The sequence below is a fragment of the Centroberyx affinis genome, unplaced genomic scaffold, assembly GCF_046629955.1.
Source record: "Centroberyx affinis isolate AG114_WGS23_722 - 3 ecotype Tasmania unplaced genomic scaffold, CSIRO-AGI_Caff_v1 ptg000893l_1, whole genome shotgun sequence".
NCBI lineage: Eukaryota > Metazoa > Chordata > Actinopteri > Beryciformes > Berycidae > Centroberyx > Centroberyx affinis.
In genome coordinates this window covers 3,191-291,548 of record NW_027279481.1, presented here as the reverse complement: position 1 = coordinate 291,548, position 288,358 = coordinate 3,191, and the positions used below count along the sequence as shown (strand labels likewise).

General features: G+C 43.2%; 10 protein-coding genes across 16 annotated transcripts in view; 5 read left to right on the top strand and 5 right to left on the bottom strand.

Moving 5' to 3' along the window:
* Positions 1–1,149: 1,149 nt before the first annotated feature.
* LOC139645713 (MAU2 chromatid cohesion factor homolog) lies at positions 1,150–9,984 on the bottom strand. The gene is made up of 18 exons (XM_071521515.1): positions 9,751–9,984; positions 9,329–9,412; positions 8,996–9,091; positions 8,626–8,720; positions 8,449–8,476; positions 7,941–8,096; positions 7,544–7,690; positions 7,266–7,356; positions 7,010–7,113; positions 6,697–6,774; positions 5,805–5,870; positions 5,608–5,691; positions 4,651–4,700; positions 4,422–4,499; positions 3,460–3,571; positions 3,000–3,090; positions 2,693–2,820; positions 1,150–2,520 (listed from the first exon to the last, which is right to left on the bottom strand). Exons 1-18 carry the CDS (start codon positions 9,982–9,984, stop codon positions 2,446–2,448), a joined length of 1,797 nt encoding a protein of 598 aa, XP_071377616.1. The 3' UTR covers positions 1,150–2,445.
* Positions 9,985–10,770: 786 nt separating this feature from the next.
* LOC139645722 (mitochondrial coenzyme A transporter SLC25A42-like) lies at positions 10,771–17,806 on the top strand. The gene is made up of 8 exons (XM_071521526.1): positions 10,771–11,084; positions 11,475–11,633; positions 13,371–13,482; positions 13,718–13,743; positions 14,143–14,309; positions 15,039–15,155; positions 15,514–15,665; positions 16,177–17,806. The coding sequence occupies exons 2-8, from the start codon at positions 11,547–11,549 to the stop codon at positions 16,500–16,502; spliced, it is 987 nt and encodes a 328-aa protein (XP_071377627.1). The 5' UTR covers positions 10,771–11,084; positions 11,475–11,546; the 3' UTR covers positions 16,503–17,806.
* Positions 17,807–80,041: 62,235 nt separating this feature from the next.
* Positions 80,042–85,767, top strand: tmem161a (transmembrane protein 161A). The gene is made up of 11 exons (XM_071521520.1): positions 80,042–80,145; positions 80,722–80,825; positions 80,918–81,001; positions 81,272–81,363; positions 81,563–81,719; positions 82,312–82,527; positions 82,684–82,827; positions 82,938–83,051; positions 83,214–83,388; positions 83,613–83,709; positions 84,060–85,767. Exons 1-11 carry the CDS (start codon positions 80,143–80,145, stop codon positions 84,362–84,364), a joined length of 1,491 nt encoding a protein of 496 aa, XP_071377621.1. The 5' UTR covers positions 80,042–80,142; the 3' UTR covers positions 84,365–85,767.
* A 2,724-nt stretch (positions 85,768–88,491) lies between these two features.
* On the bottom strand, positions 88,492–100,090 carry mef2b (myocyte enhancer factor 2b). Its single transcript, XM_071521484.1, has 10 exons — positions 99,987–100,090; positions 98,967–99,003; positions 95,075–95,155; positions 94,014–94,217; positions 93,797–93,925; positions 93,021–93,210; positions 91,437–91,585; positions 90,685–90,799; positions 90,327–90,438; positions 88,492–90,017 (listed from the first exon to the last, which is right to left on the bottom strand). Exons 3-10 carry the CDS (start codon positions 95,126–95,128, stop codon positions 89,687–89,689), a joined length of 1,284 nt encoding a protein of 427 aa, XP_071377585.1. The 5' UTR covers positions 95,129–95,155; positions 98,967–99,003; positions 99,987–100,090; the 3' UTR covers positions 88,492–89,686.
* A 5,966-nt stretch (positions 100,091–106,056) lies between these two features.
* Positions 106,057–109,995, top strand: tmem221 (transmembrane protein 221). The gene is given in 4 exon segments (XM_071521485.1): positions 106,057–106,418; positions 107,626–107,711; positions 108,964–109,305; positions 109,308–109,995. Coding segments are annotated over 4 exon segments (918 nt in total). The 5' UTR covers positions 106,057–106,119; the 3' UTR covers positions 109,499–109,995.
* On the bottom strand, positions 107,510–112,308 carry borcs8 (BLOC-1 related complex subunit 8). Of its 3 annotated transcripts, none has more exons than XM_071521492.1 (6): positions 112,158–112,308; positions 111,843–111,955; positions 111,080–111,144; positions 110,887–110,994; positions 110,351–110,442; positions 107,510–108,433 (listed from the first exon to the last, which is right to left on the bottom strand). In XM_071521492.1, exons 1-5 carry the CDS (start codon positions 112,306–112,308, stop codon positions 110,373–110,375), a joined length of 507 nt encoding a protein of 168 aa, XP_071377593.1. In that variant the 3' UTR covers positions 107,510–108,433; positions 110,351–110,372. The 3 variants fall into 3 exon arrangements, with proteins under 3 accessions (XP_071377593.1, XP_071377595.1, XP_071377594.1); XM_071521494.1 differs by having other exon boundaries at positions 110,351–110,415; XM_071521493.1 differs by lacking the exon at positions 110,351–110,442.
* rfxank (regulatory factor X-associated ankyrin-containing protein) lies at positions 112,293–114,808 on the top strand. 5 transcript variants are annotated; one of them, XM_071521486.1, is made up of 9 exons: positions 112,293–112,440; positions 112,753–112,864; positions 113,062–113,172; positions 113,328–113,393; positions 113,825–113,925; positions 114,035–114,160; positions 114,348–114,414; positions 114,496–114,576; positions 114,670–114,808. In XM_071521486.1, exons 1-9 carry the CDS (start codon positions 112,423–112,425, stop codon positions 114,720–114,722), a joined length of 735 nt encoding a protein of 244 aa, XP_071377587.1. In that variant the 5' UTR covers positions 112,293–112,422; the 3' UTR covers positions 114,723–114,808. The 5 variants fall into 5 exon arrangements, with proteins under 5 accessions (XP_071377587.1, XP_071377588.1, XP_071377592.1 ...); XM_071521487.1 differs by having other exon boundaries at positions 112,371–112,483; XM_071521489.1 differs by lacking the exon at positions 112,293–112,440 and adding an exon at positions 112,568–112,652.
* A 668-nt stretch (positions 114,809–115,476) lies between these two features.
* On the bottom strand, positions 115,477–117,068 carry nr2c2ap (nuclear receptor 2C2-associated protein). Its single transcript, XM_071521495.1, has 5 exons — positions 117,004–117,068; positions 116,686–116,776; positions 116,438–116,543; positions 116,218–116,285; positions 115,477–115,616 (listed from the first exon to the last, which is right to left on the bottom strand). The coding sequence occupies exons 1-5, from the start codon at positions 117,039–117,041 to the stop codon at positions 115,494–115,496; spliced, it is 426 nt and encodes a 141-aa protein (XP_071377596.1). The 5' UTR covers positions 117,042–117,068; the 3' UTR covers positions 115,477–115,493.
* Positions 117,069–140,299: 23,231 nt separating this feature from the next.
* Positions 140,300–273,133, top strand: ncanb (neurocan b). Its single transcript, XM_071521499.1, has 17 exons — positions 140,300–140,434; positions 145,558–145,691; positions 177,940–178,019; positions 192,764–192,993; positions 193,840–194,008; positions 198,665–198,839; positions 201,235–201,362; positions 205,671–205,964; positions 207,172–208,077; positions 212,892–214,136; positions 229,442–229,558; positions 245,711–245,824; positions 260,841–260,999; positions 262,947–263,029; positions 263,599–263,743; positions 270,168–270,350; positions 272,997–273,133. The coding sequence occupies exons 1-17, from the start codon at positions 140,300–140,302 to the stop codon at positions 273,131–273,133; spliced, it is 4,434 nt and encodes a 1,477-aa protein (XP_071377600.1).
* Positions 273,134–287,708: 14,575 nt separating this feature from the next.
* The window catches only part of hapln4 (hyaluronan and proteoglycan link protein 4), a gene marked incomplete at its 5' end in the record, with an annotated part of 3,686 nt that continues 3,036 nt past the window's right edge, over positions 287,709–288,358 (bottom strand). The window contains one exon of the mRNA XM_071521478.1: positions 287,709–288,100. Coding sequence (XP_071377579.1) covers positions 287,709–288,100 — 392 coding nt within the window. The remainder of the gene's footprint in view (positions 288,101–288,358) is intronic.

The window sequence follows — 288,358 nt, the reverse complement described above, 5'->3', positions numbered from 1 at the left end:
TTCTTTTTCAATATCACCTGCTTTCAAAACTCAATAGTGGCTATAAACATAATCCAGTCTTTTTCAAAATTACAGTTCTTGTGCTTGTCTAATTTACATGGAACCTATATTTTTAAAGTCTTATTCTTTTCCCCTGGTTTCCACAATGACAATGATGCTTCTCCTCTTTCTCCTCCTCTTTCTCCTCCTTCTCTGTGGCATTCATCATGCCTCATACATTGTTCACCCAGCTTCCCTTTCATTATTTTCCAAAGTCTGCCATATCAGTAAGCTACTGGTTTATTCAATGTCCTGGGTCGGCTTCCCATCATCAGCAGGCCCATTTGGAGGCAGTACAAGGCCAATCAACATCATGACATTTTATAAACTGAGCACATCCTGCGGTGCTGCACCAGGCACTGAAAACAAAGCCTACACAATTCATAGAGTAATTATATTAGTGGTTCCCAAAGTGGAGTCTGGGGGCTACGAGGCATACCTGAGAATGTTCCAGGGAGTCCTCAATAAAGTAAAGAGTGGTGTTAATTTCACTACCATTTTATTCCCTAGAGATTTGCACAAGAGAACGGTTCTCCTAATTAGAGGCTTCACTCTCCTCTGTTATGCCACCTAGACAATTATGTCATTCTGGACTCCCCCTCTCAAATGGGGGAGCCTGGGACAAGACCTTAGCACAAAAGGGGGTGCATGGCCTAATGGATCTCTTATTTGGGGGTCCTTCACATGAAAAGGTTTGGGAAGTCCTGCATTACATCACCTCTCTGCTATTTTGGTAGGAAAACAGGTTATTTAAAGACAGCCACAGTCTGGCAATGTGCCACATTGGAAGAAAATAGTCTCATGATCTTGCATGTGTTTTCGTGTAAGCATGAAATGTTTTGAGCTCATTTGCTCGCTCAGGGAGTGAACGTTCAGTCAATCAGTGAAACAGAAATCTAAGCCACATGATACCAAAGTTCTGTGAGGGGAATTTGTGCCATTGTATAAAAAGACTATTCACTTGTACTTTGCACTTTGACAGTTTGCCATTTTTGTGTTGTAAACCACTTTGTAACATGTTTTAAAAAGTGCCATACAAGAAAAGTTATAATAATACAAATAAAAGCATATTAAGTTTGCACACTGATGAACAAATCAGCAAATGACCATTTTTAATCATATTTTTATTGGAAAATTGTTGAAAACAATGTAAGCAATAAAAACATAGGCATTGGATAGAATATGGCCAGTACTCAAGCTTAAACTGTGTCCCTACAGAGTGCCTTAAATACCAAGCATTGAGTTTGATTTCTACATAGGATAGCTAAAAATACATATCACACTTTACTAAATTGACTTTATAAAATGTCACTGTACAATAAAGGTTCAACAAGTGGCAAATCTATACAAACATACTGTAAAGAAAACCAATAACTAAAACTATTAAGACAAATTAAAATATTACAAAATAAAATAAATTCACTTTTTGAATATTTGAAGATTACTGTAAGCTCCAAAAGTCTAAACATGATGATTTGTAAAACTGAATACATGAACAGGAATTCATATATTATGGAACTTCAAAAATATACAGGAGTTTAATGTGTTTTTTAAAAAAGGGCGAGTGGCATCTCTCACAGCCGCCAAATGGTATAAAATTTTGAAGTATTTAAACATTTCTCATTGATAGATGACACAACAGAGGCATCTTCTGGTCCATTAAAGAACTGCACATAATGGACTAAGTACAGTGTCTCTTAACGATGTAGTTTCCAATCTAGCATCTTACAGCATGAAATTCAACTGATTACTTTGTGAAAACAGATGACAAGATGTGTCTATTCTCTCTAATGTGGATATTGTGCAACAAATTATCTACCAAGTGTTCGTTTTTAGCAACTCAGGCCAGCAACAATTGTACAGGGAGTCCACATCAGTAACTTCCATGCATGAGGAAAAATAGCATTCATACAAAGAAAAGCCAAGCTGTAAAATATTTACCAACAGTTACAAAAATATCAACATGAATAAATTAATTTCTTCTACATTTCTTCTACTGCCCCCGTATCTATCCCCTTTATTTTCCAACGAAAGGAAAAGAAACCTGGCTAACGCATAGAAGGGTTCTTGATATCTGAGGCAAAGAAGCCCTTGTGTAGGTCTCTGTGTGTCCTTCACCACTCCAATGAAGTGTCTACCTCTGCCCATTTACCCAGCAAGCATCCATGAATAGCCTAAGTGTAGAACAGTAGTGGCAATTCTTTTTAGAGCAATTATGAAACTGATAGCAGACTATTAGGAAGCCATCTTGAGAAGCTCGTAAAGTGAAGGCCCCAACTGCGAGCCTCCTGTTAAATCCACTCAAATCTTGACTACAGTGGGTCCGGACAGCAGGTTATTAGGCATCCATCTGTTGCATGTGATATTATGTACCAGCTAGCGTCATGTGTGAGACAGAAGGGTCCCTCATAGCAAGCTTGCAAGGCTGGTGGTGGGGCCATTCTGGGCTTGGATCTGGACAGGAGGAGGGCCGTCGGTCCACTGAAAAACAGACAGAAAGACACCGTAATTATGGTAATCCAGAAAACAGACGCATCCAAGGTAAACAGAGCAAGTGAGAAATTGTCAATCCAGTCAGGAAGTGGAGTTACAAGTGATAACGGAGAGCAATGATGTGTAAACTTGGAGAAGCGATGTAAGCTGTTGTACATACACTGATGAGGTTATGCTCAGGGAGGCTGCAGGCAGCAATGTGGTCTTGCAGCAGCTGCTGCGAGAAGTTCTGGTGCATCTGGGCTGCTTCATGGGCATCCATGGTGTTCCCCAGAGCTTTGTTCAAGTCTACAAATACAACACATGGTCAAAACCTTCCTTCAACTACAGCTTGTTTATCTTATTGGCATCATAGATTTTGTGCCACAAGCCGAAATGTGATGGAAAATCAGGTCTTTTGTCAATAGTGGTCAGACAATCCTGTGCTTTCATCCAAGTGCTTACAAACATCCAAGTGCTTTATGTACCTTTCAACAGTGCTGAGGACCATAGCTGAACAGACATGTCAGGGATCTTGCTGGCCAGCTGCATGGCTGGTACAACCATGTTGTTACTTTCCTGAGGAGAAGAGGACAACTTTTATCAGGGAACGAAGCGGTAGAGAACATCACAGACCAGTGAATCTGGCGAGCATCGCACATCAAGGGGGGAAAAAATGACAGAATGAACAAGAGATCTACATTCTCTGCATCGCTTTGAAAGTTTAGTTAAAAATATACTTGTCAATAAAAAATAAGTTGAAATGGAAGTGAGACAAAACAAAACTGTTCTATAAATGTTTGAAAGGACGCTGTAATCCGGTCTTGTGCCTGGGAAGTAATCACAGCAGTGTTTGAACCCGATTCATGGTTTGGCCACAGAGTGAAAAGTGAATGTCAAGTCAGCTTTCGTGGGGACTTAAGACAATAGTCAGGTATTAAGTCTTACTCTGTGGTTTCCCAGCACATAGAAGATGTGGCCCAGCAGAACCAGGGAGCAGGCAGTTAGTCTGTTCAGGTCCTCAGCGTTGGACATCTTCAGGGTTTCTCTCAGGAAACGTCTGCAACACAAAAAGAGAGAAAACCTGTAATATTGAGGACATACAGGGCACCAGCAGGGTTAACGCCGTGGTTGGGGGCAAGATTGCAGCGGTCGGCATTTTCCCTATTCATAAATGGGGTTTACCGCCTCAGTTTTACCCCTTACACTATTTTGGCTCCACCACCTACTTCTGAACATTTGCATCATAAGCGATTCATAAAAGCACACCGCTGCGCAACAATACCACTTGCTCTGGCAAGGCAGTATGGTTAAAACTGATTATCTATGTTAAAACGTTTCATAATAAACCAAATATCAATAAAAGCTAGGTTGTGTTGTGTTTGTGTTTCAGTGCAGTCCTTGGAAACAGGTTTACCATATCTTTTCCCAACAATTTTGCCTAGCATGACACGAGCTCTTCTCTTAATATACGGAGTTCTGCTGCCGAGAACTTCGGCTTTCTTTGCCTTTCTGGCATATCTAGTTTGTGATCCATTGTGCTTGCGCATGGGTGTGGATGATCAGGGGGGTGTTTAATATGCAAAACCTCATTTACATATTGATTTTCATTGGCTTTCACTTGGGCCACCATGGACAATAACATGTAAAGTATCTCTGCAGCAGCAACATTATGAATCGCCTCAAATTCCTGCGCTGCAGAGTTAGTGCTGCAGCAACGCTGTTACAGCTGAGTTTTATGACTACAGATCACAGTGTGGTCGATACCTTCACTTTTCATAGAAAGTGTTCTGAATGCATTTACATGTGAGAGAAGAAAACATCACTTCAGGGTGTGTGTGTGTGTGTGTGTGTGTGTGTGTGTGTGTGTGTGTTTACACAAAACAATGTATGATTTGCAGAGTCCGTACTTGGCCTCATTGTAGCGTCCTTGGAAGAAGGACAGGAGTCCCCTGATGTAGAAGGCTGCAGCACGTAGACAATGGGAGCTGGATCAGAAACAGAGACAAGTGGTTCGACTTAGATTGTACAGTAGTTTAAAAACAAAGTATTTGTATTGTATAGATATATTAGCCTAATTACACACTGAGAAAGAATGAAAACATGCACTGGTGTTTGGCGTTGTCTTATGCATTTTACCTGACTGGGAAGTTGTGGTCTGGGTTTATTCTCTCTAGGAGACTGTACAGCTGGAGGAGTAATGAAAAGGAAATGAGTTGAATGGGTTTGCATATTAGGCAAATTCATACTTCACTCTGAAGTCTCATTTGTGGAAAAAAAAAGGAACAGGGTACATTCCCTTCAGCTGTTCATGCTAATTGTTTCTGTGGAGTAGTCTATGATATGTGTGAATAAGACAATCACACATTTGTCCAACTGCCGAAATCATCTCCATGAAAGCTGAATGGACGACTAAAATCACTGTGAAAGCAGGTGTGAAGTCCAACCACAAGAACACTGGGTGTTATGTACACTGGAGGAAAGCAAACACGTTTACAAAAAAGTGAACGTGGTGGAGTACACAACAAGGATGATACACTCAACTACTGAAAAAGCTTCCACTAACCACTTCTTGCTGAAGTAGGAATGCCCCTTAACTCTTATGGATGGATGATGAAACAGATGAATGTGTACTCGTTAAAAAACAGCAAGTGAGTACAATGGACCAAAAAAATGCTGGCCTCTTGGATGGACATTATTTGGTCCTCTTGGTCCAGTCTACAAATAGTAGCAAGAGCAGATGTAGACATTTGGACTCAACAGGAGAATGAGCAGAATGGCTAGTGACAGTTGGGGGCTGAACACATACACAAGGGAAACAGGGCACATATGCAGCCTGTCACTGGCAAATTGTCAGAAACTTGCACTGTACTTGTGTTGTACTTCTAATTCTGACCAAGGAATCTACAAAAGTTCACAGCAACAGATTGCTTGATTCTGACAGTGCCTGGATGCGTTGAATTATGGGATAACCTATGACATCAAATCAAGAGGGTGTCTTATTTATGCATCTTGTCTATTCACAACTATTTTGAGATAATTCTTTTCTTCATTGTTTTACTTCAAAGATGTGACCCGTTATTATTTTAAACTAACCTCCTGGTGTCTGTTTCCTTCCCTGATGTAGACACTGGCCAAGTTGGTTACAATAAATGTCCATAGCTCCTGGTGCGTGGTGAGCTGGAACACAAACCCCAATTAGCACATACAATACAATACAATACAATACAATACAATAAAGAGAGAAGTTCCACTGCATTTGAACAGATATTTGCAGCCAACTAGGCACTCACCCGTAAGGCTGTGGTAAACTGTGCCTCTGCATTATCCATACAGTTCACTGAGATGCAATACAGACCCTAGGGAATGAAAAGGAGATGTTTTACATGTGATCGTTATAGATGTCAATTACTCACTGAAATACGGATAGGATTTTTAAGAGCTTTTTTCCCCAGGGTTTCAGTTTTAGGAGGTACTTTTTTTTAGGAACTGGCATGCATTTGGTAGAAAGATTACCACTGTCCTGCTTTTTGGTGGGTTATTATAGTTTGGGGTTTTTCATTAGTTTTTATTTTTATATCGTTTTTCATTTTTATTTCAATTTCAGTTCATTTTAAGTTAGTTTTCAGAGCGGGTTTCATAGTTTTTTTTTGTTTTTATTTTTACAAATGTTTAGTTTTAGTTTAGTTTTGATTTAGTTTCAGTTCTATTTTTAGTATTTTTGATAGGGGTGATATTTTGATAGGGGTGATATTTTTTTTTAAGGTATAATGTTATGTTTGCAACAGACTTTATGTAATACAAAAAAATCAAATTATTTTGAACATTTATTTACATAAACTTTTTAATACATCCTTAACCAACTTTAAATTTGGGACCACTTCAAAAATCTCCACCCAAAATTCTGTTTTTTTACCCTACACATAAACTGAAAGACAAAAACTAAAAACATTGCTTGTGTATTTTGATTACATTTTAGTTCGTTTAGTCCAGTATTATTTTTTTCACAAAGTCCCGTTTTTATTTTTGTTTCCATATTAAGTTTACAACAATGTTTTTTAACATCTAGTTTTTGTCTTAAGTTTCAGTTCACAATAATAACATTGGTTCCTGATCACATCACTGCCAATGCACACGCCTGCATGCTCAGTTGTACACACGAACGGTGAGGTTGAAAATACTCACTAATAGCGTGTGAAGCTGGGCAGCGTGGTTGGTGAATAACCTGGGGGACTGTTGGCACAGCTGACACACCTGGGAGATCTGGAAGGACAGAACAGAAAGTCATCAGTGTTCACATTCATATGCTGTTCCTCATTTTATTAATAGATGTTGCAAAAGCGAGTTTCCAGGTTGCTGCACTTGAGGACTTCTACATTCTTGTGGTGCCTTCACGGCCTGAGATATGGCTGTATCTTTTTCACATGGCTCCATATCAAATAATACTGAAGATGATACTTCAACTCAAGAAATGACCATGGATACAGCAGCAATGTACCTCTTGTAATGCAGTAGCCTTGTGACCTGTGACGAGTCTACACATGATGATGTGCTCCAGTAGAATGACTTGGAAGGTAGAGAGGATGGGGCTGCAGTCCAACACTGGAACAACAGACAAAATGGAGAAATAGCATATGAGCAAGCGGTGTTAAATATTCAAGCACTCTTCAGCCCAAAAGCATGGGTCCACATTGCAGCCTCACTCATAGTAAATGATTTTTGGGAAATGCACAGGAAAAAGTGAGATAACTCACTTTTTAGTTTCTCAAGCTGCATGAGGGCCTTGTCTGTGTACTTCTGGGCCTTCTCCAGATAGCCTGCCTGCATAGAGTGCATGACCGTCACCTGTAAAATGACAGAATATACATTTAGCATAGAGAACCAATTAACACAGTACTTCCTGATGCAGTCAAATGAGTATGTTAAAAAAAACATGCTCAGTCAACTTTCCCAAGAAAAAAAAAAACAATACATGTGGGAGACGATAACTTTCTGGAGCTTTCAGGTGTCACAGAAGGATAAGTGGCATTACCAAATATACGAGGACACACATGTGCTCCTTCGGCAGCCAGTGGAAGAGGTCTGCTGGGTTGGTGGGCAGGATCTCGTCGTCGTGGAGCGTAGAGATCGTCTGGATGCACTGCTGCAACTGCTTCAGACACGGCTTCACACTCTTCACCTGTGAAAAACATGACGATATATCCTGTCTCAGGCTACTGTATACTCTCATCTCCTTTGTTTCTGTACCTAAGTTTCCAATAAGTTTTTAGTTGTTTTTGACAGCTAGATATTTAAATGGGTCCGTCATCCCTGTGACCATTATAATATCAATATGAACCCTCCTATGCTGATCAACAATGCCCCCTACAAGTTTATGAATGTCATGTCATTCTCTGCTTTTCTTAACCCTGTCAGACTGGATTTCATACCTGTCCAGCATCCAGGTAGTGTGTGACCTGCAGGACCAGGAAGAAGACCCTCAGCGACTCCTTCTGGATGGGGTTTCCCTGCCAGTTCTCCACGATGGTCCCGCACAGCGTGAGCAGAGGATGCACCTCCCCCAGCTTCCTCTCCATTAGCAGCAACTGGAAGATAAGAAAACATCGGCACACTCAGTATGTGTTAGAATTTGATGTTGTTTTTAAATTGTTTATTATTAGATTATTATGCTATTGCTGTATATAATAATGTAATGATGATAAAATAGAAAAGACAAAAAAAGAATGTGATGTTATTGTGTTGAAAGAATGAAAGCGTGGTGATTGTTCATACTGCCAAATAATTACCATTATTTACCATACTTTTACACCATAGTTACCATAATAAATATCCATACTTGAGCATGGTGAGTGGAAACAGTACACAAAAAGGTATAATAATACAGGTGCCAAAAATGTTTAATTTTTTCATTCACAGAAAAGTCAACAGAAGACTCACCATTCCTTTACTAAGGAGAAACAACGCCCTGTTAAAAAAAAAAGCAGAGACATCAAGACAGATTCTCTAACATCAAGTTCTTCCAATCAACCAATATATAAACACCATGTACTACAGCTGTATTTGTGGTTTACTAACACCGCCACTAAAAGCCTTGTGTGGAAAAAAAAAAGGTACCTGGTGTATTCTGAGCCCACTACTCTGGCGTACTCCGCTCCAACACCCAGCAGGTCACATGCTGACACCAAGTCTTTCTCCAGTGTATGCAGTTGCTGGAGGAGATAATAAGGCAATAAGTAATAAGACACAAATCAATTGAGACTGCTATTTTGACACAAGAGCCTGGTGAAATCTTCCAAAGACATTAACTAAGAGAAGCTGTGAGCAAACTGGAGTCAGAAAAGTTTATTACACCAATACCATCTTATGGTTGTTGTGCATCTCTTTTCAAAGTACTGCTAGCACTGCATATGAAAATCACCTGAGTGAGTAAAGCAATGCAATACAGTGTCTGTGCTCATAGGGACATATGTATACTAATACATACCGCCAATTGGAACAGCAGCCTGCAGTGCCAGTAAGGTGTTTGTTGTGAGATCTGGATGGCCTTCCGCAATAAGGGTTTTGCAGAATCCACCAGGTTCTGAAAATGAATTAACAGGACCAATATTAAATACTAATCCGCACTGTTTGCAAGTAGCATAATAAACTTCACCAGCCCAACCATTTCTTTCTGACACCATGACCATCTCGTTAGGTGTTACAGAAACTACAGGTGACTGCAATAATTATGTAGAAAACGTTAATTTACGAAAACAAATGTATTTCCAAATCCAAGGCTTGCAAACCAAACATTTCATAAAATTATAGTTGGGTTTACCTGTTGGCAGAAGAGTTCTGACAAAATACTGGCAGCCTCAAATTTGACATCTTCAAACTGAGGGACCTGCTGAGATATAAACCACTGCAAAAAGAAATGAGATTTAAAAAAAAAATCATGTTAGCGGCGTCATGTTGCCAGACGTGCATTCACTTTTAATCAGCAACTTTTCCATAAAGCGCCTTAACTACTTGGCTAACACCAGTAAAGAGCGAAAGCGAGCGACTCGGATATTTAATAATAAAACGGCCGACAAAACGGGATGCTAACTGAATCTAGCATCTCAACTTCTCTATAAATGTAACTTTCGTCATGGAACAGCTATTTTAACACTTCGCCGTTACTGATTCCGCTGGCTGTGGCCTATGCCCATCCCCTCCGCTGCCCCATCCCCGCTCTTTCCCAGAGCAACTGTCCCTCACCGCTTTCTCCAGGTGGCTCCGGGCTAGCTCGCTGTTCTTGGTGTGGTGGTAGAGAACCGAGCCCAGCTGGAGGTGCGTCCGGGCCTCGATCCTCTGCGGGGGCTTGAACTGAAACACGGCCTGGAGACAGTGCACACAGAGTCGGATTTTGGGCGGACTCGAGGTTCTGAAATGCTCTGCAAAACCGAGAAGGGCGAGGTACCAAGGCTCCGGGGCCTCTACGTTTGACGCCATTTTCCCCGACAACAACAACAAGTTTTTCAGCGCTATGGCGAGATTCCAGGGTTGCCAGGTTACGTCGCGTACAACCCTCGACAAAGGTCTCCAGAAGCCCCAGTCGTGTCTGATACTCACTCTTTTTTCATTTTTTGGTACAATTTTCATCCCCAGTGAGGAGAATTCACTTGTAATCATCTTCAAGCAAATGTGGAATTATCATGGATAGGACTTAGAATTAATAACTTGTTTGATACGGGCCTTTGTACCAGTTGAAATTAGTTTACAGAAGAAGTGCATCCAGAGCAAATACTCTGTAATTATAAATTCAGACACTTTTGTGGGTCTTTCCTTGTATATAATATATAATAATAATATATAATGTATATAATAATGATTCCTGAAACCAGGATAAGCCCATATTATGTTCTTGTCAAATTAACCCCCCACCACACACACATTTAGCCTATTACAACTGCACTGGCAGGGCTCCTGAAACCAAGTTAGACAGAACTGTCAGAAATTAACAGTTGAGGTCCTCTAACTCAAACATTTTATTTTCATCCCCATTGTAGAAGGCTAGTTGCTCAGTGAGTATGAGGGAAATCGCACTGGAACACGAAATGAGCAATCTAAATAAAAAGGCATTTAATCACTGCAAATATATGACGGCTGATTTGGTCAGTATGCCCCAAACTGGCAACCCAATGTTGTGGCAACCCTCGCGAGATTTCATCATAGTAACGGGATTTGTTCATGGTTATTGTAGTCCAAAATACAAGCATAGGTTGCCCTCGATCTGATAAGCCCTTGAAAAGCCCAAATAATCTTGTGCGCAAAACCAACCAGCAACTTGGAGAAGAAATTCGTCGCAGACGCGTCTAAAAATAGGCAACCTTCTCCTGCAGCGGCGGGCACACCTGCCGTTTCCAATCACCTTCACAGAAACGTCAACAGCGTGAAAGACGTGCAGACACAACACAGCGTGTTGCAAGACAAGAGCGATTGACCAGCTTCCAGTGGGCAAACAAGAAGTGTGCAAGAATCTGGGTTGGACAAATAAATACCAAGAGGATTTTTCAAACACGGATTGCTGTCTTTTTTAAACACGGAGCGAGGTAACAAATGACAGTCTGTTAACGAAGAAATCATCTTGATTTAGTAGCAATACTTGCCACAGGCCTGTTTGATTATTCTGATTTTAACTATATGGTGCGCAGTTTATTTCTTTGAGGTGTGGCCTTTAAGTTATCGTCCACATCTGTTTTAGTTAATTGACAAGTGGGACAATTTGAATATAATTAGGCAAAAAATAACTCTGAATTATACAGTAAGGCTTCCAATATTGTATCTTCCTGTATTGTAATGTGATACCATGTTTACAGTGCAGGCTGCTTGTGTATTGTGGCAGTGCGACATGGCGTGCTGTTGTGAAATCATGTCTCTTTAATTGTCTCCACTTCTTTTCCTTTTTTTTTTTTTTTATTACATTCTGTTGTCTTCTGCAGAGGTTCCCTGTCTGTGTTGAGCTGAATGAGTGAGTGACTGTCTGAAAGCCTGATTATCCGTCAAAGGCACACATGGCCCGCCGTGTGCACGACCACCAGAGCGCCCTGCCAGTGGCCCAGGACACGGTGCTGCCTCTGCCCCCGTCCAGCCATCCAGAGGTGAGTGCTGTGCCTCTCCTGACCCTTACTCCATAGACGTTTGTCCCAGTTATTTTGACAGAGATAGCGTGGTATGCAGTGTGTTTTTTTTAATTCAAGTTGTTACACGTCTAGAACATGTCTGATGCTGTTTGAAACACTTGCAGTAGTTCTAATGTGGTACATTGTGGGTAAATCTCCCATTGGACTTTGTATTCACTAGTGTCCTGATATTATATTTACAGGCTATAGGGAGGTGTGCCCGTCAAACACTTGTCATTCACACTATATTTCCCACTATTATAGGTTATGCATTGTAAAAAAAACAAAAAACATTTAAATTCTTTTTAAATTGCATTTTTAATTAATTTTAAAAGCAGTTAAAAACACAGCCTTTGTGCTACAGATCTTGTAATTTTTAACATTACCATATCAGTATGATTTCATGATACTGTTCAACACTAAACCACACTGTATGGCTCTCGGGCTCTCAGGGCTATTATGGGGCTGTTGTTGAGCGTGGAGCTTTGCTGGTACATGCTTGCTTTGGAGTACATGCCTCTGCCAGAATGGTGCTCTAAATAGCAGGAAGGTGCCAGCAGCAGCCGGCCAGCTCAGCCTGTCTTCAGTTTACAGAGTTATAGGTGGCATTGACAGAGGAGACTCATGGCAGCTGGTTTACTCTAGCACCATAGAATGTTTTTTTTGGATAACATGTTTTCAAATGATTGAAAGTTTATCAGCCATTTACAAAGTTTTACAAATTTTCAGAGTACAAAAAAGAAGTTAAGAGAAATGAGCTGCTTGTGATTAAAAGTTTGCTGAATGGATCCCTGGACCAGTGAGGTAGCTTGGGGATGGCGTGAAATGCAAAATTGGAGAGTTGCTATGTCATTCTCCGCCATAAATACTGCTAATCTTCCCCTGAGCAAAACACCAAACACTCAACTGGTCCCCTGGACAATTGGACAATTACCCAGAATAGAAGAATGTAGTTGTTTTGGTCAGCGACTATATAGCAAGGTGTTGCTGAAAAACAGCAGTTGTCCTCAGTCTGTAGCTATATGCATATTGGTAAATTCATTGTGTGTATAAATAATATTATACTGTGTATGTAAATGAATAAAATCCTAACCTGTTTCCTTAATCTAGGTCATTGAGTTGTAAAAAAAAAAAAATAAAAAAAAAAAACACCAGTCAGGACTAAAACCTGTTGTATGCATTACAATACTTGCGAAAGACCATGTTTGTTATTCATGCCAAGCACTCCTTATCAGCTAGTGAGACTGTTTATTGGGTCCAACTTGCCCATCCAGCTGAACACACACACAAATACACACACACCCACACACACAGACTTGGACGCACAGCTCGGTGTTATCTTATCTCTTGTGATTCTGACATACAACAGTTGAGTCACTCTGGCTCTAAGCCACACATGCAGATTTTGCTGAGCTATGTCAGCTACTTTGTTGACGGATATACATGGGAGCACTAGTGCTGATAAGCGTGTGTGTGTGTGTGTGTGTGTGTGTGTGTGTTATATGCTTGTGAGGATCAAACATCCCCATAAAGAGAGAAAAATTACTAAAACCCTCCTGACTCGGGACATTTTATTGGTCCTCACTTCCTCACTGAGCTTGAATTAGGTTAGAAATGTCCGCACAAATCTTGCAACACAAATTTGTGTGTGTGTGTGTGTGTGTGTGTGTGTGTGTGTGTGTGTGTGTGTGTGTGTGTGTGTGTGTGTGAAAACAGGACTTCAGGCAGAGATGGACGGTGCTGGACTCCCTGCTGTGTGGTGCGTTTGCTGGAGCCGTGGCCAAAACAGTCATCGCTCCTCTGGATCGAACCAAGATCATCTTCCAAGGCAAGCACAACACTCCATAAACAGTATGATATACAAACGCATAATCTAGAGGCTTTCTGTAAATTTGAATTGAATTCTGTTGTTGATGTTTTTACAGTAAATCATACATGTAACAGTTGGAGTTTGCACCAACCGATGTAACAGTGCTTAACTAGCTGCTAATCCTCTTAGTAGATGTTTAGCCTACATGTTGTTTAACTCTTGAGTTTCTCTTTCTCCCTTTTATCTGTCACAGTGTCCTCAAACAGATTCTCTGCCAAGGTGAGTTCAGGTCTCTATCCCATCAATAATAAATCTGATCTAGATGTACCAGATTTAGTACTTGGCATAGGCAGCCAGCCAGGGCAAAATTGAAGGGCTTCAAAGTAGACTAGAACGTATCTAGTATATCTCTACTGTAGTATTATTGAAGATACCAGCAAAATGTCAGTATCAGTGGCAACATTGCATTTGAGTTCTGAATCAGTCAGTCTCTCACTCACTTAATTATTTACTCACTCACTCTCTCATCCACTTACTCACTCAGTCACTCATTAACTTACTCAGTCTTCTAATCTTTACACATCTGATTTTACACGTGACTATATAGCAGGAATATCTTGAATTTATGATCGTTAGGAAATAAAAAGCTAAATGTACCACTGCACATGCTGTCCTCAGGAGGCCTTCCGGCTCATCTACTGCACATACATGAAGGACGGGCTGCTCAGTCTGTGGAGGGGAAACTCTGCCACCATGGTGCGGGTCATCCCCTACGCTGCCATCCAATTCTGCTCCCATGAGCAGTACAAAAGGTTACTGGGGAGCCACTACGGCCTCCAGGGCAAGTGAGTAGAGGCTCCTTACACCACAGCAGATGCAGTAGTTGTGATAATTTACATACCAGCTCTGTACAGTCATCTGTAGAAGACACACAGCTGAAATGACTCAATTATTTAACCAGCTACTTCATGTGTTGGTGATCTCTGCTACTTGTTCTGACTCGTTTAGTTTGGTGATGGGTGATTAAAAAATCACCAAAATAATCATGGGCAGATGATTTCTGATTTTTTTTTAAGAAACTTACACTACCAGTGTTTGGACACACATTTTTCTTTCTTTCTTTTTTTTTTTTTTTTTTTTTACAATTTTTCACATTTTAGAATAATAGCAAAGACATCAAAACTAGGAAATAACACAAATGGAATTATGCTGTAACCAAAACAGTGTAAACAAATCAAAACTATCTTATATATTAGATTCTTTAAAGTAGCCGCCCTTTGCCTTGATGGAAAGGCAAAGGCTTTTGAAAGAAACTCATACAAAGGCATCAACTTCACTATTTATATTTGTCTAAAAAACTAATTTCAAGCATTTAAGCATACGCCTTTAGATCAAAATGGCTTTAAGATAATGAAAAACATAGTACTTTCAATCAGGTGTGTCCAAACCTTTGACTGGTAGTGTACATTAACTATATTTTAATCACATTATAGTATGCACTGTTATATACTACAGTATCATAGACCCACAGACACTCATGCTAACATGTAATTGAATCTGTGTTCTTGTTTCAGAGCTCTGCCTCCCCTCCCTCGCCTCCTGGCCGGCTCGCTGGCTGGCACCACCGCTGTGATGCTCACCTACCCTCTGGACATGATGCGAGCCAGGATGGCAGTCACTGCCAGAGAAATGTAGGCACCCACCTACTGTTACATTCCCACAACACCCACTGCTAAGCGCCAAGGGATCCCCCAGTCTCTAGTCCCATTGTGTTTATTCCGATTACAGTAAAAGGGACAAACGTAGAGCATGGCAGTTAAATACACTAAATATCACAAATTTGCCACATCACATGAGTTTGATATAGAAGGGGATATACAGTATATATCCCCTTCTACTCTTAATAAAAAAAAATACTGTACTAAATAATATAAATAATGTAAATAATGTACTTATTGTAAGTTGCTTTAGACAAAAGCGTCTGCTAAATGACATGTAATATAAATATAGTGTACATAATATCTTACCTGAGGCCCTTTTCCCCCACAGGTACAGCAACATCATGCACGCCTTTGTGCGAATCTCCCAGGAGGAGGGTGTGAGGACGCTTTACAGAGGCTTCACCCCCACCATCCTGGGTGTCATCCCATACGCAGGCATCACATTCTTCACCTACGAGACCCTCAAGAAACTACACGCAGGTACTGATCATGGTTCTTGAGCTTACATGCCCGCATTCAGTGATGATCTGTGAAGTCGCTTGAAATGTAAACGGTATCTCTGTAAATTTCCGTTCTACTACACTACCAGTCAAAAGTTTGGCATTTTTCTTTATTTTTACTATTTTTCACATTTTAGAATAATAGCAAAGACATCCAAACTATGAAATATCACAAATGGAATTATGCAGTGACCAACAAAGTGTTGAACAAATCAAAACTATTATATTTTAGATTCTTTAAAGTAGCCGCCCTTTGCCTTGATGGAAAGGTAAAGGCTTTGGAAAGAAATTCATACATATTCATACAAATTTCAAGCATTTAAGCATAAACCTTTAGATCAAAATGGCTTTAAGGAAATGAAAAACAGTGGAATCAGGTGTGTCCAAACTTTTGACTGGCAGTGTATATACTGTAAATGATCCTATTATTGACTATTATTGATGCAGAGGTTCAACTCTTTCTCTGACATTGTTTCCATCCTTCTCTCCAGAAAAGACAAAGAGGTCCCAGCCATACCCCCACGAGCGCCTGGCCTTCGGTGCGTGCGCCGGCCTGATCGGACAGTCGGCTTCGTACCCGCTGGACGTGGTTCGTCGGCGCATGCAGACGGCCGGCGTCACCGGCTCGACCTACGGCACGATTCTGGGCACCATGCGAGAGATCGTCACGCAGGAGGGAGTCGTACGCGGTCTGTACAAAGGCCTGAGCATGAACTGGGTGAAAGGGCCCATCGCTGTGGGGGTGAGCTTGACCACGTTTGACCTCACACACAGCCTCTTGCACAAACTGCACCAGATGGGCTGCTTCACCCACTAAATCAGCAATGGAGCGACAGTGACAAAAATCACGGATGAGACCGCCATGTGGGAGGCGGTCAAGCCAGTCACCGAGAGACTTTGAATGTACAGTATGGCAATAATAACCAGTCTGTCCACTCTGCAGGACTGTCCTGCTGCACTCTCCTTTTCACCTCACACAAGGATTCAAGGGAGTGTGTGTGTGTGTGTGTATGTTGACATTGGGATAGCAGATCTATCTTGTACACAGCTGCACAGTATCGAAAGATTGGGTAAACGCACAAGATTCACACTCATCGTCCCTAGAAGACAATGTCAGCTGAGTGCGAAGACAAAAAAATAAGTGTCTTTAAATGAATTGTTCACAGGCATTTATCGCAGCTTTGTCTTGAGGTCATGGTGCTGTCACGATGGCAGAAATGCGTGGATAAGGACACTGGTTGCTTCATGATGGATGCGTGTGGAGAGTTTTGTTTTGTTTTGTTTTTTTGTTTTGTTAATACAATAATGGACGCACAATTTTATCTTCGGCTTTCTTTCAACTAAACGGTATCGGGGAAGAAAACAGTGTTTTAAGAGAATTTTATTGCTTTGATATGTTTTTATTTGATTTTGATGGAAATTTTATTTTTACTTGAATTATATATTTCAGCTTTCTTTCTTTTTGATTATTTCAAGCAGCCTGATCGTTTAGGGTTAATGCTGTGTGGGTGTAACTCGCTCAGTCATTCTGAATCAAACTGAGTGTTGGCATTAACGCTTGACGTGTCACCTGATACCCGTCGCTAAGGAAGTGATTATGCAATGGTTTACGTTTTAATTCTCCATTTTTTTGAGGTGCCAAGGTGGAATGAATGGAGATGGATGGAATGAATGATTGTGGGTCAGGGATCATGTCAGCAGGACTGCACAGTTTCACTGTCGTTGTAAAGCACTTGAGTATTGTGGTGAAGTTTTATCATGTCTAACATGTGGAGGCAAATCAATTATATGAGAAATAAATCTATACATATTTCAGATATTAAAATATGTTCATATTATCTAAGATATCATTTATATTTCTTCCTGTGCTCACTTTGTTGTGGAGCTTCTGTCTGTGATGTTCATTGCCTTTGCTTGATAGTGAGGCACTGTTCACTTGAAAAATACTGTTATGCCAAAGCACTCACCTTTATAACTCTGAGTTTTATGTGAAATAATGAGTAATCATACTTTCATTGCTAACCTAAATTTCTAAAATGCAATATTTCCAAAGATCTATACGTTTACTGTTGTTTCAAGCAAAAATTACTACTTGCAATAATAAAGGTGTCTTATCACTACGCTGAGCAATGAGTCCATTTGTCCACATGAGGGAGCCATGTGACAGGCAGAGCCTGTCTCAGCATCAGGGACATTGACTAGGGGCCTCAGAGAAATTTGAATTTGAAGGCTGTATTAGTTACAATAAATATTTACTGGCCAAAGGACAATTTATCCCTACAATTGTACAACCACTGCTTGACACATTTTGTTCTCTTTTGTGTACAGATTTTGGTTTAATTACGTTGCTGCAACATCACAGCAATTTAAATTCTGTGTTTGGCATCTATTCAACTCAGGCCATTTGCCAAATTTGAAACTCTTAAATAATCTAAGTAGAAATAGATGGCACTATCCAATATATCATACATAAGAATATAAGTGCAATATATGACATATCAAGTTGATTAATCATTTCTGAACTGCTTGGGTTTGAGAGCCCAGCCCGCTCAGTAGTTCCAGTAGGTGGCAGCAGTCAGCAGCTGCTGGTCTTCTCTGAGCACCAGGAGCATGATGGAGGTTAGTTAGGGCTCTGATCACCTCCTGCCCTGAACTTGACCTTCACTCTGCTCACTGTGACACTTTTACTGCTCTGTGCCAAGTCTCTGTGATTCTGTGGAGTCTGTATGCATTTCTGTCTTATTTTCTAAATGCTGCAAAAGCTGTTTGTTTTGCTAAACGAAATTTTTCAAAAAATATTAATTGAATGTCAGTGATATCGGTGAATATCAGTTCTAAAACAGTATAAAGACTAATCACACACCACAACATTGTATAAATATTTTATACATTTTTATTCTTTTTTAAGTTTTATGCACAGATGTTCTGAAGACAAAAACATTTATATGTGGACATTGTGACAAAGAAAATTGAAATGAGACACCTTAGCTCAAAAATATTTTTTGTTGTTATTTATATAATATCTAATTAAAAACCATTGATAAAAGAGCTCAATAACACACTCGATAGCAGAATTATTCCCAGAAATAAGAGATGATCTTGAAAAACCCAAATCTTACATTTTCATTTAATCAGAAAACACGTGAATGCCGTTAAAACTTAAATCATTTTTTCCTTCAGATATTGAAATCCTTCTCTGTCGTTCACTGTTTCAAATCTACTACATTTGATTTGAACAAATAAGATATTTGAGTGATGCACAGCATGCTACAGGAGTGAGTGGAGTGGTTTTGTTTCTGCTCATCCTGTTTCTCTGCACTGGTCACTGCGCATGAGCAGTGAGACTGACTCTGAAGCGGAGGTGACTGTGTGCCCCGTCTGTAGCGCCGCCTCACCCCCTTCCACCCCCTCATCCTCTGTACCAGCGGCCGAGTGTCGCCTCCTGAACTTCATGACGGAGCAGCTGGATGGAGGGATCCTGCCCTCTGCCTCCCGCTGTCCTTCCATCCCTCCATCCCTCTTTCCATCCCTCCATCTCTCCTCCTTTCTGCCCATGACCTTGACTGTGAATTGTGGGATACCCTGCCACCCTACAGTGTGCAGCCACCCAGCCTGGTATTGCGACAATCGAAACAATACCACTGGGCGGGCGATAGCATGGTCGGAGGGCGGGTGCCTGAGAGGAGGAGGAGGAGGAGGGGGAGGAGGAGGAGGGGTGAGAAGATGCTTCTTGAAGGCGCGGTTGCCATAGGTAACCTGGATCTGTGCCAAGAGAGGAGAGCGATCCATTTGCATGTATTCAAATCTTGCATGAATAATTCACTTTGGAGCCCCTGCTGGAACATTGGCAGACAATAGCTGTTCACACACACACACACACACACACAAATGTATATGGGTGCAAACACGCACGCATACACACACACTCACACACGTACACGAACATACACAATCCTCCTCCCAATCCTGTGTGGGAAAGGTGAGGAGGTTATGCTGGGAGGTACACAGGAATAATGTCTTGCTCAGAAATGAATGTGATTCGGACGTGTAAAGACAGAAGATGCATGTCAGTGTAATATAATTTTGCACAAGAAATTTCAATGCTCTTCAAAACGTTCAGTTCTGGTCGGATGAGGCCCTGTTTTCCTTAAACACAATAGAACGCTGCATAACCAAGCGTAGGGATGCAATCTGTTGTTTGACTTTGAGCTTATATTGCGGACGTCACAGCACAGGAGGCTTAGCAGAGAGTATATGGTAAACACACACACACAAACACACACACACACACACATACACATTTTAACAACCCGGTGGCACCACGCAAAGCCATGCTGGCCAGGATCCAGTTGCAGTCACTTTGAAGGCCAGGCAGTGTTAGCTTCACAAGCACCTGGTTCTACGGCAGCTTTCATAAATTCAGCGGCATTAAAACGCCTTGAGAGACGTTTTATCTAACATAAACGGCCCTGTAAATGTTGCCCCGTAAACTTCCCTTAAAAAAGCCAAGAAACGAGTGAAAAAATATCAAATCGCGCAGCGATGACAATAAAACTCTCATTCAAGAATAGCTGTAATCCCTCCATGCATGCATGCTGATATTTACAAGTGCTAGGGACGTCATCCTCTCCCACTCCCACCCTCCAAGCTCCTTCTCCCATAGCTCAGTCTTGTTAATTTTATAAGATCCAGCATATTGCCACTTATCGGCTGGCAGCGTTGTAAAAGCTCTGAGGTCAGTGCATTACTGAGCTGCTGGGCCCCACTCTTCCATTAGAGGGAGTGTTCAGGCTGCGCTGGCCTTCACTCAATCAAATACAGGCTCCAAACGGCTGCTCCAAGTGCAGATGAGGGGGCACACACACACACACACACACACACATACACACATACACACACACACACACACACACACACACACACTCAAATGGAGACTCCCTCAATCCGTGGTTGTGAAACTATAGTGCACATAAATCTGAGCACATAAATCTGAGCGTGTACACGTCTGCACATGCCAAGTGCGTATACACACACACATACACACATATACACACACATACACACACACACACACAGTTCATGCTTGTTACCACTCTTCACTGTTTCGCGCCTGGAGGGGTAACACATTAATTTGCATAGAGTGTATGCATTAAAAGAGAGTAAATGCATAGCTGTATCTGCTTGTACCACAGATGACATTTTCACCACTTGGCATTTTAACAGATTCAACATTAAATGAGTTGTAGCTTCCCGATCTCTGGATCAGGTGAGACAGATGAGAGGTGAGCGGTGGAGACCAGCAGCGAGCCGAAATAAGACCCAGGGAGTAAGGCTGATTTAATAGAGTCCCCAAAATAGAAATTTAAATAGAATTTGTGTTCGTTGGAACATGCGGTGAAAAATTGGGTTGAAATTAATTTTACAATCAGTCAGGAAATGAGGTCAATTTTATGCCTCTGCCTGTCAAGGTAGTGTCAAGGTCATAGAAAGTTTAAGAAGTGCCTTAATTCAGTGTTGCTGGGCTTTATAATAATAAACTATTATACAACACAGCAGAATGAGCTGGGGTGCATTCTGCCTCACTCATAAATGATGAGCTGATGGACTAACTACGCATCTGACCTCATTTCCCTCCTTTTCCAGTCTCTCTCCCCTCTAGTCTTGTATTAAATGCTGCTGATACAGGGTTTCCATTCCAAAATGTTCTATAATCATTTTGGGGGAAAATGTTCCTTAATGTTACAATAATTGGTAAATATTTCAAATTTACACAGGTTACAATCTCTAAAATCTGAATGTTGTAAGATAGTTAATAATTTCGACATCATTCTGTAGTGAGCTGTATTTTCATGTCAGCAATCATTGTGTGTGAGGAGGTGTTTTCAAATGGCGAATATCTCATTTTAGCATGAAACTCCTCTATTGCTTCCCCATGTAACTTAGCATGTTTTCAGACATGGCATGCATAAGGAGAGCTGCACCCCTCTGTTCTGCGCCCATTTATAACCATGTATATATTTTTTCCTGGCAGAGGAAAGAGCTGGGGGTGGTTGGGGTGGGGTGGGGTGCTGGGGCGGGTGGGTGGACGGACGAAGGAGAAGGCTCTGACAGACTTTGCATGAGAATGGCCGGGGTCCTGTGAACCTTCTGCTCCCTGTGTCCACATTCAATAGCACCGCTGCGGTTAGCATGACAAACTAGGCTCCAAGTTCTCGGACTTTCTTTAACACGGCCCACCCCTTGCCCCCCCACCCCTTGCCCCCCCACCCGTCCATGTCCTGACTCCAGCACAACCCCCTCTTGTCAGCCCCTTACCCTCAACTTGCTCCTCTGTGCACACTATGGGCTGAGCCTACACTTTTTATTAGCTGTCTGGGGGCTACCAAGTTCAGGGGAGCCAGGCAGGCAACCCCTGCATAGTGCACTACACACACACACACACACACACACACTGCAAGTGGGAGAGATCCACAACCTCTACATGTAAGGATTTTAAAGATTTAAAGATTCAGAGCATTTGATTCAGCAGGATCAATTAGCTAAATACGAGCAAAATCTAAACTACACATAGGATTCTAAAATCTGTAGGTTTGCTTCATGCTTAATCTACAGTCATTCTGGACCGGACCTTTAAGAGCTACACTGCACTCTAAAACCATAACTACATGATTTTGAGGTCAGCATCTCGCTGAATATGAATGTGAGAATGGATGTGGTCTGAAAATAGAGCACAAGAATATTAGAGCATAAGAATGTACAATTTTGTACATGTGTAAGAGGGATGGCACAAAGGCATAAAAGATTAGTTTACATTAAGTCAATTCATTTCACATGTACAGTATATACCAATTTCAAATGGAAAAAAGACTATTTTCTCCTCTTTTACTTTTTATAGAGCATGTCTTTCACCACATGATAATTCTAGGGAAACAGAAAGTTCCATCTATAATTAGTGTGCTGCAGCTCTGACCCTTGTACTCCTTACTGTTGGCTGCTTGTAATGTTGGTGATCCAGGAATAAAAGCTTACTCTATTGTCGCACTCATTGTAAGTCCGTCTGGATAGGAGCATTAGCTAAATGCCTACAATGTAAATGGAAAATAAATGGATGTAGTAAACATTGGGATCTGTTATGTGAATGCATGTTTTACTGTTGTTAATCAGAACTGGATAATGATAACCTGATGTATTCTTGTGTTCATCTAAATAGTCTGAGTGTAAAACATTTCAATTCAGAGCGCGATGAGTCTGTTCCTCCCTCTGTTCTGCTCTGTCTGGGTTATAAGGGACAATTGATGAGATACTATTTAATCAGCCAAAACGGGAAAAATTATATTATACAGTATTTTGGGGTAATTTATGTAAAATTAAAAACCTTACACTCTGATATAAAATGTTAATATCCCATGAGATACAATAATGTTCAACAGCTGTAGAAGTAAAAATAAAAAGTCAGCTTAATTTCTGAAATCTATGAAAAAATATGTGATAAAACCTGACGCACACACACACACACACACTTCATAAAAATATGTGACTAATGTAAGTGCAATTTGAGCAAAATAGTTTTTTTGCTCATTAGAACCAATAACAAGAATTGCTTATTGTGGCAAAGTCACACTCGATGTGCCGAGTTAAATTGTTTCTTCATGTCTCTGCTTTATTAATTAAATCTCCCCTATTCTGTGTATCTCTGTGTACTAGCTGTTGGGCTCAGGCCCGTTTGCCTCATGTGAGCAAATTTAGCCAATCAGAGATGGGGTGTAAAATGGATGCTAAAAATTGGCATTTATTATTGTAACAGAGATTTTTTTTAAAAACTTAAGACCTGCATTTAATGCAATAACATAGTAGGAAATATTGTGTTCATGTGATCCATTACATAAACAACAAAAACATATTCTGCTTTGATATCATAAATCATATATATCTGCATCCATAGTTAAATATTGTACATGTAAATAGACAAAAAAAAAAAAAAAAAAACTGGCATTGATGATATTACATTTTTATCAAGGTGACAGTCACATGAAAGCCGGTGATTTAGTATGATGCATACATTTTGTAATTCTCTAGAATGATTTTAAGTCTGTTAATATAAAATAAATAATTTCATCAATTTAAACGACTCATTCAAGCCTATTCTTTATTCATTTACTAGGCAAATAAAACACATAAATTTAGCTTGTCAAGCAAAACAAAACAGAATAAATTAAATCATTTATTTCCATTGCATTCTTGTGATACCTCTTTATTTGTGGTTTACAGCACTGAAAAAATCCAATAAACACACTCTTCCCTATGAAGTCTCTTATTTGTTTTAACTGCTAATGAGCATGACAAGGACCAGCTTTGTGCAGCTTTGTGCTGCTGTTAAAGGCCTTTGTGTTGTTAACGGAGGAGGATGTTAGGGACTCTCTATCTACAAACAAACAGCTGACCAATACGCCACCAATTAAAAGACAATTAGCCGACCCCTGAGGCTTTGTTTAGGTCAACAATGGGCTGCTTTTACAACCCAGGGGGCTGTTTGTGTCAGAGAAGCCCCTCACAAACCAGCACAGTGGACCTGGAGTCCTGGGTGGCAAGAGTCTGTTAAACTCTTCGTCTGTTAAAAGAAAATTTGGTTTACATATTTATTGGTTTATATAAGGCAATGCTTGTGCAATGCATGGAGAAACACAAAGTGAAAATAAATGAAAAATGAATTGATTACAGTTAGTTTTACAGTGACCCAAAGGATGCTCTAAGTACACATAAAACATGCAATAATTTCAAAAACTTAGATTCACAATAAAACACACAGTAGAGTACATATACATGGGCATACAGTAAGAACATGAGGAACAATTCATTTTGACTTTCAACACAAGTTACATTTCTTTCCGCACGTCTTCACAATAACCATCAGAAATGAGCGAGGCCTGCTGTCACAGTTGTACACTGTATACAGACTGTATGTGACATGATCCGTAACTCTATCTATAGGTGTTATGGTATCATTCCCACCATTAAAGAGGTTTTCCACCTTCCCAATGACCTCCGCCTCGCCTCACAGGACACAGAAAACGACCTGATGGCATTGTTTTTCACTGTACAGAGGGTACAGTGAAATGTGTGTGTGTGTGTGTGTGTGTGTGTGTGAGTGTGTGTGTGTGTGTGTGTAGTATGTGTGGTTTCGCGCATGTGTATGTGTACAAGGCGATTGTGGATGCTGAACATGTGTTTGTGTGTATGTATGTTAGGCATGCATGTCTGTGTATGTATGGATCTGTGAGCATGTGTGTGTGTGTGTGAGCGTGTGTGTGTGTGTGTGTGAGCGTGTGTGTGTGTGTGTGTGTGTGTGTGTGTGTGTGTGCCTGTATATGGAGGGCTGGTCACTCCTGTAATCTCCTGTGTTTTTAGAAAGCGTCCAGCCTGTAGGGTTTGGCTTTCTCCCCGGTGAGAGTGGGGGAATCTAGCATGGCCAGTAAGCATGTATATCAGGCCATCTCACGGCTGGCTGGACGCTCCCTGGGTGGCCCACCATGGTCAATACCGCACTGGTGACTGGACACACAGAATGGGATAATCTCCTACTTTCTTTCAGGGCCATGGCGCGCGTATACACACACACACACGCACATACACACCTCCTTTTACGCTGGCCTGGCCATGGAGGCTTGCTTGGCCCTAATTTCGGGTCAGGACCAGTCAGGGGGAGGCCGAGGGCTGGGGAGCCCAGAGCGAGGGGACGGTCTGGGGGGAGACAGAGGGGGACAGGGAGCCCATTTCAGCCAGAGCACTGGAGCGCACTGGGGGCACTGGGGCATCGCCTCTACTGGCTGTTGGGGGAAAACAATAGGAGGTGTGATCACCACAAAACATAGGCGCAGTGCCTGTGTGTGTGTGTGTGTGAATGTGTATCATTGTTCGGAGTTTCCTTCAGCTCCAGCAACTCGCTTCAACACCCCTAGTGCTCACACACAGAGGGACCTAATTGACACCACAGATTTAGGCCACTAGGTTTAACTGTTCCCCTTCCAGCCCTTCAGACACTGCTGGAATAATCAGAATAACTGAAGCGAACAGGCTCCTATAGCTTCTCGTATCACGTCTTTGGTGGCACTTGTGTATATAACACTGTAGCATCACTGCTGCGCTTCTACTATGCTGCAACTCTAATGTTATCCTAGCAATAAAACAAACATTACTGGCATATCAAGAAATAGGAATTGAATAGGAGGGGGAAAAAAAACAACTGAGGCAGTTTTTCATTTCACAAATAGTTCCATTTTATTGAGAAGATATAAAACATAAAGACAAAACTTTTGGCAATTGCTATCTAATGTCATTTCTTATGATAAATTAGTTCATTAGAATATGTAATAGATTGTATAAATATGTGGTGTACATAATGTCCTAAAGCAAAGGGAAAATCTGTCGAGTAATTCCACTGCTACGAACTCCTGTCAAAAGATTTTCCAGTCAAATACTTGAATGTAAATTACAGAGTGAAAAGAAGGACCCCTTGGGGTCTCATCCAATCTCCGACCTAAAATTGGTCTCAAATATAGTAATTCATATCTAATGAAACTAATTTTGAGAAATATTACTTGGCAGCTCCATTTTACACTTCAGACAGCTCTTAAATTGATTCAACCTCCAAACTTACCTTTCATATGCAGCTCCAACTTACCTGCCCACATACACAAAGACTGCCGACTAGGAAACTGATAATCGGACTGTAATGATGTGGTGTCTGACTGACTCTGCTTCCAGTCACAGAGGTGGCATTTTCCATATGTGGCCGTGGCTAAACATGATCAGAGAAATTGGCTACAGACGCCATGCGTTCTTCCACTGATTCAACACAAACGGTGGCAGCTTGATCATCGCTTTCTGTCTCCACGGTGGCATTCTGGTCTGCATCTGTGAAGACAGGAGCAAAGAGAAAAGGGCGATTAGTAAATTCAACATGGGGAATCAACACTATTATAAATGAAGAAAAGAGAAGACTCAGAATCACTCAGACTCAATTCTGTCACATTCTCATGTTTCTGTGTGTCTGTGTGTTTCATTTTCATGTAACTAAATATTAAACATTTATATGCAGGAAATCACTTCTGAATTTAAATCCCAATTTTTCTGAAGAGACTCAGCCACAACAGCCAGTACAGCTGCAGAGGAGGGCTAACGCATACGGAAGCACTATCTGTACTTAAATCACACTGCACATGCGCTCTGCACATACAGCTAGCTGGGATGACGCCGTTTGTGTCATCATCTCCCCAGACACACCAAACTGTTGTTGTTTACTATGGGGGGAGGGCTGTGTGTGTGTGTGTGTGTGCATGTGTGTGTTTGTGTGTGTGTGTGTGTGTGTGTGTGTGTGCGTCTATCAGCTGTCTGTATCAGTAGTGTGCATGACCTCTGAGCTAGCAGACAGTCATGGGTCAAAGGCCAGGATAGGGCCTGTCTGGGTTTGCCGGCTGACCCCAGCGCCTGCAGCACAAACACACACACAACACACACACACACAGACTGGGGGATGGGGTGCCCCCTACCAGACTAATATCACCTTTGGGATTAGGATCCAGACAGAAATACATTGACCCCAAACACACACACTCACACGTGCATGCACACACGCACACATGCACATGCACACACACACACACACACACACTCAGTGTCTCAGACGCTGGATCTGCTTGGTCATAAAATAAGGCTCGGTTGCACTGCATGACGCAGAGAGGAGCAGCAGAGATGCTGAGTCTGAGAAGGCCATCTAATTATCTTTCAGCTCTGAGTTAGAGAGGAGAGGAGAGGAGACTGGGGGGAGGTTCTTCTGCCGAGCGCATTATACCAGCATCACCATGGTGAGCGGAGAGGAGACTGGAGCCAGGACAGTGTGTTAGCTAGCTACACTGTGGCGTTACTGCTGCTAGAGAGGAGAGGAGACTCAAATATACACACAGAATCAATGGGGAACTAGTGGAGGTAGCTACGACAGTTACAATATTTAAATAACACTGTTAGCGCTGTCAGTGAAGCATATGAATATACACAAGCTATGTTATGGGCATTTTATTTTTGCAAACTAGACTGGGTGAAGGAGCTGCATTATGGCAGCACACCGCTGAAAGAAAGCACGGCTACTAAAGCCGTCAAATGTACAGCTTGTCATGTATGTCAAACATTTTTTTCGGTAATTGAGTTTAACCCTATAACTGAAGGTGCAGTTAAGCAAAATACAATACAGCGCTGCATGAAGTGAGAGCACAGAGAAGCAGGATGGATACGGCCCCAAACAGCATAAACGCACCAGACGCTTGTTAAAATCACAAATCAAAGCGATGTGGGACCGTAGGATCTCAGCACAGAGTAAAACAGAAAAAGGTCAAAGCCGGAGGAGCTGACGGGCTGTGCTGCCGGGGCATCGGGAAAACCCCCCAAATAAGCCAGAGTGTTAAGCCTGCTAATCCCCAGTATTATTGCAACATCTGTGAGGTCTAGAGAGGCTCTGCCAGTGATTAGCCAGACAGATGTAAACAATATCCTGGCTGAAAAGAGGGGAGAGAGGAGAGGAGAGGAGAGGAGAGGAGAGGAGAGGAGAGGAGAGGAGAGGAGAGGAGAGGAGAGGAGAGGAGAGGAGAGGAGACGACTTGGTCGAGCTGGGTAGCACACTGCTGGAAGGCTAAGGAAGGTAGAGATAGAGAGAATGGGGAGAATATAAAGCAGGTAAGGTGGGAGTGAGGGAGTCGGGGGATTTAGGAGAAGCAGAGAAAGCAGAGGAGGAAGCGGAGGATGAGACGAGGGTTGACAAAAAAGAAGGGATAGGGAGGTTGGAAGAAATGGGAGACATCAGAGACATGAGAAGGGAGACGAGATATGAAAACGGAGCTACACTGGAGACAGAGTAGCTAGAGGAAGTGTGGTCAAAATAAGTAGAAGATTGATAGAATACAGTAGGTGGGGGAGGCGGAGGGAGACAGAAGGTGACAGCATGAGGGGAGCGGGAGCAGCAGATTGGGAGACGGCGGACCCAGGGCCAGGCGCGCCCTAACCGGCAGACGAGACACCAGGGAGAGACGTGCCTAATTTATGCAGAGTTTGGCTGAGGGGCTGAAGAGTGGAGGGTGTCTGGGACCCCCTCAATAGCCCTCAGAGGCGACAGCAGCGGCTATGGGTGCTATAGCAGTGAGAGCAAGAGGGGCATGGGGGATGGGGGAGCCTCTTTTTTGGAGAGACAAGGAGGAGGGGGGGGGGGGGGGTGGAGGCTGCTCTCTCTGCTCAATTCAAGGCAGGCTGTCCGTCTGACGTCCCATTAAGGTTTGGGACGGGGCCGGGGGAATGAGGGGATAAAGGGAGGAGGGAAGAGAATGGGAGATAGGAGGAGAAGAGGAGAAGAGAGGGAGAGGCCACGCTTAACCCCCTCTCTCTCTGCAAGAACTGCTCTTCCCCCCCCCGCTCTAGTCTTCTCCAGTCTGGCTACCTATTAGATCCACACGGCTGTCTGTCTGCTTCTCTGCATACTAATTCCCCATTACCACAACCATGAACGTGAGCGAGGAACAGAGTCTGACTACGTGAGAAACAAGTCGGCTGGCTGACGGGTCGGTTGTATGAGAGGCGGTGGGACTAGGAGTGCTTCAGCAGCCAGACTGTAGCGTGTTAGACCGATGCTGGTTTGCCGATATTGGCCTTTCATTAAATCAGACGTTTGCCAGTCATGTGTTCCACTGCCAACATGATGCAGGTTCCTCCCTGAACACAGCTGCAGAAAAATAGCCTGAAAAACCTGCAACGGAATTTTATTTTCTTTGCACATTTTATGTATTCATTTAATTGTGCAATTATGTTTTTTTTCTCAATTAATTCTTCATTTAAAGGTTGTAATCTACCCCGGAGTTTCCCTGCCATAGAAGAGGTGCGATGGGTCACACTGCCTTAAGGAGCTGCTAACCAACCTAAAATAATTTCATTACTATGGGTTTCAATAGAGACTTTTAATGTCACATGATGGTCTAAAATACTGTGTCAGAAGCTTCTCTACCCTGTCAAGAAGAAAAATTTGTGAGGAAACACTGAATACTACTAATTTTTTGGCATATAAATGGAAAGATTTTAAAGATATTGAATATCGGCACAAAATATTGTTTATCTGCAGCTTTAATACAAAAATATCAGTATTGGTATCAGCCTTCAAAATCAGTGGAACTATACTGTGTAGAGAGTGAGGAGGTAGACATATGCTTTATGTATGTGAAAGCTGGCTGAGGGCCAAGTGACTGTGTGTGTGTGTGTGTGTGTGTGTGTGTGTGTGTGTGTGTGTGTGTGTTGTGTGAGAGGGACCAGTGAGAAGCAGAATGGACAGCCAGGCAGGGTGATGGTTGAGTCTGGTGATGCAGGCGGACAGTTTAATGACAGTCCTCACCCCTGAACATACAAGCCAGCTAGCGCCTGGCACGCTCACAGATGTACACACACTGTATGACACATGTGCACATATGTGTGATATATGGTGTGGCGTTTTCTGAAAAAGACACTGGGGCCGGCGAAAATGAAAGAGAAAGAAATCTCTCCGTGTACGACCCCGGAAAAAATAACTGCCGGGGCTTGAATTGACTAACATGCACTTCTTTTGACCGTCACTTTAATCTGTTAAGAAAATAAAAGCTTGAGGTTGTCTTTTAGTACATTTACACATTTTTTCCAGACGATTTTCCAACAAGTAAACAACACATAAAGCTATTCTTAGCACTAAAATAGTTAATATAATCCATTATCTGTTATAATATACAGTTAATTATTAATATAATCATGGTAGCTACCAGTGGTTTATGCAGAGGAACAGAGCAAAAGCAGAAAGCTATTCACTGGAGCCGGTGAATAGCTCTATGTGCTTTGTAAGTTTTGGCTGACCATGGCCTTGCATCTTATTCAGCGGGACTTGCCCAGGTCTTGAGTTTGGTTCGGTGCCCAAACAAAGACATAGAGCCACCTCATTAAAAATACATGTCATTGGATCAGGCCTGGGCTGAATCGTGTGATTTTCCCTCCTACCATAAGTGACCGTGACTGAGCGTTGGGCTGAATGGGAGGCCAGATAGAGGCCTACCAATGGAGCGCCACGCTACGTCCCTATGGGAACCACCCCCACTCAGAGGGGGGCACATTTAAAGCATTGTTGGTCTGTTAACACAGCTTTTTAAAACGCCTCTTTATGGACTCAGCTAAGCAAACTGCAGCCCTTGGTTTTCTAACGCCAGAAGGAGAAAGTAAAAAAAAACAAAAAAAACAGCGAGAATGAGAGGGTGAGGAGGAGAGATTGAAGGGCAAGAGAATGAGAGAAAAAAAGAAGGTTGAAAAGGTTGGGGGGTTTTTTAAAGGAGGTTTTTTGTTTTCAAAGGAAATTTTAAAAAACTTTTCAAATTACTGGCAGTGAGTGCCGAAGAAAAAAAATTGTCAACAGTGAGATTATTTTTTCCTCAATTTTATGAGATATGAAATGAATACTGATGGAAATATTTACAACTTATTTGACTTTGATATTTCCAGTCCGCCCTCAACACCTTGCCAAAACAACAAAGACAATATAATCCCACACAGAGGCCTGTACACATAAAACCCGCACTGCATCTAATCACCTGAGAACTGAACTTTGCAGTAGTTGGATGCAGTGGAACCAGGTCACTGACAAACTGCACCGTCTCTCCGTGTCCTCTGATATAGTCAGCATACACATTTACCCCCAGGAATACGGGCATCCTGCTGCTGAAACAATAGGTTTGTGTGCGTGCGTGTGTGTGTGTGTGTGTGTGTGTGTGTGTGTGTGTGTGTGTGTGTGTGTGTGTGACAAACACAGCCCTGTCTTGTAAACCTGGTGTGGAGACTTAGTCAGTCTCACAGGGCACCCAGGATGACAGTGAAATGAATAACAATGAACTTGCTGAGAGTGAAGTTCACAACATTAGAGATGAACTAGGGCTTAGGAGTGTAGCCGTACGCAAAGGTACAGTGTGTGTGTGTGTGTGTGTGTGTGTGTATGGGTGTGGGTGTATGCATACCCATGTGTGTGTGTCTGTGTGTGTGTGCGTGCCCATGTGTGCGTGTGTGTAATTGTGTCGATGCACCCAGGAATATCTCAATATGAATAGAGAACTGGGATCCGGAGAGGAGTGCCCACTAAGATGAAAATGCGCACACACCTCCTCTTCTCGCTCGCTCGCCTCCCTCCCCTCCCCTCCCCGTCTCCCCTCCCCGTCTCCCCTCCCTGTCTCCCCATGCACATGCAGCAAGGACCCCTCGACTCTATTCTATAGCTGTCTGCTGCGTGCCTGATGAAAAAGCAAAATGACATAGGGGGTGCAAATGCCCAAAGGCAAGAAAGCGGACATTTGTAAATCACAGCCCAATATAAACATGGTGTTTAATAGGGGTTTCTCAGGCTGGTTGGCAGGGGTCCACCTCACCGCGCGCATCACCAGCCGCGTAGCACGTTTTCAGCCTGCTAGCCGGCTACAGCAGCAATCTGACTGAACAGCCTCCACCACCCAGCAGAGATGATGGTCTATGGGCTGAGAATGCATCTGAATACATTTACATAAAGATTGTGCTACGTTGGCAGAGGCAGGGCCACTGCTGAGAATGCACCGCGCTAGTCATTGTCCCCAAAAATCACAGTAATGATTGAAATGTGGGTTGGAGCGGGGGGGAGGAAAAAAAAAGGGAAAACGGTCACTTTATTCTGCCGTGAGAAGAAGTAGGGGAGCTGTGTGTTTTTAAAGTCTGCTGGGATCTCAGTGTGCCCTGTTCCCCTCTATGTTAATGATATCAGCGGTGGATATGGGAATCAGAAACACAGGCAGGGGAGAAAGATAGAGGCTAACAGCATAAAGTAGCACCAGGAGAGCAAATATAGACACAAATTAAACAAAAGATTTTTTACGACCCATGAGATGGAGACTGAGGCTGGTATTTTTTGAGCAAGTCAGAGTGAGAGATTAGATCAAGGATGAGTTTCTGACAAATGAGATGACCAGGGGAAATCCAGCAAGTGGCCCCAAATCACTTCCCCTCATCTGAGCAGCTCAATAAAATAAATACAATTGGTTTCGTTGCAGACGGAGATGCAAATACGCACGAGGCGACACACCAGCTCTTGCGTGCTGACAGGCAAACCGGATCTCCACATATTGTCTTGCCTATGACAAACATCTTAATCACAATCTAATCTTACCTTATCACAAAGTAATTACATCTCAGTAAAATGCTGATATGTCTGTAAAAATAATGTTACAGCTGAGAAAGATAATACAACGTAATGCAACGCTATCTTATACATAATTTATCTTATAAATCTTTGAACAACCAGGTTCTTTTTAATAGAAAAATATCTGTTAGATAAATGTTCCTGAGTCCTGAATTTTTTTGCTTCTTCCCAGAAAAACTCTGCAAATGAAGGACTGGTTTGTTTGTAGCACACCTACTTAAAGGTATGAAAAATATAAAACCATATTTCTTAAAATGTAACACAGATATTTTAGCTCCAGATTTTATTAGAAGATAAACTCACCAGATTTTACTGTAACAAATTTGGAAGATCGGATTCCAGTAACCTTTAATCAAACAGATGGTGTTTGAAGGTGAGCGCGGAGTGAGGTAACATTTGCCTGTTTGAGCAGTGGTTTTAATGATAATTTTGAAAAATAAAAATAGGGTTTAGGTAGGTTACAGTGGAGTAGGTAGGCTACAGTGGAGGAACTCCTCTGATAAACCTCTTGCAGATATAGTCAGCTAGCCAAACCATCCTGTCAGAACACTGCCTTAGGAGAGGCAGAGGGGGAAAGAGAGGCAGGGAGAGGGGAAAGAGAGCAAAAGACGGGTGAAAAGGGTCAGCAGGGAGGAAGGCTAAACCCCAGAAGCAAGCAAAAGATTGTGTGTGCAGTGCATCTATATTTGTGTGTGTCTGTGTGTGTGTGTGTGTGTGTGTGTGTGTGTGCATATGTGTGTCAACCCCAGCTGGGCAGACATTTACTTGACATGCTGATAGGGATTTAAGCAGTGGGTGGGTGGTGTGTCTGACCAAGGTGAGTGAATGAGCGGAGAAGGGGAGCTGGTGGGGATCGGAGGATGATAGGAGGAGGGGGGGGGGGTGTTGGAGAGGGGTGCGGAGGGGGTGGGGGGGCCAGAGGGGCTCACAAAACTGCCGTTACTAAGCTTGATTTCAGCGCGAGTTGAGACGATTAGGAGCAGGGATGGTGGGGGGGAAACGGGGGGTAAGGGAGGTGGGTTTTGCAGGAATACCCTTCAGGCTGTGGAAGAGAAGGGGGACCGGTCTATTGAGGTGATGAGGGAAAGCGGGTCTTTCTTTCAGACAGTCTAATGAAGCATAAGTCCCCGATGAAGAATGGAAGCTGGCTACCGCAGGGTGGGTTAGCTTGAGTCTCCACTCCTCTCCACTTCTCTTTCTCCTCCACTCCTTTCCTCTCTTCTTCCATCCTCTCTTTTCCTCATCTCTCCCCCTCGTTCTCCCTCCTTTACCTGGCCATCTCTCTCTCCTTCCTCCCTCCAGATCTCCTCTTTCTCTCCTCTCCTCTCCTCTCTCCTCTCCTCCTCTCTTCTGCTCTCTCCTCCCCTCTACTCTTCCTCTCCTCCGCCAAGGATCTCGTGTGCTGCAGTCCCTCCTCTTAAAGGGCTTGCACTGTTTATTTCAAAGCAGCGTAATGCGCCGCAAGCTCATGCACTCGCCCCAGAGATGATTTGATGAAATGGCAATGATACAGTGACCAACTGCATTTAACCAATAAAGAGGATTACTATTGATGGGAGATTTCATCAAGAAAATGTCACATACTGTAAAGAATGGAATATTACAACGGATGCAATTAGCAAATGACCGAGATCTCCTCGATTACCACAGGACTGGGGATGCAGTATAAATGATACTAAGCAGTACAATGTTGAAAAGTACAATGGGAGAACAATCATAACCACATTATACTGAATCCTTATTTTGTCACACCCAGGATGAAACAGAAATTAGATTTGAATCAAAATGTAATTATTTAAAAAATCATTGCAAAACATCTCTGTAACACCCTGAGAGTAGCCTACAATTAGTCTCTTATGGATACAGCCAAAGCAATTGAAATAAGTGCATTTCATGCATTACATACACTTCTGATTGTGGCGTGGACATAAGATGAACCCTGAGCCAACATGTTAAATTACAGGAGGCACCAGACTGAGACAGACAAGGGGGGCTGTCATAGTGTCTGACTGGGTTTGACTGTGTTGGGCTGGGGGTTGTTTGACCAGCGGGTTGACGAGGCTATAGGACAGATTTCTGGCCAGATTTGGCTGATGGCTGGCTGGAGCCGGGCCAGCGGCTGGCGGAGGGGGCTGGGTTCCCCTGCCTCTCCGCTGAAGCTGTCCCCAGAGCGAAGCAATAAGAAGCAGCTTATAAAATAAGCAAACAGAAGCACCTAGCAGCACCCAGACAGCCAGCCAGGGATGCACAGCAGACGACCCCCCCTTCCCAGTGATACCCCCCCACCCCCCTGACCTTGACCCCTGAGGTCCTTCCTCACCTGCTTCTGAATGGAAGTCAGTGCAGCTGGGGCGTCTAGCCACGGCCTGAGCACAACCCCCTCCGCCACCCACACCCCCTCATCCCCTAATCATTTCGCCTGTTCCCACGCTTGGTGACCGGGATGCTGCCTCTACATCTGAATGGTAGAATTTAATATTTATGTGGTCGGCTACCGTGATCCTGTCTGCCTGTTTCTAATGGCAACCACTTCTGCAGGATTTTCTGTGGTTTGTATGAATTATCGGCTAAACATTAATCAAAATGCTTCCTTTATAATTAGTGAAGCTTTTCTTTCTTTCAGCTTTTGTTTCCACTCTGTGATTTTACTTCATCTGGTTTCTTGCTTGGTGTCTAAAATCTCTCAAATTGCATCTGCAGTCTCTCTCAATGTCTCTCTCACATAAACCATTCAGCATGAGCATATACGTACTGTATATAATGCATGTGTAAGGGTGTGTGTGTGTGTGTGTGTGTGTGTGTGTGTGTACATACACGTCATTCAGGGGGTTCAAACCCCTCCACCCTCACATTTTCATTATGGCCAAATCTCAGGCCTGTGCTACTCCAGCGTGGCCTTTTGCTAGCGAGCAGGCAGTTTAATCACACATACAGCACTACTCCATTTTCATTTCCTTTTCATACAGCCTCCATTCCGCTCCGGCTTCATAATTCTCCCCTCAGAGCTGTCTAGCCCGTCTGAGTGTTTGCAGCCTGTTGAAATGACATAATCAGTGACTTGGATAAATGCCTGACTCTTTTTCCCCGAGTCTGTAATCAGAATTGGGGTTCAGTGTTGCAGCTCTAAAATAGCAGCAGCAGCAACGCTTGTTTCAGGAATCACTTCCTAAGGTGAGTAGTTTCACACCAGGAATTTGCTTGAGTATCAATTAAATGAATTTAGTTCGGTCTGCCAAGTGCAGCTTGAAAAAATAAACTTACTGCTGTTACTTCAAGGACCAGAAAAAGATTTTGGTCAAAAGTACAATTTGTGTCATTAAATGACAGGCAGAAAAGATATGTGTTACAAATACATACGCTAATTATCTGAATTATTGGAAATTGTACAAAGAAAATCGCAAATGGCTTAATTTGTAGGAAATAATGGATGGTCCTCTTCACTGCAAAAAAAAAAAAAAAAGAAATCAAGCAATTTATGGAAATTAATTCCTTTCATACATGTAGAAAGAATTTTGCAAAATGCAAAGTGCAATCCATGAAAACATGCACCTACAAAAATAAGTGTCCTTGATCATCTAGACACAGCAATTTCTTCACAATAAAATGTTTTTACTTCCATGCAACAAATAACTGCAAAGCTAACTATATTTTTGAAAGCATCTTCATATGAGGGAAGTATTTGAAAATGACAAGTCAAAAATGACCAATTTACCTTTTTCTGATGTATTCAAAAACATATCAATGCAGTGCAGAGCACACATTCAAATTATTTTTTTTCATTTGAATGATAAAGTGGTTTGAGACAGAACATCCCACTTATTTGTTTGACCACAACAAAGAAGGAAGAGAAATGTGGAATGGGTCTGGGTGAATTGAGCAATGGCTGTAAATGCTTTCAGCAACTATTACTTCAGTGGGTGGAACACATTCAATCAATACCTAAGCAAATAAAAAGCAGTGGGCAGTCCGAATGAGGAAAGCTTCACAGGACCGGACGACATTCACACACAAATGAACAGTCCACACACCAACTGCTCCAGAAAAAGACTACAGTAAATACCCCAAAAACATTCCTGGTGTTTAGAAATGAATAAAACTGCCTCAATCTGAGACTTGGGCCTTATCTAAATATTGGTCAGTGTTTTTTTTGTTTTTGTTTTTTCTAGTATATGATGATGTTCACAATAAATGTTAGGAGGACTCTGACCAAATTATATTTTCAATCATGTAACAATCTGATGAAAACTACGCACATGCTTAGTTCCTTGGGAGCTAGCACAGCAAAGCGACATTCTGAGCATAACAAGAAATGGTATTTGACAAAAGACATTTAATATGTATTCATCATTTTGCCAGAATTATTATCACAAATTAAAATATTCAAAGATGCAAATGTGCATAATTTACCTAAATACTACCAATCACCAAAATTGTTTGTTAAAATAATTTGGTTTTGAATTTGATGTGTCAGTATGTGGCCTAAGCACTACTGGTGAATCTGTTTGGTCTTAGCAGTAGAGCCTATGAGAATAGAAAGGTGTGGGTATTGCCTACTTTCTAAGTTTTTTGCTCCCTCACACACACACACACACACACACACATGCATGCAGGCATACACACACACACACCTGCACACAAGCACATGCACACACCTAGTCTAATAATATTCTGCCTGCCTGCAGTACGTCCGGCTGAAGCAGGATCTACTGTACCCAGCCTGTCTGTTCCCTTTGTGCTGAATTATGCATAATTGCAGCAGCGTAGTAACACACATGGCTGTAACCGTCATTAGCATAAAAGCTTTCTGCAGGAGAGATGGTGGTGGAGAGGGTTTTTTTTTTCTGTGAGTAAGTGTGAATGGACACATTCATACCCAAATGGCAGTTGATATGGATTGGCATGCGTGTGTGTGCGTGTGTGTGTGTGTGTGTGTGTGTGTGTGTGTGTGTGTGTGTGTGTGTGTGTGTGTGTGTGCGCGCGTGTGTGTGTGTGCATGTATGTGTGTGCTTGGGCTTGGGCTTGTGCATGCGTGCGTATGTAACAGTTGCAGTGGCAGACTAGCATGTAAGGTAGGGTGTTATGTTCGTCTGGCGCTCCATAAAACATATGGCCTCCCTAGCTGTTCTGAATATGCAAATGAAGAATAAAACTGCCCCCCCCCCCACATACACACACCCTTTCACCCCCCTGTGACCCAGACAAACTATTCTCTCCCCTTTTTTCCTCCCCTCTTCTCATAAAGACTTGGTGTCCCACCCAGACACCCCACCTCCCCTGGCTTGTCGTCCATCCCTCTGTCTAACCCCACCCTTCTGTAGTGAACACACACACATCCACATCCAAGACGTTAGGACGCGTTTTACATTTTTACGTTTGACATTTTTGGACTCTGCGAACTGTTTTTCCTCTGTCTGTCTCTTTTTGCTTTCTCTCTGTCTTTCTCTTGTCTCTCTCTCCATCCCTGTTTGTCTCTGTCTTTGTCTATTACTATGAATTGTGTTGGGTTTTTTTTTTTTTATTGTTGTTGTGCTATCTGTAACATAATGTGCTGCTGCTGTCTTGGCCAGGTCCCCATTGTAAAAGAGAACCTACATTTCAAAGGGGTTAACTAACCTGGAAAAATAGGTAAAATAAAAATGTAACAAATTAACGAATAAATGAAACAAATTCAATCTGGTCTGTTTAGCTGATGCCTTCCAGCCCGCCACACAGTGAGAGCAACACAGTGATGTGCGCCGGCCTGCCTGCCTGTCTTCTTGACTGCCATTTTACCCACAAAAGGATACAGTAGCCTGCAGCCCCCCCAGGCTAACGCCAGCTAGCGTGGGGTCTAAAACGAAACCCGCTCAGCTCCACCTCCGTCTCATCAGTGTCACTATAGGCAGATTAGACCAAGAGGCTTGATTAAAACTGCCTCAGCCCGATGGAGAGGAAGATAATGGGGGGTGGAGCAGCCTCCTTTGAATCGGTAAATGACAGCACACGTCTGCTACCTTCAGCGCTGTGCGGTCCTGCCTCACTGTTTACCACACTACTTACAAGACAATTCAGGGCAATGTGGCAATCCACCAACAGCTTTCAAGGACAAAATATAGCCCGTATTTTACAAATGTCACCCGTTGCTCTGTAAGCAGCCATTTGGAGATGTTAAATAATACATATTTGCAATGGTAGAAAATGTATGGCGGTGCATATCAGTGGTATGAAGCTTGGCAGAATCTTTCCGTTCACTATAAATGGATCACGGTGCTTTTGTTTTCACGCTATGAAAGGATGGTTAACAGCAATTGATTGTCAAACGTATTTCACACTCTTGCTATTTCTCTTTTTCACACACACACACACTAACACACACCATGCCAGCAATGCAAAGAGCCAGTCCATGCCCAAGTGTGACAAGTGAAGACTACATTCACGCTGAAGCGGCAAAACAATGTCCTATTTCAGCCTTTTGTCAGAAGGAAGCAATAAGTTCTCCATAGAATTCCACTATAGGTTTTAAATCAGGAGTGTGACCTGTGACTTGGCTATACGTTTCAGCACTGATAGCTGGCTGCCTCAGCCCAGTGTGTCGATAAACAAGAAAACCGCCTATATGCGCTTTGGTTCTCTTGTCATGGGCTCCCGCTGAGAGGAGAGAGTGTGTGTGTGCATGTGTGTGTGTGTGTGTGTGTGTGTGTGTGTGTGTCCAATCCTTGCTGTGAAGTTCAAGGCTGCGCTGCCACAGACGGACAGAGAGACATAGACACCCATACAGTAGGTCTTCAGAGTGGATGATAGCCTATTTCCAGGACACAGACAATTCACCAAAACCGCTCTCCAATAATTAGCACTGACAGGTGAAAACAGCCACGAATGCCTTGGGAGTCCACAGCGAAACGGACAATTGCACAAACACACACACACACACACACACACACACATACACACAGATATATAGCACGCACATATTCAGACACACAAACATAAACACACACACACAAACACACATGTCAATGCACAACAACAGCAACAGTGGATCCATCAGCACAGCTAACACCACATTAAGACCATAAAGCACCAATACATCTCCTGTTCCACGTACACAGCCCGTATCCTGCTGCTTCTGCACTGATACCCCTGATCCCCCTGCGCTTTGACAAGGCGTAATAAAGCCTGTATGAAGCGCCGCATTGTGTGGGGAGAACACAATGTTGCATGCTGAGTGCTGTGAGAAGGGCGTACACCGGTGGGTCCCACGGCGCAGCAGCGCACCAGGGCCTATAGCGGGGAGTGCTGAGCATGCTAATGAGGTCATTATGTTATGCCTCTCTCTCGCTCTTGCTCTCCTTTACAGTGTGTGCTTTGCCTGTCAGAGGAGGCTGGGTACCCTGCTAATGCAGCCAACCACAGATGTCACATATGGCACAATGAGAAGACACATCAGCGTCTCAGAATAGCTGGCTGAGTGAAAGACGGGGTGACGCTCCATTTTTCAGCTAGCATCAAAAGCAAGAAAACGCTATCAATGATTCGCATGAAGAATAAGGTGAGATTAAAGAGAAGTAAAGAGGAGGGCAACAACAGGCAACATTCATTTGCTAATTGTTCCTGCTATGTATTCATTCAGCAACCGCGCGGGATTGTTTTTCCTTTTTTTTCCTTTTACACTAGCGCTATTATTTACAATCAAGGGGGGAGGGGTTAAGTATCAAGCACATGCAAATGCAATTACAAGACATTTGCATAGCCGTTAACAATTAGAGGGCAGATGGCAAACAGCGGGCATTAAAAGGCGACCGAGCGCCATCTTGGCTGAGGGAGACAGCTGGCAGACAGGAATCGGCCATTTTGTAAGCATGGGTCGCTGCCAGGCTGAAGCATAGAGAGGCGCCAGTCTCCCTCTCTGTGCCAGGAGATTGGCAGGCGAGGGGGAATCTTTCTTTAATACGCTGCCTGGTACAGGCAACAACAACTAACTCCTCCAGCAGTCACTGACAGTATGATCACACCCCAGGGCTCCTGTTGAGAGCTGACTGAGGAGATCAACTACAACACAGAGCTTCTGTGTTCAGTTTAAAAACACACATGCACTTCTGAACACAGATGTTACCTTTTGATAACACTGTTACCGAGAAGGAGACTGTTTCTTATTTTTTGTTAGTGTTATTTTTTATACAGCTGTCAGAATATTTTTTTTTCTCACACTATCATTTTTACTTATAACAAATTTAACCATTAAACGATGATATTGTACTCACCAAGAGGTATGCGTTCCTTTGTACACTCTGGAGGTCTCACGCTTGGAAAAATGTCCTGTTGTGGGCCCAACTGTCCTTTTATGTCCTGTCCAGTCCACAAATAAAAATGTTGTGGGGTATAACCTCTCAAGACTACAGTTTTAAGTAGGATGTCTCTATCCCTGCACGCATAAAAAAAAAATCAAATATACTTGATTCTCTTCCACTGAGGTTCTCCTCTCTGCACTGATGTTAAGCCAGGTATTTTCATTCCAAAGGATTTTGCCAATTTTCTTTAGTCACCAGCAATTTTCATTATATATCTAAAGAGCGAGTCTCTTTATGTGGAGAAGGGCTTTTTATAAATGTGGAGGAGAAAAAGTCAGATGAAAAACCAAGTGTTATTAGACAGGAGGAGGGGGCACTGAACAGGTACGACCACTGTCCTTTTCATCTCTCATTCAATTAGCAGCCATTCACTTCTGCTGCCGTGGGATTCCTGCTGCACAGCAGTAAGTGGACTTCAGGTGCTATTTCCACACACACAGAGAGAGGTATGAAAACCCAGGCCCTCCTTCCTTTCTTCCACCTTATAGATCAATACTGCACTGCCATATCCTCTGATGGGAGCTGCTGTAGTGAGGGTAAGAAAATCTAAGGCGAAAAGACAGGTTGTGTCTGATACAGCGGATAAGAGAAAAAGTTCAAATTGTCCTTTCATCCTGGCTCATGAGATCTGAGGAATATTGTGCGCTACGTGCTTGGAAGGGGGACTGAGCAGAACGTCCTGTGTACAGTCTCCATTGAATCCTTATTCAAACAGTTAGGTGGAATGAGTAATAAGTGGGAGGGGGTGGAAGAGAGAGACCTTCGACGTCCTGTCTTATTCTTCTTCCATTTCTCTTCCTCCCTTGCTGTCTCCATCTCTCTCTGGCAAAGTTTTATCAAGTGGTGTTGGACCCAGCAAAAACCCCTCCGGCTGAACCACACACAAAGACTCTCTCTCTCTCTCTCTCTCTCTCTCTCTCTCTCTCTTTCTCTCTCTCTCTCTCTCTCTCTCCTCCCTCTCTCTCTCTCTCTGTTTCACACTTAGAAGTGCACATACTGACGCACACACACACAGCGTGTGGGGTGGTTGCAGGGTTAGGGCCCTGGCCCTGGCTGGTGCTGGGACTGTTGCAGAAAGAGAGCAAGAAAGAGAGAGAGAGAGAGAGAGAGAGAGAGACAGAGAGAGAGAGGAGCTGGGAGCGGTGGTGGTGGTGGTGGTGGTGGTGGTTGGTCCCTGGGCTCTGAGGCCTGCAGGCAGTGCTGGGCGACCTCTGCTAGCCTCTCTCCTCTGTATTGATTTCTGCTGCTCCGCGCTGCTCCGCTCTGCCGTGGAGGCTGCTAGCCGGCGGGGATGAGAGCTCGGCTCACCCGCCTCACCTGCCTCTCTCCTGGCTCGGCTGGCCTAGCCTGCCCACTCTGCCGCTGCTTTGGCTGGCCCCTGCCGGCTCCCCGGGACCCCTGTATGCAGCGCCGGGCCACAGGAGGAAGGCAGCCAGAGAGCCCATGGCGATCCACAGCTGTGTTCACCTGCTCTGGGTTCACCCGCTTCTAACCACCTCCTCCAACTGTTTCTATCCTTCTATCCTTCCATCCTTCCACCCACTCTGCTTCTCTTCTTCCTCCTCCACTGCCTCCTCCTCTTCCTGCTGTACACAAACAACCAGAGACAGAGATGGAGAAAAAACAAGTTAATCTTAACTTTTACCCACTCTGAATGTCAATCCTGCTCTTTGATCAGTGAGAAGTGGGGGGTGAGGATTCTGGCATCCTCTCTCAGCCGGTAATATGAACCTGCTAACCTTAGAGAGCAGAAACCGCAGGGATGGGAGGCCTGAGAGTTAAGTGTGTCAGGCAGAGAGATACTGCCTGCCAAAGGTACTCTCAGCTATTAGATTCTGATGTGCTGCAGATAGCAAAATATAGCGAGAGTGGGCCCATTATAAAAATCACCACTGCATCAATAGAATACATTAGAAATATTTACCAGGAAAACTTTTTCTTCGCCAACCAACCCCTTTAGCTCTCCCCTAGCCAGAGAAGCCCACAAAGTTTTATATTTATTTGCCATTATTAGCAATAAATAATATAAGCATCAGTTTACAACTGATGCTGACAAACTAGCCTTCCCTCGCCCTACTCTGTTTGGGCCATAGTGAGTGTGAAGGAATGGAAATGTTTTGGCCAGACCAGTAGTGCTCTATAGAAACTTTGTCAAAGAAAACATCTCGGCTTTTGTATCATCCAGAATTATTCAAATGGGTTCAGCAGCCCTCTTCTTATGATAATAGCAGTTGGGGGACATTTCTTTGAGGACTCATGGTCCCATTGTGTCCCTCAGCAGAGAAAGAGCCACGGCCAAATTCAACCCCCACCTCACCTCACCACACCACACCGCACCACACTCTCCCCAAAATACCCTCACCACGTCCAGCACAGCCACCACAGAGCCCTGACAGCCCTTCTGTCCACCTCTCTCCACCCCTCTGCAGGCCTGAAAAAGAGACTAAAACCCACAGGCTTACCGCCAAGGGAATAGAGAAGTAAAGTGTAGAGGTTTAGAGGCTGGTGGGCTGGCGAGGCTTTGGAAGTTAGAGCTGTCTGTTAAGGAGGGAGAGAAGGGGGTTGCGAGGGTGGTGGGGGGGTTACACTGTTGGGACAAGAGAAGCGAGTTTGGGAGGGGGGGGGGGGGGGGGGGGGGGGGGGCGCGAGTTGAGTTAGGGGGACATGGAGGGGGACTGGGGGTGCGGTGCATGTCTCAGACACAATAATACTATTCATTGGGCTCAGACATGGGTGTTAACTCCCCTCTGACAGAGCACAATGGGGCTCGGCGGCATTCAGGCAGCCTTGGTGATATTGTTAGTTCAGGGCTGCATTCTCCCTGCCGCGGGATAGAGCGCCTGCATTGTACCCGGCCGGCAGGATGGATGGAGGGAGGTTTGAGAGGTGAAAGGCAAAGAAAGAGGGAACAGTACGTTTGTCTATCTGTCAGTGCTGAAGGAGAGAGGGCAGAGGGAAAAGGGGGCGGGGCGGGTAAGGTGGGGAGGGGTGGTGGTGGTGTTGTGGAGGGTCTTTTGCCCCATGGCATTGGACTTGTTTGTTCGAGGAAAAAAAAATTAAAAGGAGAAAGAGGGCGAGAGAGACTTAAAAAAAAGAGATTGTGCTATAAATATTATTGAAGGAGCCAAGTGCAGAGCTAAAGAGGCATCAAAGGGGGTGGGGATACAGCGGGAACGAGGAAGGTATGGCGTCATGTCATGAAAAAAAAAAAAGAAAAAAGACAGAAAATCGCGGGCTGGTTCGCATGTCGCTTTAGCGTTTAGGTGCATTCCGTTCATAGGAGTCAAAAGAGGGAGAGAGGGAAGTGAGAGGGAGAAGTGGAGAGAGGGAAAGGTAGGAAAATGAGAACTGCAGAGGTTGCACTGTTTGTGACTGGGATGAGGTGACGTCCGACTACCACGAGACCTACTTTCCCCTCAGCAGATACAGAGAGGAGAGGAGAGGAGAGGAGAGGAGAGGAGAGGAGAGGAGAGGAGAGGAAAGGAGAGGAGAGGAGAGGAGAGAAAATATACATAATTCTAAGGGGCTATTAGAGAGCGAAAGAGAGAGAGTGAGAGTAAGCCAGCTCTCCACTCCCTGACGTGTGTGTGTGTGTGTGTGTGTATGTGTGTGTGTGTGTGTGTGTGTGGTGGAGAGTGATACCAGCACAGTAGGCATTGGGGAATGCAGGCTGTGACTTATAGAGATCGCCTTTAAAGAAACATGCAGGAGATACAGCGCTGAACGTTAAGCCCCTTACCGCCTCTGCTCCAGACTTACTGTGATAACACACACATTCATACACTGAGATATACCAGGGAGGAAAGCAGGTGACTTAGGTATGTGTACTTGAAGCTCAAAATATGAAATCATGGAGAAAGCAGAAGTATGCTCTGCTTTGGTTATATGAGTGCATGAGTGCCTCATTAAATTCAAATTTGATGATAAAATTATTTGAACATGTCACAGGTAAAAGACAACACTGTGTTGCCCTATATCGACTACAGATTAAATTCCTGTGGGAGCTGCAGTCACTACAGGTTTACCTCCCATTCAGCGGTTCAACCATTTTATGATGGAATCACAAAGGATCGCAGAGCTATAGTGGCTGTGAAGTATTGGCGAGAAGGACAACGATATAAAAGGATGTAACACGCACACACACACACACACACACACACACACACACACAAACACACGTACACACACACATTCTAATCGCTAACTCGCTAGACATGACACACGACCCACATTTGCGCGCGCACACACACACACACACACACACACACACACACACACACACATACACACACACAGAGGATCGCTGCTCCTACTGCACAGAACAACCTGCTTTTATGAACAGTACTTTGTTTGTTTCCCCTCTGGTAAACTCTGACCAGCCGTTCCCATGGCAACCTTACCTACTCGTTCCCTCTGTGAATGTGTGTGTGTGAGAAAGAGAGAGACAGAGAGAGAGAAAGAGAGAGACAGAGTGAGACAGAGAAAAAGAGAGTGAGAGTGAGAGTGAGAGTGAGAGTGAGAGAGAGATGTGGAGCTGTGTAGAGATTTAGCCTAGGTCTCTCTGATCTCAATACAGCAGATGTAGCTGTGGCTGTGTGTGTGTGTGTGTGTGTGTGTGTGTGTGTGTGTGCGTGCGTGCGTGTGTGTGTGTGGGGGGAGGTATGAATATGAATCAAGCAATTCCATGAATGTACACCTCCACATACCAATGAATACTGCGCTCCAGCAAAAAAAAAAAAGGTTTGTTTGACTTGTTGGCAGCACCAACTTTTAATGATTCTGCAATAACATCCAATATCATCTAACCAGCTAAACCTTCATCCAAAGCATCCAGCACAGGCACATCTAACTCAGAATTAGGTTTTAAAAAAACACAGAAACAGCAAGCATTACTATACATACCACACACATACTCACCATTCCCAGTCATTCACATTCACTTTAAGCAGTCTAGAGTCAAATAACCTTCTCCAAATAAGCTAGGACCCAGGGTGTGATGCTGGGCAGGGGCAGGCCAGGGCACAGCTCTCGTTGGGGGGTTAATGCCCCTCTATGGTGGCTGAGGTAGTGAGGGTACTGCCCTTTGTCCCGGGTCGGGGATTACACTGGCCAACCAGCACAGACAATGTACCCCCCTCCTGGGATGGGAGGACCAACCTGCTCCCTACCAATGATAGGGGCGGTCAACTGATCACTGACTTAATTAAGGACAGAGGAAAGTAGGAGAGGAGAAGTAAGGATGAGAGAGAGATTGAGAGAGAGAGAGAGGGGGAGGCTGGAGTGATAAAAGGGGGATAAGGAAGAGGAAGAGCGAAGAGAAGAAAGTGCCGCAAGGAGCAGAGGGACATGCTAAAATAAGAAGAGGTGCAGAGTTAAGAAGAGAGCAAAGGGAAAGAGAGGAGGGGTGTTTTGTGTGCGGGGTGAACGGAAAGGCTTCTCGAGCGCAGGATTAGGGGGGGGAGAAGATGAAAGGATCAGGTCTAACGGAGGACAGGGAAGAGGCCAGCGGAGAGGGCCAGAGGAGAGAGGCCAGCGACTTAAACAGCAAGCTAGGAAATCAAGGAGAAGAGTGGGAGGAGAGGAGAGGAGAGGAGAGGCAGAGGGGAGAACTCAGGTGACCATGACCTACAGGTAGTGGTGGAGGAATCACTCAAGGCCTTTTTATAACAGGCGCACACTGTGAAAATCAAAGTCCCCTCTATTCCCTATTTATGCCGCGGCACACACACCTATTCAAATCCAATGACAAATGCAGCAGATAATTCTATTACAGGGGACTTTTATAGAGGATATTTAGGGGACAGTTAGTGGGCCCAGGTAGCATAGCTCAGGCCCAGTGCAGACAGATATGGCTCTGCAACACTTAACAACAGGGATTTGGCAGCACTGTTGATTGAACATGCCAAATCCCATTTGTCGGAGGGCTGTGCGCGTTTGTATCGACACTCTGTAACCTTGTGGCTCCGTAAAAGGAGACCTCAGTGTGTGTGTGTGTGTGTGTGTGTGTGTGTGTGTGTGTGTGTGTGTGCGTGCGTCTGTGTGCGTTTTGCTAGCAGGCAGGAAGGCAGGTGGGTGGCAGGCAGCAATGGGTTGAGCCGGATAGGTGCGCTGCTCCCCTCCGCCTTCCATCTACACTCCTTCTCTCTCCATCTATCCAATCCCTTCATCCTCCCATCCCTGCGTCTACGTCGCCACCCGCCTCCTCTCCCCTCACGCTTCACGAAAAAAGGGGTGACAAGGAAAAGATAGAGAGGCTTTCTCCACACTCCTTTTCTTGCTTTCCCTCCCTCCCTCCCTCCCTCACTCCTTCCCCCCTCCCTCCATCTATTCCCTCCATTCCTTCCATCCCCTATGGTGGGGCTGCCAGACAGGAGTGCTCAGCAGCTCTCCGAACGTTATTGATCCTGAGAGCGAGTCGACCGGGGAGCTGGTCTCTCTCTCTCTCTCTCTCTCTCTCTCTCTCTCTCTCTCTCTCTCTCTCTCTCCCCCTCCATCTCACCCTCATCCTCCGCCACAGCCCGCAACTTTTTCCTCCTCCCTCCCTCCCTCCCTTCCCGCCTCTACTTCATTTATCAAGGTTAAAGAACTCTTATAAAAAAGGGAAGAGGGGGTCGCCTGGATGTTATCTGACTTCATGAAAGAAATCCCCTCAGGCCACTCCAGTAGAGGAGGATGCTCTCTGCCAGACCCAACTCCGCACACACACACACCCCACACACACACACACACACACACACACACACACAGGCACCAAGCAGCGGCCCACTCATAGCCAGTCAGAAATAGAATGTAGCATGTCCAGTAGAGTACACAACAAAAGGACAATCAAGTGGAGAGGATGGATGGATGGATGGATGGATGGAGGATGGATGGATGGATGGATGGATGGATGGATGGATGGATGGACGGACACACACACAAATGAGAAGAGAGAAATTAGTTACTAGGGTCAAGTATGAGCATTATTTGTACTCATATTTAGGCATGTGCAACAAGCAAGACTTATGTACTGTATATATACTGTCACACAACAATTCTTTATTTTTAGAAAAAAAAATGTACTAACAAAAAATACTATGAAGTATACTCATGTTTGTATAACAACATCCTGGCAAATTAGGTTGCACTAAGCAACCGGAACTGTACATTTTAAGCTCCATAATCCATCTATAGAGAGAATGCAGTTTCTACATTTCTGCCCTTTAAGAGACTGTAGTAGCTATTGTCCCCGTTTGTAAAAGGACTGGAAATGGCTCTACATGTGGAGTACATCCTGTCTTCCATTGTTACTGCTTTCACTCTCCCCCATAAAGGCCTGCCTGCACTCCAGGCTACAACAGCCAGGCAAACACACACAGCAGCACATTACAGAGCCTTACCTTCCCCTCTCTTTGTGCTCAGTAATTGCCACAATGCATCTTCTCGTCCAGCTAATTAAGTGAGTCTTTCCCATTGTCTCCCTATCCTATCACCTCTTCACACAGCCGGAGAGAGAGAGCGAGAAAGAGAGAGAGAGAAAGAGAGAGAGAGGACATATTAGAGGAAGAGATAGAAAGAGCAAAGGGGTGGAAGAAATACAAAGATAGAGTCCAAATAGAGAGAGATGAATGACAAAGGCATGTGTCTAGTAAATGTTTACCAGTTGAAAAAGCTGTTGTCTGTGTTTGCTGGTGAGCTGTACACAGCACATCACTGCTGTCAGATGAAAATCTTCACTCTCCAAAAAGTCAGCTTTTCAGGAATCAAACATAACAGCCTAATCTTTTAGATTGACAGTGATGCATTTCTGAAATTTGAAATTACAACATGAGTTTTGAAAGGGTCATAACATTTTCACAACTAATGGATGACAATATAATCCTTCTATTAAGTAGAAACATTAAAATCAGCAAAATTGAGGTATTCGCCTGACAACAGTGACATGGAACAATCAACAGGATGTGTTTAGAGGGAGTGAATAAACTGTGACACCACACTAGGGAGTCTTTTACAAAGGCTCAAGACTGTTCTTTTTCAGCCAGGGGCCAGGACCATCCACGGAGAGGAAGAGGGGGATTACACATGCATCTCATGCAAATGTGCCTTCAAAAATTGTCATAAAAATGTCATACATGTCCCAAGCAAAAATATGAAACAAGTGAAACAAAGTGTCTCCTTTAAATTCATTTAGCTGAAGTGGCCCTCACAGCTGGGGAACTACACCATTTTCAATGTAAAAATGAAAGTTCAACATCTGGCCTTAATGCTTGTCCTACCCAAAAAAATGTACAATTAAAAATTACAGTACAAGTGTTCATACATCATGATATTAATCCAAATAACACCCATTCTTAAACTGAAACATACAGGAACTAATTGTGGAATGGGCCCAGGAGCGAACCTGGCTGTTTGAAATAAAATTCCCCTCAAAAATATATACAGGAAACACTGATAAATTCAGTTTGGAGACTGAGACGTCACTCGATTTCATCAAACTTCGAACAAGCACTGAATTCTATTCCTAGGTGTAACATTCTTGATATTTCCTTATAAGACCCGATGCATTACACAGTATAGTTATATCAACTTCATATCACCAAGACTCTGCTAAATCTGTGCACAATTGTGAAATGCTTAATAGAATATGCGTAACAAAGAAACTGAGGAAAGTGAAAACAGGTGCTTTTGTCTCCCCCTCTTTTTTTTATATCCTCACTATTCAGGCCCATTGTCAGGCTAAAAGTTTGTATGAGCACATTCAGTCTGAATTATTGTTGCACATAGATCAACAGACTCATCTAAATTCCACTTCTCCTTAGAGTTGCTAGGAGAGTCCACCCCCCCAAAAAAAACACACACCCCACACACACACACACACACACACACACACACACACACACACACACACTGCTGTTCAAGTCCACTCACTGACCTCTCAGGCCAGACACATACCCTCTCTTCCCTCTCCAAGACAACCACCAACAGGCACCTTCCAGACCCCCCTAAACCCCCCACCCCCCAACCAATCCCCTCACAACCCTCAACCCCTCCTTGAACCTCTACCCCCTGCCCCAACCACCCCCCTACCCTCCCACCCCCCCCCTATCTTGAACCCTCTTCCTTCCCACACTCAAGTTCCTGCCAAGGGCCTGACAGACAGACAGCCAGGCAAACAGGGTGACATCATGGTGAAGGGAGAGAGGAAGGGGGCTGCCTGTCTGCCCCAGCACCCACACCGACACAATACAGCAGGGCATCTGGCACTGGGGGGGTGGGGTGGGGTAGGGTGGGGTGGGTGGAGGGCCTGTCAGGACAAAGCGTTTACGTCCCCCTCCCTGGAATATGATTATGGTTTGTAAATGGCGGCTGAGACATAAACGTGTGAGGAGAAGAAAGGAGCAGAGATGTGGCAGTGGGTGGGTGAATGGGTGGGTGGGTGACACAGTTGTGGGTGTTTACAGTGAGGATACCAACGGGCAAATCAGTAAACCGAAGCTGAAAGAGGACTTCGAAATATTGAGAAAAATCTAATCAAAAACGCAATATAAACAGGTTAGGTTCAAGATCATGACAGCTATATAAAGTGGCAACACAGTGCTGCATCAAACTGAACAAATGGGAACTAAAATAATCTGATAATTATATATTTGTATATATGACAATAAAAAAAAAAAAATCCCAAAATCGCAATCTAAATTTTGATTTTTTTTTCATGCTGCTTTTAACAAAATTTAGTCAATTTTAGTGACAAAATGAAATCCAGATTAGGTAAAACAGCCAGAGCTGCGTGTGTGTGTGTGTGTGTGTGTGTGTGTGTGTCACAGGCAGTTTGTTAATTTGCAGAATCCAAGTCTAAACAATGGCGCCAATGGGACAGAAATTAGTGTCATAATACTCTCTCTCGGTCCCCCCCACCTCTGCCTCTGTCTGAGGCCTGTCTGCTCGGTGTGTGCATGCGAGTGTGTCTCTGTCTGTGTGCATACATAAAATAAATGAGCTGTGTGTATGCATTGTATGAGTCCACAGGCCCAGTGTATATATTAGAAATGTGTCTTGACCCCGGCAGGCTGAAGCAGGGTTTTGCGTCGTACTGGGCGTGGGAAAAAGGGGAGACCTCTTTTCACAGCTGCTCCGGCCGTTGCATTGAACCAATGGAAGCCCGGGCCCCCCACACCACCCCACCCCACCCCGGACCCCCACCCCAGACCCCCATCCCAGCTCCCTCCACCGCTCTCGCCCCCCTTTCCCATTCACTCTGCAGCCTGCTGCCTTTCAGAGGACCCCCGTCCCTCCCTCCCTCCTCCACTCTCTTCGTCGCCCTGCTGCACCCCTCCACCACCACCACCACCACCCTCCCACCAACCCTTAATATAGCCACCTCACCATTCAGCACAGGGTTTGCATTGAGATGCCAGAGGCCTTTGCATTAATGTTTCACAGAGGCAAAGACAAACAACATAACTAATGAAATAACTAATACCAATACTAATTCAATAAATAACTAAGGTGACTTATTTGATATTTATGCATTCATGCATTTATGTATTTATGTATGCATCTATCTATCTATCTATCTATCTATCTATCTATCTGACTCCCTGATTCCTCTCTCCTAAAACCAGACCTACTGCCTCACTTCTGACACTTATTCTTCTCGTTGTTACTTCATGCATTTCTTTTACCTCTTCTTCATTCTTTTTTTTTTTTTACTTCCCACCCAATTCTCTCTCTTTCTCGGTCCCCCATTCTCCATCCTCTCCAGTCTCTCTTCTCTCTTTCTCTTTCTCCGAGCCCCACTGCAGATAGACTTTAATTTATGTTAACATACGCCACTACTCCCCACACAGTGCTTACACCCCCCCCCACCCACCCCCCTCGCCCCCACCCACCACCTCCCTCCATCCAGTGAATTCATTTGAAGAGATTTATTTCCTATCAAGCCGCATAATGCAGAGGGTATAATTTAAATCAACTTTTAAGAACAGCCAAGCAGCGCAGTTTATGCATACAAATCTGGAAAAGCTTGGGAAAAATTCCCCAGCAAACAGCGGGCCGTTAAAAGCAGATTGCAAACTTTAAGAAGCCATGGGTGGGTGGTGGGTGCTTGGCTTCCCCATTAAAGATAGCCTATTACTGGTAAACCTCGCGATCAATCAGCTTAAACACATAATACAGGCTTCATTTGTTTTAGATACGCTAACTAATCTGACAGTGTAACCGCGCAAAGGCGGAATCATCAGCATCGCAAAGCACATACGCCCACGAGCAATTTAAAGAGAACTTCAAAAGGTCACGTAATGCACGGTGTAACTCCTTATACAGATTCTCAGGAGCAGTCGTATCGCGTGTCGTGTCTAGCTAGCCTGCTGATACACTAGGCGTGTTGAGGAAATGTTGAGAAGCAGCGAGGGGGCCGCGGCGGGGAGGAGGGAGGGAGGTTGTAGCCGAAAACCTGAAAGGACTCCATCTCCCTTGGCCAACATGCCATGACGGTGTGGAGCAGCACTCTGAATTGGCTTCTCTGGGGGGGGTGGGGAGGGGAGAGCTGGAGAGGTGATGGGAAGATGAGGCCGAATGGTGAAGGAAGGGGGGGGCTGGGAGAGGAGATATGGTACACCGGTGTGTGTGTGTGTGCGCGCGTGCTTGTGTGTGTGTTGTGTGTTTGCGTATTCGAGAGAGAGAGCGAGAGAGTGAGAGAGAGAGAGATAGAAAGAGAGAGATGGCAGACCGGATCTGAGGTACTGTAAATGAGCGGATTACCGCTTCCCTCTTGGAGTCTTTCCATATACATGAGAGTGTTCGGCTGTGGAACCAACACTGCTATGTGTGAAATCACACATCCTCCGGCCCACACTTCCCGTACGAACAGCTGTAACAAAGAGACATACATGGCTCCTGGACTGAGGTGGGTAAAACAAGGCATGAATGTGCACCCATGCTGTAAGTTAGAGCTGCTAATTGCTGTTATAAATACAAAGGGATGTGAATAGCGTGTCTACTGAATTGATGTGTCTCTGTGTCAAATTTACCCTGCAGCCATGCCTACGCTTCTGAAGCCCTTAGCCTTGTCCAACCAAAGCATGTTTGCATCGATTTATCTAGTTTGTGGATATGATATTGACTAGGTAGATGACACCGGCAGCCCTCATCGAGTTGAGGGAAAGCGGAGCGGGTTGGAGAGGTGGTCGGATGCTATGGAGGAGGATAGCCACAGGCTGTGAAATCTCCTCTGATCTCCCCTTGTCTGATTCTCAAACGCAACTCTTTCTCTGGGGGGCACGCCGATATAGAACTAGGCCAATGTCACAGAACGCTCATCTAACCCTGGAGGGAAATAAAAATCACTTCTTCTGTTTCTCCCTGATGACGGACCTCCATCTCTGTGGATGGGGCTCCGTCTCTCTCTCCTCTCCTCCATCCCTCCCTCCATCACTCTGACTACTTTGTTCTCTGCAGGAGGTTGAACATGCACGCGCTGAGCAGCGTTCCTGGCCTTGATGGCCTGCTATAGCAGCTGTTAGGATAGTGAAGGTAATCTTTAGTTGTGTCACTCAATACTGAGAGGGGAGCTGAGAGAAAAAAAAACTCAAGCATGAGTCACCTACTGCTAGTTCCAGCCTTCCATCACCATCAACATTATACACTGTTATAAAAACACACAGCCACCTTGCAGGCCTGCTAGCTTCTCCCATCTAGTTAGCAGAGTAACTATTTATGACAGCTGAGCTCAAAAGTCTTTGCAGGTTCTAGTTTAGAAAGACAAATATTCTGCGATAAGTTGTCTAATATTCAGCACCACAAACAGCAAAAGATCAGATCATTTCACCAACAAAACATCGCCTTGCATTTACAATCATCAGGCAGGAAAGGGGGCAAAAAAAGCATACAATCATAATACTAGTACTCCTTCACAGTGTGAGAGAAAGGGATGGAGCCACAGCATTTTATGTGCTGGGGAAGAAAGAGCGCTTTTTTCTTTTCTTTTTTTTTTCAATCTGTGTTTCACCATACATGTGTGCCTGGAGAATTGCAGCAAAATTCACAGGGGTAGGAGGAGGTGGATTTTTGAAACTTATTTCTGAAATAAAGTGAGAAAGAGAGAGAGAGAGAGAGAGAGAGAGAGAGAGAGAGAGAGAGAGAGAGCGAGAGAGAGAGAGAGAGAGAGAGAGAGAGAGGCCAGGCTTGGACAGGGAGCAGAGGACAGAAAAGGGGGGGAAGGAGGGGAGGAGAGAGGGAATTAGAGGGGTGAGGGACTTAGCCACCCTGGCAGTCTTTCCACATGAGCACACCTTGCACACACACCCTGCCAAGGTCCCCCCAAGTATCCTTAAAGGGATAAAGAGCATGGACAAAGGAATTAAAATATAGATTACACAAGCGGCCACCCTGCGTCTTATCTGCCAAAACCGAAGAATCTAACAAATTGGATCAGACATTATAAAGCAGGGGGCGAAAAGTGAGTGAGTCAGTGAGTGAGAGAGAAAAGCAAGGGGACAGAAAAATGAAGTGCAGGAACACACGCGCACATGTTGAAGGAATGGGAGGCGCGACAACCTGACCACTGTTTTGTGATTAAATAAATTCTGATGAAAAAAGTGATGAAAGCTTTAAATTTTTTTTACACCGTGTGTCTTTTCAGCCCTCGAAACAAACAGGACCACAGGTTCAAGTCCAACCAACTTGAAAGTGAATTAACGGCACAAAGAGTATATACACTATCCTGTCCCATGGGGTATGAAAAGGGGAAATTCCTCCTTAAGATATGAATATGTCAAGTTCAAGTGTGTTTATGAAAGAGATAATTAGCAAAGCATTGTGGCTGTGAGATAGCTGCTCTCTCACCTGTGACCTGGGAGTGGTGAAGCCTTGGTCTGACCCAGCTGACCTCTGTCCATCCCATGGTTTCTCTGAGCAGGAGGCGGCGTCTGTCTCTGCTGACCTGTTGTCCTGAGTGGTCAGACTGAGGCCTGGAGACGGGCTGTGTGTGTGTGTGTGTGTGTGTGTATGTGTGTGTATGTGTGTGTCTGTGTGTGTGTGGGTGAGCCTCTGTTCGCAGTCCACAGCTTCCTGCAAAAACACAAATCATTCAGTTGAGAGAGAGTTCATTCAACACAAGGCCAATGTGTTTGATTCTCTTTCATTTTTTGAACATGAACTTCAATTATTCCATTGCAACAAATTTGTGTAACTTCTTTGTAAACTTAGGCCTAACCTGAAATCCTCTGTGAGTACTATTAATGTATACTAAGTTATCTGAAAATTAAATATTATCCTAGAATTCTATTGACATTTTTACAACTTTATATTCTACAGACAATAAGATGATGGATATTTTGATGTATAGATGTGATGTAAAAAACTAAATTTAACATTTGTCAAATTAAAATACAAAAAAAGTATTTTTGGTCAGCACTACTAAATATTTGGGCTCACATTGATACAACAATAATCTATATTTGACCTGTAAAATAAATTAGGATGATTAGGTTATAATGGCCCTAAAAATTTACATTTATAAATTGAACTTATGCAAAAGAAAAGCATGAATGAATAACACAACAGATAAATCACATGAATTGTAATACATGACCGTGAATTTCATTTGTATTTCATTTGTTTAAAAAAACAATTCTCCCTTTAATATATCTTTAAAGAGTAATATGTAGTCTTAATATTTATCTGAGTCTAATATTTGTTAATATTTGTTAAATGGAAATAAAAATGGACTCCTTTTCAAACACTGAAATCCCAACTTGAAGTAGAGAGAAGTGGTGGTAAGCTTTTATGCATTTATGCAAGGATTAGCACATGCCATGACCTAAATACTGAAATTGTGGCATACTTTTTGTTTTGTTACACAAAAAAGAAAAAGAAAATAGAGAGTACGATTATACTGATATGTAATGGTAGAAAGGTCACATTTGAGTTTCTGAAGTTGCTTTAAATTTCAATTGGCAGCACTGCAAAATGTATGACACCTATCTCTATAACACACATACACACACGCACACACACACACACACACACACACACACACACACACACACACACACACTTCACAAGTGATTACACAAAATACTCAAAGATTACATCCACAGAAATTTGACGTCCTTTGCGGGTTTAAAGCCTGCATGTCAGCCTTTCAATTTTTTCTCTTTCCCTTGCATGGGTCAGAGGCTGTTGCTAAGCTACCAAACCCAGAATTCATAAGTTCAGAGAAAAGGGTTATATAGGCCATTGCAATTCAAGGTAAAATGATAATAGTAAATTAATAATACTATGAGTCTACAAGAATATGGATTTTGATAATATGGAATAAAGCAGACCTTCACATTTGAAATAAAGCGGGAGAAAACATACTATTTCTTATTATTATTATTAATAATAATAATACTAATAATACCATGTCAATTGTATATACTTGAAGTAAAATAAAAATGCTATTTTTTTTTAGGAAAATCCATTGGCACTCAGTAGAGTTGAACTGATGCTCAGGTAATAAATTAAGTATGTCACAGGTCTAATGGACAAAATAGAAACCAAACCATCGGGAAATGCTTTCCAGGAAATAGTCTAAATCAGAAATGCATGCTTTAAAGAGCACCTTCAACTATTTATGGGTGATTTCCTTCACACAGCTAGGAGTGACACACAGGAGCAGCTTCTGCGAAATACAAGTCACACTGGAGCGATGTGAAATTAAGACATTTTCACACACCGTGAACTTGAACACAGTCTTGTGGCCGAGGGAAAGAAGGAACTATATATAACTAAAAAGGAGCCATACTGTAATCAACGGTATGCTGTCATGTTTATTGTACTCTGTAGGGACGAAAAATGAGGCGCTATGGGTACAGTAACAATGTGCAGCAGCACACACATCAACACATGCACAGAAACACATGTACAATAACACACACGGGCAGGCATGCACACACACACACACACACACACACACACACACAGAGCTCTGCAATCTAGTGGCCAAGTGTGACACGAAGCAGATAACATCTATAGGATGGTAGCTTCGAAATGCAGCAGGGCTGTAAACCTAAAACAATGGCCCTGCTGTGTATGTTGGACGACATATACGATGTCTGCTTTGTTCAAACATCCTCGGCAATAAGCAGTAGTCAATATGCAACCGCCAGAACTAAACCATCAAGATATTCAGTCACTGTATATACCGGAAAACGCATGTGCACATTTGTCTATTGTTAAACATAAAAGGCAGAAAATATGAAATGTTATCAACACAGTGCAGAAAGAAAGAGAGAGAGAAAGAGAGAGAAAGAGAGAGAAAGAGAGAGAGGGGGAGGGAGAGAGAGAGAGAGAGAGAGAGAGAGAGAGAGAGAGATGGGGGGACCTATTGACATATCTGCCCTTCAGCAGGAAAGGCTACAGACATGACAGGTTGGTTAGAAATGCACTGCATGTATAAACAACACACCACCTAAACTCGTCTCCTCTCTTTCTCTCTGATCTCTTCTCATCTCATTCTGTCCGCATTGGCTTCAACCCTATTGTCTCTTGTCCTGTCGATTTTTTTTTTTTTGGTTTGTTTGTTTGTTTGTGAATTTCTGCATCTTAATAAAATGCAGAAGGGATTTGGGGAGGTAATAAATAAATTCCAAATAGATTTTTTTTTAAAAGAGAGAAATCACTGTGTAAGACAATAGAATCTGATTTTTCTCTCCCTGTTTAACTGCAGCCTTGTGGCAGGTGCTGGTAGGCTAGACCAGACCAGGCCAGACTAGACTAGACTAGGCTCCATCTGGTGTTGAGGGCCTCCTCCTGATGGTGGAGAGGGCCCAGACAGACACATATTAATGTGGGAAAACCGACGTCTAGCTTGCCTCTCAGACACTCAGCAGACTGCATTACAATCTCAAAGGACTCTCCCTATATCCTTCATTTATTACCCCTCAGCAATGCATGAATTTCTACTGCGACAGGGCGAAGGCTGGGTGGGTGGTGCTGTTGGTACGGCGCCTTAGGTCTCAAATCAGTTTAGTCATAGCGCATTCGCCATTGTCAAATCATATGGTAGTGTATTATAAATGCATTGCCTTAATATCTCTGTCATTACGCACCCTCCCCAGGATACAATGCATACACATTTACAAAATGCTGCACGCATGTCTCCAAATATAGTATTGAGAACAGCTATTTTTCAAGTATAGTTAATATTGCAGAGGGTTACATCAAATGAATCTGTTTATCAAATCACATTACTGTCTATACAAGGACCCCATGGGACGCTCCAGCTGAAAACAATACAACTGTGTTTCTATTAGAAATGTATTGTCTAAAAGCTACACCACCATGTACTGGATTATGTCACATTGAAACAGAGACATGGGCGCAGTTTTCTCCATGCTCAGTAAACCTAATAAAAGTCTGACTGGCTCATACTGTTAGACTGAATTCATCACCGTTATCGTCATCATCATTACAGCTGAAGACAACAGAGGTTTGTACTGTTACATTACACACACAAACACGTCACACACACGTTCCAATAAACATACATATGGCACCCTGTAGCCATTAACTATTACACACTATTACATACTAGCTAGCTTCAAGCTAGCTCCTTCTCCAGTGAAACAGTTGCCCTGGTCCTACTGTAGCTAGCTGTGACGCAGTAAGCCTGGGCCTATGGTACACCCTGCTCTGTGCCACTACACACTCACTCTCCCCACTAAGCGCAGAGTCGAGCCACCACAGAACAGCAGCTACAGCTTTAGCAGCACGGCATTGGCTTGTTTAAAATTCAACAGGCTCCACCATAGAGTAAATCCCATCTCCCAGCCAGTGTTAGAGCAGAATGGAGCTACTCTACGGCTACGCTGACCTGGACGGAGCGGGGAAGGAACGGATGACGTCCAGCCCAAACAGCCTCACATAATAGACCTGGAAATCAGCCCAATCTCTGGCCACCCAGCCGACTCTGCATCCTCTTATCTCGCCCCTAAAATCTCTGCTTGGCCTGTCAGATCAGCACCGGAGCAGCCTGTGACGGGCCTGCAGGAACAGACCTGTCATTGATAGGTGTCTGCACAAGTGTGTGTGCGCACATGTGACGTGTATGTGTGTGTGTGTGTATTTGCATGATACAGTCCCAATCTATTATGGCAATCTTTAATCAGACAAAGAACTGTAAGTGACAGTAGCTAGCCTGTAAAAAGTTATATGGCCTTAAGAGACCTGTGCTACCAAGTTACTATTCATCAAGTTTGCCTGGACTTTAAACTGACATAATAACACCTTTCAATATGGTTTCACCCTGTAAACTATAGCTGTGTAAACTGTGTATCAATAGATGAAGCTAAACAATTAATGTACTAGTTTGTTACAATGTGAATAGGAAACATAGTGTGTATGCTTTCCCCTGTGTGCGATGCTCCCACAGGCCTTCAGCCCAGCAGTGTGAGCCGTCGTTTTGTTCTGTCTTTCTTGTGCATGAGGCCCAGAGCCTTTGTTAATAAGGGCATCAATCAAGCTAAGGCCAGGGATATAAGATGATCCCTTTGACAAACACCTACTGAATCACAATATTGTCTTCCTCACCAGTTCATAACCTGTGACGCATTGCTTTGATAACCTACGATGCATTATCATGATCTTCGGCGTACCGAACCAGCTCTAAAAAGCCCAGAGAATGCACCTGATGGCAGCACCACTTGCCATCTCATCAAACAGCAGCGCAGTATGGTGACAAATACAACAATGACCGCATACCTCTCTAGGCAGAAATAAACAGCAAGTTTTTATGCAGTGTGACAATCTATAATACAGTTCCCACCATCAACTTTTTGGAGAGAGAGAGCGCAGCAGCCATGCATTTGTATTGCTCCCTGAAATGATGGCAGGCAGAGCAGCTTGCCAACACACATAAAAGCCTGCCATGGGTGCATTAGCTTTGATTGTTATAGCCCTTTTCCATATTACTAGATAGATACAGCAAGGGATATGGGGGCTACTGGTGGAACACGTGACTCACAGGAGCCGTCCAATCAGATGAAGCAGCTCTTTCTCCAGCTCCTAACCGTGTTCATCTCAACTCCAGGTCATCCACCTTCATCAAATAACACAATTAATGGGAAAACATATGCAACATGCAAGTTAGAAGACACTGTCTGTCTCGTGAAAGGCAGTTTTCTCCCATCAGACAAGGGAAACAGCACCAGCAGATTCCGGGTACCACTGCCGCGTCCCCCTCCTCCTCCTCCTCCTCCTCCTCCTTCTCATCATCATCATCATCATCACTCTATGTGAATGGAGCCTGTCTCCGGTTGCTACGACTCTAACTACTGTCACTCCGCGCATCTCGCATGAAAGAAATCCCGGGCTATAAATCCGCTTTTGGTGGCATTTCCATCTACACGTCCAAGGAAGGAAGGAGGCGTTTCGCGGTGCGATGAACGGACGCTGCCGGGCTTCCAGTCCTCCGTACGGGCTGCCTCCTCTTCCTCCGGCAGCCCCTCGGTCCGGTTCCGGCTCGCTCCATCGTGAAGTCTGCAGAATTAGTTTATACATTCGGTTCTCTAGCTTTATGATATTACATAAACTCATACAGCTAGATAACCAAAGAGAAAAACTAACCCACGTCTCTTAAAGGGGCCGCCGCCGCCGATGCTGCTTCTGTTGTGGTCACATGGAGCCATTGCATTCCGCCTGCATGCACACGCCTCTCTCTCTCTCTCTCTCTCTCTCTCTCTCTCTCTCTCTCTCTCGCTCGCTCGCTCGCTCTCTCTCTCTCTCTCTCTCTCTCCCCATCCATCCATCCATCCATCCATCTATCTATGTATCTATCTCTCACATGCATGCACATACATGGCCAGGTTGATATAGCTTAGGTAATACCCTATTTTATTACAACCTATACGCATAAGGATACACAGTGACAAGACGAATCGCAGCACCACGCAGTTCTTGTCTTTTATATAACACGAGCTCAAACTGCTTTGAAATTGCTCAAAGAGGCACCGGCAGTGATGTAGTGGTAGGTCTAAATAAAAACGTGGGCAAAGTATGACCTCCATCACTATGAGACCATCACGAGGTAAACAACCACCAATAAAAAACAAGTGTATTTTCATTAAGCGTTAACATGTGCTTAAACATGTGCCCCCTTAAAATACTATCCTCGTACAACGTAGGCCAAATCAATTTGATACTACATAGCCTACTATGATGTATAGGTTACTAGCCTATGAATTCACGCCATAAGGATTTATGTCAGCCTTAAAAGATGGGCAATTTCTATTCTGCAGAAATATGGGTGAACTGAGTTTAGGTGGGTTTACCCTCCACTACAAGCCTGGGTCCTGACGAGCACCCACTGGGTGAAGTCACCCAGCAGCAGCAGGGTGATGACACATTCCACTGTCATCAATGACAGGGGGATGTGTCATTAGCAGGCCCTTAGACTACCTTCTGCAAAGAATACTCCACAAATAACCTTAACTCACAGTTAATATACATTTACCTCCACATAGAAGCCAAATAATGTCCATTTTGAGCTCGATTGACCGAGTGATAATAAAACTCAAAAGATAAGAGACGATTTGATACTTCCACCGTTTCCATAAAAGAGCACAATGATAGGCCCGCACAAACAACCGGCAGGCAGCCTTATTGTTGTTTTAAATGCCAACTCACATCGACCCATTTCAGACCATAGACCATAGTTTGAGTTGAGTGAATTAATCCATGAATTGTTTGAAAGCATGACAAACTACCAAAACATGAGCTGCGGTCTATAGTGTACAGTATAAGGGCTTCCAGCTAAATGTCAACAGCATGGTCTGGTGGAACAAGTCCAGCCTCAGAAGATGTCACTGTAAACTTGAGCAGTTAGTGACATGCTGACAATTTGAAGCAGGACTTTTTCATTAGACTTCATTAGCCTATGCTGCACAAACATGCATTTTTAGACCAGCTCTAATGCGGTAAGATTTTAAAAAAAAACAAAAAAAAAAACACGCCAAGTTAGAATAAACCTAAAAGTATTCTGACATCTGAATATGTCTAATATGTTAAGTGGTTTCATTCAGATAACTGATGTGGAGCTCACGTGCTCACAACTATTCCATTAAAGGTGAACTAACAATTAATTAAACTGCAACGCATTCTTTCTTTAAAGAATTGTCTTGTTAAATGTTAACAAAGCCCATTTGAATTGAGAATAAAACAATATACTCACTCACTCGGTCGTCTATTTTGAGAGAGCACTCTCCATATTCGGACACAGTCAGGCTGTGCCTCATTATCAAATGACACAAAATAAGGTTATTAAAATCCACCAGGCCTTGAAGCTCTAAAAACGAACCAGCCCGTGATATTCTTCTGAGACTCGGTCCGTGATGGGAGCCTCTCTCCCCGGCTGCGTGTCAGTGCTCCCTGTCTTCACCATGTGGGATGCCGGCACATTGAAAAGACAAAGCCTTTTACGCACACCGTCTCCGTTGTATCGTGGAGGGATAATGGAGGAATAACGTCCGTTGCAGGTTGTCAAAAAACTGCAGCAAACACCGAGCGCTTGAAATACACAAAACGAGAGCGGGGAGAAAGCGACGCGACTGTCAGCGTATCATGTGGGGTGCAGGAGGAGGCGGAGGGCCGCCCGGGGGCCTCCGGGTCAGACTGCCAGGAGAGGTGTGGTGTCCCCAGCATTAGGCATGCTTATTGGCACACACACGGATGAGCACAGTCTGGATACAGAGTGGACACGCAGAGTAGACACAGCGTAGACACACAGAATAGAGACACCGAGTGACCAAGCGCACTGCAATGGCCCCATAATTCCCCAAAAAAGCACAAAACCCCGAGCGTCCCAGCATCACAACAACATCAACATCAATATGAAGGATAGGCTTTGCCAGGGAATCCAACCTGAACACCGCCAGTGAATAGCTACCGCCTGTTTAAATGTTTGTTGGATCTCAAACTGGGGTCCGGGGACCCCCCAAGGGTCACAGAGGGGGTTCCAAGGCTCCTCCAGCAAACTGAGGAATAGTTTCACTATAATCCACTAGAAAATACAGTTAGAGAATATATAGGAATGTCTGCTCTAGTCATATGTTTGGCTTTCACCACTATCTCACTCTCACCAACACATATAGTGCAGACAGCTATATAATTCAACACTAAATCTACAACAAAGGTCTTCCCATACGAGGGATCCCAGGAGCAAAATCTTATCAAATGGGGGGTCCCTTTGCCAAATGTGCGTCAATTTGAGGGTCTTTGACTTTCGAGCTACAGCCCATATTCTATTCAAATGATCTCACAAATATCTTAAACACTTTTGCATGGCAGCCAGTGCTCTAAAAAGACTCACTTCTACTAATGCATCCATTACGTTTATTCATTTTAAAACAAAAACGGTAGGCTATATGCCGAAATAATCGGGGCAGAATAATTATTGGTTTAGTTTAACTTGAAGTCGACATGCAGCAACAGCATGTTTACCTGACTGGATAAAGGCCTAGTCTGCAGATCCTGGACATTTGGTTACGCCTGTGCAATCACACTACTGGCCATGTTTAAGGGTTTGCTTAAAATAAACCATTCATCTTCAGCCACACCCTGTCTAAATATGGACAGAAACTGTGTTTGCATAAAGATACAAAGAAGGAAGCTATAGGTCACATGTAGGAGCAAAGTGAGCAACCTGCAGGTTACAGGCCAGTGGATTATATTAGAAGAATAGAATAGAAGCACTGATAATAGCCTACAGATTGCCTAAAAATCTACACGTTTTTTTTTCTTTTACAAAGAGCGTACAGTATCCTTGTGGATATCAGAATAATTCGTATCTATTATTTAGTAGAATATAAATGGGTTTTTTTGCATAGCCTAGCCTATTGGTCATAATTGGCCTACCAACTGTACCACACTTAACTATTCCAGTGAAATCATAGTCAGGAGATCTAATTAACGTGCAGAAAAGGACTACAAGGTAACTAGTCGGTTACTGTACATTAAAAATACCAATTTACAATTAGTTTATTAATTGTAATGAGAGATAGACAGAGAGAGTGTCATTACGGATTGTGGTGTGAACGGAACCGTTTATCCTTATGCTCCCCTATTCTTTTTAAGAAAATGGGTTCTACCATTATGCAAAGTGGAAACTGGGGCAGAATGTGGAATAAACCATTTCTATTAAATCACCGCCTTCCCCGCTAGTCATAAAAGCCTCACATAAAAGCCTACATCTGTCAGCATATCACCTTTACCTACTGGGTTAACTACAGCGCCCTTCTCTTCACACTGTATGCTTATGATAATTTCTATTCAAAATTGCAGATGGCACAAAGTTGGACTTCAAATGCCAAATACAGAGCCTCTCTACTGAGCGTCTCTATTGTGCATATAATGGTAAACCTTTTTTTTATTGAAGTTACAGTATGCGCGCGCGCGTGTGTGTGTGTGTGTGTGTGTGTGTGTGTGTGTGTGTGTGTGTGTGTGTGTGCCTGTCTACAGTATTTTTTCATTTGAATTTTAATCAGTTCTGCTAGTTTTCAGTAGGCCTGCGTGAAAAACTGAAATAATCATCACGCTAAACAAACGAAAGGAAGGTTTTTTATGAAAGATTTGTTTGGGGAACATTTTAAAGCGATATCGTTAGACTTCTTCAAACCTATTTCTATCCGGATAACAGCAGATACAAGACAGATTTCACATTTTACCTGTTCAAAGCCCAGCTATCCTCGCCTTGTTCTATAATATTAATTCTCCACACCATCCGCCCCCATTTTTCTCTAGCCTATATTTAAAGATATAGGCTAGATAATTTTCCATTTGCGTCATGTTTTTTTTCTTTACTTTCATTTAATGTATTAATTACTATATGGAAGATGGAAATGTTTTATTTTTTGCCCCCTTTTCATAGGAAAATACAGATTTTCTATCATGTTTAAATACTATTGTGAATTTGTTTTAATTAAGAAGGCGAAGAAGATTGTAGACCTAGTGCATTCTATGAACGTTTAATGTGAAAAGAAACTTTCTCAATATGTGTGTGTGTGTGTGTGTGTTTGTGTGTGTGTGTGTGTGTGTGTGTGTGTGTGTGTGTGTGTGTGTCTTATTATTCTAATTGCACATTTTTCGTTCTGTATCTCTGCAACGTGATTGCATATTAATACAGATTGACGTGGAGTTCTGCCTTTCAACAGCCTCATGTGAATTCAATTGGACACGCCCCCTAACTGCGTCACGTCCTGTCAGAAATACAGTAAGGTGTTCAGTGTCAACGGGCTGTCTTGGCTATTCTATTCTATTCTATTCTATTCTATTCTATTCTGTTGTATTGTATTCCGCAACTATTCTCTTGCTCGCTTAACAGTGAAACTCAAATATCTGAGAGAAACCTCAATAATTCATAAGTCAGGCACTCAGTAAGTCATTCCCATGCCATTGTATTTTGTTTATGTTGGGTTTGCCATGCACATCTGATTCAAAGTGGGAAGATGAGATTCACGTGCTTTCTTTTTTTTCTTTTGCTGAACAAAATAATAACAATAATAATAACAATAATAATAATAATAATAATAATAATAATAATAATAATAATGAAAATAATAAAAAGTTTGATGAAGATACCATGACCAAAAATAAAAGAAAATGAAAGTGCACGAGTATGAATATATCGAAAGCAGTCCCATTAAAACAAGCGGAGTGACTGAATTTTAGCTCATCCACTAAAAAGTTCATCTCTGTCCTTGGTGCTGAAACGAATGGCTTCAATTCACGGCGCTATTTCTTTCTTGAAAGTGAATGGAGTAAAGAAAGACTAAAATAGTCTCATTTTGTTCGATCAAACCGAAGCCCTCTGGCACCAATAGACCTAATAGATTTTGACGGTAAAACTGGGTTGCTGCTAAAATTGGAAAAATAATTTTCTTATACAACATACGTCATCCAACAGTCTACATGGAGATGCCTATAGAGCACTTCGCCTGCAGTGACAGGTTTCTAGGCTAATTGTTATCCAAGGAGAGTGAAATAAGTCACACAGCGGATGACAGGTGATCCACAGGTAAGTCTGCAGTGGTAAATAGACTGGTTCAAAGGGGAAAATGACGATGGGATTTTTTTTACCTTTAATGTAGTCACTGTGTGAGAGGGATCCAACACTGGCCTGTTGAGGATAAAAACAAATACTGTTAACTCTAATACTGAAGTGATAGATCAATTTACATCAGATACAGCGAGCTATCTGCTATTATTAATTAATATTTCTGTAGCGAGGCAAGTGCATATTTCAATTTATTTAATATCACATCATGCATAATCGCTCGAAAATGAGTATTTTGGCCAGTATTGTATATTTGATTTCTGGCGATCTGAAAAGAAAAATCTGTTTTGAGTAGAAAAGATAACTTATAGAAGATACGAGACCAGTGCTGGCAATGCAATATACAGTAAACCTGTTGCACTGTGCAAAGAAAGAAAGGCAGACAGAAAGAAAGCTAGAAAGAAAGAAGTGCGCTACTTTTTACAGCTTAAAATGTTATTCTGAAAATTTAAAATACAATAATGATAAGCTCACAGCACACGCACACATACATAAACTGTGTGTGTTTGTGTGTGTGTGTGTGTGTGTGTGTGTGTGTGTGTGTCTCTCTCTCTCTCTCTCTCTCACACACACACACACACACACACACACACACACACACTCCCTGTGTTCAAATATGACCATGCCAAGTGAAAAAAAAATGATGAATACAAATCTAATTTGTCCAATGTGCAATGGCTTGGCATAACTAATACATTTTGGGTTTGAGCAAAATTTTTCTAGCATGCAAATGAAAATCCTAAAAAGTAATCCCAATAAGTGACGTGTCTCTCGGTTTTAGAGCAAGTTTGGCAAAATAAACTTCACCAAAAAACGAATAAAAGAGTCTTTTGTGTGTTTTCAAGAATTTGATGGCCCTCTATTGTTGTTCACAGCAAAGGCCTGATTAATTAATTTCACACTGTAGCTCCGGAGAAGATTTTCCCACAAACAAGTGACCAAAAAAAAAAGAAAAGAAAAGAAAAGAAAGAAAAAAAAGAAAGAAGAAAAAAAAATGTCGCCCAAAAGAAAGAAAGAAGTCAACATCAAGTTCAACAACGTGCTGGTGCTCATTAGCATCACAATGCTGTCTGGGAGCGCACAAGTCTTCTTAACAAGAGGCTCTGGCGTCAAGTCCCTCCACCTCCCGGCCGAGGGGACATTTTCCCAGGCTCTGCTAACAATCACACAACTGTTTGCTTTATAAACGCTGGCTCTGGGGCCACTCAGCCCGCCTCATCACTGCTCAATGGACGGTCCCGTTAAGATGTGATATATTAACATGCAGAAAGAGCTCGCGCCGCCACTAATGGTTTTATGTGGTTGATGGAGATTTAACAATACTTTAAACAACATTTGTTTTATGTCAAGCATATACAAATGACACCCTATATTTTACTATTATTATTAGGCATATTACTATTGTTATTATTATCATTATTATTACTATCATTATTATTATTATCATTATTATTAATTATCCTATTTTCATAACCAAATAGCCAAGCATATCCACATTTCTTGTGGCCTAACAAAGGATATAAAAGCAGCTGAGTACAAAATAAAATCATGCATACTTACACGCCATAAACTGAGTAAATCCAACACCTCCGGTTCAAGTCCATTCAGTATTTTAAACACAAGTTTTTTACCGATCGTCTCTCAACTGCGTTAAGTGCAGCAGAACTACAAGAGCCCAGTCCAGAGAGAAAACCAAAACGGAGCAACTGACAATGAGAGTAGAAACCTGTACAATGAGTTGATCCAACCCACAGCGGGTTTTTTTTTTTTTTTTTTTTTTTTTTTTACAAACACTGGCATTACTTTTGCTTGAGTGACCTGAGACAAGCCAAGGCCAAAGCGATACTGTGATTTCTGCCAGCATCCACTCCCGCATCCCACATCTCCTCACCACCACGGAGGACAGTGTGCACGGAGCTGCTGCGTCGCTGGTCCCCCCTCACACACACACACACACACACACACATACGCACACACACACCGGCTGGTGTGGACGTGTACAGAAACCCAAAACAGTTTTCGCACCCCTTATTCATTGACCATTGTCAACCGGTACCCATTGTTCTGTTTGAATGACGCGTCTCCCTTTTTAGTTACACCCAGCATCTTTTTTCTGCACCATTTGATAGACACAGTGAGCGACACAGCCTATAGCGGTGCGGTGGGAGCGCGCAGGAAGGGGTGGAGGAAGGCGCTGAGGACCTTTGGGAGACAGACACAGACCCAACACTTGGATTCACCAGCTGGGGGACAGAATGCATCAAAAAGCCACTGCTCGACACCAAGTGTCAGTGCACATCACAGCAGCATGCTACTTGGCAGAGGACAATTTCACAATATGCAGTAGAAGATACCTACACTCTCCATCCCCTCCACATTCAGTCCTGCCCCTGTCTCCTCACAGTCCGCTGCACAGCGAAGTCCTGACGGCACCAGCTAGTCAGTTAGACTCTGATCTATTTCGGCAGTGAAGCCGGCTGAAGAGGGACCTTGACAGTGCAGTAGTCATCTCCAAACCTGCACCTCGCTTGGTTGAAGTTACTTGTGTCAACAGCTTGCAGGAAGACCAAGCCAAAGCGAGCCATTCACCGACAGCCAGCAGTGACGGCAGTAGATTTTAGCCTATAGCTCCGTGTAAAAGGCGGAATGCAGAAGCAACGAGCGAAAGAGAAACCATTTGAGAGAGATGGAGACGATCAAAGACGAGCAGACGGAGAGGTGTAGGTGATGCTGCTGCCGCAGCCTCAGCAGCACCAGGAGAAGGAGATGCTTCTCCGGAGCTCCTGGGTCACGTTGCTTTGCGTGGTGCGACGTCTCCTTCTCCTGTCTCCTCTCCGCGCGTAACGGAGCGCACGGTGGATATTCATGCGCCAAATGACCATTTAAACGTTTGAATCGAGTAATAACTATTAACTCTACAAAACGCGAAAGATAGACTGTAGTACATGCCGATGAGAGATACGCTGCGTGCTACAAAACCAGCTCCTGAAATGTGCGTGAGCGTTTGCGTGCTGACGTCAGGCACCAGGATAGGTTACCCAAAGGTGTTATTCAATAGGCCTGTATATGGGAGCCACGGTTTATAAAAGCATAAAAGCTCGTTGATGGGATCTCATAAGGAAGACTGGTTTATCATAGGCCTACTGTTCCCTCTTTTACTGCAGTTAGTCTTACCCAGTTTGAGGAAAATATAATCCCACTAATCAATTATAAAGAATTTTGTAACTAGAACCAGACTACAAGAAATAGACTTTTTTTATCGTTGTGTCTCTCTCTGTAAAAGGGACATCCAGATACATTTGAATTTCCAAATAAAATTTTACTCTGTCTGTGTGTGTGTGTGTGTGTGTGTGTGTGTGTGTGTGTGTGTGTGTGTGTGGCGCGCGTGCCTGCGTGTGCGTGTTTCTCCAAGTGCAAGTTCAGTAAGTAGGACCTTAACAATGAATCATGATGGACTATAGGCTTACGCTATAGGACTCTTACTTATTTGTAGGCCCAAAAACTGTCTGTTGCAAATTATTGTTAGTTTGTTGTAACGATAAAGATAAACAGACAGGTCAAAGTAACATCCCATCTAAATTGTCTTGGGCCTATATCTTCTCTCACTAATTATTATCAGTGTGATAGGAGAACAAGTGGAAGTTTTATTTAGCCAAAATTTGAAACTCAGGTAGCCTATAAAGTAAGACAACGTTAATAATAATACTAATAATACGAATAATACAAATACTAGCCTACTACTAATACATTGTTTACTTTCTTTCATTGTTTTCTTTTCTTTACTTCATTTTATTGTAGAGACTTTAATCAAATTAAATTAAGTTAGGCCTAATAGCTTCTTCTGTATGGAATGGAAAGTTAAAAAAAAATAGGGAGACTATTTTTGTTTTAAATTCAACGTTAAATCAGGAAAGACTAGCTTATGTGGAGAAGCACACAGATAAAAGAAAGATAAGAGAGAAGAAAATACATGTGACTTGTAACATCTGTCCGGCTACTTAGAAATACGTGATTTTTATATTTATATATTTATCGTTTATTCCATAGGCCTAGTTTATGCATGTATAGAATGTGCAATGAAGGTGAAAGACAAATAAGCATTAGCCTATATTCTTTGTCAGTTAAGTTCTGCACATATTACTGTAACCTGGCAGTCCTGACATTATATATCTATATATAATTTGTGACTGTTGTTTTTGACATCGAAATGGTAGCTACAGTCTTTAGTAAATGAATGTCACTGTCAGGCCTAATTCAACACAGAGGCTCCGCAGGCCCGCAGACTACAGACAACTTGGAGAAAAACTCGCAGCTCGGCCGACAGAATCAAGGCTAAAGCACAAAACACATTATGGAAAATCATTAAAAAAAAAAAAAAAAACGCCTCGTGTTGTCTCCAGAAACACCGAAGAACAAAATGCTCATCACGCATCTCATCTCTGCATAGACTGCAAGACGAGCAGCTTCATTCGAGATAAACAGTGACACCTATTGGGTGAACAGTGGCACTGCAGCTCACGAGGCAGGCCCGTGTTAAATCAGTATATAACTGGCCTACATCCACTGTAACACTGTATTAAACTGTAACTGTATAAAAACATATATAACAGCAAATATAGCTTCCAAATTGATGCAGTCGAATCTACTAAATCTCCTCAACGCTGTCTGCAAAGATAATGACGTGTAGCTGATCGAGGAACCACCGAGGCATTTTCTAATATTATTCAAACTTTAAGGATGTTGGATCATTTGGGAGGTTGTGAGTGCAAAGGCGCCCAAGGGTGTCTCCAAGGCAAAATACTGTAAAAGGAGGTGTATGAAATTTAAAAAAGTGATGATCATCCAGATTCCTGTTGAATAACTGGATGGTTGTTAGGTAAAATAAAATAAAAAACCTACACATGATGATGGAAACCTGGTTTCATTATTCTCCCATCGTATGAGTTTTGGCGAAAACGTTTATATATTTTCAGAAATTACCTTGAGATAATTGTACAGAACTAACGAGATCAGGAGAGAACGAAACGCAATAAAATCATATAGGCTATAATCATATAATCACAATAATATCAAAACAATAATATCTTATAATTGCAGCCTCGCATAAAGCTGCAAAATAGTATAAATGTAAAGGTGTTTGGGCTGTGTAGAAATAACGGACGAGTTCAATGAAGTGTCATGTCTTTTTTAGGTCGACATGCGGAGAGTTTCTTTTTGGCTATGAACAGTAATGATAAAGGAAAACTTGATTATAAAATGTTAAATAGCCTAATAGTAAAATCTTGCTCAAAGGCAGCTAACATCTTCTTCCCAATGTTTCCCAAAGATTCTTTCATTACAGAAACTTAAAAACTTAAATTATATTGAGATGATTTTCGGCTATATGCCTATTACTTAATATCGCCTAATAAAAATTGTGGCTTCATGCAGAATTACTGATAAAAATGAGAATCATGCCTAAACATATTTTAATTTGTAAATGTGCGCCCTATAATCTCATTAAATATATATGATTCGGTGTTTATTTATAAATAAATAATTCAACATTCCTCTATAATTGATAAATAAATAATTATTGGATTGGAAAATGCATTGGTTTATGGCATGAGGCCATGTGATTAAATTAAAAATATTCCACCATTTATTTTGCAAGTATGGACCAAAAATTGCTAAATTTTGCCCTTTTTCCCTTCCTTTCCTTTAGAAAGTGTATGGTGTAGGCTAATTTAAATCTATACTAATAAATTACAAATACGTTTACAAGCATCATAAGCTGATTACGTGTTTTGGAGATTGAAAGGTGATACAGTCAAATACAGTTCAACCAAATACAGGTTGCCATCGTCTAAACCATTTCTGTAATGCAGCTAATTCAATGCAAATGGATATTTAGTGAATAAGACCATACAGCATATGAACAGGCAATTTCCTGGAAGCCAGTTAAGATGTTTTTTTTGGGGGGGAAATAATTTAATTTGAAGAGCAACAGTATTACAGCATTTGGTGCTATCCCCGTTGGGACAGACAGAACCACTTCTCCAAAAAAACATCACTGAGATTTAGAATCCAACTATATAGCCTGGTAAAGTGGACAACAGTTTCTTTTGTTGTTGTTGTTTTGTTTTATTTTCGTTTTAGGAATTATTTGTATTTTTATATTTTTAATAAAGAGCATCATATTTAGGACTAATTATGCTTAATGGTGTTTTTTATTTCCAGGCTACAATCCATTTATTGACACTCATGAAATTCCCCTTTTCACTGATGTGACAGAATATTTTTGAGAATTTTTCAAGTTTTGCAATTCATATAATATTTGTCTTTTTGTCACAAAAAGGTACTTTGATTCACTGAATCAGCCATAACTAATAATCTGATATCATAACGCATATTGTGTTTTTTGTATAATTTACATCTTTTCACATAAGTTGATTTCTACATTTGAATAAATTAGTTAACATCATAACAACACACACACCAAATACAACATGTACTCAAATCCTGGTCTTGCTTCTAACCCAAACTGCATCACCCCCCCACTCCCCTCCCTTAAATAAATTCATTTCTGTCAAATTTGTATGAGTGTTATGTCATCATGCATGACAAGGCTGAGGCCTGTTTGGTTCAATTGGTTTTAACTGACCAATTCAAGTGGTCACTTGTGGGAATTGTAATGGCCGCTCTTCAAAGGCCCTGACCTGACACAGGGACATCCACGTGTCAAAGGTCACACATTAAGTCAAAGAGAGAGCCAATATTTGTCCTTCCCTCTGTCATGCCCCCAAATTAGCAGCTAACTATCGCAGTTAAGAGTAATAAGTTGTTTTCTGATGATGGAGGTTAAATTCTTTTTGGTTACGAAGCCTGTAAATACTTGATGTTAGATCAAATCCAGATAAATAATGGTAAATGTAGAGAGCATTGAGCCTAAAATGTGAACAATTAATAAGGTACAATACGTTTTTGCAGCATGGTAGCTGGTATCTTACTGTATGGAGAAAATCCTCTTGCGGAGTTCAAATTACAAATGTGTTTTGTCTCCAAATGACAGAAAAAATTACCAGCAAAGATTTGAACTGCACATCAAGAGCAGCAGCGGGCCTCTCGCTGCTGTCTGCAGTTAGCGCCAGAAAGACTCTCTCAGACTTCTTTAGTTAAAATCAAAGTTAAATCTCTTGGTGGTATGAATGCTTTGTGCCATGTCTGGTATTATAATTATACAATGCATAGGAAAGTCCTACTGGTTTCCTCATCTAGTGCAACGTGCTGCCAAGCTCAGCAGGTGCAGCAATGACACTGAAATATGTTATAGGTTATGAGTTTAACTCTTATTGAGAACACTACTAAAATGTACTCACAATGTAAGGTCATCTATACAAAAATGGCACCAAATATCAGAATAACTGCATGGTTATAACATTATATAGTGACCCAATAGTGGTTTTGCTCTTGCAACCAAAGAACCCACAAAGGGGTTTCATGCAATCTGTTTTTAGACAGATACCCAAACAGGTGAGTAAGGAGAATCTGAGCCAAATCTAATACAGATGCCCAGCTTGCCAGCAGCAGTGTGTGAGAAGCACTTACAGCCTCTTCTCCTGCATTAAGGCTGAAGCTGACATGACCCCGCACAACACAGTGTAGCACACACTGTAGATACTCAGCAGAAATGTCCAATTGGCCTAATGCAAAGGCTTTCGGGGGAATGGCACCTCGCCGTATATCAACAAGGAATCAGGAAGAATTGGAGCAAAATCACAGAGAGACACTTGAGCCTCAGCAGTTATAAAATACATCAAAGATATTAGGCCATGCGGCACAATCCACCACTCAGCTTACAGATGGAAGTAAGAGCTGAACAGCAAGTGTCATGTGTGTCCAGTATCAATCAACACATCAAGACAACTATAGCATGCAGTGATCTAAAATCAAGCCTCACTTTATGAACTTAAAACAGAAAAAGACAGCTAAAAGGCATTTGCCGGAATTCACCTTTAGGCCAAGTCTACTTCCTGCATTGGTCCAGTCTATCAAGGAAAGATACTGTAGGCCTGTACTGTATTTGGAGCATTGCATAAAAAAACAATCAAAATACAAGATACAAAATAAAATCTTAGGTTTTTCACTTTAAAAATACATGTCAAAACACAAATTAAAAGTCTTTCTAAATATCATACGTTTGCCAGCATTGAATAATAAAATAGAACCACAAAACCAATCAACTTACATTTTAGTATTTCTGATACTTCCTTCTTAGAGGGAGGAAGAGATGTTGATTCATTCCCTGCTATGTGAAAACAGACTGGTTTCTTACCGCTTTCCTGGTTTAATTAGGAACAGGCTGAATTTTATGCTAATGAGCGCTGACATCAGTCTTAACAGCCCACACTCCATAAAGGAGAGGAGCAAAGGGCCAAAGTCGCGCCTCTTTTCCCAGGCAATTCCGTCGGTCAAGTTCAAGCGCAACGCCTGTGCGCGCAATTGTCATTCAAAACACGTTAATGCATAAAGCAAATTCACTGGGGGAGGAGTGGAGTCCTACCAACCATCACCATTTACCTTATAATGTGAACACTCTTGGAATGTGTTAAATAAGATAACCTATAATCAATTTACCAAATGTATTGTATATCAAGACTAATCGTTAGACGTACCCTACAGTTTTGTTTTTTTCTTAAAACAATCTGACAACGAGGTGAGAAAATTTGCCTTTTTTGCTGCAGTTTTACCTGTTTCGACAATTTGTGACAATATCTTGAAATAAGACAGATCTCTCCACCAGCATAATATCACGAGATTCAAGAAAATTCTTGAAAAATAAATACTGGTTTGCACTGGAACCAAGTGGCAAATAGTTTTGACGATTCAGTCCTATAGGCTAAATTATATTTTTAAAGATGGATATGTTTGGCAGCGCGGCCTATTGTGGATGCAAAATACATGTGATCACATTAAGCTGCACTGTCACATACACTGAATCTACAAAATACTTGGGACAGTTACTCTTTTCATGAAGTACACCAGGTAAAAACGATTATCCCTTAATGATTTCCTTATTAAATCTATGCCAATCACACAGGAGGAGATGTAGATAAAGAGAAGCAGACGAGTTAGAGAAGGATTTTTAAGACAATTCAGATGAAGATTGTGCAAAAGGTGCAACTCAATATCATGTCCCTAATATTTTGAACATTCAGTGTAGATGAGCAAACATTTTTTTTTTTACATTTCTTAAGGTGGCGTGGAGAGTTATTGTAATAATTCGATAAGGAGTGTGCAATTAATATTTTGCACACTATGCCAATCAATACATTTTCCTATTCTTAATATAGTTTCAGAGCTGGCCTACAAAGCAACAACCACAGAAATACAGATTTTTAACTTTTGAATTGCATTTTGAAAATAATTTCAAAAGCATATTTTTATTATGTAAAACAAGAATATCACAGCAATTCACTATTCAAAATCAGCATTTAAAAATTATTATACTGGAACAATATAATGATATTATAGCAATTATTGTGTGTGTGTGTGTGTGTGTGTGTGTGTGTGTGTGTGTGTGTGTGTGTGTGTGTGTGTGTGCCACTGTGATAAATACCCATCTGTGCATGTTGGCCAGTGGATCATCTATGGGATCATCTATGCTAGGAACACACCAGGCACTCAGCAAAATAGAATTACCAGTGTACATTTGCGTAATTACAGTATACATGTGCACTGATTCATGCCGTCCAAATCCAGAATCTGTGTGAGGACAAACCAAAGCACCAGCTTAACAAATCACACCAGCAGCATGCCAGGCTAATTCTATTCTGTTTCTATCAGAAAACAACCAGAAACAGATGATCTGGATACAGTCAGTGAATATGCAAATATGCTGCTATTCGATACAACATATTTTTAAAAACAATCATTGGATATTTGTGTGTAAGTGTTTGAGACACAAAAGGCCAAAAGGTTTGGTTTGACTGTTTTTTGTTTGTGTGTGTGTGTGTGTGTGTGTGTGTGTGTGTGTGTGTGTGTGTGTGTGCTTGTGTCCAACATAAATTGATTCATTTTAAAAATACACAGGCCCAGTTCTGTTTGGCTCTTGCTGTGATGTGGGGCAGCATGGAGGCAGGACCGAATCTGCAGATAATGATGTGAAATCAAAGAAGATGGTTCTCATCTCGAAACTTAAGTGTGTAACTGCAGCGAATATGAAAAATGGTCTTAAGAGATGTGGGACATTAAGTCATCCAAGTTATTTTTCCATTGAATGAGATTCTGTCTATGGGCTGCTAGCAATAAGAGGGATCTTATCAAAAATAATGGCTACAGGTTCTTATTTCCAAGTTATACAAAATGAGACATTGCGGTACCTGACAAATAATTTTTCTTACAGCAGAAACTTGTATTGTAAGAGGAAAGAAAGCAACAACAGTATCTATACACAAGTGAAATATTTATCAAGACTGAGATGTATACAGGTATGTATTTTATTTGCTTGCCATGCTGTGGTGGACAGATGCCACCTGGTTGATGAATGATAAAAAAAAAAAAACTATGCATCTGTCTGACAGCAGCATGGAGCTTCTGATCATGATGTTTGGTTTGATTCTGTACAGTACAGACAATGAAAAGTGATCAGGTGGAGGCTAGTGAATCATCTCTGTAGAGACTCTTCTGCATTATCTCTCTCTCTCTCTCTCTCTCTCTCTCTCCCTCTCTCTCTCTCCCCCTATCCCCTCCTCCCCACACTGTTCCTTATGATCTATGCCTGTGTCTGGTATGCCTTGGTCATGAATCTCAGTCCTCTTTTACATCCCCGTGACAAAGCAGCCCTAGTCCTCCATCGCTGGTTCCCACAGCTATCCCCCCCACAAGCAGAGGAGGCAGCAGTTAGGAAAGAGAAGGCTGGATAAAAAGGAAAAGAGCTTGGGGGGAGAAAATGGAGAGAGAGAGAGAGAGAGAGAGAGAGAGAGAGAGAGAGGTGGTGGGAGTTTCCTTTGACGGGGCACCATTGCAACATTTGCATATATTCAAATCCGGGAGTGAATAACATGCATGCGGCAAACAAAGAGGAGCCAATGGGAGGGCTGCGTCTGTGCTGTGGGCTCAGAAGCAGCCGCCGGTATCCCAGCAGCACCCTGGGAGAGACGCAGGGAAGTGGTGTGGGAACCGAGAGGCCCCCCGAGCCGAGCAGGAGGAGGGGAGCCACTTGTAGCCCACAATGAATTAGCATTTTATTTGTGTCCATTTTCCTCAGTAATTTCTGCCCCGCCACTTCCACCACAGATGGCTAATATGGCAGAGGGGATTACCATTTGTGTCAGAGATGATAATGATGGAAGTGTTTTTCCACCCAGACAGAGACGTTTCTTCTCACAGTCTGACTGACGGTGTGATGTCGTGGATGGAGAGTAGATGTGCAGTTACAGTAAAGAGAAAATACACTTTACGTCAAGGAATCATTTGAGTATCTCTGCTGAAGCATCAAAACTGCTGAAATCCCTAAGAGCAAAAGAAGAAGAAGAAGAAGAAGAAATAGAAGAGTATTTCTGATGTTTGTAATCAAACAGTAGCGTCTTTGGAGGGTACTGGTGAAAAACAGATGTCAGATGCTGTTATGATAACCTGAATGTGAATAATTTAAACAATACGTCTTGCACTATACAGCACTATCCAGAAGTAAAGAGATCATAAGGAGTAAAAGACTGATTTCCCACATAGTTCCTCACATCAGTCCATACATACATATTTTATCCAATAAACTGTGGAGAGACAAGCACCTTTTTTCCCCTCTAAAGTTCTCATACAAAAGTAAAACTCTTTAATTAAAACATGATTGCTCCATTTCCTTAGCTCAGAAACTCCAAAACAAATTGCCTCAGGGTGGAGACTGGAGTTATCCACAACACTTGTGAAGATCAAACAACCACACATAGTTTAATATTGAACTGAACAACAAGTTTTACATGATTTATGTGTGCAGATGCCTGCCCAGTGGTGCATAGATGCCCACCAGAGATGCTGTTGCTTCATCGCACAAAGCTCCATTTGATCAAATTCACCATTCTCATTGAAATGTCATGCTCTTGTGCACAAATTCTGAGGGCGAAGGATCAGACACATCTTCAACAGGAGGGGTGCCGCCAATTAGTAGAAAGTGGGAATTCAATCAACTTCGCAGACCACCCAAATAACACGAACGCACACGCTAAACACAGATTTGAATGCTGTGAATGGTTTGGCAGGAGATCTTTGGAAGGGTTTGTTGTTGGATACACTTTGCACCGTTGGAGGCATACGGGCCTCCGCTTTACAGAGGATGATCTGACATTATAATGCATGTCCAGGCCACGGCTGTGTGTATGTGTGTGTGTGTGTGTGTGTGTGTGTGTGTGTGTGTGTGGGGGCACTAACAGTCATGCTCATCCTGAGTGACCAAGCATACCACACATGGAGGATGCACCAGTGCGCACAGAAGTGTCTTCTTTGTGCCAAAATATTCCCGCAGCACCTCATGGCTTAGTCCAAGTCGAGGCTCAGAGATTATACATCATAATACATCAACAAATTACAAAGACATAAAGTTTGTGTAGAGGTTTGAAGATGATAACTGTGTTGTTATCATAAAGTGTCTCCATACTTTGATTCATCTAAATGGAAAAGTAATGCTTTATTACATCATTACATCAAAATGTGCGTTCTATCTCTCCCTCTCTCTCTTGTGTGTGTGTGTGTGTGTGTGTGTGTGTGTGTGTGTGCGCCTGTTTATGCCAAAGTAGAGAATAAGACGCGCATATCTGAGACTTTAATCTTCATGATTTGCATGTTTCTTTTCATCCAATGAAATGTTAGGTGCATGATGGTGGAAGCATGAAACATGGAGATTATCATTAGAAGGATCTCGCAGAGGCATTCAGGGGTATTGAGAAAGAACAAGGAACTAAGATGGATAAAATCTTACATGATAATTAGAGATAGAAAAACATGAAAGAGAGAGAAGGAGAGAGATGGTTGGTAAAATATTTGCTGTAGCCTATTTTACATACTGTTTTCAAAACAATATAGAGCAGATTTTACGCCCAAGTGCAATTTTCTGCTCTATATTTTACATCCTAAAGTGTTTATGTCCAACAATAATGTTGTAGAAACACGCCTTTGCAATAAAATTCAATTTTCATCAACAACAGCAGCTATTCTCTTTCATATTGCCTGCTACGAACCAATGAAAACGCTTGTTCCTCTGTGGCTGTTTTGCTGCCTTCAGGGCGAGTCAGAAATGTTGTAATTATGCCTTGATTGCACATGACAAACGACCAAACAAAGTGTTAACGACAGAGGGAAGGTCGGACTTTTTATTGATACTCGTCTTGCCAAGACGTGATATTTAGGAGGCGCATTTAGGGAGAGCCTGAAAGCTGTGTCAACAAGCAAAATGAATGATTTTTACAGCTATTGGCAAAACAACTGATGGTAAGAGAGCTATTAGTTGTTACTGTGTTACTGTTTTGCATTCAATTTCAGTGGCATAAAGCAGCCCTGTGCCGCTTGATTTGTAAAATAAAACAGCCACCAACAACTACTTCTGCTACAGGGTCCATTTTGTTACTATTTCCGACCCAAAAGCAGTCGTATATTCGTATCTATTGAAGTAGGCAGTAAAGCTTACGCGGAGCACTTGAAGGCAGCATGTGACTCCACTACTACATCCGGGACTTGCCACAGTTTCACATGTCAGCTGGTTCAGCTGTCAAGACATTCATGCATGTGAAGAAGCTACAATAGTCTCTTATAAGTCAGGTCTTTCGGAGAAAACATGGTAAGTTTATTGTAATCGTAGTACATTGGCATCTAAATATAAATGTTAACCACAATAGCCTGCAGCAATTGTCGCCAGGGAGCTAAGTTTGCCAGGATTAGCTACTATGAGAGCTAGCTTGCTAACGTTAGCTAGCTAGCTAACGCTTGCAGCAGCGTTGACAGCTGGTGAGGGTTAGCTAAATTTAGCACGTTAGCCATTTGCTAACTTTCATTCATTTTCCAGTGATTTAGAACAAAATGTATGTAAAATGTTGCTGAACCTATATTCTTCCTATTAACATATTAGCGTCTTGCATCAGTAGCTTCAACCTCAGCCGTCGTTATGCAAACTAAGTTACTGTCCTTGTAACAAAGGCTAGTTATCTCGTCTTAAAACTTTCTGGCTCTTTTGACCTGTGTCAGAAAGGGACGCTGTTGACTGACTGTCACAGTTGTAGGGAGGGCGCCTCTACCCTCTGACACGTGTTGCTGTTCGTTTTCATACAGTGGGAACTGCAGTGTTGGATCAGATGTTTTAACGATGAACCTTGTTGTGACAATAAAACGTGTGTGTGTGTTTTTTTTGCTCTGATAGGCGCTGATGGGAATTCAGCTGGTGGTCAGCTTGCTGGCTGCTAGTATTATGCAGAGGATGGCTCCACATTGCTCTTTTGCGCGCTGGCTCCTTTGCAATGGCAGGTAATGTCACCCACTCCAATCATCAGTAATGCTGGTCATATCTGTTATGTACTGTGCACTGTTTATATGAAAGTGTCTGTTCTTCCTTCCAGTTTGTTCCGGTTCAAGCACCCATCTGAAGGAGAGCTGTGTGCATTGGCAGGGAAGCAGATGCCCAAACCCAGCAGGAGAGACAGGTGTGAGCCGGGGGAGGGCCTGACACTGCAGGAGTGGGGCACATCATACTAGTGCTACCTAGAGGAAGACATGTTTTTTTTTTCAACCAGACAATTTGTGTCTTAGATTACTGATGTGCAAAAAAAAGTATATGGTGAATGAATGTTTTTTTTTGTTTATTTTGGCTGCTGCTCTTTCTCTCTTTCTCAATATAGCACTCACTAATAGAAGAATATTTGTTCCTTTGTGTGGTTTTGTGTGTGCGTTCTTCCTCTTTCTTTTATCTCTAGGAGACAGAATGGGGACAGCAAGCCTCTCACTGTGCCCAAAGACATCGACCTTCACCTGGAGAAAGCTCCAGTCAATGTCCTTGATGCTCTTGGTAAAACAAACACTCAACTTTCACCTACACCACAATGACGTCGTCCAAGCACAAACACTGTCCAAGCCCTAACTGTTGACTCACCCTAGATTACGAGACCATTACTTCATTATAACCCCTACACAGGGTTTTTAACAGGGACACCACAAATCATATCCTCTGTGCCTTCTACCATGTTTTCTTGTGTCTCTGCTTCCAGTGTTGCGTTTCTTCCTGGAGTACCAGTGGTTGATAGACTTTGCTGTCTATGCAATGGGTGTCTTCCTGTTCACTGAGTGTTACTACAGTGTTGTGGACGCCAGCAAAGAGGTCAACATCGGAGCCATCTGGTGTGTTCTGACCGTTCTCTTCAGCCTGTATCCTTTCACTGTTAAGTCCCTTTATGTCACAACAACATTTCTGAAAACAGACAAATGTTGGTATAAAACCTATTTCTCTTGTCTCACTCTACTATAATACTGCTTGAACAAAGTACTTATCAGATATATTCTTACAAAACTACTAAAGCAGGACCACTGTTATTAACAACTTTCTTATCTAAACAGGGGAAGGGGATCAACACTTCTCTTCTGAGAGGTTTAAGGAGTGCCAAGACTTTGTGAAATGGGAAGAGCTAAAACAAAACATTGCTGGTTGGTTCTGGGCAAGAAAAAATACTGTTAGGCATTGTTTATATTGATATTGAACAGGTAAAAATAGCTTCTCCCATCATCAGGATGTTTGCTAATATGCCTAGTAATAATCAAGATGTTTTAAACTTGTCTCAACTTTTGATATACTTAAATTAGTTAGTAGGCCAAAGATGAAATAGCCTCACTAAAAAATGATGTGGAAGGTCAAATATGGGCCATGAATCCCACTTTGGGCGATCTTGGACTGGATGAATGCAGCATGAAGCTGCTGTTTTTTTTCCTGTCCCTTGTTTTTCCCTTAACCTGCCACCTTCAGGAAGACCCTGCACACTCTGATGAGCCACTACTTCCGCTCTGATGAGGGTGGTGAGCGCTCGGTGTGCCTGGCCTTTGGCTTCCTGTCCCTGCTTGTGGCCATGCTGGTGCTGGTGGTCAGAGAGGACTATCTGGAGTTTGGCCTGGAGTCGGGTTTTGCCAGCCTCTTTGACAACTTGGAAGTCTTTGCCAAACAGCAGGGCTACGCTGACTGGTCGTAAGTCTGTCTCCTACTAGGACAACTTATGATTGAAATATCTAAATCCCTTTGGTATTCATGCCTATTCCTGCATTATGGAATAATGTAGACATTCTAGTCTCCCTTGTTGATCTTGATGCCTGGCTGGTGGTTATTGTTTTTGACTCCCATCAGGGTCCCAGTGACGAAGCTGACAGTGAAGCTAGGTCTGGCTGCTATCTGTGCTTATATTGGTGCTCTCTTGGCCTTCCCTGGGCTGCGATTGGCTCAGACTCATCTGGATGCTGTACAGATGAACTCAGACCGTCCGCTCATCCAGTAAGACCTGACACAACTACTTTGCAAAAAGCAGTGTACTCTGTGTCTCATGTAAACATAGCATAAGCAGTGTTTTGCTCCTTCAGTAATGTCTTTATTGTTTCTTGTAGGATTCTGTTGCACATGAGTTTCCTGTCTCCAGTCATTGTATTGGTACTGTGGATCAAACCCATCGCAAGAGACTTCCTGGCCAATGCACCTATGGGGAAGACTTCTGTCACACTGTGAGTGAACATGTGTGTTGGCAATTAGTAGCCACCACATAGAACCTCTCAATTATTTCCCATGTTCTTTAATCCCATAATGCCGGTAAAAAATGTCTAATTACCTACAGCGATTTTCCAGTACTGACTTGTACTGATCCTCTGATACACCTCCTCCTGCAGTGTGCCCAGCGCAGTATTTGACAGTATGCGTCTGTGGATCATCGTGGCGCTGTGTTTGCTGCGGTTAGCACTGACCCGCTACCACCTGCAGGCCTACCTCAATCTGGCCCAGAAGTGGGTGGAGCAGATGAAGAAGGAGGCGGGACGTATCGCTGCGATCGACATTCAGCGGAAGGTCAGATTTGGGCTTACTATTTTACTGTGATTTTTCTCTACTTTTATGTGACAAATGACTGGGCAGAAAGAGGATTTTGAATATTTGAACATTGAAGGGTTGAGTTTTATTTCAACCCTTTTAATGCAGATTGTTACATGAAGAATAGTTGGGCAATAGGAAAGGAAAAACTCCATAACTGTTCATGGAGAGTGAACTTATGTGTTTGCCATCATTTTTCTCAGGTCACTCGTGTGTTTTGCTACCTGACTGTGGTTACTCTCCAGTACCTGGTTCCTACTCTGCTCATCCTATTCTCTGTGTTGTCCCTCAAGGCATTAGGTAAGTAAAATACCCTCATCAGAAGATAGAGGGTTAAAGGAAAAATCCACCCTAAAATACTTTAACACTGTTCTGGGCCCATTGTGTTGTTTGGTGTATTTTTCTCATTCTTGTGGAAAACTGGCTGAAAGTAGATTATGTGACATCATGTTGAGATATACAGTTTACAAATAGCAGTTTAATATACTGTTCAGCTATCTAAAACATCAGTGATAAACATCAGGTTATGGTGTCAGTTTCTCAGAATAGAAGAGCAAGGGCTTCTTTTCTAGACCCACCATTTGATGTAAGTACCAAACCTTCTCCAGGTTTAGTTCTAGAATGATGACAGATCTCCATTGATCCTGCAGGGGATTTCTCCTGGGGGTTGGGTGCAGAGGAGACACCCGGGGTGACACCAGCACTGGTGATGCCCACTGCGGCACCCGTCGTGCCCGGGGGTCTTGACGAGGATGAAGAGGGGATGGAAGACATGGAGGAGGACATCCAGGCCACCGTAGCACGCTTGTCAGAGGCCTTCACCGCACTGCGCTCCGTCCTCACTCCCCTCTTCTTCAGAGGCTTTTTCGCCTTCCTCACCTGGTGGGTGGCCGCCTGCCAGGTAATCAGCTCTCTGTTTGGCATTTACTTTCACCAGTACCTTATGCATAACTAACCGAGGAAGACGAAGAGTGGCACATTATTCTACCTGCAATGCAACACCAGCCCCAGACTATTGTTATCCAGTTGCACAGGATGCCTGCAGACAGCAGAGGGGATATTTCGATCAAAACACACAACTGCAGACAGAATGGACACCAGTGGGTTTCACCTGTGTTTTTGGTTGCAGCAAAAGTTGTAACCAAGGTGTCTTAAAAGTAGACAGGTGATGGGCCCTGCCTGTTGCGTTATTACTACCTTGTCGCCCTTTAGGCTTTGCTTGACCAGCAGGCTACTGTTTTCCCTGTGGGTTACCGAGATCAATAACAAGGGTGTGCAAAGGGAACCGGCCGTTGTCCAACCACTTCAGCAGGACGTTTTTCTGCAACTTCTCAAATATATCTATGCCAGTGTTAACCTATTTGTTCTTAACACAGAACATTGTTACATGCTGCAAATAAGATTTTAATAGGTAGCAGGGAAGGTATCAGTACTTTGACCCTGTGTAGATTAGACATTTTATTTTTGAGAGGGATTTTTTTTGTCCCCATAACGAACCGATTTAAGAGTGCTAAATGCTTTCTGTTCATTTTTGTCTGCTGTACTGTACTGATTGCAAAGCAGTAGTGACGCTCAGATCCAGCCTATTGAGTCTAACACAGTTGACCATGGATCAGTTAAAACTGCGGTTGTGGCTGTCTATTATTCAACATTATTTTTTACCTGAAAACAAAGTGTTGAGGAGCTGTTACTGTTATCTGATGAAGGAGTTCGCTTCAGAATTCTTAAGTGCCTGGGAACTCAGGGATTTTGAGTGAATTTTAAAATATCTCTCTCTTTTCTGTGTTCATGTGGATTTAGAATTGGGATTGACCATGCTCTGTTGAATAGATAAGATTAACACTCCACCCATGTCTCTTTTTTTATTTTTTTTTTATTTGCAAACACTACTCGGTTGCAATGTTTTTAGTTGCAATGTCTCAATAAGGTACATCAATTTTTAATTTCTGCTGTTTTTATTGCCAAACAATCGTGTACAGATAAGCCAAATCAAAACCTACTTTGAATCAGTCTTGGGTATGAAATGGATTGCAAATTGTCAACGGATTGTTTTTATTTATTTATTTATAATATATTGCCTCAAATAACTTTTGTTATTTACAAATGGTGCAGATGCGGTTATGCTGTACATTTGTTTGTTCTGTTTGTGGCAGGTTTGATTTTAGTGTGATTTGTTTCCAGATGGTGTAATTGAATGTTCTGAAATCATGTTATACTGTGAAGTTCACATGAAAATATTGTTTTAAAACTTTTTACATCAATTGAAGAGACTTTCTGAATGCATGGTGTGCAAGCTTTTGGCTGTAACCCGAATGTTTTATTTCTTTGTGTGGCTTAATAAAACATTTATTATTTTCAGTTCCAAGTCATCATTTTGATATTACTGCATAGCGTACATTGTAATTTCGTCTTTTGTTTTTCCCACTGACTTCTGTCTCCTCTCAAGGAGCGTGGGAGATGGCGGCGATAAAAGACATTTCTCCTTTCAGTATCAGTACTGCATTTGACAAAAGACATCATGCATGACAATAGAGTGTCTCGCCGCTGTACTGGGTCCTGAACTCTGACCCCAACCTCCTGAGAAGATCATTCTTTAATCACTGATAATTACTACGAACTTAATGCCCCTCAAGAGTCTGGGAAGAAATGTATTTGTGCTCGTCCACCTTGGGTATATGTGCTGTTATTGTATATTTTCTATGGACATTATTACAGGAAAGTAAACACCCAAATCCTCTACATATGTCATTGCAGTGTGATAATATTCCACAAAGTAGATTTGTTAGCTTTATGACATTATTTACCAAAACATTCTGCAAACAAGTTAGATTTACATGCCAGTCACATGTGTACTAGGAGTTAAGGAACGTGACCTTTCATCAGAGCGGGACTGGGTTGGTTCTTTGTCTGCGAGCTGACATGATTTATTGGTGATATCATTTGACTTCCACGTCCAGTCAAACCCCACAAAGACACTCCACTTTAGGGAGGGACGGCCACCTCTCTTGTCCTTTTATGTGAAGTGGGACATGCTTCATTGAAGGATATCAATACTGCTACTGAGAAGTGAGGAAATTCGAGGTGGCACCAGTTAACCCTGACATCTCATATATAATGGCTGACTGAAATTCAGCACAGGAATGATTTGCACCTACAGCATTATATTCATGTTTTTATGTTTCGGAGTTATAAAATAAAGACAATGGGTAAAGAACACTCTCAGGAAAAATATGTATTTTACTTGGCTTTTTTTATTGTTAGATGTGAACAATTGCCTTAGTGGATCATCTAAAAAGATTGAGCCTTTTATGATCAGTTTCAATTGGTTAGAATACCAAACAGACACACAGACACACACTGCCTCAGATCAGACAAGCATAAGATGATCTTTGTACATTGCCCTTCTTAAGACAGTGTCCTCTCCTTCCATGTCCAGTCCAGTTGTGTTCCTCTGAGCCTGTGACAGGTCTGGGAGAGTGTCCGGCCTAATGAACTGGAAGGTGACAGGGTTGACATATCTATATAATCACATTAATTATGTGCATCTGTGCCGGAGGCCTCAGGCCCCTTCAGTCTGCTCCGTGGACTGCAGCGGGCCAGGTCAGGCAGCCATGGCGGGCTATGGTTGCTATAGAAACCAGGGTGTGTGTGTGTGTAGGACCCAGACATGCCCTACAGACTGGCCCTGGTCTCAGGGGAGCAGACCAGACATGACCCCTGTGAGACTCGCTTTTCATTTAGGGAGGAGACACGACAGAGACGGACTGGGGCTCGGCTGGGCGATGTGGGCAACCAACATCCCCTCTTGGCTTTTAGTTGAAATGGAAAGGAAGGCGAATGCTCCATAAGGAGTAGAATAAGAAAATGTTCCGGCGTAGTTATTGTGAGACATCCAGCTGTGGAAATGAGCCTTTTAGTACCGAATGTATTTTTGAAGACATAAAGGTCTCCAGGCTTTTAAGTGGCCCATTCTTGTTCCTCCTGTTCGGTGGTTGCATGGTGAGTTGCCTGACAGGGCCAGACATGATAATGAGGGAGTGTGTGTGTTCAAAAGAGAACGAAAGTGAATAAGACTAAATAAATGGACACATGAAAGATTGATAGATACACAGTAGACAGCATTTTATCTGTCTTCAGATGGAAGGTACATCAAAAAGCGGAACGGTGGCCTCTGAATCACATTTTTTTTTAAAAGAAAGATAGTAAACTAGATGTCCTCAGTATAAACCACCAGGCCAAATGAATGTACAAATCAAACATTTTTATTTAAAAGGAATCACATCATTAAATAGACTTAAAAAGCTTGTTGTTGATGGATATAACCTGACAGTATGTCAAACAAAATTCTGTCTCTGTTCTGTTAGTGAAGCATACAACAAGCATGTAAAAACTCAATCCAAAACATCAGAATACTGTTAACTTGGTTTTTCATGCTGACATTTATCCATGTAACTACATAAAATAGAAACAGAGAGCTAATTCCACAGCAGCAACTTGAAGACCTCCATCTGCGCACTGCATCTCTGCAGTGTTCGTTATGCTGTATTTGTCTGAATGTCTTCAGGGTGAATCAGTGAACCTGTCTCTTGTCATGGAGATTAATTAGATAATTAATCATTAATAGTTAAAGCTGATTTTCTCTGCACTTTTCTTTTTCCACTTCAGCAATTATGATAGACAATAAGATGACCCCTTGTGGGCAAACCATGAAAGTTCAGTCTGCATCAAAAGGACAAAAATCCTTACAAGACTGAACTCTGAATATATTTTATCAACTTCTGAACCAAAGATGAATATTCAAAACCAAAACACACAGAAATCTAGTGCATACAATTACAGTGGCAGGTAAATTTACAGATATAGATAATTTAAACCTTCCTCAATAAAAATATCTAACAATAACTATGTGTTGTGATTCATTAATCAGTTGGTTTTTAATGATATTAATATACATAATATCAAATAAATATACATTATTTATTTTCACTCCTTAAAGAGTATCATACAATTCTAAATATCATAAGACAATGCTAGCAGTAAAGCTCAATAATATCAACTATACACAACCACTAAATGAAGCCCTTCAGAAAATGTTGTCATATGTATGACAAACATTGGTAAAATTATTATTTTACTTTAATCAAATTAGACACAATAGAGACAAATGTCAGTGGCTGTCGCAGTATTTAATTGCAACACACAATGAATAATGAACACTTTGGTCTTTAGTTGGAGTAGTCTAAATTTTGTATTGATGGAGTAAAGTCAAAAGATGAAACTATACCATTATTTGGGAGAACAATACGATGAAAGCTTAGCTTATAGTCTTACAAAGAAATATGGAAAGAAACCGTTTTAAAATTTTATAAAGAAGCCAATCATGCAAATCCCTGAGAAACTCATTGATGCCCAGATTTTCATTTAAAATGTGTACAGAAGAGTTGTGTATTAGCAAGACTGTACAGGCACATTTCTCCACTCCCAAAGAAGAGATGAAGGCCAGAGTGATAGAGGACGCCTAATTGGTCTCATGTGAGGAGACCACCTCATTGATTTTGGGCTAAAGGCTAAAGCATTAAAGTTATATATATACAGTAACAGGGGGATTAGGTGTGAAGTATGACTGTACACCGAGACACAGTGGTTAAGGCTGGCTGGTGTAATGAATTATCTCCACTGCCCTCCGCTATTCACTGTAACATTCAGACAAAGACAGTGGAGGACACACTGTTATGTGGTTTCACAGCTATTTTCCAATTTCCACACTACACCTGGGTCAAACAGTGAATTACTCAGCGGCTTCGCTGAAGACCACTTGGAAAGCCAGATAGGTGGGTTTTGCACTTTTGGAGCAATTCAATTGGTCCCACTGTGCTGCTGTAGGTAAGTTCAATCAGTCACAGAACAAAAATAATACATTTCAAATAGTACTTTGATTCACATTTGCTCCACACAGAAAACTAAACCTAACCAAACAAAGAGCAATGCCTGTGTGCATCTATTCATGGGATCAATGCAGAGATGCAGAGACAAATCTTCATCAACCAGGAGAGACCAGCTCTATATAAGCAGACAAAGAGAGGCTTTCCTCTCTTTTCCAAATGGACCCCATCTAGCTATCTTCTTTCTACCGCGTGTTAGTGTGTGTGTGTGTGTGTGTGTGTGTGTGTGTGTGTGCGTGTGTGTATGTGTGAGGATTTGATATGCTGGGCTTGACGGAAGATAGCTGGTTGAATGGGAGATGGTGGTGGAGGGTGGACTGTACTGTACCAGCCAGCTATCTCTGCCACCCATCACTGATCTCTAACTGCCTGAGAGGCTGCCCTCCTTTCTCCTCATCTCCAAGTTGTTGGGCCACGGCTGGATAGCCGGCTTTGGGAAACTCCTTCCTCTCATTGGCTGGATAGGGTTCTGGAGGGGTATGGCGAGCGGAATCGGGGTTGCTCATTGGGGAAGGCTGCCTGAGGTGGTGCAGGGGAGGGGAGGAGGGCGAGGACATGTGCTCAGGAGAGCTACGCTCCGATTTGATGTTGAGGTTGAGGGAGGGGAGATGTGGAGAGGTTGAGGAGGAAGTCTGGGAGGGGAAGGAGCACCCTCCGCTGGACATCCTGCAAACAGCAAGAGGAAAGGAAAAAGAAATCTTCAACTGTGCAGTTCTCCCCAAAGTGCATCAGGTGCAACTTGAGGACAATTTGATTTGGTCATCTTATCAAACAAGAAATACATTCAAAAGACCTTTGCTAAATGTGGCATTTGATTATTGCATCCACCTGATATTCACCTGCCACTGTGGGTTTGAACAAGGGTAGCAATAAATTATTCTTCCAATTTCTAAATGTAAACATTTCTAAATTAATAAGCATTCAAAATACAACCAATGGAGGGAACAGATGGAACCCAAGCATCACTATCCTTACCCTAGGCTGATATGAGGCCCGTGGGGCTCCTGTGGTGGCTGGGCTGGTTGCCAGGGGTTCACTGCTCCTCGCTGTAGACTGACAGAGTGGGGAAAACCTGGGTGGTTGTACTCTGGAAAACACAAAAAGACAAGTGGGGGTCATATATTAAGGGACGCAAAAAGAAGACACAAAGATGGATTTCAAACACATCTTCTGTTCATGTTAACAAACCAGCATCAGTGAACAAGAAGACAGAGTATCTTCACTTTGATGTACCGTTGTATCAGTCTTGGTGAACATTGTTTCTTACAACTAGGACTCCATTGAGTTCAGATTTTCTCTATTCACTCTAAATGCTGGTGCAGAGCAGACATACCAGAGGCTCCAGGTGAGGAGAGGCCGTAGCCTCCCAGACTGTGGCCCAGCAGCCCCGCCTTCCCCATAGCCACCATGGAGCTGCCGGGGTGCAGGCCCTGGTACAACAGGCCTCTCTGGTGATCAGGGAGAGAGAAACAGTCAAACCAGGTCTTAGGCCAGTGGTGATACAGTGATCTCATCTCAAAGGAACTGGAACTCGGTGCCATCTCATATCAAAACTTCTTCAGATCTACACTTTCTTAGTGATGCTAAAAATATTGTTAAAAACAAACCAATCATGCATACAAAGCGCAGCCATTCCAAATTAATTTTAATGGAACAGATTAGACTTCACTATCAGTATGTAATGTTGTAAATTTCATGTGGTTTTATATACACTGCCTTGCAATTTCATGTAATCTTTGTTGTAGTTATATTTCATCCTATTTGTTGTTGTGTATGTATATATGACCTTTTGGAGGTTTGTGTTCTTATTGTATGGGGTCCCTGTTAAATAAAGTTAAACTTAAATCTAAACTTAAGAACTTGGGTATGAATATGAGTGAGACTGCAAGACAGAAACAACAAACAAACTGTATGAGGTCACAGAAATTAGGTTTGTAGCCATTGATGTAGATGAAAGAAGCCGTTCATTTTCCAAATAAAAGAAACTTTGATAATGAGCATTACATTTTAGATGCACTATGCCTATCTTTATTTGCTAGTGTCAATATTATTCAGTGTTAGGTGATCATAGTGACAGTTACTTACAGCAGAGCTGAGGTTGGCGCGCGTGGCCCCCATGCCCTGATTAGCAGCGTCTCCCCGCAGGTTTTCGCTGCCCAGGTTCAGGGGAGGAGGGCTCTTCATGTCCAGAGCCCGACTCAGGTTGCCGTGGGAGAACACGGAGTAGCCAATACCTATGCAGCGAGAGAGAGAAGCAGGAAGTGAAAAATGAGATGTGGGCTTGTTTCACGATCATTCATTCTTTGTCATACATTCTTTCCCTCTCTCTCTTTCTCTTAACTGTCTCAATCTGTGATAAAAACAGAACTTCTTCTTTTGGACTGACTTTCAGATTAGTATCTGATCTCTATGATACAACTGGCACTCAAGATTTAAAAAGTCATGTTAATATTTGTAGAATTTTCCAATATATTAATGAATTGACAGCATCCATGTTGAATTGAACGTAAATATAATACCTTTTTTTCAGTGTCAAACAATAAAGATAAACAATCATAAGAAACTTAAAAAACAGCATTCACAAGTCCATACTGTTTCTTGGCTGTGGTCGCTCAGTGTCAAGTGACATCACAGTATGTCCACATGTCTACTAATAGTTATAGTCAGTGTGAAGAAGCTGAAATGACTGGCAGGTGCAATACATTCTGTCCAGAAACCACAGACGCCGTTTCACTAGTGGAGGGCCAGTTTCACAAAACACACGCATGTATGCACACAGATGTGTGGACACGTGCACACACACACAAACACACACACACACACACACACACACACACACACACACACACACACACACACACACACACACACACACTTCCTGTGAATTCACAGCTGGCTGCACAACACAGAGGAAGGATGACTGTATATATATGAATTTTATAGCATGCATTTGTCACAACCCTTGAGGAGCATTTCAAGGGTTTCATTCCAAAATGCTATATATCCATTTTGGGGATGAAAAATGTTATCTGTTGTTAAATATACAGATGATTACATTCTCTAAAATGTTGCCAATTCATAAAGAGAGGGTTACAAATTACTAATAACTTCAATGAATAATTTCATTTTATTGCCAACAACCATTTTATCAGATTAGATTGTCACATTTTTCAAATAGTGCACATTTCATTTTGGAATGAAACTCTCCATTTACCCAGGTGCTGTCCCACTCTCTGAGAGGTCACATGGTGGTCCTAAAAATCAGTTTGAAGGTAAAACGCATTAAGGAAATGGGGTGGTTGGGTTCACTATCACACCTTCCCCCCAGACCCACTCCTCTTTGCTATAAACACTGGTATTTCTAGCTCCCGTAGTGACATATATAGAAATACACACATGGAGTGATATGTATAGCTTGCTGTCCATAGTATGCCTTGCACTGTATGTGAGATCTATGGTCTCTTTGCATTGTATGAAAGACTCTGCTGTCCTTGTACTATGTGTCAGTATGTACTGTAAATCTTTAAGGTGGCATTATGTCTTTGAACTAATGTCCACAAGCCAAATTCCTGTACATCCTTCACATATTGCACATAGCAATTAAAGTGATTCTGGTTTTGTTACCTAGGACCGGCCAGTCTTCCTAATCCTTACCCTCCTCCCACTCACCTGAGTGTGGAGACATGAAGGCAGTGTGTGCGTGCGGTCCAGCAGGGCTTGCAGAGCCTGGTCTGGAGCCCAGAGGTTTGAAGGCTGGGGGTCTGTAGGACGCCATGCCGGATCCAGAGGAGTTGGGGAAGCCGTTCTCACAGCCTGTAGACACCAGGAACTGGGCCTCTGGGGTGAGCAGTGATGGAGCCTGAAGTGTGAAATATATGTAAAATGATAGCTAACAACTCAAGTCACAAAATTGTCAGCAATTGTACAAAAATATGTTGTTTTTTTTAAGAAAAACTAAAGTGCATTTTCTGTCATTCATTTTGTGGCTTGTGCATATTTGTGTCAGTATCGTTATTATAATTCAGTAGATTTACTGTGCTGCAAGAAAGTGAGTCGACTGCTAGAGATTTGTGTCATTTTCATTCACTCAAATTGAGGATTCATTGGAAAAACATCACAAATTGAGCCATTTCTCTTGTTTCAAGTGAAATCAATTGATAGCTATGTATTGTGCTGTTAGATGATGGTGGGTTAACATGCCAGAATGTTTGGTTTGTTGTTAGTTAATGTGTCTGAATAATTCCATGAGGGATGGGTCATGTAAATGACCAGACACGAAAATAAAATATTAATTCATTAATTCGATAGCTTGTCTCCATTTATGGCTTCCAGCTCAGCTCTGCTCAGCGTGTTTGTGTGTGTGTGCTTATGCGTGTGTGTGCGCATATATAAATGTGTGTATGCGTGTAATGCGTGTGTGAAAGCAGAAGTGTGTGTGGACTGACATAGTAGCGCTGTCGAGCCACAGAGAGGTCCATGCCCTCGCTGAGAGGATATTTGTCTGTTGCCACCTGCATGCTCTCCTCGCTGTCGAGCTCTGAGCTGTCCAGACCGAGGCCTTTCCTACGCAGCGTCTGGTGCAGAACAGAAAGTGGCCATGGAAAATTACTCACAGTGACAGACAGAATGAAGACAGTCAGATTTAGAAAGCTTCAGCAGTACCTCCAGTATGTCCGTGTTGGTGCGACTCTCGTGTGGCTCGCTGTACTCGGTGTATTTGAGCAGCACCTTGTCCATGTCTGTGCTGGCGTACTGAAACAGACGGTTGGTGCTGTTGAAGATGATGAGGGCGATCTCACAGTCACACAGCACGCTCAGCTCATAGGCCTTCTTCATCAGACCAAACTTACGCTTGGTGAAAGTCACCTGAGACGGGAAGAACACAACTGTTTGTGTCATCTTACTGTTAAGGCACTTATTATTTTTGAAATACATCTAAATTATTCTGATCTAAGGACAAATATGCAAAAGAGACACATATTAATGCAGAGTGTTTAATTTGCAATTGGTTGGATGATGACAATAAACCTGCGAATTAGAGAGCAGGACATGCATGGAGTAGTGTAACACTGTAACACCAATCATTATTTTTAATGGTCTTTTTAACAACATTATGACCAAATGCATCAAATGCAATACTCACCGCAGAGTATTACAACTATTCTGAAATATAACTATGATCCCACCACTGTTACTGTCTCATCATCCTATAAATTATTATCCTATATATTACTATTTATTGTTTGAACAGTCTTGCAGTATTCATAACCCATGCCTGCACAAGCTTCTTTAGCCTCAGGAGCGATGTGAATGCTCTGCGATACTCAGAACGTATTTCATGCATTTCCATCCAACTCAGTGCTACTATCATACCGTATCATACCGTATGTTGTTCCAATGCACTGCTGGACTCTCACCTACAGCTGCAACCTACTGCGTGCCATGCCACTTAAATGTGCATGGTGATAGAATGTATATATGTAGAGTGGTATGTTTAGTCTGCTGTCTGTTGCATGTCCTGCAATGTCTCCTTGCACTGAATGTGAGGTCCTGTTGTCCCTGTGCCATGTCTGCCACAATGTACTTATGTCACTACATGTCGAGCGATATGCCGATGTGTTTTTGTACCAGTGTCACCGAGGCAAATTCCTGTGTGTTTATTGTGCTTGGAGAATAAAGTGAGTCTGATTCTGATATAAATTAAATATTGCACGTTGGCCCACCTGTCTATTCCTCTGGTCCAGGATACGAGAAATTTGTATTTTCTTTCTTCCCATTCTTTCCGCTGTCTGACACTCTGACACCTGTGAAAGGAGATATAACAATGTTATTGTTGCACAATACTCTTAAATTATCTGGATTTATTCTGCTGCAGTGAAACTCAACAAAGAAATGTGATACAAATCTGTAATATTTACAACCTCTCCTCCTGTAGCCCAGGGCATAAGAAAAATCTGATGAAGAATGTTTTTTGATGAGAAAACAGTCTTTTACACAGTCAAGTAGACAAATGCATTTGTAAGAGAAGACCGACTTGACGGTCAGTTACTGTGTATAGACTCTGAGCCCTTTGCAGTAGTATCTTTCTAGGCTTTATCAAAACAACAGTGCCAATGCCCAGTAATATGGCCCTTAACATTCACATTATTCTGGTGGGAAAATGTCATCTGTTTAGTTTAAGTGACTCAAGTCCCACCCTTCCCCCTTGGTAAGGGCAGGGTGTTTATTTTTACCACCATGAGGCGATGCGGTCTAAAGTTAGAGCGGCCCTTGCCTGGCCAGCAGTCTACACAGCCTGACACCCCCACAGTCTGGGTTACCCCAAGGCCAGGAGTACAGAGCTTGGCTACACTATGCAGCCCCAAGAGACAGGGTTAAAAATACAGTCGATAGCTCCCTTTAAAGGTAGAGCAGGCCACAGCCAAAACCAAACAGCGGAAGGAAAATGGTGTGTTTTCGAAAGATGGTGAAAGCTAAAGCCACCCACTCTTCTCTCATGTGTAGCCAGGTCAAAAAAAGGAGTTGGAGGGACAGAGGCCAAAGACATGGATGGACTGTGGTTTGCCTGCCCATTTTTTAAACTCACACCCACTGTTTCTCTTGGTCAAGAAAACTCCCGGTCCCCGTCCCTATGCAGGACAGTATAGAACTGGACACTATAGAACATTCACTGCCGCTCTTTGCATCCCTACACACAGGAGGTAGCCTAGAAGCTTGGGAAACGAGTACTCCACTGCAACATCATGCAATATTATATTAAAGATGGAAATAAATGCACTCTTCACTCTATATATTATTCGTCTTTACACTCCACTATCAGTCAAACTGCTATGTTAAGTGGCTGTCTGATTCCTCTGCCCTGCACTGTACAGTACTGCTCCAAAGCCCAGAGGAGCTTTCCCTGGTTTTTCCCCTAATATTGGACATGTATGACCTTCTCTATATTTAGTTCCCTATTCCTCCTGATGGTGACTGAGCGGATATGGCGCCCGTGTTCCCACGACCCCTAAAGTGCCCGCTACCCCTCAACCCACACTTGGCACACAGGCATCTGGGGCATTTCTGGAGGAATCCACCTCTCTGCCCTCATCATTACCTTATAAAGTACTGTAATAGCCACTGGACTGAGTGTGCTGCAAAGACAAGACACACCTCAACAATAACTACCAGGGGTGAACTCCCTTTCATTCATTCATCTACGTCAAACATCACTGGCACTGTCTCCATGGTAACTTCTTGGAAAACAGTGCTAGTTAATTAGAAGAAACAGAGAAAAACAGACACACTGTGGATAAACGGCTCTTGCTGGTAAATATGTGACCACAGAAATCTAACAGCTCGGCTATCACAGTGAATTCAGCTAACAGCAGATCAAGCTTTTCATTTTCTTTTTTTGAACAAAAGAGAGACAGGCAATTTGACCTCATATCAGGGCATGTTAATAGTGAGAAGAGAGGGAAGTGGGAGATATGTGCTAAAGAGAGGCCAGGGCAGAAAGATCTTTATCTCACGGTTTTACAGAAAGTCCCTCTCCCCTCAGTTATAACTACACTACCACCATCACCACCACAGACAGCCCAGCTGCCCACATGACTAGCTGGGCAAATATAGCTACACCTCCAGCCAAACGGTGAGGAGATAGCTAGAACTCTCTGTGGTTTACTAGGTTTTTCAAACCCCTAAAGACACAGACAGGCAGTAAAAGCCTGGCCGTGCTTCATATATCAGCTAATTCTGGATAATGTTTTCCCATACGACAACTGCCGCTTGAGGTCTGTAAGCACCACAAACAGCCAAGCAGCAACCACCTATTGCACATGAGCTTTAATCTCTGGGTGAAGTTAATGACTGGGCAGAGCGACTCCTGAGCGCTTCATTCATTTTAGACAGAGAAAAAGTGGACAACAGAGAAAACTGCATCATTTATTTGCCTCTACATGTTGTGAACTAGTCTCAGAAGTATAGTGAATGGAGATGAATGCAAGCCAGAATTGCCACGTGTCTTGTAATAGTGCAATCATTGCACACACACACAGTCGCCCCTGGGTCTCCGGCTTCTATGGGGAAAGACACGACAGCTTCCTCAGACGCCTTCCCAGAGGCTAGACAGTGGAAAAAACTGAACGCAGACAACCAAAGCAGGCATGTAACACAGAGCAGCCCTGCTTTCTAACATACCCCGGTCCCAGAGGAGCGCGGCCTTCTGACTAGTCACTGGGGATCTCACTGGGACAACAATGAGTTTGCACCATGGATGTATTAAACACACAACAGTCTCTGCATCAACAGAAAACATCATTGTAACAGGTGATAATATGAATGAGCGCTGGGTTTGATGCTACTTCTCAGTACTTTATCAAGTTGGATATTTTGCATGTTGCATTGAATTAAAATAATGAAACAGAAATTTTAAAAATATGCATTTTAGGTGTTTTATAGACTATTGGAGGTTCTGTTTCCTTGATTTTCTCTTCATGAATCATTCAGAGCATGAGGGCTTGGTGTAAGTAAATGTTTAGAAAATATTTGTAAACAAGTGTAGGCTAATTTTAGGTATAGAAGCAGAGAGCTTCTGGCGTTCTCAGCAAACCAGATTCGAAGACGACCCAATCACATTTTCAACATCGCATATGTCCACTTATTGTTTGTGACATACAAGTTTGGCCGTGTTATCGAGTCTTAAAGCCACTGATCATGTCAAATGGGGAAATTTCATGTGTTAAAATGTTAATCCATAGAAAATGTTGTTTTTTCTAATGCCATGGCAGTGATGCAACTGAAATTTCTAATACACTATCGCAAAAAAGGATGTTTCTGTGCCAGTGTCTTGCTGCTGCTCTCTAAGTATTGCCTTTCCTCCATGTATTCTGGCTATAAACCGAAAACAATTCAATCAATGAAGCAAGTCCATTTGCACTAAAATAGAAGCTGTAGCTAGCATGAAGTACTAAATTAAGCTGGGAGCCTGTAGTCTAACTCTGAGTACACTAGTAGTGTGGACAGCACCTCACCGGCCCAGTGCACAGCATTGTTTTCACTATTAGTTGCCGTAGTCATGTTATCTATATCACTGGTAAGATGCGAAACCAGGCCCAAAACTATCTCCAAAAATAGAAGACCGGAATCCGATTTGCATGAACCAATACATAAATCCTCCAAACCCAACGTAAAAACACGGTGACCCGAACTGCTACTTTGAAATGTTAATGGAACAATCTCACAAGCTCTAACAAAAAGGAAATGTATTTTGAGAAGAGGAAGCCTTTACATTGAATCTTGTCAGATGTAACACTTTATTCGTCAAAAAGTTCATCACACATTTAGAGCCGATGACAGAGGTTTGTGTTCGAAGTTATTATTTTAGTATTATCGTGTGTGTGTGTGTGTGTGTGTGTGTGTGTGCGTGTGTGTATGAGTGTGTGTCACATCAGGGTCAGACAGTTCATGTGCTTACGGGGCCTTTGCAGAGCAGTGGTGAGGAAATATTTGTCTAATTTTAACAGGAGATAATTGAATTGCCTTGATATTTTTGATAGAGCCAGAATAGCAAGAGTACATGCAGGCATGAGCTGAACATTTGATCTTTCCATAAAGAATGGAAAAGGTTTTCATTACCTTATAAAGTTCTCCGATGTCCACTGGAATGAGTAAACTGCAAAGACAAGAGACACACCTTAAAGCTCCTTTTAACTCCAAACTCCTTTCATTCAATTCATTTCTTTTGACAACTGAAGAGAGGAAAAGCTTCTGCTGACAACTGCAATTAAAAAGGCATGTTCATACATTATTACACATAAAGACCAGCAAGTTCCATCTTGAGCCAATGATCTCTGATCATGAAAAACACTGGAGTCATGGATGTGCACTTGCACACATTGAATGAGAAACAATAGCAGTGTATTGAGAAGCAACAGTTCTGAGGACAAGAAAAGTCCAATTTACAAAGAAGTCATGTAAAGGATTTAAAATGTTCAGTTCAGGCTGTATAATGAAGCAACTACTGCATGTCATGGCTATAATAACTGTGACTGAATCTATCTATCTATCTATCTATCTATCTATCTATCTGTCTATCTATCTTTATATTCACTTCTGTGAATATAGTAGGCCTAAGTTACAAATTGTAATTTTGCTCTACATATATTACACTAATGAGGCAATAAAATGTAGATGGGATTTATGACACTACTTACAACAAGGAATAAATTACCACTTCAGTTGAGATGGCTCTTAAAATCAGCCAAAGTCTGGGCTGAATGGTTTTAAAGTGTCATGAGATGTGTCTATCTGGTGTATCAAAAGGAGACAGATTGTACGGCAAGCATTCAGCGCTATAAATAAAAACGGTAAAAATACATTGCTTAAAAATATTTGCAGATAATTAATAAATTGTTGACGTCATTCAAAATAGTCTGGTTAAGAATAGCCTGTCTGTCCCAGAGTTACCAAGCATCCCTGTCTAATATTACATCTATAGGCTACTTTCAATAGGCTAACAGGTACATTAACCGCAGTGGTAGGCTATCTAATTAATACAGCACAGGAGAGTGGAAACTTCGCGTATTTGTCTTAACAAACGACATAAATGAATAATACACACACATGCTTAAAGAAAAACAGAAGATCAGTCCTCACCTGTTCTTTGACGTGACTCCGGTGGCCTTTTTTCCTCTATTTACCTCTGCGTTTGACCCAGTTGTTAAAGACAGATATAACAGGAAAAGTTGCCGATAATAACCAAAAACGAAACATAGGTATCTCGGAGGACTGTGGCCGTGTCTTCTCACTGAGGACTGACAAAGAGATGTTCACCTGACGCAGCGGGAGCGGATGGTTGAGGAGCGCGGCTCTCCAGCAGAGCGCACGGCAGCAGCAGCAGCAGCAGCAACAGCTGGCTGCAGCTCGTCTCTCTACGTTACCACACACACCGCCTCCTCAGCGATGCTATTGGTCTGCAGCGACGACACGCTCATCCGCCTCCGACCCGCACCAGTCACTGCAGGGCTGGCACCAACTGTAACTTCAGATCAGCGGCTCCCAAACTTTTTCACGTCAAAAAGGATCAGCATTAGACCACAGACGCGCCATTTGATATGATTTTGTCCCGAGGAAATGTTTTTGACATGATTTTTCTAGTTAGTTGTTTAATAGCCTATATAATTGCATGACTGTCTGCAGGTAGGCTACAGTGAAACTTATAATCAAGACAGCCATTCTTATACATTTCTCACTGTGCAAACTAGGGAAAACATTTTTTAAGGCTGATATCTGTTTTAGACTGAATTCCCCTATTGCCAATACTTTGTGCTGATATTCAACATCTTTAAATGTGACCATTTTCATGCCAAAAAAATTAAAAGTATTCCGTGTTTCCACTACTGTATTCCTGCCAGCCTCTGAAACGTCTAAAAACCATCATGGGATACTAAAACGCTCCACCACACACTATTCAATGACAGGGGAAACTCTGGGATACATCAGACCTGTAAATGAACAATTAACTTACCAAAAAAACAATCATGGGACAATTATTCAGACAAGTATATATTAAATATATATAAACTGCAAAGAAAATAACATTTTATTGCAGGTTTTATGTAGCTGTGGTCAGGGAGAAACCTCCATCATTCATCATAGAACATAATGGTTCTTAACTGGTTCTTCAAAAGGCTGTGTGGTCCCACGAAGACCCATCACCTGATAAAGAAACACTTTATTTAATGGAGGGTTCTTCCTGTTCCTCATATGGTTCTATGGAATATTAAAAGGTTCTTAACTCTTATTTGAGTTATTGGATGGTGGGTGGTCAACTGCTTACCATTGTGTAATTGCAAATGAGCCTATACAAGGGCAATTAAACAAAAACACAATGCAGGTATCTAAGCAAAGGCGTGCAGAAAATATTTTTTAAACAGCCTTGGTCTGCAAGGTTCTTTGTGGAACCAGAAATGGTTCTTCTATGCCATCGCTTTTTGGTTCCAGTTTGCACCTTTATTTTTTTGTGTGAATCGGCTGTGGGTGACATGACATGGCGATGACCCCTATTTAATAAAGGGCCAATATTGGCCGGATATATTGGCACACTGATGTATCGGCCCAACCCTCGTGTAAACATCTGGTGAGTGACATAATAGTGAAATTAAACTATTCCTCATTTTACTGGGGATCCCCTGGATCCCCCTTAAGGATCCCTCAAGGTCACTGAACCCAACTTTTAACTTGTGAGGCATGTTTGCCTTATTAGTTTGTGTTTTCACCATACAAACACTGTACATGATAAGCTTTGACATCATCTAAAACATATGGGGATAGGTAAATCCAATTTAGGATGGAAGTATTTATGAGACTAAAATATTCTCTTGAGAAACTATTTCCTCTTTCTGACGATCCATATTTACCACTTGTCATGAGTTTATTCCCTCTCAACTGGAGGTATTGAAGGTCGTGCCAATAATGCAATACAATGGCAGCAGTGTCTTTTCACTTTGCTTTTCCTAAATTCACTGCACATGACTCTCAGAAGGTGACAATAACTACAGCTGATTGAAAGGTGTGAAGAATGAAACCATATGGTGTTTCTATGTTCTGCAGATGAAACTAAGCTCAGGGGAAACATATGGGCCTACTAGCCAACTATATGTGTAGGTCATTGAATTGAGACACCTGCCATAGGAAAAATGACATCTAACACTAGATAACACTGATACTATTTATGCCCTAAACACATGTTGTGCTTAAATACCTAGAATTCCAAAAGTTTTGTTGAAAATTAAAATAATCTTTATGTCATTTTGCATGAAGAATGTTCTTACCTTAGGAAAAACACGTATTAAACCCAGGACCTATGAATTCATAATCTGTGTGTGTGTGTGTGTGTGTGTGTGTGCGTGTGTGTGTGTGTGTGTGAAAGCAGATGAATCAGAGGGTTTTTAAAGTGCTATAGCATAACTGATACTATTTATGCCCTAAACACATGTTGTGCTTAAATACCTAGAATTCCAAAAGTTTTGTTGAAAATTAAAATAATCTTTATGTCATTTTGCATGAAGAATGTTCTTACCTTAGGAAAAACACGTATTAAACCCAGGACCTATGAATTCATAATCTGTATGTGTGTGTGTGTGTGTGTGTGTGCGTGTGTGTGTCTGTGTGTGTATGTGTGTGTGTGTGTGTGTGTGTGTGTGTGTGTGTGTGTGTGTGTGTGAAAGCAGATGAATCAGAGGGTTTTTAAAGTGCTATAGCATAATTAGAAAATTGTCTCTTTGCATTCCTTCTTCTCAAAAGAACATCTTGGTCTAAGAAGAAATCTTTGTGAAAAGAGAATTTCAGCACAGGGATCAATAAAGTATCACATTATTATATTCAATGTCTAAAAATCATCAATATTATTGACATGTCACAGTTGCCCCTACGCCCCCATCATCACTGAGCATTAACACTGGCTAAATTTTGCTGTTGTTTGTGTTGCAGTAACCAGAGAACCGAATCACACATTCCAGTTTCATTTGGTTCTTATACTTCTCTCAGGCCAAATTTCCATCTGCATATCAGATATAAAACACAAATTAATCCTAGAGACAACTAGTATCAAGTAACAAGTATACCATCATTTTGTTGATTGTACATGTTGTGAGTGCCACACCTGCTGACTTGTCCACTGTATAGGCCTAGTAGTTTTGCTGTTGTGTTTAATAGCTACAGTAAATAAATCAATACTAAAGTCTAAGGATAGAAAGGGAATGGAGTGATGAAGAAAGAGAAAAAAGGATAAAATGCAACGATCAAAAGCAAAGAACAACTTACAGTAAGACAATGCCAAGGGACAGGGAATTATCTGCATGTTTTCTATTGATAGTAGCTGTGATGGGTTTCTATTTGTGCGCGCCATGCCTTTGATTTATCCCCCTGTTCTATTCAAAGTGGGTCCAGGTCAATAAGGGACATCGGCACATCCAGGAACACGTTGCTCTTCCACAGTTTAAATTTCATTTGACAAAGTATCTGTACTGACGATTGATATGTAATGGGTATAATAGGACAAGCTTGTGTGTATATGACAAATGTCACGAGTCCAACTGTGATTGATTTTGATACATGTGATTTTGATACATAAGCAACTCTATTTATCTAGACGTTAACAAATTCAGTGTAATATTGCATCAGCATTAAGGCTGCATAGTGCATGCATAAGAGACTGCACACGGAAAGCTGCCATGTGGTCAGCTTAATAGATACTATACTGTGCAAAAGTCTTAGGCACCCTAGATTTTTTATATACATTTCTTAGAAGTCTTAGATGTGTATTTGTTTTCTGCATTAGTGTGTCAGTAGACTGCTGTTTACTGTAAATTTTTGATAGTCAGAAACTTTTCATTTCATTAGTTTTGAAAGCATCTTCGCTTTATGGATATCTTTGACATATGCCCATGCCTTTTGCACAGTACTATATATTTAGAGGTAATAACTGAATCACTTATACTGTATGAGCTGCATTATTCTTGACTATTCTTGGGATGTGACACAATGCACTCGGCACTCCTAAAAATAATGTAGTGACAAGAGCGATTAGTGTAGAACAAACATCCTTGGAAAAGAGTGGACACCAACTCTCTTTCTCACACATGTACAAAGACACACATACACATCTCATTCAAACATATGGACACACAACCATAAACACACACACACTCGCGCACACACAGTTTGTGATCTCTAAAGAGGCCCCAAGCGGCATCTGATGCAATAGTTAGCAACATCCCCGCAGACTGCCAGAGCCTTTTCCTCCAGGCTTCATCTGTGTGTGCATGGCCTGGCCAATACGATAGAGAATAGTGCAAACCCCCATCTGCAAATACATCAAGCTAATCACCGGTGACAAGAGTGAATTATGTTTTCTGAGGATAGCGTGCATTCAGGTGTCTTCTTGACCGCTGTGTTCGAAACAATAACGGAGCTGAGGACCGAGCTCAATCAATCCCGTGATTGATGTCTGAATCATAACTAGCAATACAGTAATACAAAATCCCTAATAATTACAAGAACCATTAAAAAAAGAAAGTGTAAGTCTATAAGTCAGATAAAGGTGCATTTGAGTACTTTTCATAGTGAGTCCATTTTTTTTTTGTTTTCCTGAAACTTCTCACTTCTGCTTTCGACAAGATCAGCCACGACCCTTTTAGAGCATGTGGTGAGGCTGTCGAATTCAGAAATAGCCTCCATGGTCAGTGTACATGTGTGAGAGCAATTCTTCACATTGTGTACCTTTATAGCTAGTCTTATCTACATCTCAACAGAACAAGGCTACACCTTTACCCCCCCCCCCCCCTCACCACCAACCCCCAACCTTTAACAGAACAGTAAGGTCTCTGTAACACAAGTCACACAAGCAGACTTTAAGTATGTCAAGGTGCTCGTGGTCCAGACCAGCAACAGCAGCGATGATAAATACGCACAATCATTTGCACTAAAATTCTATATAGCCTATATTAAAAAAAATGTAATACATGCATTTCCTATTATGACTATTATATGACTATTATATAGCCTAATTATATAAAACCAGACAGGTACTGGGCAGCTTATAGCCTACATGGCCAGAATATGTGGATAAAGAAGAGAGAATAGGTGAGAGTACAGGTGACAATAAAAGCAACTGTGAATGTAGAAAAAAGTGCTCCCCTGGTAAGCTGTATTTGTTTCCAAGGCAACTAGTGAAAAGTTAATTAGATTCAGAGAGTTGAGAGGAGTTGGAGTTAAGAATGAAAGAGGTATTCTGCAGTGAACTGGGGTCGGCTAAAGTAGCTCATGCTGCAAATTCTTCAACATTTTAAGCAGTAGCCTAACTTACACCTGCCGTTTTGCCATCAGGTAAGTTTGCACAGAGACAAGTTTAATTGGACTTGGGGTCATATTTGATTTTGCTTGATGTCAACTGCATGTCAGTAAATGTAAGCTTATTCACTTTAGGATTACTTAAAGTTATCCTAAAGTTAAAATTATTATTATTAAGCATACAATTATTATTATTAATAATAAATTAGCCTTTGGTTGCTGATACTCTTATGGGAAGGAGTTACAGTAATCCTATAATAATTTAGGGACATAATCCTACTATATCAAAACATAAGGAACAGGCCTATTATAGTGATATTATAGGAGATAAAATATAGGCTACCATAAACAATAAGATCACTATAAATTCACTGGTGAACAGGCCTAGCAAAGACACTGTGTCAAGTTAGGCCTATGTGTTTGGTAGTTTAATGAAATTTTCCCTTTAAACTATTACTAATATTTTCCATACTTGTGTAATTTAGTTAAACCCCTTTCACCAATGCAAAATGAAATTCACTTTTTAATAAGTCACTTATGGGATGCCGCAAATGTTTTAATCTTCTTCGTCTTTGCACTGTTTTTGTTTGGCCAGTGAACTGTGCCTCTCCCAGGAGCACGTCAATGCATTGTTTCCGAGGATCCAAGTGAAAAAGTCCATTGTTGTGGCGAAGTTTTTAATCTGGGGATTTAAAGCACATCACATGCTCAGACGGAGCAGCGGGGTGCGCTCCCACAACAGGCAAACTACTGAAAAAATCCATGTTGGGGAAAACTATCAACTCAAAAAGGACGCCGAAACATTTTACAGACACTGCGATGCCGTCGCACTTTACGGAGGATTTAACATTTTAGGATATCGCAGAAGAAGTGTGGTTCGCGCCGGGATAACTTTTTTTTTATAGCTTGACCGCCGGTGATTTAAGAGACCCTAAAAATGACGCACACCTACAGCCAGCGGTCTCTAATGGTTCTGTCTTTACTGGGGATTTTATCGGCCATCATGTCTGTTTTATCGGTCATTCTGATTTTCCAGCTCCAGTCACAACAGACGGCGGTGAAGGAATCTCCCCCTTCTACCTCGGTCGTGCCAACTCATGTTTGGGCCGTCCTGCTGCCAGTGTCCACAGTGCTCTCCGCTCTTTCCCTCACGCTCAATTTGAGCTCTGTCGTGGTCTGTCTCCTCCACAGCTATTTTTCAACAGAGATCTGCAGAGGAGAACAAGATACGGAAAGGTATTCACCAGTAACGCAGCTCTAGTTCAACCTATTACACGTAATAGCAACATACGTCGGTTTAATTGCACAACAGCCATGTCAAACGCTCGCTCACTTTGGTTGGAAATTGTTGTTGATCCAAACATTCTAAAAGATAGTCCCGGTCAGTTCTGATTGGCTGTGTCGCGTTCGAAAGTTCGTTGTGAAATATGAACGCACACCTGAGATTGCATTACAGTTAATTTAAATAATATGCTACACTAACAAAAATCACCACTCATACTAGGCCGACTTGTGTCGCTTAGCAACCACTGTTTAGCTTAGTGTTTAACAACTACAGTCGGCTACTGCTAGGTGGAAAATAACATGATTTATAGCAATTAAAAAATAAAGGATTTCCTCAAGATTGGGTTTTTGTTTTATTAAAATGTTGTGTTTCCGCGAAACAACCCCCTTGGCTGTTCTAAAATCACTGTAAACCACGGCTTATCGTGGCTTATTATTTAATTGCGTTTCAGTTAGGCTACTAAAAAAAAAAAAAAGAACATAGCTGGTTTCAAAAGAATAAAAGTTGTTGCTTAATGTGTCAGGGTGCAGAAGCCCGCACTGCACTGCTGCTGCTCGACCCCCACCTCTAAAGTCCCTCTGAATCCCGTCCAAACAATGGCATTCCCCTCATTATGTACCCAGCACACGGCCCCGAGCTGGCCCTTTCCCACGTCGGTTTAGAAATCCAGCAGCGCGACTCGGGACCCTTCTGCCGAGAAGGGGACATTCCAGGACAATGTGAATAATCATAAACTTCACTGTTTGAAGTTAATTTACTCTGAACATAAAAATTTGATATGTAAAAAGACACTAATCAATAATCAAATGTTTAAGGAAATAAAGGTCAGATATATAAACATGACAGGAGGGAAATTAAAAAATAAGGGACATGGACAATTTCACGTCACAAAGAGAGATATGGTGCAGTGTAATTAATCATAAGAATAGTTGACATAGAAAGTGTATATATATACACACACACACACACACATATATATATATATATACTGTATATACACACACACACACACACACACACACACATCAGGCTACATAAAAGCTTCATGTACACCCTTTAATTTTTGCTCTGTTATAAGTAAAACAGCAGCGTCAACCTGTACACATGTCTGGGCCATGGCATTGATAAGTTAATAACATTTGACATTTCCTTCCACAGAGCAGACTGGTTCCTGTTGGATAGCAGAGCTGTACGACATGTTGCAATAGGACTGTTCTGCCTTGGGGTTTCTGTGTACTTGGCAGGTAAGAACAAAAGAGTGGAAAACGTGACTTTCTTATTTTTTTTAACTCAGGATTTTCTCCTGAAGCACATCTTACCAAGCCTGCCTTTTCAGTGTGCTTTAGTCCTGAGTTGGCACATGCAACTGCTGAGTCACCGGAGGTCATATGGCCCTCTATCTACACATTTGTACTGTTTCCATGTGTGCATGTGTTAAGCACCTTTCATTCAAGAGCCAATTATTATTTAGCCATTACATCCTTTTACAGCAGACTCACACAAAACAATCTGATGCTTGTACAGAACTTGGTGTGAATGCTGTGATGGTGCAGCTCATGAAAAGCAAGGTCCAAAACTGGGGGAAGTGCAGTGGATTTTCAGCAGCAGAGGCAAAAGCTGCACTACTGCTTTTTCACTGGTCTGTCCAGTGAGTCCGAGAGAACAATGCATTCTTTGAGCGACGTCCATGACTTGAGTGTTTTTAATGCAGAACCTGGCAGAGCCACGGGTCTCTGCTCTGCTGAGCGGCTTGCACTGGGAGAGGGGGGGAGTTGGGTCACTGGAGGCAGTTGCTCCATTGTGAAGGAGGAGGTGTTGCCCTTGCGACCCCACTTCAGCCTCTATCAAGAGGTAGCAGAGCAAGAGACTGCAGTAGCAACACCACCAACTCACAAAGCCACGTCACATCCCAGAGCTGTGCTTTTCTCCCCCTTCCTTTAGCACGGCTGGGTCCATGGTCCTTTTTCTGCAGACAAACACAGATGACAACTCAGCTCAGAACAACAAGTCTAACAAACAAAATATTATCTCTGTGAAATTTCAACAAAATTAAGTACATTTTTGTAATGCATCCAATTATCCACAGTGGAAAAACAACGTTTCTATCTATCCACTGGACAGGCTTGTAAAACTAATGTTTATATAAAAATGAAGCAAAAATTTGCTTCGCCTTTTTAAAAAAAATTTTTTTAAGTGTGTCCAGCAAGGCAAACAGCCTTATGAAAGGGACAGGAGATGGGGATCAAAGTAAAAACAACTGTTTCCTCAATTTGTTTGAGTAATGTTATTTTCCTCTGTTATCACATTTCTGCAGTAGTGCTGCTTTCTGCTTAGAATAACTGAAATATTTACCAAATCAAAATGAAGCCTTAAACAGAATTTCATATCATAACAGACTTGTTTGCTGTTTACAGGGGAATGTATAATATTTACTGCTTCTCTACATGTCTTTTCTCTCCGTCTTTCTCCCTTTCCTCTCTCCCTCTTCTTCGGCAGCTATGTCAATCTACATGCTCCTGATATTTGAGGTGGAGACGGGTATTGCCAGTGCATGTGTCCTGTCTTCTGGGATCCTGATCCTATTGATCATCGTAATCCACTCTCTGGTCAAAGCTTCCCGTACTGCCAGGCCCTTTCACAGCAATCGCCTTGACACCCTGTACCAGAACGAGCACGGAAGCAGCAGCACCCCTGTCTCCAGGCCTGGCGAGCTCAAAATCGGTGTGGACAAACCGCGGATGCACCACAGCCAGTCTCACCTCCAGCGCCAAATCTCTTACCCTCCGTGTGCCAACCCGAAACTGCGGGAGCAGCACCAGCAGTACTCCCACCTGGAGGTTCACAGGGCCATGCTAGTGATAAAGACGGCTACAGCAGTGGTGGCAGCTGTCCTCGAATGCACAGGACCCTGTCTACTGAGTCTGACTTACTGCAGGCCCAGACTAAACCTTGGAATGGGGTCAATAATGAGATGAGGAGTGTCCTTGCACGCAAGTCAGGGATTTCCACAAAAGACTCTACTCTAGTGTGATATGGAGGGAGCTGAGTTCCTGGGTGAAGGCAGCACTGGCTAATGGAGACAGATGACCTTTAAATATTTCGAGAGGACTGCTAACACAAGTGTCATCTCAACAGACTTAGAACTGCCAATTTATAGCTTTGTACATTCAACATGTTTACCATAACCAATACATGGTGTGCTCTGCGCACGCTTGTATTGACTGTGAATATGATGCCTTTTTCCTGGTTTTGGTACAAGCAAAGCCTAAAACATGAATGGAAATGTTTTTATTGTCTAATGTAAGATGTTTGCAAACAAACGTGAGACTGTGATAAAAAGAATAGACAATTTTTCATCATCATCACCTGATTCATCACCTTCAGATTATAAGGCATTTTATGTATAAACTTCTTAAGCACAACTTTTGTCTAATTTGTAGTGTTTATATGGATGAACTTGATTTAAAACTCAGTATTCACACCGATGTTGCCTATGTATCAAAGTGGCAAATTCTTGCATTTATAGCTTTCATTGACAAACAATAATGTAAATACTTTATTTCACTACATTTGGTAAAGGATGGCTTGTGAAATATATTGCCAAATATTTGTACACAATGTGCAGATGTGTTATGTTATGCATTATCTCAATATGATTTCATATCAACCTTAAATAAATTCATTCTAGAAAATCTAATTCAACTTGAGAGTAAGACATTCTTGGAGAGTTGAATACCACATTAAAACAATGCTCACAAAAGCTTATTCCATTAAATGGTCACCCAAGTGCACCTTTCACTAATTTCCAAGTGACTGTAGAAGTGATCTTATGCCTATTTTTAGGCCTGAATATGATTGTGTCATGGCTGGAGGAACTACTAACCTTGGACACCTCCGTCCAGGGGTCATGAGGAAGTGGATGGGGGATGTGGAGCAGGGACAGGGGGACTGGGAGAGGGGGTCACATCACATAAGCTGCATGCACGCGTCAATGGGAAAAATAACAGCAAAGAAAAATACAACATAAAACACGAGGCTCCCATGAACTAAAATAAAAAGAAGTTCAAAGTAGGCCGGATTAATGTGTGAAACTTTGCAGTTAATGTCTGGATAAGTCAACTGCCAACAAATATATTAACAACCTATATTAGCTAATGGAATGTCCCAAAACATGAATTAATACAAATTACAGTAAATAACAGAATAAATGAAATAATCAAGAAACAAAAGGTGACAAATGAATAAAGATTTGATGTGAAGCAAAAATGAGTACAAACAGGATGACCTCACCTTACTCTCAAATAATTAAAATTTCTAGTGAGTTTTTGGAGCGGGAGAAGATACACGGACTCAAGGGTAGATGTTTGACACTTTGGACACCGCCGTGTCTCAGTGAACATGTTCTCTGCTGCCTCCTACCTGCGTCCTTGAGAGTTGCTGATCTGTTCCTTCATGCTGATGGCTTGACGGAGGAGGCTGTCGATGCTTTTGAAATACAGGCTGCTGTTCGTCATGCTCTTCACGGCGCTGCAAAGACCGATAGATCGATGTAAGCCTCGACAGTCGAGGCCAATGGAATTCTTGAAATATGTAAATCTATGAGTCTTCTTACCTGCATGCATACTCTACAGTGTAGATGGCTCCTTGGCTCTGCTCCTCCCAGCTCTGCATGTCTGTCTGTGTGGGAGAAGACCCAAAAGAAAGTTCACTTTTGTGTGCCCTATACTTTGTTTTGCTTCCTTGAGTTTGTATTATATCATTCTGTTCTATGATTGATTGTTGGCCAGTTAGATCTAGGTAGGCTCTGTAAAGTCCTTTGAGACATGCTTGTGATGAAGGGATATAAATAAATTAACTTTAACTTAAAAACCCATTCTGGAATTGGAGTATAACCCCATCATAGTACTATTAACTTTCTTTGTGTTTAATTCACAGGAGACAGTTTTCACATTCAAATGGCCGTGATACAATGATTGACAGCATATGACAGCAAATGGCTTTAAAATAGATTTAGACAGATTTAGCCAAATTAACCTTTATTTTAAATTCTGGTGGTATCTGAAACTTAAGCTTGTCCTACCCTTCAAGACTTTATATACCCAAATTTAAACATACTCCCTCACTTCTTACACACTGAAAAAACACACAACTCACACACACACATGCTCAACGCTGCTAAACCTTATGCCCTCTGCTTTTAAACTAGCTAACTAGCTTTTAAAGTAGCTAACTAGAAACACAAAGGATTTTGCGGCTACAAAAGCAGTGAGAACGTAATATTATAAACATGTACTTGCAGTCAAAACTTAGGTTGTTAGCTGTATTTTATGTAGGTTTTATCTTTATCTGCTACACATAATACAGTCTAACGTTACCTTGTGTTGCACCAGTTCTGGCAGCGACCTCCTGACGTGTTCTTGCAGTCGGTAGAGGGCCACAGACGGTTCATTAGCCAGGACGTACATGCTCTCCGTGAATTTGTCAGTCACTGTAAAGAACAGAGGCAGATGCTTGAAATATGGGAATTGTTTGGATAACAAAACAGAGATTTCACTGCATGGCACATGGACAAACGGCGATGTCAACACACTACTGGCAGCCATAGCATTACCAGCCAGGCATTAACGTGAGCTAACTAGCTGGTAACGTTGCAAGCTAGCGATGAGATATATGCCGATAAACTTAACTACCTCGTTTGACTTTCAGTTGCATCTCCTGGTCTTCCATAATGCGAGCTATTACAAACAGCCACTGATGGTGCAATGCTACTGCAAGTGAGTTAATTTGTGTTAGCGACCGCAACGAATTTGTTGCTAGCTTCTTCCGTATTTTTGTTGTCATGTGTCGCAAGACAATGTTCCGGAATGAAACATTGATCTGGAAACAACAGTTCTTCCTCCAAAGCTTCATATAGATTGAGTATTAATATCACAACCATGACGCGAGTTGGCTCAAATGTGGCTTAAAATTCAGGTAGAAAATGAATTGATTAATTGAATGGCGAATCAATTGAGACGTAAGTAATGTATTGTCGGCACACTTCGATGGCCAACATGATCCATCATGTGATTTTATATAATTTACTTTCAGTTTTGCCATCAGGAAGTTAGTGCAAATTAGACAAGTTGAGTTTGGATTCAGATCAGCGAGTGATAGTTGGGGAGTAAACGAGGGATTCATTTGCGGTAACGACGTGTTTTGCACGTAGTTTAATTTGATTAGGCTAGTTAGTTCTGAGAGGCAGTATTACACTGTTTAATAGGTTAATCTCTGTTTTTATTGCAGTACGTGATCATCATGGAAGCCATAGATGATGCTGATGATGAGTTTACAGATGGCCTAAATATTGAATCAACTAATGTATGTCTTTCGGACTCCAGAGAGGAGAGGTCAAATGGTATCTGTAGTCTATTTATTTTCAAAGGTTTCCATTCAGTTTTCCCTCACTGTGAGATTATCACTTTCTAGGCTTATCATTTTCTATTCAGTATTTACAGTCACCTGACAGCGTTTGCAGACTTATGATAATTAGTTGTTCCAACACTGAACATCTTACTTCCACTGACATTCCTCTTGTCCATGTGATGGTGGCAGTGTCTCCAGAGACCATGGATGTGGATGAAGAGAGTTTGTTCAAACACGCCACCACTCTCACCAACAAGCAGCGTGGGAACGAGGTTACAGTACGCCCAGCAACATTAGACTGTGAGTATATTAGCTGAAAACATTAATAATGTTTGTTGGTGGCAACAAACTAACATCGTTTAATTCTACATTAGTGCTGGGGTTCTGACACTAGCAAAGTCATGGCATTTCACTGACTTGACCATATAAGTTATTCTGACTATATCTACCCCAAGCTCTGTCCATACACCAGCTGGCAGCTCAGGGCGAAGTTTCACAGTTGACTACACACCTGAGTAAAGGTGAGGAACCTGAATCTTATTATCATCCACCAAGCCAGTGGTTCTCAACATGGGGTCCGGGGACCACCAGGGGTCCTAGAAGGGGTTCCAGTTGTTAACGTTCAGCATTATTTCAATTACAAGAAGTTAACACAATTAAAGAATGTAGGAGAATTACTATTGTGATCATAGTTTCTCTGTTATCTCTCTACCTACAATACAGATAGTCATGGAATTCTGGACAAAATCTTTTCCAACAATAAAAAATGCTCTCAGATTTGGGTCCAAGACACAAAATCTCCTCAAATGGGGGGTCCATGGCCCTAATATGTACTACATTTGGGGTCCTTGATATGAAAAAGATTGAGAATCACTGCACTAAGCAATATATTTTGTCCAGAATTGATGCGCACAAATCTTATTAATGGACTGTAAGCTGCTTCATTTTGCAGACAGTTCACTGCTCAACAAACAGGATGAACGGGGCTTCACGCCCCTCATGTGGGCAGCAGCATTCGGAGAGAAGGCAGTGGTGGATTTTCTCTTGGAAAAGGTTAGCAGTAAGATATAATAATAAGATAAGATAATAAGATATGCCCTGCACATTTAGTGAGCTGACAAAGCACACTATATCACTGATATTTTTGTGATTTGTGTCTTAGGGTGCAGACCCCAAAACTATTGCAAGGGAGCGAGAGAGCGCCCTAACCCTGGCCAGCTCTGGAGGTTTTGTCGACATTGTCAAGTCTCTTCTTGGACACGGAGCAGACATTAACACTTATGACTGGGTACAGTTATGATTTCCTGACATGTCATCCCAAGTCCATGACACAAATGAGTTATCGCAAGGCAATATTGTACACACACACCTAATCAAGCTTGCAAAAAATCTATTAGACATACACATGTGACTTTATCCAATGTGATTTTTCTAGATGTTTTTACTGATTGAACATTCTTGCATTTTTATCTCAGAACGGAGGAACTCCTCTCCTCTACGCTGTACGAGGGAACCACATCAAATGTGTAGAGGCGCTCTTAGGTACACTGCACGTTCGTCTGTTATAAATTCATGGCAGCTCTCTGTTTGACTACTTCTCTAATTGCCGTTACTGTATCTCAGCCAAAGGGGCAGACATGACCATCGAGTCGGACTCTGGGTACAGTCCAATGGCCTTAGCTGTTGCCCTCGGACACAAAAAGAGTGCGTACTTTCTTGTCCTCTTTTTACTAAAAGTTACTGTAAATAACATTTTGTTGTAATGCATATAATTATTTTCAATTCCTTTCTTTCCAGTCCAGAAAGTGTTGGAGGACCACATTCTGAAACTCTACAAGCCACCAACATGACGCTAATACCAGCGCTGTAATAAAGGGAAAGGACAGTTTGACACAGTGGGTGTTGGACTCACCACCTCTCTACATCATCAGTGATGAGACGATTAAGACCACTGTCTCAGTAACAAGTGATTGTTGGGGACAAATACACTTGGAAAGGAGTTTACACTAAGTCAACTGTGCTGGTTCATAACATTTATAAAGAACTTGTTCATTCCGTTTGTATGCATTAGTTCAGCATACAAAAACATCTGCTTATGTATGTATATATATATATATATATATATATATATAAGGATTTTTTTTATACAAACAAGGACTAAACTATCATGTTTGTGCATTTTGTTTCACTGAAAGATAGCAAAATGAACTGTAAACAAGTTTGAATACAAAAAGCAATGTATTTTTATACTGTGTGTTCTTTTGGAATGGCATTTCAACTCCAAGGCACAAATAATAAACAAGGGAATATGAGAGTATGATTATAAAGCAAGTGAGGTTTTTTTTATAACCATAATTAAGCCAATAAATCTGTAATAAAAATTCAGATTCAGAGTCTATGTCAAGCCCCTGCATTTCCACTTCATATTTCTGACTGATGAACAGTGAGGTGGCCAAAAACTCTCATACCAAAAAAGGCCACATTAGGTCCATTCACATCAGTTCATATACGGCGGTGTGACAGATGTCATGTTTCCCTGGAAAGTGCCACCACACTCTCCGCTGTCCGCTGCTCTGGGTCCCTTCTTCTCTCATGATGTGAGGTTGAGAAAAAAAAAAAAGTCATGAAGCTTGTTCCCCCAGGACGTCCAAGGAATAAACAATAATTCTCCCAAAAAAGTCGGTACTATTCTCAAACACTATTTTTACTTTGTCCACTGCAGGGGCCTCCTGTATGGGAAAGCTGTGGGTGTGGAGTTAAGAACGAGATAAGCACGGCAGTGATGAGAGGCATGCCCAGGAAAATATTGTTTGATACTTATATTATGTACCGTCCAGGCACCGAGTGGAAACATGCAGTATCTGTATTCATATCACATACAGTAGCAGGTATAGCTTGAACAGAATAAATTAATATATAACGTTAAATTGAATTTTGCATTAAATCATGCATTAAAATAAATATTGGCTCAACAGACATGTAATGGAACAGACATTTGCATAATTTCTTTGTTCCAACAGAATATTGATATTGGCATGCATCATGATTATGCTTGCAAACTATGAATAACACATTATCAAAAGAGTGTTGACATTTATTGTTATATAAGAATGAATTAAAACATGAAATAAATTAATAAAATCTGACAGCAAACGTATCATGCATTAGATAATATTTTTATATAAAAAAAAAAATAATAATAATAAGTTAATATTTTCATATTTTACTCCCCTATCACTGGCATCAGATAAAAACATTTACTCGTTTGGTTTGGCTGAATTTATGTCACAAAATATAATCAATAACTGATTTAATCTATTCCAAATGAGTAAGAATGAAGGATATCTGAAGGGAGTTGTCGTCTTCTGGGTAAAAATGACTGATCATGGTAAAGTCTGCATCTTTTGGGCATCCTGGGGAAAACACAAGAGGAAAATTATCAGGCTTATCTAGTTACAGCAATTATAAAGGTCTGCAATACGAGGCACTGACATGGGAAGCATGGACAGACAATGGATAATGTATAGTGGGACGATGTACTCGGCAGATATGGTTTACTCTGTACCTTCCAGTCTGCAGGTTTTCCCTGAGAAGCCTCCTTGGAACTGGACCTTTAACTCCGACACCTTGACAGGCTGCGGGAACTCCAGAGAAACCCACTGGGAATCACCCTGCCAAAGCCAGGACAACGGATATCTCACTGTGATATGTAGCCTACGGCAAAACACAGGCTACTACACCCGAGTCAAGATATTCATGCCCATAGTTCAATAAACACCTAGTCATTCAGACTTTAGGGAGTTGTAGTTTTACCTGGTCTGAGTTCCAGCATGTTTCTTCATTGCAGTCAAACATGTACTTCTTCCCAAACTGCTTCACATCTCTATTCAGCACTGAACTCACTCTGAAATTGGAGTAATGGCTAGTTGTTAAGGTTTATTGATTAGACTACTAACTTTAAGATTGACATTAGGCTAAATCATTCACATGTAGCATTCCTATGCTAAGCAGTAAGTCCACGTGTCGTTTCACAGAGTATCGATGATAGGCAGCCATTCATTTACATCAGTAAACTCGGTTATCTATAGTCCCCAGATGTGTATATTTCATTCAGTGAGTATTAATATTTACCTGCTCTGTGTTTCATTGCAGATCAATGAGGAAGCCATGTCGAATTTTCAAGTTGAGGGCAATTTGCCGTATGGCACTGAAAGTGACGTGGTGCACTTTACGACAGTGATGGCAACAGATGGAGCGTTGTTGTTTTTTTCTCCACTAGATGGCAATCGCGTTCTTTCAAATTGCTGAATGCAAGGCGGCAGCTAGTAGCCAAGCCACGAGGAGAAAGGTAGCAGGTAAAACCGTTTCAGCATCATCTGTATTCTCGATGGCACCAAATGAATTATTGTGAGCATAAAACATTTAACTTAATTCAACCCATTTTGTCTGCTCTATAGCCTGGTTAATCAGGTAATGAGGTGTAGGCTCTTCTTCCCTTCTCTGTGTTTGAACCTGCGCAGGTCACACCGTTGTCTACAGAAGACTGAAAGGTCATCGAGATAAGAATTGATTAGGAAGAGAGGACTTGAGGCACCGGGCCACACAAAAGGTGAATCGATCAGCTAACCAATTGCAATCTTCCAATGAAACAGGCAGGGCAACAGAGGAAAGGCAACGGTGGATGTTGCACATGTGGTAGGATAGCATGTAGTTGTGCTTTTATTGTTTCATTGATTCACCAAAGTGGATTTAATTATAGCCTAATACTTTGAAAGAATCAACACCAACATGAGCTTTGTTGTTCTCATTAGTGAGCATATTCTTGCTGTCAAGGTCTCGCTTTCATAACCTGGGAAGCAATAACACAGCAGGGCTGTGTGTGTGTGTGTGTGTGTGTGTGTGTGTGTGTCTACTGTAGCCTATTTGGCACATGGCTCATTGAAGATGGAGACCTCCTGCTGAGGTTTGGTCACAGTGCCCCCCTCACTGCAGATAATCAATAGGTCTGAATTACAAAACCTGATGAAACCCAGGCTGCGTGAAAATTGCCCCGGGGGCTGGGGAGAGACTGGAGTAAATGTTTGGAACAATAATAGGCTGCCCCCCCAACCCCCAACCCCCCCAACCCCCACCCTCTCCACCTCCACACACACATGCACACACACACACACACACAGACACACCATCACCACCACTGACTTTGTCCAGCTTGCATTTACATCATGATGTTGGTTCATATTGCATATGCATGGCAGTCCGCTCTCAGTGTTTGAGATTGAGTGTAAATGGTGATTTAAAGGTGCAATAAGTATGATTTTTTTATATCACAAAATGACCATATTACATCTGCAGGGGTTTGATAGGGCTGTTAATCAATACCATCGACTCAATGATTACTCTGCCAGGTGCTGAGATTTATACCTTTCAAAACTCACTTTCCGGCCCATACTGTGCTTCGAAACAGCAGCTCCGCTCAGCTACGAGTGAGCGCCCAGCGTCGCAAGACAATTAGTTCTCAAGACAAAAAAGCAAATGACAAAGCAGTAGCCTATTTTCACAGTGTTTTCCAAAGTGATATATTACCTCTTCACTAGACATTTCTGTTGGGTTTCTGCTCTAATTAGCTAGCTTACTCGTCTGTATTGTGTACTCGTCTCTAAAATATCATTTGATTGTGATGGAGTGTTGTCTCCATTTCCTTTTCCAGTTCAATGCCTTTGTTTACATCTCTGTGCTCACATCTCGTGGTCAACTCTTTCAAAATGGCTTGCTGTGCTTGTTAGAGAATATCTGCATCTTCATGACCGATCAAACGACTTCTAAATCCTCATGTTCCCTCAGCTCTTCACCACCACTGTTGTTTCGTTGAGTTTTTGTCACCTTTATTTCTGGGTCGTGTCTCATGAGGCAAGATTAGTGGGTTAGCGAGCTAATGTTGGGCTTACCCCTGGCTTTTGGGTCTCAAGGAGGTGGCTCACTTTTTAAGCGGGGTGCATCGCCATGTTAACTCAGACGGCACACCTAACCTGCTCCGGAGCAGGTTATGCTCCGGTTATCAGATCTAAACATCACAAATAAAATCTCCCTAGAGGTGTCTGTGGACTTGTGTGCACCGACTTTAAGAAATGCTTTATGCAGGCAACCGCTTTGTTTTCCCTAATGATTTATTATATCAGAGATACAGTATAATAAATGTTTGTAGTATTTCCGGGCCATTTGCCCACTCTGGCTATAAAAGAGGGCTTCTGTCAAGCAGCAGGTAGCTTACATTAGTTGACCATAGCTATAAATAATGTTGAATGTTATAAATAATGAATGAAATTTACTGTTGCATATTAAGTGTGCTGAAATTCTTTCATAGGATTCCCAAGAGTGATTAGTACAATTATAGATTGCACCCATTTTCCCATCAGCTCAGCCCTGGGACAACATGAGGCTGACTCTGTGAATAGAAAATCTTTTCACAGCCTCAATGTGACAACACAATATTGTATCAATGAAAAGTAAGCCCACTCTGCCTTTCTGACGAGGCAGTGAAAAGCCTCAGAAAAAATCTGTCCATTCAAGTTGTGTCCGAGCTTAGAAGTGTGCAGGCTCTTTATCTGAGATTTCCTTAGAACAGCAACTACAAAACGATGTGCATATTCTTCATCTAATTATTGGTAGAAATAGATTAAGCATTTACATTATTTGTAATTTTCCTCCAGCAATCCTCTCTAGCCTTGGCATCAGAAAGTGTATTACTTTTCGCTGTTATAGTGTTTTGCATTTCTCTTGTGTGTTAAAAATCACAGTTTGTAATATAGCTGACAGAATAGCATGGCAGTGAGATTGTGCCAGCATGGGGATGAAATGTGATGGAGAGGGATTTATGGGTAAGAGAGTTCAGAGAGAGAGAGAGAGAGAGTGGGGACATGGTGCATGACATCAGGTTCAAGGGTTGTATAGGCAGACAATGAAACAGAGGTAAGACATATGGGCATGTTGACTGTCTTTGGAGAGGTAAATAAGCTGGGCTTCATGAGGTGAAACAGCCTCTACGGTCTATTCCAGAGTTTACGAGCTGTGGGCACTTGTGCAGATTGTCCTGATGAGTTGGGTGATTAATCCTCGTGCTGCTGTTCGCCAAGGGACACAGCAGTCGGGCTGGGGCAGCACCACAACACATTTAGCTGTGCCCTTTCTGCCCACATGACAAACTGACTGCCCTGACAGTCTGACTGAACTAAAGTTGTTTGTAGTTCAGTTTGATTAAGGAGAAGTCTGCAACTTATTGGGGGTTGGGGGGGTGAGGGGAGGGGTGGCAGGCGGTGTGGAAATAGTAGGTCTCGTCTTACTGGAGGTGTATATTGAGGCTGAGCTAAATAGATTTGGAGCTTTTGAAGTTTGCTTGATAGAAGTCCTGCCTTAATTTTAATTAATTTTGTCATTTTGGAACAAGTCAGCTGTTGGTGATAGCTATAGTTAATAATTAAATACAAGTTCAGTTGCCCAGAGCCACAGACAGGGCCTTTATTGAATTGGGTAGAATATTTTGGAAATGAGAATGACATGATGTTGCTTAGTGGTCGTAAATCATTTAGTTTGGGAAGATAACATGTGCTGTTCCTCGGATTCCAACTCATTTGAATAAAGCAGGAAATGGGCAGAAACGTGAGGCACATCTGTCGGCTGCTGCAGCAATTAACACCGGGTCTTGAGTTGCGGCGCTGTTTCCTGGCACAGCCTCTCACTCATATCCATGCTGAAATTTTCTGCTCCAGTTTGAGTGAGGTTCTTTAATTAAACCATTAAAAAGCAAAGCATTTGCACAATATGCTCTGCTGCCTTCATTACAAAGCACAATCACTTGTAATTTATTCACTCACAATGGAGAGCGTTGGCTTTGAGTCGTTGTCTGTATTTCTGTTTTTTGTGAACACCGAGTGAGCTCACTTTCAGTAGCGTGTCTTCTGTTTTTCTCCTAGCCAGTGTAAAGGTGGACATGCATGCTTTCACCGCTCTAAATTACAAAGAGATTGATGGATGGCTGAGGTATAATGGAACTCTCAGATTGGCTGTTGTTGTGTCCGGGAGGTTTGGGGACTTTAACGCAAGAGAGGATGGTAAAATTATGGAGAGAATATAGCTGTGTATGTGTGGACACTAGCAATTCAAGGTGGTGAACAAATATATACTGTGGGCTGCACATACAGGTCTAAATTATTCAGGCTTTGTTTGCTACTGTAAGATATAGCCACATAATACTTGTGCTGCCTGAATGATGTGGTATCGAACAGTAGTCTGGCACAGGTGCGCGTCTACTGTATCATATAGCATGTAAGAGCTGAGCTGTCTGTTTTTCCCCAGGCTTTACGAACCTGAGCATGTGCGGTGCATCGATGGGCAGGATTTATGAAGTGTGGCTGCTTCAACTTCATGCTCCAGCAGCCAGAATCCCTGCTTGCTCATGATGTGGTTGGGGGCCCACAGGACAAGCCTCAGCCCCACTATCACAAACCCCCCACCCCCCCTAGCTTCTGATATCCGTGCAAAGGAAAAAGGCCTGCGGTAATGACTGGAGCACTAGAAGGCTCTCAGAGGAGGAAGTACAGTGGCAAGAGCAGCTACACCTACAGCATATCATATCATGGCGGGGTTACAGGAATTTGCCATGGGGAATAGCGGGATCTCATGGTTCAGGGAGTTTCACTTGAATCTTCAGGTTCGGTTCATAGCCTGCAAATAGAACATTAGATGGATTGTCAAGGCTGTATTTTACAGCTGCGACGTTCTGTCATCTTTTTAAAATGTGTGGGTGGATTTTGCGATTACATGCTGATTACATACTTAAGTGAGATTAACTGGTCCTGGATAGAAAGATTTTTTCTTCTGGTCTTTGAAGTCTTACGCGTCTCTGTGTCAGCCTCGCTCCAGCTCAGGCTGTCTAGACGAGGAGGAGAACTAACTGCATGCTACTCTGTATTCTAGGGGGTTAGCCCTGTTGCATGCTTGCACCCCCCCCTTTTTTTTTTTCTTCAGTCTCTTTGTCTCACTTAATTCACAACAACACACCTTGTGCACATGAGCAGCCAAGCATCAAAGCATCACTTCACAGATCGCCTCTCTCCTTAAATACTGTATGTTCTCTCAAGGTGAGAAGAGGAGATGGTCAGAGATCACACGACACCATTTGGCCGATTGTTGTTTTCCATGTCAAACTGGAAGGCCGACATGTGGGAATACTAAGCTATTCAATATATTTCCCCAAATACTTGGTGTCTGACGAAACAGAAAACATTGTCTTTTCTGAAGTGTGGACCGCTTTAACTTGGTATTACTATAAACCAGGTTTACTGCTATGAGGAGCTGAACCAAACTGCGATCTCTGCTACCTCTGGCATGGCACCTCTTCCACTGAATATGAAGTAATTCATGCCATTATTAATGATGCAGATAATGCACATGCCTGGTTAAGAACCTACATGTTTTTATAACGCCATTACCCTTTATTTTACGACAATTCTATTTTGTTTTAGGTAGTACAGTCTGAAGAAGGATGACTGAGGACAAACGCCATGAGATGGATTCAAACTCACGCCACAAGGTAAGTGCCATGAGGTTTGGTGTCTTTAGCTGCAGTATGTAGCTCACTTCATGATGGAGAGAATCCCTGCTGGATGGTTGTTCCGTTGACCTTTGAAAACTACGTATATTAACTATATTGCCCCAGCCAGCACAGAAGTAATGCAGTGTAATCATGCATGTATAGAGCCATGTATATGTCCACGCATACACACACATACATACACCAACGTACACAAACTCTAAAATTATAAGTGCACCTCATAAGGTAGGACCCACACACACACACACACACACTTTATATTAATGGAGGCCTTTATGGGTTTATGATGAATCCGTGTAGGCCAGGCAGAAACGAATAGTGCCATGTTAAAAAGGAGAAATGAAAGATCAATTCAGTCACTCATGATGATAGATGGAATGGACATAGAGTCCAAGTAGAGGGCAAGGTAGTTCTTGTAATGTATGTATGTTCTAGATAGTTATACCTTTTTCTGTTTTCATACTGTAGTACTCACAGTTTAATAGACAGTCTTTTGAATATAAATTTGAAAGAAATTCCATTTTTCATTTCATACTATACTGAATAGCTATTACAAACACTGAACATTTTCCTGCAATTATCTCTATTTGTTATTTCATTAAAACCCTGTAAATGCCTTGGTATTTTACATTATAATCCATGTCAGGGTTGCAATGTCTGAGGTCAAATAAAGTAAATAGTACAAAGCACAAGGCAGGTATGCACATAGATGTGAGAGAAGAGTGAGGGGGTGAAGAGTAGGGCTGGGCGATATGGACAAAATCAAATATCACGGTATTTTTTGACCAAATACCCCGATACCGATATTGCATCAATATTGTAGGGATGACTATTGGTGCTTTCACAAAATATTTACACAATGAGATTTTTGATAAATTATCATCAGTAATGTGGATATAATGACTAAGTGAGTAAAGGCAAATAATAGAACAGCTAGAATAGTCTGGTAAGTTCAGAAAATTACATCACTTTTGAAAATTAGCCTGTTTTCTTGAGGTTGTGTTTTAGTGGTGGAGTGCCTGCCACAGAGCGAGGTCAGGGCCACGAGCTGGAAAACCTAGCAGGCAACCGTGATTATGTGCAGACACCTGAACAACAGGCAGGGCTACTTAGTTTAACCCCGGCAAATTGTATTTACAGCAATTAAAGCCAGATAGCGGCTCCAATTAGGAGCTTTCATTCTCATTATAGCTTGCTCTTCCTTCTTGGATGTGACAGACAGCAACAGCAAACACCTGCCGTGTGCAGGCGGTGTGTGTGTGTGCATGCGCGAGTGGGTGAGTGTGTGTATATGTGTGTGTGGCTGTGTGTATGTGTGCATGTCAGATAGGGTCTGTAGTGGTGGCGCGAAGGGTATGTGTGTTATATTCGCGGTTGACAGGGTCAAGTGTGTTGCGGTGACAGATGTGTGTGTATGTTTATGTGAGTGTGTGTAGTGGAGAGTGTCAGGTAAGTTGTTATGCTATAGAGCAGAGCAGTCAGGGTATGAGCATGTGCAGATGTCTGTGTCTGTGTCTATGTGGGGTTGACAGGGTTAGATGTATTGTTTGCTTGCACAGTACAGTTTGTGTGTGTGTGTCTATGTGTGCATGTCTGTGTGTGTGCGTCTGTCTGCGTGAGTGTGTGTGTGTTGAAATGTTGAGCTGCTGTCAGATGGGCTGCCTCTTTAATCTGCCCAGGCAGCTTTGTAATTGGACCACTGTATGGAGAGTGGGGACCGCAGCTGATAGTACACCCACGGTTTGGAGACTGGGGAAATAATAGGGATGGAAGGATGGAGGATGGGTGGCTGGATGCAGAGGGAGAGAAGCGTGTGTGTAAGGGTGTGTGTGTAGGGGGGTTGGGGGTGCGGGGACTGGCGGCAGTGGTCCTGGGGGCGGTTTCCTTGGTCCATCACCGAGGCAACAGCATCATTGTCTGGGTCGATTCACTCGATCCCCCGCCTGTTCACCCGCTCAATCTGGTCAAAACCAATTTAGTGCCTGTCTGAATGGATTCCAATGGCAGCCAGAAGAGCCTCCCCGATTTTCATTCAAATGCAATTCAAACAGTTTCACTTTCAATTCCCTCTCAGCGCGGGGCCTACCATAATGTGGTCCTCTCCTCTCTGTCCTCCTCCAGTCTCGGTCTCCTCCCCCCAGTAGACCCACCGCACAGAAGATGAACTCACCAGACAGGTGCCATACTGCTCAGAATGACAATTTGCCTTTTGGAAATCAGCCTCTGGCTCCATTGTGTCCCCTGAAATTGAGTTAGCCCATCAGCAGACCCTCAACAGTCCCCCCTGCCACCCACGCTCTGTCTCTGTCAGGTCCTTTAACCGATAATACTGGTGGAGGAGAGTGCCTCCATTTCAACCTGTTCACAATAGAGGCATATAGGAAATTGGAAGAGCATTTCTTGTATATCATGGAACTGTTAGGGAGATGTTTATCATAGTGGCTGTGCTAAGGAAAGTGCAGGACTTCATGTAACTAGTACACAAATGGTACTATTGCGGCCACAATGCATATTGTCATATAACACCAAACAGGCAGGTATACCTGAAACATTACTTTCCACTTAGGTACATACTCCTCCATACAGTAAAATCAAATGACATCATATCTATTATCCCGCTCCGTGCAGCATTTAAAAGAATAAAATCTCAGAACTGTTCAGTCCGTAACTGAAATAACAAGGTAGCCCCTCATCTCCTAAATCATCCACCTTGTTCCTATGTTCCCCGCAGAGCTGATGAGCAGTAAATCTGAGACATTATTTATGAGCAGGTCATGCAGTATGGAGAGATGTGCGAGTTGGCTGTCAGCGAGAGGGTCCTTGGGCAAGCCTAATTAACTACTACGTCAAAAAGCAAATGAGTAATCCATCAGGAGAAGTGGTTGGAAGAGATCCATCCATCTCAGCTCCTCCTGCTGCAGAACAGCGCTGCGGCCTCAGCTTTTATCACACTGTATTGCACAGGTCACACAACTAACCTGGTTACTGTTGCGGTGAGGCGTACAGGAAGTTATTCACAACCACTTGGAAGTTTTTTGCATCAGTTGAAGTTGTGTCTCGTAAAATATTTGCTCCTTGGCACATTACCAAGCAATGACAGATTGGCATACAGCACAGGATATAATTAATAAGGCTATTAGATGCCACATTAAAGGCTTTGTATCTCTATTTGTTAAGACAGGTCAGTTTATATTACTGAACTTTTGTTACTGTCACTTATTACCAGTGAGAGCAGAGAGTTTATTCTGTCCCGCAATCTGTGATCACACTGATACACACCTGCACAGGTGATTTGTAGAATATGGAAATCATCTCCAGGCTGTTCATTTGGAAGCATCAGCTCAGTCCAGGAGTTTTTTTTTTTTTTACTACTATAGGTTAAAGCTCTCTTCTCTAGTCCCCTGATACTCAGTTAAATGCACTTCAATTAAAGTCTTGCGTCTCTGGTTTTTCTCTCTTTTGGAAACAGTTTTTATGATCACAAGTTTAGACTGAAATCTTCAAGGCCATGCAGATACCATTTTCTAATTCTTAAATTAAGTGTTTTTTATATTTATTTCTCTGTTTGTTGGGTCCTATTGTTCTTTGTACCATGCGTGTCAGTCATGTACATTTACTATACTGAATGAACATTAAGTTCATTGACTAAATTTAGAAAAGGGGTAGGATCAAATACTGTGAATTTTATTGGTTATTCTTGTTTTGTTTTCTTATGTAGATATATATATATATATATATATATATATATATATACAGTATATATTTTGTAACATGTTTGAAATAAATCTATTCTATTCTATTCTATTCTATTCAATTCTATTCTATTCTAATGAACAAAGTGATTCTGATTTTAAATCTGTACATTACATCATCACTTCTGGAGAGCAGCTTTTATCAAATACGATTTCAATGAACGTCAGTGTTCTGATAGCAGGCTACATTCACTAATTACACTACAACGCTACAACATTCACTGGCGTTGAATGATCGTTTTATTTGATGTGATACAGTGCCTCTCTCTAAGCAATAGCGGTGGCGTTCAGAGACAGGTTGTATTTTTATTTTTTTGTAAGGTTTGTAAATTGTGCGGTTGGAAGAGGATTTATAAGTGCTGACAACCAAGAGTCAGGACTGGAAAACTATGATCTGGAATGCGAGGGGAAATGAGTTGTAAGCCCGGCCGTTAATCAGAGCTGTTGGAGCACAAGAGAGTGAGTAGCTACCTACTTGTGTGCCACTATCAACTGTGTGTGTGTGTGTGTGTGTGTGTGTGTGTGTGTGTGTGTGCGCGCGCCTGTAGACATTCCCCAGTCTTGGTGTATTGCGTTACACGAATCCTATGCAACAGCTTGAAATGCCTTGCACTCTGTTCCATTCAAGATAGCGCTGTCAAGAGTACTTTCACCTTTCAATGTTACTTGAAACTCTGATTTCGGTATTTTCCTTTTTAAAAAAAAAATCTTTTCTGTATTATGTCAACCCGGCTGAAGCTTTGCTAAAGTACTGGAGCCAGTCATGTCAGTCATGTCCGCTCCATAAACGGAGGAAAAAAGCTCTTTCGCTTGAACATTTCTTCCTCTTCGGGTCCTCTGATATAGTTGTATGGATGTACACAATTCCCTAGGTTTACATGATGTATGGAGATTGGATTCCTCCTCTGTTTCCATTGCTTTCTCCAGCTGAGTGTTCGCCAGATAATGAATTGACTTGTTATCTGTACTTGTATGATACTGCTGTGCTTGGATTAGCTTGGCATGGGCTGGGAGAACACATTTATGTCCGCTCATTTGTATTATGGGGTTGTCTTTGCGAAGATTAGGTTCTTGTGAATGTATTTTGTAGTTTGTACAGCTCACAATGACAGATCTGCTGATGTGAGTTGTATCTGTGTCACTCCCAACGCAATCAATCCATGCTATTGTCCCAAACATTGTTATCTTGTATGAACACTCTCGGGGGTGTTTTCAAAACTGGATAATTGTGTTTTTTTCTGGTTCGTTTACATTTCTGATTTCTCCTCCCGTATGCAGGTGGTGGCATCTAAATGCAATTACCTCAGAGGTGAATGTGAATGCTTTAGACCGCAGTAATACATCAATGTCAACCAGGACTGAGATCTGCTGGTGAAATATGATTTTCTCTCTATCTGTAGAAATAAGTTCCCCACTCAATAAAATGAAAATAAACTACTACATTTGCCAGCCTCGGTCCATTTACCAGATGTTTGCAGATGGTAAATAATTTGTAAAAAAAAAAAATGTATATCTCAGAGGAAGGAGGGAAGAATATGCTGGTCCACAGCAAGGCAAAGACATCAGAGATGGATTTGGCTTTGGGCCTCCATGTTCTGCGCTTGTGAATGAGATTACCAAGAGAAATTGGATTTGCAGTTTATTTCATCTTTCTTGTGACTGAGCCTCATGCTATAGTTCAGAGAGAGGCAAGTTTATGAATGTGCTATGGTATTAAAACCAGCTCACCAGCACTTGAATAGCTTTGCTGCAACCGGGAGATACCTACATTTTGAAATGCACTGATGATAGAAGTAGCAATAACATTTTGTGAAGCTCTGGTGCAGTACAGGCCAAGGTGCATAATATGTACTCCTGTTGTAAAGGGCACAACACCACCCCTCTCTCTCTCTCTCTCTCTCTCTCTCTCTCTCTCTCTCTCTTTCTCTCTCTATCTCTCTCTCTCTCTGTCTCCTATCTTTTCTGTCTCCCTCATTCTACACTGTCAAACAGTGCAGAAATGCCATAAAAACAATAACTACCTAACTGCAGACATTTTATTATGCTGATGTTCAATGAACGTTGTCAGATAATTGTATCTTAGAGGAAAGTAATGGTGTTTTTCACTTTTTCGCTCATTTCTCTTATCTTATCTCCACATTACCTTGTCTATAGGCCATTTCCCTTTGTTCATATACACCTTGTAAAAACCTTATGAGGGCCAGTAAGTTGAATGGAGCTCACTTGCTTCAAGAAATGGAACAAATCACAGTTTACAGCTATCAATTCCAATGTGAACTCCTGCTTTTGCTGCTGTGTGCTTTGATTTCAAATTCTACCTGCCTGGAAACCTGACACTGGTTATTAAGGTTATTGCTTAAAAAGCCCTAGAAGGTATTTCCAAGCAGAAATTGAACACCTCTTCATTCCCTGTGATAGATTGAGGCTTAACTATTAACAAGCATGTCTGATGGAGTTTCAAGTTGAATGGGATCCTATAAGCAGGGGAAGGTAATGCAACTTTGAACAGCATGATGAGAATTAAGTAAGTCGGGCTCTGCGCCGGGTCAGAGGCAGTACTCCAGCTGGCAGCAGAGAAATGAAAGATGAACGGAAAAACTCGGATAACACCCGTATTTTTCTTTAATATGTACTTCTCTCTCTAATAGTCTTATTGGGTGTTTGGTTCGGGATGAATGCACCATTAAACACTCCCTCCTCCCCACCACTTTCCTCCGTAAAGACATGGCCAGCGGTTGCACTCATTTCATTCCAATTATCTCAAATAATGCTGATGTGCTTTTAGATTTAGAAGAGGAGGTTCTCAAGACCTCAGCTCTCTCTCTCTCTGTCTGTCTCTCTCTTTCTCTCTCTCTCTCTCTCTCTCTCTCTCTTTCGCTCTCTCTCTCAGTTCAATGTTGCCAACGCCAAAAATCACTAGCATAAACAATGAAATAACAGAAAAATCAATATAAACGATGTTGAAAATAAAAAATAAAAAATGAACAATGTCCAGTATTATTGAGTAAAACAGACATAACACGTGAAGGTAAATCAAAGGTAAGAAAATGCTCATTAATTATATACAATTCTACACAGTATAGAAGAAGAATAAATGGTGGTTTTACAGTGAAGCATTTCTGACATGCAGTTACATATTTCCCTGTCAGTTCTACAGTATTACTGTCTTATTCTCTCTTTTCCTTTTCTCTCTCCCTCTCTCTGTCTCTCTCTCTCTCTCTCTCTCTCTCTCTCTCTCTCCCTCTCTCCCTCTCTCTCTTGCCCCCCTCACCTCCAGTAAGTCTCCACTCTCCAACTGGTTAAATACAGTACATGAGAAAACAGTTTCCGCTCCATTAACAGCTCTTAGTTTTACATCTCCTCTCCTAACTGACTCACATTATCTAATGGCAGGTCTTTGTTAGTTCATTGGAGATCTATAAAACACACTATTGGCATGCAGACTGCTGGGCCATCAGTGGGTTGCAAGAAACAACTGAAGGAAAATGGTATGTTGGAATGGAAAATGGTTATTGGTATGGAAAATGGTTATTGTAAGTCGCTTTGGACAAAAGCGTCTGCTAAATGATGTAATGTAATGCTTAGTTCTGTTTGGTTTACTGCATTTCTGTCCAGTCCTGCTAAGTCCAGTCCTAGTCTAGTGAAGTCTAGTCTATTGGCAAGTCTTTTTCTAGTGATGTGTTTTATTGTAGTCCAAAAGAAACAATTAATTTATGAAGTTTAAAGTTGATTGCTAGGGCTTGATTACTCCGGATGCCATTCATCGAAAAATGCATCACAGCACTCTATATCATTGGTCTGCCAATTGTCTGCCAAATGACATTCTTATTAATCATTCTCCCAACAGGCTTACATCGGTCTTGTTGGCTTTTACTGCCTTGAATGCTCTTTCTTTCTTTCTTTCTTGCTTTCTTGCTTTCTTGCTTTCTTGCTTTCTGTCTTTCTGTCTTTCAGTCTTGCTCAAACATACACACATTCAAGTGTTTTGATCAGTGGTTCTGTGTGTCCATGTGAGCGTGCAGTTGTGACCTGGTCACTCTGGGTCAGCCTGTTGCTTCATACATAAATACATTTCTTGCCGGAGCAAAAAAAATATGAGTAGACAGCTAAAAGACATGGGAGGACCTGTGTGTCATGATGCCAAGCGCTGACCAGTTTTTCTGAATCCGTCTGAATGCTGCAGGGTTAGGACCACGATTCGTCCTACACAATGCTAAACTGAGCCATGTTGAGCTGAGCTGCCAAACAGTGTGGTCCTGCTGCTTACTCTATTAAAGGGGCTGCGTTAACCGTCCTCAGGGCCGCATGGATCCTTCTTCTCTGCGAAACCTTTGATTAGCATGAAACCAGATTGTCAACTTTGTGAAGGAAGAGAAATAGAGCAAGAAGGAGATGGAGAAAAGGAGTGGACAGCAGGGGGGGAGACGGAGAATGAGATAGACAGATAGATAGATAGAGAGAGAGGGAGAGAGAGACAGAGAAGAGAAACCCAAGTCTTATACATCCTTAATCATCTCCCTCTGCCAACATCAAACAGAGCAGTACGCGGCTTGTGCGATGGTTTCTTGAAAGAGAATTCATCCATAACTTCAAATGCAGCCCAACAATGAGCTGTGTACAAATGAATAAATCAAGAAATAAATCAGGGCGAGGTAAGCTGATGAGGGGAGAGAGAGAGAGAGAGAGAGAGAGAGAGAGAGAGAGAGAGAGAGAGAGAGAGAGAGAGAGAGAGAGAGAGAGAGAGAGAGAGAGAGAGAGAGAGAGAGAGAGAGAGAGAGAGAGAGAGAGAGAGAAGGCTTGCCTATCTGCTTAAAGAGTGCCAGCGTTGGTCGCAATTAGTGCAACCAAGCAAGTCGGTGCCAAGAGGTAAACTAATGATGGATGGAAGCAATCAATTCTATTGCACACTCTTCGCCGTTCTCCCACTGTACTCCAAAACTCACCACTAAGGAACCTTGTGCAACACTCCCCATAACATGTCCTATCGCTCATACAAACACTGTGCGGTTCCTTTCTCTCTCACCCGATGGAAAGTCTTTGTTCAAAGAAACAATTTGTTTAATTACCCCCAGCGGTGGAGCCAATTAAGAATTTAAACTCAATTAAGTCTTAAGTGTGAATTTCTGCATTGAAGTTTGAAGATGGTGTGGCTCAGACAGGAGCCCCTGTGGTGAGTGCAGTCGTTCTCTTTTAAGGAGGATTGCATATTTGTCTAATAATTACTCTCCATGGCTTTTTGCCCACATACATAATACTGTTAAATTAAACCTCAGCTCTTCAGTCAAGTTGCTCAAGAATTTGTTTGTTCAGGAAATGGCTTCATTTTTTGAGTGAAGCACATTTATTTTTGAGATTATACAATGGACTTTGAAAGTATCATGAAGCCTTCTCAAAACATAGCTTTTAACTCAATTAAACTTTCAAAGGAAAAACAAAATGAAAGAGACCAAAAGCTTGCTAAAAGCTCATTAAAAGAGAAGATTGCATGGATCTAAGTGTGTGGAAGTTTTTTTTTTCTCTGTTTAGAGTGGGCATGACTGACATGACAATCTCCCATACCTCAGTAAACTTGTGGATGTTCTACAGAAAATATTTTTAAACAGTATAATCCCCAAATTAGATTTCAGATGGTTTCAAACAACAATGAAAGCACTCTTTGACAGCACCATCTTGAATGGACTTTCTTTTGTATGTGTGTGTGTGTGTGTGCGCATGTGTGTCTGTGTGTGTGCGTGTGTGTAAGCGTGCATACATCAAACCATCCCGCATCTAATCTGCATCATGTGTTGCACAGTGGATTGAGTCTGACAGGATCGCCAACTGTGACTGAATGTTCAACAAGACATCAAACAAGCATGACAATTAGATGAGTGACTGTCCCTAAATCACAGCTCGACAACACAGAGACGGTTTATACAAATCAAAACTACGTTGATCTAACCGACAGGAACTTTCAACTCATTGTAACGGTTCCTCTCTGGGTCCCTCCACTCTGAACCTGGCTGATGAATGCTGCTGCTCCATGTGGTTGCAGCAGCAGGCTGATTCTGCATTCAGACTGCGAGGAACCACATGGCCTTGCTGCCGTCTGATGGTAATTTCAACCAGCTGATTGCTACTGGTAGCAATCAGCTTGTTCGCAGAGGGTTGCAGTTATACACGAGACACGTAGCAATGCTGGTACGTGGCTGCTGATGGGCCGACGCAGCCCAAAAGTTCAGCTCGAGCCAACTTTTCCGTGCCAACAAAGGAGTAAATTTTACTCTGGTTGCACAAGATTAATGGACTTCTGGAGACTTGTCTCTGGAGTTGCTGGCAGTGTGTGTATGTGCATGGTAAAGTGAGCTGGCAGAGCTTCTCTAATCAGCCTCCTTTGGTTTGTGTACCGCCTTGGGTTAATACACTTGGTTGAAGTAGCACCTCCTTGGATGTATTTGGATGACAAGGTGGTCTAGTGTTTTGACAGACCAAGTTTAATCCCCTCAACAGCTGTGTGTCTTGTTTAAGTGAACAAGCCCTACCTGCTCACTCAGTCCGAGCTGCTCTGGATAAGAGCGTCACCTCATTTTAATTCGCCCTGACAAACAGCTCATGCCATACCTCTCTCCTGATGGTTACACAATTGTAGAACGAGGTGAAGCAAAGTGTAAGGAGAGAGGAGAGGGCCGTGCATGAAAGATTAAAGCTGTGTTGATTTGACAGCGAGATTAGGTTGCCTGGAGTTTATCCAGTCAAGGAGGCTTGGTGCCAGGGTACTTGCAGTGACAACGCTCCCTCGTACCCTCACACATCCATGTGGCCCCTCCCTACACACACACACACACACAGAAAGAGAGAGAGAGAGAACTGAAGGTCTCTTTCAGGACCCAACTACAAAGAGTAAATGCTGGTCCCAGTGGATCTGAGTTGTGAATTCCCCTCTCCCCCTTCTTCCTCGCTCCCTCTTTGCCTTTGTGCCTCCCTCGTCTCCCTCTCCTTCCCCAGGCCGCTTCCCCTGCCACCTACCTCTTTCTCATCTTCTGTCTCCTCTCTTTACTCTTCTCTCTGCCTGCTATTCTCGGCCGCCTGCAGTCATTTTTCCTTTTTTGCCCTCTCAGCCTCCCCTCCAGCCTCCTCTCTTCCTTCTTATCCCTCTCTGTCTGTCTTGCCTGTTGTTTCTCTTAACCCTCTCACTCCCCAAATAGCCTCATCCCTTACATTCGCTCTCCTTTATCATCCCACTCTCTCCCTGTCGTTTGCATGTTTGCCTCTCCACCTTTTAATTCCGCACTCTCTTGTCCTGGATTTTCTTCTCTCTCCCATTTAACTTAATTTATTGTAATATAATATTTCTATTAATAGTTTTCCACTTGAATCTGAGGGAACGCTAAGGGCAAGCATCACTCAAACCACAACTGAACCTTTTCGGCCAATAAATAAAACTCTTAGAGGCTTTTAGCAACACAAATATATGCATCGGTTTTCACCTGAAACAAGTCCTGATGCTTTCATTTAGGAGGACAGCTTAACCAATTAATGTGAATAATGATTTTTTGTGTGGAGTTCAACATCTGTGTAACATGCAGTCACCCGGGGACAAAATATATAATGCAATCAACATGGAATTTAGTACTCAGTCATAGTCATAAAATACATTATGCTTCCTTTCAAAATACCCCCTCAATCTTCCCTGCAACCAACAGTATCACTCCTCGACAATATAAGTCTTGATAGTGTGACACACTCATATCTTCACATGTACTATACATCTGGGCGTAGCACACACAGTCGTTTGTCATGTAGATCTCAGCTGTGTGTGTGTGTGTGTGTGTGTGTGTGTGTGTGTGTGTGTGTGTGTGTGTGTGTGTGTTTGTGTGACTCATGCTCGGGAAGCTTCAAAGGCTACGTGTAAGGGGGGCTGACAGGTTAACAAAAGCCTTGTGACTAACACCTTGAAGAGCGAACACAACACCTCTTTAATGCTGTAGAGAGTGTCAGTCTTGGAGATGTGGGATGCTACATATATGTAAATTTGATGGTGCGTATGAGAGAGAGAAGGGGAGAAAGAGAGAGACATCTCAGCTGCCCACCATATGCCTCAACTGCTGCAAACAGGAATTTCTACACAATCGACATCGTATATTTGCCCAGATTTTTTTCTTAGTTGAGGACAAAATGCCTCTGAAACTGCATGGAGACATCATGACAGGGAAACTCTCTGGTGAAATTCTTCCTTGGGGCGTGACTCCTCTATTCAAGGTGGCCCATCTATGGAGTCAGTAAATTGAGTGGCATTTGTTTGTAGACAGGAAAATGCATTTGTGATCATCTTTATTCGTTTACAAGTCGTACACATTTGTGAAAGCTGTTGTGTGCGTTTGTGAACATCCTTGTTTATTTTAGGAGTTGTGATATACTGTACATTTGTGAAACTTGACTCCGTACCCATCCTGCCTTGTTGAAGTAGTTCACACATTCTGCACATTTATTGGAGGTGCCTCTTGCAGTCGTACGGCTCCACGGTGCTAAGAAACCCTCCCCCGGACAATTCAGTCTACACAGCTCTATTTGTGAGCCTCTTCCCCACAATACAGCAAACTTCTGAGTCTTGATATTTATTCTCCAATGAGATCATTAGAAGAGGAAGAGCTGGAGGCGGCCATATGGACACGACGGCTGCTCAGCTCAGTCCATTATTTAAATAAAGATCCTCCAATAGGCTCTCGGCATGTGTTGGCACCGACACAGTAACATACATGTGGGACGCATGACAATGACACACCCTGTAGATGGTACTATATAACAGAGTGTCACTTTTATTTGGAATGTGCCCAAGGCGAAATGTTATAGCAGAATTTTGGCTTAATACTGAAGACACATTAAATCCAGTTAAACGAGGCCATTCTGTGCATGAAGGGGAATCACATTGACTTGGTGCATAGATTATATTTTTTCAGTGAGAATGGTGACACTACAGAGCTACCGATACACGAGATGAATAGCAATGACATGCAATAGTGGTGCAAGCACAGTCACCTTTATTAGAAATGTCATAAATAGACAGGCATAGCCGGATGAAAGAAAGCGAGAGGGTTCCTCTGAAACGTTGCTGTGTTTACATTATCCTGTTTCTCCTTTGTTTCTGCTGGAGTCATTAGCCTGTAAATAAAATGTTTAAAGAGCAGCAGCTTTGCCTTTACCCACAGGAAACAAGAAGAAACAGTTTGATGGACAAAAAAAACAGAGGAGAGAGTGTTACATTTGGGTGTATAATGTGAAAATCATCAGTAGAAGGGGCTGTTTGGTGTGGGGTAACTGCAACAGAGAAGAAAAAAACAAATCCAAGGCATTCTTCATAGAATATAATTGTACATTTTTAACATGTTCTTACAATTGTATGTTTGTAACCTGTTCTTTGAACAAGCCGATGGAATAAAGGCTTTTTAACCTTTTCCTGTGAAGAGTGCCCTGGATTTTGTTTTTGTTCTTTGAAACAGTTTGATGGCTTGGATCATGGCTTAAACAGCAAATTTTTCTAGCATTTCAAACACTCAAATGCAAATATTTATACAGATGCATTTATTACATCTTACTTTCAGATTTTACAAACATGCAAACAGAAGGATACTAGAACAGCCTGGTCACCATCTATTTACCAATGGCACCACAATAAGTGGTGAGAGAAAGATCAACAAGAGAAAGATCTACATTAAAAAGAAACACTTTCATATCGTCCCGGGCATGCTTTAGGATGATAAAATATGCATTGGAGTCTGTGATTATTATATCTGCCTCTCTCTATGGAATCTAATGAAGCAAGATTATTTGGTTTTATGTAAAGTGCAGCTGTGGGTGCTGGTTATCCATGCAGTTCTGTGACTTCGACAGTGTAACAATAACCTTCTTTTATAAGGGAAGGTAATGGGATAAGTATATTCTTTTCCCCCAAAACATAAAAATCTCATTTTGATGAGATTATTTAACATATAGTACTGATTGGTACGATCATTTCAGATGTAGTATGAAGCTACAACTATTCATAATCGTATTGTTTCTCTTAAAACATAATAGTACATTTTAGCTGAAATGGATAATAGCCTGGTCTGAACCTATTAGTGAATAAATGTACAGTAGAGATGTAAGAAACTTAAGATGTTGAATTTAGTAGGGAGAGTGTGATGGCAAGACAAGAGGAAAAAAGAGGGCAGGGGTGAAATGATATGCATAAGATAATTATAGAATCTGAAGTGAATAGATGAATAGAGGGATAGTGGCGTCCCTCTCCCTAATGAATGAGGGGCCCACAGCTAGACACCAAGCCTTTGGGTTGAAAAGTATCCACTCTTTTTCCTGGCCCCTGATTGTACAAATTGTTCCCCACACTGGTCTATCTACACATGCTGTCTTTTCAGATAAAGCCAAGCCAGGGGGCTGGGGTGGCGTGCTGTGTTTTGAGGCTTGATTATTCTGAGTGGCAGATTGAGAGAGGCGTTTGGAGACGCTTCAGTGGACAGATCACTGCTGGGGCTCTACGGTTGTGTGTTTGCTGTCCAGCAGCCAAGCATCGCCGACAGAAGTGCTTCCTTGTTGACTGGCTGCGCTCGAAACGCTGCCTGGATTTACTGAGCTCTCTGTGGGGGAGTGGGAGAAGAAAAGCAGGGAAATCGGAGAAGAGAGTGCTGGAGAGAAACAGAGAGAGAGAGAGAGAGAGAGAAAGTAAAGATGCACAGGAAAGAGGAATGGTAGTAAGGATTTTGGACAAAGTAACCCTCCTGTCCTCCTGCACACAATCTGGAAAGGTCTTTCCAATGGGCCTGGCGCCCGTTCCATAAAACGAGAGTTTTATGATCCTCGCTCATTGCCAGAGACGCTGATTGAACTATAGATACAGCCAAGCCTGTCCAAAGCTTTTGGTATAATGTACCCTTTATAATGCCAGTAGCAGGTCCTCTTTCTGCAAACCCCATGTTTTCCCCTATTCACTGGAATCCATTGGACCGCTTCCAGCTGCTCAAATGCAATGAGCGATGCAGCATAATGCCTTGTGTTGACTTCCTTAACTAGGCCATTTATCAGATTGTTTGTCATCACTTTTCTACCCCCCTTCCTCGTCAAGGTCCTTGGCTTGTCTGTGGATGAGTCTTCTGCAATAGAGAAGAGTGACAGGCATCGTCCGTCTGGCTCTCTCCGTTGGCCCTTGGCATTTATAGAAGTCACACAGTACAGTTGATTGCCAATAATGATGAGCTGGCTAAGAGAGGGAGAGATGAGGTGGTGATTGCTGCTGCTCAGTGTGAGTCGATAATGGAGCATATACGTTATGTTCCATTATGTATCTCACTGTGTGCCCCTAACCCATATGCTGATTAATGCTGATTTATGCCTCATTATGTTGATTTATAATGGGGCTGAAGGAGTGCTGTTGACTGGCTGCAGAGAGAAAAGTGGGCTTCATTAAAAGACATGATGTTAACATTACGCTGTTTCTCTCTCTCACTGTTTTCAGGATGGCTCGGCGGAGCATTGTTTCAATGGAGAGAGAGGATTTCTGCTTATTTAAATTTTTTGTTGTTGGTGATGGGATAAATCTATACAGTAAACGTGTAATGGCTTTGAAGTACCTCAGGCATGCACAGTGCTGAGAGTAATTAGTCACAGTGCCATTAACTAATCAGTGAAGTTGACTTCCATGACAACAACTGTTACTTTGCAATCACTTCCAGCCATAATCTGCTTCCTTTGAGTGCAGCCAACTGCCAGAAAGTGCCCAGTGGTAGTACATGTTTTAAACTTTCAATTTGGGCAATAGACTTAACCCAAATAAGTGAGAGCTGTTGGCATTCTGGACCCCACTACTGTCTATCACTCTTCCTGAATTCATAACCATTAAGAGATTGGTGAACATCCTTCCCCGGCCCTCTAAACCGTGACAGATGCCTCTACAGCCGGCTTTTCACTGAACCATCCTCTTTATGGTATACTGTAACACTCAATACCCGTGTATTTCAAGGCTGTGCAGGGTGCAGGAGATGACTCCCTCTCCCAGGAGGATGTTTGTGTAACAGTTACCTTTAAACACACCTTTTAAAAGGAGAGATGGCAGCACAGGCTGTAGAGGTGCGGAGGAACGAAACGGCACAAGGCTGTTCTATTCTCAGGAGAGGAACGAACTCTCTCACAATCAAATGTATTGTATCAAAATAATATTCTGTCTTTTCCTTTTCTCTCTCTCTGTTGCTCTCTCTCCCTCTCTCTCCCTCGCTCCCTCTCTCTCTCTGTCTCTCTCTCCCTCTCTCTCTCTGTCTCAAACCCTTTCTCTCCCTCTCTCCCTCTCTTTCTTTCTCTCTCTCACTCTCCCTCTCTCTGTCTCGCTTCCTCTCTCTGTCTCTCTCCCTCTCTCTCTCTGTCTCTCTCTGTCTCTCTCTCTCTCTTTCTTTCTCTCTCTCTCCCTCTCTCTCTTCCCCCTCTTGTGTAGCTGAGTTGTGACAACATCTTCCCTCTGGGTCTCCAGTGTCAATGCTGACGGGGCTGGTGAAGCTAAGCATCCCCTTCTCTACTTTGTAATACAACCTGGCCCAAGGACACCGTCTTTGATCCTGACATTGTCGCTGCCCATGGCTATTGTTTGCAATTGAGTTTTCACTGCAGCAACGGGCAGAGGTGTGTCAATTATAGCTCCTCTATCTGGCAGTGTTGGCCAGAGTGGACAGGTCGTTTTAGTCCAAGCACCCAGCTACATCACTTTTAGATAGCCTGGAGAACGGCTTAAAAGACTTTTTGTAGGGAATATATTCTTAATCTTTTTGACCCAGTGGGAACACCGTCAGTGTGGCATCCCTCTTTTGATATCATGCTCTTGTAAGCCTCATTAGCGTGTCGCTGCTTTGACGAGGGCAGAGGATTGGCCTGTAGTTAAGGCAAAATAAGGAGAGAATTTGCATGTTGTCTCATCCTTGAGTTTCTTTTCCAATGACACAGACAAAATGTCAGTTTCAAGGCAGCCACAACTGAATATACTGTGATTATTTATGCACAGGGTGTGATTTCTTTGATCACACATTCCATCTGTCAGCCGACAAGACAGAAGGGGGAGAACTGTCATCGTTTCTGGAGAGAAAGAAACCCATCCAACGGATGGTTCCAAAATAATGCCCTCAAAATGAAGAAAACACGTGTTACTGTTTGTGTGCCATAAGAACAATTCTGGCAAGTCTACTCTCTGAATACCCCAAAACATGAAATTTCCATTATCTACTAAATTGCTGGCTTTTGATTTGTCAGAAGATAGTGTGGAAACAAAAAGCCTGTTCCATTTTGCAGTATTTGTCTGTTTTGATTCGTTCCACAGATATGTACAAGGCCAGTACTGGTTGTTTATCATTCTGGTTGTACAAATTAGTATTTTTATTTAGAGTTTACTCTCAGGGCCTGAGATTAAACTGAGTGTATTGACTGTAGATGTTTTTATCTTGTTTTTAAATATTTCAGTGTTCCTTGTTTTTATGCTTTTTTGTAAAGCATACTTTGCTGGTAGTTAAATGCAATGTAATACTAATGCAGCAATACTTGTGAGACCAACTGATTGACTGACCGGCTGAGTCCTGGACACCTCCCCCTTAAGTGCTTTGTTTGGTGTTTCCTTCTTCGCTCGCTGCTTCTAAAATTGACTTCCTTGTCAGACTAAGTGAATGCTTCGTTTGGAGCGATCTGTTTAAAAGTCCATGAATTTAGGCGACAGCAACACTTTGCCTGCCCTAAGTTCTGATCCAGAGGACCAGTAATGGCTTCCCATCAGGCAGATCCACTTACCCCGGCTAGGAACATCATTAAACATCAAACAAAACCATCTCCGCCTCTCTGCCTGTCCACTGACTCTGAGCCAGAGACTCTCTGATTGGTCCTGTGTTTATTATAGACCAAGCAAAGCCCAACCAGGGGCCCCTTGTCTCCTCCCCTCATCACCTTCATTCATTATGGATCACCTGCCCCCACCTGCGCGGCTTCATTACCCCCTCATTTACAGCCTCTCTGGTCTGCTGACTCTTCTCTTTTCTGTGGCGCTTCACAGCCCCCCCCCGGTGCTCCCACAATGCCTGTCACCGGCCAGACGATCCCCACCGACGTCATCGCCCACGCTTTGTCTGCCTCCCCTCCCTCCTCCTCTCCCTCAGCTCCTCGCTCCGTCCCCGCCGCCCCCATCCTGTTCTCTCGTTTCCACCATTTGGTAATTTAACCCCGCTTCACGCAGGGAGCCATTCTCAGTGATGGCGAATGACCAAGTGCGGTTTGTTGATTGCCTTTTAGTGCTTGTGTCAGTCCTTTCTGGGTCAATGAGCTGCGGAGTCTGGATCAGCGCCAAGAATGACCCCCGTGACACACACATATGTGGGATATGTGTGTGTCATGGGGGTCATTCTTTGTCTTTTCCCCCTTTATCAAATACACACACACACTGCTTCAAACCTCAATCCAGCACTACTTTTCATACTTCCTCCTGAGTTGCAAGTTGTTCAAGACTGTTGCTAACCATTAGGTTCTCTGGGAAACTGATAAATGCCATAAATTTCACAAAAAATACGCCTACACAAAATCATAAATTAGACCTACTGCTATTTTGGTGCAAAACTCTGAAATCCTTTTTCTTTGTTCACGTAAAGGCTCAGTGAGGTGGAGCTTATTCAACCTACACTTGGATGGGTAACATAGCAGTAGCTATAATGAACTATGTTATTCTTTACTGTGCCGACCTTGCTCTTTTTGATTGGATCGACATCTTTTAGCAAGCTCGCTGTATTGGACTTGGGGTTTCCACGGTAACGTGCACACAATGTTCTGTTAGTTCATCATCACCACAGATTAGTATGTTTGTAAATTCAAAAAAAGTCCCAAAGATCCTAGCGTGTTACCGCAAGTATTGTGATAATCTTTTTGACTACAGTCACATTTAATTTCATCATCCCCTCCCACACATAGCTTTTTTTTTTATCAGAGGAACTAAACTGAGATTACTGTTTCACGGTGTCTTTATGTCTCTACTTTGGCACTTTCTCACTTCCCCTCATCTTCTCATGTCATATTTCCCTTTCCCCTCTCCTCTCTGCGACCGATGATAAAAGACCCAGGTATATACAGTGGCTTTCCATATATATTAATGATTCCCATATGTGCTCCCTGTCTCTCTTGCTTTATTTTTAAGTGTGAGATAGTTTTCTTGTTTCTGATTGCAGTTCCATATACCTTTTTTGGGAATGAGTTGGCACGTTTATCCAGAGAAACTTATGAGTGCAACAGTAGAACAAGTTTATAAAGTCCTACATCACTACCATTATAAGCAACCAATAGTAAGGTGTGCAAGGGGTGTCACAGTACTCTAGACAATATGACAATAGATGTAACAAATAGTGGTGTGTGTAGTTTGTATCATCTTCAGATGGCTACACTCTGTCTAGCCTTTATTGACTGTGGCGATGGGTAAATTGATTAAGGCCAAATGTTTTGAACGCAGTCAGGATCAGGTCTCTTTTTACCCCTTTTTACCCCTTTCTCTTACACACACACACACACACACATTCTTTCATTTAGTTACATAGATACAGATTTCATAGTGCTGTTACAATCAACTGTATTTTTGTTGCTCCATAGCCTCACTACGTATTGATATGACTCTATCAGTACAGCTTCATATTTTTTTTTTATTTTAACAGGCATTTTAAATTAAGGCCACTGGTGAGAATACCTTCATACCTTGAAAAAGATTGCCATCATAGGTCGGCTCTCACCATTGCCAGCAATGTTAAGAAGCCAACTTTCTGTCTTTGACTCTTTCTTTGACTCTGTGATCACTCATTTTGTGTTTCAATATAGCGTATAACACAATATAGGTGTTGTCATTGACATATCTTTATGTTTGCATTTTTTGACCGTTGATCAAATCACTTTTTTTATAGTTGTGTAGTCGTCTGACAACAGAAACATAAAGATATGCTAATGGAAACCCTTGTATTGTGTTACATGCTATATTGAAACACACAATTTGTGATCACAGACAGAGTCGGAGGTGACAGAAAGTTGGCTTCTTGGCCATGTTTATGAAAAAGATCTATTGGGAACAGGGAAGTGCCTGCTTCCCTGCATCTGATCATGTTTTTGCATTCTGCTTTCAAAATTAAAACTCAACGAAACAATACCTTTGGGTATTGTAGAGAAATGTAATTGTAATTTAAATGCCACAGGGTCATTATGAAGTTGAATAAAAGACAAGAAAAACAGAGAGACGTGAAAGCTAAATGCTATAATGAAAGTCTTTGATTCATCTTATTTTATAGTTGCCAAATGCAGTCATCTGTGCTTTCAAGTAATTCTTTATTAGATGACGCTTAATCACTGGGTCATATTTTATTCTGGATTAGAGCTCAGTCTGCACAGTTTTGAAGCTTTAACACAGTTTGTTGGGTTTGATAGTCTGCACAGGGGAACATGGATCATTTCAGAGGAGAAAATAAAAGTGAATATAAAGCTTGAGCAGCAGAGTTCTGGCGGGGCGTCCGTACGTCTGCTGACCTTTTCGTTCATATCAACACACTCAGACACAAAACAAGAGGCTGTCAATACAAATCTGTCTTGCCATGTTCAACATAAATGGATGTTACGGCGTTGTTGTGGATCGGCTTGTTTACTTTGTTCCTGTGCGATTGAGATGCTCGGCCACATAATTTGCAATTGCTTCAGTGAGTTTTGGTGATGTGAAATGCAGTTATTGTTGTCATGGAAGCCGACTTAGGCTGCATGATTGTTATGCCTTCAGAATAAGGCCTTTGTGCCGACAAAAGCACAGCCTCCTAATTCTTCTTTATACTGTGTCAAAGGAGGAGGTGGGGGTAAACTTTATTCCAAAATCCTCTCAGGGACAAACACATTCCTCTGCACTGTCTAATTATTCCTTTGGGTTTCAGGGGTGGCTGGATGGTGTTTTAAAAAGCCAACTCTCTGGGGATTAATTTCCCTTGTGGTTTGCCTAATTAAGGTATTAACAAAATATAATCAACTGTAGCCAGAGGATGCTTCCTTGCACTGAGTTGCTTATAGCTGTAGCCACAACATCAAATATGTATTTAGCCCTAGTATAATGTAGTGGCTACGCTAGATAAACACATTTACCCTTGGCTATAAAGCCCCGAGATCGATATAAGCTGTTTCTTTGTTGACTCTCTTGTTTGTAGTTTGATTGCCTCAGAGTCATTATGGGAAACGGAAAGGTAACAAGAGAGAGAGAGAGAGAGAGAGAGAGAGAGAGAGAGAGAGAGAGAGAGAGAGAGAGAGAGAGAAACCAGTGTCTAACTAGTCTTCATCTCCATCATCATCATCATCATCATCATCATCATCCTCGTGATCAAAAGGCCTTGCCGTTTTGAAGTGCCTGTGTGAAGTGATCTGATAAGCACAGGCTTAGGGCTTGTGGCTCTGGAGTCCTTTTGGTGTTCAAAGCCACTGGAGAGGCTGCCTGGCTTCGTCTCGCTGCGCTATTTTAAAGACAGTCTGAGCACTCAGACAGACGCTGACGTTAGTTTCAATGTAAATGGGACTATTACATGTTATGGCTTTGAACGTAATGAGGACTTTGACTGTTCCCATTGATGCAGGCACCGCAATTATGTCATCAATGAATTGTGTGAAAACTCAGCAGATTTAAGTGCTCATTTGTATAGGCCTCTTTTCAAATCATTTCCCCGCGGGGATCATTAAGGTTTCATCATAATTTAAATCAACTAGTATTCAAGAACTTGGGTACTGTATGTGCCTGCTGTACAGCTGTACTGTAGCGTACAGCATGGTTTGGTTGGCAGACTGTTTCCTCAGTGTGCGCGCGTGTGAGATTGTGAGTATATGAGTGTTTACTGTGTGCAAAGTCGGCTATAAGAAAAATGTTGCTAAAAGGCGCATCAGCGCTCTGCCTGCTGTACCGCTCCAGCACCGCGGACAGCTCCCGGACAGGACCTGCGAGGCGGCGCGGTGCAGTGAGACCGGTAAATTAAGCCTATTGTGGCCCGCTCTCCACGTAGGAAAATGATTTTTTGCAGTGCTGTTCATTACAATATCTGCAAGAATTTCAAACGAGTACAGCTGATATAAAGTCAAAATACACTGTGCCTATAGAAAATAGTTTTTTGTTAAACTGACAAAAAAAAATAATAATAATGCAAGCAGCTCAAGCCATGCTTAAATTATACTACTCTGAACATAGCGTTAATCTCCCCCGCACGGCAGCACGGCGTCTCTGGGGGGATCATTATTCTTTGTGCAGCAAAGCGGAGGGTCGCGCTATGAATATCCAGCAGCACCACTTCTGCAAACTCTATTGACTGAAAACACTACTGACACCCATCTGCAAGTTTGTGCCCTTTATTGCGATAATAATTCCGATCTTTCAGTTAATTGCCATTATGCCTAGACTTCACTCTCGTCAAGGCCTACAAACAGTGGATGAAAAGCAGGCCTTACTGCATATAGCCATATCCAGGTGAAATGATAGCCAGCCTGTAACGCTATAAGCCTGCCAACTAAATCCAAGAGAATTTATGCATTAATCTAATTTGATAAGCTAACCCACTGCATCTAAATCTCAGGTCGAGGTCTTTGCTAGTCTGCCAAACAAGGTAATTCTATCCCTCAGGCTATTAATTACACCGCTCAGAGAAAAGCTAAACGGGATTATAGGGTCTATACAGGAGCAGGGCAGAGGTGCCAAAATGTTTCCAACCAAACCGTCTGCCTTCCTCCCTGCCTCCCTCAAAAAAAATAAATTACATCAGGGGATTCAGGGCCAATAACTGTGTGCGTTTGGTGACCTACATCTAATAATTTTACCACACTGACCAAACAATAACATATCGCCAGCTCTTGCTGCACGTGTCCCCATAAATTTAACCCATATTAGCGGGTTTCGAAGTTTTGATATGGAATGATTTTAGACGCAGGGGCTTCGGGCTGCACGTAAACCTCGGTGTTTTAGCGTATTGACGACAGTTCCCCGTTTCTCTCCCCGCGGCCCGGCTCCTCACCCCCACCCCCCACCTCACTCTCACTCTCTCTCTCTCTCTCTCTCTCATGCTATTTGAATAGAGAGCCTGCGGAGCGCTCTTTTGTTCAGTAGCGCTCCGCTGCTGGAGAGGTGAGCATCACTCTGGCGCTCATCCACTTCTCGGCTGCTGCCTCGGCTCGTCTCTGGAGGACGCGGGCACTGCTTGAGACAGAGACTTATTACAGGCAAACGATACTGTGCTTTTGGTTGTTCACGCCTCCCCCGACCCCCAAAACCCGCAATTGGCTCGTTTTCATCCACACTTGCAGAGGTTTTACGCGTCGTTGGATGGTTCAACTCCCTGGCTGTGGCGCTACCACCTGCACCGGATCGGACCGACTCTCCAGTACGGCTGCAGCATCGCTTTACGTTCCTGTGGACTGGACCTCACCTCCTCCGAAAGGTGAACACGAGTTGTTTTAGTTGGTTTATGGCTTCTGTGGGGCATTTGACATCGAATTGACAGATAAAGTCGTTTTAGAGTCTTTTTTTTTTTTTACTTCCAGGTCCTACACAAGAGAAAAGGATGTTCAGCTTGTTCACCACATTCGGTGATGAACTGGAGATTAGCCTATCAGTGTAGTTCAAAGACAAAGACAGATCTAGGATTGATTTGATCAGAAATAGAGCCGTTATTATGCAAAAACTGCTTATAGGCTATTGTGAGAGGATGAAACTTTAATTTTATAGAAAAAAATACTTTAGATTTTTCTGGTAATAGCCTGTAGCTGATCAGTATTTTCAGTAAAATGAACTGTTTTTCTGTTTTGGGGATTTATTTAAATTTCACTTGAGACCTTTGCTTAGCCATATATATTTATCATGTATATTTTTCCTTGTTGTCCTATGCATCTTATCACTTGACTTTAGCAAATAAGGATAGATTTCGATTGCAAACATGCTCTTATAAGTTACTATTGTATATGAGACTGCTGTTACCATGCTGTAGCCCTTTGTGTGTCATTTGTCTGTCTGACTGAATTGATAGTAACAATAAGTAGTGGTATTGCAAGGGTCCTATATCTGTTAACATATTAACGAGTTACAAATGCAGCAGTCAGTGCCAAGAAGAGTGCCATTACTTCTCTTGCCGGCTCTTTTTAAAGCTGCTTATGTTGAGCTAATTAAAAAGACATGGAGCATGACAGGGCTGCCGCAGGATTTCAATCTGAACAACCGTCATTCCGTCTCTTGGCGTAAAAAAAAAAGACGACAATCTCGCCTTAGTCTTTCCCTCTGCGAGCCTTCAGGTAGCGGAGATAGGGATAGAGGGAGCTGTTGGATGGGTGAAAGTCGATAGGCAGCGCAGCCAGTGCTGTCAGTGCTGTCAGTAAGCCATACAGGGGAACCTGAGACATTATCTTGGATGGCACTTACTTCGTCAAACGGGTCTCTAGATCATTTCTGTTCGAGGAAACTTTGCTGTCGCACAACAACTCCTCTAGGCTACAAACTGATGAAAGCGGTGAATGTCTGAGCATGGCTGGGTTACTGCTGCCATGGTAGTGCACCGCAACATGCCTTTAATGGGCTATCTGACAATGAGGGATGATGTTGGGGGTGGGAAAAAAACAACAACATTGCTTTTTTTCTGTTTGTCTTCTTTTTAAGATAGTGTGGCAGTGTGTCAGATAGAGAGTGGCAGTGAGAATAGGAGGGGAGTTGCTCAGGAACCCCGGGGAAATTTAGCAGAGATTCACACAAGCAGTTTGCTAGGGGAAGTTTCTGTCTGTCTGACTCTCGCTCTCACTTCATGTCTCTGGGATTTGCACACACACATACATACATACATGTGCACACACACACACATACACGCACACACACACACACATACCTAGCTATAAGCTTACTGAGAAGCTTGCCTGAGCAGATGTAGAGCCTGAATCCTCCCATCCTTCTCTCTCTCTCTCTCCTTCTCTCTGATATTACACCCCTCCCTCCCTTCTCTCTTCACACATGTGTGAGCTTATGTTTCGGCCTTGGCATTGGCAGAAACGGCTCTGCCCACCTGTGAGTGTGTATATCCACCTTAGTATGTGTGGCCAAGCCAATACCCAGAGACAGGCCGGCTGATGGATCAGGAGCAGCGAGCCGCTCTTTCCCAGCTGATGCAGAGCGACACCGCCGAGATCAAAAAACACGCAGCTTCATTATTCATTCTCTGACTGTAGATGAGATGTAGCCTCCTCACCGGTTGAGCAGCCATGTATAAGGCACTGTTTGTGCGTGTATAATACTTGTGTGTGTGTGTTTCTGTGTGTGTGTCCAGTGGTCGCCTCTGCTGCCAGTTCCTGAACTGTGTTTGGGGATGATCAGAGATTCCTGGCACCTGTGGAAGCTGGAGAGGTTTCTACTGAGCAGATCAGCTTTGTTATGTTAAAGGAGAGGTTCTGGCTCTGCATTTTCACTCCTCTTTGAATCTTTCTTTCTCTTTTTGGTTCTTTCTGCCTCTTGCGTTTTTTGTCTCAGTAGGTCTTGATCTTTCTTTTTGTCTCCTTCCATTGTTCCTTCTCTCTGTCTTTTTCTGCCACTCTCTTGCTCACTTTGGGCTCACTATCTCTGTAGTTCGCAGGCTATCCTGTTAACACCATTGTTTTCAGTAGAGGTGTTCCTTTCTGTGGTATTGCCATATTTTCTCTGTGATGAGGCATTACAATGGAGGAACAATATCCCTTCAGAGGGAGCCTCACTGCTCCTCAGCGGCTCCACGCCAACTGCGGCCGAGGCCAAAAGCAGCTCAGAAATGTTGTCATCACACCTCAAGAGAGAGAGCGAGACAGACAGAGAGGGAGGGAGGGAGGGAGAGAGCGAGGGAGGGAGGTAACAGACTGGGGAAATTTCACAGCATTATCTGCTTTTTGCATGAGGCTGAATTGTCACATATTTCAATAATATGTCTTTCTGCCTGGATGCCCGCAGCTTAGTGCTGACACTTGTAGCGGAAGACGTGAACGGGCAAGAATTCAATTTTGCACTTGAGTAGTGTCCAAACCAATGAATGGAAAACTGTGAATTTTTAAGTAGATTTCGCTCATGTAAGACATTCATATTCCTACAATGAACCTGCTACTGTGTTTTAAACAAACAAAACCACCCTGGCACAGGATGAAACAAGAAAGAGCAGCCATGCATGGTATCAGAACTGAGGATCTCTGGGCTTGTGGCTGCCTGACTGATGACGGCCTCTAGCTACAACTTGGCCTATAGTTGGAAGAGGACTACCACTATGATTCAGTTAGGATCCCACTGTGGCTAATAGCTAGCTCTAATCCCATATTGCTGTGTAGACATACTTCTCCAGTGGAAAAAGAGATATCTATTATTGAGATGTTTTTGTTTTAACTGAAAGCAGAGGGCTGTAGTCCCACGGTACATGTTACAAATTGATGCTGCTTATTTGGCTATGGTGGTAGCGGGGTAGGAGTGATGCTGGAAGCCTCCTGCAGAGAGAGACTAATTTACAGACTTAGAGAACCCTGATCCAATTAAACAGTGCAAACACTCACAGCAGCCTACACACATATTCAATTCTGTTTGTATGAATGATCAAGAGCATGTGTGCAAATTCATGTTTGTCTGTGTGCATGTGTGAGAATGTGAATGTGTGTGTGTGTGTGTGTGTGTGGGTGTGTATGTGTGTGCCCATGTGGATGTGCTTGCACATATGACCAGAGTTGATTTTTTTTTTTGGCTTCTATCCACCTGGCGCCTCTATTGCCACAATCAGAGGGTTGTTTGAGCTTAATGAAGGCTGCACCTCCGCCCGCTAGAGGATGTCAGTCTGCTTGATTGACAGCTCAGGAGAACCTCAGTTTCCTTTGACTCCTCCAACCTGGCACAGCAGAGCAGACAGAGCAGAGCCTCAGTGGACCGCTGCTACCTTTGCTTTGGCTAATAACAATATTCTGACATTAGCCACATTGAACTAGCCACTACGCCTAGCGCCAAGCTAATGAGCGGCACAGCTGTGCCATCACGGCCACTGGCAGAGCAGACAAAGCCCAGGAGGCAGGCAGGCAGAAAGAAAGATAGTTTACCAGAATCCCCCCAGACACAGCTCTTGCATATTCATCAAAGAGCCCCCCTCTGCACCCCACTCCCACTGAATGTATTATTCAAAGCAAGCATTTTGCCTATTAAATACTATAAATAAATAATGACATCTGGTAACAGTTTTTGTCTGCTGAATTAATGACAGGGGCACAATTGAGTATCTTCCAATAATTGGAGGGAGGGGGGGTTAGATTTCCTTTCCTTGGCTGTTCTTTTCTTTGTCTGACCAGTTGGGTGCGATGCTTCCTTTGTTCCGGCTCAGGTGGCGTGCCAGCAGGTCTGAATTGGATTGCTGCTCCGTCATTCACTTACTAAAACACCCCGGAGGAGAAGCAAATACCAGCTAGCTGTTTATTTCACCATTATGCCAGTGGTTTCCTATCTGTTTGAGTTAATCCTCAGACAGAGAAAGGGTCCCTGTGGACTCTAATGCGGCGTCTTCTCAGTGTGGTTTCAGCACCGGACAGCTCCAGCCTCCTGCAGCACAGCCTTTTGTGTCTCCAGTGTCTTTCCTGGTATAGATAAATTAGGCAGGGCACAAGACAAAATGTTCACACTCATGCTCTCTCCCCCTCTCTTTCACACACACACACACATACAGTGGATGACTGAAAGACGCATGACTAAAAGACGTCAAGTGTGTGATGATGGCATCATCGCGGTGCAGGCTGTATCTGACAGACACTGATGAGCTGGTAAACAGGGTACTTGAGAGGCCTACAGATGGCCAATGTTTTCCCCTCTATAGTGCTGGCGTTCCCAAAGGAGACGCGAGTGTGTGAGCAAGCGTTTGATTTTAATTTGTAGAAGTACAAAAGGAATCTCAGGATCCGATGGTGTATTTCCAGAGGAAAAAAACAGACACTACAGCAAGAGGAAAGCGAGACATAAGTGGATGCAGGAAGAGAAACATACGCCAGTGAAGGAGGGCCCTTGTTACTGATAATGATTTCTGTCTGTCTTCCTCTCCCTAAGCCCGCCTGCCTGGATTCCACAGAGCAGGGCTATTTATGAAGCAGAGGCATCAGTGTGATACTTATTGAGCTCTCCTCACTAATCAGAGATCTAGCTCTGGGGTTGCTGAGACCAATCACAGGGATTTATGGGAGAGAATAGGAAAGTAGTGTAATTAATTTCATTCAAATCCCTTTCCACCCAGGTCGGGCTGATCCATGATGACTTTCCATTTTTATATGATGGCTTTGTGTCTATGCAGTTGGTGCATGCCATTTGTGTGCGTGTGTGCGTGCGTGCATGTGTGTGAGTGCATTATCTGACTTTTGCTGCTATTAATGTGAGTTATTAATTTTCAGTCACACAAAATAAGACACAATGAGACTTTCCCTCCTTTGTGTTAGTCAAACAAATGTTGAATGCTGAACACTTTGAAAAGATACCAGAGCATTATGTGTGGGATGCCTTAGTGAATAGTTGCTTTTAAATATTGTGGCTTCAAAAGGTTTGTTGTTGGTGTTTCTTGTTGTTATGAAGAAATTCAATTCACTTAAATATTCCGAACCAACCCAGGAAAAAAAAAAACAGCTTTCTGTAATCCTCCCGTCTGTGTGACTGTAGGCGCAGAGCTCCAAATCATATTTTTTCTCCAAGGTTTTTTTTTATTGTTGTGGTAATACGGCCTTTTAATGTCTTCACATCACTCTGTTTTTTGTTTTCAGATCGAGCTGCTACACACGGTGTAAGGCACAGATAAAGACAGACGCCTACAGTGAAACAGACACAGAGACAGATTGAGACAGATAGAAACACAGAAATCGACAAGACTGAGAAGGGCATAGACCAGGGGCGTCAGTTCACTAAAGCTTAATGTATGGCAAAGTCTGCTTCTAATTTGCCGGCAAAACATCCAAACTTTACGTATATGGACTACATTTCTGGGGACAAGTGGAGCAATGATGATGATGGTTAATGGAATAAATTAAAAGCTGACACACGCAACTTAGAGGGAATATTGGCCCTAAATGCTCCCCTGATGTGACTTATTTATAATATGCATCACCAATACATTTCTGATGATTTTTGCTTGATGTTTGCTCTCCGTTATAATCATAAAATTTACAAGACCAAATTTAAGCTTCATCAAAAGGCATGGCAAGTGCAGGTCAGAGAGACCAACATAGACAGATGAGAGACAGATGTAGGGAAGGAGACAAAGACAGATGCAGGCAGATATAGACACACAGAGACAGAGATAAATAGACGGACAAGCAGGCAGATGTGAGAGAAACATGGCCCGTGTGGCTCAAGGGACGAGCATGGCGTTAATATTGCTATAGGGTTAGCGGTTTGATTTCTGCTGGGGCCACCGACGCTAAATAAAAAAAGAATTGCATGCACTCACGGGCCTGTGAAGCACTTTGGATAAAAGAGGGGTTGATGGAGATTCAGACAGATGAGAGACAGCTGGAGATACAGACACAGATAGACAGAGAAGCAGACAGATTGTGCAGTGGCAGCTGGCTGACCTGCAGCCCTCACCAGGTGGATTTAGTCTATTGTGCTCAAACTCAGCCTTTAGGTGACTGCTGGATTTGTCGGCTGTGTAGGTTTAGCTACCTGACAGATATCAGCAAATCTTCTCCTTCAGAGGTTTGACCGTGTGTGTGTGTGTGATTGTGTGTGGGTGTGCACTGTTGTGTGTGTAAGCATGTGGGCGGACGGGTCAGTGGGATCCAGAAATGTGCTGAGCTGAACAGAATGAGCCAGGACAGCTTAGAGAGAGGGTGAAAAGGCCGAGGTGAAAGCTAGCTTCATCTGGACAGTGTTCATCCTGTTGCCTGCACAAGCCTTGACATTCCCTGCCATGACTATCTATCTATCTATCTATCTATCTATCTGTCTGTCTGTCTGTCTGTCTGTCTGTCTGTCTGTCTGTCTGTCTGTCTGTCTGTCTGTCTGTCTGTCTGTCTATCGTCTGTTTATTTTTCAGTCTATCTTCTGTCTGAAACTCTCTCTCGATTTCTTTGACTGCCGATATTTCCCTTCACCCTGTCTGCACCAGCTCTGGGTGGTGAATGAAAAAGTCCATCCGATTGATTTTAATATAGAATTCTCTCAATTTGTAGGGTTTAGAGCGGGTCAGATGTCCTGCCAGTGGAGTTGCCAGTGGTTCTGTGGTGGGTAATGAGATTGCCAATGCTCCACCAGAGTGGTTTTTACATGGAGCTATGAAGCGTGCTGTCTTCAAAGCTCTGAGGCATTAGAGTCAATGATAGAAGTGGAGTGTGCTGAAAGGTGAGAAAAGAGGGCCGGCGGATGCTGAGGTGTGTATGTGTGTGTGTGTGTGTGTGTGTGTGAGCGAGCAAGAGAGCAGAGCTTATGAGTTTTACCTTTTACTTAAGGGCTGCTTAATGTGGGGCTTAGTTTGTTAAGGAGCCAACTTTGTTCCCCAAATGGGAAACCGAGGAGGGAGAGTATTTATTTTGCCAATGGTTCTCACATTGTTCACAAGAAAATTGCATGTTGAAAATGTAATTTCCTTTCAAATTGCTTTTACTGTGTCTTGTCAACAGAGAACAAACTGGCACAAATCAAAAGACATTTGTTCGCTGCTTTACAAATCGAGAGCAGAAACAACAAGTCAATAACCCAGCCAGCCAATAGCACATTTGAATAAGGAGTTTGCCTTTTATGGTCATAGTTCCACGCAATTCTTCCAGTTGATACATTTACCTCTCACCAAATTTAATGCAGTCACACAATTACCATTTTGTGGCTTTATGCAGAACCTCAGCAGACAAATTTTCCTCTGTGGTTAGACCAGCTTTTCAATTCTGCTCCGCCACGTTTTAAATGAACCGTTGGGGTGGTAACCAGTCACTTTCTGTAATTAACTGTCACACTGCGGAATAAATAGAGAAAAATATAGAAATTGCAAAAAATAGGAGAGAAGTTGTTTCAATCCCCTCAATCATGAGTCAGGCAAGGACGGCATTAATCGACAGTGTCCGTGATGGAAACCGCCTGCTGTGTGTGTGTGTGTGTGTGTATGTATGTGTGTGTGTGTGTGCGCGTGTCTGTGTGTGTGCCTTTGTGTCTGTGTGTATGAATCTGTCACATACACGCATCTGCTTTCATCTTGGAGGGGGGTCCCTGCATCCATATCTCTTCCTTCTACCCTTTGATAGTGTGGGTGTGTTCTGCAATGAAATATTTCCCCGTTCCCTCCTTTCCCCTTCCAGTTTGTCTGGCCTTTTGCCCTCAGCTGTAATTAAAGAAGTTTTCTGTCTGTCTGTCTGTCTCTCGCTGTCTCTCTGTCTGTCTGTCTGTCTCTCTCTCTCTGTCTGTCCCACTAATTACCCTCGGTCAATAGTGCTGGAGCCCTCCGTTTTGCCCCAGGACCCCTTTGATACATTTGGCAGCTGCTCACAGAACTGTTGCCGGGCCGCTTGCAGTCTCTGTGAATTTCTGTGACTTGGTGTGTTCTGTCTGTATGTGTGTGTGTGTGTGTGTGTGTGTGTGTGTGCATGTGTGTGATAGAGTCCTGTGAGAGCATTGCAAGGCTATCCCGAGTGTCCATCCCTGTGCTCAGATTGATTGGAGCGTGCTCTCTGTGATGGATGCTCCTCTGCTCCGGACTATTGGCTGAGCTGTGGATCACCGGCCACCGCCTGTCACTGTGCAGGAGTTACTGGAGCTGCATGGAGCTGCATGGAGCTGCATGGTCTCTCTCTCTCTCTCTCTCTCTCTCTCTCTCTCTCTCTCTCTCGTCCTCTCTTTCTCCCTCTCTCTCTCTGTATGTGTGTGCCTATGTTAATAAATAATCAGCGTTTTACTCTGAGTCTTCTTATCAGTGTTTACTTGCTCTGACCAGCCGTTACATTAGTGTCCCATCGGCTTAGATGAGAGAGCAGAGAGGCTTGTTTCTGTAGTCGGCTGCAGTTCTGAAGGCATAATTGTGCTGAAACTCCTCCTTGTTTTCCTCTGCCGATGTCCTTTCTTTCCTTTAATGTACGCTGTGACACCTCCGCTCTCTCTCTCTCTCTCTCTCTCTGTTACTCACCTAATTTTGTCACGCACATATCACAGCCACATACATGTATGTGAGCACATACACGAAGATCTCCCAACCACCCAATTACACACACGCACCCACATAAAACACACACACACCCACACACAGACACACGTTCCTCTAACCAGCCAGGGGCACCATAGGCGTCTGAGGCCACGTCCTAATTGGGCCTCATCTTAGCGTGACCTTCATTGTTTTGACAGAGGGAATCAGCCAGGCACTGTACAGCTGAGGCTCTCCTCTCCTCTGATCTCATCTCCTCTCCTCTCCTCTCCTCTCCTCTTCTCCTCTCCTCTCCTCTCCTCTCCTCTCCTCTCCTCTCCTTCTCCTCTCCTCTCCCGCTCCTCTCCTCCTTCCTCCCTTCTCCGCTCCTCTCCCACTCCTCTCCTCCTTCCTCCCTTCTCCTCTTTCCTGTGTTCCTCTCCTCTCCTCTCCCGCTCCTCTCCTCTTTCCTCCCTTATCCTCTCTCCTCTCCTCTCCTCTCCTCTCCTCTCCTCCACGTCAAACCGCCAAGCTGAACAGTGGAGGAAGGATGTTAGCAGCAGCCATTACCTGCCTTCCACAGCCTTGTGAAAGGGTCAGAGCTGTCTGAAGCTGTGGAGCGGTGCTTTAGCACTCATCCCGGTGGGTAGTCTGTGAGTTTGTGTATGCGTGTGTGTGTGTGTGTGTGCAACTGCGTGCACATGCGTGTGTGTTTGTCTTGCTGTGGTAGCGCATGATGAGCATGTGAGAATTGCGAGATGTTCCAAATAGCGAGTCAGCTCTACGGTGCGTGATGTGATTTACCGTCGGGCCATTAGGAGTCAAGCCGTGTGTGCTTCAGGTTTTCTCCGAGGGAATGGAGAAAGAAATACTCCCCGCTGCACTGCACACTGATTCTAAAAGCTCCCTTGTGATTTATTAGGAAAACGTTGCTTTAGACCACCTCCACTCCACTGCTGCGGAGTTAAGAGTGGAGCTATGGAGCCTATAGATGCGCGTACACACCGAGTTTGCGCACACACACATGCATTGAGTGCTGAGGTAGCAGGAGTGCAATTTGGAGTGGATTTAGGAGTGGGAAAAGTGGCCATGGTAGATTTGCTGGACTTTCAGTGGGTCATTGCGAGAGATCTCTTCATTGAACTCAGTATGTGTGTGTGTGTGTGTGTGTGTAGGCATCTGTGTGTGTGCGTGTGGGTTTGCGTGCATTTGCTGTGTTTCAAACATCATTAATTAGCAACTTGACAGGAGGAAAGCACCCATTTATTCCTCCCTCTTCTTCTCATCTGCTATTCCACCCTTCCCTCCCTCTCTCCCTCATCCCGTCTCTCTTCCTCTCGCTTCGCTTCGGTCTGAAAGCGAGGCATCAAGGTCAGAATGGAACTTGGGTGCATCATTTAAGAGGCCGATCTCGCAATCACGCTGCTTGATTGCACTGTTTATTCCTAATCAGGATACCAGACAGGACAGCGTCTTCAACAACCCATCGCCAGACGCCGCCGCCGCAATCACGCCGTTTGTCATTTCCTATGTATTAATACAAACAGTCTTAATTGGCTGCTCTCTCTCCCTCGACCACACTGCCACTGCTATCAAAGAAGCTGTTCAGGATTAATAACACTTTTCTTTTAGTGCGAGAGTCTTAAAATGGGGGCTGTAATGAATCCTCGAGCCTCTAATTTGGGTCTGAATGTGCAATTTATAAATGGCAACAGTAAGTGGTGATGTTAGATGGATCCTGTCCCGGTGTAACCTGGTGTGCTCTTTGTTGTGTGTGTGTCCTGGCCTGGCTATTTTTGTGGCTGAGCTGAGCTTTGTTTAAACTGTCTGTCTGCGTGCCATCCAGCAGCGCTGCATGTCCAGCCTTGCCTAATGCCAGGAGCTCCGGCTGCTCATCTTGTCACAGCCGCGGATCCGACTGCCAGCTCCCCGGACCCCCTGTGGGATCTGCTCTTTGCATTGCCGGCCAGATAAATGAGGTGTTTGCTTTTCTTTGGCAGAGCGGTACCTTTCAGAAGGTCAGCGGGGCCGGGTTCTCCGGGAAAAGGCGTCTGTTGCTCTGATGATGCTGCTCACTGTTCTGCTCCTTAAATAGGGCTGACGTAGGGGGCTAGGCGGTCAAATGGAGAGACGGGAGAGGAAGAGGGAGACCCGAGAAGGAGAGAGAGACAGAAGGAGCTGTCTGAGAAATCCAATACACTGCCATCTTTATTTTCTGAATAATGATGAGATGGAATACAATTTTGGCTGAAACTGTATTTACAAAAAAATCTAATTGCGATTATTTGACAGAATATTGCAATTGTGATTCAAACTGCGATTCATATCAGCACAAGTTTTTCTTGTCATAAATTTTTTAGAACTTTAAAATTATTTAAAGAAAAGTGGTTTTGTTAAAAGAAAATCTAGATGTCAGTGTGCAGGATTTACTGAGTTAGGGTATGATGAAAGGTTTTGATTCATGGACCAAAGTTTACCTGCAGCTCTGAAACACCTTGTTCAGAAATCCAGTTTGGACGAAACTCTCTCTTAAGAAATTAATTGCGATTTGGAAATTGCAGAAGTTCATATTGCGATTTCTATTTTTTTCTGATTAATTGTTCAGCTCTAAATACAATGTGGTTTTCATTTTTTGAGTTAGCCTGAACACTTACCCTGAACAGTCTATATAGATAGATATAGCCTGCATATACCTACGAAGAACCCACATTGCTTCTTACTTAGAGGAATGCAAAGGATCTTTCTCTCTTCTGTGCCAACTCTCAATCCATCCTCTGTCAAAACTTCACTCCATAAACAGATGTCTTGCATTCTTCTTCTTGCAACATCAACCCTCCACTCATCCATCCATCCACCCCTCCATCTATCCCCTCCCTCTTCCGTTCCTTTCAATTAAACCTTCCCGCTGATAGTTTACCAAACAAAGCTCCCGGCCTCCCGTCGCTCCTCTCAGCCTCCGCGCGGAAGAGCGTTTTGAATTAGCGCCAGGTGTTTGTTTTTCCTCTCTCAGTAAACATTGTTTGATGAGTTAAATTACCTTCTCCGACGCCTCCTCTCTCAGAGGGGAGGCGGAGTACGGGAACAACGGCGTAGCTGAATGCGTCTGGTAAAACAACAAAGACACACCGCCTCATCACCGAGTCTTTGGATTGAGTCATTCTGGTCGAGCTTGTGGTCAGGCTCTCAGGTTTGATTAGCTTGGGGCTGGAGAATAATGAAGCCTGGTTAGTCTTTATAGGACCCATCATGCTTCGGTGCCCTCTGTGGCTTCGCTCACTCAACGGCCACACCGGACGCGTTTGCTGTTTATGACCTAAGACTCAAATCCATATCAGCTGAGTTGATATATTTCCTCAGGTTACATTTAAATCTCTCCTGGTCCAGATCCAGCCTTGGGTTGCAGTTAGCTTCCACTGTGACTAATTATGTGCAAGCAGCCTGGGCTTACATTCTCTGTGCCATAAATTATACTATGCCTGTCCGATAGCCACATTATTCATAAATAATGAGCATGTTAGTTGCTCATAAAGATAACATGGGACCCCTGTGGTCTTCAGGTCTGCTGTTCCCCTTCTTAGCCTCTCTCTCTCTCTCTCTCTCTCTCTCTCTCTCTCTCTCTCTCTTTCTCTCTCTCTTTCTCTCTCAGTCTATTTCCCTGTCTTTTAAGCATGAGTTTCCAGAGGCTCTCCAATGACTTTGCTCCAAAGTTCTCTCTCTCTCTCTCTCTCTCTCTCTCCACAAACGGCTTTATATCTCGCCTTTTGTTTTCCCAGCCTCTTGACTCAAAATGCAAATTGAGTAAGAACTTTGAGCGCTCTCTCAACTTCAGCTTGTTTGTGGTAATGTGTTTTAGGAAATGTGTTTAGCAAGATTAAGAGAGTCCAACTGTTATGCTATTACGGCATGTCTTGAGCTGGATCCTGAGACTTACTCTTGTAGTTATTGTGTGGGTAAGTAGTCTGAAGAGGGTGCTGGGCTTGAACTGCTCTCAGGGATGAATTACCTGCTCCACAGGCTGGTAAGTCTTTCCTTTCTCTCCTATTTTGTCTTCCACTGCCTCACTCCATAGGCTTTATTTCTCTCCTTCCCTCCCTCTCTCCGTCCTGCCTTTGTTCCCTTAACAGACGGATCAGTGCTCTCAGACCTCGTTTACACCTGGCATTTCATGTGACTTGTGTCCAGATTGTATCCACATGTTTGCCCTCCCCCTGCGCTTTCCCCCCTCAATATGCAATTCCATCCACAATGACATTAAACATCTGGTTTAATTTATACTCCAGTCCTGAGTCTCATCCACATCCCACCGATGGTAGAGGTTTTTGCCTGTGGCCTTGACGGTGTTTGCTTCCTCAGCTCCACTCAGATCACAACAAAACTGCACGTTATGTCACTCTCCGCAACATTTTGGGAGAAGTATAGAGATTACGTATGTGGCTTTATTTATTCCGTCCCCATTGCAGCTTGGGTGCATTCACACCTGGATTTTGATGTGGATGAGTGCGATCGGAGTGCTATCTGATTGCTATTCAATCACTGAAGACACTCTGAAATGCCACGTGTAAATGGGGTCTCAGAGCAGTGGGAAAAGATGGGAAAAGAAAACATTATTAGGAATTAATTGAGCATGTGTGAAGCATCCGTTAAAATCTAACTTGTCTCTGGGTTGGCAGACAGGAGTGGGGTGCGGGGTAGGGGGGGTTTGGCTGGGGAGGGGAGGGGAGGGGGGGGTGGCTGGCAATAGCTGGAACAGTTGGCTGCACTGACAGACAACGTCCATCAGGGCTGGATGAGCTGAGGCAGGTAACCAGGTATGAGTCCAGGGAGAGAGCAGGCCATACCAATAAAGACACATTCACAAATATTGCCCCAATATTTAACCCATCACTGCTTATGAAAAATGAATCGTTGCAGATTGTTTTTCCTGGAGGTAATTACAGACTCCGCCTTGAAGTTCCCGCCACTATTGTAGTGGGATCTATTATTCGATGCATGACTTCCTGTCATAATCGCAGATCATGCCTATTAAGTCCCACCACAGTTGTAACGCATGAGGACAGCTGAGAGCCTTTGGCTGTGTGGTTGTGATGGGATGTGTAATTAGCCAAAGCAGTCTGACAAACTGCTGCAGGTGCATGAGAGATGAAGGGAAATGAGGCAAGAGAGGTCAGGGAGTAGAGTTGGAGTTGTGAAGAGTAGAAGCAGAGAGGAGAGGAGAGGGGAGGGGAGCTGGAATTTGTGTTTTGCCAACAATTCATGGTTGATTCATGGTTTTGTGCAGTCATGCAATCATGTTTCATAGTTTTATCTCTATCTCAATGCCATGTTCACATCTTCACTCCTGAGCTTTATCCTGAAGCTTGTTTTAGTACATTCTCTCTCTCTCTGCATCTCTCTCTCTCTCTCTCTCTCTCTCTCTCTCTCTCTCTCTCTCTCTCTTTCTCTCTCTCTCTCTCCCTTTATCTCTGAGGAGGAGAAAAAACAATACTCTGTTTCCTTTGGGGTGATCCAGTGTGTTTCTCAATAAGTCTGAATAAGCGGTGTTTCAAGGACCACTGCAGTACAGAGGATAAATAGCGAGTGGGGTATAAGGCTACAGTATGGATCGACCAGTTTGCACCGCCAGGCCTCCAGGTAGAAGAGGTGGAGGTTAACATCACCAATCAGGGTAATTAATTGCTCCAATTTAGTCATTAAGTGTTGAGTTGGAACCAAGACCTGACACCTGCAGGCCTGCTGTGAGTCACAAGGGAAAAAAAAGAGAGAGGTTGACAGTGCCTCAAAATTTATAATTATACTCACCAAGTACTCAGATTAAGAAAATACATATTGATTTACCATGCAGTTAAGTATAATAGATTTGTTGAATTGCTGTAGTGTTGTGAATAGATAGTAGGTGACATTGCATGTTGATCTCCTTCCAGAGAGTGCTAGCTTATGTGTGTGTGTGTGTGTGTGTGTGTGTGTGTGTGTGTGTGTGTGTGTGTGTGTGTGTGCATGTGTGTGCACCTGTGTATGTGTGTATGTGCATGTGTGTGTACACGTGACTCAGTGCCCATTCTGACTTATCCTGCTGAATATGAAGCTATAGGGGGCTTGTGGATGGTTACTGGTGAGTCTCTGCATGTGTGTTTGTGTGTGTGTGTGTGTGTGTGTGTGTGTGTGTGTGTGTGTGACCAATGAGGGAAGTTTTGACAGGCTCCTGGAGTGAGACCTTCACAGGGTCTGCTTCTGCCAAGACACTCATCAGAGACCCCACAGAGAGGGAGAAACAGGGGAGGAAACTGACAGACAGAGAGAGAGAGAGAGAGAGAGACAGAGAATGAGGATAAAAGAGAGATGCTCACGTTTGGAGAAAGAACAGCCAGAATGAAGGAGAGATAGTTACAGTAGGACTAGGCAAAATGTCATACTTGAAGGTATGCCGGTGTGGATCCATCCAAAGATGTGCATTTTTACAATAGTGCCATCAGTGATAATTTATTCAGTTTTGTAAATACATGGCACCATAAAATATGAAACGCTTCTTTTTGTACAGATCTATTCCCCCAGTTTTGTCTACTTTTGCAGCGCTGTATAAAGAGTTAACAACCTGAATGGAGAAAAGCCTATGTCAACTAAATGGCATCCTAGAGAGTTCTTATTTCCATGAAGCGTAATGCGTAATAGAAAACGAAATAACGTCAAATATCTTTATGCCATCATGAATAAGCAAGATATCGCCTGGTCCTATAGCATGTGTAGAGCGACAGGCAAGCAGAGTAAATACACACTGGAGGTAGATGTTTAAAGAAGGAAAAGAATCAAGGCAGGAAGAGGAAAGAAAGTTGCGGAGGAGGGAGGGACATTCAAGGACAATGCCACAGGCGGATTGCACAAAAGACAGATAGGTAGCAACACAGTAGGTGGAGAAACAGAGATAGGGAGCAGGAGGAAGAGAAAGGGGCTAATTTAAAGAACCCAGTCAGTGGGGTGTTAGCCAGAGGAATGGCTCGTTCCTAGCTTCTCTGTCTCTGGCTGTTGTGTGCAATCGGGTTCCCCTTCTAACAGATGGTCCCCGGAAGCTGCATCTCTATCCCACCAGGTAGGCGTGATAAAGAGGAGAGAGATGGCGTCCCTAACTTTACACTACCTCTCCTCCTTAATCCTCTCCAACTTCCTTAATCTTCTCTTCCTCTTTCGAATTTTCTTCTACCGCTCTCTGAGCCTGCCCTTCTCCTCTGCCTCTCCTTCGGTGCATCCTCTCTCTCTCTCTCTCTCTCTCTCTCTCTCTCTCTCTCTCTCTCCAATCATCCTCTGTCTTCTTTCCTACTTTTCTCCTCCTCCTCCTCCTCTCCATCTCCTGTGCAGCTTCTACTCTCTCTCCCCAATCATCCTCCTCATTTCCCCCATTTCTCTTTTTGCCCCTCTCCCCGCTCTTAAAGCTCCTTCACCTCCACTCCTTCTTCGTGTTTATTTCTCTTCTTCTCAAACCCTGTGCATTTTCTCTTCCGCTCCACTGCTGAGTAATTACAGTCTGGAGGAGGTTATGTTGGCACGCCAACGCTCTCTCTCTCTCTCTCTGACATTCAAATGAGCCTTTGCTCCCTCATTTGTCATTGGTTCAATGGCGTGTGTACGTGTGTGTGTGTGTGTGTGTGTGTGTGTGTGTGTGTGTGTGTGTGTGTGTGTGTGTGTGTGTGTGTGTGTGTGTGTATGTGAGTTGTTAATCTCTTATTTAGAGTATCACACGGGAAGGGCATTAACACTGGTAGGGTGAGAAATTAGAAGCGGGGTTGATTAATTCCAAACAAAAAGGAATTAAAGGGCTCTTGCCTGCTGTCTCCCTCGTTGCGGGATCAGAAATTACCTGTGATGTGATTGGAGGTGCCTGCTCTGCCCTGCCACTGTCATTAATAATCACCGCCCTTCAGTCAGATTCATGCTGCCGTGAACAAGTTGGTTCAAAACACTTAGCCACTGCATATCACGCTGAGGGCTTGATATATGATGGGCTAATAGCTCTGCACTCAAACACCAATGTTGTGTAATAACAATAAGGGCCATTAAGCCATTATCAAACTTGATTAGTAGAACAAGTTATGTTTCAACATAAATGGTGTGCAGGGGAAAGCTTGTTGTCAAGGAGACGCCGAATTAAAAAGGGGGACTGTAAAATATAATTATCACCATTAGATCCCTTGTTTATTTGTTTTATCATTTACATTGCTGTAAATTAAGAGCTCAGCGGTGCAGTGCTTTCTAGGCAGCTGCGTATGTGTTCATATGGTGCGAAATGTTGCTGGGAATATGGATCAATGCTATTGACCCGTCAACAAGAAACAGCATTTCTAAGTGAATTGGTTCAGTGCTGTAAAGCTGAAATCATTCTCATTTAGTCAGCTCACAGAATAACATTTTAAATGTCCCGTTTTTCCCACTTCTTCTCCTGAGCAGGGTGAAATATAATAAATGTGATCAAATTTACGGGCTGCTCACACTGTTCTCCACTGTAAAGCAGGTTAATTTGCTTCCAATAAAGCAGCGGTAGGAACTAAATCACTTCATTGCTTTATATTCATGCTGGAGCTCCTTAAATTTGGCTTGACTTTTTCTTTTTTTTTACCAAAGGTGGATTCAGTGGAGATGAATAGCTACTTTACGGCGGGCTCTAATTTTCCCTGGTCGTGTGTTATGCAGTAGGTATTAATCTGTGTCATTACATTAACTCAGGTGATAAGGCCGCTGGGGAGATAACTGTGGAAAGTAAAGTGTGTAACATTTTAGCATAGCTTCATACTTTGCCATAACTCTTACTGTACAGCATGGTATATGGAAAACAACATTTAGATTACAGTGTAGTTTATATATGATGTAAAATATGGACTATTAGTCAAGCGACCAGTGGAAAAACCTTCACACTGCCATTATTATAAGTACTGTGTTTGCATTTGCGTTTACAAGGACAAATACAGCCACAAGGACATACTGCCTGTTGTGCAGTACATGGAGCGCAAAGACTAAAATATATAGGAGGACATTAAATATAAGCATGCTATGCTGTAAAACATGAACAGTTAGTCAACCAGCCAGGCAAACAGGCTGTCAGTGAACAATCCAGTCGACCAAATAACCAACTTTTGAGTCAGTCAGCACTGTCAGCAAGCCTGCAATGCCACGCCATAGATAAAATGTTGCATATGTACTTTATAAAAGATTATATGTGTGCGTGTGTGTGTGTTTGTGCGTGCGTGTGTGTGTGTGTGTGTGTGAGAGAGAGAGAGAGAGTCTGTGGAGGTGTGTGTGTGTGCCCATGTGTGAATATGTGTGTCCATGCATGCGTCTTCTTCATGTGTGCATGTTGTGTAGGAAGCAGCCGGGATGCAAGGGCTGCCAATTACTGATAGGAACACGATAGAGCTGAGCTGATCAAAGGCAAGCCTGATGTAGTCTGGCCTCTTTGTTCCTGTCTCCGGGGGAGGAGAGGGGAGAGGGGAGAGGGGAGGGGGGGGGGGGGGGGAATCAATGCTGAGCAACCGCAGCTCTACTACATCTGGTTTCACACTCTACGGCTGCGCATCCCTGTCTACACACACAGACACCAACATCCAGATGAGCATGCACACACAACACATGGCTGCACACAAACACAGATGTGTAGACACACTCATACACTTGTGCATTTACACACACACACACACACACACACACACACACACACATATGAATACACACGTGCAGACAGACTCACTCACCCAAAAATGAAACTGCTCACTGATGCGTCACATCATAGATCCATGACAGCTGTGCATACAAAACTCTTTGAATAGAGCAAGTCGGATATCATGCGTGTACACCGGGGAAGTATGTGAGCCTTCCACACACAGGAGAGAGGTTCTCCCTGCGCTGCCACCCACCATTTCCCCATCTCACTCTGGGAGAGACTTGCGAGGCCAGAAAGATGATCAACACGCCTCAGATTGCATCGGAGGTTTGTCACTAATTATTTTATGCCGCCGTTTGAACTGTCTGTTGAAATCCAATTACCCGGCAGTCTGTGTAGCTTACAAGATGGGGGCGGCGGAAGATGGGAGGGAGGGCTGTAAGGGAGAGAGACAGTGACAGGGAGACAAAGAGCAACAGCGAGAGAGAGAGAGATAGTCTCACACTCTTGACTGTGGGATATGGAGCATCTCACTGAAAGGATACAGAAGAAAACCAGAATGCAAGAGGCTTAGAGATCCTCTTGTTTAGTTTGGGGGTGAGCTTTGATATCTTAGCCCTTTGGTTCGCCACATGAAGGTACAAGGTTCAAGAGTAAGAGCAAGCATCCCGACGCATGAGACAGTATCAAAGGGAGAAGGAGCCCCTGGAAATCTCTGTGGTCAACAAAGAACTGAAATAACGACAGGCAGTAATTTACAGCAAGTGTAGACTTTGCAGTAAGCAGTAACACAGACAGCTTGTTTTAAATTGATCCCTCTGGTAGTGAACTGACTGACTCATAACGACATGGCGAACTCGCTGCAGCCCAAACCGATGAATGAAGCCGACTTCAAGTGAAACCCCTCTGTGAAATGTCGATTTCTGTTGGCTGTCTTGTCTTGATTTATGGAGCTTGTACACCGTTTAGATGACCCTGCCTATCAGCACACCCGCTGCACGCTCAGTTAAAAAGCGAAAAGCAGCTCTCTTCTTTCTCTCTCGCCCCCCGACCATCTTTATCTCTCTCTCACTCACGCTCTCAAATTAGTTGTCGTGCCTCGACATTGCGAGCCACCGGGCCCCGGCAGGTTCCCCGTACTATCAGACAGATAGGCCGGGGCCGGGGCAGCCACCAGATAAATAAGTAAATAAACCCCCGGCCCGAGGCAGGTCTCATCAATTCTGATTCTCCCAAATGAGAGTGTGTCTGAGAATCGATACACCCGGGGGATCCCGGTCTGTCTCCATCTCAGGAAAGGGAATCGTGCTCGGACTGAGACCGGACCGCAGCTCTGGGCAGAAAACCTAGAGATAGGCAGGCCGCGCCATAAATCCACTGTCAGTGTCTCTCTTTCTCTATCACTCTAACTCTTTCCTTTCATCTCTCCTTCTCGTGTTATCTCTCTCCAACTTTTTCACCTCATGTATCTCAACTTAGCCTGCAGTCGATCTTCCTCTCTGCATGTCCCGGTGGTTATGCCCCCACCTGCCTCTCGCATCTTCCTCACCCTCCTCTTTCACACTTACAGTGAACAACACTCTTGCTGTGTTGCTGCTCCTAACAGGAGCCTGCAAACATCTGCAGGCTTTCATGACTCATTAGCCGTTCGTGTGATTATTTAATTTAAGTACAGAGCATGCCGAAGCAACTGCTGCTCCCTGCTCTCTCCTATTCACACTCCCTTTCCCGGTCTTTCTTTTCTTGGTGCTTGAGCGTTTGATTTCCCCTTCTTCCCCCCGCCATTCTCACACTTCTCTTCTCTTTACGGCACGGTTATCACGGTGCAGTTTCTCTCTCCTTCACGCCGTTTTCCTCTCACACTTTCTCCATCTCTCCTGTCAAACTCAAGCTTTTCTTTTTCCGGCTCCAATATGTTCCAATTTCTGCTCAATTTATTCAGCGTACTTCACTGCTCCTTGTCCTGTCTCTGTCTCTCACCAGTTTTCACATTTTTTTTATCTCCCTTTGTCACACACTCTTTTTTCTCACTCCCTCCCCCACCTCCAATTTCTTTCCATGTCATTCCCTTATATCCACTATCTGTCACATTTTGTCAAAGAGCTGATCCATTGTCAACGTGGGGCTGTCTGATCAGTCTCTCTCTCTCTCTCTCTCTCTCTCTCTCTCTCTCTCTCTCTCTCTCTCTCTCTCTCTCTTTTCTCTATCTCTATGTGTCTGTCTCTTTCCCTCTGTTTAATCAGTCCCACTACTTCTCCTCTGCCTCATTCTTACAATTCCCCCCTCCTTGGCTCCATCACTATGCTGAGATTATCTCCGCTCTCTTCCTTGCACTCCTTAAGTCCTTCAGTCACATCTTACTGCACACATTCCCCACGATTCACTCTTTTATTCTGTGTGTAAAAAGATAAATCTGGATCTAAATTTGCTAATAGCGATTATAGATGTTTTAAAACAGAATGGCAGACTCGTGAAGCACTTTTTACTGCTAATATTATTATCTTGGATTATCCACTTTATGAAAGAAAATTGAGGTGAATCGTTCTTTTCACAGAGCATATTATAACATCTGTCAAACATTCACATTGCCTTTCTGAAATTCAATTAATTTCACAATCGCCATTTGTTAGAAAGCCCATTAAGAAATTTACTTTTTGTGGTTAAAATTGGAAGAGTAGCCAGCGCGCTCTGAAAATGAATGAGCGGTATCTTAATTCAGCAGCCGCAGACACACCTCATTCATTTTTCAAGAGTGCTGGGTGTTCTTCCATCATCATCAAGTTTTTCGTCCCTTTTGCACTTCGTCGTCTTTCTTTTTATTTTCAGTTGAGCAGCTCAGATTTTTCTGCAGCTTAACCAAAGATCATTCTGGCTCCATGGAGGCTATCCAAGATGTTTCCTCCGTCTTGTGTGGACCTGTGAGCCGGAGCGTTTAGCCGCTAGCTGTCTGTCTGTCTGTCACCCAGTAGCTGTTACACCGAGGGAAAACGGGACACATGAGGTCTGTCTGGGTCCTCATTAGCTCAGTGTCCCTCTCAGGGGGCCACAGCAGTGGATGGGACTCCAGCATGTGTACCCCCCCACCCACTCACTCCCCCACCCACCCACTCACTCCCACCCCCTCACTCCCACCCCCAGCGAACCAAGACACGAACACACCATCTGTCTGTCTGCATCCCTGTGACTTGATGATTTGTTTGTGAGTGTGTGTATTTGTGTGTGTGTGTGTGTGTGTGTGACTGTGTGTGTGTGTGTGTGTGTGTGTGTGTGTGTGTGTGTGTGTGTGTATGTGTTGGAATGCAGCTCTCCCCTAGGTGCCTCAGATGGATGTCTATATCTGGCAGTCCCTGACGCTGCAATTGTGATGAGATGCAGACTGTCTTAACTCCCCATCAAAGCGGCAGATTACCCCCACCGCTGGGCTTGTGTGTGTGTCCGTTTGTGTGTGTGTGTATGTGTGTGTGTGTGTGTGTAAGGACGCAGAGGCCACAGCCGCATATGCTTCCTATTGTGTAGTCTGTTTGTGAGATAATTTAATGAGCAATATAAAAGGGGGGTGGGATGATATAGCCTATGCTGGGTCCATAGATACCCAGGTGTGTGTGTGTGTGTGTGTGTGTGTGTGTGTGTGTTGTGTGTGTGTGTGTGTGTGTGTGTGTGTGTGTGTGTGTAAGTGGATGTGGGTGGGTGTGCGTGTGCGTGTGTGTGTGTGTGCAGTCTCGTAAGTGTGAATGGATTTTGGATTGAACAGCTGAGATGCCTGCAGCTGACAATTTTTTTTATTTGAACACACACAAACACACACACTCATAGAGGACAGGCATTCATTCACTTTCATATCACCAGTGTTGGTGGAGAGGAGAGGAGAGGAGAAAAGTGGAAATAAGTGAGGAGGACAGAAAGGGGATTAGAGGAGGGATAGGAGTAGAGGAGAGGAGACTTTGTATTATTCTCCTCCACTGACTCCTGCTGTGTGGGTAGCTAAAACTTAGTGCTACTGGTGTTAAACAACACACACACACACAGACTGAGTGCCATCTCTAGCCCCTCTCCCCATCTCCCTACTTATCCACACACCCTCTCTCTTTTCGTCCTTCTGCACCTCTCCCTCCCTCTCTCCCTGGCTGGTTCACAACTTCCCTGGGAAAAGACAGAAGAGGATTAGATGAGTTCCCTAAACGACAGGCAGCTCTCATCCCTCTGTTAATTAGCCCGGTCTCTCACTGTGGCAGGATAACACGATGAGGGAGGTGGAGGAACGAAGAAAGGGAGGGAGAGTGCGGAAAGAGAGAAGGAAAGAATAAGGAGGGGAAAGGGGAAGTGGAGAGTGGAGATAATTGCTCATTTGTGTTTTTTTCCCTGCATGCACCATATATTCCCCCTAGATGTGCTGTGTAACTTGACACACACACACAGGGGAGACGGTGGTGATAGATGTTGCCTTTCTGCTCTGTGTGGCGGTCATGACACGGTATTGGGTTCAGTTGATTTTGATCGATTACCAGCATCAGCTGAATGTTTTTTTTTATTGTGGATCATAAACCTGTGTGTGTGTAGAAGGATGAAAATACCATTTCAGTCTGTATTACTGCAAAACGCGTAACATCAACAGTTTAAACTCAAATAAGGATATAAAGATGTCCTAAATTATTTATAACATGAACGTGGAATAGCTGCATATTATCCTTTGATCTCTTCTAAAACTTTGAAGTAGCATTGTGTTCTAAAAAAAAAAGAGTAAGGAAGACAGTGACATGTGGCAGCAGAAGAAGAGCTAGACTTGTGCAAACTTACGACATTGTAAGCACATTGTACGCATCTTAGCCGGCTGAGCCGCACGCTGGCTTTGCAGCTATTTTAATAAGGGAGCTGGTCCGGCTGTGATTGTGTGTGTTTACTGACCGGCTCCCAGGCCTTTGCCCCAGCATGATTCAGTGGTCCTGCGCCTGTAACTTTGATTAACTGTGGGGTCTTAACAGCCTGCAGTCAACTGCTTGGATTTTATCCCCTGCCTCCCTGGATCCTACCTGCAGACAGAGAGAGAGAGAGAGGGAGAGAGAGAGGGGGGGGGGGGGTAGAGGAAGACAGAGACATACAGGTTAGGGTGAACAGTGAGAGAAAGGATAAAGAGAGAGAAGAGAGGGGGAGGCAAGGAAGAGAAAGCAAGAGAGGAAGGGAGTAGAGAGAAAGAGAAGTAGAGAGAAAAAGAGAGAAAGTCAGCAGCCGTCCCAGTGAAATATGTCCTGCTGCCAGACCTCCTATAATGAAGTGATGACATTCTTTCACCACAATGAAGTTTAGTGTGTGTGTGCCTGTGTGTGTGTGTGTGTGGGGGGGGGGGGGGGGGGGGGGGGGGGGGGGGTTCATAGCTGGTCAGTTAAGCCCAGGAGGAGTCACTCTGACTGGGAGAGCTTCCATCTGACAGGCCCCCATCTGGTGGACTAACTGGACCAATGCCTTCAGAAGTTTGGGACCAAACAGACGGGGATAAAAATGAGAAGGGATCATTTTATAATCTCTTTGGTGCTGTGGCTGTATATCTAGGCGTGTGTGTGTTGTGTGAGAAAGATATCAGTAAAGACAGAAACAACCGAGAGAGAGAGCGAGAGAGAGAGAGAGAGAGAGAGAGAGAGAGAGAGAGTCGCTGCTACAGAGACAGTATTACTACCGATACATCTCAGAGTTGTCACGCCCCCTGTAATTGCTGTATTGATCCAGCTCTAACAGTGGTGGGTGGGCTGGTTAGCGTGAACACACAAGGCAAGATTTGACAAGATTTAACTACAATTACTTTACGCCATCCCACATGAATTTAGAGAATCATAATGAAAATCCCCCTTCATACTGTAGTTTTTCACAAAAGCTTCTAGCTGTGCACTGATTTAGAAAATGTATCTAGGGCAAAAAAAAAATCTTTGTGTAATCAGAGTGTTCAACAATCCAAAAACATACAGTACTAAGACTGTATGTTTAAGCCCCATGCAACACACACACATACACACACATACACACACACACGCGCACACACACACACACACACACATACACACACTCGGACGCTCATCTCTCCACCTGAACCCTAAGGTGCCAGCCACTCTGCCTTTAAACTCTTTGCCATGGCACTTGTGTACGAACTGTCGAAACTATTTTTTCCTTGTACTCTCCTCTCAAGCCACATTTAAATTCCAGGCGGTGACAAGCAGGCGGCCAAGGGGACCTTGATGTGCCCAGAACAAGTTTAACATTTGCCACCATATAAAGTGGCTTTGCAGCCCGGCAAATGAGAAGTCTTAGACGTTTGAAAATTGCCTGGCCACCCTCCCTGCGCAGAAAAAGCTTTCTGTCACCTCATTTTTCAAGAGAATCTCTCTCTCTCTCTCTCTGTCTCTATCTCTCTCTCTTTCCATCTCTCTCTCTCTCTCTTTTTTCTTTCCTCTACCTCTTCCTCCCTCTCCCTAGCGCTTTCACTCTTTCTCTCCCTCTCTCTCTTTCTCTCCCTCTCTCTCTTCATTCTTCACATGTAGGATGACCGCTCCTTGCTCCCTACACAGAGCGAGAGAGAGCGAGAGAGAGAGAGAGAGGTAATGTGTTTTACAGAAAGAAATGGGTGATATTCCTCCTCCAGCCAAGACCTTAACAGGGAGCCTGGCTGTGTTGGCTGATGGCGGGGTGCGCAGTATGAATTGGGGAGACGGCACAGGAGAGTTGGGTGGCTTTCAGCTGTAAGTAATAGGTTTCTATATAGTTCTGGGCAGCCCCGGAGCTTATTCCCATTCTGCACCATCAATGTTCTCAGCATTTTCAACCCTGTTTTATATGGTGGGAGATGTCCAGCCTGGTCAGCACAGTGCGGTAGAGCTGCCTCTCTCCCTCATCCTCCCTCCCTCCCTCCCTCCCTCTCTCTCTCTCTCTCTCTCTCTCTCTCTCTCTCTCTCTCTCTCTCTCTCTCTCTCGCTTTCTCTTTCTCTCTCTGACCTCCATGTGTATTGAGAACAGAATCATTAGAGAAGAAAAACATCTAAACAGCTAATACACACACTCAGTACACCATGAGTGCTAAATAAAAACACTCATCTTCCCCAAACACATCCAACCACATAACTGTGTGTGTGTGTGTGAGTGTGTGTGTGTGTGTGTGTGTGTGTGTGTGTGTGGGCGGATGGGTGCATCATGCAGGCTGTACAGTGAAACACTTTGCTGTAATTGACAGGGCTTTTCAGCTCTGCAGTGATAACGCCGGAACAAGCACAGTCTTCGTCCTTGCTTTTATTCCTTCCTCCTTCCTTTCTTTCATCCCTCCATCCCTCTTTGCCCAGCTCCTGATTAATTGAACCTTTTCATGTGAGTATGAGCTGCTCCTCACTCGTGAACAACAGAGCATATGCTGACAGACACAGATGTATGCACTAATGAGTATATAGCATGTGCACCCGCGTGTGTGTTTGTGTGTGTGTGTGTGTGTGTGCTCAACACTCCTACAAGCATCTTTGCATGTCATTCAAACTTCATTCACACTCTCATAAGCACACAGGTACATTTGCATTCCCAGATGTATATTGTACGTTGCATATTGGATTTTCATAATATCGCAGACTTCATTATCATGCAGAGCTGTTGAAATGCAAATTATCCTCCTTCATAACCTGCATCTTCAGCCTCTCAGGCAGAAAGGAAAATGTTATTGCTTTAGTGTTCTGTGTGTGTGTGTGTGCGTCTGCGTCTGCGTGTGCATGTGTGTGGTAAGGGGCGTGTGAGGGAATGAAACTGTCTCTGGCGTGCGCTATGTGTCTAAGCCCATATGGTCGGCTCTGAATCTGATGGCGATTTCTGCCTGTGGGAGCCCTGCCATATTCCCTCACACAAGTCTCACCATTCACACACAGTGGAGGCCCAGCAAAGCATCAGGGGAATTTTATGGCTGCTTAAGATTGAAGCCCCCCCCCGCCCCAACACCCCCCTCCCTCCCTCCCTCCCTCCCCCCAACCCCCCATCCATCCGCTCAGGCTTGGCATTTGAGTGGAACTGAAATAAGCTTCGGCTTTTCTCCATACCTCTCTCATTCTGTCTCTCTCTCTCTTGCTCTCTATCTGTCTGTCTGTCTGACACTCTCTCTCTTACCACCTCCTGCTCTCTCTCTCTCATTCTCTCCACATCTCACCCCCTTTTTGTCTCCCTCCCTCTCTCTTTCTCTCACCACTGTCTTTCTCTCTTTCCCTCTGCATCTCTCACCACCTCCTGCTCTCTCTCTCTCATTCTCTCCACATCTCACCCCATTTCTCTCTCCCTCTCTCTCTCTCTCTCTCTCTCTCTCTCTTACTCTCTCTCTCTCTCTGGATGTTAGGTGAGGAGTTGCTCAGTGGGTTGGGTTGTCAGTGACTCATCTGAATTGTCTGCTGCACAGTGTGTTCTGTTCTGGCCCAGAGAATGCTCTCTTTTCTCTCCTCATTGGAGAACCATGGCATCCCGCTGTTTTCCCCTCATACAGGTTTTATAAGCTGGCGTATAGCCGCCCGCTCTGCTATTGTTTTCATCTGGTTGCTTTTATAACTCCCAGGCAACAAAAGAAATCACCCAGGGATGATGTATTCAAGACAGGTGCAAACACATAAATGGCCATGTTTGTCCAGAAAATGTGAACCGCTGAAGACATTTATGTACAACGCAATATGATGGGTGCTTGGTGAGACCTTGGTAATACCCTCCTGGAAGGAAAACAGTCTTTTGTCACTCGAAGGGGAGCCTAATTTTTCACTCCAACAGACTTATACCCAGATATTGATAGGACAACCAACTCGCCCCGTGGAAACAGCATTATTGTTTGTGTGTGTCTGTGTGTGTGTGTGTGTGTGTGTGTGTGTGTGCTGCAGGAACAACAGCAGTGAGTGGTGATGGAGTGACAGACAGGCAGCCTGAGTGATTAATGAGCCTTGTTAATAATGCAGCACGGTACAGAAAGAGAGAGGGGACAATTGAGAAAGAAAGACCGAGAGAAAGAAAGAACGAAAGAAAGACTTTTGACTTTTCATATCCTTTAATAAAACATGTCACTTAAAAAACAAACCCAAGAAAGAAAAATGAGACAGTCGAGACGGAAAGAAAGAGAGAACAAACAGACAAAAAGAGAGACTTTTGCATGGTCGACATGGCTAGAAAAAGTGACAGACGTAGATGGACAGAAACTTTAACCAAAAAGAGAGAGGTAGAAGATGGGATTAAGATGGGGAAGACAGATGGGAAGGATGAGTCAATCTCCATGAAGAGCCAAGGTGGGCTACTGCCTGACGGGGACTGATGGAGGCAGCCATGTAAAGGTCCTCGACATGGGCAGAAAACAAAATATGACAGCTTGGCTCTGAACATTTCTCAGTTTATTTCTGTCTGTCTGTCTGTCTGTCTGTCTGTCTGTGTAGCTGTCCCCAGATCTGTCTATCTCTCTGTCTGTCTGCCACTTCTATCTGTGACAGGCTGGATAGGGAACAGTGCACTGGTCTGACATCTTGAGATCTCAGCTGGATCTTTCAGCGTGGCATTACACACACGCGCGCACACACACACACACACACACACACACACACACACACACACACACACACACACACAGCAGAAGTGTTCATGCTGACTCCCAGTATGAGATCACTCAACTTGAGTTAGTGGAGATACTTTATCAAACAGCACTAAAAGCCAGAAGTCTGTAAAAAGAAATGCATTTGACTCAAACTTCCGTAAGGCAGCAGTGAATACGCACATGAAGTGTAAATTGCATAAAATGTGTTGCAACCACTGTATTTATTCTGTCTATGGTGCAGCTGAATATAGACTCTCTGTAGGCGTGCAATGTCAGGTCTAGTGTGTGTGAGTTGAGGTCTTGAAAGGACACTAGCAGCATGTTGCCTGTCCCCTGCCTGCTTGAAAACACACACACACACACACACGCGTAGAGCCCTCTCCTAGGCTTTTACGAACAGCATGAGTCCTGTTGTGAAGATACAATTAAGAGAGCCTTGTGAGTCCTTGTATTGTGATGGCAAGGAGGGATGGGAGGGCACAGAACTGGCAACACAGAGGTCAAAGGCATGAAAAAGAACTACTGCTGTGCTTCGGGAAGAAGGGAGGGAAGGAAAGGATGGGGAGATAGAGGGAAGAAGAGGGGGGTCAAGAGAGATTAAAAAAGACGGTGGTAAGAAAAACAGAAGAAAAGCTTTTTTTACTGTAAGTCACTATAGCCTGGATAAGAGTGTCAGATACAGTAAATGCCTAAATGTAAAACGTAAGGGAGGGTGAAAGAAAGCAATGGGCAAAAAGAGAGGGAGCGATCAATAGCAGAGAAGGCAAAAGCGTGCCAGAGAGAGAGAGGGAGGGAGGAGAAAATGGAAGAGCGAGATTAAGAAAAGGGAGAAATATAATAGCAAGGTCACAGCGAATATAGCTCAGAGCCTTGGAGTGCACATGAGTAGCTGCTATTGATGAACTGGAGAGAGAAAGACAAAAGAAAGAGAGAGAGAGACGGCCAGAGTGACTATGGATCAGTTATGAAACTCTCTTTGTGTGCCAAGGCAAGGCTATGCAGATTCAGCCACCAGAGACGCAAATGCTAAGTGACTCAATACAAAATGTCATAGCCCCTCTACAGTAAAGCTGTGCACATTTCACACTTAGATATGTCCATGCTGTGCAAAATACTTGATAATAAACACTCATGTTGCTTTTAATTTGAATAATTGCAATGAAGTAATACATACATAATTATGAAATTTGATGCAGTAATTCAAATAATGTGCTGATATTATGTTATAATGATATATTCTGGTGCTAAATATATAGAGTATATAGAGACTGGTCAGCTAACATAATACTATATTTATCTCAGGCTGATGCTTGTCTCATAAGGCACACTTAGTATATTTCACCATCAGACACCCTGGATGGGTTTACTGTGTTAGACTATTTTGTTGGCTTTATTCGTTTGTCTTTATGGTTGTCTGTGTTATCAAATAAATTTTATGAGAAGGAATTTTACAAGCCATAGCACCTGCCTATATGTGCTGCACTTCTCTGTAGCCTCCAGACTTTCCAATACGCTTCACAGTCAACATTGTTTGGCTGCACTCTAAATAAAAACAGAGCAAAATAGCATCATGGACTCTTTGGCTTTTTATTTCAGGAGAACCTTTATAGGTGCCGTGTTGAACTTGTTTCGATGTCAAATGTTTTCACAGTTCTACCTACAAACCTTAATGCTTAAGAAAACACAAATGACAAATACAGTCACCAAGTTATGAATATAATGTCGGTCTCTACACTGTAAATGCCAGATCCACTTTGTAGAGATTGAGAGATCTATATACTGTATGTATCAGACAATATCTACTGTAACAGTTGTTCACACATTCACATTCACACAGCATGTCTGATACTGTAGCACCAAATTTTATGTTAAAGCACCAATATTGGTGAACTATTGGGACACATACAGCACACTATATACTTTGATGAGCTAATGTTGATTTGTTGGATGTTGGATGCTGAATGGTGAAGGTTGTCATACGTCAAATGTCCTTGTGCTTCATTATAATAAATCGGATTTTACCCTTTTACCCTCTGTTATGGATCTCTGAACTAATTAGTCTGTGTGATTGGGACACTATCATACAGTAGTTTTCACTTTTCAATCACTAAAATAATTCAAAGCATGAAAATGGGAGAGCAGAGTGGCGTAGGGTTTAGAGTGACTGTCCAATAACCAGAAGGTTACAGGTTCAATTGCTATAACAGCCACTTGTACAAGATGCCTAACCACTACCTGCTCACTCATTTTAAGACATTCTGGGTAAGAGTGTCTGCTAAATGACCAACATGTGCAACATGCATGCACAGAAGGCTGCCACCTTGAAAATCAATCTTTCTGACAATAGGTTTCTCAGGCAAAAGAATAGGGAAAGATTGCATTTGGAGCCTTTTCTCTGCAAGAGCCTCCTTTGAGCAGTCATTTGCAGAAAGGTTTCTCCAGACTAAAACAACTTTAAACCCAGTGGAACAAGCTGATTAAACCCTTTTGGAGCAATTGTTACTTAGTGTGTAATAAGCTGTTAACGGGGACTTGTTCATTTGTAATATTGTGTGAATTTGTACCTGTTACAAATAATGTGTGTGAACCTACACACAGCACAGAGAAACTGATTAGCTGTTAGCTTCCATTCAGCCCGTTACACAGTGACCCTGGCGCGACAGAGTTATTTGGTATGAGGTCAGTGTTTTTGTCCTTGCCTGTACCTTTGAGTCTGAGTCAGAGAGACCAGCGCTGCTGTAACTGACACCGGCTATCTGTGTCCTGTATCTCCGCTACCAGGCTGCTGCGCCCCCCTCACCCACCCCTCCCTTTCTCCTCCACCCACCCCACACACCCCCCTCCTGCCCCCAGGCCCTGCTCAGCCCGCCACGTCCCCAGAGATGCCATATTCATTATTTACACTCAGGGTTTCTCAGGCCCCACGGCAGGGGCTGACCTATCTCCCTTGGACTCCGTCCGTCCTCTGACTTTGTGACCAAGCACACACACACGCATTATGCTGGTCAAATGTAGACACATCAATGCATGAATTTACACGCATGTCTATAGGTACACACACACACACACACACACACACACAGACAGAGGCGCAAGGAAATTAATTCAGCTTTTACTGCATTCTGTCTCTGTCCCTCTCTCTCTCTTTCTGTCTCTTGCTCGCTCACTCGTTCTTGCTGTAAGCACCCAGACAGCTTCATAGATAAAACTGCAGGTTGTGTTACAGTGGAGACATTTTGGCTCCAAAGCTTTTCAACCTCCCTGATGTACACTAAAATAGCCACTTCAGAGCATATTCTTACGCTCTACATCAAAACAAGTCACTTCTCCTCAAGAATTGGAGTGAAAACCAAGCCAGGTTGCGTATTAGATTTGACTGTAACTCTCTGGCTGCTTCACCATTCCACTGAGAGGGAAAAAAATAATTGTCCAAATAAACCTATTCCGACATACCATAGAGGCTTCCTGTCATCCTGGCTCTCAAATTGACAATTTTTTTATGTTTAATGTGACAGAATCCTTGCTGCTTTGATATTTTTCTGCTGCGCAGAGTTTCCGGCTTGCCATGTGCAACAACTGCCAAGGGAGCCCAAGCGTCCATCATTTTATATTTGCCTCTAGTATTCCTTTCTGGCACTTTCTGATGTTGAAATGTGTAAATATCTTTCCCTGTTGTGAACACTGCAGGTTGTTGTTTGCCAAAATAATCACTTGTTTTTCTGCACACAGCTGAGTTGGTATTCTCTGTTACTCTCACCTCACAGATTGACAATCAGATCTTTTATTTACAATGAAAGTTGCAGTTTGAATTGTTTGATTGAAGCGATAGACTGATATTTTGCAATACTGACTGACGTCTGGCAAACTGCTCATCTGATTTTTCTCCCAAAGATTTTGTCTCCAATATGGTTGGTAGAACCACATTTATCCAAAACTAGGTGAACAATTGATTGAAACTTTTTACGTTTAACAAAACATACAGCAATTTTTACTTTTATATCAAGTATATCGAGTCGGGTGGCAACGTTCCCCTTGTTCCCTGCCTGAGCTTGAACAGATTGGTCAAGTCAAGTTTATTTGTATAGCCTTCAATCACAGTCAAAGAGCTTCACAAAGGCCACATTGTGAAAGAATAAATGAAAACAATCAATGAAAATGACACCCTTAGACCCTAGATGGAAAAACTCCCACGAAAACCTCATTATGGAAAAAAAATGGAAGAAACCATGGGAAGGGCCACACAGAGAGAGATCTCCATTGGTGACTCATCTAGGCATATGTGTAGGATGAACCGAGCACAAGGGAAATATACTACATATATTTCAATTCCCTTTGTGTACTTACACTCCCTCCCTGTCTTTTCATCTCTCTCTCTCCAGGTGCAGCAGGATGCAGGGTGTATTGCCTGTGTGTGGACTGCAGGCCCTGCTGGCCCTCCTGCTTCAAACCGCAGGCTGTGGTGAGTCCTCTTCATCTCTGACAGATATTGTATGTTGAGTTGTAGTCAGGCCATCACCTGACCAACATTACTAACTCTAGCTAATCCTGTGTACAGACATAGTGGACACAGTTTAGCTAGTAGGCTAATGGCAGGCAAATCCAAGAATTTCACCAATCACTCTGATTTTTCACAAGCTGAAATGGGCTGAAATGTGAGTACAGTATATCTTTCGTAGACTTCAGAAACAGCTGCCTTGCTTTATCTGCTACCAGCCAAAGTTTTCCAGCATTTTGCTAGTGGCTGGTGTTTATTCCCACCCTGGTAGTTAGTCTCCATTACCTCTAATACTCCTGGGTCCTGGGTGTTCCTGGGGCTGTAACAACCTGATCGCTATTACAACAGCAGTGTGATGCGAACGCTATTGCTATATCTAGGCTCTTTGTTTGTCCCACTGGAGTTACGCCGCTGATTCATAATTACTACATAACTAAAATTGGCATTCAAATTGTAGTAATTATTGAATTAAAATAAGTATTGAAATTCTAAATTCAACATGTTGTGCAGCCTTTGTGTGACATGACATAGCTCTATATTGTGAGTTTGAATCCAGATCCTGACCCCTGTTCCACCCCACACACTTCTGTGGTTCTTGTCACTTTTTCTTGTCACTCACACTTAAACTGGAGGGAGTAGAAACCTGGATGTATAGAGGAAAGGGGAGTGGATGATAGGAAGGGTGATAATAATGATAACAATAAACTTTATGTATGGAGCACCTTTCAAAACAAAGTTACAAAGTGCTTTACAAAGGCAAAAGCCCAATCGCCAGTCTAAACCTCAGACTATGCTCTGGCTCATATCTAAAAGGTCTGTGATGTAACTCGGTGCCAGCCCCATCACAGTCTTAAAAATAATCAGTAAAATCTTAAAAACAAATTCTAATAATAAAAATAACTAGAAGAATCCAATTGAAATAGTCTAAAGTAGGAGTTGTCAGAGTTAAGTTTTACGATTTAGGCCAGAGTACAGGGCGTTTCATTAGTCAATGCGAGAAGTGATAAAGGCATGAATAACTTGCTCCAAGTCAGTAAAGGAAAGAAAAGATCTAATTTTAGAGATTTCTGGAAGCTGGTTTGATATAGGCTGCCAGGCCGCCAAGGTTCTGTTGAGTTTTAAGAGAAGCGTCTCTGGGGCCAAAAATAACAACCTCAGATCTGTTCTTATTAAGTTGGAGAAGGTTTTGAGACATCCTGTATTTAATGTCTGAGAGACCATTTTTAAGGATATCAAGGCTATTGATGTCACTGGGTTTTACAGCCACATACAGCTGTGTGTCATCGGCATAACAGTCAAAAGAGATATTTTGTCTACTAATGATCTGACCAAGTGGGAGCATATAGATAGAGAAGAGAAGAGGCCCCAGGATAGAACCTTGAGGTATACCACAGCTGAGTTGGGTTGAGGAGGATATAGCCACTGAGAATTGCCAGTTTGAGAGATATGAAATGAAAAAGTTGAGAGCCTTAATTCCTCTATAATCTCTAAGGCGATCAGTTACGATATTGTGATCAACAGTGTCAAAAGCTGCACTGAGCAGTCACCTGTATCTGCTGCCAAAAGAAAGTAATTTGTGACTCTGAGCAACAGGGTCTGTGTACTATGCTTGAAATGGAAACCAGATTGGAATTTATCAAAAAATCAGTTCTGCTCATATAGTCCATCAGCTGTTTGTAAACAACCTTCTCCAAAATCTTTGTTAGAAAACAGAGTTTCGAAATACGTCTATAGTTGTTTTTGGAGAAGTGGTGCTTAAAATATGAAGGAACAGAACCAGTAGCCAATGAGCTGTTCACAATGAAAAGAATAAACGGCGCAATAGCGTCCATGACCTTTAAGTAGCCTTTCAGGCACTATGTCCAAGGGAGAGGAACAGCATTTCATGTGGGAAACAATCTCCGAAAGTGCCTGTGCTGATATTTGCTCAAACAAGCTCAATTCAGTTCACAATTGGTGGACGAGATTCAAGACACAAACTGAGGGCGTAATCTGAGTTCTCAACTCAATTTTCACTCTGATTCTTTCTTGGCAGAGAAGTTTTAAAATTTCTCACATTCCTCCAGAGAATTTTCCACATTATTTATTTCTGGGGTATTTACAGCTCTGTCAATGGTACTAAACAGTGTTGTAGGGTTATGAAGGTTCTCATTTATGAGCAGAGAAGAATACATTTTCTCTTGCAGCTTTATATGACATTTTAAAATCAGTCACCAAATCCTTCATACGTGAACAGAAAACATTAAGCTCACTATTTTTCCATTTCTGTTCAGCCCTCCTACATGCTCTCGTAATTGCCTGAGTATGCTCATTCAACCATGGGCAACCTCTCATTTTCTTTTCATTTTAAGAGGCAAGACTTTATCTAATGTGGCCAAGCAAATTCTCTGTTAGGTTGTCAGGTATGTTATCAGTAATCAGGTCTGGATGCAGTTGACTGAAAACATTTAAAAAATTCCTAGCAGTTGTGGAGTTAATCATATGGGACTTAATGCAGTCAGATGAGATCTTGGTAGGAGACAAACATGGAATACTAAAAACAGTCCAATATGGTCAGAGATAAACAAATGTTTTGTATCCAGGCTGTTAATAGTAAAGTTGAAAGTCATTACTAGGTCAAGCATATGGCCAATTTTGTGAGTGGGACCTGATACGTGTTGAACAAGATTTAATGATTGGATTAGATCCAAAAACTCCCATTGCATTCTGTGGACAACACACATGGATATCAATATCTCCAAGAATTACAACCTTGTCATATCTGGCAAGACAGAAGCTCAGATAATTCAGAGATGATATGTCGTGCTTTGGAGGTCTGTACATCAGGATCGGTTGTTTCCCATTAAACAAGAAACACTGGGACACACTTGAAATTATCACTGCATATAATTGACACCCCACCTCCATGACCAGTGAGTCTAGGTATGTGAACGTGTGAAAAATCTGTTGGCGTGGCTTCATTTAAGGAGTAAAATAAATTTTCAGTTCAACCAAGTCTCTTTCAACATAAGGAAATCAAGGCTACCCGCAGAAATATAATCCCTACAGACAAATGCCATATTGTTCAAAAATCTCACATTTAGCAAACCAAACTTGATATTAAGAATTAAGTCCTATTCAGGATTAGATTGTATGGAGGCTGCAATAGGCCTAATGTAGATGAAATTACTAAGAGTGACAGAATGGCCTGTTATCGTGGTTAACAGTATGAGCAGGTGGATTTGGAACAATGCGTCTAACAGTAATGCGAAACTGGATATTGTATGAAATGGTGCAGTCTATGTCCATGAGAAGGGGAAGGTAATTACCTAAAAACATTTCCTACCTTTAGAAATAAGATATGTGGTAAGGGTAATCAAGCGGGCCCTTCCAAGACCCACAGCACCTGCAGAAAGCTCATTATCTCGCAATCACCCCCCTCTATACCGCTTCCTAGCGCTCATCTCTCTCTATGCACAGTATGCTGCCCAGTAAGCAGAAATGTTAATACATCTAAATAAAAAGAAAAATATCTAAAAAATGGTGTTAGTGTCTGACAGACTAGTTCCATATAAATATATACAGTATGTGTTGACCCCCATGACTCCATCAGTGGTAACGACTCATAACTACCCGGTGATTATTTAAAAACCATGACAACACACACACACACACACACACACACTAAATGCCACAGCGTACAGATGCCAGTAAATTGGGTTAAAAGCTGTCCAAGGTTGTTTGCTTGAATCTGTCTTGAAAATAACAAGTCCTTCCCTTTAGATGACTAGCTAGATCGCCCCTGTCACACTGACATTTTCTCTGTCTGCCGGTGTGTCCTTTCGTCTCTCTCTCTAAAGGTTTGCATGTACTGGACACTTGGCAGACCTTCACAGCATAGCTAGTAGGAGGCTTATTCAGCTCGTTTCATCTGCTCATAATTACCCCAACACCACTTCTAAGCAGAGGCAAAACGATGAGACATTTAGGGCAGAGGAAGAAAAACAAATCTCAGATCTCCACTCACAATCATCCCCCCTCCTTGCCTCACTCTCTCAGCCATTTCTAAGAGAAGAGAAGGAAATCATTTTGATATTTTGGTAAATCTCAGCGAGATTTATTTTTAATATACATATAGAACTCATTAAAATTCACTTTGATTCAATTGAAAAGCAAACTCAGCTGCAGTTTGGGATCTTAATACCCTTATTATGTGTCTGCATGTTATCCAAACTTTGGAGAAAGACTTAATAATTTGCATTTGTTTGCATATCTACTCAGTTTTAAAACACTTCTTTTAGCTGGGCGAATGGAGGGTTGGACAGGGAGACACACAAAGGGGTATTCTCACACAGAAAGAAAGCAATGGAGGCTTCAGTATCACACAGACACTGGCCGCCTCTCTGCCTCTCTATCTGTCTACTTGACAGTTTTATCTGTCTAGTGCAGAAAGTTCTTTGGAGTGGAGTATGCGTGCATGCATTCACACCTCTGTGTCTTACTTTTACCTCTCTATGCCCTCCTTGTGCCCCCCGGGGTGTGTGAGTGTGAGTGTGTGTATGTGAGACAGATTGCATGTCCTCCCACTGCCCTGTGGTGAGTGTCGGCCTCCCATCCCGTCTGCTCTCTTCTGTATAGTATTGTTTCTGCCTTATGTGGAGGTAAAAATGAAGGGACCTCGGAGCATAAGGGCCTGACTTTCTGTGAGCCAACACAGAGCAGGTGAAAATGCAGGACAGAAAATGCAGGACAGAGCAGGTGAAAATGCAGCCAACTCTACTGTATGTGTGTATATGTGTTTATGTGTGTTACATCTGCCAGGATCTTTATGAAGCCAACTCACACACACACACACACACACACACACAGTACGCAGCAAGTAGCCTGATAACACACTGGGTGCCCACATGTGCCTTTCAGAGTATTCAGAGTATATACAGTACTGTGCAAAAGTCTTAGGCACATGTAAAAAACATCCATAAAGCAAAGATGCTTTCAAAAATAATGAAATGAAAAGTTTCTCCATCCATATCAAAGAAATGTACTATAAAGAGCAGTCTACTGAAACGCTAATGCAGAAAACAAATAAACATCAAAGATACATTTTATATAAAAAAAGCTAGGGTGCCTAAGACTTTTGCACAGTACTGTATGTCGTGCAAATAGACACTCTCTGCCTCTGCTATAGTTTTTAAAGGCGCTCCCATCTCCTGCTCTTCCTCTCTCCCGCTCTCTCTCTCTCTCTCTCTCTCTCTCTCTCCCTGCTTTTTGTCCTCTTTTTCGGGTGAGTGAATATGGAAATGGTCGGTGGGAGGTAGAGGAGTGGCACAGGGGGGGGGTTGGCACTGAAGCTCGCCCTGTGATGCTTTGTTTGACAGCCCAGAGATTGGAAAGAGAGGGTGGGATGGGGGGGAGGAGGCCAGATTAAGGGTGAGCTGTTTGCGTGTGTGTGTGTATGTGTGTGTGTGTGTGTGTGTGTGTGTGTGTGTGTGTGTGTGTGTGTGTGTGTGTGAGCTGATGGTGCGAGCATGTGTATTTTTGTCTGAGCACTTGTGTGTGTCTGTCAATAAGTACGTACAGTATGTGTTTGCGTACGTGCGTGTATTTATACGTGTGTGTGTATGTTTGTGCATGCGTATGAAATTTCGGCTGTGTGCCACACGAGATAAATGTATCATAATGCCTCTCAAGGTTCAGAATTAGTCACGGCAACAGTAGCAGCCTCTGGGGACTAACTGTAAAGCGTGACATGGCCTGATGGGATCCAGCTCAGACTGATAGAACGCTGGAGTGAGATGGTTAATATTCATTACCGAGAGAAGAGGAGGAGGAGGAGGTGGAGACAAGGGGAGATAGTCTGGGTCATAGAGGAAATGAGGGTAGGAGGGAGAAAGATGGGGACGAGGAGAGCAAAAGGATGGGGGGATGGAGGCATGGGCGAGATAGGAATACAGGAGGCGAGAGGAGAATTTGCCTGAATAAACAGATGAGAAGAGCGATGGGGAAGAGAGGAGTAACAAGGAGATAAGGAAAAGACCTAGGGATGAGGGTGTGAGAGAGATGAGTGGTGAGAGAGGGGAGTGAGAAAAGGGGAGGGGAGAGAATGAAGAGATGGGTAGATAGATGAGTTGAGTAGGTGAGGAGAGTGGAGGATAAGTAGGTGAGGATAGAGAGAGAGAGAGGAGGAGAGAGAGAGGTGTGAAGAGAGAAGAGAGCACAATAGAAGAGAAAGGGGGAGGATAGAGTGAGGTGAAAAAGGAGACAAGGGAGACAGGTGATAGAAGTTGGAGAGGGTAGAGAATGGGAGAGGAGATGAGAAGGAGGGGGAGATGAGAGGAGGAGGAGGAGGGAGGGAAGAGGGGAGGACGGTCCTGGGGAGAAGATCTCATGCGAGAGAATGCCAGCATGGGAATGTCATTCCAAAACCCGGCGTGGGATCTGTCTGGTAGACCTGCTGTGCCTAGACAAGCAATACACACACACACACACACACACACACACAAAGACAGACGTAAACACCTACAGTACACACAAAAAACTCACAGACACATAGAGAGACACAGAAACAGACAGAAACAGACACAGAAACAGACACATACAGAAAACGTATTTGGTATTTAGTGATTTTTTTGTCGTCCCTGACAGGAAACTTCAGTAGATTGGCTTAGGATGGTGTGTGTGTATTTGACTGTGTGTGTGCATATGTGCATGTGTCTGAGTCTGTGTCTTTATTTGTGTGTGTGAGTGTGAGTGTGTGTGTGTGTGCTTCCTGAAGGGGGAAAGGCGTCTGCGCTGCGGCGGAAAATAGACCAGTGATCAAATACACCCTGGAAGCAGGAGGAAACCAGTCTCCCCTCATTCAATTTACATTATATATAGCCTCAGATCTCTTCTTTGAACAGACCACCCCCAAAGCACATAGTTAAGTGTGTGTGTGTGTGTGTGTGTGTGTGTGTGTGTGTGTGTGTGTGTGTGTGTGTGTGTGTGCCCCGATCAGAAGCTTTTCACCCTTTCCGTTTGCGGTTCCTCTGTTGCCATGGTTATCATTTTTGGGCTGGGTCGGAGGAGTCAGCCTCAGCATCTCTCTCTTTCTCTCTCTCTCTCTCTCCCCCTCTCTCTCTCTTTCTCTCTCTTTCTCTCTCTATCTCTCTCATCTATCTCTCTAAATGATGTCATCAGTGTTTAAGGTCATAATGAAATGAAAAGTTACCTTTTCACCTCGTTAGCTAATTTTCCATGTTATAATATACACTTATTTAACAATAGATGCCACAAAACTTACTAAATTTGTCTTTTTAAAAAGTTTTTTTATATCAAACTCCCATTACTTTACTTTGTGGAAACAGTGTATCTGTAATGGTGACCTCATCACACATTTTTGAACAATCCCGCCCCTCCACCCTTCCCATCAAATAAAACTGTTTTTCTCCCACTAAATGATATCCCATTGGTTTGCAGTTCCCATTAAATGATATCCCATTGGTTTGCAGTTCAGAATTATTATGTCCCCTGCCCCAATATCCTGTTTCAACAGGAAATGCATCAAATTAAGCATGCACTCAAAATTCAGTTTCATTGTGACTTTAAGTACACCCCCTGTTGCCTTCCTGTTTCCTCATTCTATTTCCACTGTGTCCCTCTATTTCTCCATTTGTCCCCACGTTTCATCCAAGGTCTTGTTAAAATAGGGTGGATGCATTTTGAAAATCTCTCAGCCAAACAACAAAAACAATGAGCAGTTTCGTCAGAGGATCCACACGCACAAAAACAAACCCACCCTCGCTGCCACTGTCCTTGAAATGTTTTATTCATATCAAACAATGAAACTTCTTCGCACTTCTTCTCAAAAGTTTCACCTTACTCGTTTTATTTCAGTACATGTTTTTCTATGTGTTTTTTTACTTTTGGCTTGTGACACACAATTTGGTCAGATATAAGATGTCATTTTTATGGTTTCTTATAGCCAGGTCACCGTCATAGGAAACTATTTAAACATCAATTTCTTACTTTTCTGTACCTGATGCTATCAACACCATCCATCTTGTCCTCCATACAGATTAAAACCAACACTTAAGAGTATTTGCAAATGCTATTTGATCCAGGTCTGCCGCAGCCCAGTCATTTGTATGGGATCAGCTGTCAGTTCTTAACACAGTGATCAGCTGGTAGCAGCGAGCCTCGCTCAGACAGCTCATTTATCCTGATTTATGACACACGCACACATACACACACGCACATGCATACAATCACCTGACACGCAGACAATCCGTGGCGCGGTAACGACAGGAGAGGATGCACTCGATCAGCCCCAATAGCTCTTGACTGGCAAGCTGGCTGGTTTGATGTGGGCTAATAGAAGACAATGGGGCCTTTATCATTGGAAAACCCATTGCAGGCACTGCGGAGAGAGAGAGCGAGAGAGAGAGAAACAAAGCGAACAGAGAGCGATGTTAGCCATTGTGTTCCTATTACAGTGAAAATGCCATTACCGCCCACCCTGTGTCTGTGTGCAGCGCTGCGCCAGGCACATAAAGGCTCTCCGACTGTGTTTAATAATTTGAGAGCACCTCCGAAGTAATGACAGATGGGCCAACGGTGATGATCACGTCGACGCCACTGTGAACCCGCAGAAAGAAAATGAGAAAGACTGAGCTCTATCTGTAAACCGTTGGAAGAGGAGGATCCAAGGGGACGGTCCAGAGTGTCTCCTCTCACACCCTGCCCTCCTCAATCAGCCTCACAAACATGCAAAGACGCAGGACAAGGAAAATGAAAGATGGCCTGTTAACATTTAATTACGTCCGGGGCGTCCTGGTGTCTCAGTGGGCTGGGGCGCGTGCCGTGTTGCCGCGGCGTCCTGGGTTTCGAATCCGGCCCGGGACCTTTGTTGAATGTCATCCCTCTGCCATCTCTCTCTCCCAATCTTTCCTCTCTCTCTCTGTACTTTCAACTGTCAAATAAAGACAAAAATACCCAAAAAATATAAAAAAAACCCATTTAACTACGTCCATCACTCCATGACACAAACTTACATATCCAATGTCTTCTCATCCAGACAAGGACTTTGCTGAGCATGCCTCCTCTTTTTCAGAACCTCCCTGATTGTTATTCATATAGTATGTTAACAATGTTGTAGTTGTTACTGGAAAAAGGTAATAAATGACACATTACTTGTCTGCTTTTCTTAAAAGTAATGAATTACTTCACTTATTCTTCCCCGAGAAAAGTAATTACTTATACTTATCGTTACATTATGTTTGCGTTACACCCTAAAATGATTATGCTAGGCTTACTTGCGCTCAATAAATATTATAGACTTAAGCTCACATTACCATCAGAAGTAGTCCAAACAATGACAGATTCAAATTCTTTATTTTAAAGTTTTTAATAAAGATAGACCCTACAGCATTAAATTGCGACTTGCATATACCACTATGTTGGTTCGATCATATGCGCTCTACTCTTAATTCAAATATTTCTGGCGTGACTTGAAATCAGGATAAGACAGAGAATCTTCCCATAGATATTACGCCAATAAAGAGGTTAAAGAGGCTGAAGAATGTAACGCAACTAACAACCGATCTGGTAGATCAGTGACTGTAATGTGATCACTGAAATTGGTGAACAGTAATGCCTTACTTTGCTCCGTATCACTTTACCCCCAACAATATGTTAAGAAAGGGAAATAAAGACTATTGACATTCAACTATTTCGTTTCTTATCCACAAGGCAGGTTAGGCTCTGTCTGACTGGGCCTCATTTAGAGGAGGGGGGCAAAGAGCAAAATGAAAACAGACCGATTTCCAAACAAAGGAGGGTCTCGGAGGGGTTATGCTTGTGAAAACATTTCCATCTAAATGCAGATTTGATATATCTATGGCAATGGGGCCCTTGCTAGTTTACATTCATTACTCTACCATGTGGGAATAGAGCCATGTGTTTTTTTTACCAGGTCTCCTTCAAGATGTAATTTAGGTTTTTCAAGAGGGTACCTGCAATTGATTTCATTTGATTTAGCGGTGCAAATTGCAGCACAGGCCGGATCCAGGTGGTTTTGAGCGAATGTGAATGTGAAGGGAAACAAAGGTACACATTTGTCCAAATAAAGTTGACAGAAAGAGTGAAAAGGGAGGGAGAGTGTGAATAGGATTGTGATTGGATAGCCTGGTCGGCTTCATTCGTGGCACAGTTGCCTTGCCATCGGGAACATAGGGAGCATAATGGTACCAAACTGGTGCTTATCCAGGTGGAACCTGGCAGGAATCAGGGAAACAGATTAAACACTATTGATGCCTCTTAGCTGAAGAATAAATTTGGCTGTATTAGTGTCTCGCTCTCGGCAAGGTGGCTCAGAAAGTGCGGTTTGATTTTGAGTCTTATGGGACTCAAAGAGTGTGTGTGAATGTGTATCAAGAGTTTGTGTGTGTGTGTGTCTCTGTGTGGGTGCATGTGTGTGTGAGTGTGTGGTAAACAAAGATGAGTGCCGCATCCTCAAGGGGGATAAAGTAAAGAGAGTGACAGCGGAGAGTGAAATCTGATAGCCCCTCCTGAAAGAAGTGTTCTTTGACTAAGTTAGTGTGTGTGTGTGTGTGTGTGTGTGTGTGTGTGTGTGTGTGTGTGTGTGTGTGTGTGTGTGTGTGTGTGCATAAGTGTCAATGTGTCAATCTCTGCACGTCTTCTGCTGACTCACTGAGCTTCAAAGTACCATCTCCACTTTTTTCAATCAAATCCCCCCTGACTCATTTCCGCATCACATCACTCCATTTGCCCAGTTACACATAGCAATGTTTATACATTTCCCCTCACTCTACCATTTTCCACCCATTGCCAAGTTATGGTGGAGTAAATTGCACTTGTTCATCTTTTCCATAGTGTCTGTTTTTCTTCTGTCAGCGAGAGAGAAAAGTACTTTGCTGCCACTATCAAGTAAAACAGATTCAAAAGTGCTTCCATTTTCCTCTACACCTACTCCCATCAGAGAACCCTGCTGGCCTTGCAGACCTCATACTTTACACAGGAAGCCAGTCCCAGGTACATTTTGTCCTACTTCACATAACGCTCCGCAACTCCCAGAAAATGCCAATTGCCCCTGTTCCCACTAAAGTATTTGGAGTTCCTTCACTCTAAACATCACAGTTTGGTTTGGTTCCAAAATGAGATATCCACCATTTGAAAAAGTGACATCTATTCTGACAAAGTTATTGATAGCAAAATATTAAAACAGATAATGATTCTTTTTAAAGGATACTACTTAACTCCTTGGTTGACAAAATGAGAACATGTTCATAGACTGGATTGTCTTCATTTTAGAAAGATTGTGCAATGAACTTTAGGTGATTTTTTTTCCCCAAAATGGATTGAACTTTTCCAATCTATCTTCCCACACAAGAAAACAGCAGTCTAGATCAGGGTAAACGTCGTTACTGACCCAAACTGCTTTGCTTATCTGTTCTTCTCCTCTCCACTCCTCTCCTCTTATCCCTCAGCCTTTTAAGGGCTTATGCATTTCCTTTCACAGGTCACCTCACTCAGCGGGTTGAACTTCTGCTGAGTGTGAAGTGAGGGGCCATTTCAGAGCACGAAGCCTGTCTGACACTGCCAAACACAGCAACATGGTTTAGAATAGATCAGTAGGTGAGGGAGTTAGACAAGTAGCGCTTGTCTAAGAGGATGTCACAGGGAGAAGCAGAGGAGTGGGTATGTATGTGTGTTTGTGTGTATGTGGGGAATGGGGTGGGAGTGCTGATGTTAAGCTATCAGGGAAGAGGCACTCAGCCTCTTAGCTCGAGCAACTGCGACAGCATAAGGGCTGCAGAAATGAGCAATGACAGCTATTCACACGTCTGCTATGTGTGTGTGCTCAAAGGCACATTAACCATCTAGCAAGGAATGAAAAATGGCTGCAAAGTTGTGTGTGTGTGTGTGCGTGTGTGTGTGTGTGTGTGTGTGTGTGTGTGTGTGTGTGTGTGTGCGTGTGCGTGTGCATTCAGTGTTCCATGAATAGGGAACAAGAGATGAGATATTTTCACTCAGTGGCTTCTTGTGAGTGTATTCCAGGGCGTGTGTACACACACACACACACACACACACCTCATCCATCCTTTATTGGGACAGAATTCAATGGCAAATCGAAGATGAAGCAACTGAGGTAAAATCGAATCAGAATCACAAATGAAGCGAAAACTGAATGAAGTGAATTTGCTCGCCGGGGCGGAGGGAAAAAATCAAACCCGGAAAATAACAAAAACCTATATACTGTGCATATTGGATGAAGATAAAACAAAAATAAGATTTCCAGATGAAAAATAAATAGATGAGCAGGAGGACAGAAATGAAATCCTCAGCTGAAAGCCGGCTGGTGGTCACACTGTGAGGGAGAAGGAAGGGGGAGGGAGGGATGGAGAGAGTGGCAGCAGATAGAGAGAAAAATGAGAGGTTTAGCCACTCGCCCCGCAGTGTGCCTGTGATCGCTGGAAGAAACGTCATTCCTCCAATCTGCCATTTAATTACCGTGCAGACAGGAGGGGCCGCTCACACAGCGTATGCTTTAACATGAGATCCAATCAGACGAAATTGGAGCAGGACCCGCAGAAGGTGTGCAGAGGAAACTGACGCTAATGAAAAGAAATCAATGGGCTCATTTTCTCCGCCGCTCGGCCGCTCTGTCTGTTCCACCCAAGCAAGACGCGCTTTTTCTCCCTCACCGTCTTGCTTTCACTCCTTCATAACAGCTTGACATTACATTTTGTCCGCCTGTTCAATAGAATAAGTGGATTTTAACTTATAGTTCTCCGCTGGCACTGCTCAAATTATATTTTTTTTCTGACAGATTGGGGTGTTTTTTTTCCTAATTAGGGCTTTTATAAAAGAAGTCCCAGGCTAGCTGATTGAAAGAGTATACAATGAGGCTGGGCTTTTTAAGATTGGGGGGAAAATGAGATTTCTCATTTCTGGAGACTTCTGAAACCTTAATGGGTTTCAGCTGCTGGTGGATGGTTGATTCTGTCAATATCTCCTCCATTGAATCCCAGCTCTCTGCTCTCTCTCTCTCTCTCTCTCTATCTCTTTCTCTCTTTCTCTCTCTCTCTCTCTCTCTCTCTCTCTCTTTCCCTCTCCCTCTCTCTCTCTCTCCCTCTCTCTCTGCACCCTGGGCTGACCTAATGAGTTCTGCTTGCCGGTAGTCTCAGTGCCCAACTGGAGAGGAAGGAAGAGTGAGTAAAGAGATAGAATAGAGTCAGATGAGGTGTGATGCTTTACGCATAAATCTCATTCACACACTGTGTACAGTAGATGAATACGGCGGCAGACAGAGCGCAGCGATGATAACCCGTGTTGCTGTTTTGTAAGGGCGGAACACTCGACATCGCGTTTTTCCACCGCAACGTAAATGAGCCACCTCGGTCTTTTTAATGATGAAAGGATCAAGGTGACGCGGGCTTAGAGTAGTTGGCAATGCATGATATAACTCTAGCGCTGTTATGTGATGCCTGCGACTTGTAAGGTTGGTGTTTTCATAATAAATACAGGTTCCTTTTTAAATTGGTGGGGAGGAAAGATAATGATGAAAGATGTGATAGAACGTTGCAGAATATTGCTGAGCAAAAATGTTGATGCCAGTAATCTCCAGAGTGTGCTGCACTGAGAATACGAATATGTTGAATATGTTATAAAGATAACCATTCTCTCAACCATCAGTTATTTTGATGGTGGTAACATTTGTGTCACCAATCCACGGTGGCGTTGCACTCAACTTGGAAGAGGTGATGATATTGATCCTATAACGCATATCCAGGTTTGATGTATGGCTTATGAAACGAGTTTTAATATCTCCCCGCTACTCTCTATAGTCCTGCCTCCCACTGTCCAGCACTAGCACAGTAATGGTCTGCCGGATCAATGACCAATAATCAATGCAACGGAATGAGCCTCAGTGCTTTGCCTATTACTCTACAAAAAAAAGGATCAGATGGAACAAAAGAAACAGAGGAAGGAAAGGATGCGTTTTCTTGTACAAGAAGCAATTAACTCTTTAACGTTTTTTCAATGCAATAAGAAATAGTGTCCTGTGGACTGCTGTTGAGGCTTTATTTACGATGCAGAATTAATTCTCATCTCCTCTCCTCTCCTCTCTTTCTTCCTCTCTCTCCTCTCCACTCCTCTCCTCTCCTGTCCTCTCCTTACACACTTGCATCTCCTCTTCTTCTTCTCTTTCTTCCTCTCTCTTCTCTTCTCTCCTCTCCCCTCATCTCCTCTCCTCTTTCTTCCTCTTTCTTTCTTCTCCTCTCCCCTCCCATTCTCTCCTCTCCCATCATCTCCTCTCCTCTTTCTTCCTCTCTCTTTCTCCTCCTCTCCCCTCCCTTCCTCTCCTCTCCTCACACACTCTCCTCTCCTCTTTCCTCCTCTCTCTTCTCCCCTCTCCCCTTGTCTCGTATCCTCCCCTCTCCTCCTCTCCTCTTGCCTCCCATCTCCTCTCCTGTCTCCTCCTCTCTTCTTGCCTTCTTTTGAAGTGAAGTACAGTTCTGTCGTTTTTTTTTTTACATCTTGTATCATTGCTATCCTGATTGACTAATGGTTTCTTTTGGTGTGATAATGATTTGCGTGTCTCTGTTTTTAGCTGGACTTGTCACAATATAGGTGTTTTAGAATTCAAATTTTCATCTTGTCTCTCCTCTCCTCTCCTCTCCTCTCCTCTCCTCTCCTCTCCTCTCCTCTCCCTCTCCTCTCCTCAGGTGTAACCCATGCAAACGCGGTGGTGAACATGCGGAAGGTGACCCACCAGACCATCAGTGAGGAGTTGTCCAAAACTGTCCTGCTCCCCTGCCTCTTCACCCTGCGCCCCAGCGTGGGTCCGTCCCATGAGCCACCCAGGATCAAGTGGACCAAGGTGTGGGGCCAGAGAGGCTCCGACGGCCTGCAGAAGGAGCAGTCGGTCCTGGTGGCCAAAGACAATGTGGTCAAGGTAAGGAGAGGGAACACAGTGAAAGGCTCGGTTTCAATGCAAATCAGGAGGTTTGCATAAATTTACTGCAGGTGTTTATGTGGCTTTCACCTTGACTGATATTCCTGTTGCTCAGTAACAAACTTATTGTTGTGTATGCATTGTGACTCGGCTGTGCTTGTTCTTCTCTTACTTTCCTTCCTACCCTCGTACCTCGTCCTGCTTCCTTCCTCCTTCTTACCCTCACTCCTCATCTTCCTTCCTACATGCCTTCTCTCTCTCCTCTTCATATTTCCTTCCTTCCTTGCTTCCCTTGCTTCCCTCTCCACCTTCCTTCCTCCTTTTCCACTTCCTTCCCTCTTTCCTTCCTTCCTTCCTTCCTTCTGCCCTTCCCTCCCTCCTATCTCTCCCACCTTCCTCCTCTTCCTTCTTCCTTCCTTCACTTTGTCCTCGTCGTTGTTCCAACCTTCCTTCTTTCCCTGCTCTTTTTGCATCCCTCCTGCCTTCCTTGCTCCTCTTCCTTCCTTCCCTCCCGCCTCTTCCTCATTCCTTCCATTCTTCCTTCCTTCCCATTCTCCCCTCCTTATTGCTTCCTTCCCTTTTTTCCCCTTCCTCCATCCTCCCTTTCCTCCCGCCTCTGCCTTCTCTTCCACCTTCCTTTCTTCCCTCCCTCCTCTTCTTAATTCCTTCTTCCCTCTCTCCATTTCCTCCTTGTTTCCTTCCATCCTTCCCTTTCTCCTCCTCCCTCCTTTCCTTCCCTCCCTCCTCTTCTTCTTTCTATACCTTCCTTCCCTTCCTGTTCTTCCTCCTTCCTTTCTTCTTTCCCTCCCTCCTCTTCCTCATTCATTGCTTCCCCTCCTCCCTTAGGTGAAGAAGGCCTTCCAGGGTCGTGTAACACTGCCTGGTTACCATGACAACCGCTACAATGCCAGTCTTGCTCTGAGCGGCCTGCGTTCCAGCGACTCTGGTCTGTACCGCTGTGAGGTGGTGGTGGGCATCAATGATGAACAGGACACAGTTCCCCTGGAGGTCACAGGTAAAAACAGCGGGGGGCACTTTCTCTGCAGCTGTGAGTAATGCACTGGACTGGAAGTGTCAAGTACTGCAGAGTCTCTACCTGCAAGAGCAAGCCTATCCTTTTGTTGTATACCAAGATGTACGTCACTATTAGAAATTAATGGATCTCAAGAATCCAGAGAGATATAGGTTCATATTTTAAGGTTATACTCTGACGTCCTCAGCTATGTATGTGCTATGTAACGCTAGTTTTATAAAGTATATACTGTATATGTCAGTTTTCTGGGCTGAGTTGACCCATCCCAAGTGTACAAAATGGCCACCATGAGAATAAGTTCAATACACTACTAAAGATTTTGGAAAGTGGAACGCTGCATTGGCTTAAGTGTGCAGATATTGACTAAGATTCTTTTATTATCCAGCACCAGCACAAAAATTGTTGAACCCTAACCCTTGATTGATGGCAATGTAGTTGCTAAAATTTAAAGTAATGACCTGTGATTTTCATATAGATAAATGGTCATTTTGCTACTCTCTATCACCAATGTATAGAACACAATAATGATTCAGCCAATACCCAGTTCATGAAAACATGATATCATCATTATATTTGCTGTTTAAAAAACCTGGTTTGGATGTGTGTCACGTCTCCAGCAACAGCACCAGTGGTTTGTTTGGAATAAATAGAAGAACTGGGTAGTTGTGCAGCATGTGCAGCGATAGCCGCCATGGCTGAACAGACAAAGAAAACACTGATACCTACCTCAGTCTTCCTTGGGGAGGCAGCCAGTGCTAGCCAAGCTGCTCAGTATGTATCAGCATGTCATAGCCTGAGGGACAGTGAAAATAACAATGACCAAGAGCTGTTCTGAGTTAATATACCCTTGTTTCTGTCAGTTAGCGTAATTATGATGAGCTTATCAATTAGCATTTTTTATATCATAATTAGCACCCTGATCATTCCTGTGTATTGTTTTGATCAGATGGCTCTACACTTGAATAATAGTATTAAATTTGGACAGTCGTGCCAATAAATAATTACTGGAATAAAGAGAGAAAGAAAGAGCACAAGAGAGAGTCTGTAGATACCCTCATAAGGTCCATTATTATTATGATTCAATATAATTTTATTGAAAATGATATCTCACCATGGCGTGGTGGCATACCAGGTAATTAGACCTAACACTCCCCAGTTGTCATTGTGGCTCCTACGCGTCTTTTTACCCACCCAAATTATAGTCCCAGGGAAACAACAATCCACTCTTTGGTTGTGTACAGCTCCCCAGTTGCTCCCAAACTCTGCCACTATGAATAGTAATGACTCTGTTTTCCATGTCAGGTTAATGCAGCCATTACACCCAGGGTTGTTTACTGTCCATGTAAAATGTCTGATGGGGAGGAAAAGGTGAGGAAACTAGAACGTATAAAACATTGTTGACCTGGGCCGCTCAGGTGCTGTTCATGCAATGACAGCCTAATGAAAGCAATGAGGTATTCAAACCCAGCAGTGTACACTATTATTAAATGGTGCTACTCCGAGGGCTGTGTGGCTCTCTGTGGCTGGACTGAATGAGCTAACCATTTACTGTATTACTTTTGTGCAGGACGCTTGGATTTGTGATATTGTCAAGCCACCCGGAGGTAGCTAACTGTAGTATAACCATAATTACCACGTCAAAGCATTTTCGCTGCAGCGCTATCATCAGATTCTTTCCAGGTCACTAGCTATTTTTAATAATTGGCTATTACTGTAATGACTACAGGGGATTCACACACTGCATTAGCTGCTGTACACTGTCCTGCCGCTCACCACAAATCCTTGCTAATGTTGCTAACGTCAGCGCCGCTGCACTCTAAAAGCCCAGTAGCCTCATTCTCTTGCCCAGATACAGCACAGTACAATACACTGGCTACATCATCTCCCATTGAGAATAACACAGATATAGCCTCCACTCCATTACCTAGATATAGGCCTAGCTCCCGTGTGTGTCTGTGTGTGTGTGTGTGTGTGTGTATGTGTGTCTGTGTGTGTGCAAGCATGCTTATGTGTTTGTGTGTGTTTCAGTGTGCGTGTGTGCTCGCATGTGCACGCGTATTGGTATGGGCCACTGTGTCTCCATAATTACATCAAGGAGGATGCTATCTGGGTTTCATGGGCGAGCGAAGCACCTCATCTTTCTCCATAAGAGCACTTTATGGGTAGTGAGTGAGACCCCTGGCACTATGCTTGGGAGACCCTGCCTCCTCCCTCTCTCGGCCAGTCGATTAACACGCTATGAAAACCACTCCTTCAGAAAGAAACCAATTACGTGTCCGTCGAGGAGAAGCCATCTCCTGGGCTTAGCCTTAATTGGCAGTCACGCTACATGGCAGACCACAGCCCTCCTCGCACTAATTCTACTGAGTGCTTAACGTATTAATTAGCAGGTATTGATATTGCTCAGCTATATCAATATCATATTAATCCACAGGGCTCTTCTCATAGACTCATTTGTGTGTGTCTAAGCCCTGATGAGATTTCCTTCCTCTCTCTCTATCTCTTCTTTCATTTCTCTCTCACTGCCTCTCTCACTCTCTCTCTTGCTCTTGCTATCTCTTTCTTGCTCCCTGTCTTGTCTCCCTCCCCTTCCTGTCTTGTCTCCCTTCTTTCTTTCTTTCTCTCGGCACATATTGACTGGTCAATTGCCTGTGTCTCGCCAATTAGAACGAGGTGCCATTGATTCTGTGTGTCAGCCGTTGTCCGTGGTGAGATATGGCTGGCTGCGGTTAACTGGTGAGGGGACAATAGATATATCAAGCACTCTGACATAGTGAAAACCGTATTGTAACACTGTTTCCACAGACTCTGCAGACTGTGTGGCAGACTTTTAGCCAGTTTCTTAGTAGTTGCCAACCTTAAACTATTTCAAAGGTATGCAAGCTCCTGATGAGCTCGTGCAGTGAAAACATATTCATGTATTGAAAATATGCAGACCCATTTTCAAACCCTTCTTTGGGTGTTCCTGGTGCTTCATGATTTTTAATATTATTGGTGTGAAAGGAGATTCTCACAGTTGAATCCCACATTTACCCCAGTGCTGGCATTCCTCTGTGCACTTTAACAAAGCAAGTGATATGATATATGTTATAATGCAGAGTGGAGTACTAAGCAGGGGACCAAAGGACACCTACTGCTGCATGTATTTCTTTCACAGTGTTACAATGAGGGCATCGCTCAATTATAAAGCTTTGGGCCTACCCACAAATGGGTGCCATCCTGTTTTCCTCCCGGGAGGCTATGCAGGAACGTGTGAAAATGCAGCACGGTAAAAATAGAGAGATGAGATATTGAGAATGCAGCCCTCCTGTGGAAAGGGACCGGGTTTCCCGTACGGAGAGGAAACCCATTTGTCTCTCCAGTGTATGTGTTAGCCAGCCAGCTAGCATCTCTGTTTGGCCTGGATCCCACTGCCTCAAAGGAGAAAGGATGGAAACACGGAGAAACAGGGAGAAGAGAAAAAGAGAGAGAGAAGAAGAGAGGGAACAGAAATGAAAGAGAGGATTCCTGCTCCACATTTCTGTGAAGTGGAGCAGTGGAGAATGAGACCGGGATGACGGAAAGGCTGGACGGACTGCCGGGAACAGGGAGGTGTACGTGTGTGTGTGTGTCTGTGTGTGTGTGTGTCTGTGTCTGTGTGTGCATTCGTACTTTCATGTATGTGTATGTGCATATCATTTATGTGTAAGGGAGAAAAAACACACACTTGGCCTTGCTTGCTTTCTGCACCCATAGCCTGGGGCGTTAATGCTCAAATTGCCCCCCCCACCCCTCCATCTTGGAGGAGTCTCTGTCACTCTCCCACACAAAGCCGTGGAAGATAAAGGAGCCATGTTAGTAGCCAGACGCCCACTGGCTTTCATGTAACTGGCTTCTTCTCATGGGAGGAGAGCTGGGTGACTGGCAGGCAGAGGTGGGAGGTGAAGGAACGTCAGACGGACACTTCAAAAGCTATTCCCTCCTTTCACAGCTCAGGGAATCGCTTCTCTCTTTGTCCCTCGTTCATTTCTTATTCCACTTCTCACTTTTTTTAACCTCTGTCTTGAGAGTCTGTCCTTTCTTGTGTCTCTGTCTCTGTCTCTGTCTTTCTCTCTCTCTCTCTCTCTCTCTCTCTCTCTCTCTCTCTCTTCAGTACGTTCTCATGCATCTCCTTCAATGCATTGCATCTCTCTGTTTCTAGCTCCGTTTTCTTTCTCTCTCTATCATTCCATGAGCGTAGAGACAGGCTGTGGGTGTAGCAGGGTGACATTGTGTGTTTACTGTTAAAGCAGTAAAATAAACATTGCCACTGTTTGTCGTACACTGTATCCAAGGGCAACATCTCTTTTCTCTGATGATAAGCTGGCTGTCTGTCTGATGCAAATGAGACTCACGTACGGAGGTTGTTGAACCCGATTGCTTTTGTTTCCTCCTGCACAGATGGAACAATGTTAGTACATGATGATGCTGTCTAAAGGGCTGTGCGTTTATGTGTCTCTGTGCGTGTCCATGTTCATGTTTTAATGGCTCAAGGTTATGGTTCATAATTATTTCTGTGTTTCAAACACAAGGTTGCAGTTCATAAAATGAGAATATTACTCTCTGGTGTATACTCCCTACTTCTATCACATCCCCTCTCTCTCTCTTTCTCTACTCCAGGTGTGGTTTTTCACTACCGGGCCCCTCATGACCGCTATGCCCTGTCCTTCTCTGACGCCAATAGGGTGTGTGTGGAGAACTCAGCGGTCATAGCCTCGCCAGGCCAGCTCCAGGCCACCTTCGCCGACGGCTATGACAACTGTGACGCCGGCTGGCTGTCCGACCAGACTGTACGGTAAGGCTTTCACATGCAGGTAGCTCAAAAGCCAAAGCATTGGATTTGCAATTTCGGTGTTGCCATTGGAATAATTCTTTACTGTGATTATGGTTACAATGGTGATGCCATGCAAAAGTCCCCATGGTCACAGTAAAGAACATCCTCAAGGGTATTATGGCTCTTATACAATGAATACCAACATGTATACTGTCTGAAAGGTTTTCCCAAAAGTAGTATACATACATGAGAAAAACAATCAGGAATTAAACAAGATTGTTAACTAGCCCCCTGGTTGCCATGAGAGTTGGCCATAGCAACCGATAAAGCACAGCTAGCCGTTCTTTATGAGAATTAGCAGCATGGTTAGAGCGCTTCTTTGAATAATGAAACTATCCATTATATAATGCGCAGCACAAGCCGTTGGAGAAATCCCTAGTCACGCTTCTATCCTGCATCCGTCTTCTGTTAGTCTTGGAGGAGCTGTTTAAGCCTCTCCTTTTTCAAACTTTGTCACACAGAAATGAACAGGAACAGGGCATACTGTAGCACAAAAGTAGTATTTCTCAGTCAGCTATACTGTGAGATGGTTTCTTGTACCTTATGATAGCTGAAAAGAGAACAGAGCTTGAATTCGGGGGAACAGCAATAGTGCAACCATGGGCCCTGAATCTCTGTTCCATACAGTAAAAAATGCTACTTTTACACCAACTGCATCTGTATCTCTTGGACTTAACAGTAATTAGCAGAGACTGGGGCTGTACATTTTCAGTCAGCAGTGTTTTGGATCAGGTTGCTATTTTGAAACCACAATCAGACAGTTATTGCAGGCTGATATACAATATTTGATTATTTGCCACATGATCAAACATTATAACAAAAATAAATGCTCTTTGCTACCGAAGATTTGTCTCTGCCTAGACCAAAAAAACTTACTGAAGTAGAAGTATGAAGTATAATAGAGTGAAAATCATTTTGATCTTTTTGGAGGTTTTTTTATAAACACAAAACTATGTGATATAATTGGATCTAATTGCTTGTTTGCACATTGGAAAGGCAACTAACTACGTCTGCCCCCTCTGATTTGTCTGTCAGGCTGTTGCCTCTGTTTCAGCTCGCCACCTTCCATTAAATCCTTCTGAACAGGGCCGGTCAGAGCTTGTATCTCAGCAGCGGTCTGCATATCAACACTTTCCTTTCAAATCACTGTTACTATAGTAGCCAAGCAGATTGACTGTTGTCTTATTGACAGTTTCTCACAACCCTTCCCGGGGCGCAGCTTCTTTCCCTATTTCTTTCTCTCCTTCCTTCCTACTTTCCTGTTGTTCTCACTGGGGAGCTATCTAATTGGTCCAGATCCAGGAGGCTCTGACTGCACATCAGCCATGAGGAAAATGTCCAATTAATACCTTGAAAAAATACAGACATCAGCTATCGCTTCATCAGCCACCAAGCAGAAAGAGAGAGAGAGAAAGTGAAAGAGAGAATGGCAGGGAGACATTAGGAGGCTTAGTTCTTTTGTTATACTCTGATGAAAACAGGTTGCAATATGAGCAATATGAGCAATATGAGAAGCGCTGTGGGTTGATATTTGTCTGCGCCGGCATGTGTGTTTGCGTGCATGTTTGTGTGTGTGTGTGTGTATGTGTTCATCCATGTGTGTGTGTCTATGCCTAGTCCTTCATAAGTCTCTGTATGCCCGGCGTAATCTTTTAATCAGCCTCTTTGCCTGTGCCCTGGTGCTGTTGGAATCAATGTACTTGTGGAATAATTGCACAGTTGGAGCCAGAATATAGATCGCTGTTTTCTCAGCCCCCACAGGCATGCCAAGCCGCTGAAGGAATTCCTGATTCTTTTAACCTCTCCTTGACTCCCTGCCTCTCTCTCTCTCTCTCTCTCTCTCAATTGAGCTTTATTGGAGTTTTTATAATGTCAGAACATAAAAAAGCCATTTTTAAAAACAATTTAAAATCAAACGGTTGGATAATTATTCTGTGAAACTCACACTGAAGGCAAAACGAGTAATTTAAATAGATATCAGCTGAATCGCTCTCCAGTAGTTGTCCTCAGGTTGTGGTGACATATTATGAATTTTGCTGCTGCTGCTGCATACCAGACTATGGCAATTCACCCAGTAGAAAGGGTGATATTCGTGTATCTCTTTTTGTTATTGTTTGGCAAAAATATTTGGGTAATCTCTTAGAAGAAGATATCTTTAAAATCATTGTATTCAGGGCACAAGATGATTAAGTGTTGTTCGGTTTCCACCTTATTTTGTATGCGTGTGAATACAGACTCGTCCCTGGGGAGGCAAGTTAGTCTGTGACCAGGCTATGTTCACTCATACAGTATCTCTCTCTCCCTCTCTCTCTCTCTCTCGCTTTCTCTTCTTCTCGCTGTATCTCTCTCTCCACAGGTATCCCATCCAGTCACCCCGGCCTGGTTGCTATGGCGACCGTGAGGACTCACCTGGAGTCCGTAACTACGGCAATAGGTCCCCTGATGAGCTGTTTGATGTCTACTGCTTTGCTAAGCAGCTGCAAGGTAGGAGTCCGGAGCTCCAACCACCAATTTAGGTTTAGTCATGCATGGGTCCTCTAAGCCCTGGGTCTGCGGTCCTGGGACGCTGTGACCAGGCCTTAATTCTCTGTTAGAAAGGACAGAAAGGAAGAGGCGGCATGCAAGACGGAGGGAGAGAGAGAGGGGAGGAGAGCTGGTGGAAGTGAGAGGGAGGGAGACAATATTGAGCCCAGGTGTCATGTTACAGCTTACTTCAGGCAGTAGTTAAAGTCCTAAGTGGGTCAGAAGCATCATCCCAAAACTTCTCTCTGAGTCACAATGCCAGAGTCAGAAGTGGAAAAAGACCTACAGCGGGGTGGGGGAAAAAATAAGAGAAACACCACATAAAACGGACTTGAACCCTGAAGTAACTAAATTATAATTACAAAGGCAGCTACACAGGTGAGGCACATTGAGCTGACTGCCAATTAGAAGTATGTGTCAGCATTAGAAGACAATCACTGCTTTTATCATGTGAGTTTTCAAAGCAACACAAGGCAGCGTGGGTTCCATTGAGGCCAAATAGTCGGTCCCAGAATTCTAGGTGCATCTGTCACAAAAACTGCAAAATTATTTAATGTGGCAGGGTGAATACTTTTGAAAATCATGACACCTTTATGTACAAAACAGGGAGAAACGGCATCGGCAAAAACACCACTATGACTCAGTCTCAACCAAAAGTACATTGTGAGTTTCACAAAGCAGGGCTGTCATTCAGAAACTTCTTATATACAAGGCCAACGCACAAAGACGCGTAACACAAAACCTGGATCACTGGGAAAAGTCACTGGGTCATTTTTTACTCTTTTTTGCTACATCTAGAAGGGTTTATGTTTGGAAGAAGCCAAATGATGCCCTATATGTTGCCAGCTGTTGAACATGGTGATGGATCTGTAATCGTGTGAGCAGCCATTTTGTGGGAGTCATTTTGGATGCATTCCATTACATAAAGGTTTCTCCTTGCATCTCCTCCTTGACCCCTTGGTGAAAGGTCACGGGGGAAATGAGGAGAACATGCGAGGAGAGGAAGCCAGTGAACCGTGTCCTGTGAATCGGAATTTCCTTGCACACGCCGCATTAAAGTGACGTTTGAAGCGTTGCGTTGAGGCTCCTCCCACATTGTACTGTATCCCCTTTTCCTCCGAGGATTACAGCTGTCTAAATTATTCTAAGGCTCATATTTTATCCACATAGACACGTTTCAATTTCTAACACCTGAAAGAAATTTCTGTGAAATGTGTCCTTTTTGCGACTTGGGTTAGCCAATAATCATGTAGGCTATTGATATCTCGCTAGCAATAAACCAAAGTTTTATTCTTTTTATACTCCTAAATTTCTATAGATCTAGCTGTAAGAACATAATGTGCAAATGAAAGGCTGTTAATGAGGTTTAATAAAAACCTATTATCCCTGAAGGGAAATTCCATGGCAACCTACACAAACACAATTGACCAGAAAGATTAATACAGAATGAGAGGCACATCAAGGTTTTCAAACACGGTAAACAAAAAGGTCACCCAGAGACGACGCAGAAAGTGACTCCGGCAAGAGACAAATGTGCTGGCCTTGATGTGAAAATATGTCCTTTCATGGCACAGTCATTAGGCAGCCACATCATGTCCCGGGTCATGAATATGGCCAGAATGAAAACAGAGGTATGCCTGAATGGCAGAGAAAGTCCCCGTGAAGAGATGTGCCTTTTTTCCATACGGAGATTAATCAGCTGTCAGGTCTCCTCCTCCGTCCCTGTAATCACATTCAGAAGCCTTAAGCCTTATGTGACAGCTCAGTTACTTATGCCTATAAGGGCAAAGTTTTATACCCTACAACTCAAACAGAGCTGTCAGCATATCAACATTTAACATAGCGCTTAACAAATGTTAGGCAAAGATTTAAAACCTATTACTCTTTGGAGAATATATTACATAATAGTTTGGGCTTCTTACAGCTGTGGGTTTTATTCATTTAGTCATTTTTTCTACATATTTCTGACAGTATGGAGGTGAGCGTCAATTATCTTCACTCATTATTTCCACATACACCTGTGTATCCTCCAGCCATGTCTCATTAGAGGAGATTAGAGGCAAGGAGATATGAAGGCTCCTTCATGCGTCTTTTAACCATTTGTAACATCCGTAAAGATGGCGGCTAATTTTTGGTCGAGTCAAGGATGAAAGGAAGGAGCATAAGATGCATTTGGGCCAAATGGGATGCACCCTAGGTTCAATGATTTCTCTGCATGGTTGTACAACGGCCAGAAAATATTAAGCCATTTTACAGGACCAGGGGCACCCAATGGTGCAAATACCATTTCCTCACTATGTTCCCATATTCCAAGGTGATAATGCCCCCATACACGCTGCTAAACAAATTCAAGAAGTTTCATGAATACTCAGATAATTGCCACATGCCTTCCATAGCCTCCCCAATCACCAGATCTAAACATCTTTGAACCTTTGTGGGAAGTTCTGGAGCGCAGAGTGTGAAGTAGATTTCCACCTCCTTCATTCCTCTCCATTCCTTTGATATTCATATACTGATAGGTGCTTCTGCAGAAGCAAACACAATACAGGGGTTGGTGTATCTGGGTCACTCTTTACAAAGTGGTAAGAGCAGAACTGTCATTAACTATAATTGTAGTAGTTACCAGAGGTATTTATAGAGGGAATAAACACCTTGTATGTGACCGAGGTACTGAGCAGAATAGATTACATGGCCACCTGTAGGTTTTGTCTGCAGTGGTTTTCAGTAAGCTTTTGTGAAATGAACAACCTTATTTGAAGTAATCAGCAGATAATTGCCTTCAATCAAAACTGAAATTACGTACAAAACAAAGAGCTTGTCTTTTCTCTTAGTTTGTATACAGGCTTAGTAAAATAAAATGATTAAACTGTTCAATAGCCAGCCATATAACAGACAAATTCAAATTGTATTTGCAAATAACTATTATTAAGTAGTTTTTAATTTGTTATAATTTGCTTGTATCAAATGTCAGTTAAGTTGTAAATATCAATCCTAGAAATTTGCACTAAAATGACTCAATCATGAAAGAGTCTTGAAAGTTGAAAGTTTATTGCATATTGTGGCAAGGCAGTGCCAAACCATCTGGCACCTTAGAAGGCTAAAACAAGTCATAAGTATTTGCAGTTTATATTTGGCCCAGGTCTGCCATATATAATATTTAGTAGCACCTTCTAAACGTCTTTTATAAATATTTCCTAGCCAATCTTCTCACACATCACTCACGCAATCACATTCCTCTTCGTTCTCCTTTCCTGTTGTTCTCTTCATTCATCCTCCACCCTCCACCCCACTATCTCTGTCTATTCATCAATATATCAGCCACTTCATGCCTTGCCCTCTGCATAAATCTCCTGGATCCTCATATCAAACCTGTTCTTCTGTCTATAACCTCTCTCCATTCACTCTGTCCCTCCTCCATCTCATATTTTTTCATCACTCACTGTATTGCCGTTGGCTCATCTGATCATATAATTTTATTTCTGCTTTGCAGTCGGTACGGCCCTCTTAAGCTCTCTGTCTTGCTCTCTCCAGCCTTATTGTGCATCACTAATTTATCCACATCTCAACCCTCCTTCCACTTCTCCCTCTGTTACTGGTAGTGCTCTTGTCTTCCTCTCAGATCCCTCTTTATAACTCCTTTGATTTCAGACAGTGATCAATCAATTTGATTCCTTTAGGTTTTGTCTGTACTTTGGATTGGTATTTTTTTGCGAAATTATGTTTTATGCAGAAAATACAGAGCATTCACATACATGGCAAGTAAAACTTTTCTTTCAACTCTCCACTCCAAGCCTCCACCTCTTATTTCCTTCATAAAATACAAGAGGTTGACAAAGGAGGAAAGGAGAAATGGCAAAAAGATCTTATTGCCTTCAAAGTAAAATGAAATAGTTACAGGCACACATGTAACCACACACACACACACACACACACACACACACACATACACACACACACACACACACACACACACACAAAGTGTACCTACACACCTAGAGTGCAATGCACAACCAACCAAGCTGCCCAACCAAACCAACCAAAAACTCTCCATTGTAAGCCAATTGAACAAAGAAGATCTTAGTCTAAGGGCCACAGTGCTTTCAGGCTCTCCACCTTTTGCTTTGTAGCACACTAAGCTAAACTCCTCATCTCTCCTCCTCCTCCTCCTCCTCCTCCTCCTCTTCCTCCTCCTCCTCCTCCTCCTCCTCTTCCTCCTCCTCCTCTTCCTCTCCTTCCTCCTCTCCCTCCACCTCCTCCTCCTCCTCCCAGGCGAAGTGTTCCACTCCTCACTGCCAGAGAAGCTGAGCCTGGCCACGGCCTCCACCCACTGCCACTCCCTGGGAGCCCAGCTGGCCACGGCCGGGCAGCTCTACCTGGCCTGGCAGGCCGGCCTGGACCAGTGTGACCCAGGCTGGCTGGCCGACGGCAGCGTCCGCTACCCGATCAACGTCCCGCGGAGGAACTGCGGCGGAGATGATCCCGGGGTGCGGACCGTCTACAACAACCCCAACCGCACCGGCTTCCCCGACACCATGGCGCTGTTCGACGCCTACTGCTACCGAGGTACCGTGAACGCTGTGATGATAAACTCGATGTGACATCATCGTGGTAATCGCCATGGTAACCAGAGGGAGTCCGGGGACTTGTTTTCCATTCTGGTTTTTAATTAGTGCGAGAGATGTTTGTGTCACGCATGAAGTAGCAGCGACGGGATTGTGTGACATTTCTGTCCCCCCTGGTGGATTTGAAGGCTTGTATGTTGTGGTGTAGTGAAGCCTGAAAGAGAGAGCAACCCAGAGAAAGACTGAGGAAACAAAGAGAGAGAGAGAGAGAGAGAGAGAGAGAGAGAGAGAGAGAGGGAGTGGAAAGTGAGGTAGAAAGAGAGAGAGAGGTAGAAAGAGAGAGAGAGTGAATGCGTCCAATAGGGATTTGCTGTGACCTTGTGTTTGACCTTGTCCTTTCATTATGTGCCATTTGAGACTGGAATAAGTTAGTTTCATCTTCTCTTTGGAATGACTTTACACTCCACTAAATAGTCTGTGCATTGATAATGTGTATTTTATGATGAGATTTTGTATCCAGTGCAGTGTAGATTGTATCAGACTACAGATTAAGAATGATATCTGAAAATGATATTTCTGCAGATAGAATGATATAAGAATTATAGAGTTTGTTTTTACAATGCCAGCTTGTAAATTTTTAATCGCAGCAAAACATCTGCATAACCTAATCAGTTTATGTAAACAAGAACAGCATGAGAACAGTGCAGCAGTGCATTTGTCAAAAAATACAGCTGATAGATGAGCCACTTCATTGCACCAACAATGTTTTGTGCACATTTAAATGAATATTTAAAACAAATGATGTCTTTGAGCTAGAAAAAGTAGATAAAAATGGTAATATGTTTTGTTTAATACCACGAATCTGGTGACATGTTCATGTAAATAATATTGCCTGTACAACCTCATTAATACCACATTAACATAATTGTATGCATATTCAATAATTCAATAGTGATAGGCGTTTGCTTTTAAAATAATGGATTTAGAAAAATATGCATCACTTGTGATATAACTTGGCAAAGCCTATAATACCTTGTTTCATGCTCTGAATTTAATCTTGTTTCAATAGCAATAACAGCCTTACTGACGCTGCACTGGCAGGAGAGTAATAAAGTGAAGTTCAATGCTGTGTTGTGCTGCAGCCGATAAAGCAGGTCAAGTGAAAACAGCACAGCTGCTCTGAGTTAAATGTGTGTTGTGTTTTCCAGCCCACCAGTCAGCAGGGGTCCAGGCAGCGGAGGCACGGGGCCTGACTTCATACCAGACCGCAAATCCAGCAGCAGAGGCCATGTCCTCGGTCACTGAAGCCCAGCGTGGCGCCCCTTACCCCAAGTCTTCCACCTGGACTGGCCTGGTCAACTTGGACAAGGCAGGGGTCCGCTCCATTGCTGGTAGCAATAACTCCTCTGAGATTTCTGAGGAGCATGTAGTCATCCACATCCAGAACTCTCAGGTCTGGGACGTTTCCCAGGCTGGGCCCAGAACCGACCAAACCAGCCAGGAGGACTCTGGGGGCCCAAAGAGTAGCAACATCCTGGGCCTTTCCGCCCTGGAACACCTGGAGAGCCATGGAGGTTCTGCCCATGAAGAAGAAGGCGGGGAAGACAGTGGCCATTTTGGATCCTCTGACCCCCCACCATTATCGTCCATAGCATCTTCCACTCCCCAGTCTCAGACCAGTAACGGTGTGTTGGCGGAGTTTGTTAACTCTCTGATGAGGCCCTTCAGGTACTGGACTGGAGGCGAGGGGGAGGAAGAGACAGAGAGTCCTGCTGCCACAGCCGCAGGAACCTCAGTGCCTGAGGAAAAAGCAGGAGAGGAACAGGCACAGGGTGAAGCAGCCAGAGGAAACCCTAGTGGACCAAAAGCCGGGGCGAACAAAGGCAGCATGGACAATGCTATCATGGAGCATAGGAGTGGTGCTTCTTCATTCAAGCCTCCTACCAGGGAACTGCAGAGTCCAGAGGAGGGTCTGTCTGAGCAGGAGAAAGAGGTGATGCCATTGGTTCCATTAGTGGCTGCAGTCCAAAACGCAGGGCACGGTGACACCACCACTCAGCCTGGGGAAAAGGACCCAACCACATCTCTTACCAATCCTCCATCCACTCTTAATGGTACGAGCTTTTCATGATTCTGACTCATTATTGTTGTTTGTGTCTGTGGTGTGTGTGTGTGTGTGTGTGTGTGTGTGTGTGTGTGTGTGGTATGTGTACATTTGTGTTAGTGTGCACATGTGTATTTACTGTATGTGTGTGTGTCCTGAGTGCATCCTGCTTTTATCCAGGTTTCACATTATCTTGAAATTATTTTGTTTTCATGCTATCTTTACGAAGAAATATTTACTAACCTTTAAAAGCAATAGCTGAGTGTGACATTGAAAGCCTGGTGTTTACAGGGAAGGCCAGCTGAAAAGGTGTGTTCTATTCCAAATGGAGGCTCAGTTCAAATATGTTGCTAGTAAATACAGGAACTGTTTATGTCATGCTTTTTAAATAGCTCCTCTGGCTATTTCTCTCCATTCCACTTTCTCTTCTTTTCCCTGGAGTATGTTATAATATATTCCTGCTCAGGGCAATTTGAAGTATCGCTGTAAATTTAATTAAACAGTAATTGCAAACATAAACAAAAGGAGCTTACCACATATATCCAAAATATGTGAATGGAGACTATTTTGCTTTCATTCTGATATTTATTTACAGTGTGCTTTATGTAAAGGCTGACAGAAGAACTGACAGCTAAACTTGAATTTTAATCAACTAGGATTGCTTACATATGTATTGTTTGTTTGCAACCATACATACTTGCATTATGAGTTACAGTTAACTTTTTTTTATGAAAGCATACAATCCAGAATTGTTATGCTGAAAAAGTGACCAGGGTTAGCTTTGGGAGATAAATAGACAGAGGAGAGGAAAAAAGCAGCTTGACCAGGCATACAAGTTTAAGTAGTTTGTGCTCTGCAGTCTCTCTGCAGAGAGAGAGAGAGAGAGAGAGAGAGAGAGAGAGATGGGATGAGGGGGAGAGGTAGGTCTACTGCACTGTGCTGACCAGGCTGGACACCTTCCACTATATGAGAGAGAGAGAGAGAGAGAGAGCGAGAGAGATGGGATGAGGGAGAGAGGTAGGTCTACTGCACTGTGCTGACCAGGCTGGACACCTTCCACAATATGAGAGAGAGAGAGAGAGAGAGAGATGCTCTGGGGAGTATGAGAAGGCTTGACAACTGCAGGGGTCCAGAGTTAGTTTGTGTGTTGGTGTGTGTGTGTGTGTGTGTGTGTGTGTGTGTGTGTGTGTGTGTGTGCGCGCGCGCTAAGTGAGTGAGTGTGAATGTGTAACGTAGTGAGGGCCGAAGAACCCGGAGGCCCTAGGTAACATCCACAGTGCAGTGAATTCTCCACAGAATGGTGCTGTACACCTGGGGATAGAAAAGGTCACTATTTTCCACTCATCTCTTCTGAACACACTCTGGCTTCAAGCCCCAAATCAATTCCTGCGATTCCTCCAGTTTATAAATAAAGGGGCAGCGGTAGCCTAGAGCTTAGAGGAGCGGGCTGGTGACCGGAAGGTTGCTGGGTCAACAACTACTGTTGAGGGGTGTTAGAGCAAGGCACCTAAACCCCAAATTTCTCCACTGAAGCTGCTCATTGGCCAGCAGGAGAGGAATGTGGTTGTACTGAGCAGCTCCCAGGCATGAATGTGTGTAACTGAATGAATGTGAAGCACAGGGAAAGAGCATACATGCACAGTCAGCTCTGTCTGGATAAAAGGGGGGAGGCTGGCAGCTTTTCTTTTCATGACTACCACATGGAAATAACACATCCTTGGGCATCAGCCATACTGAGACGAGAAGAAACAAAGAAAGACTGTAAACTCTAAACTGTCACTCAGAGACAACTAGAAAAAGCAATTCAATAAAGGCGATAGGATTTTCTCACCTAGCAATCACCGGCTTCATTAATATAAATACTCACAGCTAGGCTACCTGAAATCCGACGCCACCCCCAAGGTATTAATGTTTCACGTCGGCTGAAAATCTAAGCTTTAGTCTGCATGCATTATTCACAGCCGTATCCAATTAATGTGGAGGTTGGGCTGTGGCGGTGTTCGCTCTCACCTCCATCTATGTCTCTGCCAATTTGGCCCCGGCTCTCTGAAGGTAGGTGGTAATTATCACCAAGGCGAGGATGAGCAGAGCGAGGGGGGGGGGGGGAGTGGAGGGAGAAAGGGGGAAGAACAGAGAAGAGGGGGAGGAGGGATGAGGAGGGGTAGTTTCTCTCTCTAATGTTGTCTTGATGGAAAGCTGCTGAACTGATGTCTCTGCTTAAACTAGCATCAGAGGGCTGAATTAACTGTCTTATTGAACACCGCGGGCTATCCCTTGGATCTCAAAGCTCTCGAGTAATCGATGGTGCCATGTTGCCTCTTTGATTGAGGGAGATGGGGAGCATGCATTGCACTACAGAAAGTATCCATCTTAACTAAGTCAATATTGAGTCTTATTTTTCTTAAAACAAGTGAAAAAATATATCAGTGGGTTGAGATAATTTCTGTTTGAATCAACCTGTTTGAATTTTCTTGAATCGAGTGTTATTTTCATGATATTAGTGGAGTGATCTGCATAGAACAAAAGCATTTAGAATATCACCAATCTCTGTAAGCAGTTCCTGATCTTCTGTCAAAGAAATACATGTCTGCCTCACGCCAGTCTCATCAACCCCAGGAAATAAATCTGTGATCGACGCGCAGTGGAGCTTGTACACTGACACTCGATGTAGATGAGTGTGACATGATTCACATGGCCATGCAATAACTTCAGTCTTCTTTATTAGATGCCGTATCTGCGGAGGGACTGAGGCGCCATTGGCACCGTACACTGTGTACCAGAGAATCTCTCTCTCTCTCTCTCTCTCTCTCTCTCTCATTGTCAGCCTCCACTCTCACAATTTAATATCATGTTTGCCTTGACCCGAGGGATTCTTTCAGCCCGTTTACTCCACTAAAGGGAAGTCAACACAGCAGAACTACTCTCATTGGAACCACACAATGGAGCCACATAATTGATTTTACCCTATTTACCGATATGAATGGAGTTTATTATAAGTTTGTTTTGCAGAATTTCAATGTTGAGTCGCCGCCTTTTCTCAGCATCCGCTTAGCACAAGCTCTACGCAAACAGATTTACAGTAGTGGAGTAGAACTAAAACTCTGCTGTAAATAGCACCATGAAATCATCCAAACCTATGACTAATTCTCTCATTTTATTTATTATATCAGTCATTACATAGATGATCAAACCAGATTAATGTGTTTAATTATTCTCACTTTCATCAGTGTGTGTAGTAAAAGTGGGTAATTAGCTATTCAGATTATTAATAGGACAATTACGCCGGTCTACGTGGCTCTTATGGAAATGAACCTCAGGCTCATAAACCTCACTTAGGCGTAAGGCAACACCAGACCTTCTGAATAATTTACATACATTTTAATATTTTATGCGTAGACATATTTGTGTATGTTTTCCCTCGCTTGGTAATTTGTTGTGTTGGGTTGTGTAGCATACCCCCTGCTGCATAGCTATACTTTTCAGACATCTGAACTGAACTGAGGACAGCCAAGCCGAACTGAGCAATGATGATGGCAGCAACACTAGCTGGGGCTCTCAATAACCCAACTGCGCCGATGCCCTAAAAAAAACACACCAGGCATGAGTCACACATATAGCCAGCATGAATTATTGATAGTGTAGACAGTGTCTGGTTTAAAGCGGTAAGCAGATAAGGTACAGTGGTCCACTTCATCTAAATAAACATCTCTAGATGGAGCTTGTTGTAGATGCACAAAGGAAGTAGTTTGCCGACAGTGTTGCAAGTGGTCCTGCATTTTTCCACATGGCTAGTCTCACCACAGGCAAACATAATACAGCAGGGGGCTGTTTGGGGTAAGAGAATCCGTAGGGAATGAGAAAAAAGGGACAGAGAAAAGAAGTGTGAAATTGCCTTGAATATATCCTTCCATCCTTTTGTGTCTGTGTGTGGGGTATGTGCGTGTGTGCGTGCATGCATTTGTGTATGTGGTTATGGAGGTCGGACAATGGGTGGCTCAAATCTTTGTCTACAAACTCCAGTAGCTTTAGCAGCCACACCGTTCAGCACCACTGGTGAAGAGAGTAGCCTAATACATCTAACTTTAGCAGAAATTACTATAAATTGCTGCCTTCACCAAAGACCAGCCTACAGATTACAAATGAAGAACATACTATCCAGGGAAAATTGAGCCAAACTCCCAATTGCATTTTAATGTCTTGATTTATTTATGCATATTTATGCAAACCTTAAATGAACTACACAAAAGCACATCTGGGTGCATATCAACCATGATAAATATAAACTGTTGGGAAAATGATTCCAAATATCAATATTATTACATTAAAAACAGTGGAGTCCTTACTGGAAAAAAAAACACATGTAAAAATTAACTTGTGATCTTGTGAATTATCCACATGACTGTGTGAGTTCACGTTATCCACATGTAAAAAAATGTGACTCGACATTATTTCACAGGAACAGTGTCAAGTTTAGACAATTCCGAATGTGCTAAAATAATATCACATGAACACAGTACCTTGGCATTATATGTTCACATGTGCTTACATGATTCCACATGCATAATTTTCATGGTGTCACATGCTAAAACATGTACTTCACTGATCATAATACCCTCACATGTGATAGCATGATATCACGTGATATCACAGGTGAAACACGTTATCACTCGTGTGGTATCAGGTATTCTGTAAGAGTTTCAGGAGAAGCGTTGTAGCCAGGCAGGAGATTTTAATTGCAAATTCCACATCCATTAAATGAAATCCATTTCCTCCCTTCAGCAGAATCATATTAATTATTCTATTTTCTCCTTCTGTTCCCTGTAGAATTCATTGCATTAGGTCCCAATGAGAGAACAACACCCAGTGAACCTGTCAACATATCCAGTCCTCAGGGTCCCAGAGGGGGCATGGCCTCAGCCCCGGTCCCCAGCAGCCAGCTCCGGTGGGCCATCAAGTCTATGCGTGGCTCCAAACTAGGCCCCCCTGGAAACGTAGCCTATGTAGGTAAAAGTTCCACCTGGGAGCCCATGGAGGCCAAAGCGGGGCCCCTGGAGGTGATGACCCTGCCCACCTCTCTCCGACTGGACAACCCAGAAAACTATTCCGGTGAGGGGAGGGACCAGGACGAAGAAGGGGGTAACAACCCGCCAGCTGCCAGAACTGCGACAGGGGAAGAGAAGGAGACGGAGGGGAGTGGTGAAGGAAGTAACTTCCCTGGTGGGTTTGGATCGAAGGTTAACACCAATACTCTGGACAGCAGTAGTGTCAAACTCAGTCCTGAAACAGAGTCTTCTCTCACCCAAGGCCAGACTGAGCACATGACTGTAGCTGAGCACACCACTCTGTCCCAGTGGCAGCTAGTGGAGCAGCCCACCACCCCACCTCAGGACCCCCAGGGGCCAGAGACAGCAGAGGAGGCCAAGGGAGAGATCCTCTATGTCCGCCGGCCTACTGAGCATCTCTCTTCTGCTCCCTCAAACAGAAGAGAAGGCAATTCCCATCCAGCGTTTACCCCTGTTTTTAGGAAGCAGGGCAAGGATCAAGCCAGGATCAAGCAAGTCACCAAATCTGACACGGTGACTTCCACACCTGAAGCCCTCATGGAACCCCTGACGACCTCCGAGACGACCACAGCGGAGCTTCTGATGACCACAGACACACAGAGGACAGATCCCACCACCACCACAACTACATCTGCCACAGGAGATTCCTCCGACAGCGCTTCCACCAAGGAGCCGCCCATTTCCATCGCATGGGCTCAAGTAGAGAAAGAGAAAACGGTGGGTACAGTTGACCTCTCAGCCACTCCAACGCCCAGTGATGGGTCTCAATCAACTGTAGCCTTCATTCAGCTGACCACCCTCGCATCATACCCCAAGGGCGGTGCCACTGAAATGGAATCCAGGTCAGCAGTGTCCGAGTCCTTCGTGGTGGGAAGTCGCTGGACGCCTTTCAAAGCGGTGAACCTCAAGCCTAAGGAAGACCAAGCCCCGGTGACGAAAGACAACGCCTACAAGAACCCATTCGGCATCCTCGTACCCAACTGGGGCTTCGGGCTCAACCCATCAGGTATGTAAGCTTCCTAGTCTTACTGATAAATTGACTTCACCGTCGTCATTATCTTCGTGATTATGAGTGATTATCTAATCAGAAGCTATTTATCTAATTATGTATGCAGCTCAGTGAGAGCCAGAAACATAATTCACATCGTCGCTGTCTTGAGGTGACATATGGTAACATCGTTATGCTAACACTGCTGCACACCTCCCAGCCGAGTCCACAGGCTCCACAAACCACCTTAAAAATACACACCTCTATTTTCTTACTCTCTCTGTCTCTTGTTGTTTCACTCTACATCTTTCCCTCTCTCACTTATGGGAACAACACTCTTTCTCACACACACATGTCATGCATTCTTAATCTAGGCCTTTTTTTTTTGCTTTTACATCTTCTTTTCTTTCCCTCTCCCTCGTTCCCTGGTTGGTAGAGAGACAGCTCTATACAGCATGAGGTGAAACCGACTAGGCTTTAGTGAAGTAATTAGAGGGTCAGAGTGAGCGCAATTAGGTGAACTGGGGAGAAGCAGAGATCCTACTCCCCAACAAATCAATGTAGACGCAAACTACAAGATGGGACTCGTAATTGACTGCAGTCTCTTCTCCGTTCTCATTCTCTGGTTCGTTCTTGTTCACTTGCATTTCTCTCTTGCTCGACTCAACTTTCCTCTCGCGCACTCTTTCTGTCTCCGAACTTATTGTTCATGTTCACCATAATAGCGGTGTGTGTGCCCTTTGTCTCAGCTTGTTCACATTGATTTCTTTTGATGGGTAATGGACCTGCTGCATTTCTCCCACTGTGGGAGAAAGCCGCTGAGCAAATGAACATAACAAATGCTATGCGGTTAGGGACGCCCGTCTCTTCCTTGTCTTAATTTGAAATCTAAAGAGCCAAAACGTGTTTACTCGCTGTTTAATGTGTCTGCCTAGAAAGATGCATTGAAATATTTTGTGTGTAACATTGCTAGAGTAATGCCACTCGTGCCTTCTCAGCATTCTGGCATTCTCTGGATTTCGAAGATACATTTTTTAACTGTGTCAAGGAGCAATAGCCATCTTGACAGGCTGTTACATGAGAGGGAACTGCTCAAATCTGCTACAGAACTACAGAACTTGTTTCTGTAGAGTGGCATCATATTATGAGCACGAAAACAACACTACATACTGCATCTCTTGGAGTGTATAATATAGTTCATTCAGTCAACTCACATACTGAATGGGAACATTTAATTCAGAATAAACGTACATATAGATTTTATTTTGGAGTCAAGGCTCTGTTTAGTATCACTCCCTACAAAGCGAAATTAAAAGCCAGCAAACGCAAGAGCAGGGAGAGATCAATGCAAACCCACAGGTGGATGCCGGTGTGGTGGTGCGGTGTGTGTGGCGCAGAGGCAGCAGCAGCAGCAGCAGGGCGAGCAGGTGAGTTAGACAGCATACATATAACGCCCATTTGGTGACGGCGATACGCAGCTGATGCATCATCTGCACAGCGACACTCAAGTTGTCTGCAGTAGCTTGCAGGCTTCGCTTCATTAGTTTGTATTAATAACAACAGTGATCTAGTCTAGTCTAGTTTATTTATATAGCCCTTTATCACAGTCTCAAAGGGCTTTACATATCATCATATCAGAATCAGAAATACTTTATTGATCCCCGAGGGGAAATTGGGTTACATTGCAGTTGCTCACATTGTAGAAGAGAATATATATAAGCATAGAGAAATTATAAGAAATTGTAAGAAAAATAGAAATAAGAAAGTAAGAAATATGTAAAATATGTGCATTATATTACAATATATAACAATGAGAATAATAATAATAATAATATAGAAATAAGAGAAATAAGAATTATGTACAATATGTGCATCATACTCCAATATATACACCAGTGTAAATAATTAAATAATTATTGCACAGTTGAATTATTGCACAAAGAAATCGGTATTGCACAGTTAAATATAAGTTATATACCATACTACATCTTACATACGCATACTACATCATATACAGATTATACATCATATGCTACATCATATACCATACTACACACAAACACACATGGGCAATTTAGAGTGTTCAAATCACCTGACTTTCATGTTTTTGGACTGTGGGAGGAAACCCATGCAAACACAGGGAGAACCTGCAAACGCCACACAGAAAAGACCCTCTTGACGTGAGGCGGCAGTACTAACCACTGATCCACCGTGCCGCTGATCATAGTATGATACTTAACAGAGAAGGGAAAATTCTTTTTTTGCTTCAGCGTCTTGCTCAAGGACACCTAAGCAGGGCAGAGTTTTGCTGACACAGCGTCTTGAACCCAGGTGCTCCAGTTGAAGGTCAGACTCACTATGCCACCCTGCTGCCCATGTTTATTGCATGAGCAAAGGAAAAAATGTTTTTGTAATCATTAGGATTTTCCGAAGGGTGGCATTTGAATGGAGCGAGTGGCCCTGCTCTAGCTGAGTGATTAGAAGCATGAGACCCCTCCCTTTGAGTGACCTTTTGTAGTCGTCAGTTATAGGACAGAGAAAATTACAGCAATGGTTCTGTGCCCATTACTGCAGAGAGAGAGAGAGACAGGAAAGGGCAGAGGGATGGAGAGATCTAGGAAAAGGGAATGGGAGGTGGGATAGAGGCAGAGGGAGAGAGGTGAGTGTGTCCTCCCCAGTGGTGTAGGTGGGAGTTCATAAAACTCTTTAATCAATGATCAGCAGCTACAGTAAGGCAGTCCTCTGAGCCTCTGGAGAGCAATGACTGCTCTTTCTACCCAATTTATACCCATTGTGTCCATCTCTTTCTTTCTTTCTTTCTTTCTTTCTTTCTTTCTTTCTTTCTGTTACTACATTTTTTTTTACTTCCTTCTCACCTTCATTCATTCCTCGATATCAGGATTGTCTCAGCCCCCTGTGTCCTATTTGGCCATATATCAGCAAGTGATAAGGTCAGACATTGGTTTGCGGTGCCATATCCGGCGTTCCAATTCCCCATAGCTCTGCCTTCCAGCTAAACACACACAGATGGGTGGACGTACACACACATACACACACATAAGAAATAAATATATGTGAACAAGCACACACATACACACGGCATGCCAAGCTTGCACAGGGGTAAACCTGGATAATCCATCCACATGTCACACCATCCCACACGCGCACACACACACACGCGCACGCATGCACATACACACACAAACACACAGAGGATGCCTTAATCCTTCTCTGTGAACACTGTCATACTGTTTACAGTAAGAAAGTAAGCACATTTCATTTAAATTTTTCTCTTAATCACTCATATCCTCATTTGCATATCGCATAATCCTGAAGCCAAAAATTCAAAGTGAGTTTGTGATTCAGGATTTAATGGAAGGCTGCGGTAGAAGTGAAGTGCACCAAGTTTGCAATCCGACAAAGACTTACAAAAGTCCTCTCCAGTCCTCTGTGCATAACAACATTAGAATAGTTTATAACCCGCCTCGCTCTCCGCAAGGTAAACATGCGTGGAAATTTACCGAGGTTCTACCAGCAGAGGCATCTGGCCGTGTGAGGTGATGGAGTGGGAAGTGGATACAGTAATGCAGGCTGTCTGTCCAACCTTTAAATTACCAATGCCAACCTGATACAGTGTCTGAAACCTGGCAAACAGCGAATGGGATGCTTCTGAGTTATAGCCGTCTTGGCCAAAGCTTTGTCCCGGGACCTAAGATGGATCAGACTTCTTGCACATCAATAACACAGCAGCCAGGCCTCAACCAAATTAGAGTGTTAAATTTGGAGGAGAAGCGGCAATAGGTTGAGGTGTGTGTGTGTGTGTGTGTGTGTGTGTGTGTGTGTGTGTGTGTGTTTGGGGGTGGGTGTGGCAGAGAAAGAGATCGATGGGGAGAGGGACAGGATTGGGTGGTGCATTATCAGTATGGGTCTGTGGATAGATGTTCAGTTTGTTGGCTGTTGTTGGAGTCCTTGGCTATGCTGTCTGGAGCAGTGAGAGGGCACGCTGTCTCGATGCTGCATATAGAAGTCTATTGATTTCCCCCGCCTCCCCCTCTCTCTCATTGTCTCTCTTTCTTTCTCTCTCTCTTACTCTCACTTGCTTTTTCTTTCCCACTCACTCACTCTCTATCCACCTTTGTTTCTCATCTTCTCTCCCTGAGTTTATGTCTTTTATTACTCCTCTGGTCATTGTGTCTGTGTCTGCCATGTTTAGAGAGCCTCTTGACCCCCAGTGTGATAGAACATATGGCAGCCAATGGGCTTGTCTCCCACCCATATCCCTTCCTGATCCCCCAGCCTCAGCAGGAATCTCATCACTCGGAGACTCGTCACTGCCATTAAAACAGAGTCACCACCCTTAAGTCCGAGTGCCTCATCTCTCATCTGCCTCCTCTATCAATTTCTCTTCTCCCAGTTCCTCTTCTTCTTTCTTTTCATGGTGTAATTCCTCTATTTTTCCATATCAAACGCTCCTGCTGAATCTAATCCTGTGCTATTGGCTGCTGCTTATTAAATGAATGGGATTTGTTAAAGAACAGCCTTGAGGGACACTGGCTCCATTGTGGGGCGGGATAAATGGCGTTACGCACCAGTCTGTGCTGACTGAGCATGGGCTTTTCGTGTCCTGTTAACTAGGGGAATAACGAAGCAACCAAAGTGTTGCAAATGAGCTTAAGTATACTGTGGTAAGAAGTCACACTGGGGATTTTGTGTACACTGACTGCTTGTTTGATAATTCACAACAGTACAGTATGGATGATAGAGTTTGAAGCGCCTACTTTCGCCTGATGTATGCAGCATCTTCACAGGAATAGGCCTTGAATGACAATATTCTATTAGAGAAAATTTACTGAGTGACAGAGCAATTGTATCCGATCCAGATGCATATTGAAATAGTTTTCAAAGCATATGTATTCAGCAAGAATATAGTAAAGTGCCCTCTTCACTTCTGTGTAAGCACAGCAGCCCTTGACACCCAGTCTCTCAGTAGGCCCAGTCAAGTGTTGTGGCACAAAATGCCACTGAACATTACAGGGAGTAGTAATATGAAAGGCAAATATTTGCCACTCTCTGAAGTGCTGCTGAGTTCACAACAGTAAGCTAAAATATACAGCCAGTGACTAAATATTCAATGAGGGATTTTCTGTATAGCAGGTAACGAACACATTTAAAATAAATGGAATAAGAGTTCATTGACATTTGGCAGTGAAAGTTGTTGATTTATACATGTAAAAGTCAATGAAACAAGGACTATTTTTCTAAAGTTAATGCACCATCAAAATTTGGGTTTCATATTCTGCAGTGGGCCTGAAAAACAAACTGAAAAGCTGTCTTAAACAGGCAGTTTTATGGCTTCATAAAAATGCTTTATTATCTTTGCAGCCACAACAAAACCTAGTGATTACTCAGCCTCTAGGAGCCCCATCAGAGACAACTGTATTTTATTTTCAGGATTGTTTGACCCAGAGCTCCCATTATGGCAGATGAGTGACTGAATCTCTTGACTGTTACTGGTAAAGGATCTACAATAGTGTTGGAGAAAAAAAAATTTGGATGTTGTTTTCATGCATATTTTCCCCTCTCGGAGCCCTTGAAAGAACAGTTGCAGGGCAAAGCAAAGTGTTTCAGTTTAACGTCAGTAACAAGGTAACGACAATGAAAGAAAGCCACTGAAACCTTACTGAATGCCTGGCTCCAAGTTTTCTGTTTCCCTGGCTACAGCGTATACCTTGTGCCTTCATATTCATAAAGCATTGTAGTGAAATAATGTGTAGTAAGAGGTGTTTCTCTAACACCTAGCTTGGAAGTTAACAGTGGGAACTCGCTGCCAGTCTCCCATACCAGCCTAATATGGTGAACATTTGTTGTTGTTGGCTAGGAAGAAAACGTGATAATATCAACTGGCTCAATGAGAGATAAAACTGCAAAGTAAAAACACATCCAACCACTCAACAGATGAAACCATCAACTGTTAGTTGGAACATTCAGGCGTTTTAATCTTCTCTGTGTTTATAGTAATCATTTTCATTTAGTTGCCTCTGTAAACCTATAAGAAAAGACCTCTACTGAGCCATATGTCACCCCATTAAAACCACAGACAGTGATTCAATGAGAAGGGATTTTTTTTTTTTTTCCTTCCCCGATGAATCCCTCTCCGTGAGTTTTTATTGTCGGGTACAGCCTTGGGGCCCCTGAGGGTGCGTAGAGTTTTATAAAGCTGCGAACAACATCACCTCTGTGTGCCACAAATTGGGAAATAGAGCAAGGGACGGATGGAGACAGAGAGCTTGGCAGGGTGCTGTCAGAAGGAATATAATCCTCTCCGTCGAGGCATTGTGCGGCTGTGCAGAATGGGAGAGGCTAACCTGGTCGGGTTATATGGGCAAACATTAGAATGGAGCATTGAGGCCCTATCAGATTATATACCAGCATTCTGCTTCCCCGCATTGACAGACTATTTCACTACTCTATCTGGCTGGCTGGCTGTCCCCTCGGAGGACAAAGAATGGAGACAAACTATATAACCATGTTGTTTTTCAAACCGGTTGCTCTGCCTCACAGCACAGTGGGCAAACACACTGTCTTTTTTTTTTTTTTTTTACGTCTAAATGAGAGGGATCGGGTACGGGAATTATTATGATGTGAAACTCCTTTTCACCAAATGGCACGACGGAAATAGGAGGCTTTATTATGCATGCAGTATGCCCTGAGAGATTTGAATAGCAGCGTCCGTGAGATATTAGTCTTGCATTTTCATTCTCCATTTGCAGCCAGCCACACCGCCGGTCTGTGACTCAGCCAGTCAGACATGCAGGCGCACGCCATTGAAAATTGGGCCGTCTGCCATCGAGGTTAACAGTGAAATGTATGAATTCAAAACGTGGTGTTTTTTTAGCTACAGAGGAGTGGCAGGGGAGAGGGCAAGTGCACCCAGCTGGGGTTTCGGGCTGCCAGATTGCTTTACTGACTCCACTCCCTCTCATTCTCCCCGGCTCTGAAGGAGAAGCAGCAGCAGTAGCAGGGGTGGTTAGCTCCCAGCGTCAGTCACAACGCATCATGCAGTTAGCAGCCCACGGTGGGTGGAAGGGTGGATGGGGCTCGATGTGTAGGGCATGTCAGAGACACCCACTGAGCTCTTCCAGGAGGGAGGACTCACGGAGAAGATAAGGAGGGGGGGAAGGAAGGTTTCTGAACGGGTGGAGGTGGGGGCTGTGAAGGAAAGAATTATCTGGTAAGGTATAAAGAGGAAATAAATGGTTGCAAGGTGTAAGGCATATGAAAGAAATATGAAGTATTCGTTTCATTTCAGGCCCAAAGCACCGCAGAGTTTGTCCTGGGAGGGGGAGGGCGGTCGGGAGGTCGTTTAAAATGGGAGGATGAGGTTCTTCTTTGTGGAGTTTTAAACAGGTCTCCAGGCAAACCCTCCAGCCCACAGCCGGCTTCGCCTATTAGTGCTGCTGTCAGAGCAGCTTCTTGATAGTAACCATAGTGGAGTAGGAACATGCAGGCAAGGCGGTATGAGATCCCCAATGTGTGTGTGTGTGTGTGTGTGCTGCTGTGTGTGCATGTGTGTGTGTCTCTCTCTCTCTCTCTCTCTCTCTCTCTCTCTCTCTCTCTCTCTCTCCCCCTCTCTCTCTCTCTCAACCTACAGTATATCTACTACAGAAATTCCACTAGAGATGAAAGACCTGAAGACTCATCTATACATCACAATAGACTTGACTGCATATTAATCATGCACATGTGTATTTTTATGGCACTGTGACATCACTTAGCGTGTGATAATACATGCTCAACGCTGCCAAGTCACAACATGAATATTTCAACATTTCAGATACATCAGTGACGCTCGCAGTGACACACTGTTCTTCTCACTGTTCTGCATACTTTAAGTCTCATATGCATATATAATATTGTTAGATAATTACAAATATTGGAATGCAGTTGAAGGGATTCTGATACGCTATTCTCATCTTATGAAACCCGGAAAATGAGAGCAATGACACTCACATTGAAGAGAAACGTCAAGAATAAAAAAGCCAAAATGGATAGAATGTGTTTGTGATGATAAGCCAGGATGGATTATTTTCCTGCCACTCTGACAGCTCAGATAATGCAATTTATTTAGGACCAATGGAGACGCCACAAGTGCCGCTCTTGTAACAATAGACCCCCAATTTCTCTGTCCGTCTCGCCGCGCGGGCCGGCTGAATTGGGTTGTATTGAGTTGCCTTCATGTTACTCCTCCCTACTCCTCTCCAGGCTAATGCGGTGTGACGCCGGGTCCACGAGGTGCTCGCTCAGAGCGCAGCGGCTGCTTTTTGCTGTCTCAGGCTTCTGGCGCTATAGCTAATTGCAAGTGTCATGCTTTTCGATAGTTTGTGTGTGCGTGTTGGAAAATGGTTGCGTGTGCGTGTTTGTGCGTATGTGTTTTCTTGTGCATGTGAGGGAGAGAGAGTGAGAGAGAGAGAGAGAGAGAGAGAGAGAGAGAACGTTTTATGCAATGTGAAGGAGGTGAAGTTGAAAATGGAAAGTTTCAATTTGCAGTGATGTACAAAAATAGACTCAAAAAGGTCCTTTCCCAAATGATCCATGTGGCGCCTGAAATGCTGCATTTTTAATACAATTTGCTCTGCCATTGTAGCTAAGAAGTGCAAGATTAAACTTCTTTTCTGGTCACATTTCCACACTTCACTCTACTTTTGGATAGCTCAGAAATGCTTACAGGGAAAGAGGGATTTTGTTTGATATAGATATTTTACACCATTTAAAACATGGCTATAATATGTGTAATATGATAATAGCACTATTTACATAATATTAACTTGGAAAAATTTAATAATTTGGCAAGGCAATCCAAAAGCACATAAGAAGTTACATTACAGAATTTGAGTTCTGATTCCAACTCTAAGTGTGCTCAGTCATAATATTACATTAATGAATTACATGTGGCATGTTTTTGAAGGCTATGCTGAACACTACCAACTGCAGTCCACACACACATGTACACCCTTTTCAACCCTGCACACACACACACACAGATACACCCAGAGAGGCATTGTATGGTGGTCAGACAGACAGAAATAACTGCTCCCTCCCCTGCAGTGCTCATCAATCCTAGTTTGTCAGAGGCTACCCTGTTGTAGCCTGATACAGTAATCACATTGCTACACCTGCTCCATCTACAGCCCTCACTGTATGATATGAACATATACCCAAAGGGTGCAAGATGGCGTATGGAGCCCTTCAACCTGGACGACCTGTGTTCAAGCCCCGTTCCGGCAAGTTTCTGGCTCGTCGATTATCCTTGAGGGCTGAATCCCTACCAGCTGTGGTTGTGCAGTTCTGTACAGTAGCTGACTCAGCACTCTGACCTCACTGTGGAGGGGGGGGGGGGCAAACAAAAACAGAATCAATAAAGTATTACATTATTATTATCCTTCTTGACAACTGACTCTGTAAGCGAGCCATTGGACTAATAGTATAGTTTTAGCAACAGCTTATGTGGCCCTTACAACCAGATGTCCAGATTCATGTCATCACTGCACACTTTGTGTCACTGTATCACTTCGGCTCTATTCTGATCTGCTAGGATGAGGTTCGTAATAGCAGTATTCAACGTAAACTGCTATCTTGCCACAGCACACACTAGTTTCCTATGAACCTCTGACCATGCTGTGAGGTTCTCCATGGTTTTGACTGGCAGTCGGTGCTGTGGGTTAAAAGGGAGAGGTGGGAGTCTGCCTGACCCTCTCCATTGTGTGTGTAACCTCATAGATTGCAGAGCTGAAGCTGTTTGGTGTAATATTCCATACTACTGACTGGTGGGTTTGTGGCTGCAACGGTGAAGGAAAAAATGTGTTTATACCTACCTACGCACACTAGGCTGTCGATTAGGCTGACTGTTGGAGCACTGACATCATCAGCACAGACCGGAGCGGAGAGGAAGCGGCTCCACCAACAAGCAAGCGTAACCTCTGTCTCTCTCCGTCTCTTGAACTCCCTCGTCTCCCTCGTTTTCCTCTCCCGCCTTCCAGCTCCCGACCCCCTCTCCCTCCTGCCCTCACGAAGCACACCTCTGTAAATCAATCGTATTGCAGTAATCTGAGATTGCATTGGGGTCCACAACGCACCAAGCTGTGCTAGAGAGAAGTGCTATCTATATTTCAGCAGAAATGGGTTTCATATTTCCCCCGGTGTGCATTCAGCTTGCCGTGGCAGTAATTGTAGCTCATCTGGAGTGAGCGAGTTGTCTGTCTAGGGAAACGGTGATCCATGGATCATGTACCTACCTTTGTGTCTGTCTGTCTGTCTACCTATCAGCCTGTCCATCTCCAGATGAGATGGAAACTTGGACTCATACACCTGGGATGATTCACCGAAGTTCAGACTTGGACCAAACACTATTTGCAATTAACCTGCGTGACGTTGGGTGTAATTTGCTACATAGGACAATAGAATGAAAGTCAGAGAGTTTATACAATCACAGGAACTTTTATTTTAAATTTAATATACTTTTCTGTCTGTGGTTTACTACAGAATTATCATAATTAACATTGCTGCACCCTCTCATCATCATCTTCCTGCAGGTTAAAGAAAACGGCCAGAATTATCAGCAAAATCTATTTGACTTAGTCATGCTGGAGATGTGGGGAATGTGTTGTTTGGCCTTGGTTTTTGCATCAATGTACTTGTAATTACACAAGGGTTGGTACATGTCAGTTATGGTTTATGTGGCCTGGAACAGTGATAGTCTGGAACCACATACACCGATGCACAGATATATTATGTATGTCTTTATTGCTCCGTAACACCACTAAATGCATGCAGTACATATTCATTGCCAGCCGTCATGCAAGTGACAATATGAATATTTCACATTTCACATTCATTGAGCTGTCATGATGATGGTGACTGCTGTTCTTTGCCCAGTTTAGCGCAGCCATCCATATGGCCATAACTGTTCTGTGTGCTCCAGTACATTTTAGGGATGTAACATTAAATTTTAAGGCTCTCGCTGTGGCCAGGTGATGGCTTATCACGCTCATAGAAGGGGAACACTTGAACAGGCTGAGGCATGATCCCTGTCTCAGCAAAGCTATTACAAGGTTCAGTAAGTCTAAGCATAGCATACAGCGGTGGTAAGTGGGTGTATGTAAGTGTGTGTGTGTGTGTGTGTGATTATGATGGGATGTAGGTGTGACTATGTATGAATGCGTGTGTGTGTGTGTGCCAGTGTTTCTGTGTCAACAAAAACTTTCTGCAAGCTTCCCTTTTTCTCGAGTTTGCTAACCACTCAGCTTCAGACTTCACACTTTACACAACGTTTCCCCTATTACAATCTTATTTTACGGTCAATTCTAAATCGCGGGTGTATATATAAATTCGTTGGGGAGTAGCATCCCAAATATGCCGTAACGCTAAGATAATCTCTCTTCCGTTGGGGCTTACAAAGAACTTAAGATGACCCCCAAGTGTGGGAAAATGTCACACAGTAGACTAGATTTCAGGAAATACTGCACAGGGCTGAAGAGATGTTGCAGTGTGTGCCTTGTGTCGAGATAGAGGACTTTGCAGTATCCATTTTGTGAGGATGCTTTTCCGTTACGCCACAACGCTCAGCCCTGAAAGCTATAAGGCTTAAATGTGGCACTTAATTTCTCTTTCTTCTCTCTTTCTCTGTATCTCTCTATCTCTGTGTATCTACCTCTGTCTCTGTGTCTCTCTCTTTACACTGAGTCTCTGTCATAAAACACACACGGACAGTCTCGCTTACTCTTTCATCCTCTCCTACTTTCTCGGACTCTCTTTCTCTCTTCCTCTTTCTGTCTCTCTCTCTGTCTCTCTCCCTGTCATGTAGCACACACAGACGCAGTCTTGGAATGGAAGAGGCGACCTATTTTAAGACCAGTGTGTAATTAATCATAAGCCAGCAGCTAGCATTAAGAGAGGAGGAAATGTATGATAGCTCCCTCTGTGTCTTTCTGTCCCTCCCTTCCTGACATTTCTCTCTCTCTCTTTCTCTCGTGCTCCATCCATCTCTCTCTCCCATACTTCTCCCACTCTACACTAAATTTTAATTTCCATCCTCTCCTCCCTGTTCCTCCCCTCTATCCCACGCACCAGCTCCCTCTTCTCTCATGCATCCTGTCCAGGCTCTCTCTCATTCTCGCTCTCGCTCTCTCGTTCTTTCTGTCTCATGCATTTTTATCTATTTTTCACTTACATATTCATTTTCAGTTTTGCACTCATGCACGCACACAAACACTCCTAACCAAGGGAACAACCAAATCATCCCAAGGAATAAACTTTAAAGTTATACGTGACTAAACCAGACATGTTACATCTCTTTTTTTCATTTCTGTTAGCCGTTAGTGTGTGACATTGAGTGCATGTGTGTTTGTCCGTTCTTGCATGTAATCTGCATGTATATACTGAAATGTGTCTGTCTACACAATCGATAACTGCTGCTCCTATTCTGTGTACTGTACATATTATCCCAGCGCTAAGTCAGCGGACTGCTGTTTGCGGACAGATGGTGAAGAACAGTCTCATTTGTGTGTAATAAGTCGTTACTAATTGTTTGCAGATTGGATCAATGTCCTATTCCGCTACAGCACACTAGCTCAGCTCTCAGTCTGTATTACCACAGACAGCATTACCACCATTCATCAGTGCGAGTGGAAGGTAGATGAGGGAGAGTCCATTTCAGCTCATTTTTAGCTCCGTGCCCTTCTTTTATGGAGAAAAATGAACTAGTGGCAGTAGCCTTACATTTTCTAAGACCCATGCAGACACATGCATGCCCACACACACACACACACACACACTCACACACAAAGTCACATATACTAGTCTACTAGTCTATTTTTCCTAGACACAGTCACAACAATTGGTGATACCATCCATGTATAAGGCTTACTACTTTTTTAACGTTCATTTCGCCCATTTTCAATGATGGCAAAGGAAGCTTGTGTACAGTATTATTTCAGATTGCAAAACAAACAAAAACTGGAGCTATGACTCGTTATCGTTGAGAATCCTAACAATCTCTATGTTCAGCCAGTCTCAGTGACCTGGGGGACGAGTGGGAGAAGTTCATCTCTGGCTCCTGAGGCCTTGTCCGCTTAGACTAAGTCAAAACATTACATATAACTCGATGACCTGGCACTCAACTGTCAGTAACACCGTGTGCATCACTGTCTTGTCCATTGGAGCAGACACATGCCCACTTGGACTGTGATTCAGAGTGCAGTGAAGTCTGCACAGCGGGGGTTTAATACCAAACTGCATGCAGCGGCAGTCAGACGTCAGACTTATATTTGGCATTAAGTGCATCTCAGGTGGATTCATGCGTGGGGTTTGCTGAGAACTCAGGCGCATCCTGAGATGTTCCTGTCTCAAACTATATTTCTTTTTGGATAAATCTTGGTATTTTGAAGGAAACCAAAATACTCCTGTGTATTAATAAACCCTTACCTAAAACAAGTTGCGGAATTTGGAATAATAATTTAGTTGATTCATAATAATTCAAATTTAATTACTTTCCTGTTTCATTCAACTGATTTTCAACTGATGAATTCCACACACATCCAATTTCTGGGTTAGAAAAAACAACTGCCTGGAATTAAAATTAAGTGTTTTTTTAAATGGAACACAAAAGCCACCTTGAAAACCCCATTCTACAAAAATGTCGATATTTGATATTTTGGATGCAACTCCAGTCCAAGTTTTAATTAAAAACTGAAAAAACACGCACACACAAAATAACACACACACACATACAGTATAGACTGCCTGGCACTGGGGCTCTGGACGAAGACTATTTGTTGTGGACAGATAGATGGATGATGGATGGATGGAGGGTAAAAGAGACACAAACAGCTCCCTTCCTCTACCTCTTTTCTCCATTTCCTCTACTCCATTACCTGACACTTTCAGACCTTACCAGGCTCTTACATCACCAGCGGCCATTCTGTGTGTGTTTTTACGTGGCCTGCACTGCTCAGCATTTGCCGATTTCACCACCTCCATCAGTACATCATTAACCTTTAAGCAATGTATGTTTTCAAATCACGTACAGCGTTGTTTTTTTTCTCCCCCTGTTGGTTTAAGAAATGAGCCTGTCTCTAATGGTTTTTCTCATTCAGTGAATCACTTTGATATGTTTTCAAAGGCAGCCTTTACATCAGCTCCCCTGCACAGTGTATCAATAGCGGGCTCTCTGCAGGGGTAGGAGCCTATCACTCTGCTTCGCAGGAAATTGAACACACACTCACATTATATCTCACCGGCACAGAATGAGTCAGGGTCGCACAAAGGAGCAGCAATAGACACACACACACATACACACACATTCCAAGGCTTTGAGGCGAACTGCACACCTTTATCTCTCTGCTCATACATCATTAAGTGAGTCTGGGTATTATTATGGAGAAGATGCAGTGTATTAGATGGCCTGACAGATTGTGTCAGAGGCTGGAATCCTATCAGGATTGGATAATAAAAAGACACTTAATCTAGCCAGTTCCCCACAGTACTTCTCTGCACACAAAATATAAAATCTTGACGCCCGCATCGCGCTCTAACCGTCCTTGTCAAATTCTCCTCCTCCCTTCGTCCCATCCTAAAATGTAAGAGCAATAATTACGACTTAATCTCCTCAGTCTCCACCATTCATCCTCCAAAACATTTCCCTTGAAGAGCCGCGGAGTTACGGCCCGACGAAGTAAAATGTGTTTATTACCTTCTCCGCGACACAGTAATGTGCCATAAAAATAGGTGTCCGCCGCTGTGCCTGCCTGGGCAATGATCAGCTAATTTATGAGGACCCTGGCTCATCAGTAGGACCCGGGTTGCGAGCGAGAGGCAGGGGAACGGCGGGAGGGAGTCGGCACATTGTCCTTCGCCTGCCGAGCATCAGTCATGATAAACAGGGGTGCGACAGACGCAACAACAGCCAATCCATCACCTTGTGGAAAGTCACACAGAGACGGGGGACAGGTGGGGCGTCGGACCTCTACGTACTGTCTGCCGACTCTTCCTCTGTCTCTGTCACAGACTGGAGCAGGGGGGAAGAGAAGCGAGGAGGATGGGCTTGGCAAGGAGAGGGGCATAATGAGAGGGGAATAACGCTGGCTCATTGCCTGTCATAGTTTGTCAACGTTTGAGGCACTTCCCCCCCCCCATACACATAATGGTCCTCTTTGGAAAATGAATTATATATATACATTTGTACACCCACTCCTATCAATTAACCCCCTTCTCTCCTCTCTCTCTCTCTCTCTCTCTCTCTCTCTCTCTCTCTCTCTCTCTCTTTCCAGTGGAGAATAACCCATGCCAGACCAACCCCTGTCTCCACGGAGGGAGCTGCCTGCAGGAGGGTGACGGCTACAGCTGCTACTGCCCTCAGGGCTTCTCTGGAGAGAGCTGCGAGATTGGTGAGTCACCGCCGGGCCAAGGTCAAACAGGGAGACCCGGGAGGTCAGCAGCTGCAGACAGACGCAGTGTCACTGTGGCATAAGGGAAAGAGAGAGAGGCATATGTTTGGAGAACGCTTACCAGATGTACCGTACAATGAAATCTAGAGGAAAGGACCGGTTGTTTCCTTATTTTTAGTCGGGCTCTGGATCCAATCTCAGCGCACTCAAAGCCAAGAGGACCTTACCTATCAGGTCCAGTAGTTTTGCTGTGGCCAGGATCAAGCTCCCTGACTGTGAAAGTGAATGGGGAATATCCATAGTATGCTGTAAACCATCCAGTTGTGACACACTACTGAATTTGCACTGTGCTCAATTCTGTGTGTGTGTGTGTGTGTGTGTGTGTGTGTGTGTGTGTGTGTGTGTGTGTGTGTGTGCGTGTGTGCGTGTGTGTGCGTGTGTGTGCGTGTGTGTGCGTGTGTGTGTGTTCACTTTCTGCCCCAGGAGTGGTAGGCAGCTCATCTTTCCACTCAGCTGTGTGATGGGAGAATGTGTCTGTCAGAAATGGGCTGTGCACTGCTGTAGGTGTGTGTGTGTGTGTGTGAGACACACAAGGACACTTGGGCCACAGAGGAGCTATGAGCTCAGTGAGGGGTGGAGTTGCTGATTAAAGGGTTAGAGCAGTGACACATGCTGCTGCTGATCGGGAAAAACAGGGAAATAAAGAAAAGACGAAGCAGAACTCTGAAGACCAGTTGGCATTGACAGAAGACATCAAAGTGACTTTCTTACTTTGAATGAGAACTGTAGAAAACAAAATCAACTACATGAACCTCACAGGGTTCAATGTAGCTTCAACACATCAGAGTTTGTACAAAGTGCTTGTTGACAGTGCAGAGTCGGGCCTCCACATTGATTCTGGGCACTGGCCAGCGCACTGTGGTTTGAACCAGAGTAAATATTAGATTAAGTAGCTGCACTGTTGTGTAGGGAGGGCAGTTCTGGCTTTCGAACCCTGGCCTTGCCTTTTTGGCTTTCAAACCCACGTTTTTGTTTTTGGCATTTTACTTTTTTTCCACAGCGAACTGAGTTTGCTGTATTAAAGGCCTTGGAGTAAAACTAAGGTCATGCTTGTGTTTCTTGTTAAATATGTGATGATTTATCTCACTTTAAGGATGAACTGTAAACAGTTATTTCATGAGATGCGCCATTGGTATTCCTGTTCCTCAACCTCAGGAATCAGAAAAGGCCGCAGAGCACATTGAGGCATCTTTTGTTGGTCCTATCTCTCAGTCTCAGTGCATTACATATTCATGTATAACAAGGCATGGGCCGACCTGGGGTTTTTACGGGGGTCATTGCTTATGGAAAGAGGTCATAGATCAGGGGTTGAGGGTCAAGAGAGGCATATTGTCCTGGGTCTCATTATCAATAACCTATACTGCTCATACCCAGACGTACATATTATGCAACATTTAAGTGTGTGTGTCTGTGTGTGTGTGTGTGTGTGTGTGTGTGTGTGTGTTTGTGTGTGTGTGGCACACTAATGATATTGGAGATCAATCAGCATTCTACAGCTGCATCGATAATTCGTGACAAATGCATGTTAACCGCATGAATTAGACATCGTTTGTCATGATCCGCTGGAATATATTTGGTTTGGGTGTTTCAGTCACACAAAACTTTATGCTTTTTAGAAGCAACTGGAAAGAATTAGAACATTTTAATGGCAGAAAAGCACATTTCACAAACCATTTGTTATTGTTGACTGATCAGTACTGTGCTTCCTATCTCCCTTCAGGAATTTAATTGCATTTCCTGGTGTTACTGAAGTGTTGTAATCTAGATTATGCCTCTGGGCAGCTGCATATCAGTTGCTTGTGATATTAATTACAGCCTAGGGCAAAGAGGTTAATTGCTTATAACAGCAAACCCTTGACCACACTTATACCGACTTAAAACTTTGGCTCCAGTGCTATTATAGAGGAATGGGAGAGAATGAAGGTAATAAAGGAAAAAAACAAGAAGTTTATATTATGTTCTGTGTAACACAATTCCCATTCCCTCCCACTTCACATCTGCAGCTCTCATTTTCCTCGTTTGTTTTTTTACAGTCCTGAATGCTTGGCCAATTTACTGTAGGCCTCGTTCCTTCTCCTGCGATGCCGAATGAGTTTGTTATAATAAATGAACCATTAGCGCACAGTGGATATAGCCACCACAGCTCCATTATTGCCAGAGCGGCACATAAACCTGCTTCTGCTCTCCATGTGAAATGATTATTTAGGCAAAATAGGGCAGTGGCACCACAGCTGCAGCACACCTTAGAGGCACTCCCCAGGACTTGGCTTGTAGCTGCAATTATTTGGGAAGAAGCGTTTAGGAGAGTTGCATTATGGATGGCCTGTGTTTCTACTGTGGGTCGGTCTTTAACATTTATGAGGGTGAGAGAGAGAGAGAGAGAGGCTGGTGTGGACACCTGAATGTAAGCACTCAAGCTCCACTGGATCCCCGTCTTTAGAAAGTCCTCCTTCTCATCTCTATTCCAAAGTGTTTAGGTTGTCTGTGATTGGTTCGAGGCTGTCAGCAAACACACAGAGACAGGAGTGGCTGCAAACACTGTATTTTTAGTCATTTCGATTCAAGAACCTACAGAAAGAGCAATGAGCTCACTGGTTTTGACTGATTCATTTGTTTTAAGATACATCCTTGTTTTCCATTTATATTGTGTGTCTGTCTTTTTCCTTTGCGGGTTCTAAAAGTGAAATCTCATTCCCTTGACAGCAGCTGCTATTTCTGTTCTGTTCAAATGCGGTTTGTTTTGGGGAAAACGCATTAACCTGTTTCGGTCTATCTCTGAACACGGGTCAACAAATCACGGTGATTCTAAATGGAGCTGGAGTCAGGAAAATTATTTCCGGTCCGCTGCTCTTTGTTCTTCAGAAACGCCTCAATCAGCCCACCAGTCAGTCAGCCAGGAGAACGAAAGAGACCAGGCAGGTGCGTCATTTAAAACAAAGCCATCAATATGGATTCTGTGAGTCATTCATATTCGTCTGTATTTAACCACCAGCCTGCCATGAAATGTGTTTTCATGGCAGAATCAGAAAGACCAGCCAAGTGGTGGAAGTCTATCTTTTGGAATTCAAATGCAGCAGGACTTGTTTAGGGTCAAGGAGGTAAATGGTCCTCTTAAAAGGGAGGAAATTACTCAGACCAAGCTATTCTCTCATTGTATCTTTCGATCCTTGTCCTTCTTCCTCTCCATCTATCTTTCTCACAGCCCGGTGTGGACACCCCTCCTCCATTTTCTCTGTCTTTTGCATGATAAATTAGAAGAGATAACAGTACCTGAGCTGCTTCAGAGTGGCACAGCAATTTGGCCAGTGACACACTCCAGTGGCCATCTCTCTTCACTATTTACTCTCCTCCTTGTCCTCATCCTTTACCGCCATTCCTCTTTTTATCTCCGCTGCACTCTCCTCTCTGTTTCCTCCACATTTGTACACATATCATAATTTCTCCTGTTTCCACTCTGCTACACACACACACACACACGCGCATCTCCTCAAACACATCAGTCAGAAACAGTCCCTTCATCTTGCCAACTAACATTCAAACATATTCACAGGTGGTTTGAAGAACCTCCAGGTCAATTTCAGCAAAATAAATTGAATAGCAACTTTTTTTTCCATCTTGGTGCGGAGCAATGTCCTCGAGTTAGTTTTCTGCTTGATGGGAAAGATACCTGTAATTTTTTTTTATTTTGCATTCCCCCATGTTCTCTGGCCTCATTCCCAACCTTGGTGATTAGATCTGAGTTTTCTCTCCCCCTTCCCTTCCTCTCTCCCCCTGTTCCTCCTCCATCGCCCCGCGCTCCACCCCCCCACCGCCGTGCTTATTATCTGATGATTCTCTTTTCCCTCCTTTCATTTTCTTTTTCCACATCTTCATATCTCCACCCCTCTTGCTTCTCTTTCACCCCCACCCGCATTTTCTCTCCCGCTTCTTTTATTAGTCCTGCAGTTCTCTCTTCTCCCTAACTGACTCTGTCCCTCTTCTATCACTCTCTGTTATTTCTCTTTCCTTTATCCTGTTCACTCCCTCTCTCTACCTCCCTCCCTCCCTCCCTCCCTCTCCTGTTCCTCTTGCCCCTCCAGCATGTTGTTCTTTGGCAAGAGGGCTGTATGGAAATTGCTCCGCAGTGCAGAGATGGGGGTGAAAACAAGCCTGTAGCCCCCCAGCGCTTCTCCCCAATAACACATTTCATTTCCTGCCAGACTTCCTCACCCCCTAACCTCTCCCCCTCTTCTCTCACTCTCTGCCTCCATCTCTCTCTCTCTCTCTCCCGCTCTGTATTTTCCTGTCAAAGGCCAGTGCAATCATTCATACAGAAATGCCGTACTCATGCATAAAATGAAACTTATTCAAGCTCACACCCTCACTCACTTACCTGCATACTTGAATTGACAAATATGCTCACAAGGATGTACACAAAAATGTTCGCTTTCTCACTTTTTTCTCCCTCTTTTACACACAACCAGCCACACACACACACACACACACACACACACACACACACACACACAGGGTTGCCCCCTTGGCCGCACCTTATATAAAGCTAATGTGTACCCCAGACTATATGAAGTGCTAATGCAGATCGCATGTTTAAAGAGGCCAGGAGAAATGCCCCCACAGGCTTTCTGTATTAACTAATGCATCCAGTGGGACCCTCTCCTCTGACATCAACTCATATGATTGAGCTTGAAAGATTCATGAGGCTGAAGCTATTAATATCATTGGCCCCTAACCCACCTTTCCACTGTGGCCGCGGCTCTGAGGGATGGGGTCAAAGAAGATGGGGTGAATGGGAAGGACAGGGACTCAATAAGGGCTTGACTTTGGCCGAGGCCAGCAGCTGGTATGGATACACGCAGTCCATTGAGATATTTGCCAGGTACAGCTAGTGCTGCTATCAGTCTGTCTTTATGCCTATTAGCATTACCAGGGTATTAATTCGTACCATTTTATAGTCTGTTGACTGTGGAGATCACTAAATACCTAAATGTCTATATTGCTAAAGTCATGACAAAGTTTAAAAAACGATGTCCAGATTTAGGTTTATGACGATCAAAAAAATGTTTGGTTTAGCTGAGAATCGATGAGAGGGAGTAGTTTGTAGTCCTTTAGTGTGTGTGTGTGTGTGTGTGTTTGGGTGGGTGTGTGGTTGGGTGGGTGGGCAGTACTGAAGGTAAGGGCACCCTGGCATGCTATCGTCCATAAATAGATAAACAAAGGTGTAACTATAGAGCTAGTAAACATGGGCCAACTATAATACAGAGAGAGTATTATAGAGAGAGAGAGAAACGGAGAGATTAATTGTAGATATCTAAGACAGAAAGACAGAAAGGCAGAAGGTAAGAAAAGCAGCAAGATGCTCAGTGAGTTCCATGGGTATGTAGAGGAAGAGAGATGGACAGTTGTGGGGAGTTGGCAGAGCCAGTGCTGCCATGCTGTTCCCCTCAGGACTTCCCATTCATTCCTTCATTAATGATGGAATGGATTAATGTGTTTGGGGCTGGATCCAAGTCCTGGTGCTCCAGTCAATATGCTGTGGAGTTTTACTTCTTCTTGACTATACTACTTTTTCTGCAACTACTACCATTGTGCGGCAACGAAAGAAGTCGTTGCCGCACAATGGCTGCAGCTGAAGTGCACATACCAACATGAGGTTGGATGTGACAAGAGTGTGAGTGTGCAGCAGAGTGTGTGCCGTTCAGGTGATTGATGACCGGCGGTTTGTCACCGTTTGTCGGCAGCTGAGGAGCTCTTAAAGGGCTATGATTGGCTGGCTCCACCTGTCCGCTATGCCTCATTAATTCACCTACACCATTGGCTTCCTCTATCGGCAACATGATTGGCTGCACCGCCCCCCAATCACACCAACACCACCCAAAGAGTCCCAAAGCTCTGACTGGAACTGCTCAGCCTGCAGCTGACTCAGGCGCTTCGTTGCCTCGACTTTACTGCTCTTTTTTGCAGTTTGCTCTTGAGCTGAAGTGTCAGGTACAGTGAATGAATATGCGTGTGTGTGACTGTGATATGAGTTTGATTTAGCTCAGAGTGTGTGTGTGTGTTGTGTTGTGCTGGGTGGATGGAGGCAATGACTCTGCACACACTCGGTGATAGCCGTAGGAGGAAATGAAGCATATGAAGGCTGGCCACGTAGAAGGCGGGACAAATTGATTTCCCATGAAGACCGGGGACTGGGTTTTACACAGGGGGGCCTTATCAGCTTTCCAGGCTCACACAGAGAGGCACAGAGACACCTACACTCACAACACAACTATACACACACACACACACACACACACACCTAGAGTCAGGGCAAACTTAAATAGTGAAACAGTCTTAGCACAAACGCGCATGCTACATTTGCATATGAGTGCACATACACATGAACAAAAAGACATACATACATGGACACATGCATTCATACACACAAACACACACACATATTGTATTACTATACTTGTGAGGACCTTCACAGACCACATTCATTCCCTCACCCTTGACCTTAACCTTTACCGTAACGTAAACCGAATCCTAATTCTAACTTTAACCATAAAGCCAAGACGTCCTAAACCTAAAATAGTCTCTTTTTAGAAGAGAGAACCAGTGAAGTGTCTTCACTTTGGAGGATTTTCCTCATCTTTCTATTCTTGTGAGGACATTTGGTCCTCATAAATATAGAAATATAAGAACACTAATACAGTTCACACATACTGTGTTGTCCTGAGATGAGCCAACAGTATAAAGGGGATTTTTCTTATCTCCATGGTGGCGGGCCAGAGAGGGAGAAAAAATAGCAGGAGAGGTGAATGAGATAGAAGAGAGGAGAGAAAGAGGGGGATGAAGTGAGAAAGGAAGGAAGAGGAAGAAGATAGGATATGAGTCCTTGGCCAGGTATAACCCTGTGTGTGGTTCACTGTCCAGCGCATTGGCTGAAAACTAGCATGTTGCTTAAAATTTACCAGAGGTGGTTGTTGGTTCACCAACCATTTCTTTACAGAAATAGATTTAAGCATTCAACATCAGAGCTCCCCCCACTCAGAAAAATCTCCTTACATAATTTCACTGTCAGTGATTAATTGATTTTGACAGGTCGAAGGAAAAAATAGATAATTTCACTCTACTATTTCCTCTTTATAAGTATGTCAGGAATAGCGACAGGAGGCAGAGAATAGCCTGTCGTTCACCCCTCTAGGGAACTGCTCTACTTTAAGAGTAGTTATGAAATTTCTTAACTGTGCACTCTCACAGAAGTAAGGACCGAGAGGGAAGGAAGCAAAGAAGGAAGGATGGAAGGGAGGAAGGAGGGAGGGAGGGAGAGAGGGGAGGAATAAAGGAAAGAAGATAGAAGATGGGAGAAAAGAACAAAGTCTGAGGGATGGAAGGAAGGAAGGAAGGAGTGAAGACATGGGAGATGCAAGAAAGGAACAAAAGAAAGAAGGAAGGGAGGAAGAATGAAGGGAGACAGAAGAAATTAACAGTCTAAAGGAAGGAAGGAAGGAAGGAAGCGAGGAAGGAAGGAGAGAAAGAATAATGGAAGTAGGAAATGAGTGAAGACATAGAAGACGAAAGGAAGGAATGAAGACAGATTGAAAGAAGGAAGGAAAACAGGAAGGAAGGGAGGAAGAAACAAAGGGAGACAGAAGAAAGGAACAGAGTCTGAAGGAAGGAAGGAAGCGAGGAAGGAATGATGGAAGCAAGAAGTGAGTGGACAGACGATGGAAGGAAGGAAGGAGAGAGATAGAAAATGATAGAAAGAACAATCCATTTTAAGAGGGAGATGTGTAGCTCCTTTAAGCCGAGGTGATATGTGCTAATGATCACACCCTGGGTGTCTGGGGCAGATAAAGCTGTCAGGGAACAGGCCAAAACCCACATGGCCCAGAGGGACGCTGCTGCTGCTAACACCAGCCGCCCTAAAGGGACACCTGTAAAACCTCATGACTCAAAGGAAATTAGCCTGGTAAGACCCACGGGGCGAAAGAGGATAAACTAGCCATTTAGAGATTTCCGGAGGGAGGGAGAGAAAATAGAAGGTGAAGAGACACGGAAGTGACTAATGAAAAGGAAGGATGGAAGTGTGGGAACGCAGGAAGGATGGGAAAAGGGAGGGGAAATGAAGATAGAGGAAGGGAAGAGGAGGGAAATAAAGACAAGAAAAGGGTGGGAAAGGAAAGAAAAAGAAGGGGGGCGTCTATGCTGATGCCTGTGTGGCCTGTTTTGTATTGGCTGTCATCCTGAAATCCCCCGTATCCCCGCTTTCTTTCTCCCAGAATCTGCAGAGAGATGGAAATAGAGAGTGAGGCTGTATCATGTTGATGGCACTGTGGCAGGCTTGCTTGGCTTTTTCTGTTTCTGGCTTCCTTTCCCTGGCCACTGGCCCCCTCCCACACAAAATATAAACAGACAGCAAAGATGGAGCCAGTGAATAGACATACACACACACACACACACACACACACAGAGTCAGTGAGCAGAGTCAGGCTGTCAGAACTGAAGGCTAGCAGAGCGATGTGACATGTTGTGACACTTTTCCTCATTACATTTTCCCAGGCTGTTATGAATGTTGCACCAGCCCTGTCAACCACAGCGAGGACCTGTCTGAAACATAGACACACACATTCCACACACATACAGTGCCGACACACACACACACACGTTCACATACTGTATACCCATTGCAACACACATGAATTAAGATAGATCTGTTTTCTGTCGTTTTTATATTTCATGTTGCGGTGTGATTTTTGGAAATGTCTACACAAGCGCTTTTAGGCTCATTTGCTTGCTTCCCTTCAACGCATGAGGAAATCTGGTAAACCCTGTCAAGTTGGATTTCTGCCTGTGTGCGGCTCGCAGTACATCGTCTGGGCTCCAAGCTGTTAATGTGGCTGAGGCCAGCGGTGAGGAAGCACGTCCCTCTTCATCCAAAAGTCTTAGCCAAGTAAAAAGGACAAAATTATTTTCTCTATTTTTAACAGAATCCCTCAAGACACTAGATCCACTGATGGGTTGATCAGTGTTGCACCGATCTCTCTGGAGAGCAGCAGAGAGCCTGTGTTGCCATGTAGTCTGTCTGTTCTCTCTTTTCCCTGTTGATCATTGATCCCTTTGAAACCCAACCTCACCCAAACAAAGCTGACAGCCCAGGACTCTACTCACTAGCACATACACACATACAAACACAGACACAAGGGTACATGCACACAGAGACAAACACACACGTGCACATGTCCATTCAGATGCGCACGAACACATGCACACACTCGCTAGCAGATACACAGAAAGATACAACACATACCCACAGAGACACATATGTCCATTCATACACACACACGCATGCACATACACAAAAGTACAGCACATACACACAAAGAGACACACATCTATTCATACACACACACACATATACACACACACTTGTACTTGTATATACATACATAGTCTGTGCACAATCACAAAGGTACTATGCTAATCACACACACACACACGTTTATACACACAGGAATGCACACACACATTCAGTCAATGGTTATTTAAAAAACTACTACACTCCTCACTCCTCACACACATCAGATTATGCTCATACATGCTTAAGCATACATACTCAGTCACACACACACACACACACACACACACACATACACACACACACATTAGGCCGTCATTGTAAATAATGACTTTGTTCTTAATTGACCTCTCTGGTTAAATAAAGGTTAAATAAAAATAAATAAAAAACATACACAAATGCACGATACACAGCAACATTCTAATTATCGACACAACACAATAAGGTCCAGAGAGTGTGCATGCTGTTTGGACGAGTGCTGGTTCACTAGAAAGGTATCCCGTCTGTGTAGGAGGGCAGGGAAATGTCAACGGCCCTGAGCAACCTAAGAGAAGTCAATCATCGGGGCTTTCGCACAATGAAAGATGACAAACACACAGAGCCTTTCAGCAGAAACCTTTATGCCACAAACATTTCCATTTCAAAGCCCCTATTTTACAGGATGTCATGTCAGTTTATTTTTACATAATGTCGACTGTGGTTTGGAGGCAATTAGGAGAATGCAGAAAGGGTGACTAGATCTGTCACTGCTGTTGGTTGATAAGGGGCCAGCCTGGCACCCGCTGCGTTTGTTAGTGTGTGTGTGTGTGTGTGTGCGTGCGTGAACGAGAGAGAGTGATTGGGAGTGCGTGCATGCGTGTTCGTGTGTGTGTGTGTGTGTGTGTGGGCACGCGTGTTTGCATGCCTGAATGTGCGTTTGATTCCATGTAGCTGACAAAACCGCCTTCCTCCAGTGCATTAATGTTGTCCCCTCATGTCCTCCCTACCACTCTGTCAGAAGTGAAGTCTCCGGCTGGCATTTGCTGGTTCAAAGGGTCTCTGTGTAATTGATCAGACTGCTGTTTGATCTGGACGGCTGGCATTTAGTCTACAGAGGAAACCGCGCTTTTCTCTGCTCTGTTATGACAAACTGCCTGGCTTTCAAACACCCGAGCATGCCACCAACAGGAGTTTTGTGCAGATGCAGTGTATGCAATACATAATGAGAGCGCCTGTGATCATCTTCCATCCTCGGCTTGTATGTGTGCGTGTGTGTGTGTGTGTGTGCGTGTGTGTGTGTGTGTGTGTGTTTGCATAATGTGCACGTCCCTCTTTCTTTGAGCCAGTGGGTGTTTTTTTCAGTGAATTATGAAATAAATCAACAGAATGCTCTGCTGATCCATGAGTACTTCAACATGTAATACATGATGCACGTGTACTCACACACACACACACACACACACAGTACTGTACTTGTACGCACATTAATGAGAAGACACATTAACAATAGCAAGGTTTTTCTCAGACAGTAAGCCCATTACCAGAAACAGGTCTATTCCTTTCACTTTCCCACTTGTCCTCTGTGTGACTCGCTCCCTCATTCTTTGTCTCTCTGTCTAGCTGAACATCCAATTTTTCCTCTTTCATACTCATTCTCAAACCTGTTCACACTCCATCCCTCTATTTTCTTTTTTGTCTCCACCTAACCCTTTTTCATTGTTTCTTTCCTCCTCACCTCCCCCTTATGGTCCCACTTCTCTTTTCACTTAATGAAGCACTTTTTGTTGGGACTATTCACAATTTGCCAAAGCAATTATGCCCGAGACAATCAACAGAAGCAGGACTTTGCCTCCCTTGAAATGGGCAATTTATCCTTCAAATGTTAAATAGCTATAAAAAAAAAAAAAGTCAGATGCACTGCTGAATTTCAATGCTGCCACCACTCTCTCAAACAGTCATTAGGTTGACAGGCAAATGGGTGCAATCCTGACCCTCTCAATAGATGTTTGTAGTATTTGTGGCATTTCAAATGGGCAGCCGGCATCTCCACGCCCTCCCTGCTACACCCGAGCCTCATACCAAACACTTAAACACAGGGAGAGAAATCATTCAGAATTACACTCAAAATGAACCTCTTAAGACGCTGGCAGAGGAAATTGTAGCTATTTTTATGTCAAAGCTAACAAAAGTAAAAAATATCTCAAGTGGGTCTCTTTTGCCATTTTAGTTTTTGCGCATTTGATGTTGTGGGTGAATATTTATGAGTGTTTGGAGTAGAGAATAGGACATTTGCAAACAGCTGACAGATTTTCCGTAGCTCTACCTTTGTGAAGTCAGGCTCAAGTTTTTTTTATGTTTTTCATGAGCAGTTGTTGATCAGTAAATCTAACATATTTTATCAATAAGAGCTAAAAAAAAAAAACAACAACCCCACAGCTCAAGACAAATAAAATGATATACCCTGGAACTTACTTTTTAATGCATGCCCGTCGAAAGACCTTGGCTGAAATATTGATTCTTTTCTCCAAGCCTTTATTACCTTGTAGTCAGTGGATTCTCTCTCTCCCTCTCGCTCTCTTTCTCTCTCTCTCCTCTCTTTTCCCTTGCTGGACTTGCTGGCTAAACCCGCAAGGATTCATAGCCATGAAATTGTTGATTGCGGTTGAGGTCTCATTTATAAAACACAGAGAGCTGTTTACTTTTTATTTGGCCTCAATGTTCACAAATGCCCCGGCTGCAGCTAGAATTGAAAGCATAAATCTCACTGTGGTAAAGTAGAAAAAGACCCTCCAGAGCTGGCAAAGTCACAGAGAAGGGAGGATGGGGGTATCAAGGGGAGGACGGGCAGGTGATGGAGCTGATCTCGGGATGGACAAAGCGCTGGTCCAGTACACAGGTAATAGGAATACAATCTGATCTGTTGGGCTGACAAATAATCCAAATAGGGAAATGGAAAAAGGCTGACCAAGTGCCATCTCCAACCCAATTCCTCTTTGCTTTCTCTCTCTCTCTCTCTCTCTCTCTCTCTCTCTCTCTCTCTTTGTCCCTTCTCAATTATTCATTCCCTGGTTTCGACACCTGCCTGCACTGAGCCTCCAGATATTCTGTCAACAGACACCGCCCCCAGTTTGTCTGGCTCCTCTCTCACTATCCTCTCGCATATTCCTCTCTGTCTACTCTCTCTCTCCCTCCCTGTCCAACCATCCCCCCTCTCCCACCCACCCATATATCTCTCCAACTATTCTCAGACACACATGGAGAGGTGGGGCTAAGCAGAAAAAAAGGAAAGGGAAAACACATTTGAGCAGGGTACACACTCATCCCGCAGTCATAAATTCCCATCCAAGCTATGTATTTTTCAGTCGATGGCACCAAATTTCAGGTCCATATTTTGTCAGCCCTGTCATTATGTTAGTCATGTCGATTTTCCATGTGTATTTGCTAACCCTCTGCTGTCAGTTACAAATTAATAACTTTGGCACAAAAAATGGCTGGTAGCATCGCTAGCGCGTTAGCTGTACCCCGCAATTACTACGATGGCTGGTGCCTATCTATCCCTCCATCCATTTCTCTGCCAGCAGATAAGTGGTGCACTGCCGGCTCCTCTGGAGAGTCTCTGGAGACTGTACTAGTGCCCAGGCCTGATTTTGTTGTCCTGGGGAGTGAGCCAGAGAGGGTTGGACACACACACACACACACACACACACAAATGCTCAAATACAACCACACACACACACACTGCCACCTGCTTAAGTTGGACAGTTCCCTCAGTTAGCCAGCTGGGCAGAGTGGACATTGAGTGGACTTTGAGTGGACAGGCCTGCTGCGTCCTGGCCCTCTCTGCTCTGCTGGAGGAGAGGAGAGGAAGGTAGATACTGCTAGACACTGAGGAACAATGTGGTCGGCCCGGCCATATGGCATCCCTGCTTTGTCATTAGAGAGAGATGGTACAGAATGGCAATAAAGGAATATTAGGGAATCAGTCCGTCAGATTCTTCACATCAAAGCACATTCCAGCTACCATTCTAGATGTCATCAGTAACTTGTCCTTGAATCCTACTACCTTCCCTAAATCTGAAGTCTAACAGCTAATGTCAAGAGTGCTACTGTGTTGGTTCCTCAACTACCAATATCTAGAGTGGTTTCTCTCTAACAGCTGATGTCCATAGCTAATGTATTGATTCCTCTGCTTCTATAATCCAGAGTGCTACTGTGCTAGTTCCTCAACTCCTTCCTCCTGTGCTAAAGTGTTTAATGAGGCCAGATGTTGGTTGATATTAGGCCCGGTGGCTGTATTTTCTCTAACAGCTGTACTGGTACCCTGATCTTTCCCTGCTCATCTGTTGGTTCACGATGCAGAGAGAGAGACATTTTCAGTGTCTACTGGCGAAAATGTTTCATCATGTGGTCCAGTCTTGGACCTGTATTATTCTTACTTTACATGCTACCTTTGGGTCACATAATATGTCAGTTTAATGTCTCTTTTCATTGTTATGCTAATGACACACAACACAAACGCAATGATTTCAGCAGATTAACTATTTTAAATGACTGCCTTGTGACTATTATGGATTGGATGTTCAATTTCCTGTAGTTAAACTCAACAAAAAAACGGAGTCCTTGTTATCGACCCTGAAAACAATTTCTTTGTCCATTGGTATCCAATGTTATGTCTACCTCCCCGAGTAACATACAAAGAAAGCTACTTCAATCTTGCTTTTTTCAACTGAGAAACATTGTTAAAATGGCCTGCTTTGCCTTTTCAAGACACAGAAAATGATTCATGCTTTTGTGTCATCAAACCTGGACTACTGCAATGGTTTTTCTACTTACCTCAGCCAAGCATCTGTGGCTCAACTCCATTTGGTCCAAAATGCCGCTGTTCATCTTTTAACTAACACCAAACATAGGTATCACATTACTCCAGCATTGGCCTCTCTTCACTGGCTACCACTGAAGTTTAGAATAAGTTTTACTGGTCTTTTAATTATGCACAAAGCATTGTATGGTCAAGCACCTGAGTATATTTGAATTATTGTGCCCATACAATACTGTTAGGTCGCTTAGTTCCTCAAGCTAAGAGCTAAAGGGTGATTGTGCTTTTGCTATTCCTGCCCCTAAACTTTGGTACAACCCATTTTTATTGTCTTGCCTTTGATTCTGTCTGATGCTTCATTTTTTGTGCTAAACGTTCTCCTTGTTTCACTGTTTTGTGTTTTACTGTCTTGCAGTCAATGTTTTACTGTTTTCTTTAAAAACAGTTTTATGTGTTATTTTTCCAGTATCCCGTTGTGAGACATGTTGTAACCAGAGTTTAGAAATGTGCAATATAAAGTTTTATCTACTTACTTACTTACTTACTTACTTACTTATGGAGAGAAACAGAGAGGCAGACAGACGGAGACAGTTAGACATGGATATACTGTACATGACACTGTGATACACCAGACCAATACCAATTCCATCTCAGTCAGACTCCTCTGGCTGGGTCTCTACCTTCTGCATCTAATTCAGCCTTTGATATCAGCCAGCCCAAAGCGGGGCACCAGCAGTGAAGCTGTCATGCTGCTTTATCCAAACAGACTCTTCCACCCCAAACGCTGGCTGCCTGCAAAGCTTCTGTAATCCAACCCTGGGACTTGCCAACTTCCCAGACTAACAGAATCATATCAGCCCCCCCCCCGACGCCCTTCCCTATTCCCCTTCCTCTGCTCCACCCTTCTTTACATCAACCTCTTGTTCATAGCTCTCTCCATGTCTCTCTTGAATGTTCTTTATCATCCCTCTATCCCTACATCTTCCCTCTCTCTTCGGACCCTTTCTTGCATCCCTCCACTCCATCCCCCCTCTCCCCTGACCTCTTGTCGAGGCCCCAGGGACTCACTCAGATGTTTTGATGGCAGAGGATTGTGGGATACCAGCTGCGGTTTTAATGATTTTGCCCCCAGGCCCAGATCAGCCAGAGAAATACAGTTACCATTTTTCAACAGAATGAGAACTCTCACCCCTTCGACGCCTCTGCAAAATGTGTGTGCGTAAGTGTGTGTGTGCGCATTTGCATGAGTGAGTGTGAGCGACTGTGTGTATACTGTGTGTAACATGTAGATCTGTATTTTAACATCTAAGGAATGGCTTTTCACTGTGCTCATCATGTTGGTCACTACGCTGCATATAAAAATGGATTTGCATATCAGCTTATCTTTTGTAGCTACTAGCAAGAGGGCTTGTGTGTTTGTGTGGGCGAAGTCAATTTTGAAGACTGAAACTCATCCAACTGAATTTCTTCCTCCCTCCAATTCTCTGTCTCTGAAGTATCTCTCTCTCCCACCAGCCCCCCCTCTACTCCCTCTCACTCTCAGGTTTGACAGCAGAACTCAGGCATGTCCTGCAAACACATTGCAATTAGCATCATGCGCTTCAGTGCGTCCCAAACCACTCATTGATGAAGCTCAATCAATTCACTTTAATTATAACTTTCTCAGAAACGCTTCTAATCTCTCCAAAAGTTGGATCTCTGTTGGGTTTGTTCAGTAACTAACTGTGGCAGGTAGTTTCAGAAGTGGAAAGTGTTTGGAAAGTGCTCTGTGTGTGTGTAAGTGTGTGTGTGTGTGTGTGTGTGTGTGTGTGTGTGTGTGTGTGTGTGCGTGCGTGCGCGTACCTTAACTGACTCTCTCTCTCTCTCTCTCTCTCTCTCTCTCTCTCTCTCTCTCTCTCTCTCTCTCTCTCTCTCCCCCTCCCTCCCTCCCTCCCTCCCTCTCTCTCTCTCTGTCCAGACATTGACGACTGCCAGTCCAACCCATGCCAGAACGGGGGAACCTGCATCGATGAGACCAACTCCTTTGTGTGTCTTTGTCTGCCCAGCTACGGTGGAGCCACATGTGAGAAAGGTAACGGCACGGACCATAACACTGCTTAAGGGGGGCGGCCAGACAGAAACGGATAAAAAGTATGAAGCACAAATATGGATCTGTCACTCTTCATTCTTTGTCTGATAGGAATGCAAAACGGAGGCGGAGTGTTTTTGAAACAAGGCGGGTGGATAATTTGTAAACACAGAAAAATGGATATCAACAAGTGCAAGTTATTTGGCTAGAACAATTGCATTAAATTAGCTTAGAAGAAATACATTAACTAGCCAAATAAAATATCAATATCAGGATTCTCAATTTGAACATTTGTTTCTGTATACCCAACCTGGAAGACCAATTGCTAAACAAATTTTATGCCAGGCCATATTAGTTCAGTTTCTGTGTTTGTAAATTGGTTGGCGTCATACAACTCTGGGAAGCTGTGTTCGGGTGGAATTAGTTGCTCTTCTATTTTCTAAAATTGAGAGAAGATCGGAGGCAGAGGAGGAGAAGGATGACGAAGAGGACAAGGAGAAGCAGGTGGTTGAGGGTGTGGGAGTGGAGGATGAAGATGTGTCGAAGGCAGTGGAGGGGGAGGAAGAGGGGGTTGATGAGGACGGAGGAGGACAAGACAATGGAGGAGCAGGAGGATGAGAAGCGGGAGGTGGAGGGAGGAGGCAGGGGGGGCGGTGGCAGTGGAGGAGTGGGTGGAGGGAGGATGATGAGTGATGTGTAAATGGAGGTGAAACGAGGAGGAGGAGGGGGAGGAGGCAGCGGGAGAGGAAGAGGGGGAGAGGGACCGTTTTAGACAGAACACCTGCGCCCAGCTGGTTTTGTCTCTCATTGTGGGAATTCCCCTGTGAGAAGGAGGCAGTGAAGGAGGCTCTTCACCAGCTGTATGTTACATGGAAACATGGCCGACACGTCAGCCCCATGCGACGCCGAGGAATACCCAGAGCATGTGTACACAGTAAAGGTATGGGGATGTGGCGGGATAAAACGAAAGATGGAAAGGTTTAGAGTTTGACTTACTTTCCTTTGTAACTAGCAACACAACTGAATTATGTAGAGTGTACATCTCTTAAAACACAAGATTTAAAATAGCACAATTAAAATTTAAAGAATGGAAACAAAGGCGGATAGTGGGGACGAGAGAGAGCTTGAGATTACAGAGACATTGTAGCATTCTGGAGGAGGAGAGAGAGAGAGAGGACAGGGGAGAGGGGGAGGGAAGGAGAGGAATATATTGGATGCTTTATATGGACTGCATGGAATTATATGAAACCATAAAGCCAGGTTCTACTGGTCAGCTCCACCTTTAGCCTCATCTCTCTATAGAGTTGTGACTTTGAATATCTATTTTTTGTCTATGTGTCTGGCTTCCAGGGCCTCGCTTTGCTCTCTCCTGCTCTGGTCTGGTCTGATCTGGGTCTCTGAGGGCAGAGCGATCGATACAGAGAGGTGGGAGTGAAGGGAGAGGAAGGCAGAGAATGAAGGAGAGTAAAGCAGGAGGTATACCTGCTGCGGAAACTAGTTGGCAGGTTCTTGGGGACAAAAGGACATGTTTGTGGAAAAAAAAACTAAGACTGTTTGCAGGCTTGCTGGCCAAACTAGTCGAATTCTTCCCACACCAGCCCCCACTGTGCGACCGTCTGCAATCGGCCTAAAATGTGTTTGCTTGAGTTGACTTGTGGAAAAGCTTCTCCTCTCTTCTTCCGGTTCATTGCCTTTGTTTACATCTCTGTGCGAACATCTTGTGCTAAACTCTTCCATCTTGTCTCCTGGTTTGATTAGCAGACGAACATGCCATCATGTTTTTCTTCTTTTTCTTCGCACGAAGGTCTTCATATTACCTCAGCCGCTTTTGTCGTTCTTTTCACCGCAGCCATTGCTGTTGTTGTTCATCTCAAAGACTTTTGTCGCAGCTATTTCCAGTTTTCCTAGGTTCCGATTCCTCTTTTAATCGTCATGCGCATCCATTTGCATGGAGCGTACAGAACTAAGCCACAGTGAGGATACACAAATTTGTATGCGGCACCGTGTTCGACTGTGTTTCTATTTCGGGCAAGTTGGACTTCGTTGCAAGTGTACCGCCTCCTTAAGCTGGGGATACACGAGACAACTATTGCCCCGATTTTAGCCAGGATTCACAATCGGGCCGAGTCTGTCCTGGTCTGCACTAGTCTGCAGATTTTGGGGCAGTCGGCATGGCCAGTTGGCACAGAAAATCTATAAGTGTATGAGGGGAACAGACTCTAATCGACAAGTGTGTGAGGGGAACAGACTCTAATCTCTTGCCTCCCAACGTGAGTTGGCGCCACTACGATTATATCAAACATGTTTAATTTTGTACAAGCAGAAACTGGACGCAGTCGGGTAGTGTGTACTCGTCAACAACTCAAATGCGAACGGATCCCGTCAATAGCCAATGAAAAACTATGAAGCTATGCCATAATAAGCCAATACGGTGTTTAGCCCACACCAAGGAGCAATCAACTAGTTAATTCTTCATACAATAAATTTATAGATAGGCCTACCAATCTTTCTGGTACCAAGGCACACAGGAAAAAAATACAGGGAAGACTCAGTTATTGATTCCACAAAACCTTGGCTTCCAGGTGCTGATTTTAGACCGGAAAGTCAGGTTTTATAATTATTATTTATTAGCCTACATGTCCGGTTGGTAGTCCTGACCGGACAATGTAAATGCACAGTCCGGTTTTGCAACATAATCATCTGGCACCGTAGCCAACATTGCATACAAACGTTCTCAGCTCCCACTTCATAGCTTTGGCTCCATTATGTAGCAACAGGTATTTGATTCACATTTGCCAGCTCCCTCTGCAGTCTGTGCAGTCCATACTGACTTTATGTAAATGCTTTTTGGGTCTGTGTATGTTTTTTTGGTAATTCTATTTTCCTCCCTCTCTGCTTCTCTCTCTCCTTTCCGCTTTCCAGGCCTTGATGGTGCTGAAAGACACACAGCTCTGTATTCAGGTTGCAATCCCAAAATGGGCAAAGGAGAAAAGGAAAATCAAGTCCTTTGTAAATGTTGTATCTGCCGTTCCTCACCAGGAAAACGGACAATGCCTTGTATATTTCGGTTTTCCATTTTTGGATTTTGAAATGAAAATTAAATCATCAGTCGTTTTCCATTTTTAATTTTCTGTTTCTGAAAAGAAAATAGTTTCTTTTCTGTTTCTTCCTTTATTCCATGCAGATGGTGGCGCAACAACAACAGCAAGCTGTAGTAGGCTACCCATAAAAATGTATAATGTGAATTTATATCTATGCTGTACCCCGTGTTTGCTTTGCTACCGGCATCTCGTAGCGTACCGCGAGAGCTCGTGTTTTCATGTGAGTTTGGTGTTTTCAGTTTGGTTCAGTTGCAGTGACAAGTCGAGTAGTGTGTGATCCCTCATCTGGCGTAGTCGTTAAGTGTGTGATCCCCAGTTTTTCAGTCGTCACAAAAAATCAGCAGAAACCAGTCAGTTAGTGTATACGCCCAGTCTTTTCATAATCTGTTAAGATTTTAAAAGTTGTGTGGTGTATCCCCAGCTTTAAATGAGGGCAGGAGATAAAAGAGTGAGATGTAGAAATGTTTTGAACACGCTACGTACGCTCCGCCGTTCTTTACTCACTGGCCTACAATATGACGCATACACACTGTAGAGTACAATTCTTTCTCTCCCTCGTCTCTCTTTTTCTTCCTTTCACACAGACACACACCAACACACAAACATACCTTTGGCCTCTTTGACATGCACTGGAGCTGTGTGTGTACATTCCACTCAGGCTCCTGTTGCGTTGTTGGCTTCACGGTTGGTCGGGAGCAGCAGGGCGGAGTGTGTAAGCCTACAGCCTCCGCCTGCTGCCTGTCGCTTTATCTCTCGCCGCTCAGTGCCCACAGAAATATAGAATTCAGCTGTGAAAAGTACAACTCAGAACAGGCAGCGCTCCCTGATCTCAGTTTGATATCCAGAGAGAGGCCTGAACTGTGACATGAAGAGTGGAAATGAACTCGGCAAACTCATTCGTTCCACTGAGACTTCTATCCATTTTAATGTCACCCAATTGGTCCCTGTCTCACTAAAGCGGTCCAGTTCTCTGTCTCGTGCTGCAATTCATGGCGGTGTGAGTGTGTGTATGTGTTATGATCTGAAAGCCTTTAGATGCTAGGTAGCCTCAGTCCACTGGCTCCCTCGGGCCTGTTACCATGGTGATCCCATCTGAGAGTCAATAATAGTAAGTTTCCAGGGCTGTTTCCAAGTCCTCCAGTGAATATACTGAGAGAAGAGGAAGAAAAGAGAGACAGACAGAGAGAGAGAGAGAGAGAGAGAGAGAGAGAAAGAATTTATACAATTTGATAATAATATAATAATCTAATATAATAAAAAATATATTTTTATTTCCATTGCAGTTGCCTTGTTAATTCCTCTGAAACCCTTTTTATTTTAATAGTTGGTCTTTTATTTATTGATGTTTTGCCTATAAATTGTTATTGTTGTTTTTTGTTTTTTTATTGTTATTACTTACACACATTATACAGATTATTATCACTTTGTTTTTTTTGTGATCAATTATTTATTGTGTACTACAACCGACCCCCCCCCCCTCTCCATTTCTCTTGTTTTCCTCCCACCAACCCACTCCACCCCCACCCTCTAACCCCTAACATGATGAACCAAGGCAGTGTACATAGATAAAAACACAAAAACAAACACAAACAACAGCAAACAAACATTAACAAAACTACAAGTACAACCCACCCATTCCTCCCAACCCCATCCCCCTGCTACCCAGGAATCCCATGATCATTATAGACGTAAACCAGCAGCATTCAGACACAAAGGAATTAGATAATTATGCTAATTTCTTCCATCATCCATGATAATATCCACAGAAATAGCCAAGAGTATACATAAAATATATGTATATATATGAAGTAACCAAAGAATGTACATATAGTATATACAGTATACTGTATATAATATTCTAAACAAGTAAGCAAGCAAGCAAATACATGAAAGCACAGCTGAAAAAGATAGTTAACCACAAATATTTATAATAAAACACTCATTTTTTCTAGTAGCTTTGACCAGCCAAATAATATTTTGTGTTTTGGCATAATGTAATCGTGCTGTAGAAAGCTCCAGCTGTGCTATATCCCGGTAGGAAGAGAGCCATTCCCTCACCGACAGTGCATGTGGTGGTTTCCAGCGACAAGCTACCATCCTTTTAGCAGCTGTGAGAATAGATGGAATATTATATATAATCTGAATAGAATATTTCCTGTAATTTGTGGCCAAGTTTTGAGCAGCATTCATAGTATTTTAATAATTAGCAGTATGGTTGTAGATGGCTCAGAGCCGTGTGATCCTTACACAGAATGTGTATTCAAAAGAATGAGGTCACACTCAACAACAACAGTGATTATTTTCTATATTCAAAACACAATAGAATCTAGCTTTAATATATAAATACCTTGCAGTCGAGTGTGGCCTCATTCATTTTGAGTAATAAGCAGTAATAAATGGATGTTTGTTGAGAAGAATAGGCAGTTGGGATTAGAGTAACAAAGTCAGTTGTCTGTCAATTGATTCGCTCTTCTCTCATTATAGCGCTGAAACTGATTGTTGAGTCTGTGCTTGTTATTTTAAAATCCTGCTGTTTTTTGGCTAGCTGCCTAATCAATGGAGACAGAAACCAAACCACAGCCTGTTGAAGTTCCACAGCCTGGCTGAAGTGAGCTAAGGCAAACAAGGTGTTACTTCTCTCCAGCTTCCTCCTCCCTTCTCTAGCTCCTGTCTTTTTATCCATCATTCATACTTGTTTCCTTTCCCTTTTCCCTCATTCTTTCTAGGAAAAAAAAGATAATGTGTAAGAGTGTGGTTTTGTTACTTTGCTATTCCACTACTGTAGACACCTCTTTTTCAGGTTTGCTCCCTTTATTCTTTTCTCACTACCTTTCTGCTGTCACTTTTGCGCTTCTTGCATCTTTCCGTGCCTCTCATCTCTGGCGCACCGCAGGAGGCTCTGTCACGCTCTGTGTTTGTGTCTGTGTGTGTGTGTGTGTGTGTGTGTGTGTGTGTGTGTGTGTGAGAGAGAGAGAGATTGAGAGAGAGTGCATCTGTGTCAGTGTCTGTACAGTTCACATCTGCCTGCCAGTCTGAATGCAGTTTTGCATTACATTTGTGTGTGTGTGTGTGTGTGTATGTGTGATGCTTCAACTTTTCTTAGGGCTATGAAGGGAGAGGTCTGTGGCTTACACTCACACAGGCACCTGCACACACACACCTACACACATATCCACACACACATTCCTCTACTCCATGTTTCTTTTCCTCTTTGGTGACATACTGACATATTTTTTGCCCCCAAATGCATTATGACTCACACACACACACACACACACACACACACACACACACACACACACACAGTGTAGAGACACATGCCCCTCCCAAAATCAAAAGGGTTTTTTACTCACTACTTATTCAACAGCAGTTTAGATGCCATTCAATCCTGAAGTTACAGTCTGTTGCAGTGGCTCTTAAGGCAAATTTATGGTTTCTGCGGTGTGTGCCCGGTGTTCACGGCAAGACCGTTCTCTCCGCAGAGCCACAGCATTTTATGGTAAATGCGGTAACAGCGTGGTGTTCATGGAGAGATTGTCCATTTTTGCCGGTTGTCAGCTCTCAGTTGGCTCGAATAGACTACTTCCCTGGTAACCAACTAACATAGCAACCATTAACCAATCATAGCCTCTGAACTGACTGCGGCGTTTGCGGAGGCCTCCGTAGAGTTTCATTTTTTGCACTCGCCGCACAGACCCTCTGCACTACAAACACCAGACACACCACAGAAACCATAAATTTGCCTTTAGTAACAAAGCAACCAACTAATAAAACACAAAACCCCAATACACAGGAAATAAATTAGTCATCTCTCTCTGTCTCTCTTTCTCGCGCTCTCTCTCTCTCTGTTTCCTACCAGAACAAATAATCTACAAATTGAAAATAAAAAGCCTGTGTTAAAAGGATTGCGTAGCTAATTAATCCCAAGGTGTCTTGGCTGCTGCTTGGTTATCTGTGAAGAATGTGTTTTCTGCCGCCTGAAACTCGCAGAGACGGCCGGCTCGGAGCTCGCTCGTGTTTCATCCGTCTTCTCCTCCGCCCCCTCTCCGTTCCTCTTCCCGCTTCCATACGTTGGATTATGAATATTTATTCTGTTTGTTTGTGGGAGAGAAGTGCTAAAACCCCAGCGGGGCGCTCGGCTGGTACCGGCGGGTATGATTTGCGACTACTGGTCTAGCAGCGTACTGAGGCTAACACACAGGCCAGAAATGTTTCATGGTGGGGTGGAAAGCCCTTGGAAACAGCAGCGAGACCATTTGACACTACAAGTGCCCACTGAAAATAATATAAATAAATTTACTCCAGGCAGGGTGGCAACTCCTAGAGGCAAGGTGGCCTGGGCAACACTGACACACACACATACTCACATGCACGCACATACACACACGCACGACACAACACACAGGAGTGATTCCATTTGACAGAAAAACACAAAAAACCTGACAGTGTTACCAGGGAACCTATAGCAAAGTAGAGCACAACTTCCCCCAAAGAGGAAGCTGGGTGAATCTGGGTCTGACAGATAGGAAGACTTTGAGCACGTTGACGCCAACAGCAACACCAGTGCCGCAGATTGGGAACAGGAAGCAGACAATGTGCTGTAGCCTACACACTGAGACTAATGAGGAAGAGAGCAAGACTTAGCTGACTAACGGCGGTGGGAAGCATTTTAGAAAGCTCCAGATGCAGGCCGACCTACACTCTGTCTGTCACTCTTCTACCGCTATCCTCAATCCCCCTCACTTTCTGACCCCCTCTTTTTACTTGTGATTAATTCATAGTGGAAGGATTACGCATTGGATGATATTTGTGATTAATTCATAGTGGAAGGATTACGCATTGGATGATGTTTGTACTGAATTGCACATTGAGCAATTCTCCATTTGCTCATTATCTGCTCTGCTTGGTTTACAGGTGTCTTTAGTCTGTACACCTTTCTACATACGAATAGTTTTGGTCCGAAATATCCACCATTTGTCACGCTGACTTGTACAAAATACATGATAGCACAAAATGATGGTACTTTTTCAAGGGTAGCAGGTCATTTGATTTTTACGGACTGGAGATAATTGACTAATGAACCTCAGGTAATTATATTATCTTTTTAAAAATACGTAGATGTGTATGTAGTAGCATTTTGGAAATGAACTCCTCATAGCGGTGCATCTGCCAGTCAAACCTCTTCTTATTTCTGATGATTTCCGAAAGTAGAGGGCTGGTAACCTGTGCTGATGGAGGTCAAGTGCATTTCACATTGAATTTAGTCACTCATGCTTGAAATACAGTTTCTGGTTTCTGTGACCTGGTTCTGTTAAGGTTCAGACTGGTACTGGTCAGCATGGGAGTCGGTCACTTTGGCCTCATCTTGTCAGTGGTGCTGGAGGGGCCCATTCTTGCAATCCCATTGGACAGTTAGATATGGTACTCCGCTTATCTCAGCCCTGGTCTCTTATTAAGCCACAGTATGTTGAACTCTTTGTGCTCCACAAGCTACAGTACAACGTGGGAACTTTGTTTGAGGTCCCTATTCCGGTTTTTTCTTTTTTCTTTTTTCTTTTAGGAGCGGGAGGTTTTGTGAGCCAGAGATGGCTTTCAGAGTTGACAGAGAGGCTGAGAGGGAAGGCATCTGAGTTTGCTAACTTTGCTGTTTTCTACCGTGCATCTCCAGGGACGGCCGTGATGCCGTACCGCTGTGAGTCCTGACTGTACTGCTGCTGTCGAACTGGCGACTCAGCAGAAAGCCCGGCGCTGGCAAATTAATTTTTTGCATCCTCCGGGTCTTTAGAGGCTATTAATGCTAATGAAGATTCATGCTTTGTAATAACATGTCGAGAGGGACACGTGCCATGACTGAGAAGAGAGCGAGCTGGAGCTGCCGGTGGTCCGAGTGTGCACACACATGCACTGAAACACAGGCACACACACACACACACACACACACACAGCGCAAAAGAGGCTCTCATGGTACAGCAGGAGGTTTTACTGTACACACACACACACTCACAGGCGTGTACACACAGAAGGTATCCCTGAAGTTTTGCATAAACCTGGCAGATGCTAGTCAAACGGAATAACAGCAAGGCATCTCTCTCAGTCCATATGCTATTGTGTTCACCACTTGCCAATTCTCTCCAGGAAAGGAAGGCTGGAGAGATGAGGGAGAGAAATTATTCTCATTCAAGGTGCTTAATTAGTGAGTGTTCCTGGAGCAACTGTCATTCTCTTCCCCAGCTGAAATGAAGCTTATGTAGAAGAGAAACAAACTGAGAAGAAAAGAGATAGAGGGGAGAGTGAGCAGGTTTAGTGATAGATAGAAAGAGAAGGAGGGGAAGAGAGTCTGTTCCTCTTCCATGCACTAATGAACAGTAGGTATCTTCTCTTCTGATGGAGAAGTATAAAACAGTACTGCTGGCTGTGCCAGAGGTTTATTGGACTTTTGTACTTTCCAGGGAAACTTTCCAACTTCTCTGACAGCAAAGTTATGAATCCTGGCTTGTACTATTGCACTCTCTTTTGTTTTCCCTTAACTGTTATCTCAGTAACTAATTACACACTGAAGGCCTGTGACCTGGTCGATCCCCTTCAAAAAACAGTGGACAGGTTGCAGACATGCATGAATAGGTCTGTGTGCCTTATACCTATTTATATGTGTATGCTGTCCTCACGTTAGACTAATTACATACTGAAGGACTGTGACCCGCGCAGTCTGGACAGGATGCAGACATGCATGAATAGGTGTGCACATTATACTTATTTATGTGTGTATGCTGTCTTCACCTTACATTAATTACACACTGAAGGACCGCGGCCTGCCCGCTCTTTTTAGAGAAAAACTGGACAGGATGCAGACACGCATGAATATGTATGAGCGTATGAGCATTATGTCTGTTTATGCGTGTGCTGTCCTCACCTTACACTAATTACACACTGAAGGACTGCGGCCTGCCCACTTAGACAAACTGGACTGGATGTGTGCGTGCTTGAATCCCTGTGCGGATTTTGTCTATTTATGGGTGTGTGTGTGTCTGTGTGTGTGCTGTCCTCACCTTCACCTCAGCTCCCTCCATCAGCATCACTCTGCAAAGACAGGTCTATCGGCTAATTATGCAGAATGAGCGTTCAGACTAGCATCAGTCATTCATGTTACAGTCTCTGGCTGTTTTACTGTAACATCCATTACACCTAATTGTGAGAATCACACTATTAGGCCTTTCCATTAATCAACACTGCAGTAGTAATAACCATTAATGATTCCATGACCACTCTTCCTCTCATTCGCACCTTCTGCCTCTGGCCAGCAACAGAATCTCCCTCCTCTTCCTATGTATATCTCTATCTGTATGTCTCTCTATGTCTCTCTATATCTCTCTCTCTCCCTCTCTCTCCCTTTGCCTCTCTGCCCTGCTGTCGTCTGCCCTCTCGCAAATGGCACACTGAGCTGTCACTCTTCAAAGAGAGTCACGCAGGGAGGAGGTAGCATGGCAGCACACACATGTACACACACACATCGTTTCATCATCCAGGGGATCTGAAAAGCCACGGTGCAGAAATATCACTTGGTGATGTGGATAAACGACCCAATCAGTCAGCTGGAAGTGTATGGCCTTTTATTTCCTAACTGCTGTTCATTCAGTCTCTGTGAATATTAATCGCTGAAATGCACCCCCCACCTCCCTCAGACTGACAGAGGAAAAACGGGAAAAAGAAGATGACTTGAGTAAAGTCTAAATATTTGAAGAGGTTGATGTGATGTCGGGCTTTGAGCCTCACTGTCAGGGAGAGGCAGAGGAAATCAGCGGAGACTAGGTTTAAGATCTGAGGAAAAAAAACATGTCTGTTTAGTTTTGATCTTCCTCTCTTTCTCTCTCTATCTCTCTCTCTTTCTGTTTCTCTTTCTGTCTCTTTCATCCTCTTGTTTTTTCTCTTATTCTGCCTCTCTCTCGCCTACCTCCCGCTCTAGACCATATCTCACTGCGCTTGCAGCACATGGCTTTCCATATTTTTTTCCTCTGGCGCAGCGTTTAACAAACATGTATGTATCTAATTCACAAGTGGAAATCGTACCAAGTCTGCATCTATATGTGTGTAGTATGTAGTTCCTCTTTTACGATGGGGGGCCAAGGCTGTGCTGCCAGACACACACACACAGTCTGGGCCGACTGCCAGTCTGGACCCCACAGTGGAGTGTGTGTGGTTCGATGAAAGCATGTATGTAGAATTTACAGACCTGTGTTGTTGGTAGGTGTGTGTGTGTTTCTGCCACGCCTACACTGACTCTCCTCTCCCTGTTCCTGTAGATAACAACCCATTCTACACCTTTATGAGCCAAGCTGGACCCACTCCCAACGCTGATACAATGTACCAGCCGCCATGTGGGCAAACAGTTTGAGAAGGTATTAGCAAGGTACCAGGACTGATGGCGGAGTGGGAGAGTGGAGTTAGCAGTCAGCAGAGGAAAAGACAGCAGCATACACTGACTTTGGTCCCATAAGGCCAGCGATAACAGCAGTGACATGGTGCTAGCTGTTGCCATTCTACTGCTCACTTGTCAGAAGCACTCTCTCTGTACTACTGGGAGGAGTATGGCTGCAAGATGCTGATTCAAATGCAGTCTGTCTCCTGTAATGTCTAAATGCCCCAACGGAGAATTGTGCATTTCCTGGGAGTGTGTGTGCGTGTGTGTGTGTGCCTGTGTGCCTGTGTGTGTGTCTGTGGTCTAGATTGTGTAAGTGACTGGATATTCCAATGTATTATAGATATAAGTAGGACAAACAGTTCCATAAATGTCACTCCATTGTTCATTTGCCATCAGTGACTCTTAGAAATTACAAAGCAGGAAGCTCTATTCATTCACATTCATTACACGCTTAATTGCAGGGGGCTGGAGCCTATCCCAGCATGCATTGGGTGAAAGGCAAGGAAACGATCTGGACAGGTGGCTATCCATCAGTGGGCTAACACAAATAGACAGATATTCACATTCATACCTAGGGGATCGAATCCAGGTTCATCTTGCTGTGAGGCGAAGCGATGGAGCTAACCTGAGCCACTGTGCCAGAAAGCTGAAAATATTAACAGGGCTAAGTGGTTTTGGTGTCATTACTGTGATTGAAAGGCATTAGTTTAACTCCTCAGACTGCTTGGAAAATTTGAGTGGACAAAGTGAAGAGGTAATTCTCCCAGTCATTCAAACACTAGCGTTGATGTGCCCTTGAGCAAGCCACTTAACCCCCAAATTGAGTGAAGCTGCACAGTGCCCGAGACCCTGGTCAAATAATATTTACAAGTACTTGTTACACTTTGGTTTAGGCCAGATGGATGTGGTTTTCCAGGAATGGACAGGAAGGTATTTGAAAGTCACTTCTGGCATGCCTTTGTGTGATTTACAAGGTGTTACCTCATATAAATTGTCCTGGTGTGATAAAATCCCACCTATTTCACATGTAAAGAAAATACTATGAGTCATTCGGAAATACTATTTAAGTCAGGTCTGGTGTGTGTATATATGAAACACTCCCTCTGCCACTCTTCCCTTAAGCCATTGAGTAGTGAGTCAGTTGTGAGTTGTTAGTCATCCTGCCCAGTTAATAAGGGTTAAAACCTCTGTTGGCCCGGCTGTGAGTCATTGTACCAGCGAGGATATGCTTCTCCTTTATATACTGCGGACCTATGGGACTGCTTGAGAAATATGTGAATGCATGTCAAGCAGACTGGTGGATGAACGATGAATTTCAAAGAGAGTGTTGAATTGTGCCAGAGAGTGTCAAAGAGTGTTAAAATTGGACATGCGGCACACTCTCACTGAACCCTACAGGGAAAAGAGAGAGAGAGATAGATTAATGTCTGCAGCCAGTCCCACACACCTTGGCAAAGACCAACTGCATGTGTGTGTGTGTGTGCGAGAACATGCATGCCTACACCAACATGCATTAGTGAATGTTTGAATAGATGTGCATTCGTGTATGCCTGGTTTTTGACGTGATTGTGTTTTACATGCATGAGAGTGTGCCTTTGCTATATATTTGTCGGTGACACATGACGATAATATTACCCTGTCTTTGGCTTGGATATAGGGCTTGGGACACAGAACAATTTCCTCATAACATTTTTTTCATGTTGTATTGTGACATTATGTGAACGGTTTTACTTCAGATGTGAACATTTCAATTCACAGGTGAAAATTGTTTTTCTTTTCCACGTGACCTCCCATTACATATGACAATATTTGTTTCACATCATTTTCACATGGGAAATGGGAAATTCCAAATGCTCACCTAGAAAAACCAACATGTGTCCAAAAAGCACATGTGCTTTGAATTCACATGTGGGCTTTCACATGTGACTTTGTGTCCTGTAGAACTCAGTTTGTCACATTGGAGGCATGCATGTAGTGGTTTTGAGCCAACGAATAATGCATCTAGCTGCAAGAGAGAAAAGGGGATTTACAGAGAGAGAAAGAATGATTTATAGAGAGAGTGCCCCCCTTCAGAAGTGGGTTCTTTTTGACCTGGTGGAGTGCATTTTGTGGACTGTTGTCATTGCACTTCATGGCTTTGTATTGAAAAAGGCCCTGAAGAACCCTGTGTGGAGAGGAGACCACCAAATAGACTTATGAGTATGACAGCTTTTACGGACTCAATATGCAATACAATGGTTTATGGGCCCTGAATTCATATTACAATGTAGAGGGGCTTTCATGTTGGACCTCTTCTCTTCTCTTCTCTTCTCTTCTCTTCTCTTCTCTTCTCTTCTCTTCTCTTCTCTTCTCTTCTCTTCTCTTCTCTTCTCTTCTCTTCTCTCCTGTTGTCCTGATTTTGTTACTCCTCTCCCTGGCCAGCCTGTGACTGTCTGCATGCTAAACAGGGCCCCATACGGTCCCAATTGCACTGCCCAATTTACTGGTGTCGCTTCAGATTTGTTGGAGGAAAAGCTGAGGCCTCTTCCCTGATCCCTGCACTGTAGGGATGGAGGGAGGGAGAGGGCCCAAGGGTGGGAGGATGAAGGGGGATTGGAGGTAGCTTGGCTGACAGATAAACCCTGAATTACATCCCCTATACATACTCACACATTTACACACACAGCCATACCCATATGCACACATTTATACAGCCACGCACACAGTCCAACACGTGGGATGGCAAGAAAAAAAACACACATAGGCGCACACTTTGCATCACATATGAGATGTACAGCTCGCAATCACACAGCTAACCCCCAGAGAGATGAGGGGATTGATGAGAGAGAGGGAGCGAGGGAGGGAGGGAGGGAGCGATGGAGGAACAGTCAGCGCGCTGACAGGACTGTGACAGGGCTTAATTACCAAGCGAGCACCGCGCACTGGAAGACATTTCTAGGGATTGTTGTCATTTGAATAGATTAAAAGGGCCTTTCGCTGGACTAAGCCTGCCTCACCGCCCGCCTGCTTCTGCTGTGGATTAGGAGTCCGAGTCCAATCAAAGGGAAGGAGACAGAGAGAGAGAGAGGGAGAGAAGAAGGGATGGAGAGGAAGAGCAGAGAGGAGTGTCACATAGTATGAGTGAGAGGAGAGCACTTCAGGAAGATGGTACTGAAGAGAGAGAGGAGGAGGGGGAGAGGGAAAGAGAGAGGGGGATGCTGGAGGGTATTATGTAGATCTTGTGTGCTGCGAGACAGGAAGAATTTACTGTGTATTAAATCAAAATGAGAAACTAAAACATAGCGGTGATATCCCTCTTCTTAGTCCAAAATCCCCCTACTCCTTTCTTGTACATGCTTTTGTATCTGTCAGCTGTTGGTGTTTGTTTAACAATAAAAACGTGACTTTCTCTTCACATATGGATTTTCTGTTGACTAATCCCGTCCCCCATCACTGTCTCTCTCTATCACCTTCCCTCTCTGTCTCACAAACCCCACACACACACACACACACACACCTGCAGACACGGAGGGCTGTGAGCACACATGGAGGAAGTTCCACGGTCACTGCTACAGGTACTTCAGCCGCAGACACACCTGGGAGGACGCCGAGAAAGACTGCAGGGAGCACAGCGGCCACCTGGCTAGCATCCACAGCTTCGCAGAGCAGGACTTCATCAGCGGTAGGTAGAGGGGAGAGATGGGACAGGGACATACTTGAGGCAAATAGTGTTTGTAAATGCTTCTTACTTTCGTTTGTTTTTATCTGCAAGAAATCTTATTATTTCATGTAATCTCTTCTTTATCCTATTTTTTTTTTAAAGCAGGTGAAAAATCCTTCCAGTGGGGTGAGGTAATTCCGCTTGTTTCCAGTGCAGGAGATGCAAATGTCAGTATGTTGAAACAAGGCAGAATAAGGCCAGTTATGTCAATGGTATCAATGAAATGACATTTGATTCAAAAAACTTCTTGAAACAAGTTGATTTACATTGAAAATAAGTTAAATTATCACACCCCACTGGTGGCTTTCTTTCTCTTGCATTAAGAAAAATCTGATTTTAAGACTCAATACTAGATTAAATGGTTTGCTAAGATGGATATTTGTATTGTGGAGTACCAGATGGGTGGAGTTTATTCCAAGACTATTCAGATGGTGTCAGGTAAGTTGTAAATTACAGAAATGTATAATGTTTTTCAAACGTTTTTCTTGCCCTTGATGTCTAAACCATCAGTTACTGATTGTATTGTCCTATGTAGCAGTGCCAACCCATCTGGTATTCCAAGCATGTTAAAAAAATCCTGAGAATTATTTACAAATGCTATTTGACTTTGGCCTGTACAGAATAGAAGAAGGGGCATTGCTGATAACAGCCCTCCGTGTTCTGCAAGTTTTTTTGGTTCCTTCATTGTTTTTTGTCGAGGACTTTAATATTTGGCCACTGAGAGTAGTTTATCGGTGAGGTGCTAGGCAGTAATGCCAAGCTAGTATCCATACAGACCTTGGAGCTACATAAAACTTACTGAACTCATTCTTAGCTTTGTTTTCACCCTCTGGCATCGCTCCACAACCACTTGTGTCATAATAAGGCCAGGTCACCCGCAGCAAATCCTGTAATATTGGACCCACTTTCTGTCTCGGAGAGATGCCAGGCCAGTGCCATCCATCTAGCACCCATCCTTCCTTTACACAGACACATTTACCAAAAAGTGTGTTTAATTGCCTTGAAAATGGACGTCTCCACCCCTGCAATAAGGGGACCAGAGCCATTAGGAAGATTAATGGGCCTGGTAATGATGTTAATCAGATACACCATGATTGAAATTCCATTGCATATGTGCATGTGCATGCACGTGCGTGCACACATATGCACACGCACACACACACACACACACACACACACACACACACACACATACACAAGGTTAATCAAAAACACCATTATTGAAATTCATTTCACACACCCAAACACACACACACACACCAAAAAATCTCATCACCAGTGCATCACAGATAGGGATGGTCGCTCCTCTCTTGGCTCTGCCCAGGGAGGGAAGTGTGATAAGATCTCAGAGATGTCCCTGCTGCCTTCCAGGGTTCTGTCAGGCCTTGTGTGTCCCGTTGTTTTGCTCAAGTTTTTAGTAAGAGTGTCCCCAAGCAGACTTGATGTGTGTAGCCTATGTAATATTAACATAACCTATGCCCTTTGGTGGACCCCTTTGTCAAGTGCCTTATAGTACCATGAGTGTTTACATTTCTAACATGGACGGTGGATTCAAACCCTTAACCCTGGTTTGGTTAGTTCCATGCTCTACTCACTGAGCTATATGGTACAATGATATGAACATCAGAGCAATGGAAGGGAATATGTATTTTAATGCTTGGTCATAACGCTTTATTCTGTAGTATTAGTGTTGTCCTTAGTCATTTTTGTGTCTGTGTGATGAGTTTCCAGCATCGAATTGCTCCCTTGAACAGAATTGAATTGAATTCAATTGAATAGGCTATGTCTGCATTTTGTGTGTGTGTGACTGTATGTGTGTGCATCTGTGTATCAGCCTCTTGGCACACACATGTATGTGTACAGTGTGTGTCTGTGTATTGAAAGCTCTGTCTGTTACCCCCTGTTCAGGTCTAAGCCATGATAACACCTGGATCGGGTTAAATGATCGTACAGTGGAGGACGACTTTCAGTGGACCGACAAGATGGACCTGGTGAGGAAGCAGCTGTGTCTGTTTTGTTCCACCATCAACTGGCGTTCCCAGTGGAATTCATCAAGCCCCTAAGTCTAGTCGCATCTGACAACAAAAGTGCATGAGTGAATTTGTGAAGCATAAACAAAACCTGGAGACACTCATCATCGCAGCTGGAGACTGCAATGACGCAAAAATCCATTAATTTGTTGAGGAAATTAATCTATTAATTTGTTTTCCATTGCGATCACAACAACAAAAAATCTGGTACATCTGCCTTGAGATTTTCATGATTAGACAGCACAATAAAAACACAATGTGCATCTACTGGTGATGGCAGGGTGTCTCCTGAATGTGTTTAGAAATATGCAGGTGGCACTTTTGTTACATATTGGTTTGCACAGAATTGGATATTCTGAAAAAAGTAGACTCATGAGAGAGGCTTGATGTCGAGAATCATCTGGATAAAATGACATTGGCGTTTAAAAAAGACAGACGGTGAATCAAATATTTTTACAGTATTGATTTCTCCAATCTGTTTGTCTAATTATCTGTCTATCTCTGCGTTTCTTGTATATGCGATGGTATAGCAATATGAGAACTGGCGTGAAAACCAGCCAGACAACTTCTTCGCTGGAGGAGAGGACTGTGTGGTTATGATTGCTCATGAGAATGGCAAATGGAACGACGTGCCCTGCAACTACAACCTGCCCTACGTCTGCAAGAAGGGAACAGGTGAGAACCAGAGATGGATGGATGGAAGGAGATGGGAGAGCGGCATCATGTATGCTGCGACTGAGATGCGACTAAGATGATTGACAGAGAGGGAAGGAGGTGGAAATGAGCAGGATATGAAGGAGGAACACTAAAAAAAAAAAATCCTTAAAAAGAAAGAGAGAGAAGCGGTGAGAGATGCTGGAGTAAGGAGGGAGAGAATAAGGAATCGGACAGTAAGAGACAGCGGGAATGAGAAAAAGGGCAAAGGAGCCCTTGTTCTGCTGTCACTACTTATAAGGTCTTTAAAAATGAACAGGCCTAAATGTCATGAGCAAAGGAGAGGTGCGAGATAGGAAAAGGAGAGAGAAGGTAATGAAAGATTCCAGACACCGTAGTTTTTTGTGTAAAGCAGCCCATAAGAGTTGCAGACCATTAGTGTTCAAGTGGAGACAGAAGCAGATTCACAGCACAGGTACATAATGGTAGATTCTGAACATCCCAGCTGTACCATACTTTATACATGTTTAAGTGCTGTGGTAGAGACTTCCACCAAGCCTCTTCAATCAGTCCATGTACTTCAGATTCATGCTCATTATAGCCCACCAACGCTCCTTCCCTCTCCCATATCGCATCACCCTCCAACCTCACACACTAACTCACCCGGAACTTAAAGTACTTCAGACAGTTTGCTCTCCTCATATCACAGCTCCATTTCCTCAGCCAAATGTTCGGTTTTAGTATGGTGAAGCTCTTCTTCAAGTAAGACCGAGGCAGAATGTACCTTCTACTTTAGGTCTGGGAAACTTAAACTCAGCAAAATGAGGTGAGCAAAGTTAGGGGTTGGTTAAGCTCCTATACAGGCGTCTCTCTCCTCTGGGTGTCCCCTGTTGCAGCTGCACTGTCATGGTACTGTGAGGCGCAGGAGTTAGGCCACAACGCGCTCCTCCGAGAGCCTATTAGAGCTTATTTTTGCCATGCATTTGCATACAGGTCAGACTGCTGACCAATAGCAAGCAGACAGACGTATTAATAGCTAGGTGGAGATTAACAGGCTGGGTTTATTGAAATAGTGGGCCACAAGATGTCACTGGTGGCTGCATTCCCAAAATTTACCCTAGAGCTTAGAGTTGGACTAGCTTTGTGTTTAAGCTGTGGATCTGGATAATCCAAGTAATGGCTTCTTGATCTGGAGATGGATGTTGGCAGCAGCGTAGTTTGGGGTATTATCAGGCATGTAGAGGGATCATTCAAAAGTCTAAACCAATAGAATATCAGCCAGGGACAGAAAGGCAGTTTTATTTGATGGGAGGGGGGCGAAGGGGCAGGATTGTTCAAAAATCTGTGGTGGTTTTATTGGTTGGAATTTATATTTAAGCCTACTAGTGCAGCATGAGGTCAAGTAAAAGTAATGGGAATTCATTTCATGGGGACTTTAAAATATCTTCTCTTCTCAAGTACCGCTGTATCACTGAATATTGGATGAGCCAGAACACCAAAAGCCTTATACAAAACACAGGTTGAAACCCTAAAAACTCATGGTCATTATGTTATCGATGGTTTGTATGTTACACGGTAAATTTCTTTGGACTGATGTTAGGCTAATTGTCACTAGAGGCAGAAGCATAGAGAAGGTGCTTCTAGAAACGGGGAAAGTACATCTGGGCTCTGGAGAGTTGCAAAACATCCCGTTCCACTCCTGTATGAAGGGAAAGGTATTTCCCTCATGAGCAAGGTGTTGCACCACCTCTTGACGCACATTGTCACAAGTCCCCAGCATCCAGCCCACCTCTGACCTTAATCAGTCAGTTACAATCACCAACATCTTTTCATCTTCCCCCCACGTTCCTGTCAGCCTCTCCTAAGTAACCCCATGTAATGTCTCGTCTTATCAGTGGAGTTTGGCAGCTCCATGCTGAGTATTCTCTGGCTGATTTCTAATAGTGCCTTTGTTTCCTGTTTCTCTGCTCATCAGTGGCCCCTGGGCTTGATTGGGTGATAACAGCACCGTGGCAGCCTATCAGACGCCTTAATCAGTCACCCAGGGGACAGGCAGGGTGATGTGTCATTCAGATGGTGATGAGGTTTTTTTCCCTATAACTCAGAGGAGGTTAGACAGTCATCCTGATGAGGAAGATGGGATGTGATGGTGAGATCTCTCTTTCACGTATGGAGAGATAGGGAGAGAGAGAGAGACAGAGAGAGAGGAGCAGACTTCTTGCACAACCCACTCACACAAAGCCTCCACTAATCACACACATACTGTACAATCAATCAAAATGTATTCATATAGTGCTTTCATAGTGTGTGGTATAATCTTAATTCTCCTACTGTCTGTCTTCCTATCTGCCTATCTGTCAGTTTGTCTGACAGAAACACACACACATTTTTACACACTCAGATGATCAACCAGAAGATAACGGTATCATCTCCTACGCTCTACTCCAGTCCAAGACCTGATAGTTGCTTTGTCCAACAACTGCTGCAGTTCATTACACAGTAAACAAGACAGCATTATCGTCCACACAGCCATTGTGCGCCGGCGAGAGACACTCCCAGTAGCGTTCTGGTGAGAATACACACACTTTTGTGTCTCTCTAATCCTTTCTGACATGATTGCCAGTAGGTGTAACGATGCTTGGAGCCCACGGGGCCTTAGGAGTGCTGAGAGGAGCCAGCATCTAACTGTCTGCAGCTCTCACCATGCCACTAAATCACCCTGACTACCCCCTGCCAGCCAAACACGGGCACAAAGACAGAAAAATACACTTACAAACACGGTGTACACACGCACACCGCAAAAGCACACATACTGTAGAAGCATGTGACGCATGCATGCAGTTTTGTGCTATTAAGAGCCATTCCAGCTCTGGTACATATTGATCTATTTCTTCAGCTGCATGTGGCTGGTTAGAGATGTCCTCATTAGTTTTCTTTCCACATGCACATGCACACACACACACACACATACATACACAAACACATACCATGTACACACAGGGTTGGCAACTGCTGGCTGGAGTGAGATTTTCTTGTCATGAGCTAAGATTTTCATGTCATGGGTTTTCATGTGTCTAAAAATTAAAAACTGATTATTGGCTGTCACTGACAGACCCATGGAAATTGTCTGAAATATGTGGATATTTTCCCCTCCTTCCCTTTCAGCCCTATTTTGTATGACATACCTCTAATGTACAATGACTAAAATATCTTGCCTTAACTGCTGGGAATTACAACACCTAAGCCATAACACTGTTTTATATTATCCCTCTCTTTCCTCCTCTTCCTCTTGACTTATCTTCTCTACTTCCCTCACTTTCCTTCTCTTCATTAAGACTTCTCTATTTCTCCCCACTCCTCTCTTCTCTCTACTCTTACAGTAGTTCAGCAAACTCATCTGTAGTCATGGTGACAGAAGCTTTGGTCAAAACAGTTTAGCTGGATATCATTTTTTTTTGTGTGGTTATCACATCTCAGCTTTGCTAACACCGTGTTAGCAGCCTTACTTAGCGCTGTCTGACAGCTGAAGCAGCGATATCCTATATCTCAAGTAATAACGGTGGGCGGAGGTTCTTACCTCTAACCGCCATCTTGGGAGTCTTGGGAACTTGGTGTGAATTTTCAAAAAGTGCCTTGTGCACAGAAAGCAACACACAGCGCTGCTGTGGGAGACAATGAAGCCAATCAGTCTTTTCTTACTGTCTATTAGCCAATCTCATCTCATCATGTGTGGAGAAAATATTGTCTGCTAGCAGATGTATTCAGAATATTCACTTTGCTCAGACTGAGGCTTGCTATATTTTAATTGACCATTTAAACTGTGGTGTGAGATTTGTTTGGGGAGCTTGAGAGCGCGAGACGGAGCCCGAAAGCGTACGTGTATCTCATGCCAAATGTGTGCGTGGCAACCCTGATTATACACAAACAGACACATACACGCATGAAAACACACATTTTTGCCAATACACCCTCACATACAGACACACACACACACACACATATATTGATGCCAGTGGTTTCGCAGTGGATGCAAAGTGTGAATTTTCTGGCTGAATGAAACTGTGAAAAATGACGATCACTGGTTATCTGAACAAGCACTCTAAAGGTGTTTTAAGGATTTAAGTCACTACTTTAAACATTCAGAAGTAGCTTTGGATTATTTTAGAGAGGTTTATTATGGGCATTTTGAACTTGTAGCAAGCTAAGCTCCACTGTTGTAGACCTTGTCCTTCATGCTGTATTCTACAAAAGGGCCTTTTCTGACTTAAAGCTGGGATTTACACACTTCTCCCATAAGATCATGGCTGCATTTGGCTTTTCTTTATATAGTGACCTTCTCCTTTCCCCCTATTATACAGTACATTCTGACTTCACTGACTCCATTGTGAGAAATCATCCAACAGTAGACATGCAGGTATAGGCTAATGGAAAACTGCCTTTTAGCCTTTCATTTGTGTTGAGTCAGTGATTGTCTCAAGTGAGGAAGGAAGTGCTTTTTGCCCTTTCTTTCCACAACACATTAGACTGTAAATGTGGCGTTAAACCTTTCATCAGAGTTAATGACATTGGTTTTCCTTATTAAGAATTTAGGAGGTAATAGCAGGAGATGGAAGAGAGGGACAAGGGAATTAAAAGTGATTGTAAACATTTTCCGGTTGCTGATTAAGTCCTCTGCTGGCTACCGGTGATTTACACTGAACCCTGTAGATCACATTCAAGGCATCAGTGGCAATCAGTCGCATAGCCGATTTCGGCAGCCACCTATAGGACGTCCTCTAGCCTGAGGTGGCATTAAACTTCTTTTTCACCTCTGATAACCATGACCATGACCCTGTAGTCTATGACTGGGTATAGCAATGCCCGCCCTCTCACTCTCCTTGCCCACAGGAGCTCAGTCAAGGGGTTCAGTCGAGGGGTGGGGCGGCTGTACAGGTCAGGCTTGATAGTTCAACATCAAAGGTGCCCCCCTCCCCACACACACAGATGTAAGCACACACATTGATACACAGGTTTATAGGTGATACAGCTGCAAAGATAGCATGATATAGCAATGTTGTTTGAGTCCCAAATATACTGTATGTCCAACCAAGTTTTAAAAATACAGGGATTTGGTGCTCGACAGTAGAGAATAATGTGTGAACAAAGCTATTTTACCTGATATTTCGACTAGGCATCTAGGAAGACGATAGCTTTGTATAACAATGTTGTTACCAATGATGAATTAATTAATTTCTGTTATGTAACATGGATTTGGAAAATCAAGATAATTGAGTAGTTACACTAGAGATTACTTGCTAGCTAGTAATGTTACAAACCTGCCTACCTCTCAGGTGAAATTTCCCATAAAATCATAGAATACATAGAACAAGCAATTAAGTGTTTTTCACCATGACTTGTGACTATTTCATGATGGGTTCTGCAGCCCCAGTTTTCACGTTTTAATAAGTCACAATAGCTTCATTGTCCACCTAGCTAACTTCATCCAAGACAATACGCTGCATGTTTGTAGGACCGTAATGAACATTCAGGGGGGAACTTCAGCGCTGTTGATATTGACATAGCACTCCTTTAAAACTTTTCCATGACATCTAAAGGTCCATGGGTGAGCTCAGTGCAAAGATGCCAGGGAAAGGGCATGTTGCAATGCCAAAGACGTTCAAAAGGCAGTCTGGGCAGGGGCAGCTTTGGTTTCAGCTGCGTGACTGCCATCTAGGGAGGCACAGAGTTACTACACCCTCACCTGTCACCTCCACAGGGAGACACTGGCCCCCCTGACAAGACAGTTAAGAAGTCTGTGATGTTGTGTGAGCGCTACCCTGAGGCTTGACTGGCCTGTCTATCTCTGATCAGCATGTATGTCCTCTCTCCATCTCGTTTTGTACAGAAATTTCTTCTGAGCCTGCCTCGACTCCTCACATCCCTAAAACGCTATACTACTCTGACAGCTGCCCACGCACTCACAGACTTGGACAGACACGCTGTCCTATAAATGCTAAACCCACACTTTGGTGTTTGTGCTGTAAGTGGCTCTCAGAAAGATGTTTTAGCCAAGTGATAATCCTATATTGTATGTGTTCTAAAAATCAGACGTCAGAATATAGACTGAATGTGCAAAAAATTAGGGACACTTACTTTTTTAGGCTACACTGATGAGGTGAACTCAGGTAAAAGCCATTATCCCTTCTTGATTTCATTTATTAAATCTATAGCAATCACAAAGGAGGAGATGTAGATAAAGAGAAGCAGACAAGATAGAGAAGGATTTTTTAACTTTGAGAGAATTGACAGGTGGATTGTACAAAAGAGGCTGCAATTCAAAATCAGCAAGACGCCCCTAATAATTTGTGCATCTTCAATATATCTATGTCCTACAAAAAAGTCATGACACCGTCTGATGTTTAATATTCTATTCTATCTTGTGCTGTCTCTTTCTCTTCCCTGGCAGTGCTCTGCGGAGCTCCACCCACCGTGGAGAATGCCTTCCTGATTGGTCGAAAGCGCTCCCACTATGACATCCACTCCGTGGTCCGCTACCAGTGTGCCGACGGCTTCCTCCAGCGCCACGTGCCCACCGCCAAGTGTCGCGCCAACGGCAAGTGGGACCGACCCAAAATCATCTGCACAAAATGTGAGTGGTACAAGACAGGCTTTTCATACAGAAAAGGCAACTTAAAGCAATATTTCTATTTCTTAGGCCATTTTCACGTTTACATTTTCTTATTTTTAGCATGCACACCACCATAGGTATTTAAGAGCAGTAAACCTTCCATATAAGCCACCCTGGGGAGCTGCTGTCACCACTGGCATCCAGGCTTATCGTCCCAGCTCTCATTATTAATAATTGCAAACAGGCAAAGTAATCTCTTGAAAAGCAGGATAACCCTGGATGCAGAATGAATTAAGCCCCCTGGGTCTACTTAGCTGTATAGGTTCTCCTTTGATGTGCTTTATATACAGTATGCCTGAGGTATAATTTTTAGACTAGGTTTTCAAAACAAATTATAGTGCTGGGTCGACCGCACACGGTCCTGTGTGCTAAAAACGAAAATGTTCAACCAAAGTGAAACCACTTTTATACTCCATATCATGTAAGACCTTTTATGCACATGCAAGTATATGCAGTATAAGACACCAAATATACTCTCATACTCAAAGAGACTTACGGATGGAGTAAATGAATAAATGAGATGGTTCAGTGCTAAAATTACGTGCCAGTGGTAAGATATTTTTATCATTCGACTTTTATACACCTAGTCTCCCTTGAGATTTAAAACAAACTTTATTTTCTCTCAAAATAATAACAAAGAACTCACTCTCACTATGACAGAAAAAGCTGTCATAATATTTCAGCATAATTTCTATATTTGCTCTTTCAGAGGAGATATGGGGGGGGGGGGGGTGATATATCACATTGTGCCTTGTATTTCATTTCACTCATTCACACATACGACAGTTACGATGAAATACTGAAATAATGTAGCTTCTGTTGAAAGTGATAAAGATTCTTATGTTTTTACTTCTGTCACTTTTTCTTTTGGAGCACTGTTGTTTTTACGGCCCAGAGTTATAGCATCGTTATCATTCTTTGCAGAAGACATATCTCTGTTGGCAAAATCCAGAAAAGGACCAAGAGATCCAATTTGGCAGCACACCCCAGGAACAAGCTTATACTCAGACTTTGAGTGGGCGGCTAGCTCAGTGCGCAATGCTAAAGGCGCCCAGTCTATTGAGTGGAAGATAAAATAGATTCTCTTGCCTGGAGTGGCTGACGCTGTTAAGAGTTGTATAGAGTGTATGTGATTTGACCTTCCCGTGTTTCACTCTCTTTCTTTGGCCTTTTACCTAGCTTTACCTCCCTCTTTGTCATCTTTATCTCAACTCGTAACACCTGTCATTCTTTTCTTATGGCGCTTGTCACCAATTCATCTTCTTCCTTTCATCGTTGTTTCACTCTTGCCATTCGTCTTATCCCATCTCTTACTTATCTACCTTCTTTAATGAATCGTCTCCCCTCTCTTTTATTTCACCATCGTGGCCGCAGCCCTAAATGAGGGCATCAAGGTCCAGATGTCAGCCATTTTTCCCCATAATACTGAAAATTTCCACAGCTACAAGCATAGAAGTTGGAGGTGGGGATGTGAGCGGTGCAGTGACACCCCTGTTGGCTGCTCCCCTTTACTGCCTCATAGATCCATGAAACCAGGTCTGACTGTGAAAGCGAGGCAGATGAGACTCTCTCACCCGGTAACAGCTGCCTGAGAATGGCTGAACAGCAAAAGGAGGCAATGCCAGTGAAAATGCCTTTGTATGAGGAGCTTAACAGCAAAAATAAATTCATAAATGTTGAACAAATGAGCCTCCAAAACATTATGACTCGTTTGGCTGCTCATTAAAGTCACGTTGCGAAGTTGGCATGTAATAAACCACCTATCTGATGAACATTTTGACTTTACAAGTTACGTTTTGATGTCAGGTTGAAAAAGTTATGTGTTTTTGAAGGTTTACGTTTCATACTATTGTAAGCTACTGCATGAACTGTTGGATATCATTAATAAGTCTTGTGGCATGTTGACTGCAGCACACTGAGCATCAGTAGTAGGAGCTGCAGGCCACTGTAGCCTAGATGTTATAGGCTTCCCCATTCGTTGTTCGTTTGGACTCATTAGCCTACCCATTAGCCACTCTGTATGTATTTCATAAATTCCCATGTGTCCTTCATGCATATTTTAATAATACAAACATTTCAACATTTCAGTCTCCTGGATGATCTCCATTCCCAATGTTAATATAATTGACATTTGAATTCACTCTGGCTGCTATGGAGAAATATTCCATATATTGACAACCTTGGAGAGTGACGACACTGTCAAGGGACACACACACACACATATACAGACACACACACACTCACAGTACCTAAATGAATGAAGTGCAAGCAAATGGAGCTATGTATTCTAATAAAATACTTTCTAAAAATGCTCTGTTCATATTTATACAGTGGAGGAGGTGGCTTGCCTGGAAAAATGCCACATCTAATTTTAACATAATAACGGGGATGTTGTGATCACTGGAATTTAAGGAATTGAGGGAGAATATAATTGTTTTTATAGTTCAGATGGATATAAATCATGCAAATGTATTGTAAAACTCGTTTTAAATAGCAGGTTTTTTTCCTGGGGGAGAACCACCAGACCCTCCTCCTCCAAGGTTTGGGATCTTGGGATCTTTGCCCTGTTCACCATCTCTCTCTTCCTCTCTCTCTCCCCTCCTCCAGCCCGGCGGTCCCACCGTTACCGGCGCCACCACCACAAGGGCAGGAGGGAGCGCAGGAAGCACAAGAAGCACGGCCACAGAGAGGGAGGGCACCACGGAGGAGACCAGGCCCAGGGCCACAACCACGCCCACTTCTGAACCAAAAAACATCCCCTCCTCTCCTCCTCTCCTCCACTCCCTCTCCTCCCTGGCTGCTCATTGCAGTTTGCCTGTTTTCCTGTCGTCCCTTACTCTCACCCAATTCCCCCAAACACGATTTCACAGCCTTTCAGCCCAAAACTCTGAGCCCAAGCCCTCTCCCCGCCCCGTCCCGCACCACCCTGCACTGTCCTGCCCTGCCCTGCCCTTAGCTCCACCCCTGGCTCTCTGAGTCAGCCTGTATCATAGTCAACTCTGAGGCCTGCCACAGTCCTGCCAGGCCTTACTGGGACAATAACAATCCCTTTGTACTCTTTTTACTTTACTTTCTCTGCTTTACTTTACTTCACTCGTTTCTCGTCTGTCTCTCACCTACCCTCTCACTTGACCCAGTTACTTTTTTTTCTTTTCCTTTGAGTTCAACGATGACCTGAAATGTGGGGCTTCGCTGACCTGTTTTTGGAATGATACCTTAATACCTTTGGGTTCCACATTGAACATGCTTCGAAGAGAAGTGGTTTAGTACAAACTGTAAATAGGGATGACATCGTTGGAAATGCTTTATCAAAATCAGACGAGTCAAGGAAGACGTGGAGTCCATGTTGTTGACTTGAGTCTTTGTCTGTTGAACATACCATATTTTTACAGATGCTCAGTGTGTATTTCTTGACTCCACTGCTTTTGGTTTGCTCTTTGTAAGACATTTTACTTGACTTACAACAACAACATCAACTTATTCTGAAACAGATTTAATTGATTTACTTTGAATCAGAGACGGTTGTAATTGAATTATTTGAATTGTTAGCGTTGTATCTTCTTGTCAGTGTAAGACAGTTACTTTAGATTGGGTGCCGGGCCCCCAGAGGAAAATGGAGAACACTTCACATCCCATCGCATCACATCACGTTACACACCAGAGTCAGTCGCTTTCCAAAAGTGTTGAAGGATCCCAAACAGCTCTCGCCATGTCAGACATCCACAGCTGTCATTGTCAAGGGTTAACCTGAACATTTGCTGTCAGTTTGTCATGTAATGTGTGTTTCTTTCAGCGCAGCAGAACAGTCCAATATTTGCTCTGCCTGTCTCATATTTTGTGTTATTGTAGGATGGTGTGTTGTAAATGATGCTCCACCATAAATGAATCAAGGCGATGCAGCAAGGGAAAGATCCTCCGTATTGATTGGTCAATCTCTCATCAAATCTTGCAGTTGATGGTCGGTTCTTCCTTTATTATGGAGTTTGACTTCTCTGGCCTGATAAGGAGAAATTGTGCTGTCAGCCAGGCAGCGAGAGAGAGAGAGCAGGGTATCTATCTCGATCCTTAATTGCGGCGGACCTCCTCATGCATCACGTCAAGCACGAGGTATGTCAACTCCGTGTGCAGCCTTTGGGTAAAGCGCTCTGCCCATAACTAGCTTTTTAAAACCAGTGTGGAAAGGAAATGGGAAGGCAGACATGAGCTTGAGACTGGCAGAGACTAGCGGTGAAGTCTCTTGGATCAAGGCTGTGTAAACTGGCATGAGGACAAATACAGAATGGCAGGGTAGACAGAGGTGGCAAAACAGGGTTGAGATCTCTCTTATCTCAGTGTGTGTGTGTGTTTGTGTGTTGTAAGTGTGGGCAGCGTGTGTGTGTCTGATTGAGGGTGTTGACAGTGGCTGATGTCCCAGTGGATGATAGCAGGGAGGGTCAGCGGAGATTAAGGGGGGCTTCCCATTTCTGGGGCAGACTGAGTGTCACGCCGCTCACAGCTGTTCACACCTGTGCTCACTGCTGGAGCGTGTCCTGCTTCTAAAGAGGGGAAGAGAGATGGATAGAACAGCCGCTTTGCTCTCCTTTTCCTTCCCCTTTACTTCGAACCCTTTTACCGCTCGGTTAAATTGGTGTTTTCTAAAGCCGGCAATTTGCAGCTTCTGGGATTGTGTCCAAACCGCTGCCTCAACACCTTATCATTTTTTGTTTTTCTGTCGTGTTCTGTTTTTTTCCCTCACCGCTTCTCTCTTTTGTACTCTGTTTTCATCTATCTTCCTCACCCTCTTGTACTCTACGCCCTCTCTGTCACTACCTCACCACATCAGGAATGAAGTGGAGGTTAAATCCACCTAAATTCAGTTTACTCAGCTCTTTATTTGTGAAAGAGTTTACCCACTATTTTTAAGCCAATATAAACTTTAATAACAGTTCCTCATACAGTTCCAAGTCACGTGATCTATTTAAGAAAATGCATCTTCTGTTAATACTACTATCCAAATATTGTTTTTTGTTTATATAGATGGAAATCTTAACTGAAAATCATAGTTAACACACTTTTAATTTTACCTCTACACTGCTCATTCTCCATTCTTCAACCTATTCTCTGTCATTGTTAGTCTCTATCAACCTTGACAGTGACTGACACTCCTCAACGCTCAGGAGGAAAGTGAACCTACACCCCTGTATCAGTTTAATTAATCTCCCTAAAGGCATGCCTAATTAATAAGTTGCATTATCTGCAGAACCATGGAGGTTCTGTGATGACAGGGGAAGGGTTAGCTTGACGGACAGAGAGTGGAAGGTTTAGGGTGACGGACAGGAGGCCCTGAGACCTGTCACAGCCGTCAAACCCCACTCGTCTCGTAGATGTCAGGCTGCCATGGTTTTCTTTCTATCTTTCTGTCCCGGAAAATGGATTGACCGTGGGTGGATGAATGAAAGGGCAGACAGAAGCCTCCTCGGGGCAATTCAAATCAGAGTTGATTCCCAGAGACAGTGCGATTACTGTTGCGTTACGTGTATGTCTGTCTCTCTTAGTGATGTGAAAGTCCGAGTTTGTGACAGCAGCAACAAACTTGCTCAACTATGATGGAGTGAGAAGGAGCTAAATTCAGACTGGTAAACAGAAAACCCGCTGAGACAAGGGGCGGGTTAAATTAAATGAAATAGAAGAATAAATTAAATTATGTACCAGTCATGATGTTGTTTCAATCAATCAATATGCATTATGGTTAGAAAAAAGCACTGATGCTTAATCTGCTATTCTGTCTTGTGCTGACTCATTCTCTTCCCCCCACAGTGCTCTGCGGAGACTTTTATTTTGGAAGAGATGATTGATAGATATTGCTGTCCACTATCAATAAATGCTCAAACAATTACCCAAGATACCACAGATTTATGTAAATATTCTATCCTTAACTGGTGTGAATGGATTTTCCATTGATGATGCTGTTTTTCAAAAGTTTGAGCATAGCTGACTTCCCTCACCAAAGAGTCCAAAATAAATAGCCTCCACATAAAAGTTCTGACTGGCTTGTGATGGTCACCCTCTAGGCTGTGTGTGTGTGTGTGTGTGTGTGTGTACGTATGTGTGTGTGTGTGTGTTGTCTCTGTACTGGGCCAACTTGCTTTCGGCACATCCTGTGGGACCGGTCAGTTTTGCTCTGTGTCTGTGGAAAGTGTCGGGCTTTCTCCCAGTCTCTCTCCCCCATAGACAAGCACACACTCGCATAGTAACGATTTCACTCTTTAATGCATGCAAACACATACACACACACACACACACACACACACACACACACACAGAAACCCAGTCTGACTCCATTCTCTCACTCTCCAAATTGCAGACACTTTTCAGCCACACTCTCAGCAATTTCTATCTCTGTTTGCTTTTCTCTCTCTCTCTCTCTCTCTCTCAACCCGTCGCCTCCCGTCCTTGGTCTTTCTAGTCTGAGCCCTTAGGGCAGACAGACAGCCAGATACGGAGCCTTCTAATTGTGAGTCTTAATTATGAAGATGAGTGGCTTAACAGAGGTTGCTTCCAGCTGTCTCTTGGCTCGGTACCAAGCGGCGCAGAGCAGCGTGCCTGAGGGGGAGCAGCGGGCAAAACGTCCAACGTCTTCACAGCCAATAGACCCCGGCCTCTCCTCGGGCTGAGCCGCCCATCCTAATTGTGACCCAGTCATTCCCATCACACTGGCTCACCACTCACTGTTGGAGTCTTTTGAGCTCAGCCGAGACGAGACAAGAGCCGGATCGGAGGGAATACGACCGTATCTCCGAGCGCCGGTAGCTGTGATTGTTTGACTGCACTCTGTCTGAATGGCAACTGTGGGAGGGCAACTCAGTTAGATTTGTTGTATATGGACTCAGTTTGTGTTTGTCTGATTGAATCAGCGAGGCGGGGGAAATGATGTGAACAATTGAGAGGAAATTGACTTTGGGTATGTTTGTGTTTCTAAGGCAGCAGCAGGTTGCTGTGGCAGACTCCCGGTAGAGAAGACATACCTTCGCATTCTTAAACACCGAAATAATGAGGAGCTCAACTTGCCTGCCGTGCATTTAATGTGGTGTAAGAGAGAGGAAAGAGTGACAGGTGAGAGAGAGAGAGAGGGGGGGGGGGGCTGCATTCTATTAATACAAGCCTTATTCAAGCAGCAAGCATCCATGAATGACCATATCCTGTATGTGTGTATGCATGTGCATATATGTGCGCGTGTGTGTACATGGATGGAGTGCCTGCCTGTGTGTGGACCTCTTCACAAATGAAAGAAAAGTGTGCTAAACATAGGAGAATTTCTTACATAAAAGACTGTTAATTTGATACATTTAAACATCAGCACTCATCAGCATTTAACCTTCTGGCAATGACAAACTGATAAGATTGGTACAGGCTGTCGGATCCGTCCTCAACCCCACACAGAAAGGCTATTGATTTCATGATTAGGCTGTCTGTCTTGGGTTCCTATTAAGTCTGTCAATGACATTGATGGTACAATACAATAGATTGACACTGGATATTCGCTAAATGACAACAAAACAGACCGTCATAACCTGCAACACTGCAATCCTCTGTATCTCTCCAAGCAAGGTTTATGTACTGTTTTTGTGCTAGTCATTCATATCTGTTTGGGTTGATGCAAACCTATAATTGTGTGTATCTGTGTAATTTGTTTTACCCAAAGATCAGCTCTGTCTATTTTGCATCATTCTCTATCTCATCAAGGTATTCACACGTTTCAGAAACACTTTTGTTTTCCCTCTCCTTCACTTCTTTGCCATCATCTTTCAGTACCATGCATCTAATCTGTACACCCCTAGTGGTATTTGTACAACATTGCATCTCTGTCTGATATGGAGTTGACATTTTATCACTGTCGAGAAAAAGGCTCTATTCCCTTGGGACGGATGGATGGATGAATGGAGAGATGTTACAGTGAGAGAATGAGAAATAAAAGAGACAGAGAGACGCAGAGCAGAAACCGATGACAAGCGCTCCTCCTTCTCCTCTCTTCTTTTGTGATGTAAATACTCTGTGGGTTTTTGTTTTTTTAATCCATTTAAACTCTGGGTGTGTTTGTTGCTTAGCCTCCCTGGACCATATTCACACAGCCTCAATAGATCCAAAACCCATCTCTCTTTTTCACCCTCTCTCTCTCTCTCTTGCTCACTCATACACACACTGGTGTTTTATGCACTCAAGAGACGCTCCATTCAACACATGCTTTGCAGGAGAGCCAGAAGTGAGGTGATATTTTACCATATAGACAAACACCACTTCTTTGGCTGTATTCCCTGCACAGCACTTCAGTTTGCAACTGTGTGTTCGCGTCAACTGTGAACACAGAGACTAGAAACTGCAACAGAGCCCGTCTCCGGCTGTGTGAATCTGGTCCTCAAGTATTTATCCGTATTTATTGATGTATGTTCTTATGAATTCCAGTCCTGTCATTGTATTATATTCTTTACAAGACAAATGATCATTAAAGAAAACCTTTGATTGGATCCGTTATCTGGCTCTATTGGAGTGGTTATTTGCATTTACCTCATTTAGTTTAATCACTTTCTATGGCTACCATAGCACTCATATCATAATGCACTAATAATGTTTTATTATCACCCTGCTTAAAGAATAGATAATGTTTACTGATGCATTATATCAGCATTCATAAAACATTATAACTTAAAATGAATTATGGGTACAAGCATCTTATGGACGTTTATGACTAGTTATCTATCAGAGGTTGAAGTGTCAAGGTTGCACATATTGGTAACAGGTTCATGACTTGTATTATGGCACATTCATGAATGAAGATGTAACATCTGGGAAATATTTATTGTAGTATGTATGTATTAATGTGCATCAAAATGTTCAAAATGGTTGATGTGCTATTTGATGTGTCTGTTGATTTACTCATTAAATTCTTACCAGTGGATTTCCCCTCCACCTTGTTATGAATGTCTTGTGTGCTGCCCAGAGCTACGAAGGAAGGAAGGAAGGAAGGAAGGAAGACAGACAGACAGACAGATAGATGGATCAATAGGCATGAAAATGTGTAAACAAGTTTTATCCAACTGATCCAACAGCTGCAAGTCTCTCCTGACCTTTATTATTGAATCAAGCACAGTCATTGCTTTGTAAACTAAATGTGTGGATGAGTTTTGGTTTTGGCTTGTTTTTGTATATACAGCACTTTTTTGAGTAGTTCTCCGAGTACAAATTACAGAGGTATTAACACAAGCATATGCAGCCCATCAAGTTGCAAACAGATGCTACTGTTGTATCTGGTTCTGAATAACAATGTCTTTCTCAGTATTTACTTAATGGGAATATTTTTTCCCCAATGGATGCCAACATTTGCAGATAGTACAAGAATACACAAACAATTACGGCTCATTGTTTGTTTGTTTTCTCTCACTTTACTAAAACTATTGCTGACAAATTCCTTAATGTTGCATATAGTTTCACTTACTGTACTGTATACTGCCACCCAACAACAAGAAGTGTGTCAGCAATAATGTTTGTGTTGTCTGAGAAGAAAAAGGTTCAAAGGTCAGCAATTTTACTTTTACTCAAGCACGTTTTCACTTAAGTAGGCCTATTGCACTTCACTACATTCGTAAAACATTTTGCCGCCTGTGGTAAATTGACAAATTGTGGAGCCATTTTCAGTGAACAGTCAGTCAGCAAAGAAGAGAAGAATAATCTGGCTTTACTTTGTGCACTTTATTTTGTAATTTCCATTTCCATTATCATAATTTTCCATTTTCTTTTACTTTTAAGCCCCTACGTAAAGCCCCCTAAGTTACTTTTTTACTCAAGTAAAACATCAGCAAAGTAACAATACTTCTACCTGAGGGATATTTCAGTTCTCTTTCCACCACTGAATGTACCCAGATGCAAAAGACTTGGCAATGGAGTGACATGAACATTTTGCTGCTAAACATCCCATTTATACTTGAACAGACAACCAAGGTAGCTGCAGCTATCTTGGCAGAGGTTGAATCTTTCAGAAAGTAAAACATGCGGTGTTTTGAATCTTAAGAAAGCAAAACCTTGAGAAGTTTTCAAACCCATTCAACCTATTGAGTCTGGGTTTAGGGAGCTAGGTGGCTTACCACTTGAAAATATTATACTGAAAGAAGTATACTAATCTATCCAAAGATTAGATACCGATCTAAACAAAGACAGCACTCTAAAAAAGAAATACCACACATAAATTTGATGTGATTGAACGAATCGGTTTGTCAAGAGTTTGTATAGTTTCTTTAGTGTCCTCACCATTCTTGTAAATACATACAAAATGTGAATGAATGCAAACCCACTCATTTTCTCTCCACTGTCCCAACATGTCTCCTCTCACACTTTTGTTTTTTAAAAATCAGTCCAGTGTGTGCGAGAGATTCAGTTTTTTCTGAAAGCAATATGGATTGTTTTTAGCCCTGCAAAGATAGAGAGCAATCTGTGCCTCCCTGACTTCCCTGTAGTGGAGAGATGTGTTTTAAAATCTCTTTGGATTAGGTGAGATATTTTCTCCACTGCAGAGATATATCAATAAAACTGACAAAATGTTGCTTGTTTTAGATTTTTAGATTCCGTCTCTGCTTTTCTGGCTGCTCGCAGTTGAAGTACCGGAGTGGGTCGACCAGGGCAAATCCCTCAGCGGCGCGATTGAAAAAAAAAAAAAAAAAAAAGTGTAGGAGGAAGAGAGGAAGGAGGAGACGGAAAAGTGAGAGGGATCAAAAGTAAGTGAAACAAAGGAGGGGGGGGGGGGGCAAGAGGAGATAGAATGAATGAGAGAGATTCTGTTTGGCAGCAGAGAGTTTGTGAATACACCCTCTGTTGTAATCTCTCACCTCTCAGACCTTCAGCTCACCTGTGCTTCCTCTGCTGAGGTGAATATGAGAATCCTCTCTTATCAATGGCTGGTTTTATTCCCACACAGCACTGTCTCCTGTAAAAATACAACCTCCTCCTCCCCTCTCTCTCTCTCTCTCTCTCTCGCTCCTTTCACCTCCTCTTCAGGCTCACTCATATCATTATTATTCCAAAACACCTGAAGACTCCACACTGCCTGGTTCTGTTTTGTGTTGACAATCGATCACGCTGAATATATCATCCTTCATCACATCCTCTTCCTCTGTTCTGGCTGGCTGAGTGAGTCTGCTCTACGAGTTCCAAGGTCTGCGCTCATTAAGCCTGCTTACCGGGGCAAGTTTCTTTTAAACACAGTGTTGGAAAACGACCTTCAGCTCTCCTCCATGTCTATGCTGCTGTAGCAGAGAGAGAGAGAGAGAGAGAGAGAGAGAGGGAGATATTTGTTGCAGCGCTACCAAACAATTGCAGACATTATGTATCAAGCCCTGACAATGTTTGGCGCACACAGCACCCACATGCACTTGTGCACTGTGAGTGGAGTGTCCATGAAGCTTACATAACTATGTGTGTTCTGTTGTGATTGTGAGTGTGTGTGTGTGTGTGTGTGTGTGTGTGTGTGTGTGTGTGTGTGTGTGTGTGTGTGTGTGAGAGAGCAAGAGTAGTTTTCTGGGTTGAGTAAATGCTCCCATATGAGTATCTTTCACCCAGACCTTTCTCATAACGACCCATGAAAAGACTATTCACGCTCCATATTTGTCCTGATTCTTGAAATGTAACTTGGCTTTGAGATCTGCAGATAAATTCAAGGCATGCAGAGCCTGACCGCTCATAACCTTGCTCTTGTTTCGATGTCAGGCTCATCTGGCAGGCACGGCGAATCAATGGGGATCTCTGACACCATCCTGCATTATCTGCTAATGACTCTGCCAAAGTTCAGGAAGATTATGAAAACCAACAAGGGGTTTAGCATAATCTTTGCAATGCTCTTAGACCTGACAGTTTCTTCCCCAAACAACATCGCACCCTCTCTGCCTCTCTTTTTCTTTCAGCACCACTCTGTCTTTATCTCTCACACATAAACATATATTCTTGTGGGCAAAAACACACACTCGTTCTTTCTCTTTCTTTCTCTCTCTCTTTCTACCACACACACACACACACACACACACACACACACACACACACATTAATGCACACCAAGCAGCTTATCCAAATCAAAAAAAGATTAATATGCATCGTAAGCCCATTTATCTTCCTTATCTTCGTTGCAGCCAGGCTGCTGAATAGCTTCACCCCTGAATCTGCATTCACACCCATCCTAATGACACGACTGCAGATGGCGGAGCATCGGCACTAATAGCTTCTCTTTCAGCCGTGTGTGTGCGCGCGCGCATGAGTCTGAGCCGAGGAGCAAAGCCAGCAAAACATCACCCTGAGCCAGGTCTTTCATACACTGTCGCCCTCGCACTTCTGCTCCACCAGCTGTGTGTACGCTGTGCAATGCTTTGTTGTGTGACCACGACTGATGATCCGGAAATCTGGCTTCATTAAGCAGCTTATAGCACATCTCTCTACAACCGGATTTTCACGCCTTGGAAGCAGAGAGGCAGGGAATGGCAGGCATGCAGCGACTGGACGGATGAAGGCTGCTTTATTTTGCTGTAGTCATTTTTAGCTCCGGACTAGGCCAGGCTGCCCGCTGTGCTGTAGACTTGGAGGCAACAGGGGGTAAATAGCGCTGTAGGCTTTCTGACGGCAGACCTCTTGCAGAGCGCGATAATGATCACATGAAATACGAGATCAGAAGGATGCGTGATATTATTAAGACTAAGCATTGTGAATCGCTAAACAGGCAGCGTAATTGCTGCATCCGCACAGCAGCGCAGCAATATCTCAACAGCTCATAGGGTCATAAGTTCGGTTCTTTACATTCCTGGGGAAGTCACTCGAAGTTCCTTAAAAGGGGAAAGTGCACACGGCCCATCAAATGAATTGCAGGTGTTGTGGGATTGGGTTTTGTGACCAAGGCGAGATAAGGTTCAGCAGTTTGTGTACCTCTGGAGCCACTCAATTCCTTTTTTTCCCCCCAACAGGAACACAATAGCTCGCTGACCAGCCAATTTCTGCATTCCACTGCAGGGCCAGATACCCTTGAGTCTTCCTGTGCTCCCCCAACACTCTGCATCCCTCCTCTCCTCCTTTCCCCACTTCCCTCTTATCTTTCTGCCTTTCTTTCATTCCCTCAAACCCCTTCCCCTCACCTATCTCTCTTTCACACTTCTCTGTTCCTTTCCCTCCTTTTCCTCCCTCCTTCCTTTTCGTTCTGTCCTTCCCTGTGACTTTGTGTTTCTGCTGAGGCTGTCTCCTTTCCTTCATCTTCCAGCTCCTAACATACACACAAAACACACACACACACACACACACACACACACACTACACACACAGAACCTCATTCCCACAAAAAAGGTTTGAATTGTTTCATTAACCTCCCACTATTCTTTCTCGACCCGCTCTGGGATTGTCGAAACAGCCCAGTGAGTAAAACCAGCGCGACTCCCACTCTTGATGTGTGAGTGTGACAGCCTGCTAGCACAGAGCACAGCTCATGGCAAGATGGAAGCTGGGCTAAAGTAAACACACAGCATAGTTACATTTAGAGGCTTCTATAGATGACAGGGCCAACGGCATTTCTCATCTTCCATTCATTAGCCACAGCACTCCATTAGATGGTTAACACTTTCAATTAACTCAGTGCCGCTGCCTGTTTAAAATGCCTTGCGCTCCAGGGGAAACTTCCTCGCAATTTGGCCAATTATTCATCTCCACTAACCAACTGTTTCTAATGCATAATGTGTAGCACCACCAGCATCCTCCAGTTGAATTACGCACTGGACTGCAGATAATGCACAAGGCATTAAGGGAGATTGTTTAGGGAGATGGGGTAATTTCAGAGGCTATTTCCCATTGGCTAATGTTGTATGGCTATGGTATCTTTGTTTGTGTGTTCAGTCATAACAAAGTTGAGGTCTGATGCAAAATAAAACTTGTTTAGATTTATCTGGTGATGAGCTATAAGCATTGCAGTTCTGCAATATACACGGTTGGCAAGTGAACCTTGTGCTTAGTAATTTTTAGATAAGGATAGAGAAAAGATTTCATCAGTTTTCAGCTCTAAATGAAGACATTCTTTGTAAAAACCTTTTCATCTTTTCATACAATGGATAAAAATATTATTTGCATCGAGGCTTCAAGTGTGTGGTGATATCTTGTTATTGTAGTTGTGTTATCAGCACCTCATCAAACCAGGAGTGAACTCTCTTTCCCTCTCCCAAGTTGTTTGTCATTAGCCTGTATATTGACCCAGGGCGAGTAAAGATGGATGTTGGGACCAACCAGCTCTATTTGTAAATGTCTCCAAGTTTATTCAGTTGCCACAGCAGATGAAAGATGTGCCCATCAGGATTACAGGATTACCTAGTAATCTTGCCCAGTGGACCTGCTGACCTTTGGATAGCTCTTTAGAGCAAAGCACCCAGTGTGCTGCGGTCGTATTGTAAAAGTGTACTTGAGAAACGTGGGACTGGTCCCTTATCTGATAGGGGGACCCAGATTTAAGGCCATACATTTTCAATAAGAGCCTTATGCCTTTGATTCAGAACTGATATGCACATTTATAGGTGGACCATCGCACTTAACATCAAAATCCAAATTTAATTGATAGAAATTCATATATTTGCTTCCATTAATCCTGTCTCATTCTATTTCTTTTCTCAATTTTGTGACTCAACCCCTCCTTTCTGTTCTCATCTCAGGCGTGTTCTGAGATCCTGACCTCTGTCACAGGCTGATAAATGAGAGCCAAATGAAAGGCAGCGCCATCCCATCCCTTTGTATTTACTCTCTGCTGCACTCAGTTGTTACGGGGTCACCTAATTTCATTTCACACTCAAAAGAAAAAAAGTGAGAAGGCCTGATGAAATGAAAATAGCACTTTCATCTTTTGAGAGCAAAAAAAAAAGTGTAAAGGCCTGGTCACTTTTACGCAATGCCTCTTCCTTTGCACCCTCTCTCTCTACCTATCTGTCTCTCTCTCTCTCTCTATCTGTCTGTCTCTCTCTCTGTCTGTCTCTCTCTCTACCTATCTGTCTGTCTCTCTCTGTCTCTGCAGTCTTGTGCTCTTGAATGACTTGCTGTTGGTGAATGAAGGCAGTGTGAAAAAGTTTTAATGAAGGCCAGCACCTCTCTAAAATGTTCTGCTTCATCTGGATTTTCTATTGCCTGGTCTATTCACCATCTGTAGAATGTGTGGTTTCTTTCAGCCAGGTAGTTGAAGACTTATTATTTTAGTTAACTGCATACTACATAGAAAGCCCAGTTCTATAATTTATGCTTGTCAAAGCACTAACAGTCAAGAACTGAATTAGTGGGCGCTATTTATGATGTTCTTGCTGTTACACCAAGATAGAGTAGGGTACTTAAATGCCATGCAAAGTGAATGTCAATTGGGTTAGCATTATAACCCTGTGCACATAAAAATCATCTAAATTACTTCAGTTCTGAAATGTGGAATACATAATCCTCCATAAATTATAAATGTCATAGTGCATCAAGCAGGAGTTTGCTTATTAATTTAGTGGCTGTGACTCTGAAATTCACACTGTGCCACAGGCTAATGGGATTGGTGAGTGTACTCATCGAATCATTAGAATAATCAACTTTAGCCATCAAGGTCATTTCATTGGCTCTTTTTCTCTATGAACATTATTTTTTTAAAAGACAAGTGAGCAAAGCATCTGATACGCAGCAAATGACCACAATTTTCACAGCTCAAATTCATCACTCAGAATTATTATTTCATGATGTTAGATTTGCCATAAACCTGACTTTCATTACAGGCTGCCAGTTGCTATGACGATGACATGGTCACTTCTGGCGTATTGGCGCAGCACCAAAATGTTTTCCCACTCAGTCGGGCGCGCTGCTCAACAGTTCCACTCACAGGCAGACACTTGAAGACAAGAGGTACAGGGAGCACTGATTAAATATGACGAGTTTCGCTCCAGAATGACACATTCACCATTTACCCAAAGTGACTCCTGCTCATACAAAATGATTGATTACACAAAGCTAAAACAATGTGTGGCAGTTGTAAAAGTCTAAAGGTAACTTAAGTACTTGGAACTTCAGTTAATGATTTTTTTTCCAAACTTGTAAACCATTTTTCAGGTTTCATCATTCAATATCTAATACGAAGGGTATTAGATATTGAATGATGAATTTCAGTTTCCTTATTAAGAGGAGGAGTTTCCAAAATGGATATATACAATGTTTTGGAATAGAATCCTTCATAAAAAAAAGGGACAGCATCCAATGCACACAGTTGTGTTGTTTGAATCAACAACTAATCTCAAGACTTTATTTTATTTTTCCAGAACATTCATTCATTCAGTAGCAACAGCTGTGAACACATTCTGTAACAAAGGTCATCGCAATGCTTTCATTTCAATAGGACTGTGCTATATCACAATATAACATGTATAGTGCAATTGGAGGCCCAGGTAGCATAGAAATACAGTGCATGAGGTAATTAGCAGCTACTGTAGCTATCTTTATTGCTTTATTGCTCATTAAGCCCCAGCGACAATTCTCAGCCTAATAAAACATGCTTGCTTGATTCTATGATGCTATCATAAAATATAGCTATCTATAAAGAAGTGCAAATATTTTAGAGCAAGTGCAATATTTACTACTTGGCCTGTTCAGCTCTGATGATGTGGTTGCCAGGTCTTAGTTAATGAGAAAAATTAGTCATATTCAAATATTGCATTGTGCCAGAGGGCTGTTAACCAAGCATGGCATCCGGATGCAGGCAATTGCACTGGGCACAGTCAAAACTTACTTGCTATGGCATCTTGGAGTGTTTCCATACAGTCAGGCAGATCATTCATTATCATTCACTAATGAATGTTTTCACCCTGGCACTGTGATAGTGGCTCAGACTGGGACTCTGTACTCAGGAACCACAGGAGGACAACACTGGGGGCCAAACACACCATGCGGTCCTCACACACACACACACACACAGACACACACAGGTAAACATTGACAATCGTGGCAGACTCTCTGATCTGATGTGTGCCTGAGTACAGATCAAGCTGCAGTTTAATCTTCCATTTGCCGCCACCAGATGCACACACACACACTCTCTCTCCCTCTCCTTAAGATGATTGACCAACTGGAGACAAAAGGAAAATCACCCTAATAAAGATGTCACCCTTAATTTTGCACAGCTTCGCTTCTCCTCTCTGGCAAATCTGCAAATGAGCACATCTTGTCTGTGAGTGTTTTACTTTAAAAGCGATGAATGGAGTCTGGCTGCTAGGCGACAGTTGCTGCAGTAAAATCTAAAATCCCCCCCCCCCTCCTGCTCTCAGTTTGTCCACTTTAAATCACTCTGGTGGTATTCATGGGGATGCTGTTGCTGCTCTTCCTCCTTGTGGCGCTCTCCGCAGGGCGTCGTGTCGTTGGAGTACCACCTGCTCCCTCCTCCTTGTTCTTGCGGAAACAGTAGACTCCATAGAGGCGGAACTTCTTATCAGGGAAGCCCAGGTGTCGGACGCCTGGCTGGGGCCCTCCACAGCGGGAGCGGGGGTTGACTATGGGATAGCGGATGCTGCCGTCCTCCAGCCAGCCGGCCTCACAGCGGTCAAACAGCTGGATCTTCCATGCAGCATACAGCTGACCCACTTTGGCCACCACTGAGCCGTCGCGGATGCACGCCTTCACCGCCTCCGCATAGTTCACCTTCTTAAACCGTTTCAGGAAGTACACTTTACCTGAGGGGAGGAAGAGGAACGGTAGCAGAGAGGAGCAGAGAGGAGAGGAGAGGAGAGGGGAGAAGATGAGAGGAGATGAGAGGAAACAGGCAACAAAGTACATGTTTGTTGTAGGAACACGAGAAATGGTGAAGGAAAAGAGTTAGAGTGAGAGAAAGTGCATTGTATAAGAGGGCAAGAGGAGTGAAATAGAGAGAGAAAGAGAGAGAGGGAGAGAGAGAGAGAGAGAGAGAGGCCTCTTGAGACAGGCCAAGCCTT

Bases quoted from the DNA above. Each gene is read 5' to 3' on its own strand.
- ncanb (XM_071521499.1), top strand. From the start codon at position 140,300: ATGCCTGTCACCGGCCAGACGATCCCCACCGACGTCATCGCCCACGCT. The intron at 194,009-198,664 runs GTAAAAACAGCG...TCTCTACTCCAG, and splicing joins AGTTCCCCTGGAGGTCACAG to GTGTGGTTTTTCACTACCGG. The intron at 198,840-201,234 runs GTAAGGCTTTCA...CTCTCTCCACAG, and splicing joins CTGTCCGACCAGACTGTACG to GTATCCCATCCAGTCACCCC.
- LOC139645722 (XM_071521526.1), top strand. From the start codon at position 11,547: ATGGCCCGCCGTGTGCACGACCACCAGAGCGCCCTGCCAGTGGCCCAG. The intron at 13,744-14,142 runs GTGAGTTCAGGT...TGCTGTCCTCAG, and splicing joins CAAACAGATTCTCTGCCAAG to GAGGCCTTCCGGCTCATCTA. The intron at 15,156-15,513 runs GTAGGCACCCAC...TTTCCCCCACAG, and splicing joins GCAGTCACTGCCAGAGAAAT to GTACAGCAACATCATGCACG.
- LOC139645713 (XM_071521515.1), bottom strand. From the start codon at position 9,984: ATGGCGTCAAACGTAGAGGCCCCGGAGCCTTGGTACCTCGCCCTTCTC. The intron at 2,821-2,999 runs GTACATAAAGCA...TTGTATTTGTAG, and splicing joins GTCCTCAGCACTGTTGAAAG to ACTTGAACAAAGCTCTGGGG. The intron at 2,521-2,692 runs GTATGTACAACA...TCTGTTTTTCAG, and splicing joins CTGAGCATAACCTCATCAGT to TGGACCGACGGCCCTCCTCC.
- rfxank (XM_071521486.1), top strand. The intron at 112,865-113,061 runs GTATCTGTAGTC...TGATGGTGGCAG, and splicing joins CAGAGAGGAGAGGTCAAATG to TGTCTCCAGAGACCATGGAT. The intron at 114,577-114,669 runs GTGCGTACTTTC...CTTTCTTTCCAG, and splicing joins TGCCCTCGGACACAAAAAGA to TCCAGAAAGTGTTGGAGGAC.
- mef2b (XM_071521484.1), bottom strand. From the start codon at position 95,128: ATGGGAAGAAAGAAAATACAAATTTCTCGTATCCTGGACCAGAGGAAT. The intron at 93,926-94,013 runs GTACTGCTGAAG...GTTCTGCACCAG, and splicing joins CCAACACGGACATACTGGAG to ACGCTGCGTAGGAAAGGCCT. The intron at 90,439-90,684 runs GTATGTCTGCTC...TGTGTTTTCCAG, and splicing joins CTCCTCACCTGGAGCCTCTG to AGTACAACCACCCAGGTTTT.
- nr2c2ap (XM_071521495.1), bottom strand. From the start codon at position 117,041: ATGGCTTCCTCATTGATCTGCAATGAAACACAGAGCAG. The intron at 116,544-116,685 runs GTAAAACTACAA...TGGCTTTGGCAG, and splicing joins CATGCTGGAACTCAGACCAG to GGTGATTCCCAGTGGGTTTC. The intron at 116,286-116,437 runs GTACAGAGTAAA...TGTTTTCCCCAG, and splicing joins GAAAACCTGCAGACTGGAAG to GATGCCCAAAAGATGCAGAC.
- borcs8 (XM_071521492.1), bottom strand. From the start codon at position 112,308: ATGACAACAAAAATACGGAAGAAGCTAGCAACAAATTCGTTGCGGTCG. The intron at 111,956-112,157 runs GTAGTTAAGTTT...TGTTCTTTACAG, and splicing joins GCAACTGAAAGTCAAACGAG to TGACTGACAAATTCACGGAG. The intron at 110,443-110,886 runs GTAGGAGGCAGC...GCGTGCATGCAG, and splicing joins AGCAACTCTCAAGGACGCAG to CTTATGTGATGTGACCCCCT.
- tmem161a (XM_071521520.1), top strand. The intron at 83,389-83,612 runs GTCAGATTTGGG...CATTTTTCTCAG, and splicing joins CGATCGACATTCAGCGGAAG to GTCACTCGTGTGTTTTGCTA. The intron at 83,710-84,059 runs GTAAGTAAAATA...TTGATCCTGCAG, and splicing joins GTTGTCCCTCAAGGCATTAG to GGGATTTCTCCTGGGGGTTG.